Genomic DNA, 288,358 nt, shown 5'->3' on the forward strand with positions numbered 1-288,358 from the left:
CTTTGAGAAACTCTATGTGTGACAGGGTGCATTTCACCACAGACACTTGGACGAGTAGGCATGGACAGGGGCGTTACATGTCGCTGACTGGGCACTGGGTAACTATGGTGACAGCAGGACAAGGGGCTGCTGTCCAAGTCTTGCCGTCCCCACGAGTTGTGCGTCAATCCTCTTTATGTCAAAGTTCCTCCACTGCTTCTGCCTCCTCAACCTCCTCTCGGTCTTCCACCTGCACCCAAAGCCTGTCTGGTCATGCCACAAGCTTTCTAACTGCGCAGAAGGGATCCTGCACACCTCCTTACTATGCTGGCAGTAGGGCTCAACGTCATCAGGCGGTTTTTACATTGAAATGTCTGGGAAATGTGAGTCACACAGCTGAGGAGTTGTGGTCAGCTCTGGAGAACCAATTTCATGAATGGTTGTCTCCACTGGACCTGAAACCAGGGAAGGCCATGTGCGACAATGCTGCAAACCTGGGTGCGGCCCTTCGCCGGGGCAATGTCACACACGTGCCTTGTATGGCTCACGTGTTGAACCTGGTTGTCCAGCAATTTTTAGCCCACTATCCCAGACTAGATGGCCTTCTGCAGAGGGCACAGTCGCTGTGTGCTCACTTCCGCCGTTCGCATCCCGCAGCTCAGCGACTTACATCTCTACAGAAGTCGTTGGGCCTGCCACTTCACCGGCTAAAATGCGATGTGCCTACCCGGTGGAATTCAACTCTGCACATGTTGCAGCGACTGTGGCAGCACCGACAAGCCCTGGTGCAATACGTTCTGACGTATAGCCTGGGCCAACGAGATTCAGAGGTGGGGCAAATCACGCTGGAGGAGTGGTCTCAGATCAGGGACCTATGCACCCTTCTGCACAGTTTTGAAATGGCGACGAAGATGTTTAGTGCTGACGATGCCATTATCAGCATGACTATTCCGGTGATTTACATGCTGGAGCACATGTTAAACAGAATTCGGAGTCAGGTGGTGGCACAAGAGGAGGTGGAGGAAGTAGAGGAGGAGGAGTTGTATGCGGAAGGGCTAACATCTGCAAGGTCCAGACGGTCGGCAGCACCAGGGCGGCAGGCATGTGAGGGTGGGGGAGATGATTTTACCAGGGCGCATGGTAGCAGCCAAACTAGTGAGGAAGGTGCAGGAGCCCAGGAAGAAGTGGAGGACGAACTGATGGAAGACTCATCAGATGAGGGAGACCTTGATCACATTTCTGTTGTGCGAGGTTGGGGGGAGAGGACAGAGGAAGGAAGCATGATTGTTACCTCGCCACCAACACAACAGGGACTTGGTGCTCCTGGATGCGCAACACACATGAGTGCCTTCTTGCTGCACTACCTGCAACATGACCCTCGAATTGTGAGAATTAGAAATAATCCTGACTACTGGGTTGCCACACTGTTAGATCCCCGGTACAAAAGTAAATTTGCAGAAATTATTCCTGCCATAGAAAGGGATGCACGCATGCAGGAGTATCAGCAGAGACTGTTGCAGAATCTTACATGTGCTTTTCCACAAAATACCAGTGGTGCACGTAGTGAATCTCACAGTTCCAACTTGCCAACCGTGGTCTGTATGGAATTGTTCAATAAAGGGCCCAAAATTAAGATAACATAGATGGGAGAGGTCTCTATGAATAGGAATTCCTAAGTATTTGATACCCTGTGAGGGCCAGGCAAAGGGAAAGTTGGACTGGATGGAATCCTATATGGATTTAGGGAGGGAGACATCGAGGGCCTCAGACTTCGCTGCATTGATTTTAAAATTTTACCATGTAACAAAGTGATCTATTTCAGACATAACAGCAGGGATGGATATATGTGATTGAGTGATATATACTAGGACATCATCAGCAAATAGAGAGCACTTGTACTCGGTGCCTCCCACCTCAATCCACCTAATATTGGGGTTATGGCGAATTGATGAGAGCAGGTGCTCCGTCACTAGGATGTATAAGAGAGGGGACAGAGGACATCCCTGCCTTGTCCCATTGGTGATTGTGAAAGGTGATGAAAATGTTCTGACGCACCCCCTGGGCCTTGGGACACCCAGAGCCGGACCCTTTTTGGTGGATGCTGGTGGTTGTAGTCTTCGTGGCGGCGATCCGGTTCCGTGGCTCAGGGCGGTCAAACCAGTGGCGGAACTATTTATGTGGTTTTGATGTTTAAATGTCCGACTACGCCACCCGTGGATTGCGGTCAGAGTGAACCGCCGCTACAGGGCAGACCGCTAAGGCTGGTGTTGTGGGTGCAGCAGAGCGTAGCATAACTCCCCACGGGAGGAGTATAGCCTCAGGGCAGTGTATGCGGAGGATGGGGGTGATGGTGCAGGGCAGCAGCAGTAACGACACGGAGTCAGTGATGCAGTTCAGGGCCTTTACTCACAGTTCTTATTATCCAGACCACGTCTGCAGGTAACGGCTGCCCACGTCGTACTGTGCTCACCAGGTGAGGGGCTCAGACAACTCCCAGATAACTTTGGAGCGCTTCACAGGACCCCCTTTGTGTGTCCTTTGTCTGGCCTTTCTTACCAACACTTCTGTCCGGCTGCCTCGGGCCTCCTCTTGGTAAACTAAACTTGGCGCCAGTTTCCCTGACCCTATGTGGTGCCTTCCTAGCGGGTGGAGCAAGGGGCTGCGCCACATAAAATGTCAGAGCCTCCGGTTTCTAGCTGAGGGTCGTTTCCTGCCTCCACTAGTTCGGGGACCGGTCTCCCCCTTTGGCCTGACCCCTCCACGCAGGTGGATTCGGGCGTGCGGTGGCGACTCGCCCGTCCGCACCCCTGGGATCCCTTCATTCCTCGTTCCTGGAGCCTTCTCCGCTCCTCTTCCTTCCTTCTCCCTCTTGCAGGCCTGGGCCTCTGTTACTAGGCCCGCCTCCGGAGCAGAGCTCATGCAGAGCCCCTGCTCCCTGCCACTTCTGCTCAGACTTCTCTGCACTGAACTAAGATGGTGCCCACCTTTTATACTCCCTTCTCAATGCACCCAGGAACTGCTTCCTCCCTGCTCCTGCACTGCAGGGTTCCCCTTCCTCAGTGTTCCCTCCCCCCACTCCAGCCAGGGACAGGGACTGTCGTGCCCATCTCAGGGTCATATTGGTCGCCCTGCCCCACGGCAATGTGGTGTAATGCATGCAGGTGTCGGGTCCTGATCCACACTCCATCCTTATCTGAGAGTGAGATATCACACCTCTGGGTGAGGTGCAATACGTCTGTAGCAACCGAGCCCTCGGTGCTACAGTTCCATTTATCTTCAGCCTAGGTGACGTATTGTGATACAGGGCCGTGATTTTGGCTATAAAAGGGTCCCCTAGACCCCTACCCCAAGCTTTTTAAGAGAATCATATATGGCGTGCCAGGAGACTCTATGGAATGCTTTCTCAGCATCCAACGAGAGTATCTACTTACAAATTTTTAACTGCATCTAGCCCAGGAAATACTTTGTGCCTAGTAGCAGTGTCTGCTAGTCAGCGGATTATCCCGGCTGTTAAGCAAGCTACACCACCTGTAGTTTGGACACTTAATTTTTTCAAAGGAAATGCTTCGGGACCACGGGATACTTAGTGAAGAGCATCAGGAGGCACCCCAAGGCATAGGGGCTGGGACTGGCACTAGGATGCCTTGCGGTGGACAGCCGAGCTCGATCCTTATAAAAGCTTTTTAACTGCAGCAGCTTTAGTGGACGCTACTGGAGCTGGAATTACGCGCCTGCTGGCATGAGACTTGCCCTCCAATAGATCCTTGTAAATGGATTTAAAGTGTATTCATTCAAATTAGAGGGACAATTTAAATTAAAAAGCTTAGAGCTGCCTCCACCACAGGGGGGCTCTCTCGACCCACCAGCGGACAGGCACCAGTATTGGGAGAGGGGGGCTGGCCGTCAGGCTTCACCGCGGCTCTGGCACAAACCCGGCGACACGGAGGTGGCACGGGCAGGAGCGGACTGGCCGTCTCGGCTTCTCACTTTTTGGATTTTAGAAGGGCATGACATGCCTATATCTGTGTCTCCCCCTCCTTTTACTCCTCCACCTCTTTTCTTTTCGCATGACTATATGTACTTGTCACTTTTCCATGTGTTAGTTGTGTCTTCTGAGCAGTTTGTCAGCTTTTGGACACCTTTGAAGGTGTTTTCTATGTGTTTCTATGTGTTTTTGTTTGCCTGCCATTGGTTTTAACGGTGTTCGAAGGTGTTCGACGAACAGTTCGACGAACAGTTCGGCGAACACACGGGTGTTCGACGAACCGAACCGAACTCGAACACTACGGGGGTGGCTCAACACTAATAAGAATTAAAAGTTTGAAAATTGCAAAATCTTCCAAATTTTTGCCAAATTTCCGATACATGTTCACAAATAAACGCAAGTCATATCGAACAAATTTTGCCATTATCATGAAGTAAAATATGTCAGGAAAAAACATTCTCAGAATCAGTGGGATCCGTTGAAGCTTTCCAGATTAATACCCCATAAAATGACACTGGTCAGAATTGTAAAATTTGGCCTGGTCATGAAGGTGAAAACAGGCTTGTGGGGTGAAGGGGTTACTATCCATACTCCCCTCTGGCATAATGCAAAACTATGAGAAATTAGGAAATTGAGGAATGGTCCCATGTGAAACAGAATGGGCCTGGTGTACTTGGAACAGGGATGCATGACACAGGATATGAAATCATTCCAAATCCTGAAAGAAGAACTGGGTTCCTAATAAACTGCTCTTCTGTTTTCTGCAACTGAAAAACCCCCTGCAGGCCAAGTTTCACAATTCCACTCTTACAACTCTGCACATTTCCATTCTATATGAGGTTTTGCTAAATAAGAAAACAGAATTAAATCACAGAATCATAAAGGCTAGAACAGAGTGGGAGACAGAGGTAGGATTTATGTCTGACGAGTCATGGGATTTGGCTCTTCCTCCAAGCAGCATGTATCCTCTAGTTACTTTGAAAGGGTTACACAGTTTTACATTGAGAAATTTAGAAATTGAAGGAACTGTCAAGTTCGGTGGAGGAAGCCTAATGATATGGGGTTTTTTTACAGCCAAAGGCGTGGGATACTTGGATACTTGACCAGGATCAATGGTGGTCTCAATGCTGAGCTTTATGTGAGTATCCTACAAGACGAGTTACTTCGTACTCTCGAGTTCTATGGGTATGAAAAGGACAACATAGTGTTCCAGTTGGACAACGACCGGAAGCGGTCGTCAAGATTGACAAAGAAATGGTTCAATGATAATGAAGCAGAGGTACTGGAATGGCCCCCACAGTCCCAAGACCTCAACCCAATCGAACACTTGTGGGTAGAATTGAAGAAAAAGTTGTAGTATACCCAAGTGAGTCGACCAGTATGCGCCAACTTTGGGAAGAGACCTGGCATAAGATTTCGGTTGAGACATGCTTGAATCTGATCAAGAGCATGTCCAGAAGGATTAAGCCAGTGTTGAAAACCAAAGGTGGATTTACAAATACTAACAAAATAATAAAAATTAAAATTTTGATTTTTAGGAGCAAAACAATAACAATGAGGTGATATGAGAGGAATCTGTAGAACTAATCATATGCTAAATAGTTGCAAGTCAAATTTATGTATGAGATAGACAAGATTGCCTATAAAATGATGGTAACATTCGAAGCAGCAGTGGATGGTGAGTTATGGAGCCTGAAAGTCCAAAGTTCAAAACATTGTTACCCTTTCGCTCGTCACTGTATATACATATGTATATACATATATATATATATATATATATATATATATATATATATATATACACTGCTCAAAAAAATAAAGGGAACACTTAAACAACAGAATATAACACCAAGTAAATCAAACTTCTGTGAAATCAAACTATCCAATTAGGAAGCAACACTGATTGACAATCAATTTCACATGCTGTTGTGCAAATGGAATAGACAATAGATGGAAATTATTGGCAATTATCAAGACACCCTCAATAAAGGAGTGGTTCTGCAGGTGGGGACCACAGACCACATCTCAGTACCAATGCTTTCTGGCTGATGTTTTGGTCACTTTTGAATGTTGGTTGTGCTTTCACACTCGTGGTAGCATGAGACGGACTCTATAACCCACAGAAGTTGCTCAGGTAGTGCAGCTCATCCAGGATGGCACATCAATGCGAACTGTGGCAAGAAGGTTTGCTGTGTCTGTCAGCGTAGTGTCCAGAGGCTGGAGGCGCTACTAGGAGACAGGCTAGTACACCAGGAGATGTGGAGGGGGCCGTAGGAGGGCAACAACCCAGCAGCAGGACCGCTACCTTCGCCTTTGTGCAAGGAGGAACAGGAGGAGCACTGCCAGAGTCCAGCAAAATGACCTCCAGCAGGCCACAAATGTGCATGTGTCTGCACAAATGGTTAGAAACCAACTCCATGAGGGTGGTATGAGGGCCCGACGTCCACAGATGGGGGTTGTGCTCACAGCCCAACACCGTGCAGAACGCTTGGCATTTGCCACAGAACACCAGGATTGGCAAAGTTGCCACTGGTGCCCTGTGCTCTTCACAGGTGAAAGCAGGTTCACACTGAGCACATGTGACAGACGTGACAGAGTCTGGAGATGCCGTGGAGAGCGATCTGCTGCCTGCAACATCCTTTAGTATGACCGGTTTGGCAGTGGGTCAGTAATAATGTGGGGTGGCATTTCTTTGGAGGGCCGCACAGTCCTCCATGTGCTCGCCAGAGGTAGCCTGACTGCCATTAGGTACCGAGATGAGATCCTCAGACCTCTTGTGAGACCATATGCTTGTGCGGTTGGCCCTGGGTTCTTCCTAATGCAGGACAATGCCAGACCTCATGTAGCTGGAGTGTGTCAGCAGTTACTGCAAGATGAAGGCACTGAAGCTATGGACTGGCCCGCCCGTTCTTCAGATCTTAATCCGATTGAGAACATCTGGGACATCATGTCTCGCTCCATCCACCAACGTAACGTTGCACCACAGACTGTCCAGTTGTTGGCGGATGCTTTAGTCCAGGTCTGGGAGGAGATCCCAGAGGAGACCATCCGCAACCTCATCAGTAGCATGTCCATGCATTGTAGGGAGGTCATACAGGCACTTGGAGGCCACACACAATACTGAGCCTCATTTTGACTTGTTTTAAGGCCATTACATCAAAGTTGGATCAGCCTGTAGTGTGTTTTTCCACTTTAATTTTGGGGGTGACTCCAAATCCAGGCCTCCATTGGTTAATAAATTTGATCTCCATTGCTGATTTTTGTGTGATTTTGTTGTCAGGACATTCAACTTTGTACAGAACAAAGTATTCAATGAGAATATTTCATTCATTCAGATCTAGGATGTGTTATTTGAGTGTTCCCTTTATTTTTTTGAGCAGTGTATATATATATATATATATATATAATGTGTATATAATGCCCACCCTGGCACTTTGATTGAGGTTCACTTTCTCCCGGTAGCCACACTTTCCCTAAGAAAGTCAGGCAGCATTGTAACACAATTTATCTACAGATTAACCCTATATCTGCAGATAAATAGCACTTTCTTAGGTGACAGGTTCCTTTTAAACTAGCGTTCACACAGATATCTGAGTGAGGTTCACCATGTATGTGGGCCTGAGGCATCACCCCTTTCTACCTCCTCCCAAGCTTTTATACTATCCATGTTACCTTGTCAATAGACATTATTTTATCAATAAATGAGCTATATCTGCTAAAAAATATCTATTCTGTGAGCACTTTAACCCCTTCACCCCCAAGCCAGTTTTCACCTTCATGACCAGGTCAAATTTTACAGTTCTGACCAGTGTCACTTTGTGGTAATAACTCTGGAACCGTTCAATGGATCCCATTGATTCTGAGATTGTTTTTTCGTGACATATTTTACTTCATGATAGTGGTCCAATTTGTTAGTTATGACTTGCGTTTATTTGTGAAATAAAATAAACAGACAGAAAATACACATAAGTGACACCATTCTAAAAACTGCACCTCTCAAAGTACTCAAAACCACCTTCAAGAAGTTTATTAACCCTTCAGATGCTTCACAGGACTTAAAGCAATAGGGAAGGAAAAAATTAACATTTTACTTTTTTCACAAAAATTTTACTTCAGCCACAAATTTTTTATTTTCACAATAGTAACATGAGAAAATGGACTTCAAAATTTATTCTGCAATTTCTCCTGAGTATGCAGAGAAAACTACTGTTTGGGCGCACGGCAGTACTCTGAAGGGAAGGAACACCGTTTAACTTTTTGAACTCAAAATTTGCTGGAATTGAGAGCTGATGCCATGTTGCGTTTGAAGAGCCCCTGATATGCCTAAATAGTGGAACCCTCCACAAGTGACCCCATTTTGGAAACTAGACCCCTCAAGGAATTTATCTGGATGTGTGGTGAGCATCTTGAACCCCCAAGTGTTTCACAGAAGTTTACAACGTAGAGCCGTGAAAATAAAAATGCACATTTTTCCCACAAAAATGTTGTTTTAGCCCTAAATTGTTGTTTTTTTTAAAAAATGGACCACAAAATGTGTTGTGCAATTTCTCCTGAGTACAGCGATACCCCATATGTTGTGGGAAATTATTGTTCGGGCACACAGCAGGGCTTGGAAAGGAAGGAGTGATGTTTTGGAATGCAGACTTTGATGGAATGGTCTGTGGGCATCATGTCATGTTTGGAGAGCCCCTGATGTGGCTAAACAGTGAAAAAACCCACAAGTTACCCCATTTTGGAAACTAGACCCCTTAAGGAATATATCTAGATGTGCGGTGAGCACATTAAATCTACAAGTGCTTCACAGAAGTTTACAACTTTGAACTGTGAAAATTAAAAAAATTTATTTTTCCTACAAAAAAGTTGTTTTAGCCCCAATTTTTTCATTTTCACAAGGATAGCAGGAGAAAATGGACACTACAATTTGTTGTGCAATTTCTCCTGAGCACACCAATACCCCATATGTGGTCAAATACTACTTTTGAAGCACAGTGCAAAGCTCAGAAGGGAAGAAACGCCATATTGGAGTTCAATTTTTGCTGGAATGGTTTGAGGGTGCCATGCCACATTGGCAGAACCCCTGAGGTGCCAGAACAGCTGAAACTCCCCAGAAGTGACCTCATTTTACAAACTACACCTCCCAGTGAATTCATCTAGGGGTGCAGTGAGCATGTTGACACAATTGTGCTTCACAGAATTTTATACCATTGGCCAGTGAAGGAAAAATAATTTAATTTTTACCACTAAAATGTTGTTTTAGCCCCAAATTTTAAATTTTTATAAGGGCGAATAAGAAAAAATTGACCTCAGTTTGTTGTGCAATTTCTCCTGAGTGCGCTAATATCCTACATGTAATTAAGAACTACTTTTCAGGCACAGTGGAGAGCTCAGAAGGGAAGGACTCAGAACTCCCCAATAAGTGCCAAACATGTGGACTCTAAATGTGGTTTCGGCACACTGGAACTTAGAAGGGAGGGGGCATTTTGATTTGGGAGTGCAGAATTTTCTGAATTTCTTTTGGGGATGCGAGGAGTCATTTCGCTTTCCCACAGCCTTTATAGTACCAGTAATGTGGAAGCCCCCTATATTTCTGTTAACAGATGATGGAGATGAGTGGGGACTTTTGTGGATTGATTTGAAGCTTTTGTTGGTAACATTTTCAGAACATTTTGGATCACATTTATCCTGTGCTCTACACTGAGCACTTACATCGGAGTTTCCATCTAAATCTCCGAGTGACCTGATTCAGATGAAACCCCCAAGGGATTCATTCACTATAATGAGGCAGCAGAGTTACTCTGGACTCTGTCTGGCCGTTGTCCGCTTTTTCCTTCTTTTCAGAAGTGCACAAAACTGTGGTCGACCGCAGTTTTATGCTAGATTCAAAAGACGGACAGCGCCAGATGATAGGGCAGACAGTGTCCTCAGTGTCTCCATTTGCCTTATTTAAGGGAATCTTCTGCCATGGGTTCCGTCTGAATCATGTATTTCATAGATTTACATGGAAAACCCGGTGTAAGCACTCGGAGCAGAGTGCAGGATAAATGTGAGCCAAGCCTTACTGCGATCTTTGGGAAGCAGAATGAACAAATCAACAGCAGGTGAAGAATTGGTTTTACTTATTTTTTACGCCATTCCTTATGCCGTATAAGTGATTAGGAGTCTTTATTCTTCGGGTGCGATTATAGCGATACTTGATTTATATTGTGTTGTTTATGTTTGGCTGTTGTCACACACTAAAAGACGCTTTTTTTTTTGCATTGCCATATTTGAAAGCTATAATTTTTCCATATTTCTGCCGACAGAGTCGTGTGAGGGCTTGTTTTTTGTGGGATGAGTTGACATTTTTATTGGTACTATTTTATTTTTTGATCACTTTCTATTCCGATTTTTGGAAGGCACAATGATCAAAAACCAGCAATTCAGGACTTGTCTTTTTTTAGTTTTTTTTTATGCCGTTCTGCGTGTGGTAAAATTGATGAGGCAGCTTTATTCTTCAGGTCAGTACAATTACAGCGATACCACATTTCTATAATTTTTTTGTTTTGGCTTCAACAGAATAAAAACTATTTTATAGAAAAAATAATTATTTTTGCATTTCTTTATTCTGAGAGCTATAACTTTTTTATTTTTCGGATGATGGAGCTGTATGGCATCTTGTTTTATGCAGGACAGATGATGTTTTCAGCAATACCATTTTTATTTACATTCCTCTTTCTGATTGCATTCTATTCCACTTTTTGTTCAGCTGTATGATGAAAAAACATATATATATTTTTTTTTTTTACAGTGTTCACTGAAGGGGTTAACTAGTGTGACAGTTTTATAGGCCGGGTCGTTACGGATGCAGCAATACCAAACGTGTACTTTTTTTGTTTTAATTTTTTTACATAAAAATATGTATTTATGGGTATAATGTTTTTTATTTTTTTATCTTTTTTTGTGATTTTTTAAAAAATATTTTATTTTTTTAACTTACTTTTAACTTTTTTAATTAGCTCATCTGTGGGACTTTGATTTTCATAGTTCTGATCGCTCGTATAAAGCATTGCAATGCACAAGCATTGCAATGCTTTATAACAGTCAGTGCTGCACTGACACAAGCCTCTTAGACCATGCTTTGAGCATGGTATAACCGGCTTTCCATAGCCTGGTGACCCGGATGTTGCCATGACGACCTTGGGTCACCATGGCTACAATCGGGCCCTGGCAATGAAGTCGCAAGGGCGCCGATCGGAGGGGAGCCCCCTCCCTCTCCTTGCCTTCTAAATGCTGCGATCTATATCAATCTCAGAATTTAGGGGGATAAGTAGCCAGAGGTAGTGGGGGCACTGCTCCTGGCAGTGAGACCCAGGTATCAGCTTTCATGTTAGCTGAACACCGGGCAGCGATTGCACATGCACAGCTCCTATGCGCACGATAGCCAGGATGTATTCATACATCAAAGGTCGGGAACCCCTTCCCAGCCAGGATGTATGGATGCATCTATGGTCATGAAGGGGTTAAAGGAGTGTCTCAATTATAAAGATTTATGACAAATATCAAGGATATGCCACAACGATTAGGCGCAGGTCTTATCTCTATAACCCTTAAGGTACCTTCACACTTAGCGACGCTACAGCGATCCTGACAACTATACGACCTGGCAGGGATAGTTGCTGCGTCGCTATGTGGTCGCTGATGAGATGTCAAACAGTCAGATCTTCCCAACGACACAGCAGCGATGCAGCGACCCGTAACGACCAGTATAACGATGCACGCCTATGTGTCTCAGTTCTGAGTTGCCAACGAGGTCGTTGGTAAGGTGTCAAACACACCGATGCATGCTACCCAGCAGGGCTTCAACGATCAAAAAATGGTCCAGGCCATTTCGACACGACCAGCGATCTCACAGCAGGGGCCTGGTCGCTGCTAAGTATCAAACGTAGCGAGATCGCTGCTGAGGTCGCTGTTGCGTCACAAAACTTGTGACTCAGCAGCGATCTCGCTAGCGATCTCGCTTAGTGTGACGGGGGCTTTATCCATCTGAATAAGGAAGCCTCCATTCACCAATTCAGACCAGCCATTGTCCCACAAAAATAAATGTAAAGGCGATCACTTTTGCATGTAGTCAACTCCATGAATGCCTATCACTACTACATAAAGAGTCTAGCAACCTGTTTGTGGGGTCAGAATGGCAATCCCTCTATAATACATAAAAGAATTAGAAAACATTAATACCATAATCACTATGATGTTCTACTGAAATGTCTAACTAATACTGAATACTTTGATAGGTTTCAATATATTTAATAGATTTTGTGATGTTAACTTTATTTGATGGAATTCAGTTCATTTAAAAACATACCATTTCCATTTCCGTATATCGTGACTTGGAGTAGTCAAAACAGCTTAGAAGTTCGGGTTAGCATTCCTGGTCAATTAGTGTGATCATTCACTTGTTACCACCATAATAAAAGTGGTTCCTCCAGATGAACCTGCTCCTATGCTGGATCCACACAAGCAGACATTCCTAAGTATAGACAGGTATTGTACAGCCACACAGGCGCAGGGTGTGTTTTCACCACCATCAAAAAAAATATTGTCTGACTACAACATTAACTGCACCTACGCCTTTCTTTTTTTTTCTTGTAGTTTCTGCCTCCTTTATGACTATAATCCATTTATATATACGTCAGGAAGCATTAACAATGTTGCAGGGTCATTTTGTCTACATGAGCATTTCAATTAAAGAGAGATAGACAAGAGCTAGTTTATATTGTAATATAACATGCAAACAGATATGTATGGTAAGAAACCACATAAATGGACATATTCCTTCCATTAGTACTTTCCCAGAGACGTACCTTGAAGTTTATGGGCCTCAATATAAAATCTGCAATGGGGACAAAAATCTATCATATGTGATTTATAATACTGGTTATTTCTTAAAGATAATCTGTCAGCAGGATTTCCCTCTGCAAACTATTTATATGTGCATTTAGATCCTTTAAAGACAAGTCCAGCAATACCTTTACATGGCCAGTCCAAACTTTGTTGCGAGAAATCAGTGTTTGAACTGATATACAAATGAGGAAGTACATCTAAATCCTCTGTCACACCAGCTCTATTTCCCACCCAGAGCCATCTCCTTCTGTTTGACTGACTGCTTCTTTGCCTAAAGTCACACAGCATAGAGGCTTTCAGTCAAGCAGGAGGAGGTGGTGCTGGGCAGGAAATAGAGCTGGAGTGACAGAGGCTTCAGACCTACAGCCTCATTTGCATATCAATTCAAATGCCGATTTCTCAGTAATAGAGGAATGGACTGGCCATGTAAAGGTATTGCTGGACTTGTCATTGAAAAAGCTACACACACATATAATTAATTTGGGGCTGAAATCCTGCTTACAGAATCCCTTTAAGTGGTAGAGCAGTTAGATATCAGATCCCAAATGCAACTGTTACCTTTTCACCCTCTATACAGTGAAAAAGCAAATGACCAAAGAGTAGTTTTGTGGTATGTGCCCATTTGTTTGAAGGGTAAGTTTACTTCTTTATTTCTAGGGGCATAGAGGGACACAAAAGGAGTAAAGCAAACTGTTTCAGAATCAGTGGAGCAGCACCAAATGGAGGAAGTTCTCAGTTTAAAATGTAAAAAAATGCAGCGAAAGGTCCTCTTTAATGCCATTTGCCACAAAGATAAAGACAATAGATAAGACATGTTTTTCTTAATAATTATTGGTTCTATCTTTATTTCCCTACAGTGATTTATGAGCTCATAGATGAATATGCAGGGATAACACATTTTTATGGTATGGTTAAAGTGTCTGAAAATCACAAAATGACAATTGAAAAAAGCCTTGGACAGGCTGAAACCTCTTTTGAGTTGTGGAACAAATGAATTACCACCAACACGTGAGTGCCGGGATTTGCTTTTCCTAGAAACATTATTTTCCACATGCACCACCCCAGCTCTACGGAGTGCCGACTATATTCTCTTGATACTGAAAATCACAATAGACTGTCCTTCTCTAAAAATATGTAAACATTCAGTGTAGGTTGCTTGGTGAGCAATTTGTGAAATCCTATATAATGTAACATTATTATCCATAATGCCTCCTTTAGATGTGGGAGTAGTACAATAATAACACACAAAACTGTGGGGAATTCTAATTCCCTGCAGTTTACTTGTGAATCAGGTAATATTTTGTCTGTTTGGTAACAACTGCTATGAAGATTCACTGAGCTCTTATCTTACCTGGAGGTTACAAAAGGCATCTTCCCTGTTAAAAAGGACATATTTGAAGACGATTTCAGGGCTGAAAAGAAAACTCTGTAGTCATTCTATGTAATTGCAGACTGCCAAATCATGACAGTGTGCAATGCACACATTGCCACAATTCCCTTGCATTAGCAGAGTGAGTGTGCAGTCACTGGACTTCAAATAAGCGATAAGCATACTAGTGATCACATGCCTACTAGTGTCTTGGTCACTTTTCTAAATACATCAGTGACTGAAGTGGATGAGAATGTAGTTGACACCAGATCACAGTTACAGTGGGGAAAATAAGTATTTGATACACTGCCGATTTTGCAAGTTTTTCCACCTATAAAGAATGGATAGGTCTGTAATTTTTATCGTAGGTACACTTCAATTGTGAAAGACCGAATCTAAAAATAAAAACCAGAAAATCACATTGTATGATTTTTATATAATTAATTTGCATTTTATTGCATGAAATAAGTATTTGATACCATAGAAAAGCAGAACATAATATTTGGTACAGAAACCTTTGTTTGCAATTACAGACTTTGGCCCACTTCTCCATACAGATTTTCTCCAGATATTTCAGGTTTCGATACTGTCAGTGGGTAACATTGAGTTTCAGCTCCCTCCAAAGATTTTCTATTGGGTTCAGGTCTGTAGACTGGCTAGGCCATTCCAGGACCTTGAAATGCTTCTTACGGAGCCACTCCTTAGTTGCCCTGGCTGTGAGTTACGGGTCATTGTCATGCTGGATGACCCAGCCACGACCCATCTTCAATGTTCTTACTGAGCGAAGGAGGTTGTTGGCCAAAATCTCGCTATACATGACCCTATCCATCCTCCCTTCAATATGGTGCAGTCATCCTGTTCCCGTTGCAGAAAAGCACCCCAAAGTATGATGTTTCCCCTACCATGCTTCACAGTTGGGACGGTGTTCTTGGGGTTGTACTCATCGTTCTTCTTCCTCCAAACACAGCGAGTGCAGTTGATACCAAATTGTTCTATTTTGGTGTCATCTGACCACATGACCTTCTCCCATGCCTCCTCTGGATCTCCAGGATCGTCATTGGCGAACGTCAAAGGGACCTGGACATGTGCTGGCATGAGCAGGGGGACCTTGCGTGCCCTGCAGGATTTTAATCCATGACAGCGTAGTGTGCTACTAATGATAATGTTTGAGACTGCGGTCCTAGCTCTCTTCAGGTAATTGACCAGGTCCTCCCTTGTAGTTCTTGCCCATGGTGGAGAAGTTGGTGTGTGGACATGTGTCTTTTATACGGGTAGTGAGTTCAAACAGGTGCAATTAATACAGATAATTAGTGCAGAGTAGGAGGGCTTCTTAAAGAAAAACTAACAGGTCTGTGAGAGCCAGAATTCCTGCTGATTGGTAGGTGATCAAATACTTATTTCATGCAATAAAATGCAATTTAATTATTTAAAAATCCTACAATGTGATTTTCTGGTTTATATTTTTACATTCTGTCTCTCACAGTTGAAATGTACCTACGATAAATATTACAGACCTCTCCAATCTTTGCAGGTGGGGAAACTTGCAAAATAGGCAGTGTATCAAATACTTATATTCCCCACTGTATGTAAACCGCTTTCTTGTGGTCAAGTGACAGCCCACTCACACTGCAAATACTGGAAAATTGTGACAGTGTGTGCATTTGTAACAATTCTGCAGTCTGAAGATAAATAGAGTGATTACAGACTTTTCTTTCTAGCCACAATAATCCCTTTAAAAGGGGCTTGTCAACTGGTCAAAAGTGGCCAGTGTGTGCCTTAATTTTATTCCTGTTGCTCACATGAGTATTGTTTTTTTTTGCATTATTATTTTTTAATCAGCCATGCAGTTCCAGAGATATGCAAACATGGACAAAATTGTTGGTACCTTCTGTTAAAGTAAGAAAAATCTGCAATAGACACTGAAATAACTTGAAATAAATTTAAATTTAAGTTTACTGAATATCAATGAAAATCATACATTGCTTTGAATTGTGGATCAATAGAAAACGTAAAAAAAAAAAAAAAACAGACTAATGAAAATAGCCTGGACACAAATTATGGTACCCTAGAAAATATTGAAAATAATTTCACCATAGAGACATGTTAACTAAGATGTGTCATGTAATTAGCATAAAAGGTGTCTACAAACTTGTAATCAGTTAGTCTGCCTATTTCAATGGTGAAAAGTAGTCACTGTGCTGTTTGGTATCATGGTGTGTGCCTCACTGAACATGGACCAAACATATTTAAGGAGTTATGTCAGGAGATTAGAAAGAAAATGATATACAAACATGTTAAAGATAAATGCTATAAGACCAAACAACTTGATGCTCCTGTTACTATAGCTGCACATATTATTCAGAAGTTTATGGTCTATGAGACTGTAGCCAACCTCGCTGGACGTAGGAAAATTGATAACAAATTGAGGTAACGGAGAATACGATTGGTAACCAAAGAGCCCAGAAAAACTTTCAAAGACATTAGAAGTGAGTTCCAAGGTCAGCGTACATCAGAGTCGGATCGCACCATCCATTGGTATGTTGGCCAAAGTGGACTTCATGAAAGATGACCAAGGAGGAAACTACTGTTGAAAGAAAATCACAAAAATGTGAGACTGGAATTTGCCAAAATTCATATTGACAAGCCACAAAGCTTCTAGACATATGAGATAAAACTGGAACTATTTGGCAAGTCACATCAGCTCTAAGTTCACAGATGCAAAAATGAAGCATACAAAGAACATTGTACCTAGTGTGAAACATGGAGGAGGCTCAGTTATGTTTTGGGTCTGATTTTATGCATCTGGCACAGAATGTCTCCAATCTGTGCAGGCCACAATGAAATCTCAGGGCTATCAAGGCATTCTGGAGCGAAATGCAGGGGTCATGGGTCATCCAACAGGATAATGACCCAAAACACAGCTAAAAACTCAGCTAAAACATCAAAGCATGACTGAGAGCAATGTATTGGAATATTCGGAAGTGGCCTTCTATGAGCCATGATCTAAATTCTATTGAAAGGCATTGAAACAGGAAGTCTGAAGAAGTCATCTTTCAAATAAGCATGCGCAGTTCCTGTCATCATAAAAAAGAGTTCCCTCACCTCCCCACCCCCAGTGTGCACAACATATGTGAGATGCTCTCTGCGCTCATACAGGTCAGGCAGCGTGTGCAGGATGCAGATTGCTGAGAAGCACGGGAGCGTGTGCAGTCATTTTTCCCCCTGCGCTCACACAGGTCTGACATATGGGTGAGATTTTTCTGCTTCACATGAGTGCGGTCTGAGCTGTGTGAGCGTGGGAAGCGTCTGTCTGCAATCGCGATCACACAGCTCGGACCATTTGTATGTGAAGCAGGCCAATCTCACCCAGATGTCAGACCTGTGTAAGCGCAGGGAGCGTCTCACATACGTTGTGCACACTGGGCGTGGAGAGGTGGGGAACTATTTTTATGATGACAGGATCTGCGCATGCTCGACCAGCTGATTGGCCATTAGGATGGACGAATAAAGCTTGCAGAGGGAATAATGCCAGGGGGCCTATTTCAGAAGATGAAAGGTTATTTTGTTAATGGAGCATCATTTTCAATAACTGTAAATGCCAAAAACATTTATTTCCATATTTTCTGCTTAGTTAAATGTATTCTGTATGGTGGCACAACCGCTTTAAAGTTAACCGTACCATCATTTTTGTCTGGACTTTTTTCATTAGTTTGTTATTTTGAATTTTTCTGTTGAACCAGAACGCAAAAGCAATGTATGATTTTCATTAGTTCATATTCATTACATTTGAATTGAAAATTACTTCTGTCATTATTGTGTTTTTTTTTTTACTTTAAACAGAAGGGTACCAACGTGCCCACGTCCATAGCCTTTTTTTTTGTTTAATACAAATTTTATGGTTTTTACCATTGCTCACAGGATTCTCTGAGGATGTGTCTTTAGGCTGCTCTGCACTATTTCCCTATGAGCCATGCTCCCTTGATAAAGACCATAAAGATTCAAACTACAGTGGGGAAAATAAGTATTTGATACACTGCCAATTTTGCAAGTTTTTCCACCTACAAAGAATGGAGAAGTCTGTAATTTTTATCGTAGGTACACTTCACTGTGAGAGACAGAATCTAAAAATAAAAAACAGAAAATCACATTGTATGATTTTTAAATAATTAAATTGCATTTTATTGCATGAAATAAAAATTTGATCACCTACCAACCAGCAAGAATTCTGGCTCTCACAGACCTGTTTGTTTTTCTTTAAGAAGCCCTCCTACTCTGCACTCGTTACCAGTATTAACTGTACTTGTTTGAACTTATTATCCGTATAAAAGACACCTGTCCACACAATCAATCACACTCCAACCTCTCCACCATGGCCAAGACCAAAGAGCTGTCTAAGGACACCAAGGACAAAATTGTAGACCTGCACAAGGCTGGGATGGGCTACAGGACAATAGGCTAGCAGCTTGGTAAGAAGGCAACAACTATTGGCAAAATTATTAGAAAATGGAAGAAGAACAATATGACTGTCAATCTTCCTCGGTCTGGGGCTCCATGCAAGATCTCGCTTCGTGGGGTAAAGATGATTCTGAGAAAGGTCAGGAATCAGCCCAGAACTACATGGTACGACCTGGTCAATGAACTGAAGAGAGCTGGGACCACAGTCTCAAACATTACCGTTAGTAACACACTACGCCGTCATGGATTAAATTCCAGCAGTGCACACAAGGTTCCCCTACTCACGCCAGCACATGTTCAGGCCCGTTTGAAGTACTCCAATGACCATCTGGATTATCCAGAGGAGGCATGGGATATGGTCATGTGCAAGGTGGGGGAAACATCATACTTTGAGGGTGTTTTTCTGCAAAGGGGACAAGACGACTGCACCTTATTGAAGGGAGGATGGATGGTGTCATGTATCGCGAGATTTTGTCCAACAACCTCCTTCCCTCAGTATGATAATAACCCGAAACACATAGCCAGGGCAACTAAGGGGTAGCTCCGTAAGAGGCATTTCAAGGTCCTGGAGTGGCCTAGCCAGTCTCCAGATCTGAACCCAATAGAAAATCTTTGGCGGGAGCTGAAATTCAATGTTGCCCAGCGACAGTCCCGAAACCTGAAAGATCTGGGGAAGATCTGAATGGAGGAGTGGGCCAAAATTCCTGCTGAAGTGTGTGCAAACTTGGTCAAGAACTACAGGAAAAATCATACAATGTTTTTTTCTGGATTTCTTTTTAAGATTCTGTCTCTTACAGTTGTACCTGTGATAAAAATTACAGACCTCTCCATTCTTTGTAGGAGGGAAAACGTGCAAAATCGGCAGTGTATCAAATACTTATTTTCCCCACTTTTAGCAAAGATGACCAAACATGGAACCGTATAGTGGATTTACAAAAACATGGAATTCCCAGGGAGGCACTGGGAATAAAATAAGGGCAAAAAACTGAACACTTTTGATCTGGTGACATGCCCACTTTAAGCAACCTTTAGTTTAGCACTACCAGATGGGCTTTTGTACAATATGTATTAATATTGAATAGATTAACAGGTCTGAAAAAGCTGAGTATGGAAAAAGTTAAAGTGGCCATAAGTGGTTGTTACAAATATAAGTAAAAATTTCCAGCTTGGCAGAAGAGAATAACTCTGCCAAGTTTTACACACACATGAACTTATGGCATGGCAATTGATTGTGTGTTTTTAAAGGAGAGAATGAAATAAGAATTGATCAGCCAGTCAAGCAGTTTGGCAGATTGTTCTCTAATGTGCATTGGGGTCTTTAGTTACTAAAAAGTGGTCAACAAGCATGAACACAATTACCACAATACTCCTTACACTAGCACTTTTACACTAATTACTTATGTTCAACTACCTATCAATCCCTTTATCTGTTATTTTTACTTTTTGTTAGCAAGAGCGAAGAAAGACACTTTTCTATTGAACCAGATAAATTAGAAAGGATTATGAAAACTAAATGGAGGTAATGCAGAGGCGACTCTAGGTTTTCCTACACCCAGGGCAAAAATTCAGTTTGGCATCCCCTCCAATACGTAGCTCAAATGGTTTTAGTAGTCATCATATGGCCGCTCATATGCAATCTTCATTCCAATAGCCATGTGCTGACTAGCTGCTCAAGATTTTTGTCCTTTAATATATTGCAATCATTATATTATATAGCACTGTACTTATAATTGCTCATTTTGCCCTTCTACCCAGTTAATTATTCTGTTTTACATTAGGTGTATAACATCACATGATTTAAAAACTGACTAACTGAATCCTTGTAAGCTATATGTAGAAACAGGAGGTCATTTTTTTCTGCACAAGTCATGAGTCTCTGCAAAAGTCTATGGCAGGTGGGGAGGAGTAGAGCAGCTGAGTCAGAGTTTGAAGACGGGAATGAATCATCCAGGGACAAGATACTTCTTCCTTCTACATAGGGCAGAGAAAAATAATAATTAATTTGGTAGAAAAGCAGAATGAGCAATTGAGAGTACACAGTGCTATATAATATGACAAGTGCAATATATTAAGAGGATAAAAACTTTGATGTGAATGCTTCTTTAACATTGCCATGTATCACATGATCTGACAAGTTATGAATTGCTACATGTGTACTGGATCAAAACCAAAAACAGTACAGAAAAGCATCACTAGAATCAACAACAGTACAGAAATACATCACCAGAATCACCATCAGTACATGTATACATCAGCAGAGTCACTATCAGTACATGAATACATCAGTAGAACCACCAAAATACAGAAATACATCACCAGAACCACCAACAGTACAGAAATACATCACCAGAACAACTAACAGTACCAAACTACATTACCAGAACCACAATCAGTATATGAATACAGCACCAAGCTTAGTTCAGTGATCAATTGTATTGTCAGGTCAGCCATATATACAATTGTATCACATGAACCTATAGCTCCCAGTATCTCCCTAACAATGGTAAGGAGATACTGGGGGTTGTTGTTACCAGTCTTATTATCAGAGTGTGAATCATACAGAACTGATGAGACGTAGTCAGTATCACAAATATACATTTACACCCAAGTACCTTATAGGTGGCATCTACTCTGATTGGCGTTATTATCTTTCTTTTCTTCTCAATCTTGTCCAGACCTCATGATGACTATGAACATCCACCACTCGTCTCTTCAGACTCTGATCTATTCCAGCCTTCTGTTACATATCCAGACAAGGTGTCCTTAAAAATAACAGTGTCATTATAATGTTCTCACTAAAAATATTTACCCTACACCGAGCCCTTGAATAATTGCGCTTCACTGTGCTTTGACACTGTCGGGTCACACTGTGTTCCACCTATACTGCCCACTTTCTCTACTGTGCCCCCTCCTCACTCTCCTCTCTTCTACATACTGTCCCCTCAATACTGTGTCCTCACACTGTATCACCACGTTTTCCCCTCTCTATACTGCTCCCACACTCTCCAGTTTCTATTCTGTGCCCCCTCATACTTTTATCCCCCATACTCTATCCTCACATTATTGTCCACAATACTGTCCCCCACGCTACCCAGTCTCTATACTGTGGTCCCTCACACTTTTCTCCCCCCATACTGTCCCCTTACACTCACCCCTCCTACCGACCTCTCAGAAATTTCTCCCCTCTACCTTACCATACTGTCTCCTGACACATTTCATCCCTCCCCCTACTGTCTCCTCACTCATTACCCCCTCCTCATATTGTCTCCTCACATGTTTTTCCCCTCCCCATATTGTCTCCTCACACGTCCCCACCCTCCCCATACTGTTTCCTCACAAGATTGCACCTCTCCCCATACTTTCTCCTTGCATATTTTTACCCCTTCCCCATATTGTCTCCTCACATATTCTTTATTTAAGCTTTTTTAAGTCCTAGATATCCCCTTTAATAAACCCTTGGTTTTATATACTATCAACTTGCATCTTCTATCCACAGAATTTGCTAGGGATGGCTTCTATCCAATCAAGATTTAAAATATATTTGTGTAAGTGGGATACAGGGAGAAATTATGATTTCTGGAAGGTCATGCAAAATTGTCACTAATATTTGAAACCAGCTGATCACCAATCCTTTTTTTTCATTGATAAATGGCGCATGTTGTTAATTGATGACTACTGTGGTAGATCAGCTCACTCGGCTCCACATAGAGGTAGACACAGGAACACTGTCTCTTTTAATCTTCTGCTGGCTTTACTAAAAGTACTGCATAAAACCAGGGCAACGTTAGCAAAAACGAACATGGCTTTCCGGCCTAACAGGAAAGCAAAACATAGCATATGGCACAGTCCTTGTTGCTACAGGTAACCACCCGCTTCAGGAACAAAACACAGCCCAAGGTTTAGCTTTCCTTAACTTGAACACCACAGCTCCAGAGCTTGTGCCTCCAGGCCCGCCCCACACCAAATGCTCTAAAAGGTTGGGAATTTATCCTCTGAGTTCCTCCCTTTCTAAAGGTGTTTAATCACCCTTGCACTAAAGATGGCTGATTAACCCCTTTCTATACTGTGTGTGCTGGAACACTTTTTTCTATATTTATATTACTGGAGCTAACAATCGAAGTGCTACACATCTTCCCTCCAGTACTTTGCTAGTGACTTTGTCACACTACATACTCATTTGGCAAAGAATACTAACGACACTGTGTATTTTTTTAAAACATAGGTAATCTTTAAAATAAAATCTTTGTACAATGTATATATATACAGTGGGTACGGAAAGTATTCAGACCCCTTTAAATTTTTCACCCTTTACTTCATTGCAGCCATTTGGTAAATTCTAAAAAGTTCATTTTTTTCTCATTAAAGTACACTCTGCACCCCATCTTGACTGAAAAAACAGATTTATTAAAAAAGAACAACTAAAATATCATATGGTCATAAGTATTCAGATCCTTTGCTCAGTATTCAGTAGAAGCACCCTTTTGAGCTAGTACAGCCATGAGTCTTCTTGGGAATGATGCAACAAGTTTTTCACACCTGGATTTGGGGATCCTCTGCCATTCTTCCTCGCAGATCCTCTCCAGTTCCATCAGGTTGGATGGTGAACATTGGTGGACAGCCATTTTCAGGTCTCTCCAGAGATGCTCAATTTGGTTTAGGTCAGGGCTCTGGATGGGCCAGTCAAGAATGGTCACAGAGTTGTTCTGAAGCCACTCCTTTGTTATTTTAGCTGTGTGCTTAGGGTCATTGTCTTGTTGGAAGGTGAACCTTCGGACAAGTCTGAAGTCCAGAGCACTCTGGAAGAGGTTTTCATCTAGAATATCTCTGTACTTGGCCGCATTCATGTTTCCTTCAATTGCAACCAGTCGTCCTGTCCCTGCAGCTGAAAAACACCCCCATAGCATGATGCTGCCACCACCATGTTGGGATTTTATTGGGCAGGTGATGAGCAGTGCTTGGTTTTCTCCTCACATACCGCTTAGAATTATCACCAAAAAGTTCTATCTTCGTCTCATCAGACCAGAGAATCTTATTTCTCATAGTCTGGGAGTCCTTTATGTGTTTTTGAGCAAACTCTATGCAAACTTTCATATGTCTTGCACTGAGGAGAGGCTCCCGTCGGGCCACGCTGCCATAACGGCCCGACTGGTGGAGGGCTGCAGTGATAGTTGACTTTGTGGAACTTTCTCCCATCTCCCTACTGCATCTCTGGAGCTCAGCTACAGTGATCTTGGGGTTCTTCTTTACCTCTCTCACCAAGGCTCTTCTCCCACGATTGCTCACTTTGGCTGGACGGCCAGGTCTAGGAAGAATTCTGGTGGTCCCAAACTTCTTCCATTTAAGGATTACGGAGGCCACTGTGCTCTTAGGAACCTTGAGTAATGCAGAAATTATTTTGTAACCTTGGCCAGATTTGTGCCTTGCCACAATTCTGTCTCTGAGCTCCTTGGGCAGTTCCTTTGAGCTCATGATTCACATTTGGTCTGACATGTACTGTGAGCTGTGAGGTCTTATATAACGAGATGTGTGTGCCTTACCAAATCAAGTCCTATCAGTTTAATTAAACACAGCTGGACTCCAATGAAGGAGTAGAACCATCTCAAGGAGGATCACAAGGAAATGAACAGCATGTGACTTAAATATGAGAGTCTGAGCAAAGGGTCTGAATACTTATGACGATGTGATATTTCAGCTTTTCTTTTTTAATAAATTTGCAAAAATTTCTACATTTCTGTTTTTTTCAGTCAAGATGGGGTGCAGAGTGTACTTTAATGAGAAAAAAAATGTACTTATTAGAATTTACCAAATGGCTGCAATGAAACAAAGAGTGAAAATTTTAAAGGGGTCTGAATACTTTCCGTACCCACTGTATATATATATATATATATATATATATATATATATATATATAGTTGTGCTCAAAAGTTTACATACCCCAGCAGAATTTTTGCTTTCTTGGCCTTGTTTCAGAGAATATGAATGATAATTGTTCTCCACTCATGGTTATTGTCAAACTACTGTGTTTTCTCTTTTTAAATCTTAATGACAACCAAAAACATCCAAATGACCCTGATCAAAAGTTCACATACCCTGGTGATTTTGGCCTGATGACATGCTCAGAATTTGACACAAATGGGTTTGAATGGCTACTAAAGGTAACATCCTAACCTGTGACCTGTTTGCTTGTAATCAGTGTGTGTGCATAAAAGCTGAGTGAGTTTCTGGGATCCAGACAGACTCTTGCATCTTTCATCCAGCCACTGACATTTCTGGATTGTGAGTCATGCGGAAAGCAAAAGAATTGTCAACGGATCTACGGGAAAAGGTAGCTAAATTGTATAATACAGGAAAGGGATACAAAAAGATATCCAAGGAATTGATAATGCCAGTCAGCAGAGTTCAAACTGTGATTAACAAATGGAAAATCAGGGGCTCTGTAAAAACCAAACCACGGTCAGGTAGACCAACAAGAATTTCGACCACAACTGCCAGGAAAATTGTTCGGGATGCAAAGCAAAACCCACAAATAACATCAGCTGAAATTCAGGACTCTCTGAAAACTAGTGGTGTGGCTGTTTCAAGATGCACAATAAGAAGGCACTTGAAGAAAAATGGGCTGCATGGTCGAGTCGCCAGAAGAAAGCCATTACTGCACAAATGCCACAAAGTATTTCGCCAACAATACACCAAACAGCACAGAGACAAGCCTCAAAACTTCTGGAGCAAGGTAATTTGGAGTGATGAGACCAAAATTGAACTTTTTGGCCTATGATGAAAGGAACACCATTCCTACTGCAAAGCACGGAGGTGGATCGCTGATGTTTTGGGGATGTGTGAGCTACAAAGGCACAGGAAACTTGTTAAAAGTTGAAGGAAAGATGAATGCAGCACGTTATCAGCAAATACTGGAGGCAAATTTGCACTCATCAGCCCGGAAGTTGCACATGGGACGTACTTGGACGTTCCAACATGACAATGATCCAAAACACAAGGCCAAGTCGACCTGTCATTGGCTACAGCAGAACAAAGTGAAGGTTCTGGAGTGGCCATCTCAGTCTCCTGCCCTCAAGATCATTGAGCCACTCTGGGGAGATCTCAAGCACGCAATTCATGCTAGACAGCCCAGGAATTTACAGGTACTGGAGGCTTTTTGCCAAGAAGAATGGGCAGCTTTACCATCTGAGAAAATAAAGAACCTCATCCACAACTACCACAAAAGACTTCAAGCTGTCATTGGTATTAAGAACTGGGGTATGTGAACTTTTTATCAGGGCCATTTGGATGTTTTTGGTTGTCTTTAAGATTTAAAAAGAGAAAACACAGTAGTTTGACAATAAATGGCTTCACCCAACCAATAACCATGAGTGGAGAAAAAGGTTTTTTGTTATCATTCATATTCTCTGAAACAAGGCCAATGAAGCAAAAATTCTGCCGGGGTATGTAAACTTTTGAGCACAACTGTATATATATATACAGTACAGACCAAAAGTTTGGACACACCTTCACATTTAAAGATTTTTCTGTATTTTCATGACTATGAAAATTGTACATTCACGCTGAAGGCATCAAAACTATGAATTAACACATGTGGAATTATATGCTTAACAAAAAAGTGTGAAACAACTGGAAATATGTCTTATATTCTAGGTTCTTCAAAGTAGCCACCTTTTGCTTTGATGACTGCTTTGCACACTCTTGGCATTCTCTTGATGAGCTTCAAGCGGTAGTCACCGGAAATGGTCTTCCAACAATCTTGAAGGAGTTCCCAGAGATGCTTAGCACTTGTTGGCCCTTTTGCCTTCACTCTGCGGTCCAGCTCACCCCAAACCATCTGGATTGGGTTCAGGTCTGGTGACTGTGGAGGCCAGGTCATCTGGCGTAGCACCCCATTACTCTCCTTCTTGGTCAAATAGCCCTTACACAGCCTGGAGGTGTATTTGGGGTCATTGTCCTGTTGAAAAATAAATGATGGTCCAACTAAACGCAAACCGGATGGAATAGCATGCCGCTGCAAGATGCTGTGGTAGCCATGCTGGTTCAGTATGCCTTCAACTTTGAATAAATCACCAACAGTGTCACCAGCAAAGGATACCCACACCATCACACCTACTCCTCCATGCTTCACGGTGGGAGCCAGGCATGTAGTGTCCATCCGTTCACCTTCGCACAAAGACACGGTGGTTGGAACCAAAGATCTCAAATTTGGACTCATCAGACCAAAGCACAGATTTCCACTGGTCTAATGTCCATTCCTTGTGTTCTTTAGCTCAAACAAGTCTCTTCTGCTTGTTGCCTGTCCTTAGCAGTGGTTTCCTAGCAGCTATTTTACCATGAAGGCCTGCTGCACAAAGTCTCCTCTTAACAGTTGTTGTAGAGATGTGTCTGCTGCTAGAACTCTGTGTGGCATTGACCTGGTCTCTAATCTGAGCTGCTGTTAATCTGCGATTTCTGAGGCTGGTGACTCGGATAAACTTATCCTCAGAAGCAGAGGTGCATCTTGGTCTTCCTTTCCTGGGGCGTTCCTCTTGTGAGCCAGTTTCTTTGTAGTGCTGGATGGTTTTTACAACTGCACTTGGAGACACTTTCAAAGTTTGCCCAATTTTTCAGACTGACTGACCTTCATTTCTTAAAGTAATGATGGCCACTCGTTTTTCTTCACTTAGCTGCTTTTTTTTTGCGATAATACAAATTCTAATAGTCTATTCAGTAGGACTATCAGCTGTGCATCCACCTGACTTCTGCACAACACAACTGATGGTCCCAACCCCATTTATAAGGCAAGAAATCCCACTTATTAAACCTGACAGGGCACACCTGTGAAGTGAAAACCATTTCCGGTGACTACCTCTAGAAGCTCATCAAGAGAATGCCAAGAGTGTGCAAAGCAGTCATCAAAGCAAAAGGTGGCTACTTTGAAGAACCTAGAATATCAGACATATTTTCAGTAGTTTCACACTTTTTGTTAAGTATATAATTCCACATGTGTTAATTCATAGTTTTGATGCCTTCAGTGTGAATGTACAATTTTCAAAGTCATGAAAATACAGAAAAATCTTTAAATGAGAAGGTGTTTCAGTTCAATACAAAAAGTGAAACTCAAATATTATATGGAGTCATTACAAACAGAGTGATCTATTTCAAGTGTTTATTTCTGTTATTGTTGATGATTATGGCTTACAGCCAATGAAAACACAAAAGTCATTATCTCAGTAAATTAGAATACTTTATAACAACAGCTTGAAAAATGTTTTTAAAATCCGAAATGTTAGCCTACTGAAATGTATGTTCAGTAAATGCACTCAATACTTGGTCGGGGCTCCTTTTGCATCAAATACTGCATCAATGCGGCGTGGCATGTAGGCGATCAACCTGTGGCACTGCTGAGGTGTTATGGAGGCCCAGATTGCTTTGATAGCAGCCTTCAGCTCGTCTGCATTGTTGGGTCTGGTGTCTCTCATCTTCAACTTGACAATACCCCATAGATTCTCTATGGGGTTAAGGTCAGGCGAGTTTGCTGGCCAATCAAGCACAGTGATGCTGTTGTTTTTAAACTAGGTATTGGTACTTTTGGCAGTGTGGACAGGTGCCAAGTCCTGCTGGAGAATGAAATTTCCATCTATAAAAAGCTTGTCGGCAGAGGAAGGAATGATGTGCTCTAAAATTTCATGGTAGACGGCTGCGCTGACTTTGGTCTTGATAAAACACAGTGGACCTACACCAGCAAATGACATGGCTCCCTAAACCACCATCACTGATTGTGGAAACTTCACACTAGACCTCAAGCAGCTTGGATTGTGTGCCTCTCCACTCTTGGAGACTCTGGGACCTTGATTTCCAAATTAAATGCAAAATTTACTTTCATCTGAAAACAACACCTTGGACCACTGAGCATCAGTCCAGGTCTTTTTCTCCTTGGCCCAGGTAAGACGCTTCTGGCGTTGTCTATTGGTCATGAGTGGCTTGACACAAGGAATGTGACACTTGTAGCTCATGTCCTGGATACGTCTGTGTGTGGTGGCTCTTGAAACAATGACTCCAGCAGCAGTCCACTCCTTGTGAATCTCCCCCAAATGTTTGAATGGCCTTTTCTTAACAATCCAGTCAAGGCTGCGGTTATCCCGGTTGCTTGTGCACCTTTCTCTACCACACTTTTTCCTTCCACTAAACTTTCCATTAGTATGCTTGGATTCAGCACTCTGTGAACAGCCAGCTTCTTTAGCAATGACCTTTTGTGGCTTACCCTCCTTGTTGAGTGTGTCAATGACTGCTTTCTGGACATCTGTCAAGTTAGCAGTCTTCCCCATGATTGTGGAACCTACTGAAACTGGCTAAGGGACCTTTCTAAATGTGTAGGAAGCCTTTGCATGTGTTTTTTGTTAATTATTCTAATTTACTGAGATAATGACTTTTGTGTTTTCATTGGCTGTAAGCCATTATCATCAACATTAACAGAAATAAACACTTGAAATAGATCAGTCTGTAATGACTCTATATAATATATGAGTTTCACTTTTTGTATTGAAGAACTGAAATAAATTAATTTTTTGATGATATTCTGTGAGAAGCACCTGTATATATATATATATATATATACCGGTATATATATATATATATATATATATATATATACACAGTATATATATATATATATATATATATATATATATATATATATACAAACATAATTAAATATCCATACCTTTCTATACCTGGCCTGCAGATTTGTGGAAATCTCAAGACTCGGAGCTCATAAGAAAAATGCTCTGAAGAATTTAGCTACTGTAAGAACGATTGCAAAGAGTGATGTATGGGCTCAATAGAAAATATATGAACATGTACACCACATGTACAAGAGCTCAGTGCTTCTGATTGCCTCCACTGATCTGCGGGACATGTAAAGAAGGGTAAAGAAAGATGCTAAAAAAGTAAAAATTTATTTGGGATAATTGATATATCTCTGTAGACACATGCCTTTTTTACAGTGTATCACAATCTTCATAAAATGTATCATGTAAATTACAAGGATTATATTATATATTATATTACCGCACCTCCTAGTGCTCCATGGTAACCTGTTTTGGTCTTGAAAAAACAGGGGTGTTGGAAATGTTTCTCCTATAAATGAGTGTTGGGTTTAGACAAAGGATGGATTAAGGAGTGCAGCTAAATGCATTCTTACTTTCTGTATGTTTTTAGCTACCTTCAATCAATTCTTGCATGACCATCTGAAAGGGAAATGTCACCTGATGTCATATTAACTCCTCCTGAGTCATTCCCAGTTGAGTTTTTGCTCATGTTATTGACGTGACAAGATATATGTCTATTATGTAATAAAACATATGAAACACTTCAGTAAAATACTCTCATCTTGAAATCACCAGTAGCACATAACTAAAGTAGGTGGACTAGTTTCAATCTGCTACCGGTTTTATTCTAATGTGATCCCCTTTATAGTAAACATCTTTACAATACATAAAACAGTAGTACAAAATCTTTACATAAACATGTTCATTAGGTATAATAGTTGAAAATAAAATGTGTCATTGAATTTGTCATGAAGCATGAATGGTGTGACTTAATGACTATATTTGAACACTATATTGCTCTTTTATTCTAATGGGGTGTAACGATCCTGTACTTGTTAATTTCTTAATAAATGTTGTTAGCAGTCAAAGTTCTCTTTATGTGCAAATCTACTGAAAGGGTAAAATGATAAAATTCTTGCTGCTTGCAATCATGCAGTACTTGTACTTACTGCATAATGTTTATATTAGTTATTATGTTATAGCTTTATGTCTAACCAGGGTATCTGAAGCTTAATATTAGAAAAATGGAGTTCTGACAACTTTAAAGAGTAATTCATACATAGAAATCAAATAATAGCTCAAGTGGGACAAAAAGTGTGCTTACTTAAACCCCTTAAAATTAATATATTTTATTAGCAAAGTTAAAATGACACCAAGACCCTAAGACCCTAAAGCACAAAAAGCACTGACGTATACAATTGGTCTGATCAAGACCAAACTGATAGAAAAATAAATATACAGAATCCACACATGTAGCTAATCTTGTCTCCCTTGCTTCTAGACCCGATCAGCCATGTCATGCAAAGAGATCAGTGCCACAGATAGTTATAAACATCAAATATAGACAATAGATTTGCCAAAACAAAATGCAGAATATTAAATCTATCCCAGGTGAAAACACATGGGACCTACATAACCCTGGAGCCAATATCTATCTGCCCTGTCTGGCAGCGGGGGTTGGCAACCTAGATAATGAGATTTTGGCGCCCCCGCTCAACGGCGGCTGACCCTCACTTTCCCTATGTATCCCTAGTATAGACTACGGGAACCTGGATTAGACATGAATCAACTATCTAAGAAGGGGAGAGAGGTGGATCTGATAATAGGGCTTGTTACTTATCATTTGGATGTCCATAGATGGAGATGATTTTCATGCCTCTGCCTTGACGTGTTTCCCCTCACTGGTTCATCAGGAGGCCAGTATGCATGTATTTCCTAGATACGAAAACTATGACAAACGGATGCCCATGCTGATATACCTGGGCTATGTATCTAGTGCTGTTTAAATATGGCCCCAGTATGAGAGACTACCCCCCCCCCCCCCCCCCCGGGAGATGCGCATAGCGGTATCTGGCACCTTTTTACTGAAGACATATTTGCAGTGTGTCTTTAGCAAAATGGCGCCGGACAGCTCGGTATAGGCACGCGCGTACTCCGGCACCACATTCCTCCCCCGGCCTCCGGCAGAATGCAACACAGCACTGGAGCTCAGAGAAGAAAGGTGAGTATAAGTGTTTATTTTTTTTGTATGTGCAGCGTGATAGGTATGAGGGATGGTGTACCATGCATACCAGGATAGGGATGAGGGGGTGCCATGCATACCAGGATGAGGGATGGGGTACCATGCATACCAGGTTAGGGATGAGGAGCCACCATGCATACCAGGATACGGATGAGGGGGTACCATGCATACCAGGATGAGGGATGGGGTACCATGCATACCAGGATAGGGATGAGGGGTACCATACATATCAGGATAGGGATGAGGGGGTACCATGCATACCAGGATGAGGGATGGGGTACCATGCATACCAGGATAGGGATGAGGGGTGCCATGCATACCAGGATGAGTAATGGGGTACCATGCATACCAGGATAGTGATGGGGGTGTACCCTGCATACCAGAACACGGATTAGGGGCCATGCATACCAGGTTATGGATGAGGGGGTACCATGCATACCAGAATACGGATGAGGGGTGACATGCATACCAGGATTGGGAAGAGGGGGTACCATGCATACCAGGATAAGGGATGGGGTACCATGCATACCAGGATTGGGTATGAGGGTGTACCATGCATACCAGGATAGGGATGAGGGGGTGCCATGCATACCAGGATAAGGATGAGGGGTGCCATGTATACCAGGATTGGCATGAGGGGTGCCGTGCATACCAGGATACAGATGAAGGGGTACCATGCATACCAGGATACGGATGAGGGGGCTACCATGCATACCAGGATTGGGATGAGGAGTGCCATGCATACCAGGATTAGGATGAGGGGTGCCATGCATACCAGGATAGGGATGAGGGGTGCCATGCATACCAAGATAGGGATGAGACATACCATACATACCAGGATTGGGGATGAGGGGTACCATGCATACCAGGATAGCGATGAGGGGTGCCATGCATACCAGGATAGGGATGAGGGGTGCCATGCATACCAGGATAGGGATGATGGGTACCATACATAACCGGATTGGGGATGAGGAGTCCCATGCATACCAGGATTGGGGATTAGGGGTGCCATGCATACCAGGATAGGGATGAGGGATACCATACATACCAGGATAGAGATGAGGGGTACCATACATACCAGAATTGGGGATGAGGGGTGCCATACATACCAGGATGATGGATGTAGTGCCATGCATACCAGGATTGGGGGATGAGGGGTGCCATGCATACCAGGATAGGGAGATGAGGGGTGCCATGCATACCAGGATTGGGATGAGGGGTGCCATGCATACCAGGATAGGGATGATGGGTACCATACATACCAGAATGAAGGATGGGGTACCATACATACCAGGATAGGTATGAGGGGTACCATACATACCAGGATTTTGGATGACGGGTGCCATGCATACCAGGATAGGGATGAGGGGTGTCATGCATACCAGTATAGGGATGAGGGGTGCCATGCACACCAGGATAGGGGATGAGGGGTACCATGCATACCAGGATAGGAATGAGGGGTGCCATGCATACCAGGATAGGGGATGAGGGGTGCCATGCATACCACGATAAGGATGAGGGGTACCATACATACCAGTATAGGGATGAGGGGTACCATACATACCAGGATTGGGGATGATGGGTGCCAAACATGCCAGGATGAGGGATGGGGTGCCATGCATACCAGGATTGGGGGATGAGGGGTGCCATGCATACCAGGATTGGGATGAGGGGTGCCATGCATACCAGGATAGGGATGAAGGGTACCATACATACCAGGATGAGGGATGGGGTACCATACATACCAGGATAGGGATGAGGAGTACCATACATACCAGGATTGGGGATGACGGGTGCCATGCATACCAGGATAGGGATGAGGTGTGCCATGAATACCAGGATAGGGATGAGGGGTACCATACATACCAGGATGAGGGATGGGGTACCATACATACCAGGATAGGGATGAGGAGTACCATATATACCAGGATTGGGGATGACGGGTGCCATGCATAGCAGGATTGGGGTTGACTGGTGCCATGCATACCAGGATTGGAGATGAGGGGTACCATACATACCAGCATTGGGGATGAGGGGTACCATACATACCAGGATTGGGGATGACGGGTGCCATGCATAGCAGGATTGGGGATGACTGGTGCCATGCATACCAGGATTGGGGATGAGGAGTACCATACATACCAGGATTGGGGATGAGGGGTACCATGCATACCAGGATTGGGGATGAGGGGTACCATACATACCAGGATGAGGGATAGGGTACCATGCATGCCAGGATTGGGGGATGAGGGGTGCCATGCATACCAAGATGGGGTTGAGGGGTACCATGCATACCAGGATTGATATGAGGGATGTCATAAATACCAGGATTGGGGATGAGGGGTGCCATGCATGCCAGGATTGGGGGATGATGGGTGCCATGCATACCAAGATGGCGTTGAGGGGTACCATGCATACCAGGATTGATATGAGGGGTGCCATGCATACCAGGATTGGGGATGAGGGGTGCCATACATAGCAGGATTGGGGATGAGGGGGTACCATGCATACCAGGAAAGGGATGAGGGGATATCATGCATACCAGGATAGGGATGAGGGGGTACTATGCATACCAGGATAGGGATGAGGGGTACCATACATACCAGGATTGGGGATGATGGGTGCCATCCATACCAGGATAGGGATGAGGGGTGCCATGCATACCAGGATAGGGATGAGGGGGTACCATGCATACCAGGACAGGGATGAGGGGGTATCATGCATACCAAGATAGGGATGAGGGGGTACCATGCATATCAGGATATGAATGAAGGGGTACCATCCATATGATGATAGGGATGAAGGGCCATGCATACCAGGATAGGGATGAGGGGTGCCATGCATACCAGGATAGGGATGAGGGTTACCATACATACCAGGATGAGGGATGGGGTACCATACATACCAGGATAGGGATGAGGAGTACCATACATACCAGGATTGGGGATGACGGGTGCCATGCATAGCAGGATTGGGGATGACTGGTGCCATGCATACCAGAATTGGAGATGAGGGGTACCATACATACCAGAATTGGGGATGAGGGGTACCATACATATCAGGATTGGGGATGACGGGTGCCATGCATAGCAGGATTGGGGATGACTGGTGCCATGCACACCAGGATTGGGGATGAGGAGTACCATACATATCAGGATTGGGGATGAGGGGTACCATACATACCATGATTGGGGATGAGGGGTACTATGCATACCAGAATTGGAGATGAAGGGTACCATACATACCAGGATGAGGGATGGGGTGCCATGCATGCCAGGATTGGGGGATGAGGGTTGCCATGCATACGAAGATGGGGTTGAGGGGTACCATGCATACCAGGATTGATATGAGGGATGTCATAAATACCAGGATTGGGGATGAGGGGTGCCATGCATGCCAGGATTGGGGGATGAGGGGTGCCATGCATACCAAGATGGGGTTGAGGGGTACCATGCATACCAGGATTGATATGAGGGGTGCCATGCATACCAGGATTGGGGATGAGGAGTGCCATACATAGCAGGATTGAGGATGAGGGGGTACCATGCATACCAGGAAAGGGATGAGGGGATATCATGCATACCAGGATAGGGATGAAGGGGTACTATGCATACCAGGATAGGGATGAGGGGTACCATACATACCAGGATTGGGGATGATGGGTGTCATCCATACCAGGATAGGGATGAGGGGTGCCATGCATACCAGGATAGGGATGAGGGAGTACCATGCATACCAGGATAGGGATGAGGGGGTATAATTCATACCAAGATAAGGATGAGGGGGTACCATGCATACCAGGATATGAATAAAGGGGTACCATCCATACGATGATACGGATGAGGGGCCATGCATACCAGGATAGGGATGAGGGGTGCCATGAATACCAGGATAGGGATGAGAGGGTACCATACATACCAAGATAGGGATGAGGGTACCATGCATACCAGGATGAGGGGTACCATACATACCAAGATAGGGATGAGGGATGGGGTACCATGCATACCAGGATGAGGGAGCCATTCTTACCAGAATGAGAGATGGGGTGCCATGCATACCAGGATTGGGGGATGAGGAGTGCCATGCATACCAGGATTGGGGATGAGGGGTGCTATGCATACCAGGATTGGGGATGAGGGGTGCCATGCATACCAGGATTTGGGATGAGGGTTGCCATGCATACCAAGATAAAGATGAGGGGGTACCATGCATACCAGGATTGGGGATGAGGGGTACCATTCATACCAGGATACCGATGAGGGGTGCTATGCATGCCAGGATAGGGATGAGGGGTGCCATGCATACCAGGATAGGAATGAGGGTGCCATACATACCAGGATTGGGGATGAGGGGTGCCATGCATACCAGGATTGGGGATAAGGGGTGCCACGCATACCAGGATAGGGATGAGGGGTGCCATACATACCAGGATTGGGGATGAGGGGTGCCATGCATACCAGGATTGGGGATAAGGGGTGCCATGCATACCAGGATAGGGATGAGGGGTGCCATGCATACCAGGATAGGGATAAGGGGTGCCATGCATACCAGGATAGGGATGAGGGGTACTATACATACCAGGATTGGGGATGAGGGGTGCTATGCATACCAGGATTGGGGATGAGGGGTGCCATGCATACCAGGATTTGGGATGAGGGTTGCCATGCATACCAAGATAAGGATGAGGGGGTACCATGCATACCAGGATTGGGGATGAGGGGTACCATTCATACCAGGATACCGATGAGGGGTGCCATGCATGCCAGGATAGGGATGAGGGGTGCCATGCATACCAGGATAGGAATGAGGGTGCCATACATACCAGGATTGGGGATGAGGGGTGCCATGCATACCAGGATTGGGGATAAGGGGTGCCACGCATACCAGGATAGGGATGAGGGGTGCCATACATACCAGGATTGGGGATGAGGGGTACCATGCATACCAGGATTGGGGATAAAGGGTGCCATGCATACCAGGATAGGGATGAGGGGTATCATGCATACCAAGGTAGGGATGAGGGGGTACCATGCATACCAGGAGATGAATAAAGGGGTACCATCCATACGATGATAGGGATGAGGAGCCATGCATACCAGGATAGGGATGAGGGGTGCCATGCATACCAGGATAGGGATGAGAGGGTACCATACATACCAAGATAGGGACGAGGGTACCATGCATACCAGGATGAGGGGTACCATACATACCAAGATAGGGATGAGGGATGGGGTACCATGCATACCAGGATGAGGGATGAGGGAGCCATTCTTACAAGAATGAGAGATGGGGTGCCATGCATACCAGGATTGGGGGATGAGGAGTGCCATGCATACCAGGATGAGGGATGACGGGTGCCATGCATACCAGGATAGGGATGAGGGGTGCCATGCATGCCAGGATAGGGATGAGGGGTGCCATGCATGCCAGGATAGGGATGAGGGGTGCCATGCATACCAGGATAGGGATGAGGGGTACTATACATACCAGGATTGGGGATGAGGGGTACTATACATACCAGGATTGGGGATGAGGGGTGCTATGTATACCAGGATTGGGGATGAGGGGTGCCATGCATACCAGGATTTGGGATGAGGTAGTACCATGCATACCAGGATTGGGGATGAGGGGTACCATACATACCAGGATACCGATGAGGGGTGCCATGCATGCCAGGATAGAGATGAGGGGTGCCATGCATACCAGGATTGGGGGATGAGGAGTGCCATGCATACCAGGATGAGGGATGACGGGTGCCATGCATACCAGGATAGGGATGAGGGGTGCCATGCATACCAGGATTGGGGATAAGGGGTGCCACGCATACCAGGATAGGGATGAGGGGTGCCATACATACCAGGATTGGGGATGAGGGGTACCATGCATACCAGGATTGGGGATAAAGGGTGCCATGCATACCAGGATAGGGATGAGGGGTATCATGCATACCAAGATAGGGATGAGGGGGTACCATGCATACCAGGAGATGAATAAAGGGGTACCATCCATACGATGATAGTGATGAGGAGCCATGCATACCAGGATAGGGATGAGGGGTGCCATGCATACCAGGATAGGGATGAGAGGGTACCATACATACCAAGATAGGGATGAAGGTACCATGCATACCAGGATGAGGGGTACCATACATACCAAGATAGGGATGAGGGATGGGGTACCATGCATACCAGGATGAGGGATGAGGGAGCCATTCTTACAAGAATGAGAGATGGGGTGCCATGCATACCAGGATTGGGGGATGAGGAGTGCCATGCATACCAGGATGAGGGATGACGGGTGCCATGCATACCAGGATAGGGATGAGGGGTGCAATGCATGCCAGGATAGGGATGAGGGGTGCCATGCATGCCAGGATAGGGATGAGGGGTGCCATGCATACCAGGATAGGGATGAGGGGTACTATACATACCAGGATTGGGGATGAGGGGTGCTATGTATACCAGGATTGGGGATGAGGGGTGCCATGCATACCAGGATTTGGGATGAGGGTTGCCATGCATACCAAGATAGGGATGAGGGGGTACCATGCATACCAGGATTGGGGATGAGGGGTACCATACATACCAGGATACCGATGAGGGGTGCCATGCATGCCAGGATAGGGATGAGGGGTGCCATGCATACCAGGATTGGGGGATGAGGAGTGCCATGCATACCAGGATGAGGGATGACGGGTGCCATGCATACCAGGATAGGGATGAGGGGTGCCATGCATACCAGGATAGGGATGAGGGGTGCCATGCATGCCAGGATAGGGATGAGGGGTGCCATGCATACCAGGATAGGGATGAGGGGTACTATACATACCAGGATTGGGGATGAGGGGTGCTATGCATACCAGGATTGGGGATGAGGGGTGCCATGCATACCAGGAGTTGGGATGAGGGTTGCCATGCATACCAAGATAGGGATGAGGGGGTACCATGCATACCAGGATTGGGGATGAGGGGTACCATACATACCAGGATACCGATGAGGGGTATCATGCATGCCAGGATAGGGATGAGCGGTGCCATGCATACCAGGATAGGAATGAGGGTGCCATACATAGCAGGATTGGGGATGAGGGATGCCATGCATGCCAGGATTGGGGATAAGGGTTGCCATGCATATCAGGATAGGGGTGCCATACATACCAGGATTGGGGATGAGGGGTGCCATGCATACCAGGATTGGGGATAAGGGGTGCCATGCATATCAGGATAGGGATGAGGGGTGCCATGCATGCCAGGATAGGGATGAGGGGTGCCATGCATACCAGGATAGGGATGAGGGGTACTATACATACCAGGATTGGGGATGAGGGGTGCTATGCATACCAGGATTGGGGATGAGGGGTGCCATGCATACCAGGATTTGGGATGAGGGTTGCCATGCATACCAAGATAGGGATGAGGGGGTACCATGCATACCAGGATTGGGGATGAGGGGTACCATACATACCAGGATACCGATCAGGGGTGCCATGCATGCCAGGATAGGGATGAGAGGTGCCATGCATACCAGGATAGGAATGAGGGTGCCATACATACCAGGATTGGGGATGAGGGATGCCATGCATACCAGGATTGGGGATAAGGGGTGCCATGCATACCAGGATAGGGATGAGGGGTGCCATACATACCAGGATTGGGGATGAGGGGTGCCATGCATACCAGGATTGGGGATAAGGGGTGCCATGCATACCAGGATAGGGATGAGGGGTACCATACATACCAGGAAAACTGTAACTGTGGATCAGGAGAGCTTGAAGCAGAAAGTCTGTGTCTACCTCTAGGTATTCCCTCCTCCATAGAATTTTAAAATAAACTGCTATCTCCTATCTCAATAATGGGAAAATCTGTCTGCACCGAATACAGATTTTATAGGTTTTACCCATGAATTGAGAGTGAAAGAGCAGTCCAGAAAGGGAAAGAAGCTAATTTCTCAGGTGACATTTATGTTGTAAAGTTTCTTATTCTCACATGTACTATTGATCTATGAAATAAAAATTAAAATGGCTGTTATTTTTTAACTGTTTATGGACCGCCCATATACTTTAAATGTGTAGGCAGTCCGTGTTCTACTCTGCAGTGATGTTATAAAACATCATCATGCAGCTGCAGGAGTAAGGTGTCGGCTTTTAAACACAGCCAAACTCACCATAGAGAACGCAGGGATGGTTTGTTACTATCTCTGTTTTTCTGGCAGCTCTATACACTTTGTTAAACAAGCGCTGTATACCCAGCATATAGGGAGTGCTAACGGCGCTTCCTTCTCCTGACCCAGTGGTAATGTTATAGGGAGGATATCTTTAGGGGGGGAGCAGAAGTTGCTGGGTCCTTGGAGACCCAGGAAGCTTTGCTATGCAGCCAGGACATTGCATTTCCACTGTAACTGGAGCTATTAGACCAGCTCAAGTTGCAGGGGAAATCAGGCTAATATAAAAGTATTTTAATATTGAAATGTCATCCAAAGATCTTTTATGTGTGTGTAAAACAAATAAAAAAATGAATAAAAAGTAGGGTGAGACAAAGAAATAAAAAAATTGTTGTTACTAGCCCTGCACCAGTCGCAAAAAAGTGTCCAATATATAACTAATAGTGTCCAATATATAACTAAGGGAAACAAATTTTAAAATATATTTTAGTGGTTCCTTGTGGCTATTAAAAAGCAGTAAAGAAAAATGTGAAAAACATATTTCCATTATTTTCCCACTGGTGCCTGCAAACTATAAAAATAAGCCCCAAGTATCACTCGAAAAAAGGCAAAATTTATTTGAATATCGAAAAAAAATATTGCAAAGGTGATGGATTTCTTGCCTGTGCAGGGGATGGAATTATCACCTGTGCAATACTAAGGAAATCCTGAAAACATGGCCTGTTGGTGGGCCTTGAGGACTGGAGTTGGGAAGCCAGGTCTAAGAACAATATTTCAGTAACGCTGGGCAGTTTGTCTCCAGCAAATAGTCTTTTGTAAATTACTTTGGCCTTAAGTCAAGGCAGAATTACCACTATTCTGTAGGTAAAGAAAGGCAAATTGTCTTGCCATGATTTACACTACATTTAGTATAGCCATTGCTTTGGATATAAATCTCATGTATATGGCTGGCCTCTTCTAAACACTCAATTACTAATAGACAAAAAGGGAAAATGGTCCTGGTGTTACATTGAATCCCCCCTAGTGGTTCATATCCACAATGCTGATATAAGTGATCATATGCTAGTTGCGATGTAATCTTAATATTCTACTATTCAAATAAATGGTTTTGTCTATTAGCTATGAAAATCGTGTACATCTGTAAGTGTATGAAACAAAGACTTGTTCTAGATCTCAGAACTGCTGTCGCTGAATCAGTTTGACTCAGAAGAACATATTTATTTACAGGCTTTAAAAGGAGTACAAACTGTGACAGCAATGCAAGCAATATATCATTTTTCAGTTTTTTTGAAATGACAAGATAATAATTTTTCAATTTAGAAAATATAGGCCACAAACCATTATGAATAATATGAGGTGATAGAAGTGACCAGCGGAGAACATTACTCCTCCACAAGTACACATTTGAGGCGTATGTGGTGTTTAACCTACAATTTAAGAAAACACAATAATAACATGGCTATGCATTTAACTTTCCAACAAATTATACAGCAGGAAACCATTGCATTTAGAAAAACATGCATTAACAGCATTCATAATCTAGCAATGTTGGCACAGGCTTATCAGGCCTTCTTGCAAAATGGATACATTGCTTAATGCCTAGTGGAGGTCCTGAAGGTATGTTTGCATTGCAAAGATTTAAAGGGGCTGTAGCATCTTCTTCAGGAGCGCATTGAGAAATAAACAATAAAATAAAAAATCCCTCTATTCCTGAGAACGGAGAGAATTTTTAATAAGCGGTAAATTACAAAGTTGATTGTTTTTTTTTTTTACAAGCACTTTGAAATTTTACTCAATTACAACAAAGAATTTTTTTATTGTTTTTCTTTTATTGTTCCTGAGCAACAGTATTTTTTTTTTTGTCAACATAGCTGTATGACGGCTTGTTTTTTTCTTTTTTTCAAAATGAGTTGGTTGTCAGTGGCAGGATTTGGGAGTACATATAACTTAAACTTTTATTAACTTTTTATAATAAGGAATATAAAAAAACAGCAGTTCTGTTGTTGATTTTTGCCAGTTTACATTTTCCACTATTCATGTGCTGCATGATTATGGCGACACAAAGTTATGTAGTTTTATTTTTGTTTTATTACTTTTGTGCAATAAATAGACTGAGTTACAAGAATGTTTTTTGTGTCATCATATTCTGAGAGATATTCGTTTTACAATTTTCTGGCAAAAGAGCTGTATAAGGATTTATTTTTTGCATGATGTAGTTTTCAGTTGTACCATTTTCTGATACATACAACAATTTGATCATTTTTTGTATTACACTTTTTTTGGAGGTAGAATGTACAAAAGAGACAACAATTCATAGACAGACCTGGCCGGTCTTCTGCTCACCGGGCCCCAGCGACAGGATTCTGCCGGTTCAGTGACTGAACGTGCATCCTCGGACACACGTTCAGTTAAAAATCTATTGCCGGGAATTGACGTCACACGCACTTCGCCAGCGTATGACGTCACCGTCATGCGCCAACGTATCCGCACCTCAAATGGATGAGTGAGAGCCGGGCGTCGCTGGAGCGCAGCCAGGTAACGAGAAAGCTCAATATGGTAACAGATGAGGCAGGATCATGGGGCAGGATGGAGACAGATGGGGCAGGATCATGGAGCAGGTTTGAGACAGATGGGCAGGATCATAGGTTAGGATGGAGACAGATGGGGTAGGATGGAGACAGATGGGGCAGGATGGAGACAGTTGGGGCTGGACTGGAGACAGATGAGGCAGGATCATGGGACAGGATGGAGACAGATGGGGCAGGATTATGGGACAGGATGGAGACAGATGGGGCAAGATCATGGGGCAGGATGGAGACAGATGGGGCAGGATGGAGACAAATGGGGCAAGGTCATGGGAAAGGATGGAGACAGATGGTGCAGGACCATGGGACAGGATGGAGAAAGATGGGGCAAGATGGAGACAGATGGGTCAGGATGGGAGACAGATGAAGCAGGATCATGGGGCAGGATGGAGACAGATGGGGCAGGATGGAGACAGGTGGGTCAGGATGGGAGACATATGGGACAGGATCATGGGGCAGGATGGAGAGACATGTGGAAGGATGGAGACAGATGGGGCAGGATCATGGGGCAGGATGGAGATCAGATGGGGCAGGATGGAGATCATATGGGGCAGGATGGAGATCATATAGGGCAGGATGAAAGTCATATGGGGCTGGATGGGAGATCATATGGGCAGGATAGGAGATCATATGGGGCAGGATGGAGGCACATGGGGGCAGGATGGGAGAACATATGAATGGGGCCAGGAATGAGACACAAGGGGCTAGTAGTGAGACACAAGGGGCCAGGATGGGGGATATTATTACTGTAGGGGCTAACTATGGATATTATTACTGCTGTGATATATTTTATTTTTGAGGATACTGTTTTCAGTGAGAGGGGTCATGTTACTGTGCAGGGCGACACTATGTTGCTTTTTTTTTTTCTTCATCTGGCGCAGTGTAGAAGTTGGGGATAAATTGAGGAATGAGCTCTGGAATCGGTGCTCTAGATAACTGTGTTATTTTCTGCAGAGATGAGTCCTAGCTGGAAGAAGTGATGGTGGTCTGCGCTGGATGAAGAGGAAAAGCGAAGATGAAGGACCTCAACTGGTGTGTTACCTATACACTATACACTATATACAAAGCTCTTGTGTATAACGTCACTGGTGACCACTGTATTACCTGTACACTTGCACTATACACTGTATACTATGTACAGAGCTCCTGTGTATAATGTCACTTATGGTAATATTAGTATTGTGGGTTTTTTTATTAATGATCAGTATGGTAGTATTCAGTCACTATGTGGTGGTAATATGTGGTCTGGTCATGGTGCGGCGGTATCTATCCCCTGTATGTGGTATAATTCGGTCACTATGTGGTGGCAATATGTGGTCTGGTCAAAGTGTGGCGGTATATGTTCCTTGTATGTGGTATTATTCAGTCACTATGTGGTGGTAATATGTGATCCATTCATGATTTAACCATATTTGTCCCTTGTATGTGGTATTATTCGGTCATTATGTGGTTTGGACATGATGTGAAGGTATTTGTCCCTTGTATTTCGTATTATTCGGTCACTATGTGGTGGTAATATGTGGTCTGGTCATGGTGTGGTGGTATTTGTCTCTTGTATGTGATATTATTCTGTCACTATGTGGTTCTAATATGTGGTCTGGTCATGGTGTGACAGTATTTTACCCTGGTATGAGGTATTATTCGGTTACTATGTGGTGGTAATAAGTGGTCTGGTCATGGTGTGACGGTATTTGTCCCTTGTATGTGATACTTTTGGTCATTTTCAAAAATGTATGTGACACATTCCCTTAAAGAAAATAAATAAAAATATACCTAAAAAGAGTACTGGATATTTTAAGAAATGTTTAATAGGTTAAAGTATCGTAAGGCCCAGCCAAAAGAATCTACCTTGTCATGGTGACGGCTTAAAAAATCTTTTAGCGAAAACAAAAGGTAATGGCTGTGTGTGTGATATGGTGTTCGATGGGAACTGTTAATGTGTGATTGGTGAGGACGTGGTCCAGAAGTGGAGTTTTTCCAAGAGTGGGCGGTGGGACTGTGTAAGGTTCGAGGGGTGGAGGCATAACTGGGTTGGAGGCGGAGCTGGGGTGGAGCCTGGGCGGAGTCTCAAGGGGGCCCAAAAATTTTGCCAGTATGGGGCCCTGAAATTCCTGGTGGCAGCCATGCACCTGGGACATCATGTCTCATACCATCCACCAACGCCATGATGCTGTACAGACTGTCCAGGAGTTTACTGATACTTTAATCAGGAGAACATCCACCGCCTTATCAGGAGCATGCCCAGGCGTTGTAGGCAGGTCATACTGGCACCTGGAGGTCACACACACTACTGAGCATAATTTCTTTGTCTTGAGGCATTTCCACTGAAGTTGGATCAGCCTGTAATTTGATTTTTCACTTTGATTTTGGGTATCATTCCAAATCCAGACCACCATGATATATTAATTTTCATTTACATTGTTCATTTTTATGTTTCATTGTTCTCAGCGCATTCCACTATGTAATGAATAAAGATTTGCAACTGAAATATTTCATTCAGTGACATCTAGGATGTGATATTTTAGTGTTCCTTTTATTTTTTGAGCAGTGTATATACAGTACAAATTATCTATTTATTGTTTCATATATATATTTATATATATAAATAAATATATATAGTTAAACTTTTCACAAGAAAATCACTTTTTATCAAATACATTTTTCTTTTTTTTTTCATGAAGTATGAAGGCTTGACAAGCAATAATATTTATTTGTACTATTTTGGTATATCTGCATCTTTTTTATTTCTTTTTATTTTGTTATTTTGTGAAGACATATAACTAAAAACAACAATTCTGGCGTTGTTTTTTCTATTTTTTGTTCACCATAAATAATGACATGGTGTTATAGTACATGCTGTTACGGACAGGGTGATACCAAATATGTTAGTTTTTAATCTATGTTTATTTTTTCCAGATTTAAGCTTTTTTTATTGGGAAAATGTTTTTCGGGGAGGGTGTTTTTATTTATTTTTTATAGACACTTAAAAGCATTTTTTACAGTAGTTATTAGTCCCTTACGGGAACATGCCATTTTATGATCACATTAGTAATTCACAGCACTGATTTAGCAGTGCCTTATATACCATGGAAACTAAGGATTGGGCATGTCTATAACCAACATCATTAATCCTTCTTTCCCCTTCCAAATACCAATGGAAGAGTCTGAGGGCACATTATTGCACATGCTATAATGTAATCATCCGGTTCCACGGACGTTCATCTGAATTATCAGAGAACACGTGAGAAGGGAGCAAGGTTGACTTGACGCAATTTTATGAATCTACATTATGAACATTACTTCTTTAATGAATGGGCATAGGAGGTTGTGAAATAATAAAACAGTGCCTACTAGACAGTCTTTGTCCACGAGTTTGTATTTTCTATTGGTTGATGTAGCCTTAAAGTGGTCTTTTACTTTTAAGAGCTTTTAAGGTCCAGGAAGTACATGTTTTCCTTCTGAGAATATCTGTGCAAAATGCTTTAATTGGATACTAGATTAGTTATATAATCTGCATATTGATGTCGATTGAGACAACTGCAGACACTGTACTGTTCTACAGAGGAATGTTCAATATATGGACAAAGTCCTGGGATACCTACACGTCAGACATACATAAGCTTTTATGGCACCCCATTTTAAATCCATTGTCATTAACATGGAGTCCCCCCCCCCTTTACAGTTATAACAGCTTCCACTCTTCTAGGAAGTCTTTTTACAAGATTTTGGAGTGTGTCTTTGGCACATTTTTGCCCATTCATCCAGCATAACATTTATGAGGTCAGACACTGATGTTGGAAGAGAGAGCCTGGCTCATAATCTTTGTTCTAGACCATCTTACATATGTTTAATGGGGTTTAGGTGAGGACAGTGCAGCGAGTCAAGTTCTTCTACACCAAACTCACCCAACCATGTCTTTATGGACCTTGCTTTATGCACTGGAACCTCTCTCAAACTTTTCCCACAAAATTGGAACCATACAATTGTACACAATGCCTTGATATGCCCAAACATCAATATTTAATCTTCTCTGAAATTAAGGGGCCTAGGCCAAACTATAAAAAAAAAACATATCATTACACTTCCTCCACCAAACTGTACAGATGCCAAAATGCTGTCAGGTAACGTTCTACTGAAATTCACCAACCCCAGATTCTCAGACTGCCAAAGATGGGAGCGTGATTTGTCACTCCACAGATCACATTTCCACTGCCCCCTAGTCCAGTGTTGGTGATTTAACACTCAGCATTATGCTTGGCAATGTAAACGTTGCATGAAGCTGCTTGGCATGTAAATCCATCCATGGAGCTCACAGCTCAGTTTTTCTGCTGATGTTAATGCCAGGGGAGGCATAAAACTCTGCAGGTATTGAGTCAGCAGAACATTGGCGACTTTTACAGAACTATTCACCTCAGCACTCTACACCTCGTTTGGTAACTTTATGTGGTCTGCCACTTTGTGGATGAGTTGCTACCGTTCCTAAATGCTTCCAATATTCAATAATGGCATTCACAGTTAATAATAGAATATTTAGGAAGGAAGAAATTTCAAAAACTGACTTGGAACAATGGTGACTTCCTATTACAGGACCACTTCAAATTAGTGAGCTCTTTAGGATGGACCATTCTTTTCCAAATGTTAGTAAAGGCAGAGTGTATGGCTCGGGACTGGATTTAAAGAAAATCTGTGACAATGGGACTGAATGAAAAACCTGAATTCAAAGTTTTAGAGATGTGTCCTAATACCTGTTTCTATATAGTGTATATCGGACTTTGGATAATCTCTACAAATAAACTACTTACGGTATGTCTTTCAAGTATGAGCCACTAGAAATGAACAAAAACATTTTCAAAACATTTTGGATTTTTTTTTGTTATTGAAACATCTTAATTCCTGGCATAACACCTACACTACCCCCACGTCTATGTGACTTCCGCTGTTGTTTCTTAGTACCCCAAACAGCATTACTTGCATAATGATTGCAAAGAATCCAAAACAGGCAATGAACTGTGATGAAATATTGATATCACATTGGTGGTAAATCATTTGTCATATACTTTTTATGACTTGTGTAAAAATATAGGCTGTCAGCTTATTATGTAAGCCCCCTTTGTATAATTCCATACTTGTTTAATATTCTGGAAATATTTGAAAACAGCTTTTGATAAAACAATAATTGCAGCTTTCTAATTTCTGGAAACATGATTAAATCAGTGGAACAAATGAGCAACTATGAAACAGTCAACTTGTAATCACAGTCCAATTATTTTATTATAGCTTTTAATTAATGACAATAATTGGATTCTAATAGTAGTACTGCTTGATGCATGTTTAAAACAACCCCTTTCCATGATTGCTTATTAGGCACGTGGAAATAATAGACTAGAGCAGGCCTGCAAAACATACAGCCTGGGGGCCGCATGGGGCCCACCAAAAGGATGTTTGTGGCCCATGGAGAACTGGAAGACTCTAGTTCTCATCTTCCTATATTCAAATGTATTTGCGTCTTTCAGACAAGAATACATTTTAATACTTTGGCACCAGGACAGGGGCAGAGCAGCTTTTGCCAGCCGCCGCCCCGACATGCAGCATCGTGATGAGGTCATCACGCTGCTGAACTCATCACAATGCTGCTGTTTCCAGTGCCGCAGAGGTGATGAGGACGCGTTGGGAACATTAAGTCCTCCATGGAGGAGCTGAAGATTAAATATCCTATTATAGGAGGGGTGGGGAAGATGGTGTTACTGTGAGGACACCTTATGGGAACAATGGGCGGAAAATTGTAAAGGGGGCACAGTGTGCAGAGGGACAATGAAGGGGATATTTTGGAGAGGGGCAGTGTGGGGGGAATATTATCGAGAGGGTCAGTGTGGGGGGACAATATGGAGAGGGGCAGTGTAAAAGGGACATTATGGAGAGGGGCAGTGTGGGGGGACATTATTGATAGGAGCAGTGTGGGGGACATTATGGAGAAGGGGAGTGTAAAGGAGGGACATTATGGAGAGGGGCAGTATGTGGGGGATAATATGGAGAGAGATAGTGTGTCTGGGATGTTATGAAGAGGGGCAGTGTGAGGGGGCATTATGGAGAGGGGCAGAGTTTGGAGGGACATTATGGAGAGAGGCCATGTATCTGGGACATTATGGAGAATGGCAGTGTGGGGAGAGATATTTTGGAGAGGGGCAGTGTGGGGAGATATTCTGGAGAGGGGCAGTATGTGGAGGACATTATGGAATGGGGCAGTGTGGGGGCATTAAGGAGAGAGGCAGCCCAGGGAACATAATGGAGAGGGGCAGTGTTTGGAGACACTATAGAGAGAGGCAGTGTGGGGGCACATTATAGAGAGGAGCATTGTGAGGTGAATATTATGGAGAAGGGCAGTGTGGGGGGAATATTTTGTGCAGGAAGCACAGTGAGAGGCAACTATTTATTCAGGGGCACAGCATAGGAGATATTTTTATTCATACGGCATTATAATAATACTTTTACTTTTACAGGCTCCAAGTCAGGAAGTGCTGCAGAAGGCCAGAAAAGAGGGAAGCCTGGACAGATGAGCTGTGGGCGTGAAATCTCATCATGGCATCTGTACTATGACAAAAGGGTTGGAGACAAAAAAGATGGGAATGACTTCAATCAGAGAAGATGTCACCTATAAAGTACCTGGATGTAAGTGTTTATTTGTGACACTATGTCTCATCAGTACTGTGGTTTCTGTATGGCCTGCAGTCTGAGAATGGCTGTTCTTCTTATCTCCTTATTGTTAAGGACATACTGAGAGTTGCAGGTTCATGTGATACAAGGATATATGGGGCTGACTTGAAACGGCAATTGATCACTGTACCAAGCTTGGTGATGTATTCCTGTACTGACAGTGATTTTGGTGATGTATTCATGTACTGACAGTGGTTCTGGGGATTTCTTGATGTACTGACGGTGGTCCTAGTGATGTATCCATGTACTGATGGTGGTTCTGGCACTGCATTCATGTACTGACAGTGGTTCTGGTGCTGTATTCATGTGCTGACGGTGGTTCTGGCGCTGTATTCATTTACTGATGGTGGTTCTGGCACTTCTTTCATGTACTGATGGTCATTCTGATCATGTAGCAATCCATAACGTGTTTCATGTTATAACTGAAAAATCCTCAAAACCTAGTTTTGAAATTATGAGGAATATTTGGTTGAGTTTCTGCTTAGTTTTTGCTCCAAATGCTCAGTGTAAGTTTGAGTGTGTACATACTATTTTTTTTTGCGCAGAACCTGAGCAGAAACTCTCCAAATCCTTCTCAACTACTCAAAAACTTGGTTCTGATTATGTTTCATGTAAGTACCACCTTAAATTTTTTTGAGGCCCTTTGGAATGGTTTAGTATGACAATGTGGCCCTTGGACCAAAAAATGTTATACACACCTGGTCTACCGTGTTTCATTCATTTTTCCCCTTCTATTAGCCAGAACTTCTCACAAAAGAGTGTCCTGCTCTAGCGCCCCCAGTTCCTCAATGTATTACATTACTCTACTGAATGTAATAGTATTTACTCTGCAAATAGTGGTTGCATTGGTAGAGCTGACATGTGTGCTGTGAGTTGGGGATGTCATTCCTGCAGCAAGTAGAAGAGACCACCGGGGCACCGGGAGCAGTGATATATCAGAAGCAGAAGGAAATTTGTAATGTAAATATTGCTTCTTTTATTAGTTTACCCCCCAAAAATTGTAAGATTTGTAAACGACTTGGCCATGACACTTATCACTACTACATTGCAGTGCTATACAAATACCCCCAAGGGTACTGCGACCACGACAAACAAGTAACAAAAAATCCAACAGGGTCGGACTGGTAAAAAATGGTAAGAGTTGACAACTTCATGTGAAATTTAAGGTGAGGCCTTTTAGCATAAATGTCTAGTTAAAGTGGTTGTCTCAAGTTTGAAAGTTTTCCCCTAACCATGGAACAAGAGATAACTTTCCGATCGTTGAAGGGTCTGCCGCTGAGAGCCCCACCAATCCCAAGAACTGGGCCTGTGAGAATGGAGCAGTGGATTAATCAAGAGCACAGAACATCAATATTAGGGTGATTTTACACTCTGCTTATTTTATTACGAAAAATTCTGCAGTTGTTTCTTCTGAAACAACCCCACACAGATGACTGGAACATTGCAGTACAGTGAAAGGGCTGCTGTGATAGCGTCAAATATGGAGGTACCAAGGGTGATACATCCACTGATGGCTTCTTCTAATGATAAGTAATTGACGTTATATCCTGGAGAACCCATTCAATGTTAAAAATCTACAGCGATGAGAACTGCACTAATCATCAATATGGGGAATTTTTATCCACAACAGGGCACTTTTATACCAGTTAGAATGGAACAGTGGGGCACATGCCCAATTGACACTCAATTCACTATTTATAGGGCTGCCAGAAAAAGTCGAGAGTAGCACTCAACAACTCCATAGTGAGTGAATGTAGCGGGGGTCGAAAATGAGCACTGCCGCTCCATCATGACAGACAGTGGCATACCAGTAACGGTGGAAAACCATGCAGCCACCTTGGGGCCTGTGAGCCAGAGAACTCAGTCTGTGGTCTGAATTTCAGTGTAGCAGGCAAGATGACATCACTGCATCATGTTGACTGTGCAGAGCCTCAGTCCACATATTGCACACACAACAGTTCATCCGGAGAATGAGGGTTGTAGTAGTTTTTTTCATCATTCAGTTATTTTAGTGGGCTGTGGGGGCTATTATACTCTGAGAAGTGGATATAGGGACCATCAAATTGTGTGTGTGTGGCGGGGGCTATAGGGACCATTAACCTATATGGGGATGGGCAGTGGGGCCATAACACTGTGTGGGATGTTTGTGGGGGCCATACTACTCTGTGGGGGAATCATAATATGTGGTGGTGACTTTGGGAGTCATCATTCTGTGTGGCGGAACTGTGGGGCCATTATACTGTATCGGGTGTGGGCTGTGGGAGCTATTATACTGTAATGGAGACAATGGAGGCCATCATACTGTTTGAAGGTCTGTTTGGGCTACCATACCGTGTGGGGGGATTTAAGGGCTATCATAATGTTTTGGATGGCGGTGGAGGTCATCAAACTGTAATGGGGACCTGTGGTGGTATCATAGTATATGGCGGGGCCTGTTAGGGGATCAACATACTGTGTTGGAGGCATTATACTGTATGATGGGGACATCATGCTGTGTGTGTGTGTAGGGGGGGTGTAGGGTTGTGGGGGCCATTATGCTGTCTGTGTATAGGGTGGATTTGGGGTCATCATACTGTGTATGGGGTTATGTTGGCCACTGTAAAATGGCATAATGTATTGTGGGCACTGTGCCAACATCATATTTTGCTGGGGGGCACTATTGGGTCATCATCTTGTGCATGTGAGGGGTACAGAGAAGGAAATTCACTATGGGAGTATCAATGTGTGTTAGGGGCACTTTTCAGGGTAACATACTCTATGGGTGCCATGAAAGGGGTATCTGTCACGGGTGTGTCAGATGTAGCAGACAGTCATTCTGTAGCTGGTTGCAGAAGGTCACTTTGTTTGACATTACAGACGCCTTCTTAAATCTGTCTTACTTTAGGACCCAGCGGCAACCTCCCTCCTGCTCTGATTGACACCCTGACCTGGGTGTTTAAATACTTTCAGTTTGCTGCAGGGGGGAACCGGTGATATTCACATGTTCCCTTGTGAAGGCTTGGAGCTATTGCAATTGGTTTACTACCTCTTTGGTGCTCTGGAGGACGTTTGGTGTAATCTCTCTGAACTCTGCACAAGCTATTTTTCTCTCCCGTGTTTGTCTCCCTTGTTGTCTTTAGTTTATAGTGGGGACTGACCAGTGCTCACTCCCCGATTCCCTATCCAGGGCCTAGCTCTAGGGTTATACAGGGCTTAGGTTTCCTGTTCAGCGATTGGTGAGGAACCAAAATAGGGACGGTAGGGGAGACAGGGTGATATTAGATCAGCCTAGGGGTCTCCACTTCCCCTTTCCCTAGTGTCTGGGCTCCCTTCCCCTCATCCCTTCATGTTGCACTTTGTCTTTCCTACACTGTGCGTGACATAATCACCGACCGTGCATATTTAGAAAAAAAAACAAAACCTGACATGTGGTTTTATTTGTGGGGGGTTTTTTCGGGCGTGGTTTTTTTTTCTTTCTCCTTTGGTTATGGATTCGGTTGCAGAGCTGGCAGAGCAGCTGCGCTGTCTGTCTCTGGAGGTGACTGACCTCCGCTGAGAGGTTCAGCAGCAGCATCAGTGGCTGCAGGTCGCTAATGTTGGGGTCTCTGCAGGTAGGCAGGTCCAGCTTGAACCCTCCCAGACAGATTTTCAGGAGGTAGGTACAAGTTTTTTGTGTTCAAGTAGGCCTACAAACTGTACTTTAAACTTCGTCCTTACTCCTCCAGAAGTAAGGAGCAACGAGTGGGAATTGTGATCTTACTGCTGCAGGGAGATCCTCAATCCTGGGCTTTTTTGTTGCTGCAGGATTCGGTTTGTCTCCAGTCTGTGGAGGTTTTTTTTGGAGCCCTGGCCCTCATCTATGATGACCCTGACCGAGTCGCCTTGGCTGAGTCTAGGCTATGTCGCAAACTAGATGGTCCCTGTTTTTTATTAGGTTCAATTTTGTTGTCACTTTTCATCCAGGGGTCAAAAATGTCAAGGTTGATGCTTTGTTCCGGAGCTTCCCTGGTGGTAGTGACTATGAGAACCCTGCCCCGATATTACAGAAGGGGGTAGTCATTTTGGCATTGTACCCTGAACTGGAGGGTGAGTTGTTGGAGGCCCAGGGGGACTCCCCTGCCTCCTGCCCTTCGGAAGGTTATTTGTACCATCTAATCTGCTCTGCAAAGTAATTAAGGAACATCACAACTCTGTGCTTGCTGGTCATCCAGGTGGTAAGGCAACCGAGGACCTCCTCTCTCGTCGTTTTTGGTGGCCAGGGTTGCATCAGGATGTGGTTGAACACGTATCTGCTTGTAGTATTTGCCCACGTTCTAAAGTATCGCATATCCGTCCGTCTGGTACTCTTCTTCCGCTACCTATCCCTAGTAGGCCATGGACACACTTGTCCATGGATTTTATTACTGACCTACTGGTTTCTGCAGGAAAAAAGGTGGTTTTGGTGGTTGTAGATAGGTTCAGTAAAATTGTTCACTTCAACGCATTACCAGCACTTCCAAATGACAAGACTCTTGCTTAGGTGTTTATAAATGAGATCATGAAGCTTCACGGGGTTCCCGCTGATACGGTGTCAGATTGGGGGACCCAGTTTGCTTCCAAGTTCTGGAAAGAATTCTTTTCTTGACTGGGGGTGCAGCTGTCCTTTTCCTCTGCCTTCCATCCTTAGTCGAATGGACAAGCGCGTCAATCAGAATTTGGAGACCTACCTCAGGTGTTTTGTCTCCGAAAATCAGGAGGATTGGGCATCCTACTTACCGCTGGCAGAATTTTCCATTAATAATCATCGTCAAGAATCTACAGGCTGGTCACCATTCTTTGGTGCATTCGGTTACCATCCACAGTTTTGTTCTTTTAATGGTGAGAGCTTCAGGAGTTCCTGAGGGGAAAGTTTTGCTTTGTTGCTCTCCTCAGTGTGGCAGGGGGTCCTCAGTAGCAATGTGCAAGCGTGTTCTGTTAACACTTTCGGCGAGCATGCTCGGGTGCTCACAGAGTATCTTCAGCGTGATTGGGTGTTGGTGTAATGCTTGAGTCACTCTGTGCTTATGATTTACAACTGTTTGACAGCTTTTTAATACATGTGAGGAATGCCTAAGAAACAGGCATTTCTCACATGTATTAAAGCTGTCAAACAGTTGCACATCATGGACACACAGTGACTCAAACATAACACCCGAGCACAACGAAGAAAACACCTGATGCTCGTAAATCTTGAGTAACAAGCATGCTCGCTCATCACTAGTTCTGAGTAATTTGAAGATCATGGGAGACAGGTACAAACGTATGGCTGACAGAAAATGCTTGCCAGGTCCGGACCTGAATGTGAATGACTTTGTGTGGTTGTCTACCAGGAATATCAAGTTGAAAGTTCCTACTTGGAAGCTGGGACCTAGGTTTATTGGTCCCTATAAAATAACTGCTGTCATTAACCCAGCAGTGTTTCGTCTTGAGCTACCTCAGTCCCTTAAGGTCCACAATGTGTTTCACAGGTCTCTACTCAAGAAATATGTGGAACCTCTTGAGTCCTCAACTCTACTGCCGCCCCCAATAATGGTTGACGGTAATCTGGAGTTTCAGATTTCGAGGATTGTTTATTCTTGTCTCCAACGTCGTTCCCTAAAATACTTGGTGCACTGGAAGGGTTATGGTCCTCAGGAGAGGATGTGGGTTTTAGCATCAGAGGTGAATGCTCCCAGGCTGGTTCATTCATTCCACACCTCTTATCCTGAGAAACCTGGTCCTGAGTGTCCAGAAGCCACTCGTTGAAGGGGGGATACTGTCATGGGTGTGTTAGATGTAGCAGACAGTCGTTCTACAGCTGGTTGCAGAAGGTCACTTCCTTTGACATTACAGACACCTTCTTAAATCTATCTTACTTTAGGACCCAGCAGCTACCTCCCTCCTGCTCTGATTGACACCCTGGCCTGGGTGTTTAAATACTTTCAGTTTGCTGCAGGGAGGGGCCGGTGATATTTACACGTTCCCTTGTGAAGGCTTGGAGCTATTGCAGTCGGTTTACTACCTCTTTGGTGCTCTGAAGGACATTTGGTGTAATCTCTCTGAAGTCTGCTCAAGCTAAGTTTCTCCTCCCCGTGTTTGTCTCCCTTGTTGTCTTTAGTTTATAGTGGGGACTGACCAGTGCTCACCCCCCTACCCTATACAGGGCCTAGCTCTAGGGTAATACAAGGCTTAGGTTTTCTGGATTGGTGAGGAACCAATATAGGGACGGTAGGGGAGACAGGGTCACTTCCACTATCCCTAGTATTTGTGCTCCCTTCCCCTCATCCCTTCATATTGCACTTTGTCTTTCCTACACTGTGCGTGACAGTATCATAGTGGGTGAGAACACTAAGGGGTTTCAATATGGGCAAAATTACTATGTAATTACGGCAATACATGTCCCTTTTCCCTGTATTTAAAGTTTGGAGGTATGCTCTTCTGTGACTTCACCTAGGTGCCTTGACTCTGCTTGCCATGCCAAATATATATTTTTAGGGGGCAGAGGGGCCAAATTAGAAGTTTTGGTATGGGGCCCCATGATTTCTAATTACAACCCTGCTTAAAGGGATACAATTTCCTGATTGTGCAAATCGGTGCAGGTCCTAGTGGTTGGACCCCAACCGAACAATAAGTTATCACCTAAGGATAGGTGAAAACTTGCTTGCCCCAAAGAACCCCATTAAATAGTGAGCCACATAAAATAGAATTGCATGTTTACATCTTGTTTCCTGCTGGAAGGAATTTAAATTTTGCTCATCTCGTCTAATGTTCCCAGTCACGCAAGCAACTTTTAAGGATTCTTTGAAATTGATTTAACTCAAATGACATGCACTGTTTGCAGAACATCCCTCATTAATGCACTGTGTGGCTATGTATCCTTTTATTCTATTACATCCGCTGACAATATAGGGCAATGTATAAGATATTGCCCCTTATGTGGTTAAACACTAAAGCACAGACTTTTGAACAGTTTTTTTGTTTCTTTTTTTATGTTCAGAGTGATGTCAAAGCGATCCTAAAGCAGATGCTGAGCTTTCACTAACACATTTGTCCCAGGCGTGGGAAGCTACATGTCAAAGTTTCCTTTTAATTAGTAATTATTTTCAGATGCTTTGGCAGTACATTAAATAAACGTTTCTAAAGATTTGAGACTTTTTTTTTTCTTTTCAAGCAACACATTGACAGCAATGTGGGAATTTCCTTCGCTGTGGGAGATCACCACTATGTAGAGTGTATAAGATATTGATTTTAATTAGAAATATTATATTTTCAGATACAAGTTATGTACCTGAAATATGTTTGGCCCAGCGGGACCTTTAAACAGCATTTCTATTTTTATTTTTGCCAAAGAAGCCATCTTGAGACCAGATCAGAGACCTCTATTATTTAGATATGTAGCCCATAGATTTGGTTGTTCTAGTTAATGAAATGTGTACAGGTTAGGTAGACCTCCACCTGATGACTTATGCAATCATTTCAGTTGTTTGCATTGCATACTAATTTAATTGAATACGGGAATTATTGTCCAACAAATTGTACCATGGCTTCTAGGAAGTATATGGTGCCCCAGGAATGTGTCACACAGAAAACATATGTAACCCAAGGTACAGCATAAAGTGGGTTCAGTGCTATTGTTCTAGAAGACAATGACTTTATGCCTGTGCATCCTTATAGTGAAAGTAAGATATGTACATCATATGGTTAGCTTTAGTAGTGGGTTTAATGAGAAATATAAAAAAAATAGCAGCATAGATGTTCCAGAATTCTTAGTCAGCAAAAGTTCAAAGCATTTCTGGCTATGTATTCACCAGAGGGATGCAAAAAATGTGTATAGTATGAGCATAATTGGTGTAATTAAAGTAGCCAGAACATTATCGTACAGTAATAAGTCTATAAAAGCTGTTTCCAGCTTTCCAGAATAAATGTAATCAAAAGGTGCTTGCTTTATGGTAAACACTTTTCATTAACTAAACATCAGGTCACTTAAATGGTCACTGCCATTTTAACAAAAAATGCATAAATTAACCCCTTTACCCCGAAGGTTGTTTGCAAAATTTTCGTCAAATTTCCAATTTGCAATTTTCAAACTTTGAATTTTCATGACCTTAAATTAGAGAGATATGTCACACAAAATAGTTATTAAATTACTTTTCCCATATGTTTACTTTACATTTTTTGTTAGGAAGTTATAAGGGTTAAAAGTTGATCAGCGATTTCTAATTTTTCCAACAAAATTTACAAAACCATTTTTTTAGGGACCACATCACATTTGAAGTCACCTTGAGGGGCCTTTATGACAGAAAATACCCAAAAGTGACACCATTCTAAAAACTACACCCCTCAAGGTGCTCAAAACCACATTCAAGAAGTTTATTAACCCTTCGGGTGCTTTAGAGGAATTTTTGGAATGTGGAAGAAAATAAACATTTAATTTTTTTTTCACAGAAATGTTACTTTAGACCCATTTTTTTTATTTTTTGCAAGGGTAACAGGAAAAAATGGACCCCAAAATTTGTTGAGCAATTTCTCCTGAGCACGCCGATACCCCATATGTGGGGGAAAACCACTCTTTGGGCGCACGGCAGGGTTTGGAAGGGAAGGAGAGCTATTTGACTTTTTGAATGTAAAATTTGCTTGAATAATTAGCGGAAGCCATGTTGCGTTTGGAGGGCCCCTGATGTGCCTAAACAGTGGAAACCCCGCACAAGTGACACCATTTTGGAAACTAAACTGCCTAAGAGACGTATCTATATGTGTGGTGAGCATTTTGAATCCCCAAGTGTTTCACAAAAGTTTATAACGTAAAGCCGTGAAAATGAAAAAAAAAAAAAATTTTCCCACAAAAGTGATCTTTTAGCCCAATTTTTTTATTTTCACAAGGGTAAGAGGAAAAATTGGACTCGAAAAGTTGTTGTGCAATTTCTCCTGGGCACGCAGATGCCCCATATGTAGTCAAAAACTACTTTTGAGGCATAGTGCAAAGCTCAGAAGGGAAGAAGTGCCATATTGGAGTTCAAATTTTGCTGGGCTGGTTTGACGGTGCCATGTCACATTGGCAGAGCCCCTAAGGTGCCAGAACAGCAGAACCCCCCCATAAGGGACCCCATTTTACAAACTACACTGCTCAATGAATTCATCTAGGGGTGCAGTGAGCATGTTGACACCATATGTGCCTCACAGAATTGTACACCATTGGGCAGTGAACAAAGAATAATTAAATTTTTGAAAGCCCATTTGAGAGCAGCATAATGTAGAGGCAGAGACCCTGATTTTAGCAATATATAACTTACTGGGCTGCTTGTTGGTGTTTTAATTAAAAACGTATTTGCTGCAAATCTACCAGTTCTCTGAATGCTGAGCTCTGTATAATTCCGACAATACCACGGATTTTCAGCTTTCTGTGTACACTGTGCATGAGCAGAAAGCTGCCAATCAATGGTGGGGGCATAGTTGGACTATCCGGCAGCAAGCCAAGTAATCCTTTAGTGATAATCTTCTGCTGATGAAACAGTGATTTAAAATAACAAACAAACTAAAAACTAGAAGTTTATCATGGATTGCACTTATTCCTAGTCTATGGTGTAGTTCACATGTCCAATTTTTTCCTCAGAGTGGTCCACATGAAAGACTTGTCCGATATTGTTCAGACTGTCGAATCAAACCCCCAATACAAGTTTATGGATCCATGAAAAAAAAAAATTAATTGGACAGCTCGTGGATGCAATCTATGTGCAGCTTGTTTTTCAGACTATTTGATAGAAGCTTGAGAAACCGTTACCATTTTTTTTCATCCGAGAAAAACTGATAAACTCTGATCAAAATCTCTGATGAAACTCGGACTGTTCTTTTGAGTACGATAAAAATCACTGATGTGACGGAGCCCCTGACTGATACCAAATGAACCACCAGTTCCCAGAGGGATCAAATTACATCTGTCTATTGAAGGCTATGTAGAAATTAGTTTTTTCTTCATTTATACACACAGGACACCTTATTCTAAAAAGTCGCTTGAATGGTTTGTTAAAAAAATCTTCATACAGTGGGTCCGGAAAGTATTCAGACCCCTTTACATTTTTCACTCTTTGTTTCATTGCAGCCATTTGGTAAATTCTAAAAAGTTCATTTTTTTCTCATTAAAGTAGAAAAAAAACAGAAATGTAGAAATTTTTGCAAATTTATTAAAAAATAAAAACTGAAATATCCCATGGTCATAAGTATTCAGACCCTTTGCACAGTATTGAGAAGAAGCACCCTTTTGAGCTAGTACAACCATAAGTCTTCTTGGGAATGATGCAACAAGTTTTTCACACCTGGATTTGGAGATCCTCTGCCATTCTTCCTTGCAGATCCTCTCCAGTTCCGTCAGGTTGGATGGTGAGTGTTGGTGGACAGCCATTTCTGGTCTCTCCAGAGATGCTGAATTGGGTTTAGGTCAGGGCTCTGGTTGTGCCTGTCAAGAATGGTCACAGAGTTGTTCTGAAGCCACTCCTTTGTTATTTTAGCTGTGTACGATATTTTTGTTTTTTTTCAGTCAAGATGGGGTGTAGAGTGTACTTTAATGAGAAAAAAAATGAACTTTTTAGAACTTACCAAATGGCTGCAATGAAACAAAGAGTGAAAAATTTAAAGGGGTCTGAATACTTTCCGTACCCACTGTACATATGGAAAGCACAAGTGTTGTAAATGGTAGGTGCAGAGTCAGAAGCATCAAGATACTCCTTTATTTATTAATTTATCCACTGAAAAAGTCATATGTTCATCCGTCTGACAACTATCTGGATGACTTCTCCATAAATATGGAAGGCTGACAAACCATGCAGGTTTATGTAAATTGTAAGAATGAATAAAACAATTGCCAAACATATCTGGTTGCAAGTTATAAACATAATAAACAGTTTTGCTTTTTTTTTATTACAGTCACATAATTAATACAGTTACAAAGAGACAAATCCATCAAGTTCAATCGAGAGAAGGAAAAGGACGAAAGGGACAGGGCACATGCACAACCAGAGTCCATGATCCAGTCCACTCCAAAAGAGCTAATCTTTCCCTCAATTGTTGATCCTCTGGACCAAACATTCAGAAAAGAACTTTACACATTAACAGAAGCATTTATCTTATTTTCTTCTAAAAAAGAATCCAAGCTTTTTTTCTTTTTTTTTTAAAACCATTGACAGGCGTGAAAAGCTTTTGAGGTAGGCTATTCCACAGATTAAAGCGGCACTCCTAACCAACAAAAATGTTATGTTCTAAAACTGTGTGTGTGACCTGGAATTCGCTTTTACAATGTAAGGCTATTGAGCCTCATTCAGACGCTGCATGGGCTTACATTGTAAAAGAGACTTCTGGTTCACACAATCCCCTATGTGATCTGGCAAGTTGGAATGTCAAGTTACTCCTAAAAGGACCGGAGTGGCGCTGAAAACTAACGATTGGTAAGTTTTTTTTATGCATCTACACAACACACATTCAAACATGTTTAAAGCATAACTTTTTTGGCGTAATACTTTAATAGTTCTTTTGACAAAGAATGCCTGTATCCTCTGTAGATTGACCTTTTATTTCTCCAGGTGTAAGGCGTGCCCCCTTGTCTTTTGAGAGGACTTTACTTGCAACAGCTTTTGACAATACTTAATTATTTTTTTGTGACTCTTCTTTGTACTTTTTCTTATTCCAAGACATGAATTTGTTCCCAAAACTGAAATGCATATTCCATACAATGTCATACTAATGCTTTGTAAAGTGATATTACCTCCTTGTCACACGAGTTTATAGCTCTTTTAACACGACAATATTCTGCTGGCCTTAGAAACTTATAATTGATAATGCTCTTAGTCTGTGATCTACATGTACACCCGGATCCTTTCCTACAAGTGGTTCTCCTAGTTTTACTCCCGTAGAACATATGATGCTAGCATATAATTAGTGCCAAGGCGCATAACTTTAAAATGAACCTCATCTGCAGTGTGGATACCCTCATAAAAACTAATAAGGTTGGATTGGCAACTTGTTTTTTTGAAAATAACATAAGTGATAGCATGAATGTACGATCACATAATCCTGTATATAGTCCCTTAAACATTTTTTTCCCACAATGGTTGTTAAGCATACTGGTCTATTACCAGGAAAGACCTAGAGCCTTTTCTGAAAATCAGCACAACATTACAGTACAAGCGCCAAGGCTAGGAGAACTGTACTGTGATGTCATTACATACAAGGCTCTGGATCTATCCCAGGTATTGGGAAATAACACCCCGATACCTGGGATTAATCCAAAGAATTGTGGTAAATTCTGCTCATATGATCATATTCATTACGGATCACTGCTGCAGCTCTGATCTATTGGCATTGTAATGTTATTACAATGCAGCTCTCCTCTCTCGATGCTGTCATGTCATAACAGAGCCAGGAGAGGAAAGGAAGTAAGGGAGATGATCGTGTGAGCAGTTTGTCACATACAATGTCTTGGATCTCTCCCCGGTATTATTCCCCGATACTGGAGATATATCCAGAGCCATATACAGTGCGCACCATAAAATAGTACAACCCCTTTGAAAAGTAAGATTTAATCAATAGCTCATTAAAAACAGGAACAATTTAAAAAATGTTGACAGGACAGTTTCATAGAACATTTTTTTAACCCATAACATGAAAGTAAGTTTAATAATATAACTATAATAATTTTCATAACAAAATCTTCAGTTTTACTCAAATTATTTGATGCAGAAATGAAAAAATCTCACATCAAAAACAAGTAAATCTAGTATTTTGTATGACCTTCATGAATTTAAAAGACAGCACCAAGTCTTCTAGGTATGGAATGAACAAGTTGGCGACATATTGCAACACCCTTTTCCATTCCTCAAGAATGACCTCTTTTAGAGCCTGGATGTTGGAGAGAGATGCTCAACTTGCCTCTTCAGAATTCCCCATAGGTGTTTCGGTTGGGTTCCGATCAGGAGACATACTTGGCCACTGAATCACTTTCACCCCGTTCTCCTTCAGATTTGCAACAGTGGCCAAAGATGTGTGTTTTAGATCATTGTAAAATTACTTTTTCATATGTGCAAAATAACAAATATGGTTTGCAATCAATGGCCCATATTTGTGGGAGGATTTTGTAGTATGGTAGCCCATATAAAACGTCGATTCTTAAAGGAAACTAAAGGTTTTCTGACAAATCAGTTTGGGTGTACTCTAGCATTTCTATGGTCAGTAAGCATTAGGAGAGGGGAGATCTCAGTGTGATAAGACAAGAAGTCTCACCAAATCAGAGTGAAAAACAAGACTGTTCTGAGCGTCTGTGGGGTCATTTGCTTTTTTGTTCAATGTATGATGCTGCCTTCTTATGATTGGGCAGTGTTCTGCAAAGAAAAAAGTAAATGTGCTCCATAGAAGAATCTCGGTTAACATCCCCTCAGTTAAAAGGGGAATGAGCATATTAGGTGCCATAAACTTTAGAAGCCAATATCTTTGCAACAGAGATATTCAGCTCTTCAGCCACTTTATTATGAGATAGCTAGATTAACAAGCAAAAAGAGGTGAAAGGTCCACTATATGCAACAGAAGATTTTCTTTTGTCATTCTGCACAACTGCACGGGAAACAAGTAGGTGGGAAGGTGCACTGATATGTTTGGCAACACCAAAGGTGCGCGGAACGCCAGTATTTCGATTGAACAGTCATTCTGTGCTGACGAACTCCCTTACATAACGAAAAGCAAGAAGTTAGACAAAGAGTAGAACTGGACTCCAGACAGTAGGAACAATTTTATAAGGCACAAAAACGTAGTCAAAGTAAATACAGAGTGGTCCAAAAGTAGGTGGACAGAAAGTGTAATAAGGTTGTGAAGGGGGAGATTTATCAAACATGGTGTAAAGTGAAACTGGCTCAGTTGCCCTTAGCAACCAATCAGATTCCACTTTTCATTCCTCACAGACTCTTTGGAAAATGAAAGGTGGAATCTGATTGGTTGCTAAGGGCAACTGAGCCAGTTTCACAGATAGATCTCCCCCAAATCTGTTTTCTTTTTAGATAATTCAGATAATACATAAAGGCAAATAATTTAAATACAGATTAAAGAAAATGGATTTTAACAGAGTATTGGAAATCTCAAAATGCTGAAACTGTTAGAGAAAATTGGGTTGAAACATTTGGTACTCAAGCCCAAAAGAGACAAACCATTTACCAAGCCCTAAAAGAGACAAACCATTTACCGCATTCATGACAAATTCAATGCCACTGGCTCAATCCTTAATGCTCCAAAAAATGGTCGACCCAAAACAGTCTGTACAGAAGATAATAAACAACTTGTTGCTGAAACATTTGTTCAGAGTCCAAAAAAGTCCACCAGAAGAGCCTCTTTGGAATTGGGAATTTCACGAGCTTCTATCATGCGAATCCTGAAATCTATTGGGTAGAAAGCTTATCGTCCACGTCTAATTCATGGTTTATTGGAGGATGATCCAGACAGGCGGCTGCAATTTAGTGAGATTATGCTTAACGAAATTGAAGAAAATCCAGTAAGTTTAGATAACATTATGTGGAGTGATGAAGCTTCTTTCAAATTATCCGGCCATATTAACAGACATAATTGTATTTACTGGTATAATGAGAACATGCATTTAATATTAGAGCAACAACTAAATGAGCCTGGTGTCAATGTTTGGGGTGGTATTTCAAGTTTTGGTGTTTTAGGACCAATATTTTTTGATGGAACAGTCACAGGAGATAAGTATCTCGAAATTCTAATGAATCAAGTTGTTCCCCAGTTACAACAGCCTAATTCAAATGACCTTTATTTCCAACAAGATGGGTCCCCTCCACATTATTCAATAGTAGTCCGCGAGTATCGTGATGAAATATTTCCTAATAAATGGATTGGCCGAAGAGGCCCACTTGATTTGCCGGCATGTTCACCAGACTTGACCCCAATGGATTTTTTCTTTTGGGAAGTACTCAAGGACAAAGTTTATAATCGAAAACCAAAAAGTGTCAGTGATTTGAAAAATTACATAAGAGATGCATTTCAAGAAATGAATACCCAAAGAGACTTGTGCAAAAAAGTTTGTCGAAGCGTAAGAGGCAGACTTCAAAGCCGTGCAAATTGTAATGGAAAACAGTTTGAGCACCTGCGTTGATATAATTTAAGGGCTTTTGTATTATTATTCAGAATAAAATTTAATTGTCAATGTTATGCTTGTGTTAGTAAATATAATTTTATATATAAATCAAAATAAATGTTATTTTCTGACCACCTACTTTTGGACCACTCTGTATATCTAATAAAAATTGGTATAAAAGTGATTAAAACTATGTCTGATTTTTTTCCCCAGCTGGTTCAAATAGTTATAGTAAATGCATTGAGATTATTCTTATTTTGGCCTGATTAGAGTTTGCAATTTTGCATGCAATAGTCTACAAGTGCTTCTCCCTAAGTTAGAATATCAAAAAGTTAATTTATTTCAGTTCTTCAATACTAAAAGTGAAATTCATATATTATATAGAGTCATTACAAACAGTGATCTATTACAAGTGTTTATTTCTGTTAATGTTGATGATTATGGCTTACAGCCAATAAAAACACAAAAGTCATTATCTCAGTAAATTAGAATACTTTATAACAACAGCTTGAAAAATGTTTTTAAAATCTGAAATGTTGGCCTACTGAAATGTATGTTCAGTAAATGCACTCAATACTTGGTCGGGGCGCCTTTTGCATCAATTACTGCATCAATGCGGCGTGGCATGGAGGAGATCAGCCTGTGGCACTGCTGAGGTGTTATGGAAGCCCAGGTTATTTTGATAGCTCGTCTGCATTGTTGGGTCTGGTGTCTCTCATCTTCCTCTTGACAATACCTCATAGATTATCTATGGGGTTAAGGTCAGGCGAGTTTGCTGGCCAATCAAGCACAGTGATACTATTGTTTTTAAACCAGGTATTGGTACTTTTGGCAGTGTGGACAGGTGCTAAGTCCTGCTGGAGAATGAAATTTCCATCTCCAAAAAGCTTGTCGGCAGGAGGAAGCATGAAGTGCTCTAAAATTTCCTTGTAGACGGCTGAGCTGACTTTGGTCTTGATAAAAAACAGTGGACCTACACCAGCAGATGACATGGCTCTACAAACCATCACTGATTGTAGAAACTTCACACTAGACCTCCAGCAGCTTGGATTGTGTGCCTCTCCACTCTTCCTCCAGACACTGGGACCTTGATTTCCAAATGAAAATTGGAACTCTGGGACCTTGTGGAGTGTGTCAATGACTGCCTTCTGGACATCTGTCAAGTCAGCAGTCTTCCCCATGATTGTGGAGCCTACTGAAACAGACTAAGGGACCTTTTTTAAATGCTTAGAAAGCCTTTGCAGGTGTTTTTTAATTACTTTAATTTACTGAGATAATGACTTTTGTGTTTTCATTGGCTGTAAGCCTTAATCATCAACATTAACAGAAATAAACACTTGAAATATATCACTCTGTTTGTAATGACTCTATAGGAGTTTCACTTTTTGTATTGAAGAACTGAAATAAATTAACTTTTTGATGATATTCTAATTTAGTGAGAAGCACTTGTATGTCTTACATTACATGAATTGCAGTTTACAGCTCGTGATTTTTTTTAGTTTCAAGAACTGAACTTAAAAAGAATTGTCAGATAATGAAATATACTTTATATATTTCTTATGAAACAGATTCTTCAAATGGAATCATTTATAAATTCTACAGCGTCTGAATATTACGGTTGAACAGCAGTCATTGGGCTGATGCTATGGCGCTTGCTTGGCTGAGCTTCATAAATATGGCTCAGATTACTGATAATGCTTGACAATTGACAGTGCAGAACATATGCTTTCCTTTTTCAATTTGTTACTAATGTGGCTAAATCCGCTAGAATCCTATATTATATAACCAAAAGTAAGAGTACACCTGAATGTTTTAATTTGATATACATTCTATAAATTCATAGACCCCGACTTTGGCTGTTTGAGGACATTCAATAGAAACAATGATAAAAAGAAGAAGCTGTTAATAAAATTATTGAAACATAAAATGAAGAAGCTGAGCATTGTACTCCAATCGGTGGAGTCTACGCTGTAGATTCCTCTGTAATCCAAGACTTTGCCTTTTTTGACCAACTAGTCTGAATGGATTGAACTTATTTTTCCCATGATTTTTCAGATGCTTCAGACTGAGAATATGTAAAGCTAACTGAACAGCCTGATCTCTTTGGGAATGGCTTAAAAAAAAACAGACTAACATTTCGCAGCATGGAAACCTCATTCTACTGAAAGAGGCAGTGATGCTGTGCATGTTGAGCAAGTGCATTACATTGTTTTAGGTAAAGTGATAAAGTATCATACCATTCACGTCTAGTTTCAGTCAATAGCAGCTGGAATTTCAACACAACATATCACTGCTAGGCTGCGTGCCCACTATGCGCTTTGTAATACGTGCCCCATGGTCCCCAATGATAATCCGCATGTGCTGTGGTGTCCATTATTTTTGCGGAAACGCGGCGTAATTGCTGCCATTGACTTGCATTGAATCGCTTAATATCCGCATGACTACATGCGGATATTAAGCGGTTCAATGTGCGGATGGTACCCGGGTCTGGAGAAGAGGAAACTCTCCTCCAGACCCGGGTACCATAGTACCTGTTAAAAAAGAATTTAAAATAAAGAATATACTCACCTTCTGATGGCCCCCGGGCTCCTGAAAGGTGCGTCCTGGCTCCCCTGCGGCTCGCGATGGTGTAACAGGACCTTCCATGACGTCATTTAGTCATGTGACAGGTCACACGACCGCTGACGTTGGTAGTCGCGTGACCTGTCACATGACTAAATGAAGTCATGGAAGGTCCTTTTACACCACCACGAGCCACCCAAGATACCAGACGCACCGGAGAGAAGACTGGGGGCCATCAGAAGATTAGTATAATGTTTTTGTTTTTTTTTATCATTTTTATTCTTTAACTATTAACTTGGTCACACTATATAAATCCATGCCGGCTGCATGGACTTATATAGTGTGACCAAGTTGTCAAGCACTTTCCATGTGATGCTAAAATCGCTTGGAAAAGCGCTTGATAACCTGCATGCAGAAATGCATGCAAAAACGCTTGAAAAACGCTTCTACCTGGAAGGAAAAACTCATGTAAAATCTGCATGCGTTTTTCCTGCCAGGTAGATGCAGAAAAAATCTGGAGCATTTCTGCTTCGTGGGCACTAGGCCTTATGCCAGAAGCATATATTATTAAAACAATGGTCAAACTGGTAACTTATCGTATGTGCTTTACATGCCCTGCACCTCAGGAACAGAGTAGATAAACACATCTAAATTAATGGCAAAACTACACCAACATGGTACAAGAGCTTCTGCCTTTTTATAGAACAAGACATTTGCAAAATTTGCTTGAGGATATAGAAGAAAAAATAGGGGAGATTTGTCAAGTTAAATGTGAGAAAATGGTGCAATTTGCACCCAAAACATGTTTCATAAATTGCACCATATTTATGTGTTTTAGACCGTTTCTAGGCCATATCTGACAAGATGGCATGACTTTACTGAAAAAGGGCTTGGTCGGACATGCAATACCATGAGCCAAAATTGTGACACTGTGATAAATTGGTGCATTTTAAAACTATTTTCTCTTTACATTGGCATTTTAATACAGTCTAGTATAAGGCTAAGTGCCCACGATGCAGAAATGCTGCATATTTTTTCCGCTTCTCCCTGGTGGGAAAAACGCATGCGGTTTTTACATGCGTTTTTCCCGCCAGGTAGAAGCGTTTGTCAAGCGTTTTTGTATGCATTTCTGCATGCGGGTTATCAAGCGCTTTTCCAAGCAATTTTAGCATCACTTGGAAAGTGCTTGAAAACTTGTTCACACTATATAAATCCATGCAACCGGCATGGATTTATATAGTGTGCCCAAGTAATAGTTAAAAAAAAAAAAAAAAAAAAGAAGATTATACTCACCTTCCGGTGTCTTCCCGGTGTCATCTCTGCTACGTCCGGTCTCTTGCAATGCTCGCGGTGGTGTGAATGACCTGCGGTGACGTCATTGAGTCATGTGATGGGTCACATGACTCAGTGACGTCATGGCAGGTCCTTCACAACAGCGTGAGCATTGCAAGAGACCGGACGGCGTGGACAAAACACCGGGAGGACATTGGAAGGGGAGTATAAACTTTATTTTTTATTTTAAATTCTTTTTTTTTTTTTTTACAGATTCTATGGTACCCAGGTCTGGATGATAGTCTCCTCTCCTCCAGACTTGGGTACCATCCGCACATTAGAACACGCCAATTCCGCAAGTACAGTGCAGTCTTGCGGAATTGGCGCGTTCTAATGCAAGTCAATGGCGGCGAAAACGCAGCGCTTCCGCAAAATTAATGGACATGCTGCGGATTTTTTGAGCACAGCATAAACGCTGCGGAAAAATCCACAGCATGGGCATTGAAAGTGCGGAAAAACGCATCGTGGGCACACAGTCTAAGTTTGGACTGTAAGAATTAACATAAATCTGCGATGTATTATAACCTTACAAAATTGTTTTAAAGACATCCCCCACCTCCAACAAATGAAGAAACCCATTCAATTTCTGGGCAGGAACCATACATCGAGGGACTACCAGTTGACCATTTCTAAATTTGTAACGCTGTTTTCTTCTTTATATGTTGTTTACTTTAATTAAATCAAATGAAGTTGACAAAAAGAAAAAAGTTTGAGTCTTGAAGTAACTCCTACAATGTCAAACCTGAGCATTAAGGAACATGGGCTTCACTTTATTTTTAGAAAAATCAATATTTGTGTTGAAAAATGCTTTTTTTTTTTTTTTTTTTTTTTAAGATGAATTCATTGTCATACAATACAACAAATGAAACAACTAAAACAGGAGTACTGTGATAACAATTGGAACAATCTGCCATATTGATTTTGTCACATACAATACTAAAGTATACTGAAGGACCCTAAAAGCCACTATGTTTACCTTGGATTGTGTAGCACTAGTGCCACTGTCAAGTTTGATGTTACACATCTATCACACCTTCACAAGTAGCAATGCTTTAGAATTTGTTTTATATAACTTTGCTTAAAAAGGTGAATAAATTGTTTAACGTTGATCAATAAATTTGCTTCATCACTTTAGTTTGCAGTTGAGTTACCTATAACTGAAGTTTATACCGAAGCCTTCACATTATATACTTCATAGTTAAGTTAAATATTAATGAATTTATTTCATTTCAAGGTATGTGCAGCTGTGAATAAAGGTGTATATATATATATTGGCTCCTGAGGCTTATAATTGACCCATGCTAAGCTAAATATACTCTTCAATCCATATATTCATAGCGAACCTGGGTATAGATTGTTGGGTCTACATTAAAGTTTCTGTTGTCATTTTGGAAAATACACTTGTTAAGTTCTTTTCCTAGTTCTGATGTACAATGGCAGACCCCGGTTGTAAACGGCATTTCATGCTGTGAAGAGTCTATATACCAAAAAGTAGTTAGGTTCTCTCTATTTAAGTTCTTAAGAATGTTGGCAAGCATGCCTACTGGTATGTAGCGCATTATGTAGCTAGTAATGCCTATACATCAGGGGTGGCAAATTCATTTTCCCAAAACGAGAGAAACAATGACTGTTCTGGAGATCTGAACCAAAAGGCCAAAATAAATTCTGCTTAATATTATTTAATATTAACTTTTAAATCTGACAGCTAATCCATGCTGCCCAATCCATGGGCAGCATGTATCAGCTGTCAGGTTCATTTTAATATTGAGCAGAATTAAAGAAGTTGTCCGGTACTTTTTTTAAATTGCCCAATGTATTCAGCATGTGGGCATAAGTATCTCTGTAAATACCTTGTGTTGCTGATAATGCCTGTGAGCGGCGCTATCGGTGTGCATCAAGTGACCCCGCACTGACGTCACGACAAGTGAGGCGTGACTCAGCGCTGGGGTCCCCGCGGTGGCTGCTGGGTTGTGGGTGGGGTTATTCCCCACGTCACACCCAGCATCCACTGCGCGCTTTCCCAATGAATTGGGAGAGAGAGACCACACACAACCCAGCAGCTACCAGTGGAACGTGGAAGAGGGACCTTCGGCTGCAGCCTGGACTTGTCGTGACGTTAGCGGATGTCAGCGCCGGCTGCAGCCAGGGGTCACGTGAGGCCTGTGAGCGGCCACCGATAGCGCCGCTCACAGGCATTATCAGCAACACAAGGTATTTACAGAGATACTTATGTCCACATGCTGAATACATTGGACAACTTAAAAAAAAAAAAAGTGCCAGACAACCCCTTTAAGTATATTGACTAGTTGCTGTTGCTAATACATGTTACCATAGTGTTTGTATAATTTACTGCTTTTTATAAAGTTAATAAAAGCATTAAAACATACTACTCCTGTTATTGAGCCCTTGTACGTAGATCATACATGCCAAACTCTGGCACGTGGGCCAAACCTGATGAGCAGGGTGATTATATTTGGCCTCCGACACCAGAACCACCACCCCTATGTGGGGCCATTATTCGGTATTGAGGACTGTGTGGGCCCCATTATACTGTATGGAAAGCTTTGTGGGGCCATTATACTATTTGGAGGAATACGTGGGGCCCATTATTCAGTATTGAGGACTGTGTGGGGCCCATTATACTGTATATTGGTTGGCCCGCGACTTTGGCCACGTTTTTAATTTTGGCCTTCTATGTGTTTAACATTCCTGACCTAGATAAACAGCTCACCCACCACAAAATATTATGCCTCCAGTCACCTTCTAAGCCCACAGAATAATGACTCCTACTGTACCCTCCTCCCCACACAGTACAAGGTCCCAAAAGACTGTAACCCCCCACAGAATAATGGAATCCATAGTCTCCTGCCACAAAGTATGATGTACCCACCACACAGTATGATGCCCTACAGCCCCACACCACACAGTATAATAGTCTCTACAGTAGCCCATGGAGTATGATGCCCCCCTCCAGTTTACCCTTTGCTACTGACAAACATAAAAAGTAATAGAACTACTCACCTAGCCGCATTCCCCTAATCCACTATTCTGGTCTGTGCACTGTGTGGACAAAGACTCCGCACGGCAGGCGCAATCTAGTGACGTCATCTCACCAGCTACGCTGAGTCTCAGATGCACAAGCTGAATGGTAAAATAGGGAGCCAATGTCTCCCTGTGCCACCATTGTATTATCCAGTATCTACATCCTGAGGAGCAGCCCGCAGACCACTCTTTCCAGCTCTATGCCAAGGTCAGTTAAATAGATTATTTAATAAATCCTTTTGATGGTCACAATCATTATTTAGGTGTTTTGCACATGTTTAGCTGATAATGGGTTGACTTTACACATTTGTGTATGTTGTCTGGCTCAGATGGCTATCCAGCTATTTTGGCTAGGCAGACCATAGGCATTCCATATGAAAGACTTACACAACGGATTAAAACTGCAGATGTCAATGTATAACAGCATATTCACTGACCCAAGGAAAATGGTGAAACATGAAAGACATAAGCTATGTGATTAGCAGACTATATTGGCCCAGTAGATGTGATAATGGTAATAGGTAGTAAATACTAGTACTGCGATAAATATTCATTAGTCAGGTTGACCTTCTGGTTTGAAGATATGTAATAAAAAAATAAGAAAAAAGCACTTCTCCCTGGGGCGTCCGAGCATGCCAGTCTCGCATGTCAGTCTCATTCAGCGCTTGGATCTATACTCTCATTTACTACATGGCAATTCATCTGATGAAGGTCGAAATTAAACATTATTTTTCTGGATTGCACCATTAAAGATGGTTTTCCTCAACACCACAAGGAGTGCTGAATCTTTTTCTCTTGTTTAATACGGATTGGTTCACCTTCTGTGCACCCACAGATACGGAGTGATGTGCATCCCTTACAGCATAATAAATAAGCAACAGAAAGTAAAAAAAAAGCTAGAAATTGTAACCTTGATGCAAGTCTTTAACCAATATTTTAATCTAGTTTGCACCATTTCATACCCTAGATTTGTTCACAGATGCCTATAAGTATATTATGGACGATGGAGAAAAAGCAAACAATATAATACTAGACAATGGTTTCATTACAGACAATTGGAAATTTTTCTTTCTAATGAATGTAAACCATTATAGTAACAGTGGTATGTGATTTAAAGAGACTTTTACAATAAACTTACAGCAGTGAGAAGGTTGGTTATTTACCTTATGTCAAAATAAAGAGAAGCTACTAAAGCATTTGTAGATTGAGATATACAGAAAATATCATGGAGAGACATGTAAATGTGCAAACAAAACAATGCGGATACACAAAAAGTAGCCATTATCACAGTCACTCTTTTTATAAAACAATGCAAATTCATTGTTCCCATGAGCAACTACATCACAGTTTACAGGTTTAAATTGTTTTGTTTTTTTATGATAAAACGATAGTACAGAAATGGAGCTCATGCTAACCTTTTAAAGGGAATCTGTCAGCAGGTTTTTGCTATTGAATGTGAAGATAGCAGGAGATAGAGGCTGAAAGACAGATTTCAGCTGTGTGTCATTTATAAAGTTGTGTGCTGTTTACTTATAATGGAGGTTTTATCACTAGGACATTATCACTGCCAGGTCTAATGCAACTGCTAGTCCAACCACGCCCCCTCCTGTGATAAGCAGCTCACAGTCAATAGACTATGTATATATAGAGCCTGGTGTGGGCGGCCTTTGTTTTCTCAGCTCTGCATCATGTTACATCTAAGAACTCTGATTGTGTCACAACTGCTGCACCCATTGAACTGAGTGATACATTGTTGGATTCAGGGTCTCTTTCCCTACATTAGCTGCTCCCAGATGAGGTAGCAAAAACCTGGTGACACATTCCCTTTAAGGGTTTGTCCGAGATAAAAAAAAAAAAGACCTTTTTTCTAAACTCTGGAAAAAGCTCCATTCTGATCCATGGACATTGTTTGGTATTGCAGCTCATCCACATTACAATGAAATGGACGGATCTACAATACCAGACAAAGCCAAAACAGTAAGAGCCACACTGTTCCTGGAAAAAAAAAGGTATATTCTTATTTCTAATCCTGGACAACTCTCTTAATGTTTATATGTTTTATAGAATTTAATTTGGCAATAATGAAAAATGTAGAGCAAATGTAGCAGTGAATTATTATGGATATCTAGAAATGCATATCCCACAAGGTTGACTAATTCTGATGTCAGTAACTGCAGGGCAATCAATTATCATTGCGAGACTCTATATAATCTATGAAGGTCCTAAGTGTGCATTAGGTGCCAGTCTGAGGCATTAGGGAATCAGGCACTTGGGATGATTAGATGTGCCAGACGTCTGTCCTCCATAGGGGTCTATGATCTCCTAGAGGAGAACGACTTTTATTGGCCATTTGGTCTCTAACAACTAATACACACCAGTACATAAACTTAATCTGATCTAGATGGTTTGGAGCAAAACAATGATCAATATTGCCATTATACTTGAAAAAATAATTATAACTTCTATGGCAGCATAACAAATATACAGATTTGCAAAGAAAAACTATATCATTTAAAAAATGATAATTGCAAATATCATCGAAATAGTAGGTCATTGACATGTTTCACATAACTGATTAGATTCTTACCATAAACATCATATAAAAGTAGTCCATTAAGCTTTCACTGCGTTAAAGCATGTTACTGCTGGCGTCCAGTATTATTCTAGGTTATCATTCACAAATGAGGACATTTGCTCATGCGCTATTAAACCTAGAAGAATTGTAAACTAGTACTCCGCCAGCACCGCACTGCTGGAAGGTAACTGAACCTCTCATAAAGCTTTAACACGACAAGTGCACTTTCCAGTACTGACTTCTGTATTACAAAATCAAGTCAATGATTTGTTTTCCCTCTTTCAATATAATGCTAAACACTGGCCACACCAGGAAACCATTGGGGATATCATTTGAGAATATTTGTTACCACAAACTAGAAATTGGAGGCACATACTGTCCCTGGCTTTCTGAATGTGTTTGTTTTTGGCTACAGGAAGCCTCCAGCATATTCTCCTTTTTTACACAAAGCTCAAGTGGTGGCAGAGCAAAAGACTGAAAGACAAACTTCAATCTCTCAGAAGCTATAGGACAATCTGACTTCACGTTTCCTGGAAATCGGCCCTGCCAACCAAAAGCCAGTACAGTGATCTTGGAAGATCCTGCCCAAGTTTAATAGTCCTTATTTTTGCTGATCCATATCATGTTCTTCAGTCAGTGGGCTGAGGGACGATGGTTATGTGGAGGAAGTTGTCTGGATAGCTGAAATGTTCACTTAGCCATTGCAATGGGGTTTCCAACAACGGTTCTATGCCGTGGATCATCACTTGATATTTCTTTTCTCCATCTAGAAACAAAAACATTAAAACAATATGACAAACCAAAAAAAATCTAAAATTAGCTTGATATTTCATGAAAAGTAAGATGGTAGAATAGAATTAGATCACATCTCATAACATAGAAATATCATCATTTATTATGGGCAAGGAATCTACATTTTGTCTACTTTCCTTAAAGCGGTTGTCCACTACTTGTGTCAACCCCTTCTCAATTGCTATATTCCTCCATATAATATAAAAACAACCTATACTCTCCTCCAGTACTAGAGCAGTTCCTACAACGTCATCCCCTGGTCTCCCAAGGCTCATGTGACGTTTGGATGCCGGGCTCCCATGGCATAACATCAGTGGCCACTTCACTCATTTCCATCAGACGAAATGGACACCCGGAAGAATTGAGAGTGGTCACTGCTCTCGGACACCATCCGGATGTCAGTTACGTCTAAAGGAAATGAGAGTGAAGTGGCTGCTGATTGGCTACAGGACTCGCGTGGCATAATGTCACATGAGCCCTGAGAAACCAGGCGCTGATGTCGCAAAAACAGTCCCAACACTGGAGAGGAATATAGGCTGTTATTTTACATGGGGGAATATAGAAGTTGAGAAGGGGGTCGTCCGATTAGTTGACATCCCCTTTAAATGAGACCCATTATGTTTTGATGTAAAATAACTATAATTAGTGGGATCCAGCTTCAAATATAGCATCATGAACTTTTTCTTTTTATTGCCTGTCTTTAGTAACAAATAAGGTACTCAGGCATAATTCTTTCCACAAATCATGAAAAATAAAACAAAAAGATCATCTGCTAACCTTGCAAAAATTGGATAGTTACATACTAAGCGCTAGCCACAACTAATTTTAACACTAGACTGTTTGATCCTGTAATGTAAAACACAAAAAGCCAAATTTACAGTGGAGCTGAAATGCAAATTCAATACAAGTTCCGAAACTGCAGGCAGAATGGACAATACAACGAAGTCTACATAATTTTATTAAAATTTGGCTAATTTTAGGAACAATCAATTATAAAAAGTGTTTGGGAGTCACTGATGACAATGGTCTCATACATTAGATATCAGTTTTTAATTATTCATCTGACAGTCTCCACAAGTCCAACTCCAGGGGAGAAGATACATCATAAGCGCTTTGGTTAAAAGGGCTGAAAACTGAAGCTGAGTCACTCTGTCTGCCCAGACTGCATGGAATGCTTCTTCGTAGGAGACATCTCAAACACAGTATACACCAACTTCATAAATCACATTCATTATTGGGAAAAGTTACTTTTCCTGTAGCTCTGGTGCAATTAAACATTCATACTAAAAACCTTAATGGACAGATACTAACATTCAGCTCCCCAAAAATGTATAATGCACATTCCGCAGAGCAGACAGATTGGGAACAAGTTAGGAATCTGTCTCAGTGACTTAAAAGGCATTATCTTTATAAATCTGTTGTGGTTTTTAACCAGCATCGCTGCAGAAGAGCCATTTTATTTTTACCTCTCTGCTGGGACAAAAGAAAATTACTCAGAGGAAACTGTTTTACAATAACGAAACTTAGTCCTACTCCAAAGGAAAAAAATATCAGCAGTGAAAAGAATTCGCACTATAATGCATATATACTTGTTACAGTGAAATTGCCAATAGTAGCTTCAACTTTACAATTATTACTTTTTTTTGTCAAAAATGGAATTGAATTAAATGTATTTTTATTATATCATTTTAAAATAAATCGAAAACAAAATATCCCTTTAAGTCTTTAAATGTGTGAGTATAAGGCTACGTTCACATCAAATTTGTGATGTAGATTTGGTATGTAATCCACACACATTATCTGTGTCTACAAAGTTATATCCGTGCAGCAGAGGTCAAAAGACTTATAGTTTAAAAAGAAAAAGAGGCATGGCATAAAGTAACGAACGTACAATAAAAAACAAGCATAGGTTCTGACACTTCTGACATTTAACAAGCTTGATCATTCTGCTCTCGACATTTGTCGCAGAGAAAGAGTTGAAACCCCCCCTCAATATGTATAATGTATGTGGGTTCTGTTGATGGGGAGAGGGGGAGATGGGGAGAGGGAGAGCAAGCGCAAGAGATTTCCATGATTTTCAATGGGGTTCAGGTTCTGGCGGAATTTCGGGAACTGATCTGGTACCCGTTACGAACTTTCTCAAAAGTTCAGGTCAGGTACCAGAATCCGAACTTTCACCATTCCACCCATCCCTACACCTAACCAACTCAAACTAATTAAAAAGGATTATGGTAGGTGATTAGCTTACAATGGCTATTTAGCACACAAAGCATTGTTGACATTGGATAGAGTTGTCTCCACTATGTATGGATTGGTTTCCTCTGACTGTAAAGGTGTTCTCTTTTTCCCACCAAATAAAATGGCAGATGACCCACATTACATTCATGTCAGCTTAGACAAATGTAATTATTTGGAGGTGCAAAGCCAATTGGCTGCTGTATTCCTTCTGGAACTCTTATTGCATAGGTAACAAATAAAAACTTTCCAAAAGAAAAACTGCATGTCAGATTAATTTCTTCACTAGACCAAAGCTGTCTATAGGCAGCGTAAGGCTGTGTGCCCACGTAGCATTTTTCAAGCGTATATGCTGCGGAATTTCCGCAGCGTAAACGCTTGAAAAACGCATGTATATCCGCACCCCATGGTCCCCAATGGCATTCCGCAATGTCAATGCCCATGCTGCGGATTTTTCCACAGCGTTTATGCCGCGTTCAAAAATCCGCAGCATGTCATTTAATTTTGCGTTTCCGCAAGCAGAATTGCCTTTGTCCAATGCATAAAAAACGCAAGGCAATTCCGCATGTGGAAAACGCGTGATAAACGCGCGAAAAATGCGCGATAAACGTGTGCGGAATTCCGCATGCGTTTTTCCCGGAGAGGACTTGCAGAAATGAAGCAGAAATTTTCTGCTTCATAAATGCAACGTGGGCACATAGCCTAAAAGTGTGTTTTAGCCCATAAGGCTAAGTGCCCACGATGCAGAAATGCTGCATATTTTTTACGCTTCTCCCTGGCAGGAAAAACGTATGCGGATTTTACATGCGTTTTTCCCGCCAGGTAGAAGCGTTTGTCAAGCGTTTTTGCATGTATTTCTGCCTGCGGGTTATCAAGCGGTTTTCCAAGCGATTTTAGCATCACTAAAAGTATGTGACAACTTGGTCACACTATATAAATCTATGCAACCGGCATGGATTTATATAGTGTGACCAAGTAATAGTTAAAAAAAAAAAAAAAAAAAAGAATAAGAATGGTAAAAAATAAAAAATAAAGATTATACTTACATTCCGATGGCCCTCGGTCTCCTTCTCCGCTCCGTTCGGCCTCCCCGGTGTCGTGAAGGACCTGACATGACGTCATTGGGTCATGTGACAGGTCACGCGACCGCCGACGTCAGCGGTCGCGTGACAAGTCACATGACTCAATGACGTCATGTCAGGTCCTTCACACCACCGTGAGCCGCCCAACACATCGCACGCATCGCTGAGGTGGTCGGGGGCCATCGGAAGGCAAGTATAATCTTTATTTTTTATTTTAAATTCTTTTTTTTTTAACAGGTACTATGGTACCTGGGCCTGGAGGAGAGTCTCCTCTTCTCTAAACCCGGGTACTATCCGCACATAGAAACGCATATTATCCGTGTGTGCAAATGTGCTGACACGGATATTGAGCGTTTCAATGCAAGTCAATGGCAGCAATTACGCTGCGTGTCCGCAAAATTAATGGACATGCTGCGTATTTTTCCGCAATGATAATCCGCAGCGGAAATTTCCGCAGCATGTGCACAGCACATGCGGATTATCATTGGGGACCGTGGGGCACGTATTACCAAGCGTTTTTTTAAGAGTTTTCGCTGCGGAAATTCCACGGTAAAAACACTTGAAAAACGCATAGTGGGCACACAGCCTAAGAGAAAGTTCCTGCGGGTCACTGTCATCTTTCCCAGCATCTTGTTATAGATTTCCGATTGTCCTGCACCATATTGCTTGGGTCATAGTGACATGTGGTCAATATTAATACTGAAGACACGGTAATTACCAAAAAACGGCAAAGACCCCAGTGATTTAAAATGTTTAAAAAGGTGGAAAACCCCTTTAATGGGTTAAACTAATAGAGTGTTTTTATATTCACATAACCAACAACCAAGCAAATATTAAACCAAATACACTATTGTTTTGAGTCATTATTATCATAAGGCATAACATTCAGTTTGCTGCATGGGAGGTGTGGAAATTAAATTTCAGAATTGGTTCTGGTAATTAAATAGAATTGATGAAGCCGTATTGAGGGGGTGTATGGAAAGAAAAAAGTAAAGAAACAAAATAGCCAAGTTAAATTCGGAATGAAAGTTAGTACCGTAATTACTTGGCTCAGAGTTATGAACATATGCAGTCTGAACGCAAGGAGTTGTAGTATCCTTAATATAACTTCTGAAAAGATTTGACACTACTGGTTACTAATAAACTTATATAAAACTAGTTCTGAAAGATTAATGTGGCCGCTTGCCAAGAGAAAGTAGGAAAAGTATAATCTCACCATATCATTACACTTGACCAAAAAAACCGAATCTGCTCTGTGCGCTGATAGTAATTGTCAGAGGGTTAAACTTGGTCAGTAGGTATACATCAAACTGTGGTTTTAACAGAGTAATTAGTCAGAAAAGCAAATAACTTGTGCAAATGAGAGGACAACAGGTCACAACTGTCCTATTGCATTAATCAAAATGACAAAAGTCTGACTCCCACAAATATAAAGGACTATATTTTGGGAAGTAAATACCCTTAAAGTGAGTCTGTCACCCCTAAACTCAGTTTAAAGGGAATCTGTCATCAGGTTTTGACCCAAATGGGACTAGTCTGGTGAAACACATGCCCCATCAACTAGTTAAAAGGTTAATTTGCATGTTAAAAGCAAACTGTAAAAATACTTTTTTTTAAACATCTGTTTATGTGTCATCCAGGATAAAGGGCTTGTTAGGCAAGGTACTTAGAAAGGAATATGGAATTATGGTGGGATGGAGGGCATCAGAGACCAGTCAGTTTCACTTTAATGTAGAGACAGAGACCATGATTCCAGCGTTGTCTCACTTCCTGGGCTGCTTAGTGTAGTTCTTGATAAAATCACTGTTTTATCAGCAGGAGATTATCACTAGAGGACTAGAAAACCTGCTGCCATGTAGTCTTCCATGTTCATGAGCTCTGTATAACCCCACCTCCACCACGGATTGGCAGCTTTCTGCCTATGCACAGAAAGCTGCCAATCAGTGGTGTGGGTGGGTTATACAGTGCTCATATTTAGCAGTCAGTGAACTGGTAGATCTGAAGCAGATAAAAACGATTAAAAAAAAAAATACAACAAACAACCCAATAAGTGATATATCGCTGCAATCAGGGACTCTGATCCTACATCATGCAGCTCTCAGATGGGGTAGCAAAGACCTGGTGATAGATTCCTTTTAAGCTGCTCAGATAGTCCTATAGAAGATTTAGCCCAATAAATATCATTGCTTGTGGTTTTATTTTCTCAGCTATGATAATCCATAAAAAGATCTTTGTTATGCAAATGAAGGTACTCTGTGCATCCTTGGCATTTTAGTTGCATTTTATTGCATGAAATAAGTATTTGATACAATAGAAAAACAGAAGTAAATATTTGGTACAGAAACCTTTGTTTGCAATTACAGATGTCAGACATTTCTTGAAGTTCTTGCACACACTGCAGCAGGGATTTTGGCCCACTCCTCCACACAGATCTTCTCCAGATCTTTCAGGTTTCGGGGGTGTCGCTGGGCAACATTCAGTTTCAGCTCCCTCCAAAGATTTTCTATTGGGTTCAGGTCTGGAGACTGGCTAGGCTTCTCCAGGACTTTGAAATACTCCTTACAAAGCTATCCTTTAGTTTCCGTGGCTGTGTGTTTTGGGTCATTGTCATGCTGGAAGACCCAGCCACGAATCATCTTCAATGCTCTTACTCAGGGAAGGATGTTGTTTGACAAAATACATGACTCCATCCATCTTCTCTTCAATAAGGTGCATTCATCCTGTCCCCTTTGCAGAAAAGCACCCCCAAAGTATGATGTTTTCCCCACCATGCTTCACGGTTGGGACTGTGTTCTTGGGGTTGTACTCGTCCTACCTCCAAACACGGCAAGTGGAGATGATACAGAAAAATTATATTTTGATCTCATCTAACCACATGACCTTCTTCCATGCCTCCTCTGGATCATTCAGATGGTCATTGGCAAACTTCAAAAGGGCCTGGACATGTGTTGGCGTGAGCAGGGGGACCTTGCGTGCTCTGCAGGATTTTAATATACGACGGCTTAGTGTGTTACTAACGGTAAGGTTTCAGACTGTGGTCCTAGCTCTCCTCAGGTCATTGACCCGGTTCTTCTGTGTAGTTCTGGGCTGATTCCTGATCTTTCTCTGAATCATCCTTACCCCACGAGGCGAGATCCTGCATGGAGCCTTTGACCAAGGAAGATTGACAGTCATCTTGTGTTTCTTCCGTTTTCTAATATTTGTGCCAACAGTTGTTGCCTTCTCACCAACATGCTTGCCTATTGTCCTGTAGCCCATCCCAGCCTTGTGCAGGTCTACAATTTTGTCCCTGGTGTCCTTAGACAGCTCTTTGGTCTTGGCCATGGTGGAGAGTTTGGAGTGTGATTGATTGTGTGGACAGGTGTCTTTTATACAGGTAACGAGTTCAAACAGGTCCAATTAATACAGGTAATGAGTGCAGAGTAGGAGGGCTTCTTAAAGAAAAACTAACAGGTGTGTGAGAGCCAGAATTATTGCTGGTTTGCAGGTGATCAAATACTTATTTCATACAATATGCAGCGCTAACGTCATGTTGACAGTGCTGCAGTAAATCAGTGAGCTCAATGGCGCTGAGCAGTTTGTGCAGTCAACTAGCAAAAAGTCGCTGAGCTCAGTTATTGACTGGAGTGCTGTTGATGTGACACCAGACCTGTTGACAATGACAAACCCCAGGGAGCAGTGGTGAAGAATCAGCGCTGGAACTTGGGAGGGTGAGTAAAGCACATTTTTTTTAAAATAAATAAACAGCAGCCAGGGAATAGGGGTTTTCTGAAACTGTAAAACCATTTTAGGTCATGCGGCCATGATCAGGAGCCGCTGTGTTTTTATGCAGCATAAAACCCGCAGTGTCCAGATGTTACAGTATAGTGGATGGGATTTCTAGAAATCCCAAGTCCACTATGCGTTTCTGTGCACCTGCGGATCACCCGCGAAAACTGACATGCGGCTCATTTTTCACACCCGCACCATGTCAATTTCTCTTGTGGGTCCGCATGTGGACTTTTCCAATAGACTAATCATTAATGAGGAAAGTCTGCATGTGAAAAAAAAATCGTGGCCACTCAATTGCATAATGAGGGCGGAAGCCGTGTGGCTGTTCTGCAGCGTTGGGGTCTCAGCGGCTCCAGATCGTGGGCACATACCCTTAAGAATATGGTGACAAAATGGAAAGCTGCAAGCAGCCACCACAGAAATAGTGTTAAGTGCAGAATAGTTTTATTCTATGATTTTTTGGAATGCTATGCCAAGAAGCCATAGATAAGAGTGCAATGAAATGATTTGCATGGTTACATATTTTAATAAAGAAAGGGAATTATTATTTTTTTTTTAATTTGTAATTGAAGCGACTTAAAGCGTATTACAGCATATTCTGTTTTAAACAACTGGCTTAAGGCTAAGTGCCCACGATGCAGAAATGCATTTCTGCATCTCCCTGGCAGAAAAAACGCATGCGGATTGTACATGCGGATTGTACATGCATTTTTCCTGCCAGGGACAAGTGTAAGTGAAGCGTTTTGATCATGCAATTTCGCATGCGGGTTGTCAAGCGCTTTCCAAACGATTTTAGCATCACTTGGAAAGTGGTTGACAACTTGGTCACACTATATAAATCCATGCAACCGGCATGGATTTTATATAGTGTGACCAAGTTAGTTAAAAAAAAAAAAAAAAAAATGTTCTAAAAAAAAAAACAAAAAACAAAAAAACAACAACATGCTCACCTTCCGGTGGCCCCTGGTCTCCTTATCCGATGCGTCCGGTCTTCCCGGTGTCTCGCGGTTGTGTAAAAGGACCTTCCATGACATCATTTACTCATGTGACAGGTCACGCGATCGGCGATGTCAGCGGGCTCGTGACCCGTCACATGACTAAATGACATCATGGCAGGTCCTTTTAGACCATCGCGAGCTGCCGGGGAGCCAGTACGCATCGCTATGGAGACCGGGGGCCATCGGAATGTAAGTATAATATATAATTTTTATTTTAATTCTTTTTTTTTTTTTTTTTCCTATGGTACCGGGGTCTGGAGGAGAGTCTCCTCTTCTCCAGACCCGGGTACCATCCGCACATTGAATCGCTTAATATCCGCATGTGCACATGTAGTCATGCAGATATTATGTGATTCAATGCAAGTCAATGGCAACGAAAACGTCGCGATTATGCAAAATAATTGGCAATGCTGTGTTTTTTTCCGCAATGATAATCCGCAGCGGAAATTTCCGCAGCATGTGCACAGCACATGCGGATTATCATTGGGGTACAAAGCAGACCTTCTACCAAGCGTTTTTTAAGCGTTTCTGCAGAGGAATTGCCGCTGCGGAACCGCTTAAAAAACGCATAGTGGGCACACAGTCTAATAGTGCAAACATTTATTGTACATAATTTAGAGCTGGTATAATGTCCAGAAATATGGCTAACTCAATGACTGTTACATAGTCGAGAACTCCCATAAAGAATATTATACGTATATGGAAATCTGTAACCTATAAGGTAATGTTTAAGTTTAGAGACGGCCTTGGTGCATATGTCAAGTATGAATGTGCACAAATAAAGTTCAGATTTCAGCTTTCAGGTGGAAAAATTGTGTACAAATATAACATATAAGAAAGATAAATGATCCTTTTCTACCAGGTCACACAAATTAGATTTCCCAGAGTTTATATAAATAAAAGAAACTCTGCAGAGAGAAGACGAAAGTATATTCAATTACTTCTTTTACAATAGGTCACAAAAGACAATACCAGTTCCTGAGGTCAAAAGGAAGACACGGGGTCCATCCTTAAGGTTTCACTAATGTAATTTACTGTGGCGGATCATTTAATCACTGCCTTGTTTGTGCACACACTGTATAAAAGACAAATGTCCGGATTACATAATGTCAGGACTTGTGCATTAACCAGACGTTCCCACTGTTTGGGATTGGAGGTTGATGACACTCTTAGAGCAAAACAGTTTTACAGGAGGCTGAAGGCTACCTTTTAAGCACATTAAGGTATAAAAACTACACACAACCCAAGCAAAATGATTGGTATGTCAGCGTTTTATGTGAATAATGCTCCAAACATCCTAGAAGGTATTGTAATAATACAAAAAAAAGTATATTTTCTCATCTATAGGAAACATGTTTTACAATGGAACATAAAAAGATCTGTACGCTTACTTAATCTACAAAGATATTATACATTGGCTTGGACAAGATCAACACCCTTAAGATGATGTGAGGTGCATATCCAGCAAATTATTGTCTCTTTTTTAGTATCACTGGTGCCTAAACTTGTAATATAGTTACGTTCACACGTGTCTCCAGGGATTCAGTTTGTTAAAAAAACTAATTTCATGTATAAAAAGGATCCATTGCGTATATGATGCAAACAGAAGCAGAGACCCCATTAATAATTATGAGGTCCGTATTAGTTTGTGCCAGCTTTTAGAACGAAAAAAAGAGAAGTTCTGCATGATGTGCTTTTTTCCCTAATCCGAAAAACATAGATGCATAGGTCTTCAGCAAAAGGGTATATTAGGAATGTAGAGCGGAGAGGCTAAACACTCACCAGAGAAAATTATGGCCCAGATTCATCAAACCACTTACACAAGAATTCTGGCATAATAAATCGCTTTGAAAAAGTTGAAAAATTATTTGACTTGGAGTTTTCAAGCCACTAGCACCCAGTTCTTACAAAATGGGCAAAACTGGGGAAGGACGGGAGTGCAGCTGGGGTTGCGACACCACAGATAGTCTAATTTATAACAATCTGTGCAGTTCCTTACCCCAGAAATCCTACTAAGATCCTTGACTAGTGATGAGCAAACATGCTCGGATAACGGGTTAACCGAGCATGCTCGGGTGGTATCCGAGTATCTTCAGGGTGCTCGTATATTATGTTCGAGTCTCTGCGTCTGCATGATTTGCGGCTGTTAGACACAATTACAGCTTTTTGATTTAAATGAGTAGCGCTCTGTTTTGAGAAACGAACACACTGCATTACAGCATAAAAACCTCATACCATCTGTGAAACACAGTGGTGGTATCATCATGTTTTGTGCCTATTCACTCCCATGGGTTGTAGTGAATATTCATGGTCTTTAATAGCAGGCACACTGACTGCAGAGCGGGAGCAGGAGCCGCGCTGCGGTACAGTGAGCCGGCTATTAAAGAGACTGAATGGTCACTGCTCCCTATGCAAACAGTCTCGGCGCGGGGAGCAGTGACTATTCCAGCACAGCATCTCACAGTGTGTGAGGGCGCATGGCAGGGACGCCATGCGCGCACCTGCCATGCGCTGCTCACACAGTGAGAGTCTCGGCAGCAGAGTGGGACAGCGCTGGAGGAGAGAGGAGGCGAGTATGAGTGTTTATTTTTTTTGTGGGCAGCGTGATGGGGGCTCAAGGGGTGCCATGCACACCAGGAAGGGGGATCAAGGGGTGCCATGCACACCAGGAAGGGGGATCAAGGGGTGCCATGCACACCAGGAAGGGGGACCAAGGGGTGCCATGCACACCAGGAAGGGGGACCAAGGGGTGCCATGCACACCAGGAAGGGGGACCAAGGGGTGCCATGCACACCAGGAAGGGGGACCAAGGGGTGCCATGCACACCAGGAAGGGGGACCAAGGGGTGCCATGCACACCAGGAAGGGGGACCAAGGGGTGCCATGCACACCAGGAAGGGGGATCAAGGGGTGCCATGCACACCAGGAAGGGGGATCAAGGGGTGCCATGCACACCAGGAAGGGGGATCAAGGGATGCCATGCACACCAGGAAGGGGGATCAAGGGATGCCATGCACACCAGGAAGGGGGATCAAGGGATGCCATGCACATCAGGAAGGGGGATCAAGGGATGCCATGCACACCAGGAAGGGGGATCAAGGGGTGCCATGCATACCAGGAAGGGGGATCAAGGGGTGTCATGTATACCAGGAAGGGGGATCAAAGGGGTGCCATGCATACCAGAATGGGGGTTCAATGGGTGCCATGCATACCAGGATGGGGGATCAAGGGATGCCATGCATACCAGGATGGGGTATCAAGGGATGCCATGCTTTCCAGGATGGGGATGAGGGCCACGTATTCCAGGATGGAGGGGCCATACATACCAGGATGGAGGATATTAACAGAATTGGGGGACATTACCCCAATACCAGTGTCAGCAGCAGACCCCCTCCCCCATAACAGGGCATCATGACTACATTTTTTGCTTAAATTTTTTTTCCTATTTTCCTCCCCTAAAACCTAGGTGCGTCTTATGGTCCGGTGCATCTTATTGTCCGAAAAATATGGTATACCAGCAAATATTTAACGAAAATGGCAGGACACCTGTACATGAGCTGAATCTCAAGAGAAAGTGGGTCAGGCAAGAAGACAACTCAAAGCACAGAAGTCCTTCTACCAAAGAATGGTTAAAGAATAAAGTTAAAGTTTTGAAATGGTCAACTCAAAGTCCTGACCTTAAACTCTTAAAAATGTTGTGGAAAGACCCAAAGCAATTAGTTCATGGGAGACAACCCACCAGCATAACAGAATGTAAGCTGCTTTGTAGGAAAGAATGGGCTAAAACGCCTCCAAGCTGATGTGCAGGAGTAATCATCTATTACAGGAAACGTTTAGATGCAGTTAGTCCTGCACATGAGGGTCACATCAGCTACTGAAAGCAAAGGTTCACATACTTTTTCCACTCATGGACATGTGATAGTAAATCATTTTCCACCATAAAAAAAATGAGTCAGTCATTTTTTAATCTTTTGTTTGATTTGCATCTCTAACTACTTTTAGGACTTGAGTGAACATCCGATGTAGTTTTAGGTCGAACTTATGCAAAAATATGAAAAATCCTGAAGGATGCACATACTTTCAAGCACCACTGTATGTGTGTTTGAAAAACTTGTTTTTTTGGCTCATACAGACTTTTCTATAGAAGAAAGGATTTTGTTTTATACAGTGCTCTGGACAAAATTCATTCTTGTACAGTTTTTTTTTTAAAAAAAAAACATGAAAGCCTTATATCTTCATCTTTTATATATTAACAAGCATGTTTAAGTGCGTAAAGATCTGACGATAGCTGTAGACTCCTAATAGTATAATCCCATGACCAGGGAAATGGTCAAAAAAGGCAGCTTTTCCCAGGCTTAACCACCAGGAAATTCCAAGCTATGGGATAACTAGCTTTTCTTTTCAATGTCACAAACATCTCAAATACAATTACCAGAATGAGATGAATATTCCTGCCTATGAATTTCTAGAAAAAGGTATTCACTCTGTTAATAATAATTATAATAATATTTTTTATTTCAATAGGGCCAACATATTCCGCAGCCCTTTATATTTTAGAGGGGACACGTACAGACAATAAAGACATTACAGAATAATACATAACTGAACAAATACCAAAAGGAGTGAGGGCCCTGCTCGCAATCTTACAATGTATGAGAAAACAGGGAAGACATGAGAGGCAAAAAGCGCTTGTATTGTATGGTCCAGACATCGATATAATAAATAGAGTATTCACAAAATGCTGCATGATCCAGTCACCAGCCAGAATGTGTACATTACAGACACAGAGGGCTATTAAGTGCATGGAGGATGTGTGAATAGATGCTATGGGAATCCGGATTTTGAATAAAATTTTGTATGGCAAAACGGGGATAGTTAGAAAAGTTGAGGTGAGGTGATGAGCCAGTGTAAAGAAATGCATTTTTATGCCACGCTTAAAACTGGGTATAGGGAATGAATCGAATTGTCCTGGGTAGTGCATTTCAAAGAATTAGCGCAGCACGTGAGAAGTTTTGGAGATGGGAGAGGGAGCTCCATATTATTGAGGATGTTAATCTTAGGTCATTAGCAGAACACAGAGTACAGGTAGGGTGGTAGACAGATGAGGGAGTTGATTTAGGGGTGGTGCATTACTGTGGAGAGCTTTATGGGTAAGAGTGATAAGTTTATATTGAACTCTGTAGCGGATGGGTAACCAGTGCAATGACTGGCCCAGGGTGGAGGTATCAGTGTAGCGGTTGGAAAGGAATATGATCCTGGCTGCTGCATTCAGGACAGATTGGAGAGGAGAGAGTTTAGTAAGAGGGAGACCGACTAGTAGAGTGTCACAATATTTCAGATGAAAATAAATAAGAGCAATAGTAACAGTTTCAGTAGAATAAAAGGTAAGAAAAGGTTGAATGTTTTTGAGGTGTAAGTGACATGAGTGAGCACGTGATTGGATGTAGGGGGTGAATGAAAAATCTAAATCAAGTAATGACCCCAAGACATGTTGCTGGGGAGTAATGGCAGAACTACACATGGAAATGGCAATATAGGGCATATGTAGGTTAGTGGAGGGAGGAAACACAAGAAGTTCAGTTTTTGACAGATTCAGTTTTAGACAGAGGGAGGACATAATATTAAGAAACAGCAGAAAGACAATCACTGTTATTTTGTAGTAATGCAGGGGTGATGTCAGGAGATTATGTATATAATTGGGTGTCATCAGCATAGAGATGGCACTGAAAACCGAATCTACTGCCCAATATAGGCAGTATATAAGCAGAAGAGGAGGGGGCCTAGGACTGATCCTTATGTAATTCCAACAGTAAAGGGAAGAGGAGAGGAAGGGGAGCCAACAAAAGCTATAGTAAAGGAGCGGGCAGAGGTAGGAGTCAAACCAGGAGAGAACAGTATCTTTGAGGCCAATAGAGTGGAGCATAGTAAGGAGGAGCAGGTGATCCACAGTGTTGAATGCTGCAGAGAGATCCAGGAGAATCAGCAGGGAGTAGTGGTCATTAGATTTAACTGTTAGTAGATCATTAGAGACTTTAGTAAGGGCAGTTGTAGTAGAGTGTAAGGAGCGAGAAAAAAAAAAGATTGTAAAGGATCAAGAAGAGAACGATCTGAGAGATTGCGGAATAGACTGGAGTGGACCAAGCGGTCCAGGAGTTTACAGATGAAGGGCAGATTAGAGACAGGTCTGTAGTTAGCAGCACAGATCTGGGCGAGGGATGGTTTTTTAAGTAATGGATGCATGCTGGTATGTTTAAATGAGGAGGGAAAGATGCTAGATGTAGATGAGAGAGGTTAAATATTTTAGTTAGGCAAGTAGTGACAGCCAGGGAAAGGGACTGGAGGAGATGTGAGGGAATAGGGTCACTGGTGCAGGTAGTAGGGTGAGAAGATGCAAGAAAGCTGGTCACATCTTCCATGACCAGTTCAAAGACCAAAAATGAGCTAGATGCAGTGCGGGAGAGAGGACAATGCATGATATTAGGAGATTGGGAGAAAATTTCCTGTCTGTTATGGTCAATTTTTTCTTTGAAATTATTGGCCAGATTGTCAGCGCTGAGGTCGGTGGTGGAGGCATGAACTCTTGGACTGAGGAGAGAATGAAAAGTGTCTAAGAGTAGTTTAGGATTGTTGCACTGTGCGATGATAAGGGTGTTGAAGTAAGTTTGTCTGGAGAAGTGAAGGGCAGAGTTGTAGGTTTTAAGCATAAATTTATTATGGATAAAATCTTCAGCTAGACTGGATTTTCTCCACAGACATTGGGCGCACCTGGAGCACCGCTGAAGAAGACATGTTTGCAGAGTATGCCAGGGTTGTCGCTGTCTGTGCAGCTTCATCAAGGGCACTTTGCAATGTTTCATTATAATGTTTCAATGCAGAGTCAGGACATGTGAGGGAGGAGATTGGGGCCAATGAGGACTTGAAATTCTTCGTAACATTAATAGCACGTATATTTCTATAAGTGTGGTAAGTGGAGATGTCCTGAGTGGCATGACAGTTCTTGACATAGGATGAAAGAAGGTTGTGGTCAGAGAGCAAGAGAGGGGAGTTAGTAAAATCATACACTTGGCAGAGCCGGGAGAAGACTAAGGTCCAGCGTATTCCCATCTTCAGGAGTAGGAAAATTAGTCAGCTGTGAAAAGCTGATAGGAAGTTAGAGATAAAATGTGAGTGGCAGATTTGGAGAGGGGATCACAAATGTATCTATTAAAGTCCCCCATGATGAGAGTGGGGATGTCACAGGATAGAAAATGTGGAAGCCAGGTGGCTAAGTGACCGAGGAACTGATGGGAAGGGCCCCGGAAGGTGATAGACAACCGCCACTCGCAAGGAGAAGGGCCGGTAGAGTCTGTCAGTGTGAACCTTAAAAGAAGGGAAGATAAGTGAGGGTACTGGGGGGATAACCTGGAAAGTATATTTTCTTGAAAGGAGCAGACCAACAACTTCACCTGATCTGTTTTCAGGTCTGGAAGTATGTGAAAAACGTAGGCCACCAGACGAGAGAGCAGAAGCGGCAGTGGTGTCTGATTGCTGGATCCAGGTTTCAGTAAGATAAGCCAGAAGGTTAAGGGAATTTAAAAGTAAAAAGTCATGAATGTAGGAGAGTTTGTTACACGCTGACAGGGAGTTCCAGAGGGCACAGTTAAAAGAGACAGAAGGCATGTAAGGAACATTAAGAAGGGCCGGAGTTCAAATAAAGTCAGGCCAGAATATTGTAATGTTGGCTTAAAGGGGTTGCCCAGTCACAGCATATCACACCCCCACAGATCAGATGCTATTTGCACTGGCAGAGGTCAGATGTAAACACTTTTAACAGAGCTGCAAAGTGAACTGCAGAACATCTATCAAAAGAATAGGAGCTGAGCTGCAGTACCCAGCAGCAGCCACTAAACATTGAATGAAGCTGTCCTTCGCAGCTCCATTCAGTAGTAAGATCATCAATATGCTGTGAGCAGACAATCCATGTTAACACTATAAATGTTTTTAAAACTATGGCTTACCCTTTCAATAACACTGATAAGTAAAACTAATGTCAATAGGGTATGTGCACACTTATGAATGCCAGTGTACCCTTAAAAAGATGCTTCATAAAAAAATGCTGCACGTGTTTTTCCTAAAACATCTTTTCTTAGGTCTTATCTGACGTGTTTTATAGCTGTGTTTTGTTTTTTCATGTATAATAGTGAGCGATACTGAAGCAAAAACTGCCAGAAGAGTGGACTAGTCACTTCTAGCGGGCTCATGACTTTTGAAGCATGAAACAGTTGAAAGAAGTTGAAAAAGACTAAATATATGCACAGCGAGTCGTTTTTACATTGCAGTGCATATGTTAATTTTTTTCTTGCGCTTTTGCAGACAGGTTCCAGGCAGAATCTGCCTGAAAAAAGATGTGTGCCCTCACCCTAATGTTTGGTCCACACTGCAACTATGCCCGTTTTTGGGCACATACCTTCTGAGGTATGCACCTGACATCTGCATCTTCGGGATGCAGATACCAGTAAAAACAATGATGGATAGGGAGCAGATAGTTCTATCCTCCATGATTGAGCCTGTGCGTCAGAGAGCGCAGCAGACGACATCACGCCATCTGTGCCTCAGTACACAGCGTAGACAGTTGCAGTGGGGAAACGGGGTTAGGCAAGTAGCTTTTTTTAAATTTACAGTACATTGTGGGAAACTGTGGAGACATAATACTGTGCTACGGGGCAGTCTGGGGATACAATACTGTGCAAAGGGCCCGTGTGGGAACATCATTCTATGCGAGGGGGCTGTGTAGGATATGATATTGTGTAGTGAGGCTTTGTGGGGACATCATACTGTTTAGGGGGACTTTGTGGGGATATCATATAGTGTAGGGGGCTTTGTGTGGACATTATAATGTGTAGGGGGATTGTATAAGGACAACATACTTCGTAGGGGGCTGTGTGGTCATATCACTGCATGGGAGGGCTCTGTGGTGACATACTGTTTGAGGGTACAATATACTGTGTGAGGGGCTTTGTTGTTGACATACTGTGTATGGGTGTTGGGTGGGGACATCTTACTGTTTCGGGAGTAGTGAGGGGAAGTCATACTATGTAAGGGGGCTGTGTGAGGACATTGTACTAAGTAAGTGGGTTGTGTGGGAACATCATACTGCATGGGGGCTCTTTTATGACATACTTTGTCATGGGACATCATACTATTTGAGGGGCTGTGCACGGACATCATATTGTGTTGGGAGCTGGTAATCAAGGTACAAAGGCTAAATAAAAGGAACAGTATGATTTAGTTTTTTTTTTTTTTTTATAAAAAGCAGTAAACTATATGGTTTTGAATTGCTGTTACAAGTAAGAATACGTGTTACAATAACCTAAGATCCAGCAGTTAAAATGTATACATTCTTAACTTTTTAAAGGAGATAAGTGACAGTCAGAGATGTCTGTCAGCAGCTTTCTCCCTTCAGCCCATTATAAAAACATGAGATCTTGGCTGAGCTAAATGTTCACGAACATGGGTTAGTTGGGAGATATAGATTCAGTCGAAATAGTGATTGGTTATAACTATCTTATGTGCATGGTCAGCTTAAAGGGAATCTGTCAGCAAGTTTTTGCTATGTACCGTATTTTTCGGACTATAAGACGCACCTAGGTTTTAGAGGAGGAAAATAAAAAAATAAAAATTTAAGCAAAAAATGTGGTCATGATGCACTTTTAAAGGGGAGGGGGTCTTCTGCTGACACTGGTATAGGGGTAATGTCCCGTGGGCATGGGCCATGGGCGTGGGGAGCAGTGAATATTCATTTTCTTTAGCAGCGGGGACAGTGTAGGCTGCAGAGGGCGGCTGCTGCCTCCTGTGCCCCGCTCCTCCACCGATACAGCTCCCCCCACACCACACAAATATACACCCCCCCCCAACATTCGGACTATAAGATGCACCCCCCATTTTCCTCCAAAATTTGAGGAAAAAAGTGCGTCTTATGGTCCAAAAAATACGGTAATCTGAAAGCAGCATGATGTAGGATCACAGACTCTGATTACAGTGATGTGTCATAGAATCATAGAATGGTAGAGTTGGAAGGGACCTCCTGGGTCATCTGGTCCAACCCCCTGCTCAAAGCAGGATTCACTAGATCATCTCAGACAGATGTCTGTCCAGCCTCTGTTTGAAGACGTCCATTGAAGGGGAACTCACCACCTCTCGTGGCAGCCTGTTCCACTCATTAATCACCCTAACTGTCAAAAAGTTTTTTCTAATATCTAATCTGTGTCTCCTCCCATTTAGTTTCATCCCATTGCTTCTAGTCTTTCCTTGTGCAAATGAGAATAAAGATGATCCTTCTACAATGTGACAGCCCTTGACATATTTGTAGACAGCTATTAAGTCTCCTCTCAGTCTTCTTTTTTGCAAGCTAAACATTCCCAAATCCTGCAACCGTTCCTCATAGGACATGGTTTGCAGACCAGTCACCATTCTGGTCGCTCTTCTCTGAACTTGCTCCAGTTTGTCTATGTCTTTTTTAAAATGTGGTGCCCAAAACTGTACACCGTATTCCAGATGAGGTCTGACCAAAGAGGAGTAAAGACCGATAATGACTTCACGTGATCTAGACTGTATGCTTCTGTTAATACATCCCAGAATTGTATTTGCCTTTTTTGCTGCTGCATCACACTGTTGACTCATGTTCAGTCTATGATCTATTAGTATACCTAAGTCTTTTTCACATGTACTGTTGCTTAGCTCTATTCCTCCCATTCTGTATATGCTTTTTTCATTTTTATTGCCCAGATGTAGTACTTTGCATTTTTCCCTGTTAAAAACCATTCTGTTGGTTGCTGCCCACTGCTCCAGTTTATTTAGGTCTTTTTGAATCCTCTCTCTCTCTTCTCTAGTATTAGCCATCCCTCCTAACTTTGTGTCATCAGCAAATTTAATCAGTTTACCCTCAATTCCTTCATCTAAATCATTGATAAAGATGTTGAACAATACAGGTCCCAGGACGGGGCCCTGTGGTACCCCACTTGAGACATTCATCCAGCTGGATGTGAAGCCATTTACAACCACCCTTTGAGTCCGATCACTAAGCCAGTTATGAATCCACCTAACAGTTGCCTGGTCCATTGCATACTTGGTCATTTTTTCAATAAGGATGGTGTGAGATACTTTGTCAAATGCTTTGCTGAAGTCAAGATATACTATATCTACAGCATTTCCCTGATCCACCCAGTCAGTGATTCTGTCATAGAAGGAAATTAAGTTAGTCTGACATGACTTGTTAGTTACAAACCCATGCTGACTCTGGTTAATCACTTCATTCTTATCCATGTACTTACATACATGTTGTTTAATAATTTGTTCAAAGATCTTTCCTGGTATAGAAGTCAGACTCACCGGCCTATAGTTCCCTGGGTCCACCTTCTTCCCCTTTTTGAAGATAGGAACAACATTTGCTCTTCTCCAGTCTTCTGGGACTTCTCCTGTTCTCCAAGAATTTTCAAAGATTATGGAGAGTGGTTCTAAAATTTCTTCTACGATCTCCTTCAGTACTCTGGGGTGTAATTCATCTGGACCTGGAGACTTGAACTCATTTATGTTAGCTAAATATTCCCTCATAATCTTTCTGTTTACAGATAACTTGGATTCCTCTATTCCTTTAAAAGGACAGTGAAGATCAGTTGATGTTACATTTTCTTTCTGAGAGAAAAGAGATGCAAAATAGGAATTAAAAAGTTCGGCCTTCTCAACATCCTCTTTTACCATTTCTCCATTTTCATCCTGTAAAAATCCTATAGCATCTTTGACTTTTCTTTTACTTTTGACATACCCCCAAAATCCTTTTTTATTGCTTTTGACATCTCTTGCAAGCCTTAATTCATTGTCAGCTTTAGCTAACCTGATACGTGCACTGCAGGATCTGCAGACTGCATTATAATCTTCTTTAGATATGCCTCCCTCTTTCCATTTAATAAACATTTCTTTCTTTCTTTTTAGCATGTGTTTAAGTTCTGTGTTCATCCATCCTGATTTCCTTAAATGCTTCCCATTCTTCCTACTTTTCGGGATTGTTAACGATTGTGCTTTGAGAATCTCATTTTTAAAAATTTCCCATCCTTCCTGGACATTTTTGTCCTTAAGGACATCCAGCCATTGGATCCCTCCTATTCTCTTTCGGAGTCTCTTAAAATCTGCCTTTCTAAAATCTAACCTTGAAGTTTGAGTCTTCACATGTCTTCCTCCTCTAGTTATCCAAAATTCTATAATAGCATGATCGCTGCCTCCTAGGGTCCCAGCCACCTTTACCTCCTCAACCATTTCCTCCCTGTTTATAAGGATTAGATCCAAAGTAGCAGATCCCCTTGTTTTCTCCCCTACCTTTTGGAAGATAAAGTTGTCAGCAAGAGAGGATAAGAATTTGCTTGACCTGTTAGTTTTACTTGAGAGAGATTCCCAACAAATGTCTGGATAGTTGAAATCTCCCATGACCACTACGTCATATTTTTTGGAGAACTTGGTCATTTGATACATAAAGAGTTCATCCATATCTTCAGCTTGCCCAGGTGGCCTGTAGTAAATGCCTACAATGGTGTCCTTTCCGTTGTTCTCTCCTTGTATTCTTACCCAAACAGTTTCCACAGAACTCCCAGTCTCTGAAGCTTCAATCTCTGTGCAGATATACGCTTTTCTAACATACAATGCAACACCTCCTCCTCGTTTATCAAGTCTGTTTCTTGCAAATAAGTTGTATCCTTTTAGCCTTTTATTCCAATCATGTGTATCGTCCCACCAAGTTTCAGTGATTCCAATGACATCATATTTCTTTTCCTGCATTAGTAGTTCCAATTCTCCTTGTTTGTTGCCCATGCTTTGTGCATTTGTATAAAAACATTTTAGTTTGTGATTGGTTTCTCTTCCTCCCATATTTTTATTATTTAAATTGTTTTGTCTTTGTTCTTCCTTTCCACTTCCAGTAGCAGAGATCTCAATAGTATTTGTCAGCTGTATGGCTTTTTCTGGCCTTTTGCTTCCCTTCCCAGATTGTTCTAGTTTAAAGCTCTTCTGATGAGTGTAGCAAGGCGACTTCCAAATACATGTTTTCCAGTCTTCGTAAGGTGCACCCCATCTCTAGCAAGTAGTCCATCGTATAGGTAATTCATTCCGTGATCCAGAAATCCAAATCCTTGTTGACGGCACCATCGACGTAGCCAGTTGTTCACCTGTAGAATCTTATTCCACCTCATTGTTCCATGGCCATCCACTGGGAGGATGGATGAGAAGACCACCTGCGCTCCCAATTCTTTCACTTTCTTGCCTAAGTCTTCAAAGTCACTGCAGATGGTTTCCAGGTCCTTTCTTGCGGTGTCATTTGTCCCCACATGTATTAGCAGGAATGGGTAGTGATCTGTAGGTCTGAAGAGTCTTGATATCCTGTCAGACACATCTTTAATTTTTGCTCCTGGAAGACAGCACATTTCTCTTGAGGTTATGTCTGGTCTGCAGATAGCGGCCTCTGTTCCTCTTAACAGGGAATCCCCCATGACCACCACTCTCCGTTTTTTCTTCACAACATTCTTCTTTCTCCATCCAGGAGGATTCTGAGGGCTTACAAGGTTATTCATTGCTGGCAAAGTCTTATTTTGCTGTATTTCTTCATGGTTCTCCTGCGTGAGAGCCTGGTACTGGTTCCTGAGCAGTATGGGTGCTGACTGCCTCTCGATCCTCCTGCTTCTGTGGGTCACATGCTTCCATTCCTCTGTTTCGTCAGGTGCAGTTCGAATTTCTTCTCTTTCTGAATCATGAAGAGATAATTCTGCTCTGTCTAAGAACTCTTCACCTTCCTTAATGATTTTCAAGGTAGTTAACCTCTCTTTACTAGGCTATGTTTTGCTGTTTCAATACAATCTGTGTTTTAATCAGCAGGAGATTATCACTACAGTACAAGCTGCCTTGTAGTCCAATCACATCCCCAGCACTAATTAGCAGCTGTCAATACATAGTGTACACAGAAAACTGCTCATCAGTGATGTGGGCGGGATTACATGGACCCCATATTCTAAGCTTTGCTAGATCTGCAACAGACAAAATTGTGATTCTATAACAGCTGTTGCACTCAGTAAACAAAGTGATACATCACTGGAATCAGAGTCAGTGTCCCTACAGTTAGATATATAGAAGAAACTTGCTGACAGATTCCCTTTAACCACTTTGCTGCGAAGCCTGTTTTCACCTTCCTGACTAGGCCAAATTTTACAATTCTGACCAGTGTCACTTTATCTGGTAATAATTCTGAGGAATGCTTCAATAAATCACAGTGATTCGGAGATTGTTTTTTACGTGACACATTGCACTTTATGTTAGTGGTAAATTTAGGTAAAATTTTTTTTGTTTATTTGTGAAAATATCAGAATTTTGGTGAAAATGTTACTATTTTCAAATCCTTAAATTGGTCCGTCATGCTGTAAAAATTAATTTATAAATAACATAATAACATTTCCCATATGTCTACTTTACAACAGCATAATTTTTAAAACTTTGGTTAGGAAATTAGAAGGGTTAAAAGTTTATCATCAGTTTCTCATTTTTCCAACAAAATTTAGAAAAAGGCTTTTTTTTAGGGACCGCATCACATTTGAAGTGACTTTAAAGTGCCTTTATGACAGAAAATACCCAAAAGTGACATTTTAAAAACTGCACCCCTCAAAACCCTTTACAGTTGAAACCAGAAGTTTACATACACTATATAAAAAGACATTTTTATTACTTACTGCAAAGTCAAAATGTTACATACATTTCATTAGTATTTGGTACCATTGCCCTTAAACTGATTGACTTGGGTCAGACGTTTGGGATATCCTTCCACAAGCTTCTCACAATAGTTGGTCGGAATTTGGGCCCATTCCTCCTGACAAAACTGGTGTAACTGATCCAGGTTTGTAGGTTGCCTTGCTCGCACCTGCCTTTTCAGCTTTGCCCATAATTTTCAATAGGATTGAGATCAGGGCTTTGTGATGGCCACTCCAAAACATTGACTTTGTTATCCTTAAGCCACTTTGTTACCATTTTGGCAGTATGCTTCGGGTCATTGTCCATTTGGAAGACCCATTTCCGCCCAACTTCCTGGCTGATGTCTTGAGATGTTGCTTCAGTATTGCTAAAATCTTCTTTTCTCATGATGCCATCTATTTTGTGAAGTGCACCAGTCCCCACAACATGATGCTACCACCCCCGTGTTTCACAGTTGGGAAGGTGTTCTTAGGCTTCCAAGCTTCTCCCTTTTTCCTCCAAATGTAACGATGGTCATTATGCCCAAAAAGTTCAATCAGACCACAGGACAGGTCTCCAAACATTAAGGTCTTTGTTCCTGTGTGCATTTGCAAATATTAATCTGGTTTTTATATGTTTCTTTTGGAGTAATAGCTTCTTCCTGGCAGAGTGGCCTTTCAGCCCATGATGATACAGTACTCACTTCACTGTGGTTATTGACACAATCTTACCAGCTTGTACCATCATCTTCACAAGGTCTTTTGCCTTTGTCCTTGGGTTGATATGCACATGTTGGACCAAAGCACATTCATCTCTGGGACACAAAACCCGTCTCCTTCCTGAGCAGTAGGATGGCTGGACATTCCCATCTGGTTTGTACAGATGAACGAGGCACCTTCAGATATCTTGAAATTGTACCCAAGGATGAGCCAGACTTGTGCAAGTCCACAATTCTCTTCCTGATATGTTGGCTGATTTCTTTACACTTTCCCATGATGCTACAGAAATAAGCAGTGTGTTTCAGGTGTGTATTAAAATACATCCACAGGTGTGTCTCTAACTCAGATGTTGCCAAAAAACCTTCCAAACACATGACATCATCATATGTGCAGTCCAGAATTGTTTAAAGGCATAGTAATCTTAGTGTATGTAAACTTTAGACTTTGCAGTAAGTAATAAAAATGTCTTAAGGCTATGTGCCCACGATGTAGAAATGCTCAGGATTTTTTCCTGAGCGTTTCTGCATCTCCCTGGAAGAAAAAAACGCATGCGGATTGTACATGCGTTTTCCTGCCAGGGACATGCGGAAGTGAAGCGTTCTTCACATGCATTTCCGCATGCGGGTTGACAAGCGCTTTTCAAGCGATTTTAGCATCACTTGGAAAGTGCTTGTCAACTTGGTCACACTATATAAATCCACGCAAAACAGCATGGATTTATATACTGTGACCGAAAGAATGGTAAAAAATAAAAAAATATATACTTACCTTCTGATGGCCCCCGCAGTCTTAATTCCCTCCGCCCTGGCTGCCGGCAGCGGTACACTGAAGGACCTGCCGACGTCAGCGTCGCGTGACCCGTCACATGACTATGACGTCAGCGCAGGTCCTTCATTCCATCGCCAGCTGCCGGCATAAAAGGACGAGTGCAGCGGGGGCCGTCAGAAGGTAAATATAATCTTTATTTTTTATTTTATTCTTTTTTTCACAGTTTCTATGGTACCCGGGTCCGGAGGAGAGTCTCCTCTCCTCTAGACCTGGGCACCATCCGCACATTGGAACGCATGCATTCCGCATGTTCTTATCTAGTGAAGCGGAATGCATGCGTTCTAATGCAAGTCAATTGCGGCGAAAACGCAGCACTTCCGCAAAATAATTGGTAGTGCTGCGTTTTTTTCCGCAATGATAATCCGCAGCGGAAATTTCCGCAGCATGTGCACAGCACATGCGGATTATCATTGGGGAACATGTCAGGCCTTCTACCAAGCGTTTTGTAAGCGTTTCTGCAGCGTTTTGCCGCTGCGGAAACGCTTAAAAAACGCATCATGGGCACACAGCCTAAAACATTTGCCTGCTCTCATTATTATGGCATTTGGCAAATATTAAAATTACCTAAGACGGGAAAAGATCCTAGTTACTTACCGGTAACGGGATTTTACAGAGCCCATGACAGCACCACCTGAGAGAGGGTATCCGCCCACCAAGGACAGGAACCTACTGATAAAAAGGCGGTACCTCTCCTCCGCATCAGTTTTGTTTCAGAGCATGAGAGGGCCTCCGAAGACAGGTTAATACATAACCACCACCTCAACATATGTACTAAACACCTTAAAAAAGTGCACACCACAGTGATAAAGGGGAGGGAATTAATAGGGTGCTGTCATGGGCTCTGTAAAATCCCGTTACCGGTAAGTAACTAGGATCTTTTCCCCTTCTCCCATGACAGCACCACCTGAGAGATTTATAGAGATCAAATACCAGAGGGAGGGATCACCGCTTGCAACACCCTTCTACCAAAGGACAGATCAGTAGAAGAGGAAAGGTCAAGACGGTAATGTTTGTAAAATGTAGCGGGGGATGACCAAGTTGCCGCCTTACATATAATGTCGATGGGCATATCCGCCTTCTCAGCCCAGGAAGCAGCTACCGCTCTGGTGGAATGGGCCTTCAGGTTCTCAGGAACCGGCAGATTGCTAGAAGAGTAGGCTAAGGTAATAGTATCCCTGACCCATCTAGCTATGGTCCCCCTTGTAACCTTAAGTCCTTTCCTAGCCCCCTGAAAGGATATAAATAAAGCGTCACTCTTTCTCCAGGCTTTTGTCACTTCCAAATACTGGACTAACACCCTCTTAACATCTAAGGTGTGAAGCTTCTGTTCCTCAGAATCCCTAGGATTAGGATAGAAGGAAGGGAGAGTGATTACTTGCGTCCTATGGAACTTGGAGGCTACCTTTGGAAGATAGGCCGGGTCTGGTCTTAAGATTACTCTATCCATACATACTTGAGTGAATGGATGGTTAACGGATAGTGCGTGTAAGTCACTGACTCTACGAGCTGATGTCAGGGCCACCAATAGAGCAGTCTTTAAAGTTAAGATTTTTTCTGAAACCTTCTCTAAGGGCTCGAAGGGAGGTTTGGTTAATGCTTCCAGAACTAAATTAAGGTCCCAAGGAGGCATTCTTGGAACAGGAATACGTCTGGATCTATGACAGGCTTTAATAAATCTAATGATCCATCTATTTGCTGCCAAGTCATAATTATACAGTGCCCCCAGAGCCGATACCTGTACCTTAAGAGTACTGGTGGCTAGTCCCATGTTTAACCCCTTCTGGAGGAATTCTAGTATGGCCTCAATAGGAATCCTCCCTTTGGCAGACTGACCCGAGGTAGACAAGAACTTAGCCCAGGTTCTACCACAGATTCTAGTTGTTATCGGCTTTCTACTTGCTAGAAGGGTAGTAACAAGATCCGGAGAAAACCCCCTTTGCGTCAATAGCGACCTCTCAAAATCTAAGCCGTCAAATGCAGGCCCGCTCTTTGGGGATGACAGACTGGGCCCTGCCTGAGGAGATCCGGGATGTCCGGAAGAACCCATGGATCTGCTTGGGACATTCTCTTCATCCAAGTGAACCATGGTCTCTTGGGCCAGAACAGGGCGATCAATATAACCCTCGCCCGTTCCTCTCGGATCTTCCTCAGGATAGTAGGGATCAGTACTAAAGGGGGAAAGGCATAAGCTAGAGTGAAATCCCACTGAATATGCAGCGCGTCCACCGCAAACGCCCCCTCTTTTGAATTCAGGGAGCAAAAGGTTTCGGTCTTCCGATTGTGTCTGTTTGCAAACAGATCTATCTGGGGCTGTCCCCACCGATCCACAATCTGCTGAAAAACGGATGGATTCAACTCCCACTCTCCTTGCACCTGGTGAGGCTCCCATCAGGGACAGGAACCAAAACTGATGCGGAGGAGAGGTACCGCCTTTTTATTCAGTAGGTTCCTGTCCTTGGTGGGCGGATACCCTCTCTCAGGTGGTGCTGTCATGGGAGAAGGGGAAAATAGGAATTATTCCTACCGTTAATTACGTTTCCAAGAGTACATCATAACGGCACGACAGGAGTTACCTTCTCTGTTCCTCTAGGGACAGGAAACACATGAGAGGTTGAAAGCCCCCCCCCCCTCATCACACCCTCAGTATTTGTACTAATCATCAACCAGGATGGATGCAACTCTATTTTATTATATACATATACCAATGTTACATTCACATTAGTGTCAAGAGCAGGGGAGGGAAATATGGTGCGGTTATGATGGACTCCTGGAAACGTAATTAACGGTAGGAATAATTCCTATTTTACCAGTACGTCCATCATAAAGGCACGACAGGAGACATACCAAATCAAAATTGGAACGTTTAGGGCGGGACTACTGCCTGAAGGACTTTACGGCCATAGGCTAATTGTTGACTGAACAATACATCTAATTTATAATGTTTACTAAATGTAGATATATTAGACCAGGGTACTGCCTGGCAAATTTGGCCTACTGATGCTCCCGCTTTCTCCGCCCAAGAAACGGAGATTGCTCGAGTGGAATGAGCTTTAAGGGAAATTGGTGGATCCTTCCCCTCTGATTCATATGCGAGGGCGATAGTCCTTGTTAACCACCTTGCTAGAATCATAGAATCATAGAATGGTAGAGTTGGAAGGGACCTCCTGGGTCATCTGGTCCAACCCCCTGCTCAAAGCAGGATTCACTAGATCATCTCAGACAGATGTCTGTCCAGCCTCTGTTTGAAGACGTCCATTGAAGGGGAACTCACCACCTCTCGTGGCAGCCTGTTCCACTCATTAATCACCCTAACTGTCAAAAAGTTTTTTCTAATATCTAATCTGTGTCTCCTCCCATTTAGTTTCATCCCATTGCTTCTAGTCTTTCCTTGTGCAAATGAATAAAGATGATCCTTCTACAATGTGACAGCCCTTGACATATTTGTAGACAGCTATTAAGTCTCCTCTCAGTCTTCTTTTTTGCAAGCTAAACATTCCCAAATCCTGCAACCGTTCCTCATAGGACATGGTTTGCAGACCAGTCACCATTCTGGTCGCTCTTCTCTGAACTTGCTCCAGTTTGTCTATGTCTTTTTTAAAATGTGGTGCCCAAAACTGTACACAGTATTCCAGATGAGGTCTGACCAAAGAGGAGTAAAGACCGATAATGACTTCACGTGATCTAGACTGTATGCTTCTGTTAATACATCCCAGAATTGTATTTGCCTTTTTTGCTGCTGCATCACACTGTTGACTCATGTTCAGTCTATGATCTATTAGTATACCTAAGTCTTTTTCACATGTACTGTTGCTTAGCTCTATTCCTCCCATTCTGTATATGCTTTTTTCATTTTTATTGCCCAGATGTAGTACTTTGCATTTTTCCCTGTTAAAAACCATTCTGTTGGTTGCTGCCCCCTGCTCCAGTTTATTTAGGTCTTTTTGAATCCTCTCTCTCTCTTCTCTAGTATTAGCTATCCCTCCTAGCTTTGTGTCATCAGCAAATTTAATCAGTTTACCCTCAATTCCTTCATCTAAATCATTGATAAAGATGTTGAACAATACAGGTCCCAGGACGGAGCCCTGTGGTACCCCACTTGAGACATTCATCCAGCTGGATGTGAAGCCATTTACAACCACCCTTTGAGTCCGATCACTAAGCCAGTTATAAATCCACCTAACAGTTGCCTGGTCCATTGCATACTTGGTCATTTTTTCAATAAGGATGGTGTGAGATACTTTGTCAAATGCTTTGCTGAAGTCAAGATATACTATATCTACAGCATTTCCCTGATCCACCCAGTCAGTGATTCTGTCATAGAAGGAAATTAAGTTAGTCTGACATGACTTGTTAGTTACAAACCCATGCTGACTCTGGTTAATCACTTCATTCTTATCCATGTACTTACATACATGTTGTTTAATAATTTGTTCAAAGATCTTTCCTGGTATAGAAGTCAGACTCACCGGCCTATAGTTCCCTGGGTCCACCTTCTTCCCCTTTTTGAAGATAGGAACAACATTTGCTCTTCTCCAGTCTTCTGGGACTTCTCCTGTTCTCCAAGAATTTTCAAAGATTATGGAGAGTGGTTCTAAAATTTCTTCTACGATCTCCTTCAGTACTCTGGGGTGTAATTCATCTGGACCTGGAGACTTGAACTCATTTATGTTAGCTAAATATTCCCTCACAATCTTTCTGTTTACAGATAACTTGGATTCCTCTATTCCTTTAAAAGGACAGTGAAGATCAGTTGATGTTACATTTTCTTTCTGAGAGAAAACAGATGCAAAATAGGAATTAAAAAGTTCGGCCTTCTCAACATCCTCTCTTACCATTTCTCCATTTTCATCCTGTAAAAATCCTATAGCATCTTTGACTTTTCTTTTACTTTTGACATACCCCCAAAATCCTTTTTTATTGCTTTTGACATCTCTTGCAAGCCTTAATTCATTGTCAGCTTTAGCTAACCTGATACGTGCACTGCAGGATCTGCAGACTGCATTATAATCTTCTTTAGATATGCCTCCCTCTTTCCATTTAATAAACATTTCTTTCTTTCTTTTTAGCATGTGTTTAAGTTCTGTGTTCATCCATCCTGATTTCCTTAAATGCTTCCCATTCTTCCTACTTTTCGGGATTGTTAACGATTGTGCTTTGAGAATCTCATTTTTAAAAATTTCCCATCCTTCCTGGACATTTTTGTCCTTAAGGACATCCAGCCATTGGATCCCTCCTATTCTCTTTCGGAGTCTCTTAAAATCTGCCTTTCTAAAATCTAACCTTGAAGTTTGAGTCTTCACATGTCTTCCTCCTCTAGTTATCCAAAATTCTATAATAGCATGATCGCTGCCTCCTAGGGTCCCAGCCACCTTTACCTCCTCAACCATTTCCTCCCTGTTTATAAGGATTAGATCCAAAGTAGCAGATCCCCTTGTTTTCTCCCCTACCTTTTGGAAGATAAAGTTGTCAGCAAGAGAGGATAAGAATTTGCTTGACCTGTTAGTTTTACTTGAGAGAGATTCCCAACAAATGTCTGGATAGTTGAAATCTCCCATGACCACTACGTCATATTTTTTGGAGAACTTGGTCATTTGATACATAAAGAGTTCATCCATATCTTCAGCTTGCCCAGGTGGCCTGTAGTAAATGCCTACAATGGTGTCCTTTCCGTTGTTCTCTCCTTGTATTCTTACCCAAACAGTTTCCACAGAACTCCCAGTCTCTGAAGCTTCAATCTCTGTGCAGATATACGCTTTTCTAACATACAATGCAACACCTCCTCCTCGTTTATCAAGTCTGTTTCTTGCAAATAAGTTGTATCCTTTTAGCCTTTTATTCCAATCATGTGTATCGTCCCACCAAGTTTCAGTGATTCCAATGACATCATATTTCTTTTCCTGCATTAGTAGTTCCAATTCTCCTTGTTTGTTGCCCATGCTTTGTGCATTTGTATAAAAACATTTTAGTTTGTGATTGGTTTCTCTTCCTCCCATATTTTTATTATTTAAATTGTTTTGTCTTTGTTCTTCCTTTCCACTTCCAGTAGCAGAGATCTCAATAGTATTTGTCAGCTGTATGGCTTTTTCTGGCCTTTTGCTTCCCTTCCCAGATTGTTCTAGTTTAAAGCTCTTCTGATGAGTGTAGCAAGGCGACTTCCAAATACATGTTTTCCAGTCTTCGTAAGGTGCACCCCATCTCTAGCAAGTAGTCCATCGTATAGGTAATTCATTCCGTGATCCAGAAATCCAAATCCTTGTTGACGGCACCATCGACGTAGCCAGTTGTTCACCTGTAGAATCTTATTCCACCTCATTGTTCCATGGCCATCCACTGGGAGGATGGATGAGAAGACCACCTGCGCTCCCAATTCTTTCACTTTCTTGCCTAAGTCTTCAAAGTCACTGCAGATGGTTTCCAGGTCCTTTCTTGCGGTGTCATTTGTCCCCACATGTATTAGCAGGAATGGGTAGTGATCTGTAGGTCTGAAGAGTCTTGATATCCTGTCAGACACATCTTTAATTTTTGCTCCTGGAAGACAGCACATTTCTCTTGAGGTTATGTCTGGTCTGCAGATAGCGGCCTCTGTTCCTCTTAACAGGGAATCCCCCATGACCACCACTCTCCGTTTTTTCTTCACAACATTCTTCTTTCTCCATCCAGGAGGATTCTGAGGGCTTACAAGGTTATTCATTGCTGGCAAAGTCTTATTTTGCTGTATTTCTTCATGGTTCTCCTGCGTGAGAGCCTGGTACTGGTTCCTGAGCAGTATGGGTGCTGACTGCCTCTCGATCCTCCTGCTTCTGTGGGTCACATGCTTCCATTCCTCTGTTTCGTCAGGTGCAGTTCGAATTTCTTCTCTTTCTGAATCATGAAGAGATAATTCTGCTCTGTCTAAGAACTCTTCACCTTCCTTAATGATTTTCAAGGTAGTTAACCTCTCTTCTAGATTTCGCAACTTTTCCTCCAACAGGGACACAAGCTTGCATTTCTGGCATGTGAAGTTTGGCTTTTCCACTGGCAAGTCTGTGAACATGTAGCAGGATATGCAGCTCACCAAATGGCTCCTGGACTCTTCCATGTTCTTATTGTTAATGTTCTGAAAACAGTGAAAAAAGCTTAAAAAAAAAGCTTAAAAATGCACGCGCCGGTAGGCGCGCGGTTTACCGATGTCCTCTTTTCAGCTCCAACAGCCAAAATCCAGTGTTCTTTGAGCTCGCGGAGACTCTTCACTTACCTCAAAATGCAGTGGGAATATGCAAATTATCTCCTCAGGACTCCTCCCCTGGTTTACCGATGTCCTCTTTTCAGCTCCAACAGCCAAAATCCAGTGTTCTTTGAGCTCGCGGAGACTCTTCACTTACCCCAAAATGCAGTGGGAATATGCAAATTATCTCCTCAGGACTCCTCCCCTGGCTAGAGTCGGCTTAGAAGCTTTCTTGCCTTTATTCACACCCGAGAATTGCAGAAACAGGTTTGAGTCTCTCCTCCAGGGGGGCTGTGACTTCTATATACCGAATAACTGCCCTCCTGACATTCAAGGTATGGAAGAATTTTTACTTTTCATTTTTGGGAAACTGGCAGAAAGATGGCAGTATTATTTCTTGATTCAGGTTAGTACTGGACACCACCTTAGGATGAAAGGAGGGATTCAGTTTAAGAACCAATCTGTCCTCCAGGATCTTAAGGTATGGGTCCAGAACAGAGAGCCGGGATCTCACCTACCCGCTTCGCTGTAGTAACTACCACAAGAAAGGCTGATTTCATAGAAAGCAGGTCTACTGATGTTTCTACCAGGGGTTCAAAGGGAGACTTACATAAAGCTCTCAACACAAGGTTCAGATCCCACGGCGGTACAGGACTCCTTAACGTAGGTCTTAAACGAGAAGTTGCTTTTATGAACCTTGATATCCATGTGTCGTCTATCAAGGAGTAGTCCAAGAAAGTACTTAGGGCCGAGATATGAACCTTTAACGTATTTGGTCTCAGACCCTTATCAAACCCCTGTTGGAGGAAATCCAGTATCTTTGGAACATTGAGGCGAGAAGAATTTCCCACAGACTCACATGCAAAGCTACAGAACTGTCTCCAGATTCTAGAATAGATGGCTGACGTTACTGGTTTCCTACAGGCTTGGAGAGTTGTAATCACTCTATGAGAAAGGCCCTTAGAGGCTAGGATCCGCCTCTCAGGTTCCATGCTGTTAGCTGGAGGAATTGGATGTTCGGATGTAATAAAGGACATCCGATAGAAGATCTTTCCTGGCTGGGAGTCTGAATGGGAGATCCACCGACATCCGGTGTAGCAGAGGAAACCAGCTCTTTTTGGGCCAGTAAGGCGCTATCAGGATAAGAGCTCCCCTCTCCTGTTGGATTTTCCTTAGTACTCTTGAGATGAGAGGGACTGGAGGAAAGGCGTACACCAGTTTTGTTCCCCATGATTGAGAAAGGGCATCTATTCCTTCTGGGCTGTCGGCCGGGTCCAAGGAGAAAAAGCGCTGCAGCTTCCTGTTTTTTCTGGTCGCGAACAGGTCAATGGACGGGGTGCCCCATCGTTGAATGATTTGATGAAAAACATCTGGATTTAGTTCCCAATCTGAGGGACCAACTCTTGCTCTGTTGAGAAAATCTGCTACCACGTTTTCGGACCCCCTTAGATGAATAGCCGATATTGAAAGAACATTTCTCTCCACCCAGTGGAAAATTCTTGCCGCCAAGGATTGTAACCATTTTCCTCTTGGACCTCCTTGTCGACAAAGAAAAGAGATGGTGGTGCCGTTGTCTGAGAAAACTTTTACGTGATTTCCTCCGAGCAAATGTTGAAGAGTCTCCCAGACTGCCCTTAGCTCCCTGAAATTTGACAACCTGTGTCGTATCTCTTTGGGCCACATCCCTTGTAGATATATTCCTATGCTTGCTCCCCAGCCCTTTTGGCTGGCATCCGTATGGATTTGGATTTTAGGAAGAAGGAACCAGTCTACTGAATTTTCTAAGTTCGAAGGGTCTGTCCACCAGGAAAGGGAGTTTTTTAGCTCCCTTGAGTGTCTCGTTTTTTTTGTCTAATCCCGACGGTCGTCTGTTCCAAACTGACAGGATCGATTTCTGCAACAGCCTTGAACGGGCCTGTGCCCATTTCACGCTGGGAATGCATGAAGTCATTAATCCTAAGATCCGCATGGCGTATCTGATTGAGGTGGTCTTTCGCTTCTCGAAGTTGTAAATCTCCAGTTTTATTTTTTCCTATTTCTCCTGAGGCAAGGAGGACTTCTGAAGACTGGAATCTAAAAGTACCCCTAAAAATACCTTTGAGGTACTTGGTTGGAGGCTTGACTTTTCCCAATTGATGTTCCACCCCAAATATTCCAGGGTTTTGATCGTGTGATCTTGTTGACTGAGAAGAAGAGACTCTGATTCGGCCACCAACAGTATATCGTCCAGGTAAGGGATGATTACAATCCCCTGTGTTCTTAAGAAGGCCGCTACTTCTGTCATAACCTTTGTAAATATTCGGGGGGCCGAGGACAGACCGAAGGGTAGGCAAGTGAATTGAAAGTGGTGTACTGTGTCCTCTTGCTCTAGAGCGAACCTTAGGTATTGCTGGTGACTTGGGTGAATTGGAACATGGTAATATGCATCCTTGAGGTCTAGGGTGCACATTACCGATCCCTTCTCTATTAATGGAATGCTGGTTTTTATAGTCTCCATTTTGAACCTTTTGTATTCCACCCACTGGTTTAGGGGCTTGAGATTTATAACCGTACGGCGTTTGCCTGAGGGTTTTAACACCGAGAAGAGGGAGGAGTAATGGCCTAAACCCTGCTCTGAAGGGGGAACCTGTTTTACCACATGTAGGGATTTAAGGACTAATATATCCTGCTATATACTTCTGAGATCTACGGGGGAGCAAGGACGAGTGATTTGGAAACGACGAGGGGGAGTATGGGAAAAGTCTATTTTGTAACCTTCCCCCAAGGAACGCAGGATCCATTGATTTTTTGTAATGGACGCCCACTTGTCCCGAAAGAAACGAAGCCTGTCCCCCACTTCAATGGCGTCATGGTCTAGCTGGGTCCTTTCCTCCCTTCCTGTAAGACCATCTCCCTGTCTTACCCTTACCCCTGTAATCACGTTTAGGGGAGCGACGGGTTCCACAAAAGGGCCGGTATCTTTTAACCCTATCCTCGGAAAACCCTTTTTTCTTGTCGGACGCTCTCTCTAGGATCTCGTCCAACACTGGACCAAAGACCCGGGTACCCGAAAAAGGAATTGAGCACAGCTTATTTTTTAAGTGGCTATCACCCGACCATGTTTTTAGCCATATTGCCCATCTAGCGGTATTAGATAGTACACTACATCTAGCTGCGAATCTGACAGATTCGGCCGAGGCATCAGCCATGAACTGCGTCGCCAGCTTTAACATAGGAAGAGAGTCTGATAGCATTTCTACAGGGGAGTCGGACCTAATTTGATCTGACAGCTTCTCCAACCAAAGGCACATGGATCTTGCCACTGAAGTGGCAGCGATATTAGGTTTAATTATGGTTCCTGAGGCTTTCCAACTACTCTTGAGCATGCTCTCCACCTTCCTATCCATTGCATCTTTGAGGCAAGACGAATCTTCAAAGGGGATGGACATTCTCTTAGCCACTTTCGCTATTGGGACATCTACCTTAGGGATTTCCTCCCAAAGTTTGATGTCCTCCGGATTGAAAGGAAGACGGGATTTAAAGTCTCTTGGCACAATGAGTCTTTTCTCCACTTCTTCCCATTCCTCCATAATCATTGCTTTCAAATGCTCATTTACTGGGAACACTCTATTTCTCTGAGTCCTCAGACCTGCGAACATTTCATCTTGTCTGGAGTGGGAGACCTGAGTGTCCTCCAAGTTCATAGTATGCCTAACGGATTTCAATAGCTCATCCGTATGTTCTGCAGAGAAGATATATTTTTTTCTCTCTTGTGAGGGTAACAGAGAAACGATCCTCGTCCTCTTCCAGACTGTGCTCTGATGCAGAGTCTAAATATTCTCCTTCCTCAGACAACTCTTCCATCTCCCACCTGGGTCTTTTCTGGCGAGGAGAGGGTTGAACTATTTGGGGTGACGGCTGTGTATGGGAAGGTATAAGGCTCGAGACTGTGTTCTGGACCTCCTCACGGATCATAGATCTCATGTCCGTCAAAAAGGAAGCTTTTTCTTCCTTTAAAACCTCAGCTATACATTCTTTACACAGCCTCTTTTTATACGAGTCCTGAAGCTTAGAGTTACAGGATAGACATCTTCTTGATTTTTTGGAGGATGATCAGGACCTCTGGGCTCCCCTATCCTAATCCAGAAAAAAGGACACAGGAGATTTGGTAATAAAAGACCTGTCCTGGATTACAGGGTTCAATTATCCAGGCAAGGGCCTAAGACTGTACTCACACTGCCCAGGGACTCTGAAGGGGCTTCTGACCGTATAGGATTGGATTCCATGGTGTCAGAGTGTGTGTGCCTGAGGTGTACCCTTTTATAGGGTCTTGCCTGATCCAGGTGAGTAGGTCACGCCCCCAACGACAACCGCTGCTTCTGCAGGGATGCGTCCTAAATTCTGTCGCCATTCAGAACGTGCCCTGAAGGCTCACCACCGCCTCCGGGCACCTGTGCGGTCTGGCCGCCAGAAGTCCCGCCTCCCAGCGTCATCGCTCCAGAAGAACAGGCCCACGTGGCGTGCGTTCCACCCTGGAACGCACGGCGGCCCAAAGCGGATGTCCGCTTACCTTACTCCGCCCCCGGTGTCTCCCAGTCGGAAGTCTAGGCCCAAGTATACAGCGCTCCTCTGTGGAGCGCACGCAGCCTCCGGCCCTTCAGGACAACGCCGGCGGGCAGCGCAACGCTCAGAGCCCCCTGTCCAGGGGATACAGCGGCATGATGGTGGTTTCTGGCTAAGGGACCCCCGCTCAGTGGGGTATCAGCATGGAGCCTCTGGACCGAAGGAAGGGGAGAGTTCAGACCCCCCCAATCCCCCTGGCTCTCAGGTATCTTTAAGCTTCAGAGAGAACCTCTCCCTAGCGTCCTGTCCTGCTGGGGACAGGAAAAACACTGAGGGTGAGATGAAGGGGGGGGGGGGGGGGCTTTTAACCTCTCATGTGTTTCCTGTCCCTAGAGGAACAGAGGACTTAACTCCTGTCGTGCCGTTATGATGGACGTACTGGTAAAGGTTTATTCTGATTTCATGAGAGATATTGAGAAAAACATACATATGTGTATGTAAACTTCTGGTTTCAATGGTCTTTCTGCATGATGTCCTTAAACAGAGTTTTGAGCACAGGTATGCTTCCATTTACTTTAGTTGAGAGGAACCACACAAGTGGCGACTGCTCCATTTAAAAAACAGCTCTCTAAATAAGTGTTTTGTGGTGAGGGAGAACATACGATTTCCCACCAATTCTGCATAAAATGTTCTGCTGAGAGTGAAAAGAGCACATGGAGGAGAAACAGGAGAACAGAACATTGAGAACAGTAGAAATGAAGATAAAACAGTTTGTATCACTTGTGCAATAAACACACAATCACAATAGCACCACCTGTATCCTTATGACTGTGAGGAAAGAAGAAATGCATCATTTGCTATAGCTCAGATTATAGTAAATACCCTGAAATATTTAGTGTGTCCATTGTCAGATTGGAGCCGGTCACTAAGGATCAAGTCACAGAATTCTACATTCAAATTTGATATCTAAAATGTATTACTAAATCAATGTTCATTACATGCACACTAAATAAGTAATGATATAACCTGGTAACCTATAGCGTGACCCTAATAAGTACAAAAAAAGGACAATTCCTGGGGGCAGGACTAGATTGGGGACTGCAACAAGTACCAATATATGTGCGCATACTATAAAGCTGTGATATCTAAACACCACCAAGGAGCTTGAGCCTGGAGCGCTCTTGGAGTTCCCTTATCTTGAATGCTACATTTGTACTTTTATCCATCAACAAAAAACTCAAGAAAAATGGCAAGTAAAAAAGAAAAAGTTATTCAGAAAATTTCTGGTATTCGGTAAACTTACTGATGTCATCAACAGAAACAATTACCTGGTTCAGGTGAAGCCCGGATTACAGACAATCCCTTTGTGTGAAGTAAACAGTTTCCATCTCAAAAGAAGAGAGTCTCAGACAGAGGCAATTTCCTCCAGAGATTTCCAGTCATCCCCGCTCTCAAATTCCGCCTCCTATCATATTTTACAACAGTGACTACTGTTCACCAGCCCTAAAAATTACCTCATCACAGCAAAAAGTTACTTGTTCTGTTGTTCTTCATGTGGTTGTAAACAGAACAATTATTTAGGCAGTCTATCTTTTAGGAAATATTTCTTCATTGAAAAAGGTTTGTTGTGCCGATTACTATTCCTACCAACTATCACATACACGGACATGCTTGGCCGAGTGTGCATGTATTTTGAATGGTGAAAGGTGATAAGAGGCTGCCAGACTCCTCTGATAGAGCCTAATTTCCTGTGTCAACAAAGGATTGGGCATGTTGAAACCAACATGCGTGATCCTACTTCCTTACCGCATTAATTGAAGTTAAAGGAGAATTGGGACACTCCATACACATTAGAACATTGGTTGGTCTTTTAGAAATCATCATGTTTGGCTGCTTCCCTCTAGCTTAAAGTGCAAACAGACAACATTCAGGAGTAAGTATATATAGTTTGAGTTAAAGTGCTTCACAGACACCCTTGTACAGTTTGTCAGGCTACGGTCACACATTCAGTATTTCACATCAGTACTTGTAAGCCCAAACCAGGAGTAGATGAAAAATACAGAATTGGTGACTCTTCCTCTTCTGGTTTTGACTTACAAATACTGAGGCAAAATACTGACTGTGAGGCAGTGCTACATTCTCAATGTAAGCCTAGGAGGCCTCAGAACAAAGCTCCATAGACTTACATTGTGAGAATGACTTCCGGTTCACATAACCCCGTATGATCCGGTAAGGCGGTAGTTAAGTCACATGACCTAAGAGAGGACCAGAACGGCACTAGAAAGTGGGGAATACTACGGTCAGTAAGTACCGCATATTAAAGCACCTACATTGCATTACATAATTAGACATGATTAAGGGAAAAAAAGGGTTGCGCTGCTTTAATAAATCTATAGAGATTACTTCCACTTCTAAAAAGGAATATTTATATTTTGAGCAAATAAGGAATTGTAATTATTCAATCATTCCAATTTCACTGCTGCCCAAGAACTATATAGGGTGCACAATAGAATTATCAGATAGGTTGGGGATCTACCCTCTGTTATTGCCTGTACTATGAGGTCGCAGGTGTCATCTAAAACAAATAATCAATAAAATCCATTAAAAAACAATAAATGGGACAGGATGCTTTCACAATGTACAACTGTAGAAAAACACTAAAATAACCATTTATATCAAATAGAATTTGATTCTTCCGGGACCTGATTTTGTAGTACATCTATTAACGTCTTTCTAAAAATAAAATAATTATTACATTCAAAAACATTTTTTTTTTCATACAGCTATCAGCATTATTACTATTGCTATATGTGCACAGGGTCTTACAACTGACTGTGTTAAATTGTGTGTGGCACTGCAAATCCCACACTGGCACTAGTAAATGAAAACTGCAGACCTGTCAGCAGGCTAATAAATTCAGAACCCTGCTTATCAATGGACTGTCACTATAGGCTGTAGCCTAAAGCCCCAATTCATCAAATCTTTTATGCCAGAACTCTGGCTTAAAAAGCTTTAACCACTTCGCGCCAGAGCCTGTTTTTGCCTTCATGAACAGGCCAATTTTTTCAATTCTGACCACTGTCACTTTATGAGGTAATTACTCTGGAACGCTTCAATGGATCCCCCTGATTCTGAGATTGTTTTTTCGTGACATATTGTACTTCATGATAGTGCTAAAATTTCTTTGCTATCACTTGCGTTTGTGAAAAAAACAGAAATTTGGTGAAAATTTTGAAAATTTTGCAATTTTCAAACTTTGAATTTTCATGCCCTTAAATCAGAGAGATATGTCACACAAAATAGTTGATAAATAACATTTCCCCCATGTCTACTTTACATCAGCACAATTTTGGAACCCAAATTTTTTTTTTTTTAGGGAGCTATAAGGGTTAAAAGTTGACCAGCAATTTCTCATTTTTCCAACAAAATTTACAAAACCATTTTTTTAGGGACCACATCACATTTGAAGTCACTTTGAGGGGTCTTTATGACAGAAAATACCCAAAAGTGACACCATTCTAAAAACTGCACCCCTCAAGGTGCTCAAAACCACATTCAAGAACTTTATTAACCCTTCAGGTGCTTCACAGGAATTTTTGGAATGTGGAAGAAAAAAATTAACATTTAACTTTTTTCACAAAAATGTTACTTTAGACCCAATTTTTTTTTTATTTTCACAGGGGGTAACAAGAAAAAATGGACCCCAAAAATTTTTGTGCAATTTCTCTTGAGCGCGCTGATACCCCATATGTGAGGGAAAACCACTGTTTGGGTGCACAGCAGGGCTCAAAAGGGAAGGAGCGCCATTAGACTTTTTGAATGTAAAATTTGTCTGAATAATTAGCAGACGCCATGTTGCGTTTGGAGAGCCCCCTGATGTTCCTAAACAGTGGAAACCCCCCACAAGTGACACCATTTTGGAAACTAGACCCCTTAGGGAACTTATCTAGATGTGTGGTGAGCACCTTGAACCCCAAGGTGCTTCACAGAAGTTTATAATAATCAGCTGTAAAAATAAAATTTTCACATTTTTCCCACAAAAACGTTTTTCATCCCTTAATTTTGCATTATCATAAGGGTAATAAGATAAATTGCACCATGAAATTTGTTGTGCAATTTCTCCTGAACACGCCGATACCCCATATGTGGGGGAAAACCACTGTTTGGGCGCACGGCAGGGTTTGAAAGGGAAGGAGCGCCATTTGACTTTTTGAAAGTAAAATTTGTTTGAATAATTAGCGGACGCCATGTTGCATTCGGGGAGCCCCTGATGTGCCTAAACAGTGGAAACGCCCCACAAGTGACACCATTTTGGAAACTAGACTCCTTAGGGAACTTATCTAGATGTGTGGTGAGCACCTTGCACCCCCAGCTGCTTTACAGAAGTTTATAATATTGAGCCATAAAAATAAAATTTTCACAGTTTTCCCACAAAAAATGTTTTTCATTCCCTAATTTTGCATTATCATAAGGTTAATAGGATAAATTGCACCATGAAATTTGTTGTACAATTTCTCCTGAGTACGCCGATACCCCATATGTGGAGGAAAACCACTGCTTTGGTGTATGGCAGGGTTCGGAAGAGAAAGGAGCGCTATGTTGGCTGGGATAGGCAGCAGACACCATGTCACATTTGAAGAGTCGCTGACATGCCGAAACAGCAGAAACCCCCACAAGTGACCCCATTTTGTAAACTACACCTCTAAAGGAATTCATCTAGGGAAGTAGTGAGTATTTTTTAATTTTTAAATTTATACCATTGGGCAGTGAAAAAAGCATAATTATATTTTTACCACAAAAAAATGTTTTACCCTCAGATTTTACATTTTCACACAGAGCAATGGGTAAAAATGGTGCCGAAATGTGTCACACAATTTCTTCTAAAAGTGGCAATACCCCATATGTGACTGTATCGTACCACTCAGCCATACGGCGAGATCTGGGGGGGGACAGGGCGCTATTTGACAATTGGAGAACAAATTATTGTAGAATAGGCATTTGGATTTGGGAGCACAAAATTTTCTGAATTTCTTTTGGGGGGCAAGGGCCATTTTGCTTTTCCAGAGCCTTTCTGCTACCAGTAACTTGGAAGTCCCTTATATTTTTAACAGATGACGGACCTGAGTGGGGACTAGCTTTTTTTGAGGACTGAGTGGAAGCTTTTATTGGGAACATTTTACGTAACATTTATCCGGCGCTCTAGGCTGAGCACTTACATCGGGGTTTCCATCTAAATTTCCAAGTGATGTAATTCAGATGAAACCCCTGCGGGATCCATTCACTGTAATGAGGCAGCAGAGTTACTCTGGACTCCGTCTGGCCTCTGTTTAGCGGTGTCCTTTTTTTCAGAAGTGCACAAAACTGTGGCCAACCGCACTTTTATGCACGCCTAAAACAAATGACACCATGGGATCACAGTCCAGACGGCATCCACAGTGGCCTATATCTGCCTCATTACAGGGAATCTTCCGTCATGGGTTCCGGCTGAATCACATATTTCAGAGATTTACACGGAAACTCTGGCGTAAGTGCTTAGCGCAGAGCGCAGGATAAATGTGTGCCGAGCCATACTGCGATCTTTGGGAGACATAATAAACAAATCAGTAGCAGGTGAAGAATTGGTTTTATTTATTTTTTTACGCCGTTCCTAGTGTGATATAACTGATTAGATTACTTTATTCTTCGGGTCGGTGCGATTACAGAGATACCCGATTTATATCGGGTTTTTATGACTGACAGCTGTCACACACTAAGACGCTTTTTTTTTTGCAAAATCTAGTTTTTGCATCGCCATATTTTGAGAGCTATAATTTTTCCATATTTCGGCCGACAGTCATGTGACGGCTTGTTTTTTGCGGGACGAGTTAACATTTTTATTGGTACCATTTTTGGGTACGGGACATTTTTTGATCGCTTTCTATTCCGTTTTTTGGGAGGTAAAATTAACAAAAACAAACAATTCAGGAATTGTTTTTTGAGTTTTTTTTTATGCCGTTCTGCGTGTGGTAAAAGTGATCAGGCAGCGTTATTCTTCGGGTCAGTACGTTTATAGCGATACTACACTTACTGTATATTTTTTTTATGTTTTGGCGCTTTTACACAATAAAACAATTTTATAGAAAAAATATTTTTTTTGCATTGCTTTATTCTGAGCGCTATAACTTTTTTATTTTTCGCCTGATGGAGCTGTATGGCGGCTTTTTTTTTGCGGAACAAGATGACGTTTTCAGCGGTACCATTTTTATTTCCATTTTGCTTTTTGATCGCATTTTTTTCCACTTTTTGTTTGGCGATATGAGGAAAAAGCATTGGATTTTGCTCCGTTTTTTATTTATTTTTATTACAGTGTGCACAGAAGGAGTTAGTGTGACAGTTTTATAGCTCGGGTTGTTTTGGACGCAGCAATACCAAATATGTGTACTTTTTTTATTTTTGCATAAATATACGGATTTATCGGTTTAATATTTTATTTCTTTATTTTAATTTATTTTGTATTTTTTTTTTAATAGTTTCAAAACATTTTTTTTAACTTTTTTTTACATTTTTACTTAGTCCCTGTATGGGACATTAATTTTTATTTTTCTGATCCCTGATCTCATGTAATGTAATAGACATATATTACATTACATGAGATCTTCACTGACTTTCACAGTCAGAGTCTCCTGCCAGGCTTCAGCTGCAGGCTGAGCCAGGCAGGACACCATATATGGCAGAGCTGGAGGCGGTCATGTGACCTCCAGCTGCCATAGCAACCCAAGGTCCTGGAAGGTATCAGGGGTCGTCGGAGAGGTAAGTGGACGACCCCCTCTCCTCCTGCTGTCTTCTATATGCCGCGATCACTATAGATCGTGGCATATAGAAGACCGCAAAGGGTTTACATCACTGGGACCTGATCCAATCAGGTCCCGATGATGTTCCCTGTCATAGCTATCGCTCTGCAATGCTCCTGCAGCGCTTGCAGGACCCTGGGGGTCCTGAGCGCTGCGGGACCACCCACCGTTTTTAAACGTCCGTGCTGCACAGAGCCCAGGCAGCGCGGACGTTTATCTACAGTGGGCGGTGGGGAAGCGGTTAAAAAGTAGCAAAATATTATGCGCCATGTGAAGTTGCCCAAAAATTTAGCGAATTTTGGTTTTTATACATCAGTTTTCCCAAAATGGGCAGAGCTGGGGTAGTACAGGGGCATAGTGAGGAGTAACGTCCCCCGCTCAAATTCATGACGAGAAGTGGAGTTCGTCACGTCACAAATCTTACTACAGACTGGAGTAAGATTGCGGAGAGATGCATGGCACTTCGCACCTTGCCTAATTTATTAAGAGGTGTCAGGAGCCTCACCATGCCTTTTTATCAAGACCGATAATAAAAATTGGGACCTAGGCCAAAGGGTCTACATTTCAATGACAAGTCTGCAAGGCAATCATGAAATTTGTTGCTGCAAAAGTTCTATCACACAAAAGGAGTGATTCGGACTTTGGAATTCAAGCACTCCCCATTATTTTATATATGGGAGCTAAAAGGGTGAAAGTTTCCTGACAGACTATGTTTAAACCCTTAGTGACCGACCAATTTTTTGAAATTTGCCAGTGTCACTTTATGAAGTAATAACTCTGGAACGCTTCAACATACCCCACTGTTTTTTTGTGACACATGATACTTTATAATAATGGTAAATTTAGGTTGATATGTTTTGCTTTTATTTATAAAAATATCAGAAATTTGACAAAAATGTTTTAAAAATTGCAATTTTCAAACTCTGAATGACTATCCCTTTAATCCCAATAGTCATACCACACAAAAATATTAATAAATCACATTTCCCTCATGTCGGCTTTACATCAGCACCATTTGTAAAGTGTTATTTTATTTTGTTAGCATTTTAGAAGGTTTAAAAATGTAGCAGTAATTTTTCATTTTTTCAAGGAAATTTACAAACCTTATTTTTATAGGGACCTGTTCAGTTTTAGGCTGTGTGCCCACGTACCGTTCTTGTAGCGTTTTTGCGGCTGCGAAAACGCTTGTAACACCGTCTGCCATGCAAAGCAATGTGAATTTGGATGTGCTGTGCACATGATGCGCTAATTTGCGCGCCGAATTCGCATTGCGTTGCAAAATGCAGCATGACCATTTCTACCGCGATTACGCTGCAAATTTGCGGCCATTGAAATGCAGCAAACCCGCAGGTGTATCTGGATTTGCTGCGTTTCAATTAAATTCAATGGCTGCAAATTTGCGGCGTGTGATACCCAGGATGAAGAGGAGACTACAACTCCTCTTCATCCCGTTGTAGTCTCCTCTTCATCCCGTTGTAGTCTCCTCTTCATCCCGGCTACCACGCGGTGAAAAAAAGAAATAAAGTAAAAAAAAAAAAAAAAAAAAAAAAAAAAAAAAAAAAAAACCTGTATACTCACCTCTCCGGTCTTCTCCCGGCCGCATCCTCTCTCCTCGGCGTCCCGCAGTGTACTGTCAGGACCTGCGGTGACGTCATTTAATCAGCTGATGGTCACGCGACCACTGACGTAAGCGGTCAGGTGATGGTCGCGTGACCATCAGCTGACTAAATGACGTCACCGCAGGTACTGCCAGTACACCGCGGGATGCCGAGAGAGGATGCAGCCGGGAGGAGACCGGGGGCCGCCGGAGAGGTGTTTATACAGGTTTTTTTTTTATTTTTAACTTTTTAATTCTTTTTTTTTTTTTTACTATAGATGCAGCATTTAAAGCATCTAAGTTGGTCACACAATATAAATCCATGCCAGTTGCATGGATTTATATTGTGTGACCAACTTGTCAAGCACTTTTCCAAGTGATGCTCCAAATCGCTTGGAAAAGCACTTGAAAAAACACATGCGAAAACACTGAAAAAACGCATGTAAATCTGCATGTGTTTTTTCTGCCAGGGAGAGGCAAAAACGCTGTGCATCAAATCTGCATCATGGGCCCTTACCCTTAAAGTGACTTTGGGCATCTTATGTTGGAAACCAGGACTGTGGCGTTGGAGTCGGCGTCCATTTTGGTGGAGTTGGTATAAAATAAACCGACTCCTACTCCTAAAATATATAATAAATTGGGTACAGTAGTTCAATGCAGTTTGTGGGGAATATTTTTCATAAGAATTTGGGAAAGTTATGAAATGTCCTATAAATGTCTGTCCTATTCCTGATCTAAGAGTCTAGACTTTTAGCTGAGATGAATCTTTGCTACAGTAAATTTATCACTATAACATGAGCCATGTATGAGGGAGTCGGAGTCGTGGAGTCGGTGTCATGGAAACTGAGGAGTCGGAGTTGGAGTCGGAGGTTTGGCTTACCGACTCCACAGCCCTGTTGGTAACCACCCAAAAGTGATACCATTTTAAAAATTGCACCCCTCAACGTATTTAAAATTGCTTTCAGGTAGTTCATTAACCCTTCTGGTTCTTTTCAGGAAGTAATGGAAAGTGGCATGACAAGAAAGAAAAAGTTTATTTTTACCACCTAAATTTTGCTAACTTCTGAACAGGCCACTAGAGCGGGCAGACTCTAAGGCCGTTATTAGGCTGTTACCTGCCATGGCAAACATCTGGACCATACAATCAAGATCTCAGGGTGCCAATGGGGCTAAAGAGGGAGCCCCCATACTCCGTTAACTATTCAGATTCTGTAGTCACTAATGACTGCAGAATCTAAGGGGTTAAACGTCCATGGTCGGTGCTAACACTGATTGTGGCTGATGCAGCAAGTTGTCAGCTATAGTGTACAGGTGACAGTTACATGATTGTAACATGTCGGGGAACGCTAGTTTCTTATATCGCAGGTCAGTAAAAAGAAGTCTATTGGTCACTAATGGGTTAAACCCAAGAAGAAAAAATCAAAAACGCTTTAATGCTTTAGAAGAGGCATTAAGTACATAATCAAGTTGCTTTAAAGGTTTTCCTCTACCATGATATTGAGGATCTGTCCTTAGTATAGGTGATTAATATAAGATCAGGCAAGTGACATCAGGCAGCCACACTAATCAGTGACCTGAGGACAAGTCATCAATATTATATTAGTGGAGCGATTCCAGTGACCTAGGGGATATCATCATAACAATAGTCAACATCCCCGCTACCAAAAAGATGGGAAAATGTTCTTTGAGGTATCAGGCAATACTTCCTGTGCCATCCTACCAATGACTGACTGAAGAAGACAGATCTGCCATTTGGATTCTGAAGAACTGCGTGAGCCTCATACTAGATTCCTGTAGGGAATTCAAAGATTTCTAGTTTTGTCTATGTTTTTAACAACTTTCATAAAAAAGAAACCAAAATATTTTCTAGTTACTGGTCTTTAGCTAGAATATCTAATAAAGCACACAATGGTGAATGACAATCTCTTTACTTTTGTACTAACCCGTTTTGGCCTAAACATTGTAACACATGAGAGATTAAACAAAAACAAAACAAAAGAGGGGGCACAGCGAGCCAAGAAATTAAAGGAGGTGATAATATTCAGATCTTCAAACAGAGTGGATAATAAAAGCCTTCTTTCATCTGCCAGAGAGGAATATCTTACCTGTTCTAAATCTTCAAAGGGACGTCTATAATAGCTGCCTTTTCATACACATGAAGCTGCAGGTACCCTGTCTCTTTTTTACTTCTCCTTTGCTCCACCCCTATAGCCTGTCAATTATTGACAAGAAAAGCCAAGCTTGATCCCTTGCACATTGCTTTCTTCTATAAGGTTTCAATGTTTTGTAAGCTTTAGATGCCTAAGTGTCTGTGGTTTCCCTTATGTCAGACCTCAGACAGGTGTCTTCACAGGTACTCGCTCATTACCCCTCCTCTATGCGTGCAGCCATACAAAGTGATACTTACAGAATGTAAACAAAAGGTCAAAAGATAGTTTGAGACTTTGATTTAACACTGCAATAATCTTGCAGAACATATACTAGGGAAGGTATTCAAAGCTAGTGCAATGGAGGAACCACAACAAATTAACTTAGAGGGGCTGTGCTCACCAAGCAATGAAACTTCTGCATTACAATAATGGACCATGTCACTGCACAGTCTCTTTCTAAACTTCCAGATGGCTACAGGAGACGCTTGGGGGGCAGGCAGTGCTGTGCTTTAGCTGCCTACTTCTTAATGCTCAGCTGAACAATTGCATCTTTTGCTGGCAATGCTGACAATATTAGAGCAGTGTTCCCCCAACTCCAGTCCTCAAGGCCCACCAACAGATCATGTTTGCATGATTTCCTTAGTATCACCCAGGTGATACGGTAATTCCATCACCTGCACAGGCAATAATTCTATCACCTGAGCAATACTAAGGAAATCCTGAAAACATGACCTGTTGGTGGGCCTTGAGGACTGGAGTTGGGGGAACACTGTATTAGAGGACCAAGGAAGCGCAAGTGATGGCATTCTTAAGTGCCTGCCCCACCTTCATCTATGCGCCACTTATAACAAGTTAGGCCTCATTCAGACGTCCTTTTTTTCACGTGTAAGAAAAATTATTTATTTTGATCAGAATTCGGTTTGAGAGTCATCAGCTTTTCTTATATATGTAAAGTTCTCCATCTTCCCCTTTCGGACAGGCCGTGAAAATCAGACCGCACTTGGATGTTATTCGAGTGTAGGTGTGGTCTGATTTTTTTTTTTCACAGACCCATAGACTTACATTACTGACTTTGAATCAACAGTCGGATCAAAATCGGTCATGTCTCCGCGATTTTTCGCAAACCGCTTGGTCCGTGAAAAATTACGAATTACAGATATGTGAATGGCCCCATTGACTATCCCAGGTACGAGTGCTATAAGTGAAAATCATCAATAGCACTCGCAAGAGAACATCGGACATCTGCATGAAGCCTTAGAGCTCATACAGACGTCCGTGCAAATCGGCCCGAGCATGGACCACTAATGTACGTACTGGCCGCGGGTCTCCATATCCAAGCAGAACAGCTTCACAGAAAAATATGAAGTTGTCACGATCAGTTCGGGAGATCTGCAGCCAGTCCGTGTATTGTAGTTCGAAATCAGACCGAGATCACGGACGTCTGCATGAGCCCTAACACTTATAGAGGACGTAGCAAAAGGTGTCCGATAACTTCTTTTCTTTATAGACAATTTGTGAAGGTCAAAAAACTGAAGGATAAGTAATAAAAGCAAGCGAGACAGGGCCTGTACTTATATCAGTGACTATTTTTTTTTTGTTTTACGAAAAAGGGATCCTGCCGGGAACTTAGAAGTATGCTTACATCAGGCACATTTATTTTTTACATCCATACCGGTTCCCTTTAATTCAATGTGTCTCTGATTATGATCTTCTCTCAGGTCCTCAATACTTGCTATGTACAGTCATCTCATTCTTAAAATTGTATTTACCTGTTTTAAAATGCTTTACATGACAAATGTTAATACGGCTGAAACATCTACAGCTAAACTTTAGGCAACAAGAAAGTAATAGATACTGAATGCAAACACCTCTCAATCTGAAATTGTTAAAGGATTGTCTGAGCTTGTACCTTCTGGTGTGATTGCTGCAGGACACACTTCTTTTATTAAATCACCAAGTGTATGAGGTTTCCCGTCACTGGCAATTGGTCGAAACAGCTTTTGCACAAACGGACGGTCACTGGTTGCCTGTAAATATAGTTGGAGAAGAACAAAATTATTCCTCTAAACAAAACGTGCAAAATTTATTACAACTAGCGCTGTGGAGAAGAGGAGAAGCTACACACACTAACCAATTATATTTCTGCTTTATTTTCCCAAAGCCCCTCTGAAAAAGGTTAGATCTAGAATTAAAACACAGAGATGCTATTCTGTATGTTTTCCGGCATTTGCTTCAATAAATTTTCCTGTGTGAGCCATGTGTATAAGAACTAGTGCAGACAAAGTGGAGAAGCTTCCGATAGCAGCCAGATTAAAATTCCAACATTCCCTAGAAAACTGGTTGCATTGAACAACTGCTCTATCTTGTCTGTATACAGTCATGGCCAAAAGTATTGAGAATGAGACAAATAGTAATTTTTCCAAAGTTTACTGCTTCATTTTTTGTAATGGCAATTTGCATATACTCCTGAATGTCAAAGAGTGATCAGCTTAACAGCAAGTACTGTACTTGCAAAGTCAATATTTGCCCAGAAAATGAACTTTAACCCCCAAAACACATTTCAACATTATTGCAGTCCTGCCTTAAAAGGAGCAGCTAACATCGTTTTAGTGATTGATCCATTAACACAGGTGTGGGTGTTGATGAGGACAGGGCTGGCGATCAGTCATGATTAAGAATGACATCACTGGACACTTTAAAAGGAGGCTGGTTCTTGGTATCATTGTTTCTCTTCAGTTAACCATGGTTATCTCTAAAGAAACACGTGCAGCCATCATTGCACTGCAAAAAAATGGCCTAACAGGGAAGAGTATCGCAGCTACAAAGATTGCACCTCAGTCAACAATCTATCGCATCATCAAGAACTTCAAGGAGAGAGCTTCCATTGTTGTCAAAAAGGCTCCAGGGCACCCAAGAAAGACCAGCAAGAGCCAGGACCATATCTTAAAACTGTTTCAGCTGCGGGATCGGACTACCAGCAGTGCCGAGCTTGCTCAGGAATGGCAGCAGGCTGGTGTGAGTGCTTCTGCACGCACGGTGAGGCGGAGACTCTTTGAGCAAGGTCTGGTTTCAAGGAGGGCAGCAAAGAAGCCACTTCTCTCCAGAAAAAACATCAGGGACCGACTGATATTCTGCAAAAGGTACAGGGAGTGGACTGCTGAGGACTGGGGCAAAGTCATTTTCTCTGATGAATCCCCTTTTCGATTGTTTGGGACATCTGGAAAACCGCTTATTCGGAGAAGAAGAGGTGAGCGCTACCACCAGTCTTGTCTCATGCCAACTATAAAGCATCCTGAAACCATTCATGTGTGAGGTTGCTTCTCAGCCAAGGGAATCTGCTCACTCACAGTCTTGCCTAAAAACACAGCCATGAATAAAGAATGGTACCAGAATGTCCTCCAAGAGCAACTTCTCCCAACCGTCCAAGAGCAGTTTGGCGCCCAACAATGCCTTTTCCAGCATGATGGAGCACCTTGCCATAAAGCAAAGGTGATAACTAAATGGCTCATGGAACAAAACATAGAGATTTTGGGTCCATGGCCTGGAAACTCCCCAGATCTTAATCCCATTGAGAACTTGTGGTCAATCATCAAGAGACGGGTGGACAAACAAAACCCAACAAATTCTGGCAAAATGCAAGCATTGATTATGCAAGAATGGACTGCTATCAGTCAGGATTTGGTCCAAATGTTGATTGAGAGCATGCCAGGGAGAATTACAGAGGTCTTGAAGAAGAAGGGGCAACACTGCAAATATTGACTTGCTGCATTAACTCATTATAACTGTCAATATAACCTATTGGTACTCATAATATGATTGCAATTATATTTCTGTATGTGATATAAACATCAGACAAACACTAATAAAAACCACAGGCCAGCAGATCATGTGAAAATATAATTTTGGTGTCATTCTCAAAACGTTTGGCCATGACTGTAGGTCCTTAATTCGGGAGGAGTAAAAGTGATAGCACAACACAGGGAGGAATTCAAAACAATTGTGTTTTACATGCCAGTCTATGGGCCGGACACAGATTTCTTTGAGAATCTGCCTCCAGAGCTTATTTTACCTGAAAGGAGGCGTTAGAAATGTGAGATGTAGATCAAGAGAGCAGACTGTTAGTCATTACATGTCTCACATTGGTACCACAACCTTTCACTTAGTGTAATTTTGATATACCAGTTTCATCTGTTGAAGATGTAGCAGTGGCCATATTACCAAGATATGTATAGCCCTACCCACACCACTGATTGGCAGCTCTAGCTGTACTGACCGATTAGCTGGACTGCAGTGCAGGTGAGACCTAGTCAGGAAGTTTTTATTCTCCTATTGATAAAACACAATTTGCATTGAAACTACAACACACAGGGTAGTAAGAGACACATCATTGGAATCAGGCTCACTTGCCCTATATTATGCTGCTCCCAGATTAAATAGCAAAAACCATCTAACAGATTCCCTTTAAATACATGTCTTTTAGATCTTTTCTAACTATTTCAAGGTTACATGACTCCATTCAAGGATGGTGGGCTCAAAACAACCATTGTTGACCAACTATATACACATACTTGTAACCCTCATTCCGAAGAGTTGTGTAATTTTGTAGAAATCCTAAAAGGGGTTGTGCACTACTAGGACAACACCTTCTTGATCTAAATGTTTGGCCCCAATAAAACACAAAAAGCTTATACTAACCTCCCGTGCCTACGTCGTTCCAGCGGTGTTGGCACTCGTGGTCCTGGGGCTCACGTGCGGTAGTTGTGATACGTGAGCCAGGCGCCAAATCAGCAGTGGAATCACAGTCCCCGCCTTCTGTCGAATTGAACATGAAGAGGAAGTCCGGGCTAAAGATGATCTCTGACGACTTCTTTTTGTTCAATTTGTCCTAAGGTGGAGCCAGTGATGCCAGCAGTGATTGGGCCCCAGGCTCACGTGTAACAACAACTGCATGTGAGCCCCAGGACCACGAGTGCCAACACCGCTGGAACGGCGCCGGCATGGGAGCAGAGTATAGGCTTTACATTTTATCGGGGCCAAGCGTAGGGTATGACAAGGAGTTGTCCAAGTAATAGACAACTTCTTTAAAGTGCACCTGTCAGCAGAATTGTGCTCAGTAAACTACATACACTGTCAGGTGGGCGAAATTACACTGATTAAAATGATACCTTGGTTGATGAAATACGTGCTGTGGTTCTTGTGTAATCTTTACTTTCAGTTTGGAGATAATGATATGCCCGTGCTTCGGGGCGGCCTGTGGGGGGCGCTCGATCTGGTGCTCTACTTACTTATTCATCTGTATGTTCTTATAACAGCTCACTGTGACTTCACTGACCTGCCTCCTATTTTATATAATGCATCTAGTAGTGCGGGGTTAGGTAAAATAGGAGGCAGGTCAGTAAACGATCAGTGAGCTGTCATAAGAGCACACAGATGAATATGTAAGCAGAGCACCGGATAGAACCCCCCCACCCACAATCCTGCTGACGGGTGCTCTTTAAGTTACATTCAACATCGGAAAACACAACCTGAAAACATTTAAGAAGCAGTGGAAAACGGATTTCTAAACCAACCCCCTTGTTCCCAATGGAATCCATATTACCCACCAAATAAACAAATATTTTGGATGATTAAATAGTAATAGAAAAGAATCCAACAGTTACTTTTACACGGGTCAGTAGTTGCCTATACGATCATTTGTAATCATTGCCCTGTGTAAAAGTTGCCCAGTGATCAAATAATCAATAAAACACTATGTGAACATGAAAGTTATTGTTTGTCTGCAGTACAACCCAATGATCATCATGATTGCTACTGTATTAAAAATGTAAATGAGTGTCAGCTTCCTACATCATTACTTGGTGCTCAGTACACATGTAAAAGGACCCTGATAAATTGCCTAAAGTAGAACACATATTATACCACTCTACTCAAAGTCCTCAGATTAAAAACAAAGTAAGGGTGACATATTTGGTTACATTTTTTCACATTTTTGTCAATTTGCTTACTTTAGTTTGTATAAAAAAGAAGCACTTGTCGTCCTTCCACATCCACCTTATGAGGAGACATCCCATTGCATCACTTTGTATGTCATTTTTCTTGTTTACATTCGCACGTTCTTCTCTCATTTCCTCGTAATATTTTAATCAATACAAATGCTATGTAATATAGGCAACTTGGTAAAATGGTATCAGAAATTTTGCAATACAAACAAAAAAATAAATCTGAGGTCTCGAGGTAGTTACTGACATTTGCTTCCTCCACAATGATAATATCATTACTAAATTGCTTCCTTGTACGTCAGATATGGAGACAAAAAATGAAAAAAAAAGTACAATGAAATTCTCAACAGGTTTCATAAAAACTTCAGGCAAATGGAGAACTTGCCCATGATTGCTTTCCCCAGCGTATAAGTCATGTCTAGCCTCTAAAAGGCAATGCAAAAGAGTAATCTAATATGTTGAGAATGGCAGATGTCAATGGTACTAATAAACGGTGAAGCAAAATGGCTGAAGAGGACCTAAACATTACAGCTAGGGCATGGATGCTAGAATACAACACAATGTATGCAGAGGTTATGATCATCTTCTCAATGTCTTATATAAACCACACCCAGAGATTTTACAACTCATGTGTTGACGAATAAATCTATTACACCTAATTATATACTAAATTCATATTTACTGACATGACAAACTGGTATTTCAAGTCAGAAATATTTAAAACATTTTTTCTTCCAATACCTGGTCATTTTGGCATTTGCAACATGCTTTGTAGTCAAAATAAAGGAAAGAAAATACATACAGATCTTAGTGTAATAGTTAACCTCTTTCTTGTTTTAGTACTAGATATTATGCACAGAACATTACATTATGAAGGTATACTAGTATCTGAGGACGGGCTCAAACTGTCGTATAAAAAGTAGTCAGTTCTTCATCTGGGAAAAAAAAAATCCCTCCGAATGCCATTTTTACACAAAGCCAAAGATAGGAAACTATGTTAATCAATCATGGCAATTGATCTGTTAAGAGCGGTCTTCTGTATAGGATGTTTTTTACCCACCCAGTAGTACATGCCGCAATTTTTTTCACATGGACCATCTGTCTATATAATTGCTGGTATGCACAGGTAGACAGGTTACGATTGGGTCAGTTGCTGTCCGTTGAGCACATGGATAGTACACTGACCAAATATACACTCATCTGAGCGATCCCTATATCTGTATACAAGAGCATTCAGAACTTTAAGTATAAAAGAAGTCATCTCCAAAAATGGAACCTAAACCTTTAAGGCATTTATGACATATCGTAGATACATCATATTCTTCTATAATGGGGATACTAATTTAGAGAGTTTTTGTGTGCAGGGATACAAACTACGATCCACTGTCCCCATATCCTCTGCTTTTGTTTTTATTACTACAGTCTTGAGGCCCCTTTACACATTAGCCTAATGCTAGCTGTACCCACTGATATTGACAGGGTCGGTCAATGGCGGGTGAGGTGGAACAAGCCAAACGGGCACCAGCCGCCACCTATCCTGCCTTATGGATCTCTCACCCCGGTCTCTCTCGCTGGTTCCATCAGCGTGTCCGGCCTGCGTCACATCTCTCTCTGTGTCTGACGCCGAAATCACCTCAGGCACTGCGCGCTCGACCGTTAAATTTTGAAATCCTCTGCTGGAGGTCACCTGACCAGGTCCAGCGTGCAAACTTGAAATTGCTCACCAGATGGCGCTCTTTCTCCTTATAACATACATCTCGCATTGATTCTCTGAAAGACTTTTATCCTTCTATTATTACAATACCATAACTGTTTATAGTGGAAACACCTTTCTAAGAAGAACCATTATCAAATCAACCCCAAGAATTCAGTGTTCCAAGTTTCTTATGAATATTAATTTATTCAAAAGAAAGCACTTCATTGCTGTCCTACGTCATCCACACCGTGTCCTCCATCGCGCACCTGAGCAGGCGTACTTCTCTCTACCCTGCTGAGAGCAGAGCAAAGTATTGTAGCGTGCATTGCGCCGGCACGCTTTGGCCTTCCCCCGTGCATGGGCATTACAGTACTTTGCTCTGCCCTCGCGCAGGAGCGCGATGGAGAACACTGTAGATGACGTAGGGCGCATCATCCACATGAAGCAAGGAAGGACGGCAATCGTAAGAACAGAGAAGGCGCTGGATCAAGGCCAGAGATGCTCATCGAACCAGATCGCACCATAGGGGAGTAGAATAAAAGCTATTTCTTTGCCTTGCAGGGCAGATTGGGGACATATACGGCTTTCTTGAACGCTGTATATATGAGAGATGGTACTGGCCCTACTTTATCTGGGGAAAACCTAGTGACAGGTTCCCTTTAAAAAGGATTGTCGGACAGTAAAATAATTTTTATTATTGAGCTTTGTCCCATTGAAGCACTCCTCTCAAATTGCTATCAGCTCTGATCTATTCCCCTCACCCACATTGACTTACAGGAGATGAAAGCTGATAAGTGTTTCAAATCACACTCTGCTCTGCTCTACTCAAGGAACCTTGTACTCGCACACCAAGATCAGTGAGAAGAGACTGTAATTATATGTCTCACACAGGGGAAAGCCTGCTCTAAGCTTTCTTTTGATATGTTATTTTTCCCCCTGTATGTTCCTGCCTGTTTATAATTGTACAATGTCATCATACAGGGGAAGTAGTACACACACTTAGTGAAACATTTCTGGTAACACCCTGTTGGGCTTATAAATGATAACCTAAACTTTACATGCTGATATCTCCACAATGAAGAGAAGAAATTAAAAAATAGTTTAAAAAAAGAAGGTTTTATTCAGCTCTGCAGTCAATATTCCATGATGTGGCCAGTTTAAAATGCTAAACCTGATTAAAGGTATTATGTAAAAACATCTGGATGAGCAATGTTGTGAAGAAAAAAAAAAAAAGACTGATTCATAAAAGGCGACATTTACCAAAATGTCACCATTTTTTTTGGTGCCTCTCACTCCAGCCCCTGCCCGGAGTAATGTTTCTATTTTTTATTTCGTGCATTTTTAGACAAATTTTGTAAATTTTTAAAGGAACGGCAACTTTTGGAGCTAAAAAGTCTAAAAAAAAAAAAAGATTAAAGACAAAAATAGAGCAGTTTTCATTTTGCATTAAATTCATTACTCATTTTGAAAAATTTAGCACAAAAAAAGCATCACCAAATAAACACAAGTCAAAATGAAAAAGAAAGTGACTTTACCAATCGCAACTGATGAATTGGGGGCCGTAGTCCCCTTGCCCGGTTTTTCCCTAGTATGTTTTCTCAATAACAGCATAGCATTTCAGAAAAACTAACACATACCTGTAGGCAACTGTGCAGCCTCTGTCCGAATAATACTGCTCATGGTTTGGGGAGAATAAAGCTAAAGACAGCTTCTTTGTAAAGACACTTTAAAGAAAAAATAACTGTGGGAAAAACTTATATGACCAGTACAAGTAGAGTATACAGAAAACAACTTGGTGTGAAAAAGGTCTTCGTTTTAAGCAAAATTGGCCTGGTACTGCTACATGCTTAGACGAAATGAAACCACATAAAGCCAGGCATATCAGGGAGATTTCCACAAGCTCTACAAAGCACACCATAAACAATAACCACCTGTTAAAAAGGAAAGAACAATTTTGGAGGTGTTTACCATCTCTCTCGCCCTCTAATTACCTTGTTTATCAGGTCATTGAAAAGGAGAGAAGGCTTACATCAGTAATCCTTGAAGAACATGCAATCTACAATATGCAGACATAGTAAAACAAAAACATGTTCTGTTTGAAAGTGGTACCATATTAGATGTGTAAAAAATACCCAACAATAAAATTCTGTTCATGTTTTCAGGTGTTCTACACTGTCTGCTAAAGAAGGGGAGTGAAACAACTGGCAAACTAAAAAAAAAAGCCAAGGAAACATTTGTTTTGTTTTTCTTTTTATATAAAAAAAAAGGAAAGAAATAGATACATTTTTTTATTAATAACTTGCACAAGTTATTATAGCTGCTCTACCAGAGTGCTTATAGTTTGTTCTGTTGGTGCATGACTTTCAGAGCAGCGCACACTAAAGAGACAGACATGGAGTGAGAAGGGAAGGGTCTTTGTATACTATTAGGTGAAGGTAGGCTACGTTTCCACGATCAGTGTTTGTTGAGTTTTAGACGTTGCAGAATTTCTCCATCTTCGTTTTCCATTGTGTTTTTTGTCTCTGGTGTGTCATGCTTTAAATAAAGCCGCTTTGTTTTTGAAACTTCTTGCTGATCTGGTCTAGAGCACCAAGGAAAGACTCTGCCTACAGTCCTGCCCCGGATCACGGGCACATCATTAGCTCAAAACTGCAAACACAAGAACCACGAGACGGATTTCTTCACCTCCGGTATCATATTAATCAGTGCAGCAGCCTCAACATGACATTGCCTGTAGTTTTGTTTGCAGAATCCTGCTGACCGGTTCGTTTTAAGCAAACTGGGGCTCAGAAAAGAGGAGCAGCATTTGGATTCGGGAGCGCAGAATTCACTGGATTTCTTTTGGGGGCGAGGAGCCATTTCACTTTTCCAGAGCCTTTGTACTAACAGTAGCACGGAAGCCCCCTATATTTCCACTGACAGAAGACGGACCTGAGTGAGGGCTTTTTTTGTGGATTGATTTGAAGCTTTTGTTAGGAACATTTTACATCACGTTTGAATAAAAACCAGCAATTCAGGAATTTATTTATTCATTTTTAGGTCATTTCGCATGTGGTAAAATTGATAAGGCAGCTTTATTCTTTGGGCCAGTATGATTACAGCGATACCACATTTATAGTTTTTTATATTTTGGCGCTTTTACACAATAAAAACTATTCTATGGAAAAAATAATTATTTTTGCATCGCTTTATCCTGAGAGCTATAACTTTTTTATTTTTCCACTGACAGCTGTATCGTGGCTTGTTTTTTGCGGGCAAGATGCAGTCTTCAGCGGTGCCATTTTTATTTCCGTTCGTCTTTTTGATTGCATTTTATTCCACTTTCTGTTCGGAGGTATGATGATAAACAATGTTTTATAATTTATTTATTTTTTACGGTGTTCACTAAAGGGGTTAACTAGTGGGACAGTTTTATAGGTCGGGTCGTTCCGGACGCAGCAATACCAAATGTGTACTTTTTTGTTTACTTTTTTTCCTAAAAATATTTTATTTAAAAAGGTACAATCTTATTTTCTTATTACTTATTTATTTATTTTTATCTTTGTTCCACTACGGACTATCACTTTTTGCAGGCTGATCGTTTGTATAGCATAGGGTTGCAGGAGTATTCCTATGCTATACAAACTGTCAGCGTGGCACTGACCGACAAACTTGTTAGATCATGCACAGAGCACGATCTAGCAAGTTTGCTAGCTCTGGTGACCCGGATGTCATCATGACGACATCGGGTCACAATAGCAACAATCAGGCCCATGGGGGTGCAGATCTAAAGGCAGAGGGGGCTTTCTCCCTCTGCCTGCTCTTTAAATGCTGCGGACGATTTTGATTGCAGCATTTAGGGGGTTAAAATTCCGAGAGCAGTGCGGCACCACTCCTGGCAGAATCAGCTGACACCCAGCGGCGATCACACATACACAGCCTTTGTGTGAGCAAAATCACCTGGATGTATCCATACGTACCCATCTACATGGACATATGGTTATGTCCAAGGTCGTGAAGGGGTTAAAGGAGCAGCAGGAATTTCTAGAAAGTTCTGGATGTACTGCATGTGACAATATTGCGGATGTCGGTGACCTGTGGAGTAGGGGTGCAAGACCGCAGCCTTTTCTTACAAAAAGAAACACACCCAAGCACAGCTATGCTTTGCCAAAGTCTACATCAAGTCTGCCAAAAGCATTAGGAAAGATATGTTATGATTTGATGAGACCAAGGTTAAACTCTGTTTGTCACAAAGCTAACACTTTGCATCACAAAAAGAACACCATATACCCAGTGAAGCATGGTGGGGGCAGCATTAATCTTTAGGGCTGTTTTTTGGCAGCTGGAACTTGGGCTTTAGTCAAGGTTGAGGGAATTATTAACAGTTCCAAACATTAGTCAATTATGTAACAAAACCTTAAGTCCTCTACTAAAAAGTTGAAGATAAAATAAACCTTTAAGTATAACAACATAGCAAGAAGATAAAAGTTTGGAATGGGCCAACCAGAGCAAATAACTGAATCCAAATGAAAATCCTGGGTTAATCTGAAGAGGGGTGTCCACAGGAGACGCCCTTGCAATCTGAAAGATTTGAAGCATTACTGCAAGGAAGAGTGGGCAATGATTGCCAATTCTTGATGTGCCATGCTGATTGACTTTGTCCCAAAAAGTCTGAATGCTGTCATAAATTCAAAGGGCACTTCAACAAAGTATTAGCGTAAGGGTGTGTATATTTATGAAACCAAATAATATTTAGGTATTTTTCTTTTTCCACCTGAAAAGATTTACATTTATTTTTCAATTGAATTGTACAGATTAAAGGCAGAAAAAGTTTTGAAATTATTTTCTGGTATGATTTTTTTTTTAAATGACAAAAACATTGTTCATTTCAAGAGGGATGTAGACTTTTTATATCTACTATATAAGGTATAGAATCCACATGGCATTTTTCAGGAACATGTAATAGGGGGTTTGTAAAAAAGAATAAAAATAGTATGATAATACTTTAAAACAACTATCAGATTTCAGAATGGAGTCTATACTTCTTCTGCAAAACGATTGTCAATTTTGCCAGTGCCAAAGTGGTTTAGGTAAGCAAATAAAAGACCATCACAGTCAGTTTAACAGGCCTTAACTTACATTGGTATTTACACATTCCATTGTTCAGTTCATTTTTCACAGAAATGGTTAAGTTCATTAATATAGATAAGTAAGATAACTAGTAAGTTACATTTTGTAATCTTCTTAAATCCACTAAACAAACATACTACTGCAAAAAAAGTAGCAGGGAGTGTCATGGATCTGAACTGACATTGGAGACACAATCCAGATATACCTCTGCCACAACGAAATGTTAAGAGTGTATTTATTAAGAGGATGTCTTATTATGTAGCACTGCGATCAAGAAATCGGTGGAATAGTGTTCTGAAATTAATGCTGCAAAAAGTCTTAAAGTTTTCACTATATAAACCAGAACAGTCTACGATAGTTTCTGCCACCATATGAAAGATATTGTAAAAATGACAAAAGACAATGATCATGACTCATGCTAAAAAGAATATACTGTGCATATGAACAACACGTATGAGCGGATTCAGCATGGTAAGTGAAATGTTCCAAGTGGAAAAAAAAAGCCATAAAAAAAAAAATCAAGTGTCATAAATAAGCTTCAAATCAAGCCATCTAATTATTTTCGAGCTATGAAAAATAATTAAAGATTAGATAGAGACCATCACTTAATCAATTCTTCTGACCAGGCATACATTTTGATTCAGCAAAGATCAGAAACAGGGTGCCCAATGCTATGAGGACAGTAAAAAAAAAAAACTAATGAAAGAAACCTTCACCATGTTCTGCAACTACTATGATTGTGATACAATGCGTCACTTACCATACAGTTCTGTAAGTCAGTATTATGCTAATGAAGACTGAAGGAAGAATATACAGGTGAAAAGAATTAAATCAAGTAAATTGGATAAAAAGATGTATCTACCATCTCAAACAATGGCCTCGATTAATCAAGGTGTTTACACCAAAATTCTGGCATAAAACACCTTCAAATGTTGTAAAAATTTTGCGTCTTAGCATTTTAATGCCAGTTTTGGTATTACTGAGTAAGTGTTTGGGGAGCCGGGGAGGACCTGGGGTGATACAGGGAGTGGCAATGACCCCGTGATAAGATCCATTAAAAGTTGTGGTGTACTTTATGCCAAAAGCTCCCTCCAAAGATATTCTATTGGGTTCAGATCTGGAGACTGGCTAGGCCACTCCAGGACCTTGAAATGTTTCTTACAGAGCCACTCCTCAGTTGCCCTGACTGTGTGTTTCATGTCATTGTCATGCTGGAAGTCCCAGCCATGAGCCATCTTCAATGCCCTTACTAAGGGAAGGAGGTTGCTGGCCAAAATCTCACGATACATGACCACATCCATCCTCCGTTCAATATGGTGCAGTCGTCCTGTCCCCTTTGCAGAAAAGAACCCCCAAAGTATGATGCTTCCCCCACCATGCTTCACGGTTCGGATGGTGTTCTTGGGGTTGTACTTATTCTTCTCTTTTCTCCAAAGACAGCGATTGGAGTGGATACCAAAAAGTTCTATTTTGGTCTCATCTGACCACATGACCTTCTCCCATGCCTCATATCTAGATTATTGAGATGATCACTGGCGAACTTCAAACGGGCCAGGACATGTGCTGGCGTGCGCAGGGAAACCTTGCATGCCCTGCAGGATTTTAATCCATGAAGGCGTAGTGTGTTACTAACGGTAATGTTTGAGACTGTGGTCACAGCTCTCTTGAAGTCATTTACCAGGTCCTCCCGTGTAGTTCTAGGCTGATTCATGACCTTTCTCAGAATCATCCTTACCCCACGAGGTGAGATCTTGCATGGAGCCCCAGACCAAGGAAGATTGACAGTCATCTTGTATTTCTTCATTTTTCTAATAATTGTGCCAACAGTTGCCTTCTCAACAAGCTGCTTGCCTATTGCCCTGTAGCCCATCCCAGTGCGGGCAGGTCTACAATTCTGTCCCTGGAGTCCTTAGACAGCTCTTTGCTCTTTCCCATGGCTGAGAAGTTGGAGTGTGATTGATTGAGTGGACAGGTGACTTTTATACAGGTAACGAGTTCAAACAGGTGCAATTAATACAGGTAATGAGTGCAGAGTAGGATGGCTTCTTAAAGAAAAACTAACAGGTCTGTGAGAGCCAGAATTCTTGCTGGTTGGTAAGTAATCAAATACTTATTTAATGTAATAGAATGCAAGATAATTATGTAAAAATCATAGAATGTGATTTTCTGGATTTTTTTTAGACTCTGTCTCTCACAGTTGAAGTGTACTTATGATAAAAATTACAGACCACTCCACTCTTTGTAGATGAGAAAACTTACAAAAATTGGCAGTGTATTAAATACTTAATTTCCCCACTGTATATTTGGCATCCCAGTGCATAGCAAGGTCAAAGACTCAACTACGAGGTAAGCCGCACAATGTTCCAGTCGGACCATTACAGCACATAGAAGTTTCAGAAATAGCCAAGCTAGCTCACACTGCTCCTTCAGCTCCCTCATTTTCAGTTTGTGGGAGTCTCATCAATTATCTATTTATTTCCACCAAATTATCTACAGTTAACCAATCAGTATACTGTTGAAACTGCAGCCTCTTTATAAGAAAATCCATGTTTCGTACGGTAAACTTTTTTTGGGAGGCTAAGAAAATTAAAAGTTGAAATCCTCTTTCAGCTTTACAATCAGAGAGCCAAAATTGTGACTAAATACAGGAGAAATTGCCAATGGCCCTCAACAGTACTGCACTGCCAGGTATAACAAGAGGTACACAGAATATAAAAAAATTGTCATCAATGGTCTCAACAACCCAAATTTTTAATAGCTTCAAAAACCTCATAATATATTTTTCTCTCTCTCTCTCTGATGATATACATATATAATATTTTTTAGTGGTAAACACAAAATAAGTGAGAAATATAATTACAAACTTCATGAATCAAACATAATTCTTATTTTAGCATGAAAAGCATTTTAAAAGCTACAGACTGATGTTATTGCTCACAACTGTGCACCAGATCAGACCATGTGCTTTCATGCAGGCCATATATCATCTTTTGTCCTTGAGCTAGAAAAATAAAATTAAATTCTAAAAAGAAATGAACTTTTATTAATAAATGAAGAAATTAAGTACACAGCATTACCCTGGTCTCATAAAACCAGAGACATAACAACCTTCAGTATGGACATATGGTTGCTTTTATCATCACCGCTACAGGGCAGTTCTTCACTGATGAATTGAAGATGGGGTGTATTGTTAACCCTTCAGTTGCTTATTTCAAGATTCTTTAAAATAACTTTTTTTTTATTAAGATGTTGAATTTTAGTTGACCATGCCATGGTATGGTAGCCACAATGTCTGTCTATGTAAAAAATGTATTGTGTTGTAAGATATGTGATTACCAGGCAGATGATCTACACAAAGTGATGTAAATTCCCTTTTGCATACATGGAGACAAATTGCAAAATATCGTTTTGTTGAGTAGATCTGTTTAGCTGTGTGTTTCAATGATGGTAGACTCATCTCAGCCTTGTAAAACAATCAGCTACAGGTTACTTTCTCAAGCTCAAAAACCTCCACAATATTACACAAAATCCTCCTAAACTCAACCAAATGTCATAAGATCACTTTGGGAACAGAAATGGGATCATCATTTTCATCTACTAACCCACTCATGCTTTTTGCTCAGCAAATGACCCACAGCTTTCTTCCTCACAGATTACATTGCCTCACTATCATGTCTAGGACTGCTTACAGCGCATCTTGTGGAACTGGTAGTTTAAGACTATTAGGGCTTGCTAACACCAGAGTATACATCAGACGAGTGCTATCTGATTTTTTTGTCGGATGGCACTCGGACCAATGTTATTCATTCAATTGGGCAGTGCTGATGCACAATTATTTTCACTGACAGAATCTGTCAGTGAAAAGAAAATTGCAGCATGCTGCGATTTTGCTTTGAAATCGGATGTCACTCACCCACTCAAGTCTATGGGTGCATGTAAAACATCAGACTGCACTTGGATGACCATCCAAGTGCAGTCTGATTACTGCACACTGACACAATGGATAAGCTGGAGAAAGAATCAGATCACACTATGCTGACACTGATCAAACTCTAATCAGTTTGATCACAGTGTAATTTGCATAATCGGCCCGATTCTCTAGGATGAGAGACTCTAGGGCCATTTAACCGTAGCCTTACATTGCACATACAAGTCACAGTTTGCCTTGAAAACTTCCTTGAGTTCTCAGTTTTAACCGCAGTAAATGCTCCACAAGTACGTGAGATGTTTTTAATAGTATATGTTACCTATTCACCAAACTGTAAAGGAGCTGACTCACAAGCAAGATTCATTTCTTTCCTATCCTAGGCACAAGTAAAATGGTAAAAAGTATAAAATCACTGGGTATCACACGATTAAAGCGTCACTTGCTTAAATGGAGCGGTGGTCATGCATGTGTACTACCACTCCATTCATTTTATGTATGGGACTGATGACGATAGTGGAGTAAAGCGATTGGCTCTCTCAACCAATACCACAAGGTGCCTTCATAGTGTGCGCAGGCACCTGTCCAGTGGACCCGTTGGGGCTTATGTCTGAACCACCCGCAAATGGGATTCGGACGTATGCCCCGACGGGGCCATAGACTATAATGGTTCCTGCAGAGCGAACGTGCGCTCTGCAGAGCATCATTTTCAGGCGTATACACCTACTGGAGTCGGACACCCAGAGGCAGTCTACTACGTCTGGGTGTCCGCCTCCAGTAGGCGTGCACGCCCGAAAATAATGAGCCTCACTTTTGCTTTGCCGGCACTATTATAGTCTATGACCCCGTCGGCGCATACATTCGAATCCTGTTTTGCAGGGGGTTCGAACATAAGCCCCGAAGGGGCCACTGGACAGGTGCCTGAACGCAGTGTGAAAGCACCCAAAGCAGTACTGCTCATAAATGTCCATCGCTCCTATTAAACAGGGTGCACAGGACTGCCATTGTGGTAATCAGTATGTTTCTCAGTAGTGGGAGTTCCCACAATCATATATTTATCTCCTACTCCGTTGTTAAGTACTTAATGTTATCTGCAAAATACTACATTTAATATACAAAACCTAAAGATAAAAACAATGAATAGATACCCTGCAGCAAGTAAATAAGTAAAAAACTGAGTACTTCATTAACACTATTTTGATGAAAATCAAAAGCATGTCATCCCACCACAACAAGGTGTACCCAATCAGGAAGATCCTCAACTCTAGTTAGTCACCTTGCTATGTGCAGAAGGCCTCAAAATACACAGGGGCAGAGCAGGGCCTGGAACTCACAGCATTTTGCCCTTGTCTGTGGAAGGCTAAATAGACAAGAAGATGCACAGTTCAAAGGTGAGCGCCCCCTCCCCCAAATGTACCAAGTACAAGAAACTAAAGCTAAACCAAAACCATGGGACAGCATTCATAATACATTTAACATAGTCGAAAACTAAGAGACCTCTGATATACATTTTCTTTGTCAAACGAACCATACAAAGTGGAGAAAACAAGTGGGGTAGAAAGAATAACAGATATGTCATGTTCTCAGTTACTAAATCCTGGCATTGGGCTAGGCAGCCAGGATCCACTAGAAACAGACTTATGAGACGTGTAGCTTCTGATCTACGGTGAGTCAACACGGACTTTGGGAATTTTTAATTCCCCTGGGCATCCTGTGCTTTTTATGCAATTTTGTATTTATGCAATTTTGTAATACTGTAAATAAATTTCAACAAAGAGAAATCCTTTTCCATTTATCAATAACAATGGGGCATGACAAATGCTTTGAAGCTTAAAGCGGGCTTGTTTCTGTCCCTATTTTATACCCGTTGGTCCCTTGAGCATTTCTCTTTGTTTTTTTTTCAAATCCATCATACAGTCTCGGAGATTATGGGCCTTTTTACTTTGTGCCAATTTTTATGGCCATTACTAAGGGGGCGGTGCTCATAGGATTCTTTGGGGGCATTATGACCCCCATGAACAATGCCCTTTAGTAATACCACTGGCCTCTTTTGAGTTAGTAACAAGTTTTATTCTAATTTCAAAGTAATAAACATGCTGGCGAATTTTCTCAAGTGGATTTTATTCCTTGTTCTCACTACTACTGTATGATGCATTTTTGCCGTTTAAGACTTCAATCATTACGTAATACACTATAGTTGAATGGGGAGGGGGGAGCAGATTCAGCACGGAGACAAGAAGTGAAACTCACAAATAAAAAGTTTAGCATTCCATGCTCTTGTTGAACCACGTCTAAAATTCCCACACAAAAAAAGTAAATATTACAGTAAACACAGGATGATTATCAGTCACAATTCTTAAGGTAAGGAAATGACACAGGATAGTGATTCACGTACTGACCACTTGATGTGACATCAGACAAATTGCAAGTCGCACGTATTACGCTCAACAGCAGTCTAAATACACACTATGATAAGTATATATATATGAATCTTACAAGTTTCTTCTCCAGCATAAATACAGGGCTAGCAAGGGAACTCCAAATTTCAGCCTGTACTGTGCGGATTTGAGAACTCCCAAGATAGCCCTTTAGTAGTTTAACATGGTCTCCGCCGTGAACGCGAGTGCATTGTTACATTATATTACATTCCCATCATGATCGCAAACTTAGCTCCACACTAAGGCTTTCCTTCTTACATCTGTTTTGTGATTTGCATATATTTTGTTCCCTTATTCCCTGTCAATATAAATTGAAAAGAATACTTGGGAAAAATTCACACAGTCTGATAAAGTAATGACTTAGATCAAGGTGTCCGTTGTGCCACAGTGGACAAAAGGCTTAATAAGTGGACCCAGAAAAGACAATGGAGAAGCAGGTTTAAATCTCCAGCTTGTAATCTAAACCATTCAAGAGCGAAAATGAGGATGGCGAAAAGCTGATCATGTAACTATTGAGTTACCAGTAAAGGTGACTCACTGGCAGGATGTGACGGATCTGGGGGATTAAACTACATGCCCTAAAACAGGCAGCATTGTATGGCACGTTTTATAATAAATTTTTAAGAAGCCTAATAAATTATTGACATGAGTGAGAAAAAAAGGCAAAGGAAAAAAAGCAACAGCATAAGCATTACGATAAAGAAGTGATATTTTACACATTTCTCTGTGCGTTGGTTTACAGTTTGGGGAACATTGTTTTAAAGGGGCATTCAAGTAGGTAGTAGTTATTTCTATATTAGTGCAGGTCTGACCGCTAAGCCCCACATTGATTTCCAGCACAGGGGACCTCTGTCTACATGTGAATGATGTGGCAGTGCACAAGCTCAACCACCACTCTTATTCCTGATGAGATGGCTGGAGACAGCCAAACAAACTATCTGCAAGAAATGTTATAACTGGAATACCCCTTTAAAAAAAAAAAAAAATTAAAAACAGCCTTTGGCTCAATCTCGAGCCATGGCGACTTGATGGATGAACACTCTGTAGAAAGATCTCTGCAGTCAGATTGATTGCATTAAGCAGAGTTGCTGGTGTTCCTCTTCGCCTTGTTATATCTATTCTTACGACAATGGTGTCCTTCTCCAGAGATTGCGCTCTTTGTATGAGGTGTCCACAAAGTTGGCAAGTCATAGCTTGGTGATCCTGGCTTCGAGTGACCGGTCTGGCTTGATTTGTTCGTTCTTCTTGCCATTTATGGTATTTATAGCATTATTTGGGAATGTTTAGCTTGCAAAAGAGAAGACTGAGAAGAGACTTAATAGCAGCTGTCGCACTGTAGAGGGATCAGCTTTATTCTCATTTGCACAAAGAAAGGCTAGAAGCAATGGGATGAAACTGAATGGGAGAAGATACAGATTAGATTAGATATTGGAAAAACCTTTTGGACAGAGAGGGTAATTAATCAGTAGAACAGGCTTCCACAAGAGGTGAGGAGTTCTCCTTCAATGGAAGTCTTCAAACAGGGGCTGGACAGACATCTGCTTGAGATGGTTTAGTGACTCTTGCATTGAGCAGGGGGTTGGACACAATGACCCCGAAGGTCCCTTCCAACTCTAACATTCTATGATTCTATGATCCTTCTCCAGAAACACATTTTGAAGGCGTTGGATTCCTCTTCGCATCCGTAGGTCACCACAGAAAAGACCAAACTACGTACGAACGGTGTCATCGCCTGTGAAATGTTTCTTAAATTTAGCTTCCAATAAAACAGGAATTCTAATACTCCAGCACTGAACTGTAAAAAAAATATGTACTGAGTAGAGACTATATCAACATTTGATCTTCTTGATGATACATCCTGCGTGTACAATAACAAAGATCATGATACAATTAATACAAACACTCTGTATAGATGGAGAATCTTTTTCTCTGGTGAGCCAAGGAAACTCTGGAGTCCGAGACTTGGCAAGTGCCAATAATTTATACAGACCAAATCAATTCAGATCATCAATAAATGGCAGATATACCACTGATATTTTACAATGGGCAATTCGTGCTGCAATAGATTTGTTTCGGAACTATAAATGATTATTACTCAGAGAAAGATTGGAGTGCAAAAAATTGCAGCACGCAACGGGCTAAACGGTTGCGAGTTATAAATTTGCATCACGAATGAAGCTCTTTGTAAGAACTGGAAAAATAAAATATTTCTCATCTTCAGTTGAAAAGTTAATCTTGAAGGCCATCATTTTATTGGTGAAAGATGCTTTAGATGAATGTTGGTCAAACATGGCAATTTCATCAGCACCAGATGACCATCTGACGTGTATGGAGGTGCAGAGAATTTGGACACTGAATTTCAATATGCCTGATGCTTTTGTTTTCACAGAAGATAAGATGCTACCAAAGTTGTCGGACAGAGGCTCAAGGCCCCCATACACATTAGAGTAACGGAGGGCTCAGCTCACAGTCTAATGTGTATTGGAGCCTTCCGACTCTCCCGACAAATGATTTTGGGGGAAAGGAGTATCAAATGTCAGAGCGAGTGCTCCTGTGCATGGAGGAGTTGGTAGAGATAGCTGCTGGCCGAACCATTGTTCAGATGACAGGTATCTATTGTGTATGGCATCCCTTAGTCCCCTCCCGTACTAGAATTAATGCACTCTCCATCAAGGCCCATTGGCAACAGAACTGAGAAGTACAATGTTAGTTTAAGCAATTACCTATTTAAGCCTTACTAAAGATTTGTCTTGAATATTGTTATCAATTGTTGGTAAATATAGGGTTTTAGGCCTATAATTGATATGTGTGATAGAGAATGGTCTATTCTTCTCCTGAACACTGTCATTACAATTTGCCTACATGGAATAGCCTTAACAGTTGTAATTGTAGTTTTCTGAAATTGTATACTAAATGTGAATTCTGCACATCTGGTTTTACCCTATTTCTTTCTAGACAACACCGCTGAACAACTCTTCACCTCATAAACTTCTGCAGCAACTTTATTCCTAATTCCTGGGAAACAGCTCATAGTGTTCTCATATCCTTAAGACTGAAGAAGTCGTCATAGAGGGACCTTAATATTGCCTGTTGTGACTCATGCTTCCCAGAATGGACAGGAACAATTTTTAATGACCGTGAACATGAACAATTTAATAAGTGAGATACGCCTATGAGATTAAAGAAAAGGAGAGGGAGCCATACCAGTAGGGGTTATATAACTCCAGCATAGTTTAAAGAGGTTGTCCACTACCCTGACAACCACTTTTCAATTAAGGGGTTCCCCTTGTAAAATAAAAACCTCCCACATTGGCGCTACTCCAGCAGTTGTAGCACCAATTCTACCTTGGTCCACGTGGTATTATGCCACGTGAGCCCTGCAACCAATCAGCGGCAGCTATTGGATTGTAGTGCTCCTACATCCAACCCCTAGACGAATGTTGGACAAACCGAAGAAGTGAGAAAGCAGTAGCCCTAAAGCAGCTGAAGACTGACTGCAGGGATAACGTGGAATAACCTTGGGACACCTGCTGGGACGGTGAGTTTATGTCTTTTTTTTTGCAAGGGGGGAATACTCATCTAATTGTTTTTTCATTATTAAATATATGAAATAAAAGGGTAGGGTTTTTGTGTGTTTAGATGGAATTTCCAGGCTTATAATCAGCAGCTACAGCAGGGTGGCTGTGGGAACTCGGCTGTTAGAAGCCTCTATTGCAGAGTTCTCCATCTCCGGTCCTCAAGAGCCACCGACAGGCCATGTTTTCAGGATTTCCTTAGTATTGCACAAGTGAGAATTGCATCAACTGGACAGGCAAGAATGCAATCACCTGTGCAATACTAAGAAATCCTGTTGGTGGCTCTTGAGGACCAGAGTTGGGGAACCCTGCTCTATTGCAAGGCTCCTAAGGCAGAGAAGCTTCAGAAGATACATCAGCAAATCTGGGACAGTTCAGTCTGACACAACTGTGAAGGTTGCAGCCAATAAGAGGCTGCAGCGCTCATGTGACAAACTAGGTCACAAGATTGCCAGGGGAAACAGCACTCAGAGCGGAGAGTGCTTTTTTTCTGATTTTATTCAGCATACAAAAAAAAGGCATTTAACCGGGGTTGTCCATAAGGGGACAACCCCTTTAAAGTTGACTAGTTAGGTTTTAGGCTCATCCTTAGTGAGCCTGCACACATGCGCTATATGAAAGAGAATCTGTCAGCAGAAATCACAATACAGACTACATACATTAAGTAGATCTGTTAGACCTGATGAGGCTGGCATCCTTTCTTTTTCTTTTCCACAGAGTGGTAGTATAATTCTGATGGTAAAATGAGCATTTCACATGCCAGCCTCATTAGATCTAGCCGTTCTAAGTGATAAATAGTCAAACATTTTTTACAGAAATTTCGGTTAAAGTTCTGATGAAATCCACCCGGCATAAGTGCTTTTCAAGTGTCTGGAACAGAAGACTCATGACCAAAAAGTACAACAGGCAAGTACAATGTGAAGTGAAAGTTTACTGTACAGCCAGCGATGACTAATGCACTGCAGTGTTTCTGGCTCATAACGCTTTTTTTTTAAGCACTCATTGGTTATAAAAATCAGACGATTATTGTGTGTCAGGCAGAAAAAAAAAAATACAGACTGACAAACTGCAATGACCAAGCAAGTTTTCAGAATGTTGAACTGAAAACAAAATTCCCACATTGCTCAAGATACAGTCGCAATGACTGATTCCGCACATTTGCCGTAAGGTAGAGTGGTTTAGCTTTTCATGTCTTGAGGAACCTGGCCTATAACACATATGCAAATACTCTCAGAAGAGAAGACAGGATGAAGACCAAGACACAAGTCAGACTTTTATGGCTCACCTCATACGTGACCTATATTCCTTTATAGTTGTGAGGGGGGGCCCGAACACAAAGAAAATGTAAAACCTCTACTACAGCGCAACCATTTAAAATGAAAGTATATTTATATAGAAGCTATAAACATTTCGAACAGAAAAAAAAAACGGTCTTTGATGTGTTTTGTTCTCACTGGTATTTTCTATCTAGATAAAACTATGTTAACCACTTCAAGAACAGATGTGTGCACTCCTTTCATAGCCAGAACATGATCGCATTTCTGCAGCACAAGATATTGCTCCATTACAGTACTTTCTAAAAAAAGACAGATTTCCACCTGTGAAGAAGATATCCACATAAAATCTAACAATGAGTTACGTTTCTGCAGCTTTTATTACAGTTCTAGTTTTAAAGAGTTCTCCGAAAGCTTGGAGACAACCAATATCGCCTCAGGGGTTCGATGCTTCACGAATGTGAAAATCTACTCCGTAATGTATGAGGTTGTCCCATTAGGAAAACACCAGACCATATGCTCCATTAGGGCATGAGGACATCATGGGTCCAGACTGCACCGCCAATAATAAGCAGCACTTTTTCACGAGAGATCACTATTCTAAAGTCAAAATCAGAAGTTGACGCAAAGAAGTCTAAGGCCAAGTTCACAGGCAGTCAAAACCTGCTCTCTTGGCTGTTTTGCAGCATTTTTGCTGGAGTTTTTTTTGTGTTTTAATGCAGATTACATGTATGATCAGTCTACACTACATGTTTAATAAAGTTTATTCACCAAAAAAACTCAATACATAGCCAAACCTGTTTGATGCATGTTTTGCAGGTTTTTTTTGCACTCTCATTGCTTTCTATGGGTGAAAAACGTTGCAAAAAGCTGAAAGAATAGCATCACTGCACTGTGCACTATACTTATACATTTGAGGTTCCCTGCACGTATTTTTTATCAAATTGTGTAAGCCCACCTGCCATGACAAGACGACCTCACTCAGATGGGTCCTTACACCACACAATGTACCTGTACAATGCAGACTTACCATTCTCTCGAGGCTAGGAAAATAACATGCAATATACAGTTTCTCTGTTATTCCTTGTGGAAACATATTAATAAACATTGTCCTTGTCAGTTTGTAAGAATAGGTGCTGCAGAACTGTTATGAGTAATAAGGGATTTAATAAAACAGACGTCAGGAGGACAGATCATCTTCAACAGTGGTGCTTGATGTGCAAAACTTAGTATCTACCGTTTTGTTGAGAGAAGGTACCATAACACACAAAATACAATAGAAGGGAGTATCATTGGATTTAATGTTACCATTAAAGGGGTTGTTCACTACTTTAGAGTACCCACCCAATGTATCCCCCAGGGCCCCTAAGACTTTTTGTAAATACCTTCCATTGCAGATAATGCCTGTGAGCGGCGCTATCACTGGCCGCTCACAGGCATCATGTGACACCCGGCGGCAGCTCTGGCAGCAGCCGGGGGTCGTTTCCTTCCTGGTTCCATAGTGGATGCCAGGCTGTGGGCGGCGTTAGCTCCCCCCCACGTCACACCCGGCATCCACCGCACGCTCTGCCTCTCCCCATTCATTGGGAAAGCACGCGGTGGATGCCGGGTGTGACGTGGGGGGTAACCCCGCCCACAACCCAGCAGCCACCGCGGGGACCCCAGAGCTGAGTTACGCCTCACTTGTCGTGACGTCAGCGTGAGGTCACGTGATGCCTGTGAGCGGCCAAGGATAGCGCCGTTCAAGGCATTATCAGCAACAGAAGGTATTTACAAAAAGTCTTAGGGGCTCCAGAGGGATACATTGAAGGGGGGGGGGGGGTAATCTAAAGTAATGCACAACTTCTTTAAGAAGTGGGTTTTAATTTTTTCCTTCTCTTTCATTGGATTTAGGGTGATAGCATTTTATTTCCAGCCCGTCCCTAAGAACATTTTATTTTAGCCCAAAAAATAAAAAAAAAAGCTGTAAACATGTGGCAGGCTGTGCGTTGCTAATCAACTCCTGTACTTTGGAATAAGCAGACATTTGCAGACACTTCCTATATGTTTGCAATATTCCTAGACCATGAAGTCATATCCCATTTTCTCATTGTTCTGTTCTTCTACTATCTGTATACAATTTACTTTCAGACGTCTGATTAGATATTAGGTGCTTTCCAATATAACTCACCACTGCTTTACTAACTTCTCAGAATCAAACATTTCAGAATGTTTCATGCCTTTTAAATGAGGTTAATGGAAATCTGACAGCGGGATTTAATACCCCAAACTATTATATGCACATGCAGCTCTTTCAAAGACAAGTCCAGCAATACCTATACGTGAGTTGAAATGAAAATGAGGCTGTAAATGTGAAGCCTCTGTCACTCCAGCTCTATTCCCCATCATGCGCTGCCTCCTCCTGCTTGACTGACTGCTTTTATTTATCTGAAATCACATGGCATAGAACCTGAGTCAAACAGAAGGAGGTGGTGCCGGGTGGGTAATAGAGCTGGAGTGACAAAGGCTTTCAGAGCTACCATAGACTTCAGCCTCATTTGCATATCAATTGAAACAATGATTTCTCAGTTATGGAGGAACAGACTGGCCATGTAAAGGTATTGTTGGACTAGTATTTGTAAGAGCTACATGTACATATAAATAAATCGGGTGTGAAATCCTGCTGACAGATTGCCTATAAGACTTTCAAGTGATAAGTACTTTCACAACCAATTATAATTCCATTAGTCTGGCAACTTAATGATCAATGTGATGAACAACTGATAAACTACTGGGCGCTATCAATGTCCTAAATGAATGGCTTGTAAATCTGACCTTCAGGAGTTGTAAAAATTGTTTCTAGTATTTTCTTTTGCTTTTACTTGGACCATAAAAATTAATGCCATTGTATTGGGAATTTTTAGGGTATTTCAAACAAACAAAAATGTTGAAAAAGGTCATCACATACTGTAATAGTATGTGCTAACAGATTGTACTAACGTTAAGTATTAAAATGGTTGTCTAATTAAAAAAAAACTATTTTAAAGGGGTTGTCCGGTCCAATTCGGTAAGTCTGCAGTCACGCACTGTGAGCTGTGGGGATTCACCAGTTTCTGAGGCGGGACCGGAGGGAATGTATGAGCTATACATACTCCCGGCCAGAGCCCATCCAGTGGGCGTGGCCTCACTAAATAGACTTGTATTGAACGAGGCCGCGCCCTGACTACTGATGCGGCCATCCAGTGGGCACAGCCTCGCTCAATATAAGTGTATGCGGCGAGGCCACACCCACTAGTCGGGCTATGGCCCAGGAGTATGTATAACGCATACATATCTTCCGGTCCCGGCTTAGAAACCGGTGAATCCCCGCAACGCACGGTGCTTGTTCTGGGGGGATTCTGCACATGGGAGGGCATTCAAAAGGGCATACATAACTCCTTTAACCCCTTCACCTCCCAGACTGTTTTCAAATCCTGACCAGGCCAAATTTTACAATTCTGACCAGTGTCACTATGTGGTAATAACTCTGGAACGCTTCAACATATCACAGTGATTCTGAAACTATTTTTTCGCGACACATTGTACTTTATATTAGTGGTAAATTTAGGCTGATATTTTTTACGTTTATTTGTGAAAATATAGGAATTTTGGCAAAAATGTTGAACATTTAGCAATTTTCAAACTTCACATTTGTTATGCCCTTAAAATAGAGAGTTATGTCACACAAAATAGTTAATAAATAACATTTACCAAAGGTCTACTTCACAATCATTTTTTTTTTTGTAAGGAAGTTAGAAGGGCTCCAACAAAATTTACAAAACCAAATTTTTTTTGTTTTAGGGACCACATCACATTTGAAGCGACTTTGAGGGGTCTATATAACAGAAAAAAAAACAAAAGTGGCACCATTATAAAAACTGCACCCCTCAAACTGCTCAAAACCACATCCAAGAAGTTTATTAACCCTTCAGGTGCTTTACAGGAATTAAAGCAATATGGAAGGAAAAAATTAACATTTTACTTTTTCCATCATAATTGATCATTTAGCCCCAAGTACGCTGATACCCATACGTGGTGGAAAACTACTGTTTTGGCACACGGCAGGGCTCGGAAGGGAAGGAGCACCATTTGACTTTTGGAGTGCAAGATTGTCTGGAATCGATAGATGCCATGTCGCGTTTGGAGAGCCTCTGATGTGCCTAAATAGTGGAAAAAACCCACAAGTGACCCCATATTGGAAACTACACCCTTCAAGGAACTTATCTAGAGGTGTGGTGAGCACCTTTAACCCACAGGTGTCCACAGAATTTTAGAACGTTGAGCCATGAAAATGATAAAATACATTTTTTCCCACAAAAATGTTGATTTTGCCCCAAATTTTTAGTTTTCACAAGGGTAACAGATGAAAATGGATTGCACAATTTGTTCTACAATTTCTCTTGAGTACGTCGATACCCCATATGTGGTGGAAAACTACTGCTTGAACGCACGACTAGACTCAGAAGGGAAGGAGCGCCATTTGACTTTTGGAGTAAAAAATTGGCTGGAATACATAGTGGACACCATGTCACGTTTCCAGAGCCCGATGTGCCTAAACAGCACAAAGCTCCACAACTGACCCCATTTTAGAAACTACACCTTTTGAGGAATTCATCTAGGGGTGTAGTGAGCATTTTTAACCCTCACGCGATTCACAGAATTGTATAACATTGGGCTGAGTCAATGGAACATCACCATTTTTTCCACCAAAATGTTGCTTTAGCCCCAAGTTTTTAATTTTCAAAAGGGGTAATAGGAGAAAATGTACCGTACAACTTGTTGCGCAATTTTTCCTGAGTACGCCAATACCCCATGTGTGGTCAAAAACTACTTTTGAGACATAGAAGGAAAGGAGCACCAAATTGTAGTGCAGATTTGGCTGTTATGGATTGCGGGTGCCATGACCCACTGGAAAAGCCCTTAACGTGCCAGAACAGCAGAACCCCCCGTAAGTGACCTTTATTTTACAAATTACACCTCTCAATGAATTCATCTAAGGGTGCAGTGATCATATTGACACCATGGGTGTGTCACAGAATTTTATACCATTGGGCAGTGGCGAAAAAAATACATTTTTACCACAAAAAAATTGTTTTAACCCCAGATTTTACATTTTCATATGGGAAAGGAGTAAAACTAACAAAATTTCCACAATTTGTGCTGAACGTAGCAATACCACATATGTGGCTGTACAGTATTGTTTAGCCACACGGCGAGACTCGGGAGGGAAGGAGAGCTATTTGACTCTTTGAGAACAAATTATTTTAGAACAGTTTGCAGAATCCATATACAGCGCCCCTAAGTGCCAGAAGAGCAGAATACTTCCTCAAGTGACCCCACGTTGGAAATTACACCCCTCTGGAAATTTATCTACAGGTGTAGTGACTATTTTTACTCCGTGGGTCTTTTCCAGAAACAAGCAGCAGTGGATATTGCGGAGTGAAAATTTCAATTCTGCCATTGTAGTGCCCAGTAAATTGTGCCCAGCTCGTGCTTCTGGAGACAACGACCCTGTAAATTAGGCGGGCTCTCATCGCTACAGAAATGTCAAACATGTGGACCCTAAAGGGAGCGCAGTTGGATTTGGGAGCGCAGAATGTGCTAAGTGGGGATTTGTTTTTTATTTGTAAATCGAGTTGAAGCCTTTATTGGGAACATTTTACATAACATTTTGGATCACGTATATCCTGCACTCTACGCTGAGCGCTTATATTGGGGTTTCCATCTAAATCTCTGAGTGACTGGATCCCTCGGAGGTTTCATCTGAATCACATCACTATAATGAGTCAGCAGAGTTACTCTGGACTCTGTCTAGCCTCTGTTCAGCAGTGTCCTTTTCAGAGGTGTACAAAACGGTGGAGCACCCTCCCCGCCTTCGAAATGCTGCGATTGATATGGATTATGGCATTTAGGGGGTTAAAATGCCAGGGACAGTGCGGGCACTTTTCCTAGCAGTGGCAGCAAGGTCTGAGCTTTAACTTGCTGAGCACCAGGTGGTGACTGCACAGGCACAGCTCCTGCACTTCGCATGATCGACATGATGTACCCATACATCAAAGGTCGGGAACTCCTTCCCATCTATGATGTATGGGTACGTCAAAAGTTGTGAAGGGGTTAAAGACCTTTAAAATAAAGATGTACTGGAGGACAAAAAAAGTAAATATTGGCCTTCAATATGCGATTGGTAGGACATCTCACAAATCATCAAAAGAAAAGGGCCACGTGGCTTGGAGCTGTACTGTAGATCTTTTTCTACAATGGCCATTAACAGTGTTATTTGCATACAACCATGTCGGAGTCTAATTCTTATAGAACTTGTGGTTGATAGGTGCAGTGTTTCCTATGAAGATTGCCAAGTGGATCACAACAGCATTGTTCTATTGCCGAGTTGAAGGTTAGTTGTGGCCTAGTAGGGAACAACTCAGCTTTTGGTTTTAAAGAGGACCTGTCACCAGTTCAAAAGTGAACAGTTTTTGCTCTTTATTGATTTGTGCTGCTCCGTTTTGTTTTTTTTTCAAATCTGCCATATGGTGCCAGAGACATGGGCCTTTTTATTTTGCGCTAATTTTTATGGATGGTGTTTACCAAGGGGGCAGTGCTCATAGTATTCTCTGAGGACATGTCTTTATTCTGCTCTACATTACTATCTTGTGAGCTATGCCCCTTTGGCAAAGACCATTAAAAGAAGCTCTGAAGAAAAAAGGCCCATATCCCGAACAGTATGGTGGATTTACAAAAAAAAACAAAACTGAGTACTCAGAGGCTCAGTGGGAATAAAAGAAGAGCAAAAACTGGCCACTTGTGAAGTAGTGACAGGTCTCTTATGTGGGAGTTCCATGCATGGTGATGGACAGAGGTCAGGACGGAAAACAGGACTGCGGCATAACAGGACTGGAGAGCCAAGTAGTGCATGGAGATTTTGGCTGTAGTAATTCTTAATTGACCTTTTAAATTATCTGTTCATCTGATAGTTACAACTGTAATATCACAGGCAAGTAAGTAGTAGTAGTGACAGTAGCAAACTTATACCAGACAGAATATGCATACATCTAGAACAATATTGGGAGGGGAAAAGAAAGAAGTGAGGCGGCAGAGAAACAGATGCGTGAATGTTCTATATTCAAACAAATTGTCTGAAAGGGAAAAGGAACTAAAAAGATCAAAACTGAGAAAAGACACAACAATGACACCTGGCTGTGCGCACACCATAAAGTGGTAGCAGAATGAAAAAGGCCAGCTACATAAGCAGTTCAATATTACCAAAAGAAATGGTGCTATAGTCATATCAGTCTGGTCTGGAAAGTGATCGGTGTCTGAAAGGTTTGATCACCAACCCTTTTCTCTTCCAAGTGTGCTGTTTCTGCAGCAGTAAAGACACAAGCTAATACATGTGGTACAGATCTGCCCTCTAGAGGTAAAAAGGCATCCTGCTAACTTCATTCTGAATGAGATTACATTTGTTATGGTATGTGGCAGTTAAAACACCGGGAACTGTTTGAACGTCCAATAAAAACACATTTTTATGAGCAATTTTTGAATCGTTTTTTTTTTTGCACGTGTCGTCTTTTTCAGGTGGAAAAAGTACCACAAAAAATGAACACAGAGCACAGCAATGCAAGACAACATTGCTGTACACACGTTCAGTCTTATGTCACTTCTTTTAACCACTTCAGCGTTTGGAAACCTTGAAGTGGTTAAAAGAAGTAACATGTTCATTCTTCGGGCGGCTCAGTTTAGAAACAGCCTGACTTATATACTTGAAAGTACAAAGCAAAGATGCCGATGGCAGAGCTGCCACAAAAACAACGGCAAGACCAGCAGCGAAGCCACTTCAAGAAAAAGACTGCTGGCATTTTGCTAAAGCGGTTTCACCTTGGAAAACTTGGTGGTTGTGCACATACCCTAGTAGAGAGGAGCAAAGACTTGCACTACCGTGGTCCAGCACTCTATTGCAGCCAGACTATGGCAGTGTGACCTTCCTCAGGTGGCATTAACATACCACCATGCTGACCGGGAACCTCTTGTGATTACTAGGCTCCTGCGATGCCGTGGCACAGAAAACCTTACGACATCACATGAGGCCAAGTCACTATGCCTCACACGACGTCATGAAGTCGCAGGGGCATTATAATTGCAAAGCGTGCCAGCATTCGAGAGCAAGCCAAAACATTCACATTGCGTTGGATGACGGCTTTTGAGCTTCAGGCCACGTTAAAAATGGAAAGTACATAAAGCTTCAAATGGCAGCCAAAACGGCACCCCAGAATTTGCAAATAGCAGCAAAAACTTACACAGTCTTGTCACCAATTGCACAGAGTCTAGCTTTCATTTTCTACGGATGTAACTTTTTCACATGAATCTGCTGGTAGGTTTAGTTCTATTGCTTTTTCTTCATCTTTGACCTCTGGATGCAAATCTGAAAACCAAAACGCTCAAGGTTCGGGCTTGATTTTATTCTGCATAGTGATATCAGTTCTCTAGTCAAAGCCAAGGCGAAACGAGCGTTGGGCACAACATCTCTGCAAGGGGTCTGTACCTACTTCATAAATAGGTAGTGTTATTTCCAAAATATTGATTATGTATTTACTGATAGAATTCTTGATATCATCGATATATCTACTATATAATTGTCTGTCTGTCTGTCCAGGAAATCCCGCGTCGCTCATTGGTCCTGCAGCGGCCAATAAGCGCCGCGGGATTTCAGAAAAAAGATGGCAGCCATTAGCGGCTCATCTGCGGGGCGGAGCTCAGCGGCGTTGCAGCCGGGAGATGAGCGCCGCGAGGAGCTCATCTCCCGGCCGGTACCAGCAGAAGGACCCCGACCGCCGGACCCATCTGCGGGACGGAGATGCAGCCGGGAGATGAGCGGCGCGAGGCGCTCATGTCCCGGCCGGTACCAGCAGAAGGACCCCGACCGCCGGACCCATCTGCGGGACGGAGATGCAGCCGGGAGATGAGCGGCGCGAGGCGCTCATGTCCCGGCCGGTACCAGCAGAAGGACCTCGACCGCCGGACCCATCTGCGGGACGGAGATGCAGCCGGGAGACTAGCGGCGCTCATGTCCCGACCGGTAGCAGCGGAAGGACCGCCGGCGTCGCTGACCTCCATGCGGAAGGGAGGACTGGGGAGCGGCGCTGCGGGTCGGGATACTTCTGCTGCGAGCGCCCGCTTATGTCCCGGGTTCTCGCAGCGGAAGTAGCCGCACAGGCAGTGCCGCTCCCCGGTCCTCACCAAGACGATTCGATGATTGGTCGCGGTCTTCGGACCCGACCAATCACTGATCTTAGCGCAAAAGTTAAATACCGCTGTGCTGATTGGTCGCGGACGCTGCCCGCGACCAATCACCGATTTGGGCGCCAAATTTAAATATCGGCCGCGACCAATCAGCACAGTAGTGGTTAACTTTAGCCGCAAGATCAATGATTGGTCGCGGGCCAAGACCGCGACCAATCACCGATTTGTGCGGCACATTTAAATAGCGTCCGCGACCAATTGGATGTCAGCGCCGCTCCCCGGTCCTCCTTTCACACCCTTGCCGCATGGATGTCAGCGGCGCTGCCTGTGCGGATACTTCCACTGCGAGAACCCGGGACATGAGCGGGCGCTCGCAGCAGAAGTATCCCGACCCGCAGCGCCGCTCCCCGGTCCTCCCTTCACACCCTAGCCGCTGATGTCCCCACAGTATCAGCATGGTGTTACAAAGGTCCGGACATGTGTGTTAAAAATCGCTGATTGGTCGCGGGCAGCGCCCGCGACCAATCACCGATTTGGGCGCCAATTTTAAATATCGGCCGCGACCAATCACCGATCTTGGCTCCACATTTAAACACCGCTGTGCTGATTGGTCACCGACGCTGGGCGCGACAAATCACCGATTTTGGTGCCACATATAAATAGCGTCCGCGACCAATCAGTACAGCGGTGTTTAAATGTGGAGCCAAGATCGGTGATTGGTCGCGGCCGATATTTAAAATTGGCGCCCAAATCGGTGATTGGTCGCGGGCGCTGCCCGCGACCAATCAGCGATTTTTAAACACAAATGTCCGGACCTTTGTAACACCATGCGGATACTGTGGGGAGATCAGCGGCTAGGGTGTGAAGGGAAGACCGGGGAGCGGCGCTGCGGGTCGGGATACTTCTGCTGCGAGCAGTCGCTCATATCCCGAGTTCTCGCAGCGGAAGTAGCCGCACAGGCAGCGGTGCTCCCCGGTTCTCACTAATACGATTCCACTCCCCACTCCTCACCAATACGATTCGCTGATTGGTCGCGTGAGGAGAGCGCGACCAATCAGTGATCTTGGCGCTAAAGTTAAACACCGCTCTGCTGATTGGACGCTTCTGGCGTCCGCGACCAATCAGCGATTTTGGTGCCAAATTTAAACCCCGCTCTGTATCGCTCTGCTGATTAGTCGCGGTCGGCGGCCGCGACCAATCAGCAGTATTGGCGCCAAATTTAAACACCGCTCTGCTGATTGGTCGCGGCTAATCAGCGATTTTGGTGCCAAATTTAAACACGCTCTCCAGTCCTCACTAACACGGTTCGCAGATTGGTCGCGGCTGCCGCCCGCGACCAATCACCGATATTGCCGCCAAATTTAAACACCGCTTTGCTGATTGGTCGCGTTAGGCAACCGCGACCAATCAGCGATTTGGGCGCCAAATTTAAACGCCGCTCTGCTAATTGCGCCCCGTCGGCCGCATACCTATTCTAGAATACCCGATGCGTTCGAATCGGGCCACCATCTAGTTCATAATAATGGTATACCCCTATATCGTGCCTTTTTAATTTTATCTGTGTAATATTTTCCCTTAACTATTTTATTCGTATGTCATTTACAGTGGTGGCCAAAAGTATTGGCACCCCTGCAATTCTGTCAGATAATACTCCGTTTCTTCCTGAAAATGATCGCAATCACAAATTCTTTGGTATTATTATCTTCATTTAATTTGCTTGCAAGGAAAAAACACAAAAGAGAATGAAGCAAAAATCAAATCATGGATCATTTCACACAAAACTCCAAAAATGGGCCAGACAAAAGTATTGGCACCCTCAGCCTAATACTTGGTTGCACAACCTTTAGCCAAAATAACTGCGAACAATCGCTTCCGGTAACCATCAATGAGTTTCTTACAATGCTCTGCTGGAATTGTAGACCATTCTTCTTTGGCAAACTGCTCCAGGTCCCTGATATTTGAAGGGTGCCTTCTCCAAACTGCCATTTTGAGATCTCTCCACAGGTGTTCTATGGGATTCAGGTCTGGACTCATTGCTGGCCACCTTAGAAGTCTCCAGTGCTTTCTCTCAAACCATTTTATAGTGCTTTTGGAAGTGTGTTTTGGGTCATTGTCCTGCTGGAAGACCCATGACCTCTGAGGGAGACCCAGCTTTCTTACACTGGGCCCTACATTATGCTGCAAAATTTGTTGGTAGTCTTCAGACTTCATAATGCCATGCACATGGTCAAGCAGTCCAGTGCCAGAGGCAGCAAAGCAACCCCAAAACATCAGGGAACCTCCGCCATGTTTGACTGTAGGGACCGTGTTCTTTTCTTTGAATGCCTCTTTTTTTTTTTCCTGTACACTCTATGGTGATGCTTTTTCCCAAAAAGCTCTACTTTTGTCTCATCTGACCAGAGAACATTCTTCCAAAATGTTTTAGGCTTTCTCAGGTAAGTTTTGGCAAACTCCAGCCTGGCTTTTTTATGTCTCAGGGTAAGAAGTGGGGTCTTCCTGGGTATCCTACCATACAGTCCCTTTTCATTCAGACGCTGACATATAGTACGGGTTGACACTGTTGTACCCTCAGACTGCAGGGCAGCTTGAACTTGTTTGGATGTTAATCGAGGTTCTTTATCCACCATCCGCACTATCTTGCGTTGAAATCTCTTGTCAATTTTTCTTTTCCGTGTCCACATCTAGGGAGGTTAGCCACAGTGCCATGGGCTTTAAACTTCTTGATGACACTGCGCACGGAAGACACAGGAACATTCAGGTCTTTGGAGATGGACTTGTAGCCTTGAGATTGCTCATGCTTCCTCACAATTTGGTTTCTCAAGTCCTCAGACAGTTCTTTGGTCTTCTTTCTTTTCTCCATGCTCAATGTGGTACACACAAGGACACAGGACAGAGGTTGAGTCAACTTTAATCCATGTTAACTGGCTGCAAGTGTGATTTAGTTATTGCCAACACCTGTTAGGTGCCACAGGTAAGTTACAGGTGCTGTTAATTACACAAATTAGAGAAGCATCACATGATTTTTCAAACAGTGCCAATACTTTTGTCCACCCCCTTTTTTAGATTTGGTGTGGAATTATATCCAATTTGGCTTTAGGACAATTCTTTTTGTGTTTTTTCATTGAAGACAAATTAAATGAAGATAATACCAAAGAATTTGTGATTGCAATCATTTTCAGGAAGAAACTGAGTATTATCTGACAGAATTGCAGGGGTGCCAATACTTTTGGCCACCACTGTATGAATTAATATTATGTTAAATATCTGCTGCTGTATGTCACATTTATAGGTTACATATACCATTAGAGAATAAGTTCACCTTTTCCTATAACATGAAAATAATATTTAAGAATATATGTGCTCAGTCCTCAATAAATAATCCTTAGAATGTAAAAAGCAAAAATAAATGTCCTAGTGATAGTACAGTGTAGTCTCTTTTCAAGCAGTAAGTGGTTAACACCTATTTAAAACATGCTGATCTTTGTTCATAAAGAGAAAAGGAGGCTGAACAACTCAGAAAATTACTGTATGTTAAGCAGTGAAGTACAAGTGGGCCATTGCTTAAACATCGGGTAGCTTTCATGATAGTAGCTGCAATTTCCGTTCCCAATTAATCATTAGTTTCGGTTTGAGTAGATATTTTTGCCATTAAGCAAACTTGTCAGCTCCACTTAAATTCTTGGTACCTTGTACCAAAGTATTAAGTTGTCCAATGGTAAACTGCACTTTCTTCATGGGCAGAAAATCAATCCTTTTATGCCAGGAATAGAGGTTACTAAGGAGCCTTATTTCCAAGTACCAAGGTTTATTTCCAAGACAAAAAAAGTGATGAAGTATCAATAAGTAACTCAATTCACAGTATATTATGTGTATAGTTTAGCTTGGTGCATGAAAAGTGGAGGATCTTATTTGGTCCAAAAATTAAATAATCAACTAGCCCTTGAATAAAGAAATACATGACATACAACAACTTTCAGATACAAATAGTTGAATTGGTCGGGGGAAGCCATAGCTGGGCAGATATGGATAAAAGGCCAGACATGTAAGAGGTGGACTGTTGAATGCTGATATAATATGGCATATACAGGTGCTTCTCACTAAATTAGAATATCATCAAAAAGTTAATTTATTTCAGTTCGTCAATACAAAAAGTGAAACTCGTATATTATATAAGTCATTACAAACAGAGTGATCTATTTCAAGTGTTTATTTCTGTTAATGTTGATGATTACGGCTTACAGCCAATGGAAACACAAAAGTCATTATCTCAGTAAATTACAATAATTAACAAAAAAACACCTGCAAAGGCTTCCGATGCACTTAAAAAGGTCCCTTAGACTGTTTCAGTAGGCTCCACAATCATGGGAAAGACTGCTGACTTGACCGATGTCCAGAAGGCAGTCATTGACACACTCCACAAGGTACCAGAGTTCCAATTTTCATTGGGAAATCAAGGTCCCAGAGTCTGGAGGAAGAGTGGAGAGGCCACAATCCAAGCTGCTTTAGGTCTCGTGTGAAGTTTCCACAATCAGTGATGGTTTGGGGACCATGTCATCTGCTGGTGTAGGTCCACTGTGTTTTATCAAGACCAAAGTCAGCGCAGCCATCTACCAGAAAATTTTAGAGCACTTCATGCTTCCCTCTGCCGACAAGCTTTTTGGAGATGGAAATTTCATTCTCCAGCAGCACTTGGCACCTGTCCACACTGCCAAAAGTACCAATATCTGGTTTAAAAACAACAGTATCACTGTGCTTGATTGGCCAGCAAACTCGCCTGACCTCAACCCCATAGAGAATCTATGGGGTATTGTCAAGAGGAAGATGAGAGACACCAGACCCAACAATGCAGACGAGCTGAAGGCGGCTATCAAAGCAACCTGGGCTTCCATAACACCTCAGCAGTGCCACAGGCTGATTGCCTCCATGCCACGCCACATTGATGCAGTAATTGATGCAAAAGGAGCCCCGACCAAGTATTGAGTGCATTTACTGAACATACATTTCAGTAGGCCAACATTTCTGATTTTAAAAAATTTTTCAAACTGTTATAAAGTATTCTAATTTACTGAGATAATGACTTTTCTCCTTTCATTGGCTTTAAGCCATAATCATCAACATTAACAGAAATAAACACTTGAAATAGATCTCTCTGTTTGTAATGACTCTATATAATATAGGAGTTTCACTTTTTGTATTGACGAACTGAAATAAATTAACTTTTTGATGATATTTTAATCTAGTGAGATGCAAATGTATATACAGCATTATAAATCTCTCTGAAGCCTCAAAGGTGAAGTCCAGAGTGGGGCATCAGCCTCTGTAAAGTACATATTAATATGTCTCTGGCTGATCACCTATCCTACCCCGTAGCACTTTTGCCTAGGTAGTAACCATTGCAAACTGAAAACAAGCCACAAGACCTGCCGTTTTGGAGATGCTTTGATCCCAACCCTTGTAATCATACAATGTTATTTAGGATACCTGTGAAAAGCTACAGCTGATGAGCGTAAATGCAAGAAATAAATGGGTATTGTACATCATAACTTCACTCTACAGACGGAGATTATGACCTCCAAGTTTTCTGCTAGCACTCACTCAGTCGTTCAAGGCATTATGCAAAACATCTTGTAAATTAAAACACTTGCCTGATATATTCGAAAGGGTATATAACGAAAGCCTCCTTCTTCTGGCAAATATTCCATAAGTTTCCGATTTATCGCCCAAAACTGTTCAAATTTATCTAGGATAAGCAAGAAAAAACAAATGCTTAGCTTAACTAAAAGTTCACTCCATGTTACACTAGCCAATTATTGTGAATGACCGTTCTTAAGCATGATTATTTCCCAATAATTGCCCAAGATCACCCGATAAGAAGCAAAACGTTCATCTATCGGGAGAGAGATTAAGCAGTTGAGAACAATGACCGTATATAAGATATGCATAGAATTATTATTACAGATTGATCTGTGCACATCAGAAGCATGGTGGTCGGTCTAAACAGGCTGCTAAATGTCCACCAATCAGCATACACATATAGCCTATCAGCGTTCATTTAACACCGCAAGTAGCCGGTGTAAACCAGACTTACAGGTCCCTTGCGTCTCTCCCTCTCCTCCTGTCGCTGGCCTCTGTCAGTGACTGACAGGTCACTTTTCTCTGTGACCTCTTCCCCCCCGCCCAAGATCTCATGCGAGTGTCGTAGAAGACGCACATGTGGAAAGATGGATAGTCCGGCTCTTGCAAAGTCATCAGGACCTTACTGTGCAGATATCATCATGACAGGAAGCAAGCAGCTACAGGGAGAATATTACTTCATATTCTCCCTATAGCCAAATTTCCAATAAGACAGCCACATACACAGTCATGGCCGAACAAGTTGACACCCTTGAAATTGTTCCAGAAAATGAAGTATTTCGCCCAGAAAATTATTGCAATTACACATGGTTTTGCTATACACATTTATTTCCTCTGTATGTACTGAAACAAAAAAAAAAACGAGAAAAGAAGGCAATTTGGACACAATTTCACACAAAACCCCAAAAATGGACCAGACAAAATTGTTGGCACACTCAAATTTTCACACAGTTTCGAATAAATAACTGCAATCAATCACTTTTTAGAACCCTCAACAAACTTCTTATACCTCTAAACTGGAATTTTGGACCACTCTTCTTAGGCAAATTGCTCCAGGTCGCTCATATTTGAAGGGTGTCTTCTCCCAACAGCAATTTTAAGATCTCTCCACAGGTGTTCAATGGGATTTAGATCTGGACTCATTGCTGCCACTTCAGAACTCTCCAGCGCTTTGTTTCCATCCATTTCCAGGTGCTTCTTGAAGTATGTTTGGGATCATTGTCCTGCTGGAAGATCCATAACCAAGGATGCAAATTGAGCTTTCTGACACTGTGCACTACATTGGAGCCCAAAGTCTTTTGGCAATCTTCAGATTTCATGATGCCTTGCACACAGTCAAGGCACCCAGTGCCAGAGGCAGCAAAACAACCCCAATACATCTTTGAACCCCCACCATATTTGACTGTAGGTACTTTGTTTTTTTCTTTCTAGGCTTCATTCCGTTTTCGGTAAACAGAAGCATGATGTGCTTTACCAAAAAGCTCTATCTTGATCTCATCTGTCCACAAGACGCTTTCCCAGAATGATTTTGACTTACTCATGTACATTTTGGCAAACTGCAGTCTAGATTTTTTATGTTTCTGTGTCAGCAGTGGGATCCCCCTGGGTCTCCTGCCATAGCGTTTTACTTCAGTTACATGTCGACAGATAGTTTGCGCTGACACTGATGCACCTTGAGCCTGTAGGACAGCTTGAATTTCTTTGGAACTTGATTGGGATTGCTTATTCACCATCCGGACTATCCTGCATTGCAACCTTCCATCAATTTTTCTCTGCCGTCCACGTCCAGAGAGATTAGCTACAGTGCCATGGATTGTAAACTTCTTGATTATGTTGCGCACCGTGGACAAAGGAACATCAAGATCTCTAGAGATGGACTTGTAACCTTGATATTTTTCAACAATTTTGGTTCTCAAGTGTTCAGACAGTTGTCTTTCTGTTCTTCATGCTAAGTGTTGCACATACAGACACACATTGCAAAGACTAAGGGCCCCGTCACACTAAGCGATGCAGCAGCGATCCCGACAACGATACGACCTGTCAGGGATCGTTGCTGCATCGCTAATACATCGCTGGTGAGCTGTCAAACAGGCAGGCTCACCAGCGATCAGGGGAGCAGCGATATCGTGGAAAGAATCGTTCCACGATGTCCTGCTCCCGTTACCAGCCTGCTGCAAGCAGGAGCAGGCTGGTAACTATGGTAAACATCGGGTTACTAAGTGCGCGTGTGCCCCTAGTAACCCGCTGTTTACCATGGATACCACTCTGCTACGGTGCGCGGGAGCCTCCGTGCACCGTAGCAGAGTGGTATCCATGGTAAACAGCGGGTTACTAAGTGCGCGCGTGCCCCTAGTAACCCGATGTTTACCATAGTTACCAGCCAGATCGTTGGTCCCGCTGGTCACACACAGCGATGTGTGCTGGCCAGCGGGAGGCCAACGACCAAAAAATGGTCCAGGACACTTTGCAACGATCAGCGACCTCACAGCAGGGGCCTGATCGTTGCAAAGTGTCACACACAGCGACATCGCTGGTGAGGTCGCTGGTGAGTCACCAAAACCGTGACTCAGCAGGGGGCTTAAGTCAACTTCTCTCCTTTTTATCTTGTTTCAGGTGTGATTTTCATTTTGCCCACATATTACTTGCCACAAGAGTTTAAACTAGCATCACATACTTGAAAAAAAAGTTGTTTACCCATATTTTTGGAAAGGTGCCAATAATTTTGTCTGGCCCATTTTTGGGGGTTGTGTGAAATTATGTCCAATTTGCCTTTTCTTTGTTTTTTGTGTTGCTCCAATACACAAAGGAAATAAACATATATGTAACAAAATAAGTGTAATTGCAATAATTTTCTGGGAGAAATACTTCATTTTATGGAACAATTTCAAGGGTGCCAACACTTTTGGCCATGACTGTATGTAAAACAGTTTATGTGCAGACTAGCAGTATGGCTCCACCTAAATACAGTTTTTTCATGGCAAGCTGCACTTAGGATATTTATTAGTGTTCTGTGATCTTAACAAAACTAATATTTGGTTATAAAAGCTACAATCAATCAAAATAAAAAAATAACTTGCACTTCACTAGTAAAAATGTGAAGAAAAAAAAATAGGGCAAAAAAAACAGAAGTCTCTAAGTGGAATATGCTTTGTCATAAAGTGCAATGTTTGTCAGATAAATTACAAATGATCTACAGTAATGATGAATCAGATTTACACAATGTGAGTCCATACTGCTAAAAAAAAAAACTATGTGGAGGTGTTTGAAATGTCACATTTAGCTAAGTTCATTGAAAACACACTCAGGCTTTTTATGAACTCGAAAGATTCCAATTGCAACATTACTCCCTGGTGAAAACACAGTTACATAATGTAATGCCACCAACAGCCTGGATTAAAGGTGCTCAGTATAGAGGCTTTATGGCCAAACTGGCTACATTAAGGTCAAAGAGAAAAAAAATCTAATACTTTGCAATCAATGTCCAGTGTTGAAGATCAAAGCATGATATAAAAAAGATATTGTTTGCGTGCTTAACCCCTTAATCACCAATACTCCTCTTTATTGTGGTCACTAATAGGCTTTATTCTACACCACCTTTTTACAGTGGCATTGTAAAATCAGATTGCGCTGTAAGCAGCACTAAAATCTCCAAACCCCATCTGTTTAGTTACAGCCGGGATACGGGAGAAGTTGTGAAAGGCTTATCACAGTTGTGATCATTACGATAATCTGATAACCAAAAAAGCTCACACTCAACTTCCTGTCATTATTCTCACCATTGATATTGTGAAAAGAGACAGACATATGAACAGAACTGTTGAAAATGTATAATAAAAACAAAACACACATTTAATGTTTTTTTCAGTCTTTTTCTAACCCCAACTATGATCCAGTTTATATTTTTCGGTGTAATAGCCATTAGCCCTGACATGCATAACAGTTGAGTCCTACTTTTAAATTAAAAAAGGTTATATATTCTCGACCCTAACTATGTTGATACATATGATCTATGGTACTATCTTCCTAGATAGTTAACGAAGGTTCCCATGGAAAACTCATGGTCAAAAGTAGCCAAGAAACACACTAATTTCTTACAACAAATACATGTTAAACACAGTTTTGATCAATTTAAACTACAATTCCTGACTACGAAATTTGTCTTGGATAGACTTATTTTCCAGGTTTCCCTTCCCTTTTCCAACGATGATCTCTAAAATATATACTCATCTAACCTCCCCAACGATAAAGGAACTAAATATAAAACTGACCGAAGCTGAAATGAAGAGCATTTTGTCCAACTCGCATGGATTCTCCAGATGCGCACTACTACAAGAGAAATCTTATACAATTCTCTCTCGCTGGTACAGGACCCCCGAATTTTTACATTACCTAGGTCTATTTGATTCAAATCTGTGCTAGAGATATGGTACTCCTATAGGGAGTTTATCGCATATTTTTTGGTATTGTCCTAAACTACAATACTGGGCGGATATTAAAGCAAACTGGTTATCAGGTTTGTCCCATATGAGATAAGACCACCACCTTTCAGCCCTGATATACAGTATTCTAATATGCAGTATAAGACCCAAACCAGCCTGCAACAAAAGAAAAACATTTTTATTATGCTCACCTGAGGGGCGGTCGGGTCCGATGGGTGTCGTTGTCTTGGCCCGGCGCCTCCCTTCTTTTGATGCCGTCCTCCTTCTGCGCTTCGTGTGGATGACGCGTCCTATGTCAACCTGCGCAGGCGTACTTCTCTGCCCTGACCTTGGCAGAGCAAAGTACTGCTGTGCGCATGCGCTGGGAAAGGTGAAAGTGGCTCGGCAAATGCGCACGGCAGTACTTTACTCTGCCATATTAGAATGCTGTATATGAGGGCTGAAATATGGTAGTCTTCTCTCATATGGCACAAACTGGGAATATTCTGGATTTCAGCCTTTACGTGAACAGTATTTGATGGACTCTTCCATTCTACCCAGTTTTGTAATCATATTGTAGTGTTTACTTCTAGGTTGTATACTATACTCAGTTTGATTGCTTTTTGTACCTGTACTTATTTACTATTTTTCTTCTGTTTACACGATTATCTGTTAATTTTTGTTTACTTATACCAATGTCTTTGATTCGCTACGGTCCCTAAAGTTCCTTAAAGAATTATTAAAAAAGGGTCATATATAGTTATCATTTTTACATTATAGGTGTTCAATTATGGTTATATATATTTCATTAGAATGCAACGTACAATTTTAGCGCAGAGCAAGCTTACACTATTTTGTGCTCTGAATCAGGCAGAAACAAAAAGGTAGAAATTGAAAGGCGAGACGCTGCAAGTTCTACTTCTGATACCAAGGAGAAATTCGCAGTTGCGGAAGTTGCAGAAGCAAAGATGGATAGTAGCTGTCATGTAACGTTGCCAAATATATTTGGGGATCTAGTAACACTTTCCCTTTAGGTTCCCTAATTTACAACAACTCCAGACATACAGTGATTTGGCCCCAGATAGTTTTTTTTCCCCTTTTTTGTTATGGATAAAGATGTTACATTAAATTGTGGACCAGACATAGAAGTCACACATCTTCGTATGCAAAGTTCTGGATTGCCACAAAAGTCTGTTTAAGTCTATGTTTACAGGGCCATATTTTCGGCCCGAGTGCTATCCATGCAATAAAACTGACAGCACTCAGACCAATGTTATTCAATGTGGCTGTTCAGATGACTGATTTTTTTATTTTTAATTTCTACAAAGTATCCAAGAAAAAAAAAAAATGCAGCATGCACTATTTTTATATTTCAAATGAGATTCGCCTATTCAAGTCTATAAAAGCACAAAAAAAAAAAAACTATCATCTGATTTTTATGGATACTTTACAATTCTTTAAAAAGGAAACTCTTGTAAATTTTAGTAACTGCTGATGTATAAAAACAGATGTTATACGGATGACAAAAGAAGAAAAATTGTCTTTTCTGGATGAACATTAGACAATATTTTATATTCTCGTGTGATCTTAGCCTAATGAACATTATAGGGAGTGTATTGAATATGGCATTGTAAAAAAATTCATGCACCCACAAAGTAAAGTCCTACTACCTTACAGCTCTGAGCAAATAGAAGGCAAAAAACTGTGTTTAAGGGTAGTTTGCTACAGCTGGTTTGACATTTGCAGCATTGTAAATCTTGTGGATACTTTTTTTTTTTTAAGACATTAACACTAGGAGTATTTTTCCTGATCCTACATCAAAGGGCCTCAGTTAGGACAATATGGTGCTTGAAAAATCAGCTTTTTAAACAGACTCACTTTAGGCCAAAATGGGCACTTTTTGTTCAAGGCCATGCTAAGTGCTCACTCTGAAAATAATGTCATGCGAGCACTAGGGAGACACGGCGTCTACATCCTTGGTAGGGTATCGGTGAGGGAGGCGAGTATGTGTTATTTTTAATTTAGCTCACTAGGCAATACAGTATGTAAGATGGGGAAGTCTGAGTAATGGGTAACCCCTTTAAATACAGTTGCCCACTGAAAGACTTTTAAAAAGTTGTCATCAGTGTGAACACTGGGCAGTACAAGATTCTCCATCATTGAAGCTGAGAGTGTATCCAGCCACATATCTTCTATAAAATATAGTTGAAGGTGTACTTCAATGAAGTTTTTCAGGCTCAACAAAAATTTTCTACAGAATCCTCATAGTGTGCAATATGCTTTCAACTGCTATTCAGTGACGATCCGCACAGCAATCAGTTCACCATCTGTGTATGGGTCTTTTCCTGTCTGAGCTTCTCTGTTGCTCTCCCCAACCTCATATGTATACGGATCTTTTCGGAGCAGCAGCTGAAAAAAGCTGCTAAAAGGAGCATAAACTTGTTAGTGAAACAGCAGTGGAACAATGATGGACAGAGATGGGAACGTCGAGGATATACAGTACAGACCAAAAGTTTGGACACCTTCTCATTTAAACATTTTTCTGTATTTTCATGACTATGAAAATTGTACATTCACACTAAAGGCATAAAAACTATGAATTAACATATGTGGAATTATATACTTAAAAAAGTGTGAAACAACTGAAAATAGGTCTTATATTCTAGGTTCTTCAAAGTAGCCACCTTTTGCTTTGATGACTGCTTTGCACACTCTTGGCATTCTCTTGATGAGCTTCAAGAGGTAGTCACCGGAAATGGTTTTCACTTCACAGGTGTGCCCTGTCAGGTTTAACAAGTGGGATTTCTTGCCTTATAAATGGGGTTGGGACCATCAGTTGCGTTGTGCAGAAGTCTAGTGGATACACAGCTGATAGTCCTACTGAATAGACTGTTAGAATTTGTATTATGGCAAGAAAAAAGCAGCTAAGTAAAGAAAAACGAGTGGCCATCATTACTTTAAGAAATGAAGGTCAGTCAGTGCGAAAAATTGGGAAAACTTTGAAAGTGTCCCCAAGTGCAGTTGCAAAAACCATCAAGCGCTACAAAGAAACTGACTCACATGAGGACCGCCCCAGGAAAGGAAGACCAAGAGTCACCTCTGCTTCTGAGGATAAGTTTATCCGAGTCACCAGCCTCAGAAATCGCAGGTTAACAGCAGCTCAGATTAGAGACCAGGTCAATGCCACACAGAGTTCTAGCAGCAGACACATCTCTACAACAACTATTAAGAGGAGACTTTGTGCAGCAGGCCTTCATGGTAAAATAGCTGCTAGGAAACCACTACTAAAGGACAGGCAACAAGCAGAAGAGACTTGTTTGGGCTAAAGAACACAAGGAATGGACATTAGACCAGTGGAAATCTGTGCTTTGGTCTGATGAGTCCAAATTTGAGATCTTTGGTTCCAACCACCGTGTCTTTGTGCGACGCAGAAAAGGTGAACGGATGGACTCTACATGCCTGGTTCCCACCGTGAAGCATGGAGGAGGAGGTGTGATGGTGTGGGGGTGCATTGCTGGTGACACTGTTGGGGATTTATTCAAAATTGAAGGCATACTGAACCAGCATGGCTTCCACAGCATCTTGCAGCGGCATGCTATTCCATCCGGTTTGCGTCTAGTTGGACCATCATTTATTTTTCAACAGGACAATGACCCCAAACACACCTCCAGGCTGTGTAAGGGCTATTTAACCAAGAAGGAGAGTGATGGGGTGCTACGCCAGATGACCTGGCCTCCACAGTCACCAGACCTGAACCCAATCGAGATGGTTTGGGGTGAGCTGGACCGCAGAATGAAGGCAAAAGGGCCAACAAGTGCTAAGCATCTCTGGGAACTCCTTCAAGATTGTTGGAAGACCATTTCCGGTGACTACCTCTTGAAGCTCATCAAGAGAATTCCAAGAGTGTGCAAAGCAGTCATCAAAGCAAAAGGTGGCTACTTTGAAGAACCTAGAATATAAGACATATTTTCAGTTGTTTCACACTTTTTTGTTAAGTATATAATTCCACATGTGTTAATTCATAGTTTTGATGCCTTCAGTGTGAATGTACAATTTCCATAGTTATGAAAATACAGAAAAATCTATAAATGAGAAGGTGTGTCCAAACTTTTGGTCTGTACTGTATATTAAAAAAAAATCATAATTTTGCAATGCCTAGACAATAATAAAAATAAAAAAGTTACTCTTTAAATTGTAAGATCTTATAATAAGAAATGTGAACATTTCATGAAAAATTTTTATAAAACCATACATATTTCATTAATAAAATCTAAGCAATAAAATTATTGGACATTATAGAAGTAAATACAGACTTGGCTGATATTTCCATAGACTGCAGCTAAGGGGTACGACGAAATGCAACCACATCCTGTAGGTAACCAGTTTGACTTAACCATAAGAAACCATGCTATGTTGTTATGGCGTGCTGTAAACAATCACCTTTCTTACATATATACATGAACAGTTAGTAAACCAAAGATTTGAACAGAAGAAAGTACGCTTTGGTTTGTGGACAGAAAGTGTTTTGTTAGCATTAACCGTTTTTGTGCAGCATTCAGCAAAAGGATTTTACTGCAGATAGTTTTTTTTAATATACCTCTAAACCTCTAAAGTTTTTCTTAAATTGTTAGTTACTATAAAATTTAACACTATTTTTAAAGCAAGAAATTGTACGAATGTTTTTTCCAACCTTTTATCCCGATTGTTAGGTAAAAAATGTCTCAATTAAGCAATCAAGTAACTGCTACCTTTCATGGGTAGTTGAAAGTTAAAGGGAATAGGTCTGCACAAAATGATGTTCAAATCTATCAGCAGGTTTTTGGTACCTCATCTGAGTGCAGTATGATGTAGGCAAAGAGACCCTGAACCCAACAATGTATCACTTAGTTTACTGGATGCAGCAGTTCTGACACAGTTTTTAGATTTAGCAATGCAGCAGAGCTGAGAAAGCTAACCCCGTCCACATCAGGCTCTTTATGTACATAGTCCATAGACAGTGAGGTGCTTATCACAGGAGGGGGCGGAGTTGGAGCAGCATGCACGCGCTGCTGTAGCTGCTATAGTATGGACAATGATAATCACCAGGTGATAAAACCTTTAGTGTAAGTAAATAACAGCACACAGCCTGACATGTGAGACCTCCTTGAATTCAGTATTTTAACCCGTACCTCCATCTGTCCTCAAATAACATAGTAAAAGACGCTTGTGCACCCTTGGCATGGCTGAGTAGTTAAGTGCACCTTCCCACCTATTTGTTTTCCATCCATCTCCACCCTTCTCCGGCTCTATAAAGTCAGAGCTGTCAATCAAAGAGGGAAGGTGGAGATTGATGTAAAACAAGTAGGTGGGAAGGTGCACTGAACTTTTTGACCACGATAACTGTGCCTAAGCACCTGTGCTTGGTTTGAACAGTCACTCTGTGCCAACAGACTTCTTTTAACCCCTTCGTGCACATAGGCGTAATGTACTTCCTGCACTGGGGTATCCGTGTGGTATGGAAGTGGCTCAGCAGTGGAGGTCCCTCCATAAGTCGTAGATGCCAGCTTTGTTACATGAATGTCATCTGTTACTAACAGCAATTTCAAGATCCAAGCTCCTTTCTCAGCTGTTAACCATTTAAATGAGACTGCCAATCATTGGCAGAGAATGAGCACTAGCTCCCATCGCTACCCCGTAACTCGATTACTTTGCACCGATAGGTTACCACGCCAGCCGGAGGCCTGCTGCAGGCCCCCGTTGCTGTCATCTTGGTACGCCTGTAAAGTTGAGCTTCATTAGGAGACAGCAATTTACACTATATACTGAAAAATTGTGGTATAGCGATATATACTAAGAGAGATCGGACGACCAATGGTTCAAGGCCACTGAGGGGACTAAAAAAAAATGATCTATAGAATTTAGAAAAAAAAAGAAGAAGTTTTTAAAAACAAATCTATGCAAAAAAAATAAATCAGCTCTTACACAAAACATCAGAGTGTCATCCAATTTTTATTGATACATTTCTATTATAAACCTAGGAAATATCTGATTATGTCAATTTTTTAGAGTAGAGGTGAAAACGGATAGCATACAGACGTAAAAAAAAAAGTTGTCCAAGTTTTCTGGATGAAAATCGGATGATTTCTCATACGCTTGTCTGCAGGGTACGGAACTCTGATCAAAATCACTGAAGAAACGAATACAGATCATTTATGGTTGTCCTGAGGGGTGGTCCTGAGGAAGGAGTCAGATGGACTCTGAAACGCATTGACAATAAACCACTATTTCATGACTTGGATTGTGTATAAATCAGCAGTGCATATCATAAATCCACTCTACTCTAGTAACCTTCTGAATACGCTTGCGGGTATTACAGCAACTAACACTTTTTGCCTTAACCTTATCAGGTGAGTTTATACTAGTTTTATCCTTACCAATTTGGATAAGACCCTATTGCGCTTTGCATTTTTTATTTGACAGATTATGTCAATGCAGAGAAGAATCCAGTTATTGCAATTTCAATAGCCAATCCTTTTGCTCAATAGGAACAAAATCTGCAGCTAACGTAGTCAGAGGCTCACTCAGAGAACATGCTCTGCTATGGTTTCGTGTGTATGAGGGAGTCAGGACAATCAGCTGTCGGATGAGCGACTGTTAGGCTGAAAGGTATCTACTGTGTATAGGGGCCTTTAGCCATGGACAATGGCTTGAAACAGTAGTGTGAGGAATATGAGGAATGCCTGTTTCTTAGCATTCCTCACATGTATTAAAGCTGTCAAACAGTCACAAATCATGCACACGGAGTGACTCAAACATAACACCCGAGCACGCTGAAGATACTCGGCGGGCACCCGAGCTTGCTCGTCGAAAGGGTTAACAGAACATACTCGCTCATCACTAATAGGAAGAAATACAAGATGATCACAAAGGGTTGTTTGCATGCGGTCATTCTAGGTGTGTTTTGCTATTGGTGCCAATTACAAAAGTTCCTTGTAAAAAGGACACTGAAATTGTTGTAGAAAGTGAAGAAAAAAAAAAAAATAAGCAGTTGACTAAAAAAAAAATATTTTGAAAAAAAGTCATAAAAGTTACCGTATTTCAGATTATAAGACGCACTTTTCCCCCCTAAATTTGGGAGAAAAAAGGGGGTGCATCTTATAATGTGAAGGTACAGTATTTTACCTGGAGGCCGGCGACGGTGGAAAGGGGTTACAGTACAGGAAGTTGGGGTAGGAGTGGGGAGATGTTGCGGGCCCGGTCCTCTTAAAAGAATTCGGCAGTGAGCAGAGGTTCCTCTCTCGAGATCTTGATCTCTGCATGCTCTAGCAGCCATTTTCACTAAGCCCACCGCAGTGCTATGTATGGGAGAGGGAACCTACACTCGCCGCCGTCTTCTTGTGAGGACGAGGCCCACAGCATCGCCCCACTCCCGCCGCCACCACCGCCCAAGTCATCCTGAATCAGCGACCCTTCTGAGAGGACAGGGCCCGCAGCATTCCCCGACTCCTGCCATAGTCGCCGCTAACCTCCTGTATCTGTCACCCTAGCTCCTGAGACCCCTGCTCCACCACCACCACCCCCCTCAGGTAAAAAGGATTATAAGGCGCATCATAGTATTTAAAAAAAAAAAAAAATTCCCTATTTTGCACCCCAAAATTTGTACCCGGTGCGTTTTATAATCCGCAAAATAAGGTATCTGTACTAAACAAACAGAATATTTCCTACAAATAACTTGTTAAGAGGGAATCTGTCAGCTGGTTCATGCTGCTGTGCTATTACTATAGTCCAGTGCTGGTGAACCTATGGCACGCGCGCCATAGCCGCAGCACTAGCGCTACTGGATCGGGCCCAGCGGGTGAGAACTCTGAGCCCGCCGAGTGCCGACACCAGTACCGCTACTTCAGCTAGATGTGCGTTCGTACGCACATCTAGCTGAAGTGTATTGCAGCGCACGAACTTGCCAGGCCCGTGCGCTGCAATACACGCTGCCAATCTGAGGCCAGCAGCTAGCAGCTGACGTCACCGTACACGCAACTGGGCACATGGCAGTGACGTCATGCGCCCTGTCGTTAGGACGCTGAAGTCAGTTGCCGGCTTAAGGAGAGGACGCAACGCGGGAGAAGAAGGAAGGCGAGTAGGAGTGTTTATTATGTTTTGTTTTTTTAATATGCGATGCACAGTGATGCCAGCAGGCTGAGGGGGGTGGATATGTACATGGACAGGGGGAGAGGGAGCATACATACATGGACAGGGGGAGAGGGAGCATACATACATGGACAGGGGGAGAGGGAGCATACATACATGGACAGGGGGAGGGGGAGCATACATACATGGACAGGGGGAGGGGGAGCATACATACATGGACAGGGGGAGGGGGAGCATACATACATGGACAGGGGGAGGGGGAGCATACATACATGGACAGGGGGAGGGGGAGCATACATACATGGACAGGGGGAGGGGGAGCATACATACATGGACAGGGGGAGGGGGAGCATACATACATGGACAGGGGGAGGGGGAGCATACATACATGGACAGGGGGAGGGGGAGCATACATACATGGACAGGGGGAGGGGGAGCATACATACATGGACAGGGGGAGGGGGAGCATACATACATGGACAGGGGGAGGGGGAGCATACATACATGGACAGGGGGAGGGGGAGCATACATACATGGACAGGGGGAGGGGGAGCATACATACATGGACAGGGGGAGGGGGAGCATACATACATGGACAGGGGGAGGGGGAGCATACATACATGGACAGGGGGAGGGGGAGCATACATACATGGACAGGGGGAGGGGGAGCATACATACATGGACAGGGGGAGGGGGAGCATACATACATGGACAGGGGGAGGGGGAGCATACATACATGGACAGGGGGAGGGGGAGCATACATACATGGACAGGGGGAGGGGGAGCATACATACATGGACAGGGGGAGGGGGAGCATACATACATGGACAGGGGGAGGGGGAGCATACATACATGGACAGGGGGAGGGGGAGCATACATACATGGACAGGGGGAGGGGGAGCATACATACATGGACAGGGGGAGGGGGCGCATACATACATGGACAGGGGGAGGGGGCGCATACATACATGGACAGGGGGAGGGGGCGCATACATACATGGACAGGGGGAGGGGGCGCATACATACATGGACAGGGGGAGGGGGCGCATACATACATGGACAGGGGGAGGGGGCGCATACATACATGGACAGGGGGAGGGGGCGCATACATACATGGACAGGGGGAGGGGGCGCATACATACATGGACAGGGGGAGGGGCGCATACATACATGGACAGGGGGAGGGGGCGCATACATACATGGACAGGGGGAGGGGGCGCATACATACATGGACAGGGGAGGGGCGCATACATACATGGACTGGGGAGGGGGCGCATACATACATGGACTGGGGGAGGGGCGCATACATACATGGACTGGGGGAGGGAGCATACATACATGGACTGGGGGAGGGAGCATACATACATGGACTGGGGGAGGGAGCATACATACATGGACTGGGGGAGGGAGCATACATTCATGGACTGGGGGAGGGAGCATACATTCATGGACTGGGGAGGGGAGCATACATTCATGGACTGGGGGAGGGAGCATACATTCATGGACTGGGGGAGGGAGCATACATTCATGGACTGGGGAGGGAGCATACATTCATGGACTGGGGGAGGGAGCATACATTCATGGACTGGGGGAGGGAGCATACATTCATGGACTGGGGGAGGGAGCATACATTCATGGACTGGGGGAGGGAGCATACATTCATGGACTGGGGGAGGGAGCATACATTCATGGACTGGGGGAGGGAGCATACATTCATGGACTGGGGGAGGGAGCATACATTCATGGACTGGGGGAGGGAGCATACATTCATGGACTGGGGAGGAGCATACATTCATGGGACTGGGGGAGGGAGCATACATTCATGGACTGGGGGAGGGAGCATACATTCATGGACTGGGGGAGGGAGCATACATTCATGGACTGGGGGAGGGAGCATACATTCATGGACTGGGGGAGGGAGCATACATTCATGGACTGGGGGAGGGAGCATACATTCATGGACTGGGGGAGGGAGCATACATTCATGGACTGGGGGAGGGAGCATACATTCATGGACTGGGGGAGGGAGCATACATTCATGGACTGGGGGAGGGAGCATACATTCATGGACTGGGGGAGGGAGCATACATTCATGGACTGGGGGAGGGAGCATACATTCATGGACTGGGGGAGGGAGCATACATTCATGGACTGGGGGAGGGAGCATACATTCATGGACTGGGGAGGGAGCATACATTCATGGACTGGGGGAGGGAGCATACATTCATGGACTGGGGGAGGGAGCATACATTCATGGACTGGGGGAGGGAGCATACATTCATGGACTGGGGGAGGGAGCATACATTCATGGACTGGGGGAGGGAGCATACATTCATGGACTGGGGGAGGGAGCATACATTCATGGACTGGGGGAGGGAGCATACATTCATGGACTGGGGGAGGGAGCATACATTCATGGACTGGGGGAGGGAGCATACATTCATGGACTGGGGGAGGGAGCATACATTCATGGACTGGGGGAGGGAGCATACATTCATGGACTGGGGGAGGGAGCATACATTCATGGACTGGGGGAGGGAGCATACATTCATGGACTGGGGGAGGGAGCATACATTCATGGACTGGGGGAGGGAGCATACATTCATGGACTGGGGGAGGGAGCATACATTCATGGACTGGGGGAGGGAGCATACATTCATGGACTGGGGGAGGGGAGCATACATTCATGGACTGGGGGAGGGGGAGCATACATTCATGGACTGGGGAGGGGGAGCATACATTCATGGACTGGGGGAGGGGGAGCATACATTCATGGACTGGGGAGGGGGAGCATACATTCATGGACTGGGGAGGGGGGAGCATACATTCATGGACTGGGGAGGGGGAGCATACATTCATGGACTGGGGGAGGGGGAGCATACATTCATGGACTGGGGAGGGGAGCATACATTCATGGACTGGGGGAGGGGGAGCATACATTCATGGACTGGGGGAGGGGGAGCATACATTCATGGACTGGGGAGGGGGAGCATACATTCATGGACTGGGGGAGGGGGAGCATACATTCATGGACTGGGGGAGGGGGAGCATACATTCATGGACTGGGGGAGGGGGAGCATACATTCATGGACTGGGGGAGGGGGAGCATACATTCATGGACTGGGGGAGGGGGAGCATACATTCATGGACTGGGGGAGGGGAGCATACATTCATGGACTGGGGGAGGGGGAGCATACATTCATGGGACTGGGGGAGGGGGAGCATACATTCATGGACTGGGGGAGGGGGAGCATACATTCATGGACTGGGGGAGGGGGAGCATACATTCATGGACTGGGGGAGGGGGAGCATACATTCATGGACTGGGGGAGGGGGAGCATACATTCATGGACTGGGGGAGAGGGAGCATACATTCATGGACTGGGGGAGGAGGGAGCATACATTCATGGACTGGGGGAGAGGGAGCATACATTCATGGACTGGGGGAGAGGGAGCATACATTCATGGACTGGGGGAGAGGGAGCATACATTCATGGACTGGGGGAGAGGGAGCATACATTCATGGGACTGGGGAGAGGGAGCATACATTCATGGACTGGGGGAGAGGGAGCATACATTCATGGACTGGGGGAGAGGGAGCATACATTCATGGACTGGGGGAGAGGGAGCATACATTCATGGACTGGGGGAGAGGGAGCATACATTCATGGACTGGGGGAGAGGGGAGCATACATTCATGGACTGGGGGAGAGGGAGCATACATTCATGGACTGGGGAGAGGGAGCATACATTCATGGACTGGGGGAGAGGGAGCATACATTCATGGACTGGGGGAGAGGGAGCATACATTCATGGACTGGGGGAGAGGGAGCATACATTCATGGACTGGGGGGAGAGGGAGCATACATTCATGGACTGGGGGAGAGGGAGCATACATTCATGGACTGGGGGAGAGGGAGCATACATTCATGGACTGGGGGAGAGGGAGCATACATTCATGGACTGGGGGAGAGGGAGCATACATTCATGGACTGGGGGAGAGGGAGCATACATTCATGGACTGGGGGAGAGGGAGCATACATTCATGGACTGGGGGAGAGGGAGCATACATTCATGGACTGGGGGAGAGGGAGCATACATTCATGGACTGGGGGAGAGGGAGCATACATTCATGGACTGGGGGAGAGGGAGCATACATTCATGGACTGGGGGAGAGGGAGCATACATTCATGGACTGGGGGAGAGGGAGCATACATTCATGGACTGGGGGAGAGGGAGCATACATTCATGGACTGGGGGAGAGGGAGCATACATTCATGGACTGGGGGAGAGGGAGCATACATTCATGGACTGGGGGAGAGGGAGCATACATTCATGGACTGGGGAGAGGGAGCATACATTCATGGACTGGGGGAGAGGGAGCATACATTCATGGACTGGGGGAGAGGGAGCATACATTCATGGACTGGGGGAGAGGGAGCATACATTCATGGACTGGGGAGAGGGAGCATACATTCATGGACTGGGGGAGAGGGAGCATACATTCATGGACTGGGGGAGAGGGAGCATACATTCATGGACTGGGGGAGAGGGAGCATACATTCATGGACTGGGGGAGAGGGAGCATACATTCATGGACTGGGGGAGAGGGAGCATACATTCATGGACTGGGGGAGAGGGAGCATACATTCATGGACTGGGGGAGAGGGAGCATACATTCATGGACTGGGGAGAGGGAGCATACATTCATGGACTGGGGAGAGGGAGCATACATTCATGGACTGGGGGAGAGGGAGCATACATTCATGGACTGGGGGAGAGGGAGCATACATTCATGGACTGGGGGAGAGGGAGCATACATTCATGGACTGGGGAGAGGGAGCATACATTCATGGACTGGGGGAGAGGGAGCATACATTCATGGACTGGGGGAGAGGGAGCATACATTCATGGACTGGGGGAGAGGGAGCATACATTCATGGACTGGGGGAGAGGGAGCATACATTCATGGACTGGGGGAGAGGGAGCATACATTCACGGACTGGGGGAGAGGGAGCATACATTCACGGACTGGGGGAGAGGGAGCATACATTCACGGACTGGGGAGAGGGAGCATACATTCACGGACTGGGGGAGAGGGAGCATACATTCACGGACTGGGGGAGAGGGAGCATACATTCACGGACTGGGGGAGAGGGAGCATACATTCACGGACTTACGGGAGAGGGAGCATACATTCACGGACTTACGGGAGAGGGAGCATACATTCACGGACTTACGGGAGAGGGAGCATACATTCACGGACTTACGGGAGAGGGAGCATATATATATGGACTGGGGGAGAGGGAGCATATATATATGGACTGGGGGAGAGGGAGCATATATATATGGACTGGGGGAGAGGGAGCATATATATATGGACTGGGGGAGAGGGAGCATATATATATGGACTGGGGGAGAGGGAGCATATATATATGGACTGGGGGAGAGGGAGCATATATATATGGACTGGGGGAGAGGGAGCATATATATATGGACTGGGGGAGAGGGAGCATATATATATGGACTGGGGGAGAGGGAGCATATATATATGGACTGGGGGAGAGGGAGCATATATATATGGACTGGGGGAGAGGGAGCATATATATATGGACTGGGGGAGAGGGAGCATATATATATGGACTGGGGGAGAGGGAGCATATATACATGGACTGGGGGAGAGGGAGCATATATACATGGACTGGGGGAGAGGGAGCATATATACATGGACTGGGGGAGGGAGCATATATACATGGACTGGGGGAGGGAGCATACATTCATGGACTGGGGGAGGGAGCATACATTCATGGACTGGGGGAGGGAGCATAAATTCATGGACTGGGGGAGGGAGCATACATTCATGGACTGGGAGAGGGAGCATACATTCATGGACTGGGGGAGGGAGCATACATTCATGGACTGGGGGAGAGGGAGCATATATATATGGACTGGGGGAGAGGGAGCATATATATATGGACTGGGGGAGAGGGAGCATATATACATGGACTGGGGGAGAGGGAGCATATATACATGGACTGGGGGAGAGGGAGCATATATACATGGACTGGGGGAGAGGGAGCATATATACATGGACTGGGGGAGAGGGAGCATATATACATGGACTGGGGGAGAGGGAGCATATATACATGGACTGGGGGAGGGAGCATATATACATGGACTGGGGGAGGGAGCATATATACATGGACTGGGGGAGGGAGCATATATACATGGACTGGGGGAGGGAGCATATATACATGGACTGGGGGAGGGAGCATATATACATGGACTGGGGGAGAGGGAGCATATATACATGGATTGGGGGGGGAGGCAGCATATATACATGGATAGGGGGAGGGAGAATATATACATGGACTGGGGGAGGAAGCATATATACATGGACTGAGGGGGAGCATATATACATGGACTGAGGGGGAAGCATATATACATGGACTGTCGGGGGAGCATATACCGTAGTTCCCAGAGATGCTTAGCACTTGTTGGCCCTTTTGCCTTTACTCTGCAGTCCAGCTCACCCCAAACCATCTCGATTGGGTTCAGGTCTGGTGACTGTGGAGGCCAGGTCATCTGGCGTAGCACCCCATCACTCTCCTTCTTGGTCAAATAGCCCTTACACAGCCTGGAGGTGTGTTTGGGGTCATTGTCCTGTTGAAAAATAAATGATGGTCCAACTAAAAGCAAACCGGATGGAATAGCATGCCGCTGCAAGATGCTGTGGTAGCCATGCTGGTTCAGTATGCCTTCAATTTTGAATAAATCCCCAACAGTCTCACGAGCAAAGCACCCCCACACCATCACACCTCCTCCTCCATGCTTCACAGTGGGAACCAGCCATGTAGAGTCCATCCGTTCACCTTTTCTGCGTCGCACAAAGACACGGTGGTTGGAACCAAAGATCTCAAATTTGGACTCATCAGACCAAAGCACAGATTTCCACTGGTCTAATGTCCATTCCTTGTGTTCTTTAGCCCAAACAAGTCTCTTCTGCTTGCTGCCTGTCCTTAGCAGTGGTTTCCTACCAGCTATTTTACCATGAAGGCCTGCGGCACAAAGTCTCCTCTTAACAGTTGTTGTAGAGATGTGTCTGCTGCTAGAACTCTGTGTGGCATTGACCTGGTCTCTAATCTGAGCTGCTGTTAACCTGCAATTTCTGAGGCTGGTGACTCGGATAAACTTATCCTCAGAAGCAGAGGTGACTCTTGGTCTTCCTTTCCTGGGGCGGTCCTCATGTGAGCCAGTTTCTTTGTAGATCTTGATGGTTTTTGCAACTGCACTTGGGGACACTTTCAAAGTTTGCCCAATTTTTCGCACTGACTGACCTTCATTTCTTAATGATGGCCACTCGTTTTCCTTTACTTAGAATTTGTATTATGGCAAGAAAAAAGCAGCTAACAGTCTATTCAGTAGGACTATCAGCTGTGTATCCACCAGACTTCTGCACAACACAACTGATGGTCCCAACCCCATTTATAAGGCAAGAAATCCCACTTATTAAACCTGACAGGGCACACCTGTGAAGTGAAAACCATTTCCAGTGACTACCTCTTGAAGCTCATCAAGAGAATGCCAAGAGTGTGCAAAGCAGTCATCAAAGCAAAAGGTGGCTACTTTATAAGAACCTAGAATATAAGACATATTTTCAGTTGTTTCTAACTTTTTTGTTAAGTATATAATTCCACATGTGTTAATTCATAGTTTTGATGCCTTCAGTGTGAATGTACAATTTTCATAGTCATGAAAATACAGAAAACTCTTTAAATGAGGTGTGTCCAAACTTTTGGTCTGTACTGTATACATGGACTGGGGGGAGGGGGGAGCATATATACATGGACTGGGGGAGAGGGAGCATATATACATGGACTGGGGGAGAGGGAGCATATATACATGGACTGGGGGAGAGGGAGCATATATACATGGACTGGGGGAGAGGGAGCATATATACATGGACTGGGGGAGAGGGAGCATATATACATGGACTGGGGGAGAGGGAGCATATATACATGGACTGGGGGAGAGGGAGCATATATACATGGACTGGGGGAGAGGGAGCATATATACATGGACTGGGGGAGAGGGAGCATATATACATGGACTGGGGGAGAGGGAGCATATATACATGGACTGGGGGAGAGGGAGCATATATACATGGACTGGGGGAGAGGGAGCATATATACATGGACTGGGGGAGAGGGAGCATATATACATGGACTGGGGGAGAGGGAGCATATATACAGTGCCTACAAGTAGTATTCAACCCCTGCAGATTTAGCTGGTTTGATAAGATGCAAATAAGTTAGAGCCTTCAAACTGCAAACGAGAGTAGGTTTTATGAACAGAAGCATAAATCTTACAAACCAAAAAGTTATGTTGCTCAGTTGAATTTTATTAAATTTTAAACATAAAAGTGTGGGTCAATTATTATTCAACCCCTAGGTTTAATATTTTGTGGAATAACCCTTGTTTGCAATTACAGCTAATAATCGTCTTTTATAAGACCTGATCAGGCCGGCACAGGTCTGTGGAGTTATCTTGGCCCACTCCTCCATGCAGATCTTCTCCAAGTTATCTAGGTTCTTTGGGTGTCTCATGTGGACTTTATTCTTGAGCTCCTTCCACAAGTTTTCAATTGGGTTAAGGTCAGGAGACTGACTAGGCCACTCCAACACCTTGACTTTTTCCCTCTTGAACCAGGCCTTGGTTTTCTTGGCTGTGTGCTTTGGGTCGTTGTCTTGTTGGAAGATGAAATTACGACCCATCTTAAGATCCTTGATGGAGGAGCGGAGGTTCTTGGCCAAAATCTCCAGGCAGGCCGTGCTATCCATCTTCCCATGGATGCGGACCAGATGGCCAGGCCCCTTGGCTGAGAAACAGCCCCACAGCATGATGCTGCCACCACCATGCTTGACTGTAGGGATGGTATTCTTGGGGCCGTATGCAGTGCCATCCAGTCTCCAAACGTCACGTGTGTGGTTGGCACCAAAGATCTCGATCTTGGTCTCATCAGACCATAGAACCTTGAACCAGTCTGTCTCAGAGTCCTCCAAGTGATCATGAGCAAACTGTAGACGAGCCTGGACATGACGCTTTGAAAGTAAAGGTACCTTACGGGCTTGTCTGGAACGGAGACCATTGCGGTGGAGTACGTTACTTATGGTATTGATTGAAACCAATGTCCCCACTGCCATGAGATCTTCCCGGAGCTCCTTCCTTGTTGTCCTTGGGTTAGCCTTGACTCTTCGGACAAGCCTGGCCTCGGCACGGGAGGACACTTTCAAAGGCTGTCCAGGCCGTGGAAGGCTAACAGTAGTTCCATAAGCCTTCCACTTATGGATGATGCTCCCAACAGTGGTGACAGGTAGGCCCAACTCCTTGGAAAGGGTTTTGTACCCCTTGCCAGCCTTGTGACCCTCCACGATCTGGTCTCTGATGGCCTTAGAATGCTCCTTTGTCTTTCCCATGTTGACCATGTCTGAGTGCTGTTCACAAGTTTGGGGAGGGTCTTAAATAGTCAGAAAAGGCTGGCAAAAGAGATCTTTAATCCACACATGTGAAGCTCATTATTCTTGGTGCCTGAACTGCTTCTTAATACTTTAGGGGGACCAAACAGAATTCTTGTGGTTTGAGGGGTCGAATAATAAATGACACTCTGAATTAACTTTTAACGTTTTAAAAAAATATATATATATTTGCTGCAGTGCATTTCCCACTTCCAGGCTGATCTACAGTACAAATGTCACAATGCCAAGTTAATTCCGCATGTGTCAACCAGCTAAATCTGCAGGGGGTTGAATACTACTTGTAGGCACTGTACATGGACAGGGGGAGAGGGAGCATATATACATGGACAGCGGGAAAGAGAGCATATATACATGGACAGGGGGAAAGAGAGCATATATATGGACTGGGGGAAAGAGAGCATATATATGGACTGGGGGGAAGCATATATGCATGGACTGGGGGGGAGCATATATACATGGACTGGGGGGGAGCATATATACATGGACTGGGGGGGAGCATATATACATGGACTGGGGGGGGGGGGGGGGGGGGGGGAGTATATATACATGGACTGGGGGGGGAGTATATATACATGGACTGGGGGGGGAGTATATATACATGGACTGGGGGGAGCATATATACATGGACTGGGGGGAGCATATATACATGGACTGGGGGGAGCATATATACATGGACTGGGGGGGGAGCATATATACATGGACTGGGGGGGGAGCATATATACATGGACTGGGGGGGAGCATATATACATGGACTGGGGGGGAGCATATATACATGGACTGGGGGGGAGCATATATACATGGACTGGGGGGGAGCATATACACATGGACTGGGGGGGAGCATATACACATGGACTGGGAGAGGGAGCTGCATATATACATGGATTGAGGGAAGGCAGCATATATACAAGGATGGGGGGAGGGCAGCATATATACAAGGATGGGGGGAGGGCAGCATATATACAAGGATGGGGGGAGGGCAGCATATATACAAGGATGGGGGGAGGGCAGCATATATACAAGGATGGGGGGAGGGCAGCATATATACAAGGATGGGGGAGGGCAGCATATATACAAGGATGGGGGAGGGCAGCATATATACAAGGATGGGGGGAGGGCAGCATATATACAAGGATGGGGGGAGGGCAGCATATATACAAGGATAGGGGGAGGGCAGCATATATACAAGGATAGGGGGAGGGCAGCATATATACAAGGATAGGGGGAGGGCAGCATATATACAAGGATGGGGGGAGGGCAGCATATATACAAGGATGGGGGGAGGGCAGCATATATACAAGGATGGGGGGAGGGCAGCATATATACAAGGATAGGGGGAGGGCAGCATATATACAAGGATGGGGCATATACCAAGATGGGGGTGAGCACATTCTTTATTTCTGCAGTCTCATACCCCTGCTCCTTTCTGTGGCTGCTCTATGCTGCCCTTGCCTGCTCTTTGTATCAGTTGTTTGTATCAGTAAAACCTCATTATTCAGGTTAAATTGCCGTGTTGGCACTTGGCGATAAATAAGTGGGTTTTGGATTGCAGTTTGGGCACTCTGTCTCTAAAAGGTTCGCCATCACTGCTATAGTCCGTCTGCACTATTGCAGCAGCGTGTTTTACTCTTTAACGCTGCAGCATTTCAGAGAAAACATTTTGATAGTTGGGGGACAATGGCTTTTGGAAGACTAGTCCCAGTCAAATTCTCCCAGCCCGCATCCCTTTACTGACAGTTTTCTCGCTATACATGATCAGAGTTTCATAGTAAAATGCCCGCGACTGCAATGGTGCAGCTGCTCTTTGATTCCTGCTGTCCAAACTAATAGATTGGTTCCCTTTAAAGGTGTTGATGTAAATTACAATACATTTTCTACAGAAATCAAACAGGACCATTTTAAAACAATTACAGGCGAGAATGGGTGTTTCACCACTTAAAGTCATTAGAAAAGTGAGAGTGATTTTCAGAACGCCCATAGACCCCCACCCTCAAAACTGTTAGACTCAGAAAGAATCAGTGCACAAGCGGGAAAGTGAAATATCCCCAGACTGAAGTGAATGAGATATGACTAGGAGACTTCAAATCAACATAAGAACAAGATGTCTCTCCAGTCACCAGAATGCTAGCACACTTTACAATGAAAATAAACCTTTGGTTACATCACATCATTATACACACTAACATTAACGTGAATTAAAGCAAATGTCACATTTGGCCTCCGCCTTCAAAACAAAACCTGTAAATGCTCTCCCCCTACACACACAACTGAACCGCATCAAAAGCACACTATGTAAATATCAGAGGAGAGATTTTCCATCCAGCAGCACGGCAATTCCTGGAAGTAACGATCAAGCAGGCAAGATCTTTTACACAGCTCCTACCTTATTGCAATCTTTACACATGTAGGAAAACCATAGCAGATATTTATTCAGAGCAGACTGGGATCTTCTGAAGGGAATCTGTCAGTAGGATCAGCCCTCCCAAGCCGTTTATATAGGTATGTAGGTCATAGCAAGTTGAATAAAATGATCATTTGATATCGGTGATCTGATGCATTATTCCAGAGAAAGCTACGTTCTTCTTATTATTATTCTTATTATTATTATTAATTTATATAGCGCCATTGATTCCATGGTGCTGTACATAAGAAGGGGTTACATACCAAGTAAAAATATCACTTAGGCTGAGTTCACACGATGCGTTTTTAATGCGTTTCCGTGGCGTTTTTGCAGTTGCGTAAACGCCGCGGAAATGCATGAAAAACGCATGGTAGAAGGGCAGCAATGTTCCCCAATTGAAATCCGCATGTGCTGTGCCCATGATCCGGATTTTTCCGCAGCGTAAACGCTGCGCTCAAAAATCCGCAGCATGTCAATTAATTTTGCGGAAACGCTGCTTTTTTGGCGCCATTGACTTGCATTAGACAGCATGGAATCCGCATCACTGTATAGGTTGATGCGCATTCCATGCGGTCTAATGTGCGGATGGTACCCGGGTGTGGATGAGAGAGAGAGATAGATATATATATATATATATATATATATATATATATATATATATATATATATATATATATATATATATATATATATATATATATATATATATATATATATATATATATATATATATATATATATTCACCTTCTGACGGCCCGCTCAGCGCTCCTGCTTGGTTCCCGGCACTTCGCGGTTGAATGAAGAAGGACCTTTGCTGACGTCAGAGTCATGTGACGGGTCACGTGACGCTGACGTCGGCAGGTCCTTCAGTCTTCACTGCCGGTAGCCGGGACCGAGCGAAGCAGGACACCGGGGGCCATCAGAGGGTAAAGTATATCTTTATTTTTTGACATTCACACACTATATAAATCCATGCCGTTTGCATGGATTTATATAGTGTGAAGTTGACAAGCACTTTCCAAGTGATGCTAAAATCGCTTAGAAAGCGCTTGTCAACCCGCATGCGGAAATGAAAGTGAAGACCGCTTCACATCCGCATGTCCCTGGCAGGAAACCGCATGTACAATCCGCATGCGTTTTTTCCTGCCAGGGAGATGCAGAAATGCTCAGGAAAAAATCCTGAGCATTTCTGCATCGTGTGCACATACCCTTACAGTAACAAACTAACAATGATAGACTGGTAAAGTGAGAAGAGGACCCTGCGCTTGCAGACTTACATTCTACAGTAATGGGGAAGGAGACAGCAGGTGGGGGGTGCAGAGCTCTGGTGGTGGGGAGGCACAGGACTGGTGCTGGTAAGGCAGCAGTTCCAGTGGTGTTGAGGAGGCAGCGTGGTCTTTGCAGGTTGTAAGCTTCCTTTAAGAGATGGGTTTTCAGGTTCCGTCTGAAGGCTCCGAATGTGGAGGCTAATCGGACGTGTTGAGGCACAGAATTCCATAGGATGGGGGATATTCAGGAGAAGTCTTGGAGGCAGTTGGGTGAGGAACGAATAAGTGTGGAGGAGAGGAGGTGGTCTTGGGAGGACCAGAGAGTACGTGAGGGAATATATCGGGAGATTAGTTCAGAGATGTACGGAGGAGAAAGGTTATGGATGGCTTTGTAGGTCAGTGTTAGTAGTTTGAACTGGATACTCCTGGCAAGTGAAGAGATTTGCAGAGGGGGGAAGCAGAGGAGAGAGATGGACCAGTCGTGCAGCAGAGTTAAGGACAGACTGGAGAGGTGCGAGCGTGTTAGCAGGTAGGACACAGAGTAGGATGTTGCAATAGTCGAGGCGGGAGATGATGAGGGCATGCACAAGCAGTTTAGTAGATTGAGGGTTGAGGAAAGGACGGATTCTGGAAATATTTTTGAGCTGGAGGCGACAGGAGGTGGTGAGGGCTTGGATGTGTGGTTTGTAGGACAGAGCAGAGTCTAGATTTAATATGTAAATGAGCTGTTAAGATCTATGAGCCGGACACAGATCTGCATGAGAATCTGCTTCCAGAGCTCCTTTTAAATGAAAGAGGGTATTAACAGTGTGAGACATGCAGATCAGAGAGCAGACTGTCAGTCATTACACGTCTCACACTGGTAACCTGTGACTGGCCCACAGATCTTCACAACTCATTCACATATAAAAAAAAAAAAAAAAATATGTGGATTTCTCTGGAATAAGACATTGGATTGCAGATATCAAGGTATTCAGCTTGCTATGTCCTACATGTTCATATAGACGGCTTAGGAGGACTGATCCTACTGACAGATTCCTTTTAAGAAGCAGCACTTATTTATCTATGCAATGTCCCACAGGTACGGTAATAAGCCACAAATATGATAAATATTTAATTGTACGAATACCATCAGCGACCAAGAAAGAATGGAGGGTAAAGGCTCCAACCAATGAGACATATTCCCACAGGTTTACCCGATCATTTTCAGCACAACAGACAAAACTAAAAGTACAGGTAGACAGATAATACCACCCTCCCATCATTAAAGGGGTTGTCCAGCCAAGTGCAATTTTGCAGCAAGTACTGCAGTTTGCCGAATCTTAACAGTGTGTAACATACACACTGTTAGGGCACAGTCAGACTGCAGTCACTACTCGCGCGAGGATCGCATTGCAAACCTTATACTGGCCAGCGGCTCTTCTGACCTGAGTGTGACAGCATGAATTTATATGCAGATGTCACACTCAGGTCAAGAAGAGAGGCAAAGGCCAGTCCAAGGAATGTGATCCGCGAGTAATACGGCAGTCTGTCTGCACCCTTAGGATTCGGTTTGGCTTGCCCATTTAAGAAGTCGAAGTGACCACTAAAATGAATTTTGCATGCTCGTAGTTATGTGCCAACTAACTTTTCATCCGATTCTCTCAATAAAAAATTAACAAAAGAAGATGAGAATCTAGTCACCACGTGAAGACTGCTTAAAGGGGCTAGCCGAGCTGAATTATAATAGTGTGTACTTTGGGATTTGCCAAGCTGCCTTGCTTGTCGAAAAATTGCACTGGGCTGGACAACTTTAAAATAAAACAGTTCACAATGTACACGTTGAGGATAGTGTCAGAATCAATTGTATTTAAAATGAAAGACTTGAAAATGTTTAGTAAAAGCTAATTAACCTATGCTTAGACTTATTGATGCGGCGATATTTTGTTTTTTTCCTTCCCTTTTGCAAAGAGGCAAATTTATTACTTTTTCCGTTTACAGAGCCGCATGAGGGCTTGCTTCTTGCAGAACGAGTTGTAGCTTTAAATGACACCATTCACTTAACCATAAAATGCAATGAAAAACAGAAAAATTCCAAGTGGGATGAAATTGTGGGGAAAAAATGCATCGTGGAAAGGGCGTTACCAGTATGCGACTTGTATGTAGTGAGATCAGAACCAACAGCACAACACAGTTGAACTTTCTCATATTAGTAACACATTTGCAACAGCAGCTTTCAGCTCAAAGAGGGAAGGGCAGCACAGCTGAGAGCACTGTGAGAGGACAACCAACTACAAATGTCTTTGTAATGAGTCAATGTTCAACTCTGCTGTACTAGGTCAGTTCCCATCTTACTACAGAGCTGTGTTTAATTATGAGCACAAAGTGTCAGCCATTACTGGTAATTCCCCTTTTTATAATAAGCTTTGTAGGCAGATTCTCATGTAGATTTGTGCCCGGCCCATGTCTTAAAGGGGTTGTCCGGTCCAAATAGATAAGTCTGCAGTCACTCTGTGTGACTGCAGACCTATGAATCCCCCCAGCGCAGGCTGTGAGCTGCGGGGATTCGCCGGTATGAGACCTGGTAATGACGGCCATGTATGTGTTATACATACCCCTGGCCATTCAGCGCCGCCTCGCTCCATTCACTTGTATAGAGCAAGGCCACGCCCTGTCTAGTGACGTGGACAGCCACTAGGCGCGTCCGACTAGGAGGCGCGGCCTCGCTCAATACAAGTGTATGTAGAGCGAGGCCACGCCCACTGCCCGGGGGTACGTATAACACATACATACCCTCCGTTACTGGGTCTCATACCGGCGAATACCCGCAGCGCACAATGCCTGCGCTGGGGGATTCATAATAACAATCACACAGAGTGACTGACCGGGCAACTCCAAAAAATGTGGATTTCTCTGGAATAAGATATTAGACAGCAGATATAAAGATATGATTTTATTCAACTCTCTATGACCTACATGCCCATATAAATAGCTTAAGAGGGTTGATCCTACTGACAGATGACCTTTAAGTGCACCTCTCCATCTACTTGATTTCCATCTATCGCCACCCTTCTCTGGCATGATAAGACCAAAGCAGTCAAAGAAGATGGGGGTGGAAATAGAGAGAAAACAAGTAGGCAAGAAGGTGTACTTAAATGTTTGGCCATGCCAAGGTTGAGCCGGGAGCCTGTACTTGGTTTGAACAGTCATACTGTGCTGACATGAGTTGTGTAAGACCTTTAAAACTGAGGCCTATCCTTGGGCTTGACAATCAATATTAGATCGGTGCCGTCTGACTAAGCAGACGCATTGATTGAAAGTGGCGGTGGCTTTGTCTGGTGCTTGGAATAAGGCCACTTTCACTTCAATCAGCTGATCAGTGGTAGTGGCGAGTCAGCCTCCCACCAATCTAATATTGATTGATTCGAAGTAAAGCCTTTATTTTAAACAACTGGGAAACCTATTTAATATACAACGATCACCCAATTTAATTCCCCTATGAGCAGAAAATAACCTAATAGAAAAATAAAGAACGGAAGCAAGATTACAGACAGTGTTGTTGGGACAACTGAAGACTAAATCTACTGTAAGTCACGACAACCCCCTCTTGTTGTATCTATTGTACTGACGGTGACAGAGACCAGAATGCTTTCTGATATTACTCAAACCATTTTCCACAAAATTTGCTTTTTTGGACACCACATATTAGAACAAATCCTCTCCATAAGCTCCAGTAAAAATATTTTTATAATAGAACTGGTCCCTCAGAAAACCCTGTAATAGCCACATTAGAGCGCTGTTGCAAAGTGTGGCTTACTGGCGAACTTACCGTAACCACGCATTACAGATTCATTAGAATGGGTGCCATGTAAACCACATTCCCCAGTCACTGCAGGGGACATATGCCGCTCTCCGCAGCCTCCCCTATAGATAATAGCTGATGTCTAGAGGTTTAAGCTGCTTATTTTAGAGCAAGCATTTTCCAGACTGAACTTCTCAAAAGCTATATATATTACAGAATTACAAATGTAATTTGTTTGAAAAAAAAAGTGTTAATAAATACGTTATCATACTGACTGTTTAATCCAATGAATCCAGCCATTTAGGCAAGAAGGGGACAAAGAAAAAGACCAAATCAGTCCAGATGTACTGGTAGGTTATTTTAGGGGAAAATCTATGAATGTGTAGATGCGCGTGGAGTGACACACACAACCCAACAATTTTCTTTTGGTGAAGAAAGCAATTACAACACAGAACACACAGACTAGTCCTCTCACAAAAGTGAAACTTGAGGAAATCTTTACGTGAAAGCACAGCATTGTTTGTGGATTGTGGAAGAAGGGCATACAGTGACCTAGATGGCAAGAAACACCTTAGACTGCCTAACCCTGTAAAATACACCCGTGACATAAAAATACAGCATTGCCAACAACCACAAACACCCATCAGGTAGGTTTGAAAAACAAAAACCCAATTGAAGTTCTATTTTCCCACACATGGCAAACCACATGAAGCATCTCGTTGTGCTTGTGTTTTCGCTGGATCTCTTCCAGTGGTGGCCATAATTGAGCAGTCGTACTAGTAAGTGAAGTGTTGTCTCACTTACGAAATACCTGAACTGCCTCCGCTGTGCACCATCACAAACAAGAAAATCAACAGAAATGTGTCCCTACAAGAGTCAACTGCTAAAATGTTATCTCCTAATTTCACACAAAGATAGAGCGGTTCCCTCTCAATACCTCATTCCGACATCCGGGATTTTACACAAGCGCACAAAGCAGTCCGAGTGTCCGTGATTTTGATCAGTGTATCAGTCTTTGACATCAGTTTCAGTGATTTTCACATATACATACATACATATACATATATATATATATATATATATATATATATATATAAAAAATCACGGACAGCACACTGATGACATTGTGGGCTGTCAGTGATTTTCACAGGCTTTGTATCAGTAAGTTTTAATCTGTACCTTCAATTAAAAAAAAAAAAAAGATATGTCTTTGGCGGATACGCAGTCTGCAAACAGCCCCATACACTATAATGGGTGCGTATTTTATCCGTGAAAACCACGGATAAAACACCTATGTGACTCTCAGACATCTGAATGAGGTCTAACGCCGTTAATAGTCATGTAATTTATTTCTCTCTGAGTACATTTTTCATGATATCTATATAGGACATCTATATCCACCTATATTCAAATAATGTGTGAAGAGAAAATCTGTAGTTATACCATACAGATAATGTATGAGCACCTGCACATTACACCAGTAGCAGAGGTTGTGGCCCTCAGTCTTTGGGCTGTGTCTGTCTACAGTCAGGCACAGGTCCTTCTCTGCCCCCTTCTATTTGGAGGCATGCTGGCACATAGTGATGACTTTTACTTTTTTGATCAAAAAAAGTGTCAACCAAGTACCCCATGTTTTACTGCACATGCATTACTACTATTTATTTACTGCAGAGCATCTAGGTTATATTTGTCAGACAATGTGTCCCAGTATTAAACCAGGCCTTTCATAAACAAAATAGCCCCTCTCCTCCCTCACCTTGTAAAGTTATGATCGGTTTGCATGTGCATTAAATCCAAGAAAAGAGGGGGAAGAATTCCAGCTTCATAAATGTTTCAAAGAATGTATTCTTTAAAAACAGATTTCATAATTAGAATAAAAAGCAACAAGTTTCGAATGGAACAGACCTGAGTTCTTTATCAGGTCTGTTGCGTTCGAAACACGTTGCTCCTGGTTCGGATTTTGGAACTGTTTTTAAAGAATACATTCTTTGAAACATTTATGAAGCTGGAATTCTTCCCCCTTTTTTCTTGGATACAAGTGGTCCCTTGTTTTCCGCGCTTCAGGACGCCTGAGTCTAGGTGAGCTGGTGTTTTTCTATTTTGCATTAAATCTACCATGGTGACAGCGTAATATTTTTTTATTTTATGTTGACAACTACTCTCGGTTTCGTGACATCGACTGGAAGGTAACCACAGCTTCACATATCACTACCATGAACAGCAATACAAATTTTTTTTTACTTCTAAATTAACTTTAAAGTGTTACTAAAACAGTCATTTATGATTTCAGGAGGACATATAAAAAAGCCAACTTGTGCTGTGTGCCAACAGGCGCAGACTTCTTATTAGTCGCTCTAATCCACAGGGTGGTAAAGTATCGGTACATTTTACCACGTCATGCAAGCTGAAGAACATATCACAATAGGTAGCTATTATTTTATAATACCAGACAGGTTTTGCCCATTTTTTATTTCACTCTTTCATTTATTCAACCTCTGCTTCCAAGAGGTAGAGGCTTTTTTTACATTGTTCCATTGACATAGCTGTATGAGGGTTTGTTTTTCCCAAAATGAGTTGTAGTTTTGAATAACAGCATTAATTTTATCATGTAATGTACTGGAAAACAGGAAAAAAACATTTAACTGAGGCTAAATGGTGAAAATAAATGCAGTTCTGCCAATATCAGTCACTCATTCTGAAGTAAAAAATGGCCAGGCACTCACAGATTTTATGCTAAATGGTGGAGAAAAAAATAAATAAATCGTATGGTTTGCGAGAATAAGAACTTAGATCTGTGTGAGAACGAGCTGCATCTTAAGGCAACGTTCACACGTTCAGTATTTGGTCAGTATTTTGCCTCAGTATTTGTAAGCCAAAACCAGGAATAGGTGATAAATACAGAAGTGGTGACGTGTTTCTATTATATTTTTCCTCTGATTGTTCCACTCCTGGTTTTGGCTTAGAAATACTGATGTAAAATACTGACCAAATACTGAGCGTGTGAATGTGGCCTTATTTGTACCATTTTGATTTTGATACAATGTTTTGATTGCTTTTTATTGCATTTTTCAGAGGAGGCGTGGTGACCAAAAAACAAATTATGGTATTTTGACTTTTTTTTGCTTCAGGCCTTTAAAGAATATTTTGATTGATATGTTTTGATACCAACATATGTTTATTCTTTTGTGGCGTTTTTTTTTCAATTTCAATATTTCTAACATGGGAAGAGGGAGTGATTCCAAAGTGTTTTTTTCATTTATTTCTATTTAAAACTTTTTTTTTTAACTTTACATTATATTTTTTAGTCTACATAAGGGACTTGAACATGCAATTATTTGATAGCTTGCTCTATATATAGCATTAATATAGTACTAATCACGGTTTTGTATGAAGTTCAGACATTAGAAGTAGTAAAAGCAGACAAGGGGGTACCCTGTAGGGTAGCAACCGCTGTGATCAAGTAGCAGGGGGGAGGGCGGGGTAGGCGGAGCAGTATGGGATACTGTGCATGCACACATCGGTAACCAAATCATTTAAAGGGGATATCCGGGACTTTGGAAAAAAAAAGGCAGGTAGTTGCTAACAGAGGCAACTACCTGTCTGTTGCATCCGGCTTCCCTCAATTAGGCAGCATGGAGGCAGCTGTCAATCAGCATGACACTAGTAGTCCCGCCCTATCAGCAGGATGACAAACTGCCACTCTGTTGACATGATGTCAGCAGATGTCTGTGACCACTCTGTGCCAGCGGAGAATGGCGTCAGGTACAACAGGCAGGTAGCTAGCAACTACCTGCCTGTCCGAGCTTAGGCACTGTTGTCAGTAACTGACAGTGGCATCTAAATGGTTAAGCAGCTTTGATCCCAGCTTGCTCCAGATGCTGCAGCAGGTAGATTCCAGCAATATAATATGTCAAGAAGGGGCTAAATAACTTGAATTAATTTGAAAGTGCCAGTTGAACTTCCCCACCCCTTCCTAATTTCCCCATTGGTTTAAGTGTTCCTGTGGGTGTTCCCTATGTAATTGGCCGGTACGGTGTTGAAAAGTGTTGTGAATAAAAAGCCTTTTCATCATCATCTCTGAAGAATTGATTTACTCCAGCAGAGCAGCGCACTTACGTGTTCATCCAACTGGATCCATTACTAAATAGCTGAAATAGGACTATGTGCTCTATCAATAGCATACATGGTATATGTCCATAGACGGCAGTAAATGCATTTCACCAATACAAAGCAGAAAGGTGAGCGATTATGCAAGTACAGTAAAAGCTAAACAATGCCTCTTATCCCTTTCAGGACGCCACTTTGGGAATCGAGAACATGGTCTCAATTCACCAAGACCAGCAATCTTCACACCGGTAGAATGCAAGGCTCCTGATTCATAAGCAAAATTATAATCACAGCTTTGATGTGTGCCTCAATTTTGCGACTTTTCAAAGCTTTTTGCGCAAGAATTTTTGGTGAAAAAGCTTTGATGAATCAGGCCCATAATGAATGGGGTTTTTTGCTTCATACCTGTTTGACTTTGCGGTAATATAGCCATGTAAACGCTTGTTTTATAACAGGCCAAGGTTTTTTTATTTTTTATTTATTTAAATAAAACGTCAATGGTAATATTTTCAGTTCATTTTTTCAACTTTAAAGTGTTCACAAAGTGGGTTAAGTGACGTTAACTTTACTCTACAGGTCAGTTCAATTATAGCGATACCAAATTTGTATTAGTTTTTATGTTTTGATAATGTTGCTCAATAAAAACACTTTCCTAGAAAAAATAAATTTTTATCGCCATGGTATGAAAGCCATAACTTCTTATTTTTCCATCCATAAAGTTGTATAAGGGGTTGTTGTTTTTTTTTCCTAGGACAAATTTTTCATTGGCACCATTTTGTACTACAAATGACTTTTTTTATTCCACTTCTTCAAGGTGATGATTGGAAAACAGCAATTCTTGCAGTGGTTTTATTTAAAAAAAAAAAAAAAAAAAAACACAAAAAAACAAATGTTTAGTGTATTGGTTAACGCCTTCATGCGCCACACATGGCAGGAGCTGTGTCACGTATCCTGCATCTGCCCACAGCAGCAGCATACAAGCTGCTATTATCCTTGTGGATTTGAAGCAGTTTCCTATCTGCAACTTGACAACTCTTTCAGAATTACACAACGTTTTTCATCCATTTAAATAAATGGGGGGAAAAAAACATATAAAAAATGTGCATATTCCGCACAGAGTTTTTTCTGCCAACACTACAGTATTTGCAGGAGATTTTTCTGCTGCAAATACTGAACGTGTGCACATACCCAAACACTGTCTGATAAGTGATAACTGTGGAGGGTCACATCACTTTGATAATGGGAATGGGAGAGATGTTAAATTATTTATATATTTCCGGAAAATAAAAGAGAAATGGCACAACATAGTTTAAGAAAAGTGATCCAAAATAGTTTTTTTTTTTTTTTTTTTTTTCATAGTGGATAAAAATATTTAGTAAAACAGATATAAGGAAAGCAGAGTTCTTTTAAATGGCCCTTAAGTCATTCCATGAACTTTTTTTCCCCCTGAAGAACCTGAACAAGTGTATTTGTGTATATGTAGTGTAGTGTGAGTATTAATATACTCACCTAATGCAGTCTTCTAAAAAATACGGCACCTTTCCAGTCCTCTTCGGAATGACATCACCCATCTGCAGTCTCTTTCAGTCTCGGAAGTGACTTTTACAGTGTAAGTCTATGGTGTGTCAGAACGAGACTCTATAGACTTACATTGTAAAAGAGACTTCTGGTTCAAGCATAGAGCATAAAGTGATCTGGAGAGTCTGAAGAGCTGTGACTTCACTCAAATGATGACCGGATCGGCACGGGATCCCGCAAAAGATGGCTATATGTTAACACACTGACACTACACACATATAAACATTTTTTCCCCCTAAAAATGTGTATGGGTGGGATTGTTTAAAGTTGTAGCTCCATAAGTACCTAACACTTATCCATTGGATATCAACCCAACTGCTGGTCCCCACCCAGCAAACAAAGGTCCCAAAGTCTTGTGTGTATGAAGTGGCAGTGTGAAAGAGTGGCACTGTGAAGGGGTGACCATTGCTCAACTCACTTCTATGAAATTATAGGAACAAAAAAATAAAAAAAAAATTCTTATAAATATATATATAAAAAAAATTAAGTATCATCATTGCATGCATTAGTAGATAGTCCAGCTCTCGAGCGCCATCAGGCCCTTTCTGCGCATGCACCACAGCCAGGAGTGACAGCGAGATCTCGGGTGGGGGAGCAGGTCACAGAGAAGAGGGACCTGTCAGACACTGAAAGGAGGCAGTCAGAGGGCAGTGAAGGAGGGAGAGGAGCTGGAGACCTATAAGCACTTGCTGCTCATTTGCATGAGAATTTGCCAATAGATCTCTATAAAACAGAGGCATGGACTTATAAAAAGTTAGGTATTGATATCATCAACATGAGATGGACTTTACATAGATGACGTTTGTTTAGGGTCTAAAACCCGCTGACAGGTTCCCTTTATTGGATGTCATGTTACATGGCTTATACACCGTTTATGTAGGTGTACTCTTAGTAAGTGCACAAGGCCATAGTTAATTGTAAAACAAAACCGAAGTAAAAAGGGGAAAACACACATTTTTTTGACCTTGAAAAAAATTTGCTTATGGATATCAGGAATGGAACAGACACTGCAGAAATGTAAATGTTTTCTCTCTGTTTCAGCCCAAATTTAAACTGTCCAACAGTTTCTAAATAACCATCAGCAGATGTAGCCATGTACCGCGAGTCAGTTATCACATATGCTACTTTCTTTTCTTTTTTTTGTGGTCATTGACAGTGTTTCACTGGGACATTAGAAATGATCACATCTGAAGTAAAATGTTCTTTGTGAGCTTTATAAGAAAATAAACTGAAAAGAACATTGTATCTTGGTTTCACTAACTTTTCTTATTTCTCTTTTGCAAACAGCCGAGTGATCTAAATTAGCTTTTGAAAGTTTTCGAAAGAGGTTTCATAAGCTGTTCTGTATGTTTCAGGAACATTTCATGTGCTGTGTTAGAAAGTCGGTCAACAGTTTCTAAGATGTGACAAAAAAAAAAAAATCCCATGCTAGCAGACCAGTTTAATCTAGAGACAGAAGCACTATAATCTACTGTAGATATCTTAAAGAAGTTGTCCACTACTTAGACAACTCCTTCTCATACCCCACGCTTTGCCCCGATAAAATAAAGGCTTATACTCGCCTCCCGTGCTGGCGCCGTTTCAGCGGTGTCGGCACTCGTGGTCCCCGGCTCTCATTCTGTTGTGACACGTGAGCCCGGCGCCCAATCAGCGCTGGCGTCCCTGTCTTCGCCTTCGGGCAAATTGAATATGAAGAAGTCAGATCAGCTGCTGCCGGGACTTCTTCTCCATGTTCAATTCAACAGAAGGCGGGGACAGTGACGTCAGCACTGATTGGGTGCCGGGGTCACAAAACCGCACGGGAGTACCGACACCACTAGAACGGCGCAAGCACGGGGAGGGGAGTATAAGCTTTTTTTTATTTTAATCGGGGCCAAACATTTAGATAAAGAAGGGGTTGTCCTAGTAATGGACAACCCCTTTAAGTTAAATTCACATTGGTCTAATCTGCTGAAGTTTCCCTGCAGTGGAAAATCTGCAACATTTCCCGCAAACTTGACCCCAGATTTTAAACCTGCCATACAAGATAATTCACACTGGGTATGTCTAGTGCACCATGTGCATGAGATTTCCTAAATACACAGCAGATTTTTTTTAGCGGTAAATCCATATAAAAATTCAGCTGGGTACACATCCCATGTGTGAATAACATTAACAGCACTAAATCAGCCTTAAAAGAGCACCCTGGACAATAGCTTGACCTATTCAGACGGCATACACAATGCGGTGGAACATAAGCTGGGATTTGGTCTACTGTGTTCTGGTGGCTAATACGGTCATCTGGGCTGCAGGTGACTGGATGTCGCCTAGTCAAGAACTAAAACATATGTATATTCCCTTTTCAAATAACATACCAGAGGGGGTCGGGAAAAAGCTTAATGACAGCAATTACATTTCTTCTTTAGTGAATTCTGGAAACCGTCCACAAGCAGAATGGAAATAATCACTATGAGGCTATGTGACCACGATGCGGAAATGCTCCCGATTTTTCCTGAACGTTTCTGCATCTCCCTGGCAGAAAAAACGCATGCGGATTGTACATGCGGATTGTACATGAGTTTTCCTGCCAGGGACAAGCGTAATTGAAGCGTTTTGATCATGCGATTTCGCATGCGGGTTGTCAAGCGCTTTCTAAGCAATTTTAGCATCACTTGGAAAGTGCTTGACAACTTGGTCACACTATATAAATCCATGCAACCGGCATGGATTTATATACACGGTGTTCCAAATTATTATGCAAATAATATTTTCTCAGATTTTCCCAAATTACCTATATGAATTGCAGTCATTGTAATTTTCCACTCAAATAACTATTAGAGTACAACTGAAAGGTTTTTGTACAAACTGCCTATGATAACAGTATATTTTGAAAAAAATAAACTCAAACTGCACTCAAAATGCATGTTCCAAATTATTATGCACAGGAGAGTTTTCAACCTTTTCATTTTAATAAAGACCAAAAAAATGGTCATTTTTGAAATTATAAGCATTAGCAGGTTATTACAAACTGAAATCAAACAGTTTTCAACTCAAAACTTTATTCTAGGTGATGTTACATTTGCACATAGGACCGCTTGTTCGAAAGGAGCTTCTGAACTCTCTCGTCCATTGAATTTGTCAGGTTTTGGATGGTTTCTGCTTTAATTGTTTTGCATGAGGACAGAATACCCTCCCAGAGCTGTTGCTTAGATGTGAACTGCCTCCCGCCATCATAGACGCTCCTTTTGATGATGCACCAGAGGTTCTCAATGGGGTTGAGGTCAGGGGAGCATGGGTGCCACACCATAAAAGTTTGTCCCCTTTTATGCCCATAGCAGCCAGAGATGCAGATGTGTTATGTGCAGCTCTACATGCAGTGACAACACCACTTTTTTGAGCCCCGAGCCTCAACCCAGAATAACCTTGATAAAGGCAAATAGCCGAAATGTTGGATGGATTGCACTGTTTTCCATTTTTTGGGTCGCTCTGAATAAAATTTTCTTTTTTGACATTATACTAGTAATCTCTTTTTGTGCCGAGGGTATCTAATATATACATATATTTAGTCATGTGACCCATCACATGACTAAATGATGTCATGGCAGGTCCTTTTAGACCATCACGAGCTGCCGGGAAGCCAGGATGGATCGCTGAGGAGACCGGGGGCCATCAGAAGGTAAATATAATGTATATTTTTTATTTTAATTTTTTTTTTTTTTTTTTTTTTTTTTACAGGTACTATGGTCTCCTTTTCTCCAAACCTGGGTACCATCCGCACATTGAATCGCTTAATATCCGCATGTGCACATGTAGTGATGCGGATATTATGCGATTCAATGCGAAATCGCCGCGATTACGCAAGATAATTGGTAGTGCTGCGTTTTTTTCCGCAATGGTAATCCGCAGCGAAAATTTCCGCAGCATGTGCACAGCACATGCGGATTACCATTGGGGAACATGGCAGACCTTCTACCATGCGTTTAAGCGGAATTGCCGCTGCGGAAACGCTTAAAAAAATGCATAGTGGGCACACAGCCTGACAAGCAACTGAAGAAGTTGCTTCACTCAGTTAACAAATTAAAAGAAAGTGGTAAAGAAAATGTTGGTATCTATATTACATTTTTATGAAATCAATAATCCAGACACAAGGTACCGAACACAATATAAGCACCTACAGTACAAAGCCAAACAATTGCATACAAAGTGACATACGGACGCAAACGAACACAAAAACCAAAAGAAAAATAACCGCCCTCCTTAACTCCCAAAAAGAATGCAAACACTCTAAAGGGGTGCACAGATAGGTGGGTTGAATGGAGGGATGCATCCTCCAATTACTCCACCCCACCACAGAAACAGAAGCACCAGTTTCAATGCCAATTCACCAAAATAGATTTATATTTAGCCGATTTTTGGAACTGAATCCAATAGAATCGTGTGTGAAAAAGTGTCAAAAGGGTTGTACGTTTGGCAAGATATTTCTTCCATGCATCTCAAAGCTTAGACCCTCTGAACCCATAGTTTCAGAAAAGGATGTTCAGTTCACTTTCACAATGCTGGTATGCATACTCCTGCTGCATTAACAAGACGGCACAGGTTTGACTTTTGGTATAACTAAGAAAATTTTGCAGCGTAGGAGCAGAAATAATGTCAGAGAAACCTAATTCCAAAAGAAAGAGTACCGAAAAGTCCCAAAATGTATGTTACATAGTTTTCTCAGCGTTCCAACTGAACCAGCGCAGCAATCAGAGAATTTAGATGGTGCAGAGTTCCGCCTAGATAACTTCTAGCTTTCCTCCAGAACATAACAGGAAATGGAGGAGCCATGGGCTAAGCAATAAAGTCTTTAAAGATCATTGGCTGAAAAGTAACTCCCAGATCCCTTTCCCAGTTAATGATGAAAGGGTGGAGGGACTTTACTGGGGGAGACAATAACATGGCATAGATTAAGGAGAGATGGTGTCTGACAGGCTTGAGGAAGAGCACAGCGATTCAAAATGGGACTTGGGATGGGCATAGGAGGATGCCGGAAAGTTTGCTCTCCAGAAGCCCAAACAGCAAGGGTTTGAAACACCAAGAAGGAAAAGTCATGGAATTATTGAAATTGCAGGATTGACAGACATGTTACTGATATGCAAATGATGAAAAACGGGCTAATATTTTTTCAAAACACATCTCAATTTATTCAGTGTTGAGTATGAGCACCACATTCAAAAATACACATCTTGGCAGTGAGGTAAGCACTTGGGCATGCAAATCATCAAGATCCGCTGCTGGCAGTTTCCTTTGCAATTGTTCCAGATGTGCTCATTGGGAGACAAGTCTGGAGATGCTGCAAGCCATATGCAGTCTAGCACTGCTTTGTTGAAAATTGCTATTGGGACACCATGGTGAAATGGCAGCCCCAAATGATTAATTCTGTACTGCAAGTTAAATTTGACGTCACATACAAAGCTTACATTTCTCCAAAGAGTCCTAAAAGCAATATTTCAACGGTTAATGCCAACGTATGTTGCTCTTGCTACTGTGACCAGACTGCGTGGCCTAAACGTGTTACCATGGCCTCAGCATGTCTAGACTACTTATCTCCCACTGAGCACATCTGGAACGTCATTGGTTAGCACTTGCAAAGGGAGCTGCTAGCAGTAGATTTTAGCAGTTCGTGTGAATGAGTGCATTTGGCATGGCAGGACATTAATAACCTCATTGATAGCAAGCCAAGTGCAGGTATTTCTGTACATATTCGATACTGAATAAATTTGTAATTTCAATGATCAGTGTAACTTAACCACTTCCTGACATATGACACACTGGTACGTCACGTTGGGTGTCTCTGTCTTTAAAGCAGGTTAAAAAGTGGAGCCTGCATTAATGCCAACAGATGAGGTCTGTGTTATTCAACCATCATCTGCCTCCAATAGCAGTAGGTGAAGCCTATCTCTGCTCACTGCTGTTAACTTTTTAAATGTCGCTATCAATCTGTAACAGCAGCATTTTGAGAATGTCCGGGGGCATGCGTAACAAACACCCTTCAACCACCGTGCAAAGTGATCAAAAGATGCTGATGGGTTACCATGATAGAAGTGGGTCTGTTGAAGACACCCCAAGCCTGTCATAACAGTGCTTCCATGAAAACCAGCATGTAGCTAGCGTTCATAGGAGATTGTGATTTTTAGTATACACTGTACTATATTCTGTAACTCCACGGCAGTGCAATCGATTAGCCTGACAGAGTACAAAAAAAATAATTTTAAATCTTATAAAAATATTAAAAATGTCAAAATTATCCTGCCGCTTCTTCTATTAAAAATATAGAAATAAGAAAAAAAAAGGAAAACATATTTGGAATCTCCATGTCTGTAAAAGTCCGATCAAAATAAAAAATTAATTCAGTAAAAGGTGTAAGAAGAGAAAAGAGGATAAAAGCGCCAGAATGAGTTTATTTCAGTTGCCACAAAACCTTAAAAAAATAAATAAATAAGAAGTGATCAAAACAACCAGTCATTAAAACATTACAGGTCTCGGAGGCACCTCTTATGGCTATGTGGAAGAATCATAAAGTTATGGCTCCTGGAAGAAAAAAAACCAAAATGCAAAATCACCATGTAGGGCAGGGGTTAACGGTACTACTACAAAAACAAAGTATAAAGTTATAAATTATAGAAACTATAGTATCATTTTTGATACTATCAAGGGGTTAAACCACCATTAAAATGACTAAGTTTTCAGTATGTTTCTTTGCCGCACCTGGAAACATGTAATCTGTCATACTGCAACAGAAAGATGGAGGTCACTACTTATCTGAGTCATTGTTTGTTAGCAGATGGGAGACACCAAATGCCATCCAAAGCCCACATGCTTTCACCAGCCGTTCAAAGCTTCTCGGAACCTAGCAGCCGGCCCATTTTGTTAACATTTTCTTTATTACATCCTTAAAAGGTGTGAAAAAGGTCAAGAGGTGATCCATGTGAAAGTGTCACCAAGCTTTAGATTCTCAATGAAAAAAAATATCCTTTCATCACTCAAAAAACCTAATATCTGAACACTGTCCATTATAAGAACACTGTAAACAGTGACGATCACTTGGTAAAAACATACCAACCTCTTCAAAGGGAAAGCAATCAATACACAGAAAGTTTATGTGAAGTAGCGCTATTAAATATTCCTACAAAAGCACTGCAGCCACCAAGACAAATTCTCAAGAATACACCACTGGGCAACCCTCTCTTCACTGCCAAAAAGTGCCCATGAGATATATTTCCATATACACTGCTCAAAAAAATAAAGGGAACACTCAAATAACACATCCTAGATCTGAATGAATGAAATATTCTCATTGAATATCTGTACGAAGAGAGAAAGTCCGCACCTGTGCAACTGGTGAACAAATACCCAGGACCGCAATCCAAATGAGAGACAAAGAGTCCACAACTTCCAACAAGACCAGGTGCTTACCAATAGTAAAGTAAATGTCCAAAGCAATGAAAAAAGAAAAAAAGTACAGGGGGAGAATGGAAGGAAACATCCGGAGGTTTCCTTCCATTCTCCCCCTGTACCATTTTTAATGGAATAATAAATTTATGGCTTTTTAACAAGACGACCGGTGAGTGCTACCTTTTTTTCTTTTTTCATTGCTTTGGACATTCTCATTGAATACTTTGTTCTGTACAAAGTTGAATGTGCTGACAACAAAATCACACAAAAATCATCAATGGAAATCAAATTTATTAACCATTGGAGGCCTGGATTTGGAGTCACCCCAAAAAATTAAAGTGGAAAAACACACTACAGGCTGATCCAACTTTGATGTAATGTCCTTTAAACAAGTCAAAATGAGGCTCAGTATTGTGTGTGGCCTCCACGTGCCTGTATGACCTCCCTACAATGCCTGGGCATGCTCCTGATGAGGTTGCGGATGGTTTCCTGTGGGATCTCCTCTCAGACATAGACTAAAACATCCGCCAACTCCTGGACAGTTTGTAGATTGAGCGTAACATGATGTTCCAGATGTGCTCAAACGGATTCAGGTCTGGGGAACGGGCGGGCCAGTCCATAGCTTCAATGCCTTCATCTTGCAGGAACTGGTGACACACTCCAGCCACATGAGGTCTGGCATTGTCCTGCATTAGGAGGAACCCAGGGCCAACCGAACCAGCATATGGTCTCACAAGGGGTCTGAGGATCTCATCTCGGTACCTAATGGCAGTCAGGCTTCTTCAGGAGAGCACATGGAGGGCTGTGCAGGCATCCAAAAAAATGCCACCCTACACCATTACTGGCCCACTGCCAAACCGATCATGCTGAAGGATGTTGCAGGCAGCAGATCGCTCTCCACAGCGTCTCCAGACTCTGTCACGTCTGTCACATGTGCTCAGTGTGAACCTGCTTTCATCTGTGAAGAGCACAGGGCGCCAGTGGCGACTTTGCCAATCCTGGTGTTCTGTGGCAAATGCCAAGCGTCCTGCATGGTGTTGGGCTGTGAGCACAACCCCCATCTGTGGACGCCGGGCCCTCATACCACCCTCATGGAGTCTGTTTCTAACAGTTTGTGCAGACACATGCACATTTGTGGCCTGCTGGGGAGTCATTTTGCAGGGCTCTGGCAGCGCTCCTCCTGTTCCTCCTTGCACAAAGGCGGAGGTAGCTGTCCTGCTGCTGGGTTGTTGCCCTCCTATGGCCCCCTCCACGTCTCCTGGTGTACTAGCCTGTCTCCTGGTAGCGCCTCCAGCCTCTGGACACTATGCTGACAGACACAGCAAACCTTCTTGCCACAGCTCGCATTCATGTGCCATCCTGGATGAGCTGCACTACCTGAGCAACTTCTGTGGGTTGTAGAGTCCGTCTCATGCTACCACGAGTGTGAAAGCACAACCACCATTCAAAAGTGACCAAAACATCAGCCAGAAAGCATTGGTACTGAGATGTGGTCTTTGGTCCCCACCTGCAGAACCACTCCTTTATTGAGAGTGTCTTGATAATTGCCAATAATTTCCATATATTGTCTATTCCATTTGCACAGCAGCATGTGAAATTGATTGTCAATCAGTGTTGCTTCCTAAGTGGACAGTTTGATTTCACAGAAGTTTGATTTACTTGGAGTTATATTCTGTTGTTTAAGTGGTCCCTTTATTTTTTTGAGTAGTGTATATGTGTGTATAAATATGTACACACATAGATGTGTGTAATATTAAAAATAAAAAATATATACATACATACATATACTGGAAATGATAAAAAAAAAAAAAAAAAAAAAACATGTAATATTTTAAAAATATAAATCTGAAAATTCTGAAATGCATTTGTATTCAGCCCCCCCGAGTCAATACTTTGTAGGACCATCTTTCGCTGCAATTACTGCTGCAAGTCTTTTGAGGTCTGTGTCTATCGGCTTTGCACATCTGGAGGTTAAAATTTTTGCCCATTTTTCTTTGCAAACTAGCTCTAACTCAGTGAGATTGGATGGAGAGAGTCTGAACAGCAAATTTCAAGTCTTGCCACAGATTCTCTATGGAATTTAAGTCTGGACTATGACTGAGTCATTCACAGACATGAATATGCTTTGATCTAAATCATTCCATTGTAGCTCTGGCAGTATACCGTATTTTTCGGACTGTAAGACGCACTGGACCATAAGACACACCCCAAATTTTGGGGTGTAAAATAGGAAAAAAATTAATTTTTATAAGATGGAGTCCGTCTTATAGTCCGATTAGGTATCGTACCTGGGAGGTGGTGGAGCAGGATCGCAGGTCCCTCCGTTCCCTGCCTCAGGAACCCGGCGGCAGCAGAAGAGGTGAGATGCCGGTGTCTGGTTGGGGCCCGGCCTGGCCTGTCGACTGGGGCCCGGCCTGGCCTGTCGACTGGGGCCCGGCCTGGCCCGGCCCGGCCTGGCCCTCTGCTGGTGTCCGCGGTGAGGCAGAGGAGGCGGGGCCTCTGCCGGGCTGTGAGTGGCGTCCGGTGGTGAGGCAGAGGAGCCAGGGCCTCTGCCGGGCTGTGAATGGTTTCTGGCGATGTGGCAGAGCAGCGTGTGCGGTTTCCGGCATCCTGAGGCTGTGATCTGCATGCGCCGACCCGGAGCTCGGGCTGCTATTTTCCCGTGGATTACGGCCTCGGGAAGAGGGCCGCGGCCACCGGAAGCCGCACACGCTGCTCTGCCGCACACCGCTCACTACCCGGCAGAGGCCCCGGCTCCTCTGCCTCACCGCCGGATGCCACTCACAGCCCGGCAGAGGCCCCGGCTCCTCTGCCTCACCGCCGGACACCAGCAGAGGTACAGGCCCTGGCTCCAGCCACATCTCACCTCTGCCGCCACCGGAGGACCCTGCGATCCCCGCTTCACCAGAACCGGTAAAGTACCGTTCGGACCATAAGACGCACCCCCACTTTCCTTTCAAATTTTGGGGGAAAAGAGTGCGTCTTAGGGTCCGAAAAATACGGTATTTAGGGTTGTTGTTTTGCAGTCTCTAACAGGTTTTCCTCCAGGATTGCCCTGCATTTAGCTCCATCCTTCTTCCCATCAACTCTGACAAGCTTTCCTGCCCCTGCTGAAGAAAAGCATCACCATAGTATGATGCTGCTGCCACCACGTTTGACGGTTGGGATGGTGTTTTCAGGGTGATGTGCAGTGTTAGTGCTTTGCATTCAGCCCAAAAAGTTCTACTTTCGTCACATCTCACTAGAGCACTTTCTTCCATATACTAGTTGTGTCCCCTACATGGCTTGTGGGTGTCTGCCTCTACGTCACGTTGCTCTACGATCAAATAGCAAAAACTAATGCACTACTGAGCCGGCTGTCAGTCAGTGCTGGGGCGTGGTTACAGCCGCTGCTCTCTATGTACTGAGTGGTGACTGAAGTCCTGCAGGCCGTGCCTCTATGACTGAAAGTCAAAAACTGCCGGGAGGAATAAAGTTAATTCCCTCCCGGTAGCCAGGCTTTTTAGAGTGGAAGCCATACAGCTTTAAAGCGCATTTAACCTGTAGATTAACACATTCTGACCAGGTTAATAGCGTTTTTCGACATGACAGATTCCCTTTAAGTTAAATTTATATGTAGATTGGAAGAGGTACAATGTCTGTATCAAAAGAAATAATAATAAATACCTTACCGCTAATGTCTCCGGACGCCCGGCTGCTCGCCGTCCGGTCCTCTTCTTTCATCTGTCGCGCGCTGAATCTTCACTATAGGCAAGGACTTTCGCCAGGATCAGGTCTCGGAGGTCACTACGCATCACAAGGTTGCGGCGCACTTCATGACATCACAACCTTACAACAACCAGTGACTTTTCAGGCCTGGACGTGGCTTAAAGTCCTAGAAAATCGTAAAGAGGCCAAGGATTCAGCACGCAATAGCAGAAAGAAGATGACCGGATGGGCGGCCGGAGAGGTGAGAACCAGGGTGAGTGTTTTTTTCTATTATTTTACGTTCCTAAATACAAGTCGCATGCAAGTTTGATGTTCATAACTTGGGAACGGTCTGATTTCCGAATTTTAGACTTAAACAGCATTCTTCCCATACGAATGAATGGAACAGCAGTGTACATGATTCACCACCGCTCCATTCACAAGGGGCTCTTCAGAGCCCGGTTCTCAGGAATGGTCGGGGTCCCAACAGTTGGACACCATCCCCTCACACTCCCGCCCCAAGAATGACACACTGTAAGGAGAATACATACCATTCTGTAAACCCATCCATAGTTGTTTGTGATCCTTCTTCTGCATTTCATTTATGACTTGACTTTTGTGCTTTAAAGCATCAGCCTCCTTCACAGATGACATAAAGTGTGCTTCAATCACCTCTTTGGACTGGCAATGCAAAAGATCTTTTGATGGAAAATTCTGTCAAGAAAATAAAGGATATGTGAATTGTAACCTACAAACAAAGCTTTTATTTCTTCAAAATTACAGAGCATATCATTAATGAATCAAGGGTGAGTTACATCACAGAGCTAACTGCGTGAAACCACAAATGGGCCAGACCAGTTTTGGCTTGAAAGCCTAAATATTTCCTCTTTGTATTTTGGTGGTCATACTCTACTTTTTATTTGTCACAGCGGTGGGAAGACTTACTTCTTACTTAGCAAATTGTAAACATATATTTCAGTTTAACTTATTCATTTTAATTTTAATAAAAAGCAATTCCTCAGAAGTTTTTACTTTTATGGCATACATTGATAATCATAAATGATGCTACAAATTTATTGCAAAGGTTGTTATGGTCGTGACAATACTAGATACCGGTATGTGATAATAATTTAATGTTTTGGGACAGTCCTTAAAAGGGTTTTCTCAAGAACAAAGTTAATAAGTTCCACAATTGGATGTGTTTAATTTTTTTTGAATGTTCTGAGATAATCTTATAAATGTGCCCCAGCTGTGTACTGTGTAATGGCCGTATCTGACATGGTCTGATCATACTACAGTATAAATGTTATGGCTGACTTTTTGTAATTTTAGCTTGAGAAAGGCCTATCATGCCTTGATTCATCTAACTCATTTGTAACTACTGCCATATGCTTTTAACCCCTTTACCCCCGAGGGTGGTTTGCACGTTAATGACCAGGCCAATTTTTACAATTCTGACCACTGTCACTTTATGAGGTAATTACTCTGGAACGCGTCAACGGATCCCCCTGATTCTGAGAATGTTTTTTTCGTGACATATTGTACTTCATGATAGTGGTAAAATTTCTTCGATATCACCTGCGTTTATTTGTGGAAAAAAATCGGAAATTTGGCAAAAATTTTGAAAATTTTGCAATTTTCAAATTTTAAATTTTCATGCCCTTAAATCAGAGAGATATGTCACACAAAATAGTTAATAAATAACATTTCCCACATGTCTACTTTACAATTTTGGAACCAAAATTTTTTTTTTAGTAGGGGGCTATAAGGGTTAAAAGTTGACCAGCGATTTCTCATTTTTACAACAAAATTTACAAAACCATTTTTTTTTAGAGACCGCATCACATTTGAAGCGACTTTGAGGGGCCTATATGACAGAAAATACCGAAAAGTGACACCATTCTAAAAACTGCTCAAAACCACATTCAAGAAGTTTATTAACCCTTCAGGTGCTTCACAGGAATTTTTGGAATGTGGAAGAAAAAAATTAACATTTAACTTTTTTCACAAAAATGTTACTTTAGACCAAATTTTTTTTATTTTCACACGGGTAACAGCAAAAAATGGACCCCAAAATTTGTTGTGCAATTTTCACTGAGCATGCGGATACCCCATATGTGAGGAAAAACCACTGTTTGGGCGCACGGCAGGGTTCGGAAGGGAAGGAGTGGCATTTGACTTTTTGAATGTAAAATTTGCTTGAATAATTAGAGAACACCATGTTGTGTTTGGGGAGCCCCTGATGTGCCTAAACAGTGGAAACTCCCCACAAGTGACACCATTTTGGAAACTAGACCACTTAGGGAACTTATCTAGATGTGTGGTGGCAGGCAATCCCCGCAAGGTTTTTTTGGCAGTATAACAGCTCCAAAACATTTGGGGCGGAGACTCTAGCATGTCACTCAAGCACCCGATGCAAACTCAAGTAGCGAACACTTGTGCTCAACATTAGTCGCCATATCGTCATTTTTTTTTTTCTTTACTTTTGAAAAAATCCCAACCCCAACCCTAGCCCGACCCTAACCCTAGCCCGACCCTAACCCTAGCACGACCCTAACCCTAGCACGACCCTAACCCTAAAGTTTATTTTTTACGCCGTTCCTCGTGCGGTATAAGTGATTAGACGTCTTTATTCTTCGGGTCGGTGCAATTACAGCGATGCCAGATTCATAACGGGTTTTTATGATTGACAGCTGCCACACACTAAAAGACGCATTTTTTTGCAAAGACTAGTTTTTACATCGCCATATTTTGAGAGCTGTAATTTTTCCACATTTCAGCCGACAGTCATGTGACAGCTTGTTTTTTATGGGGCAAGTTGACGTTTTTATTGGTACCATTTTCGGGCACATGACATTTTTTGATCGCTTTCTATTCTGATTTTTAGAAGCCAGAATAAACAAAAACCAACCAATTACTCTCTTAGTATTCGGCATTCTCTTGAATTCAGGAAATGTTTTTTTTTTGTTTTTTTTTATGCCGTTCTGCGTGTGGTAAAATCGATATGGTAGCGTTATTCTTCGGGTCAGTACGTTTACAGCGGTACTACATTTATATTTTTTTTTATATATATTGGCGCTTTTACACAATAAAAACTATTTTATAGAGAAAAATTGTTTTTGCATCGCTTTATTCTGAGAACTATAACTTTTATTTTTCGGCCGTTGGAGCTGTACGGCGGCTTGTTTATTGCGGGACACGATGACGTTTTCAGCGGCACCATTTTTATTTACATTTGTCTTTTTGATCGAGTTTTATTCCATCTTTTGTTTGGCGGTATGATGATAACAAAACATAAAACGATTTTTTTTTTTTTTTTTTTTTTTTTTCACTTTCTGACATTTTTATTACTTTTTCACATTGTCCCACTATGGGACTTTCACTTTTTGCAGCCTGATCCGATGCATGGCATAGTGAGCAGCAGCTCCCTATTCCATGCAGCCTGTCAGCGCTGCACAGGGAAAAGTTACTTTGGTCGCGCACTAAGCATGACCAAAGCAACTTCCTGCCTCCTGGTGTCCTGGATCTTGTCATGATGACGTCGGGTCACCATGGCAACATCCGGGACCGGACTCAGACGCCGCGAGACGCCGGCAGAGAAGGTAAGTATAGCGCTTACCTCCTCTTGCCACCGGAATGATGCAATCGATTTCAATCGCAGCATTTCGGGGGTTAATGTGCCGGGAGCGGTGCGGCACCGCTCCCTGCACATAGCTGACAACCGGCGGCGATCGCGCCCGCACAACCTGTGTGCGGGCGCAATCGCCAGGGCGTATTAATACGTATCAGGCCCAGGGCACAAATACGTATTAATACGCCCTGGGCCAGAAAGGGGTTAAAGACAGAATAAAAGTTATATTTTATCCCTATGAGAAATTTTCTGGTGCCTCGGATTTCCTTGGATTTTTGAACAAATGAGTATACAGACAGGACAGCATGAGATCGCAGATGATTCTTTTTGTGAGGCAAAAATTTCACTGCCTGTTTTTAAGCAATGTTTTACCGCAAAGAAAGAATCAGATGTGATCCCCTGCTGTAATGTCTGTATACTCGTGTCCTCCCCTGCCCAGGAGATGTGATATGATCAGACCATGTTCCGTACATGGTCAGAGACAGCCATTGCACAGTACACAGCAGTAGGGCATTTATTATTCCAAGATCTATTAGTTAAAATGAACTTTGTGTGACAACTCCTTTAATAAGGATCTCCGGGCTTATAATTCCAATAATCTTTCCTTAGGATAGGTCATCAGTATCAGATCAGTGGGGGTCCAACAGCCATCACTCTCACCAAACAACTGATACTAGCTCTGGGTACTGCAGAACACTCCTACTCTCTTAGTATTCGGCATTCTCTTGAATTGGAGTTATTCTGCTGTTCCCTGCAGCGGCCACGACACACTGAACAGAGTAGTGCAGTTCACCTTCATTCAATGTTTACATTCAGCTGCTAGTGCTAAAAATAGCAGATTTGTGGGGGTGCCAGATGTCAGACCCCCACCGTTCTTAGATCATCAATATCAAATGACTGAACAAGACCTTTAAATGGACTCGGGTCCATCTGTTCATATAAGTTATCAACTTTGATCATTACGTGTGACCCAATCAAATGTATGTGCTCAGTCTCTCAATTGTCATACTGCATTCCAGTGATCTTTACAATTATAGTGGGTGTGATGATACAGCCTATAATCTTAATCAGCCAGACAATTAGATTTGTTAAGCCAAGAGAAATATACTGTCTTCATGTTGACTTGTAAATGTATGTGTATTTCTGTGGCTGATCAAGATGGACACACTATTATGTGCATAAAACTGAATGTTGGCTTCTCTTCTCTTGGAAACAATGTTGTTAATATGCTAATGACATATTATACTAAGCTAGCTAGATATTTATTTACAAGAGCCCCCTACTATACCAACTATGTAAATAGATTAGCTCAAACAATGAGACCTGAGCCCTGTGAGTAAAGCCCTCCCTAACCCCGACCTGTGACTGATGACCTTTATATGTAAATATAAAAATGATTTTTCTATCCTGCTGAAAAGAGACTTGAAACAGAAATTGGAAAGAGACTTTACAGGGAGAGTCAAGGTTCAGGATCTCTTAGACCATCAGCTTGGAAGCATGGCTTTACCCAAAGAGTCACAGATTTGGATTCTAAATGATCCAGCCTAAGGATGTATGGCTCTGACTGGAAAGATACGGATCTGCTCCATTGATCATCAGAGAGCCCATGGATACATTTGGGGAGATGTTGTTTGGGGTTGCCAGGTGAGAACCTCCGGTCGCCTGGAACCCATGGAGACATTCGGAGAAGCCAGATCGGGACCAGCAGGTTATCTGGCCCCGTGGAAACTCTCGGAGAGGTCAGGGTGGGACCCTCGGGTCTCCAGGCCTTGTACCTCGATGGACGGCTAGCTTCCCAAACTTGCCGCTACCTCCTCTCTGTGGGGGACCGCCTGAAGCAGGGGGGCCACTGGTTGAGGTAGTTGGCCCTGGAAGTCCCAAAGTCGCAGCTGTTCTATCCCAGGCGGGCCAACGGAAGGGTGAGGATTGTGTAATGTTGTACCATCTTGGGTATTTGCTGGGACTGTTCTATGTGTTTATTGTCCATTTGGTGGTTCAATAAAGTATTGCCACTCTGTTTTACCCTCACCCTGTGTTGTCTGAGTATTGTTACGCCCACAGAAGACCCCCAGGTCTTCACAGTGGAGCTTCGGCTACGTATTGAAAGCAGTTAGCTCGATCTTGTAGGTGTCGCAAGCTCAGCACGACGTGTTTGCTCATTCTGATGCATTAACTGCCCGCCACTCAAGATGCACACCCTTACCATGTTAATTGGCAGCAAACATTGCTGTCAGTGTAGCTTGGCTGTTAGGGAGAAGCTGGTTGAAATCTCCCCCTTGACTAGTCACATTGTCCCCGGTAGCGCATCCAACTAGGTTTTTCTCTGAAACGCCATAGCCTTTCAGAGCAAAACAAAGATGCTTGTAACACAGGAGCCAACTCATGTTGCCCTGGTTCAGGCAGCATGAATCAGCAGCTTCCTTTAATGAGAGCAATGTTAACAGGACGCACTCCAAGCCAAAAGTAAATATATGAGGTTAGGGGTGCACCATGCGCCAAACGTAAAATGTAATTATAGTATAACGGGTGCTAAATCCTACATTGACATAATAATCTATAGCAAAAAAAGAGGAGGAAAGAGACAATGCAAAAATGGATATGCACACCGAGGGTCAAATCAATAGTATCAAAATTACAAAGTTTATTAATGAACACTGACAAACTAAAAACAGTTAAAAACAAAGACCATAAGAAAAGGCCATGTCCAAAAATCACAAAATAGTCAACCTGAGAATTAAGATAATGCTGATAATGACATAGATCAAAAATAGCCACCATACCCCATGGAGATCAATTATGTCAAATATAAGCACAACAGGTTTTAATGGATCATATAGAAAAAGCAATAATCTATATGAATATATGGTGTGTCAATAATATGAAGCCCAAAGCCAGACGTCCCTGGAAAGGGTGTTTGGCACCAATCTGATGTCTGTGCACAGCCAAATATCTTAAATATAAAAGGCCATATGAGCCTAGAGTAGAGAGTGTCTAGTTCAAGACTGAGATGCCTACTCAAACCTGTCGAAGCAATGTGTTTCAAAATAAGTCTCCGTGTGATAATATTAGAGAGAGAGCAAGATCAAGTGAGTATGGAGGGAAGAATGGGAGAGGAACCATGGTTGTGAGCAGAGCCCAAGCGTTTGGCCGTTGAGGCGGCTTCGTCAGGGCAGGTGCTAATACTATAGGGTCAGTGCACATATATATATGTGCAACATGATTACCTGACCCCACGATCCAGCGTACGGAGCACGCCGTCTCCGGTGGAAGGAGGAAGTGGCGTGTGCAAAGGTGGATCACGTGGGCGGTGTCACGTGATATTTACTCACAGAATAGAGCGCTACCCGGCACATGCGTAGGCCGACAAGGATACATGAGTGGGCATAGATGCCCACAAACAGCACAGCAGCGACATCGGGAAAGATGGCAAGCACATACATCAATGCAGACATCTGCATCCTCCAGGGCAAGAAAGCCTGTGGGGCAGAGACCAAACACAAAGAGTGGCAAGAACACACGCCATGAGTGAGGAAAAAGGGAGGGTGAACACCTGGAGGGAGCCATAGCCACCCAGCACAGCCCTGTAGGATGTAAGGCATGCACCTGAACATGCAGCCAAAGAGGCAGGGGGGCATATATGAAAGATGGAAAACCAAAAAGTATATGCAAAGCCTAAGGCGCTTTCCTATCCCTTTTACTTCCTTTTTGTATTATTGTTCTAATTAATTTCTTATACATTTCATTAATTTATCTCAAGACGACCTGCACCAACGCCATATATATGATACAAACCGAAGAGCTGCTGTGTCTGGTCACACAGAGCATCCATATATTGAATGAATGGCCACCACATTTCCACTACATGGACAAATGTGCATCTGCCAGCAACTTTCCCCTGGCAATTTGCTTGAGGTTTTAGAGGCCAAACCGCAAAGATCAGACAAAGCCCTTAAACTAGTTCACAGGAAAATACATAACAGAGAACTTACAGCAGACATCATAGACTGCATTTTTAGATGAAGAATTGCTTACTGTTAATTCTGTTTTAACTGAAAATGGTGCATTCATCTCACAATTCATATATATGGATATTTATTTACACACACAGTTGTGCTCAAAAGTTTACATACCCCGGCAGAATTTTCCCTTTCTTGGCCGTGTTTCAGAGAATATGAATGATAACAAAAAAAAAAAAAAAAAAAACTTTCTCTGCTCATGGTTACAGGCTGGGTGAAGCCATTTATTGTCAAACTACAGTGTTTTCTCTTTGTAAATGTTAATGACAACCAAAAACATCCAAATGACCGTGATCAAAAAGTTCACATACCCCAATTCTTAATAACGTGTATTGCCCCCTCTAACACCAATGACAGCTTGAAGCCTTTTGTGGTAGTTGTGGATGAGGTTCTTTAATTTCTCAGATGGTAAAGATGCCCATTCTTCTTGGCAAAAAGCCTCCAGTTCCTGTAAATTCCTGGGCTGTCTAGCATGAACTGCGCGCTTGAGATCTCCCCAGAGTGGCTCAATGATATGGAGATCAGGAGACTGAGAAGGCCACCCCAGAACCTTCACTTTGTTCTGCTGTAGCCAATGACAGGTCGACATGGCCTTGTGTTTTGGATCATTGTCATGTTGGAAAGTCCACGTACGTCCCATGCGCAGCTTCCGGGCTGATGAGTGTAAATTCGCCTCCAGTATTTGCTGATAACATGCTGCATTCATCTTTCCTTCAACTTTTACCAAGTTTCTTGTGCCTTTGTAGCTCACACATCCACAAAACATCAGTGATCCACCTCCGTGCTTTACTGTTGGAATGGTGTTCCTTTCATCATAGGCCTTGTTGGCCTCTCTCCAAATGTAACATTTATGGTTGTGGCCAAAAAGTTAAATTTTGGTCTCATCACTCCAAATTACCTTGTTCCAGACGTTTTGAGGCTTGTCACTGTGCTGTTTGGCGTATTTTAGGCGAGATACTTTGTGGCATTTGCGCAGCAATGGCTTTCTTCTGGTGACTCGACCATGCAGCCCATTTTTATTCAAGTGCCTCCTTATTGTGCATCTTGAAAAAGCAACATCGCTAGTTTTCAGAGAGTCCTGAATTTCAGCTGATGTTATTTGTGGGTTTTTCTTTGCAATCCAAACAATTTTCCTGGCAGTTGTGGCCGAAATTTGTTGGTCTACCTGACCGTGGCTTGGTTTTTACAGAGCCCCTGATTTTCAATTGGTTAATCACAATTTGAACGCTCCAGACTGGCATGATCAATTCCATGGATATTTTTTGCATCCCTTTCCTCTGTTATACAGTTCAACTACCTTTTCCCGTACATCCGTTGACAATTCTTTTGCTTTCCCCATGACTCACAATCCAGAAATGTCAGTGGCTGGATGAAAGATGCAAGCATCCAGTGTTCCTCCTCCTCCCTCTGTGCACACCACACTGTCTTCCGGCGACACGCCAAGTGTGCACATGCTCTCCTGCTCTTGAAGGGGCACCTAGCGCACCTGCAAAGATGCACCCAGCCAATGGCTGGGAGGCATTTGGTATACAAGGCACCCTCCCCAATAGGGAGGAACCTGAGCAACCTCTATAGTTAAGATTGTAGTGGTAGTGTGTTCAGCTGTATGTTGCCAGGTCTCCCATACTTAGTCTGTTAATAGTATTCCCTTATTCAGTATATTCCCTACAGCCCTGTGTAGTTTGTACGTGATCCTGTGGCCACCCCTGCAGTATCCGAACCCCGAAACCCATGTCAGCAGTACCTTAACCATTTCACGATAGGTTCTCGTTCAGACACAGTTTATCTCCAAGATCCACGTTATCCGGACTGTCTGTCAGTCTCCAAATCCACGAACCAAATGCGTCACCTGGGAGCGTGACAGCAAGTTTAACCATTTATCATGTGGAGATGTAGGTCATGTGGCGATTTCCTATATACATTTGGCATATATGAATAGACAAAAGGTAATTCAGTGCCATAGCCTGTGTTTTTAAGTTTTTGCCAGTATTCTGGTGTAAAATGCTTTGAAAAGTTAAAATTTTGGCACAAGTGTACTAAAATTTTGCAACTTTTCATATTTTCAAACCATTTTTGCCAGCTCTGGCAAAACGGGCAGAGCTGGGTCAGGAGGGGGGCATGACAAGCAGCGTCGTTCAGGCCACAAATCTTACTACAGCAGAGACTGGAGTAGGATCTGTGGAGAGGTGCATGTCACTCTTCCAACGCTCCTGATTCATGAAGAGGTTGCGCCTCTTAATGAATCAGGGATGTCGGAACCTAGCACATCACCTAATCTAGACCGGTGTGTGAACAATGAAATAGGCCCATAGTGTTTTCATACACAGCGAAATAGATTTACAAAATATTATTGGAGTGCAAAAAAAGAATGATAGCACCTATAAAACATCTATGCGTGCAGCATAGTGGAACTAGTGACTCAGAACTAGAGCCACAGCTTCACATACTGAAAGGGAGGCTACATTTCTGCCTGCATCTAAGAGTACAGTGGTTTTCATAAACCGTTTGGATGTTATCAAAGTCAGTTCAGTTTATTCAAAAAACATGTTAAGTCATGCCCTGGAAGACGGATTCAAAGATGACGCTGAATAAAGTATCATGGGTCTGTTTTTAGCTGAAAGCTTTCATGGTTTAGAAATCACCTACTCAAAAATGGTTCTTAGTCAGCATTTTAGCTTCTTTGTCTAAAGGGACTTTTCAATGTAAATCAACATATGCACAGTACAAAAATCAGCAAAATATTGGGAGAGATTTTTCTTATAGACCACCATTATCACTACGAAGCATTTAAAAGCATCATTGGGGCTCACACATCTGTGTAAATACAAACATTCCGACGAGGTTTCTGAAAAGTCGGATGAGTGTCATGTGAGTGGAAAGTGATTTTTATTAAAAAGCATCAGCATGACATCCATATAACAGGTGTATGCAATGTGATTTTAACATCAGCTTTTACATAGAGTAATTCTGTCATTTAATGATAGTTTTCTAAGTAAATATTCTTCAATACATAGACAGAAAGATAGAAATATGTAAGTGAGATACATAATCAGTGTTTTGCATGTGTAGCTTACTGTACATGTATTTAAGTAATAAATGAAAAAAAATGCGTGGTGTCCCCAAAATTTTTATTAACCAGCTGAGGGACAGCCAACAGCTGATGGGGCTGATGATTATAGTGTGGGAATGGGGTAATAAACATGAATCTTCCCAGGCTATTATTATCAGCTCACAGCTTTGTACTTGGCCTTTACTGGTTATTAATAAAAACAAAATTACTTGGGTCCCCTCCAGTTTCAATAACCAGCAAACGCTAGGCAGACAGCGGCGGCCTGATATTAATAGGCTAGGAAGGGGCCATGGATATTGTCCCTTATCCAGACTAAGAACATCAGTCCTCAACCACCCCAGAAATGGCACATCCATCAGAAAGACAGCGCAAGTGACAGCGCGGCAAACACCCGAACCGGAACCTGTACAGTAACACGGACTTCCAGAGGAAGTCTGTGTTCGGGGTCCGTAACCGAACAGTAATTGTTCAGTATGGACCCCGAACTTTACTGTTCGAGTTCGCCCATCACTAGTCCTGTCACTAAGGGACTTAAAAGACTTTAAACCTTTATCATCATAAAATAGATATAAAAACTATTGTGCCTTGGGAGGATAAATTTCCTTACAATGTATATCGGGCCAAGGTTTCATTAGTTATTATAAGGGCAGGTGCAGACGGCCATAGAGTCTTTCATCCGAGAAAGAATTGTCATCTGAGTGCAGTCCAATGATTTCCATGCACTCATTGACTTCCATGACCAAGTCCAATACAAATGCCAGATCAAACTCGGACATGCTGCAATTTTTTCCTTGGAGAGCTTTGGTCCGAGGAAAAAATTGGATATGTCTGTGGCCCTATATAATAACATTTGTCCAAGTGTGATCTGATGTTTGATTGGATCGCACTTGGACAGAAAATACAGTGGTCTAAGCGGGCCCTAGGAAGCTCCAATTATTCTCCTGTCTTGCTCTGATATGCACTATTCAGGTTTAGGTTTTAAAGGTCTCGACAGAAAATAAGCCTACAAATTAAGATGCGGCATAAAACTTCTGGGTTTTTCATAATATAATATTTTACGCCACCTTTAATGCTAAAACAATGAATTGCACTGGATAAGGTATACTTTCCAGAACCTCTCAAATACATTTCTAAGATTCAACCCTTGGACAGGTGTAGCTGTTAAATGCAGCTTAAAATTTTGGGATAAACTAGTGCATAAAAATTTCTTGTCAAGGACACAGTCATATTTTATTCAAATTTTTCTTAAAACACCAAAAAACCCTTCAACTGATACTGCCTGTCATGGAGGTTGGCACCCTAATATACGAGTTTGGCGCCCCCATTCAACGGTGGCTGTTCTGGAGTCCTGTACATTTGGCCTCCTGATGAACCCACAGGAAGGGGAAACGCGTTGGGGTGAATTCCAGAATGTGAGAAAAGTCTGCCATCATGTTGCATTCTCTTTATTTATCGATTAGTATAGTATGAAAAGTGTATTAGAGCAGGCAGTCACTCATTACCTGTTTATAGCTCACATTATCAGGGCCTAGCAGGGAAAGTGAGGGACATCCACCGTTGAATGGGGGTGCCAAACTCGTATATTAGGGTGCCAACCTCCATGACAGGCAGTATCAGTTGAAGCTTTTTGAGATAGGGCAGTTTTAAGTCTATATTGTATATGAATATTTATCATGTCTAAGACTTTACTGGCCCATTTGTGGTCATCTACTTCCATTTTTTTGATTCAATGCTAAATAGTGCTGAAAGATATTGGGTGGTTCTTGATATAACCATGGAGCTTCTTACTCATGTATCACAAGGGTTTTTTGGTGTTTAAGAAAAATTTGAATAAAATATTTTTTTAGAGGTTTTTTTTTGTTTACACACAACACAATATACAACATTATTATGATGATTATTAGGAACACCATGTGACTACATATAAACTATAAAAGTGTGCACACCAAAGCATGAAGGTAGGAAATGTACGGGTGCCGTCATGGGCTCTGAGAAATCTGGTTACCGGTAAGTAACTACGTCTTTCTCCTTCCCACATGATGGTACCACGGAGAGAATTACAGAGAAATGCAACGTTAGGGAGGGACCACTTCTACCAGAACACTTCTACCAAAAGTAAGATCTGAAGAAGAGGCTAGGTCCAGCTGATAATGATTAAAGAATACAGAGGGAGATGACCACCTAGCGGCTCTACATATCTGTTCTATCGAAGCCCCAGCTCTTTCCGCCCAGGAGGCTGCCACTGCTCTTGTCGAATGAGTCTTTAGATTCTCTGGGGTGGCTTCCCCACGTGAGGAGTATGACAGGGTGACGGTGTCTCTTATTCATCGCGCCAATGCGCCCCTTTCGAGGTCACAAAGCACACAAAGAGAGCCCTGTACTTCCTACAATCTTGGGTTGCCGTTAAGTACTGGATTAGGCACCTTCTGACGTCTAGTGTATGTAAGTCTCTTTGTCACTTGTTTTTGGGATTGGGACAAAAGGAAGGGAAGGTGATCGCCTGAGACCTATGAAAACGTGACGCCACTTTTGGTAGGTAGGCTGGATCTGTTTTAAGGACAACTCTATCCTCGATTTGTTTGAATGGAGGGCCTGCAGATAGTGCCTGGATATCGCTGACTCTACGTGCTGACGTGAGTGCTACTAGCAGTGATGTTTTTAGGGACAGGGTTCTTAGAGATGTGTGTGCCAAGGGCTCGAAGGGAGGTTTGGTTAGAGCTGTGAGGACTAAGTTTAGATCCCAAAGAGGCGTGTTCCGAGGGGGGATAGGTCTAGATCTGGAGGATGCCTTGATGAACCTAGATATCCATCTATTTCTAGCCAGGTCGCAGTTGTATAGGGCCCCTAATGCTGGGAACTGAACTTTCAAAGTACTTGTAGCTAGACCCTTTTCCAATTCCTTCTCTGACAACAGAACCCCTCCATTCAACCCGGAACCTGACGACGAAAGGAACTGCCTCCAAGTTTTCCCATAAAGTCCGGTGGTTACTGGCTTCCTACATTGTAGTAGCGTGGAGATTAAATTTTGTGATAACCCCTTATTCCTCAGGAGAGCCCTTTCAAATTCTAGGCTGTCATGTGCAATTTTTTTACCGGAGAATGACAAACCGGCCCCTGAGAAAGAAGGTCCGGAAGTTCTGGAAGAACCCAGGGGTCGGAAATGGATATCATCTGTCCTCCCTGATCCTTTTCAGAATTGCCGGAATCAGGGCAATTGGAGGAAAAGCATAGCCTAGAGGGGAATTCCATGGAATCGTGAAGGTGTCTAACAATAGGGATTCCCTTTGTGGTCTATTGAGCAGAACGCCTCCACTTTCCTGTTCTGACTGTTGGCGAATAGGTCTATGGTAGGACGCCCCCACAACTGTGTTCTGATTGGACATGGATTCTTTCAGTTCCCACTCGCCCTGTCCCAACTGGGTTCTGCTCTGGTCGTCTGCCCTGCGATTTTCTATCCCCCTTATGTGGAGGGCCAATTCAGATTGCTTTCGGCTAACTGAAAGATATAGACTCTGTCACTAGCATCAGAGGAAGGGACCAGGTACCCTCCCCCCTCCCGGTTGTCTGAGAACACTCTTACATGGTGCCCCCGCAAAGTGTCCAGGAATTCCAAAAGGGCGAATTCCACTGCTAGCAGCTCCTTCATGTTTGAGGATGCTGAACTCAGGTCCTCTGTCCAAACCCCCAGAGCTACCTGGTCGTTCAAGTGAGCCCCCCAGCCTCTGGGGCTTGCATCTGTGGTCAGGATCTGTTGGACTGAAATCACCCACGGAATACCCCGGGTCAAAATGTCCATCCTCATACACCATCCCAGAGAAAACTTAGTTTTTGACGACAAGATTAGCTAACCTTCTAAATGCCCGTTCTCTCCCACTGCAACTGTCTGGTATGTATCTGAGCCCATTGAACGGCCGGAAAACAGGCCATCATAGAACCTAGGAGAGACATAGCTTTTCGTAGAGACATCAATGGGTGATCCTTTATTTGAGAAATTTGAGCTATGATCTTTTGAATCTTTCCTGCAGGGAGGCGACATTCTTAATTTTTTGAGTCTAATATGATGCCTAGATACTCCTGTACTTGATTCGGCTCGGTTCTGGATTTTTTTAGATTTAAAAGCCAGCCTGAGCTGCTCAAGGAATCCATGACCTTTCTTAGATGGTCTTTGGCATGCTGGAAAGAACTGACTGTTTTCAGAAAATCGTCCAGGTATAGGACAATCAGCACGTCTTCTTCTCTCAGGTGTGCAGTTACATCCAAAATTATTTTGGTAAATACCATTGGGGCTATGGCTAGACCGAATGGGAGAGCCGTATACTGGTAGTGCTTGACCAACTACCCCCATAGATATTGCTACCCTGAGGAATATCTGATAATCCTTGTGGATAGGGATGTGATAGTAAGCGTCATTTAAGTCCAGAACAGTCATAAAACAGTCCTGAAACACTATTTTTACTGACGTCTTTATTGACTCCATTATGAAGGTTTGAACTTTCAACAGCTTGTTCAATTTTTTTGAGATTTACAATTGTCTTGTAAGTCCCGTCCGTTTTTTTCCTCAGGAACCGAGGGAAGTAGAAACCTTCCTTCTTCCTGGGCAGGGACTTCTTGAAGGACGGCTTTCTCTATCAGGCCTAAGGCTAGCTGCTCTTAGTTTGAGGATCTTTTGGGAGTCACTATGAAATTTGGATGGAGAATGGAGTGGAATAGGAATTTCAGCCCTGATTTTATTAAGTTTAGGATACAGGAGCTGTTGGATATTTCTTCCCAGGTCGGGAGAAACAAGGATAGCCTTCCCCCCCCACCAGGGGAAAACCTTCATTGTGAGGGCTTTCTATTATCATTGGAGGGTCTGCTGAACAGGAATCCTTTGGCCTTTCCCTTCTATCCTCCCACTTATTCTGGTCCCTGGGGGGTTTCCTACGTATATATTTCTTACTCCAAAAAGATTTCTTATAGGAATTGTTGGCCGGGACAGGGAAACTTTTTTTTTTTTTTTTTTATAATTATTATCCCCGGCTTTGTCCAGGATATCGTCCAGAGTAGGACCGAGCAAAAATTCGCTCTCACAGGGAATGGAGCATAATCTTGACTTTGTCTGGAGATCTCCCGGCCAACATTTAAGCCAGATGGCCCAACGGGCTGCATTGGAAAAACTTGCTGCACTGGCCGCTAACCTGACCGAGTCAGCCAAGGCATCCACCAAACAAGCAGCAGCGCCTTTCATTACAGGGATAGATTCTAATATAGTATCCCTAGAAGTTTTTTCCCTCAGTTGTGTTTCTAACTGATCCAACCAGACCATCAAAGATCTAGCTGTACAAGTGGCTGCTACTGTGGGACTCAACCCTCCCCCAGCGGGCTTCCCATGAACCTTTTAAGAAGGCATCTGCTTTTTTGTCCATAGGATCTTTTAATACCAGCATATCCTCAAATGAAAGAGAAAACTTTTTGGAGGCCTTAGCCTCTCTCTTTGGTCTTTTCCACTCTTTTTTAATGAAAGAGTGGACTTTTTCATTAAGGGGAAAAGATTTTATTTTTTTTTTCTTCTAGACCCCCAAACATCATATCTTGGAGAGATCTTTTGGGACGGGGGTCAGTCAGCCCCATAATTGCCCCGACAGCCTTGATGGGACCATCTGTTTCTTCTATGGGAGAGCAGCTACGCCCGCTTCTATCCCTAGATGAGGATGACGATTAACTGGACAGATCTGAATCTTCGTCATCACCCTCAGGGCTTCTGGATACGGATTCAGGGGACACATTTGTGTTTTTTTCTGTTTTTCCCCCTTCCCCTGGAGGGACCAAACAGTGTTGTCTACCTGTGACTTGACTTTATAATTGACCTAATTTCTGCAAACTTTGGGGTCTCTTCACAAATAGTTGACTCTATACAGAGTCTCTTTTCCCATGTAGTGGGTAATTCTTCTGCGCAAAGTGCACAGGTCCTATGTTTTGTCTTGCACACACTTTTTCTTCTCTAACGAGAGAAGAGAAAATGGGGGGACCCAATTATAAGGTAAACTTTCACGAAGATCATTTACCATTCAGATGGAAAAAGAGGTACCGGGTTAGGAAGAGGAACCGTTTTTGTAGACTGGTTCTCTCTTGGCTTTGGCGCCGCGCTGACGTCCTTGCTGTGCTGGGACGTCTCCTGAGGTCCCGTTTCCTTATCCCGCTTCTTCCTCTGCTGCGACTGAGGCTGGCGTGGTGAAGGGGGTGGTGGAGTTGATTGGGGATGCAGGGTCCGCACCTCCTAGTGCTACTGTTCACTCATGGCCAAAAGGAGACTGCCAGAGCTCTATCAGAAGCACTCTGCAGTGCTCTCTGCCAATATATATATATCTATATATATATCTATATATATATATCTATATATCTATCTCTGGTCTCCTCCCCGTCTGCCACCTTTTTTTTTCATTTTTTTTTCAGTGAGCGAAAATAGCACCCTCACATCCCTTTCCTGAATCTGCGCCCGACTGTACTCCCAGTCAGGCTTTGTGGCGCTGAGTCAGCAGGGGGCGCGCCCACCAAAGGAGAGCACCGCATGATGGGAGCGGCGCATCACATCCGCGCATTCGCCCACCATAGGATAACGCCCAGCATCCGAGCGCGCAGCATCATGGGCGTGACGTGTCATGGGGGCGTTGACCTCGGCTCACCGTCGTCACCATGAAGAGGTAGCATGTGCATCGCTCCATCTTCCGCTACCTCTCCCCCTGCACACCCTAGAAGTCCACTGACCCCAGCATTGGCACCTCGGGTCACCGCACCAGCTGAGGCAGGGAACCCCCCGCTGCCTAAGTCAGACTGGTCGGGCCCGGCTCCAACGAGGATTCATCTTCTTGTTACATAGGTATGCCTTTCTTCTTACACAGGTACGCCGTACTGCAGGTTCCCCGTCAAGGACAGAAAACCAACTGATAAGGAAGAGAGATACCGCCATTTTTATCTGTAGGTTTCCTGTCCTTGAAGGGCGGATCCCCTCTCTCCGTGGTGAAGTCCTGGGGGAAGGAGAGAAAAAAAATATATTGTATCACACCCATTATTAAAAATGTATATATGAAAAAAAAAAAACACACATTTGGTATCACCAATCCCATAAAAGTCTAACCTATTAAACTATAAAATTAATTAACCTGATAGGCAAACATCGTAAACAGAAAAAAAAATTCAAAGAGACAAAATTGCCTTTTGTTGGTTGCTGCAACACTGTAAAAAAGTGCTGTAAGACACAATCAAAATAGGTCTCAAAAACATTGTCTCATCCCGCAAAAAATAAACCCTCACACAGTTCCCATTGACTGAAAATGTTATGCATCTCAGAAAATTATGACACATTCAACATTTTTTTAAAAACAAATTTTAAGATTTTTTTTCACCACTAAAACAAATAAAATTGGACAAGGACAAATTTGGTATCGCCATAATTATACGGATGAGGATAATCATGATGCAAAGTCATTTTTACCACTCAATGTGTGCTGTAAAAAGAATACCCAAAAAGCCATGTCAGAATTGCAGGGATTTTTTTTGCAATTTCATCGCACTTGTTTTGTTTTTCCCATTTTCCAGTACAGTATAAAGAAAAATAAAAAAAAGTTATGGCTCTTGGAAAAAATAAAACACGAAAACAGAAACTGGCTACGTCAGGAAAGGGTTAAGTAATAAAAGTCTCCATTAGATGAGGAAAACATAAGTGTTTCAGTTGAAATCAGTTTTAAGAAAATGCTTCATTGACAAGATATTGCTTGTTATGGCGCCCAAGTAGTTCTTATGACCTTCACCTAAAGTGCACAGAGCTACAGAGAAAAAGGCTCTTTCGGGTGCAGCGTACCCTTGGTTGGCATGCACAATAGCTTAAATTACACGACTACCCTATACAGTATATTTTTACTATGTAATAATATATGTAGATGGTTAGACTAAGGCCATATTCATACATCAGGGTGCCACGGTCTGAGGATGGACTGGCTGCGGATCTCCTGACCCAAACTTGACCGCCTCATAGGCAAATAAGAAGCTGTCAAGTTCAAATCAGGAGACCATGACCAGTCCGTGAATTACTGTCCGTACAGGGACCATGACCCACAAGTGTGTGAATGTGGTCTAAGCACAAGGTTCCACCATCACTACACACATTAAGTGGCGAGGACTTAAAAAGAACAGTAGGGAAAACAAAAAAAAATATTTTTCACAGAAATATCTAAATAAAGGAGTTTTTAATATTTTTTATGACAACTCTTTTAGGTTTGAGTTAAGGACAGTGGAGGGGGACGAAATCATGTATCAAGCAAATGATTCTACGGATAAGTGCCACATCTAGGGAGTCATCTCAACAATTCTGTTAATGACCTGCTCTCATTCCGAGGTTTCAGTAGCTCCTATTTACTTTGTCGGCATGCACATGACCATATATACATAAAGCAAGAGGGTAGATGTTTAGCAAATGCTTAAAGGGGTATTCCCATCTCCAAGATCCTATCCCAATATGTAGTAGGTGTAATAATAATAATAACAAATACCTCCAATTAGAAATGTAGTATAGTATTTTTGATTCGCTATGCCACTTTCCTCATGTGCAGGCATTGCAGGACCTTAGGTATCCACGGTCACGACCACTAGCAGCTAGCTAACTGTCACTATATCAGTGGACGTAACCATAGATAGCTAAGGTCCTGCAATGCCTGCACATGAGGAAAGAGACACAGCGAATCAAAAATACTAAACTACATTTCTAATTGGAGGTATTTGCTAATATTATTATTACACCTACTACATATTGGGATAGGATCTTGGAGATGGGAATACCCCTTTAAGGCAAGTAAAAATCAATTTCCATTTCAAGTCTGGTTCATACGGGTATGTAATACAGTATATAATTCTATTTTACAAATGCAAGAGTGATACAACTATGGAATTTAAGTACCTGACTGCTGTAGCTAATCTCTGGCCTCAGCATTATGCCAGTGAACTAAATATTGGTTATTTATTGTTTAATTTTATTACCTGCCTATTGAGAAAAAAAACATAATAGACAATTCCTTAACCACTTCCCGACTGCCCACTGTATATAAACGTCGGCGCTGCCTGGGCTCTGTGCAGCGCCGACGTTTATAAACGGTCGGTGGTCCCGCAGCGCTCAGTATCCCCAGGGTCCTGCAAGTGCTGCAGGTGCGGTGCAGAGCAACAGCTCTGACAGGGGATATCATCGGGACCTGATTGGATCAGGTCCCAATGATGTTAACCCTTTGCTATCATGTAGATGCCACGATCTATAGCGATCACGGCATTTAGAAGATAGTGAGAGGAGAGGGGGTCGTCCACTTACCTCTCCGACAGCCCCTCTGATGTCTGAGAGGACCTGGCGTTGTCATGGCAGCCGGAGGTCACATGACCGCCTCCAGGTCAGCCATGTGCGGTGTCCTGCCAGGCTCAGCCTGCAGCTGAGTCTAGCAGCAGATAATGACAGTTTTACACTGTCAGCAGAGCTCTACTGCAATGCAATACATGTCTATTGCATTGCATGAGAACAGTGATTAGAAAAATAAAAATTGATGTCCCATACAGGGACTAAGTAAAAATGTAAAAAAAAAAAAAAAAAGTCTAAAAATGTTTTCAAACTGTTAAAAATATATATCACAAAATAAACAAATAAAATATTAAACCAATAAATCAGTATATTTATGCAAAAGCAAAAAAAGTACACATTTGGTATCGCCGCGTCCGAAACAACCCGATCTATAAAACTGTCACACTAATTAACTCCTTCTGTGCACACCGTAAAAAAAAAAAAAAAAAAAAAACAGAGCAAAAAAATCTATGCTTTTTCATCATATCGCCAAAGTGGAATAAAATGCGATCAAAAAGCCAAATGGAAATAAAAATGGTACCACTGAAAACGACATCTTGTTCCGCAAAAAAAAAGCCACCATACAGCTCCATCAGCCGAAAAATAAAAAAAGTTATAGCTCTCAGAATAAAGCGATGCAAAAAAATATTTTTTCTATAAAACAGTTTTATTGTGTAAAAGTGCCAAAACATAAAAAAAGATATAAGTGTAGTATCGCTGTAAACATACTGACCCGAAGAATAACGCTGCTGTAATCTAATCACTTATACCACACGAGGAACAGCGTAAAAAATAAATAAAACCAATTCCTTACCTGCTGCTGATTTGTTTATTATGTCTCCCAAAGATAGCAGTAAAGCTCTGCTCACATTTATCCTGCGCTCTGCGCTAAGCACTTACACCAGGGTTTCTGTGTAAATCTCTGAAATACGTGATTCAGACGGAACCCATGACGGAAGATTCCCTGTAATAAGGCAGATATAGGCACTGTGGATGCCGTCTGGCCTGTGATCCCACGCTGTCAGTTTTTTTAGGAGTGCATAAAAGTAAGGTTGGCCACAATTTTGTGCACTTCTGAAGCAAAGGACACCGCTAAACAGAGGCCAGACGGAGTCCAGAGTAACTCTGCTGCCTCATTACAGTGAATGGATCCCGCAGGGGTTTCATCTGAATTACATCACTTGGAAATTTAGATGGAAACCCCGATGTAAGTGCTCAGCCTAGAGCAGGGTTCCCCAACTCCAGTCCTCAAGGCCCACCAACATGTCATGTTTTCAGGATTTCCTTAGTATTGCACAGGTGATAATTACATCACCTGCACAGGCAATAATTCCATCACCTGTGTAATACTAAGGAAATCCTGAAAACATGACCTGTTGGTGGGCCTTGAGGACTGGAGTTGGGGAACCCTGGCCTAGAGCACCGGATAAATGTTACATAAAATGTTCCCAATAAAAGCTTCAACTCAGTCCTCAAAAAAGCTAGTCCCCACTCAGGTCCGTTATCTGTTACAAATATTCCAAGTTACTGGTAGCAGAAAGGCTCTGGAAAAGCGAAATGGCCCTTGCCCCCCAAAAGAAATTCAGAAGATTTTGTGCTTCCAAATCCAAATGCCTCCCTCCCTTCTGAGCCCCACAATGTGCCTAAACTACATTTAGGGTTCACATGTTTAGCATTCCTGTAGCGATGAGAGCTTGCCTAATTTACAGGTGCATGTCTCAAGAAACACGATCTGGGCACAATGTACTGGTCACTACAGCGTACTGGTCATTTCAACAGCAGTTTGAAATTTTCACTCAGCAACATCCACTGCTGCTTGTTTCTGGAAAAGACCCATGGAGTCAAAATCGTCACTACACCTGTAGGTAAATTCCCAAGGGGGTATAATTTCCAAAATGGGGTCACTTGAGGGGGGATGATGCTCTTCTAGCACTTAGGGGCTGTGTATATGGAGTCCGCAAACTATTCTACAATAATTTGTTCTCCAAGAGTCAAATAGCGCTCGGTCCCTCCCGGATCTCGCCATATGGCTAAGCGGTACAACCACATATCAGGTATTGCCACGTTTAGAAGAAATTGTGGACACATTTCAGCACCATTTTTACCCATTGCCTTGCGTGAAAATGTAAAATCTGAGGGTAAAACATTTTTTTGTGGTAAAAATATAATTATGCTTTCTTCACTGCCCAATGGTATAAATTTAAAAATGAAAAAATACTCACTACTTCCCTAGATGAATTCCTTGAGAGGTGTAGTTTACAAAATGGGGTCACTTGTGGGGGTTTCTGCTGTTTCAGCATGTCACCGACTTTTCAAATGTGACATGGTGTCAGCCACCTATCCCAGCCAACATAGCGCTCCTTTCTCTTCCGAACCCTGCCGTACACCAAAGCAGTGGTTTTCCCCCACCTATGGGGTATCGGAGTACTCAGGAGAAATTGTACAACAAATTTCATGGTGCAATTTCTCCTGTTACCATTATGATAATGCAAAATTAGGGAATGAAAAACATTTTTGTGGGAAAAATGTGAAAAATTTTATTTTTACGGCTCAATATTAAAAACTTCTGTGAAGCACATGGGGGTTCAAGGTGCTCACCACACATCTAGATAAGTTCCCTAAGGGGTCTAGTTTCCAAAATTGTGTCACTTGTGGTTGGTTTCCACTGTTTAGGCACATCAAGAGCTCCCCAAAGGCGACATGGCGTCCGCTAATTATTCAAACAAATTTTACACTCAAAAAGTCTAATGGCGCTCCTTCCCTTCCGAACCCTGCAGTGTACCCAAATAGTGGTTTTCCCTCACATATGGGGTATCAGTGTGTTCAGGAGAAATTGCACTACAAATTGTGGTTTTGAGCACCTTGAGGGGTGCAGCTTTTAGAATGGTGTCACTTTTGGGTATTTTCTGTCATAAAAGCCCCTCAAAGTCACTTCAAATAAGATGTGGTCCCTAAAAAAATGGTTTTGTAAATTTTGCTGGAAAAATGAGAAATCGCTGGCCAACTTTTAACGCTTCTTAACAAAAAAAAATGTTGGTTCCAAAATTGTGCTGATGTAAAGAAGACATGTGGGAAATGTTATTTATTAACTCTTTTGTGTGACATATCTCTCTGATTTAAGGGCATGAAAATTCAGTTTGAAAATTGCTAAATTTTCCAAATTTTCGCCAAATTTCCGATTTTTTTTACAAATAAACGCAAGTGATATCGAAGAAATTTTACCACTATCATGAAGTACAATATGTCAATCTCAGAATCAGGGGGATCCGTTGAAGCGTTCCAGAGTAATTACCTCAAAGTGACAGTGGTCCGAATTGTAAAAATTGGCCTGTTCATGAAGGCAAAAACAGGCTCTGGCGCGAAGTGGTTAAAGTGGTTGTCTGGAACATTAACATTGATGGCCTATCCTTAGCACAGATTATCAATGTCTGATTGGCATGGGTGCCAGGTGTCGCACCCCAACCAATCAGCTGTTCCTGGTGTTGGCCGGAACTGTAAAGTTGCGGAGATGCACAGTACAGCTTTGTCAACTGTATAATGGCCGCTGCTGGGTACAGCACATCCACCCCCTATTAGAATCAATAAGGTGCAAAAATGCAGTACCCAGTCATGGGCACAATTCCACGGATGGAGCTGTGCCACTCCGCACCTGAGCAGTTCTGGATATCTGACATAATGACATATAAAGGGTGGTGAAGCTTTTTATTAATCCCTTATTGACCGGACCAATTTTTTTTTTTTTTTAAATCTGATCAGTGTCACTTTATGTAGTAATAACTCTGGAATGCTTCAACATTTCCAATGATTTTCAGACAGTTTTTTCATGACACATTTTACTTTATAATAATGGTAAATTTAGGTTGATATGTTTTGTGTTTGATTATAAAAATATCAGAAATTTGCCAAATTTAAAAAAATCAACAATTTTCAAACTTTGAATGACTATCCCTTAAATCTCAAGTCATACCACACAAAAACATTAATAAATAACACGTCCCTCATGTCTGCTGTTCATCGACACCATCTGTAAAGTGTTGCTTTATTTTGTTTGCATTTTAGAAGGTTTAAAAATGTAGAAGTATGTTTTAATTTTTTTCAAGGAAATGTACAAAACTTATTTTTATAGGGACCTGTTCAGTTTTGAAGTGACTTTGGGGATCCTATATATTGCAAACCACCCAAAAGTGATAGCATTTTAAAAACCGCACCCCTCAACGTATTTAAAATTGCTTTCAGGTAGTTCATTAACCCTTCAGGTGCATTTCAGGAATTAATTCAAAGTGGCATGACAGGAATGAAAAAGTTTATTTTTCCAACCTACATTTTGATAACTTCTGATCAGGCCGCTATAACCAACAGACTAAGGACGTTATTTGGCGATGAACTGCCAAGGCAAACATCAGGACCACACAATCAAGATCTCATGGGACGTGGTTAAAGAGGAAGCCTCCACAGTTAACTATTTAGATTCTGTAGTTACTATTGTCAGCAACATCTAAGGAGTTAAACGGCAATGTTCGATGCCAACCCTGTTCGTGGCTGATGCAGCAAGTTGTCATCTATAACGTACAGCTGACAGCTCCTGGATTGTCACCCGTCGGAGGATGCTAGTCTCTTATATCGCAGGTCAGTAAAAAGACATCGGGGTTAAAACATTCCTTAAAACAAGAGCATTATCAAAATACCTTAAAGTGGACAGTGATGCTCCAAGGAAGAGATGTGTTTGATGCATGCTGATCAAAAAGTAAGCCAATTGGGTAATGCCTTTAAAAAAAAAAAAAAAATACATAATTAGACCGAAAAATGCAAACAAAATCTATTTCAAAAAAGGATCAAATAGTTTATTAAAATATTTTTTAAACATATGAGGGACTCTATTCTATAGATACTTACATGAAACCTCTTCTTAGTAGTAGTAAACAATTCCAGTAAATTTGCACATACGGTAAATTTGAAACTGCATCTCTGAATATAAAATCGAGGGTGACCGCATAGAAGGAAAAAGTCCACATAATAGATTAAACTGGGCTAGAAGTTCTGCTTCCCCCTCCCAAAGTCTATTGTTATCGGATATCTACATTTTGCATTGCTGAAGATCAGTCTGGAGGCTGAGATTACACATGCAGGCCCCAATATATGACAATGTCCAGATTGACCAGTTAATCTACAGTTATAGGAAGAGCTCCAGACTAAATGCATTGTAGCTTTGGAAGTAATATTTTATCATGATGTGGTTGGGAAGTGCCTGAAGCATTATATATTTTATGCCCAATGTATGCCAAAAGGTCACACTTTTGGCATCTGTCGGATCTTTTGGGGTGTGTATACCAGTTTAACATATGGTCAGGTGCATTTGCAGAACGCGCACCCAAAACATTGTATGAATAGATTCTAATGATAAAATGTCAAAATCTTTTTTTGTAACTGGTAAACAGCATCATCTCGATAAGCCAATATTTATACAAGCAGATTAAGAACACTAATGTAAAAGATGCCATTTATTTTGTGTGGGTCACATTATTGGAAAACACAATGTATCACAGACATATAAAAATACAGCGCACAGTGCTGCAGATGAGATCAGCCTATCATGCGAGGCTCACCAAGAGGAAAGAGCAAATGCGCCATCTTGTGGAGATTAGAAGCAGTACTGCAAATGGACTGCTTATTGGTTAAGAATTCTATACTTAAAAGGGATTATCCGGTGAAAATAAGTCATCACCCCTCTGCAGTGTCCCTATGGGGCAGTTAGGCACTGCACTTGGCATTTTCTACCGATCTACCAATTGGTGTGGGTCCTAGCAGTGAGAACACCAACTGATCAGCAAATTATGACCTAACCCTCAGGATAACCTCAGTCATTGTACATGAGCCAATAATTGAGCAAATTGGTGTTTATAAAAAATATCCATTCCTGATGATTGGTGGCATTTTTTCCCAGACCAATCAGCCAATAAACAAGCCAAACGCTCATTTGTAGGCTCACAATTATTATGCAGGCCATTAAATAATAATAATCTTTATTTTTTATATAGCGCTAACATATTCCGCAGCACTTTACAGACATTATCATCACTGTGCCCATCGGGGCTCACAATCTAGATTCCCTATCAGTATGTCTTTGGAGTGTGGAAGGAAATCGGAGAACCAAGAAGAAACCCACGCAAACACGGGGAGAACATAAACTCCTTGCAGATGTTGTCCTTGGTGGGATTTGAATCCAGGACCCCAGCGCCACAATGCTGCAGTGCCAACCACTGAGCCACCGTGCTGCCCTGTATTAAATCATTGCTGTTAGAGAAACATCTACCTGTGTAAAGAGATATGCTTCTGACAATATGCATATGTTACAAAGACTGACCTATATTATCAAAGATGCACTCCCATCAAAATTTTTATCCTGTGAATATATTGCAATCATATTATATAGCACTGTGTACTTACAATTGCTTATTCTGCCCTTCTACTCAGCTAATTCTTCTATTTTCCATTAGGTCTATGACATCACATGATTAAAAACTGACTAGCTGACTCCTTCTAAGCTCTATGTAGAAACAGGAGGTTAATTTCCCCTGTAGGAGTCATAAGTCACTGCAAAAGTCAATGACAGGGAAATGGGGAGAAGCAGCTGGGTCAGGAGTTGAAGAGGGGAATAATAAATGCAGGGACAATAAACTTCCTGTTTCTAACATGCTAGTTAAGGTTCCCACCACTTTTATGCCATACAATTGAGGGACCCTTAATACGTAAAAAAAAAAAAATGAAAAAAAAAAAACTAAAATGGTTTAATTTGTTTTACCACCTATATATTTCTTATAGCTAGTAATTTGACTGGACAGTTTGGTTCAGGTATCTAAGCACAATCTAAAGCTTTGAGATTGGAATTGTATATAGTACCAGAATGTGCCAACTGATTAGGACATGGCTGTCATAGACGAGTGGGTGCCCTGCGCAGAAATCCCCAATACAAGTCAGGCAATAAATTGCTTCGCTCACTCAGACCATTCACTTGAATGGGCACCAACATTACATCTCTGCTGCAGAGAAAAGAGACAGGCAGATCGGCTGGAACCCTTTAATATATGCTGTTAATAGCCTCATAATATTGATTTGACTTCCAGTCTCCAATCACTTCAATTGAAGACATTTTCCCAATGAATATGTTCATCACCTATCCCCTTCCCTTTCCTGGAGAGGAAATAATACATCTATTACCTACCATGTGTATTTAGAGGCAAAACCCCTTTAACAATGACATCACTGTCCACAATGGCCAACATGTCTGCATCATATATTTCCAACCTAACTTCCCGATCCCTGGTTCTCAAGAACTCCTACTCTGCTTTCCTCTTCTCACCGCCCCACCACCTCCAAGATTTCTCCCATACATCTCTATAGTCTAGAAACATGATATCCCAAAATATTCTCCAACCCTCAAACCTTACCTTTTTAAAAAAGCCCACAACTATAATACCTGCAATGACCTATGAGCAGCTTCTACCCTCAGTGGTCTCATTCCCCCTTCTTTTGTAGCTTGCAAGACCTCGCCTTCTGTCTTTTACATGGAATGCAGACAGACAAATATAGTCTACGGCTCTTTTCACATGTTATTTTGCATTAGTGTGGCATCTGTGTGTTGTATGCTTCAAAGACGAACTTGTGAATAATACTCTAACATGGAAAAGTTCACAAAGCTATACCGAGAGATAGAACCGTGACAGATGGCTGCTGTTCTTGGTCCCTGACTCATGTGGCTTCAGTTGGTATTACAGTGACCCTTCACCCTGGCACTGAAAAGGGACTATACATTTGTTGTGAGTAGACAGCCTACCTAGTGCTATCCATTTGTCTTCTGCAGCGTCTAGATCGGTATTCTGGTCCTCCATCACAGATGGCCACCACAGTTGAATAGGGAGCAGCGGTAAGTCTGAACCCCACCTCCAAAGCATAGGATAGGCAGTGCCAGTGTGGTTGACTTTCCACTGTACTCCCTACGATACTGCTGATGCAGGTAGACCAGAACACCAGTCTCATCGGAGGAAACTGTGGGAAGAAAATGGGCACCAAGTAGGAGGACTATACATGACAAATGAATCCTCACTGTTCAGTGCCAGGGTGAAGGCTTGCTGCTGTAAAAAGTTCTTGCTGTGGAAAACACCAGGATATGCCTGATGTAATAGTAGCATACTAGAGAAAATTAAGACAAAAAAAAAATGTAAAGCTTGAACTAAGAAATTCCTATTTTATCTCTACAGACAATATATTTTGAGATCAAATCAGATCTTAATAGAATGAAAGAGTCAACAATTATTCAGATATTTTCCAAACTGTTCTACCTGTGAAAAACAGTAAGTGACTATACAGCTGAGGGTCCGACTTCTGAAGGATCACAGACTGTCTTCATTGTGTGTCTTTATACAGCAAAGTTCTTGACAACTTGATGTACTGTACGTAGGAAGATGAGGTTCTTGACTATGGGGGAAGGTTACAGGGGATGACCCCACTCTGGTCAAAAAATATATGTAACCCAGAAGGTATAAAAAGCCAAAACCAAAAAAATGCTGAGCCATAAAAATAAAACTCTGGTTATTGTTAGCCTAGCTAACATGGGTTTACCTTGGCTGTTTTTAACAAAGGTGGGAGATTTTGTGTGGGATAGAGGGTAGAGGATAGAGGGTAGAGATCTATATCTATCTATCCATCTATCTATACATGCAATCATGTTGCGTCCCCTCCCTTTTTAAAAAGCACCCAAGAGAAGAGTGCTGACATTAACATGAGGGGAGAGTCTATGGAGATTCCTGACATGCACCTTACATGTACGGCAGTTGTCTATGACGAGGGCTCAGGCGTTCTACAGCCAGCACCCCCCTCTAACGACAGAGACTGGAGCTTGAGAGCTTGTCCAATCGCTGCTGTTTAACTACTTAAATGCCACTGTTAATTTCTAATGGTGGCAAGTAAGTCTGTTATGACACCCTACACCCCCCCTGCATAATGATTGGATTTCTTTATCAGAATCACTAATAAGGCATGAGCACAGAGTGCTTAGGGCAGAAAAATCTGAATATATACCTGGCTATACATTGTCTAATCCTCAGCCCCATTCACTTGGGAAGAACTGTAGTGAAGTTTCTAGAACAACACGTGGTCAATGGGCCAGCAGAAACGGTGAAAGTACCTTACTACCTTTGTTCTCCTGATCGGTAGGGCTCTTACAAACCAGACCACTGCCAATCATAAACATATGGGGGATATGCTATAAAGTTACAAGATGGGCATATATCTTAATATTCGTACATCTGCCTTTACTAGTTATGATAAGTGTTAAATACAAAAATGTATTTAAAATGATTAAAGTGTAACTAAGCACTGAGCTCTTGTCTTACAAAAATTAAATCAGGGTGTACAAACGACTGAACACGGGATAGTGAAAGCAGTAAAAATAATTTCTGAAACTCCTGGTCTGTCTTTCTGACTAAGAACGGCTCTTAACACTGTGACAGTTAGACAATGTTCTAAAGTAAATGAACTTTCACAGCTTAATGCAAAAATGAAAGTCATATCTAGACTGAAAACACAGAATAACAGCAAGCTATCAATCAGAAGATATAAATAAAGACAATACTAGGCAGACATTTGGACAAGGTTTTGAACAATGTCCTTTTATGGCAGGCTCAATGATTGGGGTGGTAGATTAATAAGCTTAGTCACAGCCACACTGTTACAAGGGTTACTTCTATCTGCACGTAGTGCCGCCACTTGGTGAGCTCACCAGATCTCTCTTTATTAAAATATTGGAGTGAATAACCATTATTTTAATTTTGGCATATTGGACTCAAATATGCCTGATCCCCGTTTCCTGCCATCGTCCACAAAAAGGTATTGAGACCCTGATTCCACCAATGTGTCACTAATTGGACTGTTGTTATTTCAAGAAAATCAGTGTTTTATCAGCAGGAGATCAACATTACAGGATAGTTGGCCTTGCGCCTTCTGGTCATCCCGCCCACATCACTAATTGGCAGCTTTCTGTGTACACTGTGCATAGGCAGAAAGCTGCTAATCAGTGGTGTGGACGAGTTATATAGAGCTCAGCATCCAGAGAACTGCTAGATGTGCAGCAGATCAAACTGTGATTGCATCAAAATGACAGTATTCAGACAATCAAGTGTCACATTGCTGGTATCAGGGTCTCAGCCCCTACATCATGCTGCTATCATATTAAAGAGCAAAAACCTGCTGGCAGATTCTTTTTAAGAGATTTCTAAACACCCAAATGGAAAAAAATAGATTAAACACTAAGACAACAATCACCACCATCCCCATCTGGAGAAAGAGGAACTCACAACAAATTTACTTCTTTCGTTATCTCTGGTGTGCCCTACATTAAGTATGCCCATACACTAAGATAAAAGTCAGCCAAAATGGCCAATTTTGACCATAATGAATGACAGGCATTTCCTTGAGACGAGAAGACCGACTCGTGATGTATTTATCATCATTCATAACACCAGTCAGGCATGAAGATTGTTTCAGCTGATAAGCACTGGCTGCATTATCAGCTGAAAATATACAAAATTGGCCAATACACTCTGAGATGTACTTTGAGAGTCAAAGATAAACTGTTCATCCAATCAACGAACAATGAGTATGAGGGCCTTAAATCTGATCACACAGATGAGAGAAGTGTTGACCAAACATTTATTAAGCAGGTAGCACTCGCCACCAACCCATACAAAGGAACATTCGGCTGAGCATACATGTGTTTTCAATAGGCATAGAAAGCCACTGCCAGACTCCAGTGGCAACGACTTACTGTATGTACCATGAAAAAGTTTTCCACAGGCTGATCCTTCTCTCCCCCAACAGATGAGAGTTGTGAAGCAAGCACTGACCTGCCCTTATTATATTACATGGGTCAGGAAATTGTGATTCCTCTTTTTCAATTTAGAACAACATTTTCTAATAGATTTTAAGGAACATTTTGAGCAAGCAAAGTAAAAGATCTCCTATTCAATCTTATAAAATGAACTATGCCATCATGCAACTCACCATTTTAAAGGAATGCCTTCAAATTCAAACCAAATCTCGCCTATGTCTTCTGTCCTCAGAACTTTCTGAAAATGTTTCTTCACTTTATCAGTTACCAGGGTCATGTAGCTCACACGAGGTAGAAGCAGCTGGAAAGAAAATATGTTTACCCGAATTGTATGAAATTTACTAAACTTTTATATACCCTTTTTAAAAAAATTAAATACGGCACATCTTGTAAACGTAAGGCTCTGTTCACATAAAGGCCCGAAGCGTCATTAGGAGTCACAATGCAGATGTGAACACAGCCTAATTAAAAGATATATACAATTTAAACATTAAAAAACTATTTACGCTATTGAGTAGTGAGGCAGTGAAGTCCCCAAACACTTTAGATAGCTGTTGGCCGAACGATAGTTCGGTAGGTAGCTATTTCGCCTGACTCTACCGCACACGAGCCAACCAAACGCTCCTGTGTTCTCTATGAGAGACCTGCTAGCAGACCCCTCTTTTATGCTTTCATAAAGACCTTAAAAATTAGCACTAAATAAAAGCCCATATCTCTGGAGCAATAATCCAAATTAAAAAATAAATGGCATTATAAATAAAGCAGTGGGAATAAAAAAAAAAAACAAAGATACCCACTTTTGACCTGGTGACAGAGATAGTAATGTGTGGTGTACTGCAAAGTATAGATTATTCCTAGAGCTAAGCGAACCTAAAAGTATGGGGTTCTTACCGGACACTTATTATCCGGTGCTAAACTCTGAACACAGAATTCCAGGGGAAGTCCAAGATTTTAGTCCGGGTGCCATAACCCGAACTTCCATGGGCTCATCCCTAATTATTGCCTTTGCAGTAAGCAGTGCAGTTTAAAAAAAAATCCCCATTAAACTCTATAGACAAGCCTTTACTACACAAAATGTTCCCACTGAAATATTTCTATTTGATTCATGCCAATGCAAGTGAGCGAACAGCAATCAGCTTTCTGGACATAAGCAGATGGAATGTATTGTGCCACTAGAAAATTACAAGCACGGTTCCAGCCATTGTTCTCACAGCGGGATTGTTTTCTGGTAAATACAGATTAAATAGCCAGATGTACTGTATAAATGCACTGTGTCCAAAGGCATAAAAAGAGTGACCTTGTTTTTACAGCTTGATATGCTGGGAAAAGGCGGCTTTTATAAAGCACGGCCATTGTAAATGCCATCCAGTTATGTCCACTCTGTTCCACTGTTACAGGAGGAAAAGGGCTAAAACTACAATAATGCTAAATCTTTCCCGTATACCGCAATCATTTTAGTCTGTGTTCCCTTCTGTGTCATGGTTTCCATCATACAAGAAAGCACCGCTGGGCCTGTCTCACGGAGACTAGTAGCAACCAGCAGACCCCACTAACTTATAATAGGGTTGCCCTGTAACATGAAAGTATTGCAGCTTCAATTTACAGATAGATTTTTCAGGTTTAGTTTGGAAGGGCTGCAAAATGCACAATATCCCCATTGGATCAGATCAACAAAGACACTTAAAGTCCTGACATAGAGGTAAACATGTGCTATGCGTGCGAGGAGGGTATCAACCATTTCATATATTGTATTTGAGAGCATGTCCCACCTACCCTGAAAGGACTTACATAGTAAGGTTCAGCTTCCCTCTCAGTGAGTTCATCCTGATATAATGTGAAGCATGTCGGTATTCGCCCTGACCAGACATCTCGGAGTACGTCCTTGTCATCTGTCATTCTTCCAGCAGTGTGGGCTGCACATAAAGACGATCTTGGTTCATTCACCGGTTATGTGTTGAAAATGGGATCTGAAAGACCAGCAATTCATTGTTAAAAAAAAAAAGGATGCGATGCAGACACATCCATATTGCATTCATTTCTACTAGATCCATTGCAAATGTCTCATAGTAAAATAAATCCTTTTTATTTTTAATTTTAATGTAAAAAAAATTAATATCATCCAGATGTGAAAATCAGACTCACAGAACACCACTTGGATAAAAAAAGGCTATTTTTTTCAAACAAAAATAATAAAAAAAGTAAGATTTTTCATATGCTTGTCTACACTAAAGGCCAGGTTCATTCTGTGGGGCAGATATACTAAAACTAATTTTTATACAGTGTAAACTAAAGGCCCTTATACACACTCGACTAATGTTGGCCTAACCTGCTGATAACAATGGGTTCGACTGACAGTCCAACATTTAAGACCATTGCAAGTCACATGCTAGTTTGGCGACCCATATAAAAGCATGAGTCCAAAAGAATTAAACAGCTTTAGATTGCCTGGTTGCTTCTATCCATAGGTGGTACATCGCCTCTTATATAAACATTGTATTATGAGAAAAAAAATATCAAAAATATAATAAATCTAAATTGCAGTTTGACAGACAGTCACCATACACTAGATATTTTTTGCTGCCAATCGTGTTTGCTCTATGGCACCCGTGCCACTGCTACCTTGTTATCAGAAGGTAACAGAACAATCAGCCAGGTCTTCCTGCCAGTGACATTGTAATTAGGTTATAGTAACTACTTACTATAAACTGTAGATCTTCGGGGTTATTCACACATCAGTGTTCGGTCAGCATTTTGTGTCAGTGTTTCTATGCCAAAACCAGTAGTGGAACTTACAAAAAAATAATAATTGAAAGATTGACACCAGTTCTGTGTTTTGGAGATACTCCTGGTTTTGGTACAGACATACTGATCAAATCCCTTACAGATTTAAACTTTACTACAATTGTTTCTTTCAGTTTTGGGAGTCATGTACGAACACAATGCTAGCTGCCCGGGAACTTCACTTTCCCCATAGTCTCTACAGAATCAATACACACTCATAGGGCGGATATTGTCCTAAGGGTGCATTTACACTGGCCGATTATCGGGATCAGGCTGTCAATCACCTAATTAGCGAGTGAATTAATTTTTACACTAAAAATCATTGTTCTTGGCAGCACATCACCTTGTGTAAACAGGACAGGTGCCACCGAGAACAATGGCAGTCTGTGTACACAGAATGATCCATTACAGATTGTTTCTGTGCACACTGGAAATGCAGTCAGCCTGTCTACACAGGCTATTCAACACCCGGCATCGGCCAGTGTAACCGAGTCCTTACTAACGTGACACGCCATAACCTCTCATCTCAAGCCAGGGAGGTTCAGAGTTTGTTGCTACCAGCAAGTGACATCACATCACAATGTATGACATAACACTTGTCAACTAAATAATGGGATGAAAAAAACATCTGGAAGGTAGCAGTGGCATAACATCAAGCTTGTGGCCCCCAACTATCAAGGATCTTTAATAATATTGGTCTTCCTATATGGGTCAAAGGTTCCAGGGTCCATCAGAGTCCCTGTACAACTGCAACCCCTGCACCCACTATAGGGCAGGTATAATGGGATATTTTTTTCTTTTTACAGTTTCCTGAGTGTTCTTTTAGGACACCATGACATTTTGTAACACCCCAAAAGGGAACATGGTATGAATTTCTGTATTTATTTCAATAGTGCCATGTCAGAAAAAAGAGGGAGTTAATGTCCATTATCTGGACACCTCCCCTCTCAGGCTTCTCACACAACTTCATGCCCATTAGAACTTCTAGGGCCCCCAAACCTCCTGGTAAGACCCCTCCATCCAATTTTCTAAACAGAGGACTCTAGACTGGCTGACCCCTGTGAGCTTCAGAGCAGATGCCGCCCTCAGTTTCACACCAGGTAGGACTTCTATCACTCGTGAGCCAGGATTATTTATACCAGACTCTCTGGCAGGATACTGGTTCCATGGGGGAAGGCTTTTGGCCAGCACAGGGTCCGACCTTCTGGTTACACTTCTCCATCTGGCTGACAGAGCAGGGAACTGGGACTCAAGTCCATGATAACTAGCATCAGATCTGGATCTCCGGTGGAGTCAGATGAGGACATGCTCATGGATAGATAGCCTGGGTATGGAAAGTCCTCCGCCCACCACTACCCCCTCCAATCTCCCTCTTCTCTGCAGAAGACTTTGCCACACATTGCAAAAATAAATTTGACCAAACAAGACAAGTCTTTACTGCTCATAAACCACAACACCTATGTATAACAGACCACTGACCTGCCCCCATAACCTCCCTCTTTACCATCACTGAAGGAGAGCTTACTCATCTTCTCTCCAAATCGCACCTCACCACCTGTGCACTGGACCCCACCCCATCTCCTCCCTAATCTCTCTTCCACCTATCGTTAACTTCTGGTACCTTCCTTTCTGCTTTCAAACCTGCCACAATCACTTATATTCTGAAGAAACCATCACTCGACCCAACCTATACCTCACCTCCAAACTCCTCAAAGAGCATGTCCATGCTGAACTTTCCTCCCACCTCATTTAACTCACTCTTTGACAACCAACAATCCAACCTCTGTCCCCACCACTCCACCAAAACTCCCCTAACCAAAAATTACTAACTACTTACTGCCAATTCTCTATATTCCTCCTTCTAGACCTGTCCTCTGCCTTCGCCACAGTTGACCAGTCCCTCCTACTACAGATTCTTTCTTGCCTTGGCATCAAAGACCTTGCCCTCCCCTGGATCTCCTCATATTTTTCTTCCTGCATGTTAAGAGTCTCCCATTCCCACACTACCTCCTCATCCCACCCTCTTTCTGTTGGTGTTCTTTAAGGATCAGTCTTGAGATCCCTTCTCCATCTACACCTTTGGCCTCAAACAACTCAAAGTCCCACCTATATGCTGAGGATACTCAGATCTACCTGTCTGGCCCAGATATCACCTCTCCACCTCAACATGGAAAAACAGAACTCACCTTTTCTCCATCTCACCTAACTCCCCTACCTGATCCATCCATCACAATAAACGACATCACGTTTTCCCCTGTACTGAAAGTCCGCTCCTCGGAGTAACCCTCGACTGTACCCTGTCCTTCAAACACATCCAAGCCCTCGCCACCTCCTTCCGCTTCCAACTAAATATTATCTCCAGAATCCGTCCTTTCCTCATCCCAGAATCTACTAAAATGTTTGTGCATTACCCCGTCATCTGATACCAGGTAAGAGCCCCTCTGCTCTCTAGGTGGGATCCTGTCTTCAGTGAGGTTCAGCCCCATGCGGGATCCTGATACCCCAGAGTGGTGTCACCCTGGAGAACGAACGGTAACGCGGGGTCAGATCATTAAGGGGTCCGTGTTATGGTGGGAGCCAGTTCCTGCAGGCAGCAGCGCTCACAGACATGTCCGCTCTGCCCAGTGCATCTGACTGGGGCTGTAGAAGTCCATGTGCTTCCTGCAGACCCTGCCCCGCTCACATGTATGGGAATGACAGCAGCCTCTGCCCTGTGGGAAGATGGAGGTTTGCACTGATGCCTCCTGTGCATGCAGCCGACACCAGGCCAGCTGCGGACTGGGGACGACCCTCCGTACTACAGCAGGTGTGGGGTGGTGACTGACAGGACACACTCTCTATAGCACCAAACATGTTCCCAGACACGACACTCCACGAGTGAGCGCAGCACCTGTGACAGGACACACGTGTCCACAGTGACAGGAGACCGTGGGCGTACACCGGAGCGAGCGGCTCTGTTACCCGAATCTCTGGCACTTCTCTCCCTCGGCACGCTCAGCAGCTTCCGGGTGCTATCCTTCACCCCGCCCACCTCCGTCACGTCATGGTACGGATAGCGCGGAGGTACATTTGTGTTGTGAGCGCGCAGCTGTGATTACACATAGAGAATAAACTCCTGTGGCTGCTACACTCGTCTAACCGGCAGGCGGGAGGGCAGGCTCTGCTTTCCGCTGGTCTCTTCCTCACCGCTCTTCTTCAGGCATTGGAGTGGAAGAGCAGTCACTTCTGTGACGTTTGCCCTCACTTGAGAGGGCGAACCCCCTTCCCTCACATCCCAGGATGCCCTGCGCAGAATTCTGCCCAATCACAGTTCTCCATCTTTTCCCCTTTACATTCTCTGCTCTTTGCAGCCACATTTCGAATTGTCCTTGCGGGTGTGAGCACTTTGGAAGGATTTTCTCACAGCTGGATCCTCTGCCGCCATAGACTCTAATGTAGAATGAGAAGTTAATTCGCTGTATCTGCTTTTCTCATGCAGAAGCTTCCATGCAGGGGTGCACAACATTTTTTCGGTCCAAGGGCCAAGTTGTCCCAATAAACCTATCCGAAGAGCAGCAAACAAATGTAATGGGGTACTTACATAAATACATCACAATAACCACTGTCAGTACAGCTCCAAGTTTTGATTATTTGAAAAGAATTTGAAGAGTTTTTGCTCAGTTTCTTCTTCAAAAGCTCAGTGTAAACACTCACAAACTAATGCTATGTTCACACATGTTGGGTTTTGCAGCGTATTTTGCTACAGATTTTTATGCAAATTTTCAGCTGCGGTTTGCAGTACCAGCAAAGTCTATGAGAAACCAAAATTCTATGTTCACACGTTTTTTATTTTGCAGCGTATTTTGTGACTTGGTTGTGTTTTTGGAAAATAGAGCATGTCACTTCTTTCAGCATTTTACAGCAGAAAACGCACCTGCGTTTTTGCTGCGTACTTACAGCGTTTTTTCACCCATAGGAAGTAAAGGGTGGTCAAAAAAACGCACTAAAACCTGCGTTTTGAACCCAGCTGTTTTCCTGCCAGAGAAAAGTTAGCAGAGGAAAAAAACACAATGGGTGTGAACATAGCCTTACACAGAGTGTTTGATGCAGAAATTGAGCAGAAACTCGCCAAATCCAACTCATAATCTCAAAACTCTTAAGTTTTGAGGATTTTTAACATAGCCATAAAGCACGTTATGGATTGCTACATGTGTGTAAGATCAGAACCACTTTTGATAAATGAATGCAAAGCCAGAACCACCATCTTTACATGAATGCAGTGCCAGAACCACCATTGGTACATGAATGCAGCGCCAAATCCACCGTCAGTACATGAATGCAGCGCCATAACCACCGTCAGTACATCAATGCAGAGCAAAAACCAACGTCAGTACGTCAATGCAGCGCCATAATCACAATCAGTACATGAATGCAGCGCCATAACCACCGTCAGTACATCAATGCAGTGCCAAAAGTACCGTCAGTACATGAATGCAATGCCATAATCACCGTTGGTTCATGAATGCAGCGCCAAAACCACCGTCAGTACATGAATGCAGCATCAAAACCACCTTTGGTACATGAGTGCAGTGCCAGAACCTCTGTCAGTACATCAATCCAGCACCAAAACCACCGTCAGTACATCAATGCAGCGCCATAACCACTGTCGGTTCATGAATGCAGCACCAAAACCACTGTAGGTACAATAATGCAACGCCAAAACCACCAGCGGTGCATGAATGCACCACCAGAACCACTGGCGGTACATGAATGCAATAATCTCAAAACTCTAAGCTTTGAGGATTCTTCATTCTTAACATAGCCATAAAGCACGTTATGGATTGCTACATGTGTGCAAGACCAGAACCCCTTTCGGTACCTGAATGCAACGCTGGAACCACCATCGTTACATGAATGCAGTGCCAGAACCAACATTGGTTCATTGATGCAATACTATTAACACCGTCAGCTCATGAATGCAGTGCAATAACCACCATCACTACATGAATGCAGCAGCAAAACCACTATCAGTGCATTAATGGAGTGCCAGAACCACCGTCGGTACATGAATGCAGCACCAAAACCACCATCGGTACATTAATGCAGCACCAGAACCACTGGTAGTACATGAATGCAGTGCCAGAATCACCAGTGGTACAGGAATCCAGCCTCAGAACCACTGGTGGTACATGAATGCAGCATCAGAGTCACCATCAGTACATGAATACAGCACCAAGCTTAGTACAGCGATCAATTGTTGTGCCAGGTCAGCCCCATATACACTTGTATCACATGAACCTACAACTTTTTGAAAAGTGAGCAGCACTCCACTTTAGGAGCATGTCTGGGCGTATCTGACAAATTAATTTCAGAAAAGTGGCATAAATTACTTCAGAAATGTACGTCAGTCTCTGACTCGCATACATTTCTTGTTGTGGCGCACAACAGGTAAATGCACCAAATTCATTAAGAGTCATACGCCTCTTACTCCAGCACACACATCATCAAGACTAGCGTACAAAACACCATGAATTGGGGCCATAATCTGTGAGCATTTCAAGACCTATTTTATGACAAAATGCCATTATACCAGTGACATCTGTGAGTCATAGGCTATAATAATATCTGTGCAACGGATACGTCATGAAAATCTATTAAAATGCTCATGATGCATTGTACATGTTAAGTGGATGTCATTATAGCCTGTGGGTGACTGATCCCATTGTGAGGCATTTGTCACTGCCTCTGTTTAATGTATACATTGTGAGGTTATCTCAGTATACATAATAAAAAAAAAAGACAAAAACATAATTAGAACAATGTCTTAAAGGTACCTGCCAAAGTTGTTGTATTTGGAAGAAAACTAAATGGCTAAAGTGATATGCAAAACATATTTTTCAACGAATCAGCCATGTACTAGGTTACATACTGTACTAGGTAGAAGGTAGCACCTCCATCATCTTAAAGGAAATCTCTCTGTAGGATTTCACCCCCTAAACTATGTTTATGTGCATTTAGCCCTTTTAAAGACAAGTCCTTCAATGCCTTTATATGGCCAGTTCATTCCTCCATTACTAAGAATTCAGCATTTAATTGATATACAAATGAGACTGTAAATTTGAAGCCTCTGTCACTCCAGCTCTATTCCCTGCTCTCCCTGCTATTCCTTGCTCTTCCTGCTTGACTGACAGATTCCATTTAAACGTGTCTATAGGGCTCCTTTACTAAGCCAAGATAGTGTCTTTTTGATCTCTGATGAGCTAGGATATATTGTTATATCTTTTCAAGAGGATAGGAAAGTGCAGCAGAGTACATATTTCAATACATAGGACCACCACAAGACAACTAACATGAAGTGCATTTATTATAATGGGACTACAGATCTATCAGTCAATCCAAATGGTTAATAAACCTGAACCCTGTATATTTAAGAAAGTAAAAGTGAGGTTTTGTTTTTCGTAGAATATAGGTCACGCGATCCCTGCGGCCAATAAGCACTCCCCTCCTTCGGACAAACCGAACATCTAGAAGTAGTGAGGGAGCAGCCACAGGTCTCACTTCATCCGCATGTCAGTTACATGGAGTGAAGCTAGCGCTTATTGGCCGCAGAGATTGCGTGACGTTATTCCGGTATCGGCCCCGGGAGGGCTAGTGCCAAAACAGAACGGCGCCTACACTGGAGGGGAGTATAGGTATTATTATTTTACTAGGGGGGGAACAGGGATTGAGAAGGAGTTGTCTAAGTTCGTGGACAACTCCTTCAATAATGACAATGTATCCATATAAATCGGATGCTGCACAGATTATCAGTTTTCATCTATTAATTGGAAGAGAATAGTGCATGCTGCATTTTTTTTTTTCACGTGGACTATCGGTTCATGTGAAAAAAGTATCATCTGAACAGCCCTATGCAATTACATTGGTCAGTATGCCATCTAATTTTTACTTGGACAGCACACATCCGTATTATACGTTTGCATGAATGAGCCCCAAAGTTAATACTTTATTTGTGCAGCACAGTGAATAGCATAAAGTTTAAACTCAAGTCCTTATACGATGACTTAAACAAAAATATAAAGTTAAGGCTCTCAGAATGAAACAATAAAAAAGTGAGAAAATGGTCCGGTGTAATGTCTAAGGTATTCTTCTGTGGGAAAGGATTAACAGTAGAATATCTCATATTTTTGTTTTATCAAAATTTTTAACAATCTAGGAAAACCGACTTATGTTTAAAAATAAAAATAAGTCTAAGAGAAGGAACAAATAAGTTTAACAGCAGAAAGAACGGAAAAAATAGTAGGGCAAGGTGGACAAGGTCCTAGCACTACCAGACGGACAGTCCATTATCCCCGGCAGTCACAGCATTGTTTGTAGTGAAGGCTAGTTGCCATCATCACAGAAATCTCCTCTTCTAAATTGAGAGCAGCACAACTCACACTAGCACCCTGCTTGATCCCAGCTACAACCGGTGGACAAGAAGAAGAATAGATGACCATTAAGAGTGACGGTCTTCCAGCAGCAATACATAGTTCTGGGGTACATTATTTGCCTAGACGAGTTGGAGCTGTATGAGGAGATGGTGTTAAAGGGCAGAATAACCCTGTCATTGAGAGAAGCCATGATTGCAATCTTGTATTAATGAAAATGGGAAAAAAAATGGGACTTGAAAAATTGCATCCCATCTCTCTACTGTAGACATACTACAAAATCCTTGTCCAGAGTACTCGCCTGACAGCTAAAGGTTGTCATCAGACATCATCCACTCAAACTAGACCTACAGCATTTCTGGTCTTGGTCTTCTGAGACATATGGTACAATACATTATAGTCAGTCTTGATCAGAAAAAGGCATTTGTCTGAGTTTCTCTCGACTTCAGAGACCAGGCTTGAGTTACCCAAAATCTCCTGTTTGTATGTAAAAGGGTACCTCTCATTATGTTTTACAGCCCTAACTAATGATATCTATGTAATGCTGAGTACACCCATATCTTTACTTTAGAAATCAGGATTCATGTTATAAAGAAATGTATTGTTGAATTGTTATTTTAATTAACCACGAGTGCAGTGGGCGGACACTGCACTTACTCCTCTGCTGCCTCCCTTCTTTTTCCTTGCCCTGGGTAATGATGGCACTAGATCTCAGATGGGAGAGGCAGGTCACTGAAAGAAAAATGACCAGTCAATGACTGATAGGACCCAGGCGGCAGGTGTGAGAATGGGGGAGAGAGGCAGCAGAGCTGTAGGTGCAGTTTAGAAAGGTGGGAAGGGTCCAGCATCTGGAGGTAGAATACAATTAAAACTCCCATTTCATTTGGAATTAATTTAAACAGAAAATAAATAAAATACCAATAGTAGCATAGCGAACCGGGTCTACGCATTTTGAGTCCAGCAGGAACTCTTAATCATGAGTCCCACTGCACTTGCAGCTAATTTCATAATAATTCACAATACATTGTAAACCAGATTTCTAAAATAAACATATGAATGTAATCAGCATTACAGTGCTTTTACATAGATGGCATTAGTTTGGAGTATAAAAACCTGATGTACCTTGATACTTACAAAGCAGTGCTGAGTTGGGTGACTGACCCTCTTTCACCTCTTCTTTCATTTGTTTTAAAGCAAACTTTGCTGATTCTGTGGAGATTGAAGACATTAGAGTAATTGGTGCACCAGGACCACCATAAGGTCAAGTGCTCATTGTACATGGTGTGGTAGGTCAACTCGCTCGGCTGCTTCCGGAAGTAGACTCAGAAACCGGATGTGCGATTTGCTCACACAGGTTATGTCCAGCCTTCAGCTCCTCTCTGAGCTATGGCTGTCCAGTCTGGAGACCTTGCCTCTCCAAACACAACACAGAGAAAAAAAAAACAGGACTGAACATTTAAACCTTGCTCAGCCACACCGAGGTGTAGGTATGGGGAATGACTTCCCTCCCATCTCTATGTCATTCCCATAAAACCTCACCCTTTAAAAGAGGTAACTCCCAGCATATAACATGCTGGCAGAAATTCAGTAGGTCTCAGTTCACACAGGAAAGCATCCTGAGTGACACATACCTGTCCTCGGATATAACACCAGTGACTCTGTCACAATGGACAACGTGACCATCTGTTGCACTGACCATTGTTCAGGCCTGCAAGAAGTTCAACCAGGCTTCAAGGGCAAAGCTCAACTGCAGTAAGTTAAGGTGCATTTGCACTAAAAGATTATCGTGAATGAGCGTTCCTAGTATCGCTTTACGATAAACTTATATTGTAAACTGGCTGCTGATCACCCAATGAATGAGCAAAATGCTAGTTCATTGGGTAAAATAATTTTTAAACAGGTTAAAAAAAAAACATTATTTTCAGCGGCGCATCGTCCTATATAGACAGGACCTGTGCTGCCAAGAACAATGGCAGCCTATATACACTAAATGACCTATTACAGATAGTTCACTGAGCATCTTTTACAACAGTCTGCCTGTGTAAACAGACTTTTCAACATTTACCGATCGGAGGTCGTTTAGTGCCATCGGATAAAATTAAAACTCCCATTTCATTTGGAATTAATTTAAACAGAAAATAAATAAAATACCAATAGTAGCATAGGGAACCGGGTCTACGCATTTTGAGTCCAGCAGGAACTCTTAATCATGAGTCCCACTGCACTTGCAGCTAATTTCACAATAATACACAATACATTGTAAACCAGATTTCTAAAATAAACATATGAATGTAATCAGCATTACAGTGCTTTTACATAGATGGCATTAGTTTGGAGTATAAAAACCTGATGTACCTTGATACTTACAAAGCAGTGCTGAGTTGGGTGACTGACCCTCTTTCACCTCTTCTTTCATTTGTTTTAAAGCAAACTTTGCTGATTCTGTGGAGATTGGAGACATCAGAGTAATCGGTGCACCAGGACCACCATAAGGTCAAGTGCTCATTGTACATGGAGTGGTAGGTCAACTCGCTCGGCTGCTTCCGGAAGTAGACTCAGAAACCGGATGTGCGATTTGCTCACACAGGTTATGTCCAGCCTTCAGCTCCTCTTTGAGCTATGGCTGTCCAGTCTGGAGACCTTGCCTCTCCAAACACAACATAGAGAAAAAAAAACAGGACTGAACATTTAAACCTTGCTCAGCCACACCGAGGTGGAGGTATGGGGAATGACTTCCCTCCCATCTTTATGTCATTCCCATAAAACCTCACCCTTTAAAAGAGGTAACTCCCAGCATATAACATGCTGGCAGAAATTCAGTAGGTCTCAGTTCACACAGGAAAGCATCCTGAGTGACACATACCTGTCCTCGGATATAACACCAGTGACTCTGTCACAATGGACAACATGACCATCTGTTGCACTGACCATTGTTCAGGCCTGCAAGAAGTTCAACCAGGCTTCAAGGGCAAAGCTCAACTGCAGTAAGTTAAGGTGCATTTGCACTAAAAGATTATCGTGAATGAGCGTTCCTAGTATCGCTTTACGATAAACTTATATTGTAAACTGGCTGCTGATCACCCAATGAATGAGCAAAATGCTAGTTCATTGGGTAAAATAATTTTTAAACAGGTTAAAAAAAAAACATTATTTTCAGCGGCGCATCATCCTATATAGACAGGACCTGTGCTGCCAAGAACAATGGCAGCCTATATACACTAAATGACCTATTACAGATAGTTCACTGAGCATCTTTTACAACAGTCTGCCTGTGTAAACAGACTTTTCAACATTTACCGATCGGAGGTCGTTTAGTGCCATCGGTCGGTCCGTGTAAATGAAACCTTAGAAGATATGAGAAAGCCTACATACCAATACCTGTACACAATACCAAGGCGCTGTAGAATGGAGACTGGTCCCCATGGTAAAAGATTGGTGCGAAATAAAATACTGATGAACATCCACTTCCACACCTGCCAAACATGAGGGGATGGCTGCTTAGTATTATAAATGCACGCAGACAAGGCTTGTTTAAAGCGCCAATCACAGAGATGCATGTAGTGTACCATGTCATTTTATATCCTGTAGGTCACACTCATACTATTAAATCAGGCAGGCTTCCCAGAGCCCCACATGGAAGTTCACCACACATAGACAAACACCATATTTACTCCCACCAACCTTGCAGGGACTGACTGCATCCTGCAATGATGAAAAGAAACATAAGGTATTTGTTAACATTTTGGCCAAAATACACAAGAACGCAACCTGCTCCAAGCGTCCTCATTGTTATGCAGTTCCCTACTCAAAAATGAAAAGCAATTTGCTGAAAAGGACATCAAATCCAAAAATCATTACAGAAAAAAGGCCATACTTACCACTACCTAATCACAAGAAAGGTGGGGCTCTAAGGTGTGAGACGGACACATGGCCAAAGTCAATAAAAAATCATACTTTGGAGAATCATAAAACTTGTCATTTACAGCAAAGCACTAACTGTGTAACAAAGCTCTGCCTGAGCTCCAGCACACTGTACAGTCATGGCCATCACTGTGTTTTTGCTAATTTTGAGGCTCAGAAATTCTTTGGTATATAAAAGGAACCCTGCAACAGTGGTAAAGGAGTTTACACATATATCCCCACCCTACTGCAGATCTTTCTGTATAACTGTATTTGTAGAGTTCTAGGCTCTGTAGGCTGGTCTATAACCAGTTTCTGTCTCCAACCACTAAGGGGTGGGCTTGGCTGGGACAAATTAGACACAGTAGCGTAGCTACCGGGGAGACAGTGGGTGCGACCGCCCGGGACCCCATGCTCTGAGGGGCCCACCCGGAGCTACGCTACTTTTAACAGTATAGGCGTCCACAGTGCGCTGTTACAGTTAAGCTCTCCAGCAGAGCCGGGAGACACGATCTCCCTGAACTGCCGCTATGCGGCCTGTGAGCTGGGGGGTCCGGCGGTGCCAGTGCCAGCCCCGGATCCCCCACTAGTTATCGCAACTTCAACTGTGTCGGCATCCTAGATGCTGCTACAGATGAAAGCAATGATGAAGATGATGAAGGAGGGAGTGTCAGCTGATGCTTCCCCATCATTCTTCCTTGGCGCCTGATGTCTCAGCGAAGCAGGTGCGATGAAGTCACTACATGGCGCCCACTACACTGAGATTCAGAGCACTCGATGCAGAGACCAGAGCAGTGGGATAATAAGGAGAAGAGGTGAGTATTGTATTTTTTTTCTTAGAACATTGTAGTACCTAGAATACCGTATGGAGGACTATGGGGTGCATTATGCTATACAGAGGATTATGGGGTGCATTATACTATACAGAGGACTATGGGGTGCATTATACTGTAAGGACTATGAGGTGTATTATACTATACAGAGGACTATGGGATGCATTATACTGTATGGACTATGGTGAGTGCATTATACTATACAGAGGACTATGGGAAGCATTATACAATACAGAGGACTATGGGGTGCATTATACTGTATAGACTATGAGGTGCATTATGCTGTATGGACTATGGGGTGCATTATACTGTAAGGACTATGGGGTGTATTATTCTATACAGAGGACTATGGGGTGCATTATACTATACAGCGGACTATGGGGTGTATTATACTATACAGAGGACTATGGGGTGCATTATACTGTAAGGACTATGCGGTGTATTATACTGTACAGAGGACTATGGGATGCATTATACTGTATGGACTATGGTGAGTGCATTATACTATACAGAGGACTATGGGAAGCATTATACTATACAGAGGACTATGGGGTGCATTATACTGTATAGACTATGAGGTGCATTATGCTGTATGGACTATGGGGTGCATTATACTGTAAGGACTATGGGGTGTATTATTCTATACAGAGGACTATGGGGTGCATTATACTGTATGGACTATGGGGTGCATTATGCTGTATGGACTATGGGGTGCATTATACTGTAAGGACTATGGGGTGTATTCTATACAGAGGACTATGGGGTGCATTATACTATACAGAGGACTATGGGGTGTATTATACTATACAGAGGACTATGGGGTGCATTATACTATACAGAGGACTATGCGCTGTGCATTATACTGTATGGATGACTATGGGAAGTGCATTATTCTGTATGGACTATGGGGTGTATTATACTGTATGCAAGCAATTATACAGTGTGAATATTTGTGTGGGGTCCATCATACTGTGTGGAGGGCTGTGTGGGGGCTATTATACAGTGTTGAGAGGTGTGGGGCCAATATACTGTATGTAGGCCCATTATACTGCATGGAGGGCTGTGTGGCGGTTACAGTTGGGGGATCATACTGTGTTGGGGGTCACCATACTTTTCCAGGGCAGTTGAGGGGTGGGGTACAGTAGGCTCATCATACTGTGCATATGGAGGGTACTGTGAAGGAATTCATTGTAGGGGTATCTTCGTGTTTGTGGGGCACTTTTGTTGACATCATACTTTATGAGTGCAATGCAAGAGGGATCTGGGGCTCCAGTAGGAGGAAAATTAAAGGGCACACAGTACCACATAGTAGGTGCAGTAGTAGGGACACATATGGCTGCAGGATTCAGCATTGGGATATCAGCAGGATAAGGAGATTGGGCAAGTTGCGGATAGGTGGGGATGGTGCCTGAAATGTGAGAAGTCATATGTGTCTTTGTTGTAATCTCTGCTGTCGAGTCCTGGCTGGAGAAATTGTCATGTCGGTCTGGGCCAGATGGAAAAGACGGGAAAAGTGAATGACCTCACCAGAATGAATGTCAGCTGTAAGTCACCACTGTACTGTAATCTCTTACATGTTCTGCAGGACTGGTATCTACCACTATATGGTCCCCATATGGCAGTATTGTCAGTGTTGGTCTTTGTATAGAGATTTTTTTTAGTAACAGTGCGGTCATCTGCTGAGGTTCTCCTACATGCACTAGTAGGGTATGCCACCATATTTGTAATCAGGGTTACCTGGTTAGGGGCCCATTCAGAAGTTTTGTCCCCCCCCACTCCATCCCTTCCCCCCGTGAACCAAACCACTAGCTACGCCTCTGAAGGGACAGCTCCTTCCCTTGCAACTGCCACACTCCCTGATTCTATGGGGATATTACCCGCTTTGTGAAAGAATACCAACTGGAAGATCTTAAGCCAAGAATGGAAACCCAAGACAAAGCAACTCAACGTTATGCAAGTATCCTATTTACTTACTACAGGGTATTTTCTCATTTTGTTTTTATCTTGGGTTCTGCTTGTTGGATGGCCACGGTATGAATGTGCACCTGTGCTTTGCACTTGTACCAGCATATGCCCTGGACAAATTTTAGATTAAGGGACAAACTTATTAGCAAATTGCCATGCATTATCATCGCTACTGCCACACCTAAAAAAGTCATTAAAAGCAAGGTAAGTGTTGCCAGATTTAACAGAACTAGAACAAAGATAACTGGGAGACAACACATTTAAAGAATAAAACAGTCACATTAAATATTAAATTTGGCAAACACTGCAAAAATAAACAAAACTTTAAAATGTAGCTTTTTCATCATACTGACAAGCAAAAAAAGAAATAAAATAACAAATTGTATGTTAGAAAAATGGTATCCCTGCAAACATCATCTCACCAAAAAATGCAGTTCTAAAAAAGTTATGTCTCTCAGAATATGGAAAATATGTTTTCAGTGTTTAACTAAGTGGCAAAACATAACGAAAAATACATAGAATTTAAATTTCTTATACAAGATTGAACTGCTTAAAAAAGGTAAAAGTAAATAGTCTTTTTTCTATTTTTTTGTCCATTCTGTCTCCCAAAAATGATTATAAGATTCAGATCACATTTTATCATGTGCTTTACACTTAGCATTTACCTCAGTTTTCCAGCTAAATCTAAACAAAAACGTGATTCCGACAAACCTCCTGATTGAACCATTCTCCAAAGTGACTCCATCTGCCTCATTATAGTGAGTGGTACCGCTGAAAATTCATCGAAATCGCATTTTTTTGGAAATTTAGATGGAAATTCTAACGTTAATGTTCAGCGTAGATGGAGTAGCAAAAACCTGGTGATAGAGTCCCTTAGTAACGAGCCACTTTTGGCCTTAATGACCAAACCAAATCTTTAATTTCTGACATGTATCACTTTTTGTGGTAATAACTGTAGAATGCTTCTATGTATCCCATGTACTAAATGTTAGTAGTAAATTATTGGAAAACTTTGTGACATTCCTTTTATGACGACTGACTGCTAAAAAAATATTTTCAGAGAAAGAAATAAAAAAAATATGAATAAGCTTCACATCTCAGCTCACCAGCATCCTGAACTGTTATAGCTTGTAGAAAAGCACCAAGCACAGTGCACTTTGTGAACGTAAGCATCCATTACTACATACAGTGGGGAAAATAAGTATTTGATACACTACTGAGTTTGCTAGTTTTCCCAACTACAAAGAATGGAGAGGTCTGTAATTTTTATCATAGGTACACTTCAACTGTGAGAGACAGAATCTAAAACTAAAATCCAGAAAATCACATTGTATGATTTTTACATAATTAATTTGCGTTTTATTGCATGAAATAAGTATTTGATCACCTACCAACCAGCAAGAATTCTGACTCACAGACCTGTTCGATTTTCTTTAAGAAGCCCTCCTACTCTGTACTCAGTACCTGAATTAATTGCACCTGTTTGAACTCATTACCTGTATAAAAGACACCAGTCCACACATTCAATCAATCACACTCCAACCTCTCTACCATGGGCAAGACCAAAGAGCTGTCCAAGGACACCAGGAACAAAATTGTAGACCTGCACAAGGCTGGGATGGGCTACAGGACAATAGGTAAGCAGCTTGGTGAGAAGGCAACAACTGTTGGCACAATAATTAAAAAATTGAAGAAACACAATATGACTGTCACTCTTCCTTAGTCTGGGGATCCATGCAAGGTCTCACCTCTTGGAGCAAGGATGTTTCTGAGAAGGGTCAGGAATCAGCCCAGAACTACACAGGAGGACCTGGTCAATGACCTGAAGAGAGCTGGGACCACAGTCTCAAACATTACCGTTAGTAATACACTATGCCGTCACAGATTAAAATCCTGCAGGGCAAGCAAGGTTCCCCTGCTCAAGCCAGCACATGTCCAGGCCTGTTTGAAGTTCGTCAATGACCATCTGGATGATCCAGAGGAGGCATGGAAGAAGGTCATGTGGTCAGCTGAGACCAAAATTTAGTATCAACTCCACTTGTTGTGTTTGGAGGAAGAAGTGCAAGCCCAACAACACCGTCCCAACCGTGAAGCATGGTGGGGGAATTTGGGGGTGATTTTCTGCAAAGGGGACAGAATGACTGCACCGTATTGAAGGGAGGATGGATGGGGGTGATGCATCGCGAGATTTTGGCCAACTACCGCCTTCCCTCAGCAAGAGCATTAAAGATGGTTCATGGCTGGGTCTTCCAGCATGACAATGACCTGAAACACACAGCCAGGGCAACTAAGGAGTGGCTCTGTAAGAAGCATTTCAAGGTCCTGGAGTGGCCTAGCCAGTCTCCAGACCTGAACCCAATAGAAAATCTTTGGAGGGAGCTGAAACTTAATGTTGCCCAGCGACAGTCCTGAAACCTGAAAGATCTGGAGAAAATCTGTATGGAGGAGTGGGCCAAAATCCCTGCTGCAATGTGTGCAAATTTAGTCAAGAACTACAGGAAACATCTGACCTCTGTAAACAAAGGTTTCTGTACCAAATATTAAGTTCTGTTTTTTTTATTGTATCAAATACTTCATGCAATAAAATGTAAATTAATTATTTAAAAAATCATACAATGTGATTTTCTGTATTTTTTTTTGTAGATTCTGTCTCTCACAGTTGAAGTATACCTACAATAAAAATTACAGACCTCTCCATTCTTTGTAGGTGGGAAAGCTTGCAAAATCGGCAGTGTATCAAATACTTATTTTCCCCACTGTATCTTCTCCTCACTGCACATAATCTATAATGTAAATTTATTAAGAGCACAGAATAACTCATCCAGATTTTGGAAGATGTATAAACATTTTTAGAGACTCCATTAATATCCAGTCCCTATACTTCAGTTTTGCTAACACAGTATGTAATAACTGAGGGCAGATTTATGAATTATCATACATTTGGACTTTGGTCACTAGGTGGCGACATCTGACTAATCATCCATACGTTATCTTTTACAGCGGCAATATTCTGTATTTTAAAGGGGTTTAAACTGTGCTTTACTGCAGCCACCCTGAGTTCAGTCCTGAGTCTCCACCGCTCCCGTCTGTTATTGTTTTTGAAGTCATGTTGACAGCGATGCAGCCAATTAATGAACTTGTGCTGCCAACTCGACCACTGTTGAGACATCAGTGCTGCAGACAATAGCCGACACTGGGAGCAGCAGCGCAAAGTCAGCACCGGATCCGGGGAAGGTGAGTAAAGAACAGAAGGTCTTAAAAATAAAAAAAATGCAGACGGCAGACAGGGGTTTTTATCCGAAACTGGAAAACCCCTTTAACTAACAATAACCTCATACTTCGCACTGTATTGTAACTAGAAACTTGTGGTGACACTTTTCATGACATTTGAGACATTCCATTCATGGTGAATCGAGCGGCATAGCAGCAATGGACCACAGTGGTGAATGAAGCCAACTCATCAAAGACCAATAGAGAGGCCATGAGGAGTAATGACTTTATTCCCTGAAAACTCGGCAGATACTCAAGGTGATGACGCCACAGAAGCTAAAGAAAAAGAGATCTTGACATTTTTGCAGCAGCCATTAAAGAGTTGTCCTACAATTACAACCTATACAAAGAATAGGTGATAGTTGTCGGAGTCTCACCACAAGGGACTGCTCTGTTGCACCGTTTACTGTCTATAAGACTGACAAAGTGGAAGCTACTATCAAGGCCTATTGAGGCTTATCAATTATTAAGACAAAATACACATCTTAGAGGCTATCCCATCTCTCTTTCCAACATCTTCTGTATGAAGGACAGCTTCTTCCAGGATTTTTCAGCAGCCATAACATTTATTTTGACGGGAACCTGATAGCCAAGGGCATAACAATATAAGGACAGCTGCTCTTACAGCCTCCCTATACCATCACTGAAAGCAAAAACCCCACCAATGTGAACACTTTGTTTTGGGTTTTTTTTCAATAAAAAAAATGAAATATTCTGCCTTCTTACCCTTCTGTGTATATGTGTGTGTGGGTAATATGTATTTTTGGGGTTTCAGATCTTTGAATACGCACAGGATTTTTATATCAAAACAGAATAAAGTTTATTGTCCTTCATAAACTTTACAGCTCCACAAATGAAAACAGCCTTTCTTCAGCACAAATAAACAACAACACAGTCCTTTCTCTGTGTAAGGCCACGTTCACACGTTCAGTATTTGGTCAGTATTTTACCTCAGTATTTGTAAGCCAAAACCAGGAGAGCCTGAGGCAAAGTAAATCAAACGTTCTCACCAACTTGGTATTACAGGCTCTTCTCAGTGTCTAGCATAGACTATACACCATGACTGGTCTTTCTCCAGCTCCAACACAACATATACTCTGCTGAGCTCTTCCTGGAGTATGGGAGCGACTTTTCCCACCCAGACTCTTTCGGTCGCTTCTAAATCCCAGACGCAAAATCCAGTAAACATCTCAGTGACACATACCTGCTCAAAAACACAAAGGGAACACTCAAATAACACATCCTAGATCTGAATGAATGAAATATTCTCATTGAATACTTTGTTCTGTACAAAGTTGAATGTGCTGACAACAAAATCACACAAAAATCATCAATGGAAATCAAATTTATTAACCAATGGAGGCCTGGATTTGGAGTCACCTCCAAAATTAAAGTGGAAAAACACACTACAGGCTGATCCAACTTTGATGTAATGTCCTTAAAACAAGTCAAAATGAGGCTCAGTATTGTGTGTGGCCTCCACGTGCCTGTATGACCTCCCTACAACGCCTGGGCATGCTCCTGATGAGGTTGATGATCTATTGTCTATTCCATTTGCACAACAGAAGGTGAAATTGATTGTCAATCAGTGTTGCTTCCTCAGTGGACAGTTTGATTTCACAGAAGTTTGATTTACTTGGAGTTATATTCTGTTGTTTAAGTGTTCCCTTTATTTTTTTGAGTACTGTGTGTATATATATATATATATATATATATATATATATATACAGTTAGGTCCATATATATTTGGACAGAGACAACATTTTTCTAATTTTGGTTCTAGACATTACCACAATAAGTTTAAAAAAAACAATTCAGATGCAGTTGAAATTCAGACTTTCAGCTTTCATTTGAGGGTATCCACATTAAAATTGGATGAAGGGTTTAGGAGTTTCAGCTCCTTAACATGTGCCACCCTGTTTTTAAAGGGACCAAAAGTAATTGGACAATTGACTCCAATGCTATTTCATGGACAGGTGTGGGCAATCCCTTCGTTATGTCATTCTCAATTAAGCAGATAAAAGGCCTGGAGTTGATTTGAGGTGTGGTGCTTGCATTTGGAAGGTTTTGCTGTGAACTAAACATGTGGTCAAAGGAGCTCTCCATGCAGGTGAAACAAGCCATCCTTAAGCTGCAAAAACAGAAAAAACCCATCCGAGAAATTGCTACAATATTAATAGTGGCAAAATCTACAGTTTGGTACATTCTGAGAAAGAAAGAAAGCACTGGTGAACTCATCAATGCAAAAAGACCTGGGCGCCCACGGAAGACAACAGTGGTGGATGATCGCAGAATAATCTCCATGGTGAAGAGAAACCCCTTCACAACAGCCAACCAAGTGAACAACACTCTCCAGAAGGTAGGCGTATCAATATCCAAATCTACCATAAAGAGAAGACTGCATGAAAGTAAATACAGAGGGTTCACTGCACGGTGCAAGCCACTCATAAGCATCAAGAATAAAAAGGCTAGACTGGACTTTGCTAAAAAACATCTAAAAAAGCCAGCATAGTTCTGGGAGAACATTCTTTAGACAGATGAAACCAAGATCAACCTCTACCAGAATGATGGAAAGAGAAAAGTATGGCAAAGGCGTGGTACAGCTCATGATCCAAAGCATACCACATCATCTGTAAAACACGGCGGAGGCAGTTTGATGGCTTGGGCATGCATGGCTGCCAGTGGCACTGGGTCTCTAGTGTTTATTGATGATGTGACACAGGACAGAAGCAGCTGAATGAATTCTGATGTATTCAGAGCCATACTGTGTGCTCAGATCCAGCCAAATGCAGCCAGACTGATTGGTCGTCGTTTCATACTACAGATGGACAATGACCCAAAACATAAAGCCAAAGCAACCCAGGAGTTTATTAAAGCAAAGAAGTGAAATATTCTTGAATGGCTAAGTCATTCACCTGATCTCAACCCAATTGAGCATGCATTTCACTTGTTAAAGACTAAACTTCAGACAGAAAGGCCCTCAAACAAACAGCAACTGAAAACCACCGCAGTGAAGGCCTGGCAGAGCATCAAAAAGGAGGAAACACAGGGTCTGGTGATGTCCATGAGTTCAAGACTTCAGGCAGTCATTGCCAACAAAGGGTATTCAACCAAGTACTAGAAATGAACATTTTAGTTACAATTTTTTAATCTGTCTAATTACGTTTGGTCCCTTTAAAAACCCTTCATCCAATTTTAATGTGGATTCCCTCAAATGAAAGCTGAAAGTCTGAACTTCAACTGCATCTGAATTGTTTTGTTTAAAATTCATTGTGGTAATGTCTAGAACCAAAATATATATGGACCTAACTGTGTGTGTGTGTATATATATATATATATATATATATATATATACAGTACAGACCAAAAGTTTGGACACACCGTCTCATTTAAAGATTTTTCTGTATTTTCCTGACTATGAAAATTGTACATTCACACTGAAGGCATCAAAACTATGAATTAACACATGTGGAATTATAAACTTAACAAAAAAGTGTGAAACAACTGAAAATATGTCTTATATTCTAGGTTCTTCAAAGTAGCCACCTTTTGCTTTGATGACTGCTTTGCACTCTCTTGGCATTCTCTTGATGAGCTTCAAGAGGTAGTCACCAGAAATGGTCTTCCAACAATCTTGAAGGAGTTCCCAGAGATGCTTAGCAGTTGTTGGCCCTTTTGCCTTCACTCTGCGGTCCAGCTCACCTCAAACCATCTCGATTGGGTTCAGGTCTGGTGACTGTGGAGGCCAGGTCATCTGGCGTAGCACCCCATCACTCTCCTTCTTGGTCAAATAGCCCTTACACAGCCTGGAGGTGTGTTTGGGGTCATTGTCCTGTTGAAAAATAAATGATGGTCCAACTAAATGCAAACCGGATGGAATAGCATGCCTCTGCAAGATGCTGTGGTAGCCATGCTGGTTCAGTATGCCTTCAATTTTGAATAAATCCCCAACAGTGTCACCAGCAAAGCACCCCCACACCGTCACACCTCCTCCTCCATGCTTCACGGTGGGAACCAGGCATGTAGAGTCCATCCGTTCACCTTTTCTGCGTCTCACAAAGACACGGTGGTTGGAACCAAAGATCTGAAATTTGGACTCATCAGACCAAAGCACAGATTTCCACTGGTCTAATGTCCATTCCTTTTGTTCTTTAGCCCAAACAAGTCTCTTCTGCTTGTTGCCTGTCCTTAGCAGTGGTTTCCTAGCAGCTATTTTACCATGAAGGCCTGCTGCACAAAGTCTCCTCTTAACAGTTGTTGAAGAGATGTGTCTGCTGCTAGAACTCTGTGTGGCATTGACCTGCGATTTCTGAGGCTGGTGACTCGGATAAACTTATCCTCGGAAGCAGAGGTGACTCTTGGTCTTCCTTTCCTGGGGCGGTCCTCATGTGAGCCAGTTTCTTTGTAGTGCTTGATGGTTTTTGCAACTACACTTGGGGACACATTCAAAGTTTGCCCAATTTTTCGGACTGACTGACCTTCATTTCTTAAAGTAATGATGGCTACTCTTTTTTCTTTACTTAGCAGCTTTTTTCTTGCCATAATACAAATTCTGACAGTCTATTCAGTAGGACTATCAGCTGTGTATCCACCAGACTTCTGCACAACACAACAGATGGTCCCAACCCCATTTATAAGGCAAGAAATCCCACTTATTAAACCTGACAGGGCACACCTGTGAAGTGAAAACCATTTCCGGTGACTACCTCTTGAAGCTCATCAAGAGAATGCTAAGAGTGTGCAAAGCAGTCATCAAAGCAAAAGGTGGCTACTTTGAAGAACCTAGAATATAAGACATATTTTCAGTTGTTTCACACTTTTTTGTTAAGTATATAATTCCACATGTGTTAATTCATAGTTTTGATGCCTTCAGTGTGAATGGACAATTTTCATAGTCAAGAAAATGCAGAAAAATCTTTAAATGAGAAGTTGTGTCCAAACTTTTGGTCTGTACTGTATATATATACCTCTACACATATAATAATTTATATATATGCATATAGACAGTTATGTAAACATGTATGCATCTATATAGCTACAAGTATGGATATATGTATATTTTATATATACAGTGAAGGAAATAATTATTTGAGCCCTTGCTGTTTTTGTAAGTTTACCCACTGACAAAGACATGAACAGTCTATAATTTTAGGTTAATTTTAACATTGAGAAATAGAATATCCCCCCAAAAAATCAAGAAAATCACATTGTGTAAATTAGATATATTTATTTGCAGTTTGCAGCGAGAAATAAGAATTTGGTCCCCTACAAACCTTTATGAGTTCTGGCTCCTACAGACCAGTCCTAATCAACTCGTTACCTGCATTAAAGACAGCTGTCTTATATAGTCACCTGTATAAAAGACTCCTGTCCACAGACTCAATTAATCAGTCAGACTCTAACCTCTACAACATGGGCAACACCAAAGAGCTTTCTAAGGATGTCAGGGACAAGATCATAGACCTGCACAAAGCTGGAATGGGCTACAAAACCATAAGTAAGACGCTGGGTGAGAAGGAGACAACTGTTGGTGCAACAGTAAGAAAATGGAAGAAATACAAAATGACTGTCAATCGACATCGATCTGGGGCACCATGTAAAATCTCACCTCGTCGGGTATCCTTGATCATGAGGAAGGTGAGAGATCAGACTAAAACTACATGGGGAAAACTTGTTAATGATCTCAAGGCAGGTGGAACCACAGGTACCAAGAAAACCATTGGTAACACATTACGCCTTAAAGGTTTAAAATCCTGCAGTGTCCACAAGGTCCCCCTGCTCAAGAAGGCACATGTGCAGGCCCCTCCGTTAGTTATTCGGACAAGGTGCTGTGGTCAGATGAGACAAAAATTGAGCTCTTTGGCATTAACTCAACTCGCCGTGTTTGGAGGAAGAGAAATGCTGCCTATGACCCAAAGAACACCGTCCCCACTATCAAGCATGGAGGTGGAAACATGTTTTTTTTGGGGTGTTTCTCTGCTAAGGACACAGGACTACTTCACCGCATCAATAGGAGAATGGATGGAGCCATGTACCGTAAAATCCTGAGTGACAACCTCCTTCCCTCCGCCAGGACATTAAAAATGAGTCATGGCTGGGTTTTCCAGCAAGACAATGACCCAAAACATACAGCCAAGGCAACAAAGGAGTGGCTTAAAAAGAAGCACATTGAGGTCATGGAGAGGCTTAGCCAGTCTCCAAACCTTAATCCCATAGAAAACTTATGGAGGGAGTTGAAGCTCCGAGTTGCCAAGCGACAGCCTCAAAATCTTAATCATTTAGCGATGATCTGCAAAGAGGAGTGGACCAAAATTCCTCCTGACATGTGCGCAACCCTCATCATAAACTACAAAAAACGTCTGCTGTGCTTGCCAACAAAGGTTTTGCCACCAAGTATTAAGTGTTGTTTGCCAGAGGAATCAAATACTTATTTCTCACGGCAAAAAGCAAATAAATGTATCTAATTTATACTGTAAGGCAGCGCTAGTCATCATGCTGGGGGACACTCGCTTCACCGGGTCAATTAAAGCACACCAGCCACGTTTTCCAGTAATATGAAATCCAGCAGTTTATTACACTTCAAAACTGCTTATCACACAGTCCGTCTCAGTGGCTCACTGGCATGTTTACACACATAACATCCAAGAGCCTTTCAAGTGGCAGACAGGCCCACTTGGCTCCAGTTACAGCCTTCAGCAAAGTAACTATATCAATGTCTATATAACACACCACTTTTACCTGTTGCCGGGTCTAGCGGTTTCCATCAGATTTGTTCTGCCACAGCTGTAGCTTTACGGCTTCCCAGATGGGGGTCTCCAGCCCTCGTACCTTCCAAGGCTACTGGCATCTCTTACACACACAGGGATCCAGCCTCTGCCTTTCAGGACTCTTGTCTTCCAAGCGTCTTGCCCTCCAAGGCTACTGGCATCTCTTACACACAAGGATCCAGCCTCTGCCTTTCAGGCTTCACCAGGCCTCTCTAGGCCTCACTAAGCCTCTCCAGGCTAACGGTGTCCCACACACAGGGAACAGACCTCACGTGCTGTTTCAAAAGCACCAGGATTTATATATCCTCCAGCGCATACAGGACCTGTGCTGATGTCACAGTCATGTGATCAGTCCTTCTGTGTGCACAGGACCTGTGCTGATGTCACAGTCATGTGATCAGTCACCTCAGGGAGAGGTACATGGTCAGCCAGAACACACCCTGGACCATTAGAGCAAGGCCGCAAGCCGCTGCATTACAATACAATGTGATTTTCTTGATTTTTTGGGGGGGATATTCTATCATGCAATGTTAAAATTAACCTACCCTTAAAATTTTAGACTGTTCATGTCTTTGTCAGTGGGCAAACTTGCCAAAACAGCAAGGGATCAAATAATTATTTCCTTTACTGTATATATACATATAGATAAGTGTAAGAATGCAAAATAGTATTTCTTTAATTTAAAAACAAAAAATAATAGTGTTCACATTGGTATGGTTTTTGTTTTCAATGGTGGTATAGAGAGGCTTTAAGAGCAGCCATCCTTACATTGTTGACATCCCATATGTGCTCAATGGGATAGAAGTCCGAGGACATTACAGGCCAAGGAAACACATTTAGGCCACACAGGCAGCGCACAGCAGAACGAGCAACATACGACCTGGCGTTGTCATGTTGAAAAACGGCTCTTGGGACACTTTGAAGACATGGCCATACCACTGTTTCCATGACTAAATCTATGCAACGCTCAGATGTTAGTGTACCTGCAATCAGGACTAGCGGGGTCCAGCTACCATACATTATGCCACCCCACACAATAATCCAAGTTACACAAACATATACACATTACACAGGTATAAATAAAATATGCATGTAAACATGCATATATAGATTAGACATGCATGTACACATTTAAAGACACATATAGTCATCATACATGCATGTACACATTGAGCACATATACACTCAATATACACACATTACACATGTAAACATTAAGGTCACATATACAATCTGTCATCAGGTTTTTAGACTAGTAAACCCTCTGCCATTTTTTAGTTTAAAGTGTGATTACTTCTGTCTGGTTGTTGTGATGCCATTTTCCTGGTGATTTTAGTAAACCGGAATCAAATGGTTGTCAGCTATAAGGACGAAAATTGTGTTTGACATTGTTTTATCCTTTTATGTGTTAGTTTTCAACATTTGCTGGACCGAATGTTTTGCATATTTTGTCATGGGTAGTTGAAATTTGCCTAAAATATATATATTTTTTGTTATGTTTGTTTTTAGGTTAAAACATGGCAGCAACAAAGTCAAATTTATCACCAGATGTCAGGAAGCTTATCATTTTGAGAGTGAAGTCAGGCAAAAGTCAAAAAGAGGTAGCTATGGAATTCAACTGTTCTCAGAGTCAAGTGTCACGTATATTAAAGAAAGAAAAAGAAGGTTATGGAACAGCTGAAAAACCTAGAAGTGGACGACCACGGAAAACTTCCTCCAAAGTTGATCACATTATTAAGAAAAAGTCAGTATCTGATGTCCATAAAAGTGCTGTACAGATTGCACATGAAATGAATGAAGAATATGGGGTCAAAGTGAGTCCCAAACTGTGAAGCGACGGCTAAGAGCAGAAGGGTTGAATGCACGAGTTCCAATCAAGAAGCCTTTCATCTCTGCAAAGAACTGGAAGGTCCAACTTGAAAGAACACAGCCAATGGAAAGAGACAGATTGGTGTAAGGTGTTGTGGTCCGATGAATCCAAGTCCCGTGTGGTGCAGTATTTAAAGCAAGAGGTTATGATACAAAATACTAAGTTATGGCATTGTAAACAATGAATTACTCTCTATGTTGTGATCAATAAATAGTATATGCAAAACTTTTGGAAGTCAGTTTTCTTTAATTAAATGATCATACCTATATTCAAAAGTATTTTGGTTAAAATTAAGGTCTTGCATGACGACAACTTCATTCACTTTCAATTCATCACCAGGAAAATGGCATCATAACAACCAGACAGAAGTAATCACACTTTAAAAAAAAAAAAAATACAAAACTTTTGGTCGCTACTGTAGTTAAGCATATTCATCATGAGCTCGGAATAACCTGCCCCCACCACTGATTGCCAGCTTTCTGTGTACACTGTACATCGGCAGAAAGCTGCCAATCAGCTCAGCATTCAGATAAGGCCGCGGCCTCACTATCAGTATTTGGTCAGTATTCAGTCAGTATTTTCTCAGGAGTAGGAGCCAAAACCAGGAGTGGGTGATAAATCCAAATTGGTGACTTGTTTCTATTATACCTTTTCTCTGATTGTTCCTCACCTGGTTTTGGCTCCAACTCCTGAGAAAAAATACTGATTGAATACTGACCAAATACTGATAGTGGGGCTGTGGCCTAACTACAATATCTGCAGTGGATAAGACAGTGATTTTATCAAATTGACAGCAAGCAGAGCAGCAAAGTGACGTTATTGGAATTAGGGTATCTGCCCCTACATTTTGCTGCTCTCAAATGGGGTAGTAAAATCTTGGTGACAGATTACAACACGCACTTCTCAAAAAGATTCAAGAAACACTTAATTCACACATTGCATTTCAGTGAATGAAAGATTCAAGTTGAAATCTTTATGTTATAATTTGTATAATTTGTTGAGCGCAAAATAATGTATCAACAGACAATGGAAACCAAAATAATTAATTAATTGAGGGCTGAATTCCAAATCACTCCGAAAATTAAAGTAAGCAATTTCTAATGTGACTCAGTAGTGTGTATTGCCCCCACGGGCCTGAAGGACTCCTGACAATGTCTAAGCATGTTCCTGAAGAGTCAGCGGCTGGTGCTCGGGGGATCTCCTCCCACCCTTGTCTAGGGCATCAGTGAACTACTTGGGAGCCTGACCCTACTTGGTGGTTTTGAATGTCCCTCTTCTCTGGATGAAAATCAAACTGATTTTTTATACTATCATGTGACCCTAGCCTAAATCTGAGGATTTTATTCCAGGATCTGGAGTTGGAAGGTACCAACTGCTATCATATGAAGGTTTGTGTAACACTATATGGATATGCCTCCCCAGACCATTACTAGTCCCATTGCCAAACTGGTCATGATGGATGATATTGCAGATACCACAACATTCACTATGGTGTTTCCAGACTTCTGCAGTTCTGTTACATGCTTTCAGTGTAATCCTGCTCGCATCGGAACAAGGCAAAAAATGCATAGTCAACTACGCTTTTATGTAGCCAAAAAATGCAAAGTGATGTAAAAAATGTTGTCAGAAGAAGCTCTTTTTAGCCTATAGCAATGCGCCATATACAAGCCAATGACATCTATTGTAAGAAGAAAAAAAAATGATACTTCTGGATACAGTTTTTGACTGGACAGAAAAGAGCAGATCACTATATTTTTCTGTCTGTTGAAAAAATAGTATCCAGTTGTACATTGTTTTTCTTGTACAATGGAAGTCAATGGCTGCAGGATGCAACCTTATAGGATGCACCCAGTCGCACCTTGTTCCATATACGTATGACTCAACATTATGGCAATATTGTGATGTGAACATACTTATCATGGCTAGCAATAACAGCTTTAGCCTCTTCAGCTGGCAGGAAAGTGTGACTGTGGAAAAATGATTTTTTGAAAAAGAAAGAAAAGGAAATCGTTGCAGGTGATTGGGTAAGGAATGGGATGCAAAAGAATGTGAATTGTTTGGAAGAAATACTTTTTGTGCATGTACATTCTTTCAAATGCCATTTGTGAGATAAGTTGTTTGCATAGCTAAGGAATATGCACGTACTTCAGTCAACAATAGCTTGAAGAGGATCAATCACTAGACTGCACAATATAAACTACATATATTATTATATACATCTCTTCGGCTTGATAAGGATGCTGTATTTACTTTTGAAATCCATGTCTGAATGGCTGTTTAATCCTTTAATGACAGTTTAGCTCAATCTCCATTCACCAAGCCTGACTGACAACTTCTCAGTGTACCTACTCCCTCCTGCTGCTGAGATCTCAGGCTGCTCAGTACAGTCTGAAGCTGTCAGTCAGGGTGGGAGGGTAGAGACAGAATACACTTGGGCTCATGAGCTAATTCATTCTAAGCTGCACTCCTAAAATACTGCTCTTAATATCAGGATTATACAGCAATTCTGATATAGATTTTCAAAGTAAATAAACCAGTCTCATCAGGTCTAAGAGATCTCTTTTGTATTTTGTATATACAGTTTTTTGTTGTAAAATTTGGTAACAGATTTACTTTAAAGCATCACTTGATATTTTTTTTCTTTTCAGCGCTGGAGTGCCACTTTAATTGTAAGCCCCTGCCTCTGTTCTTATACTCACCTTCCTGCGGCTTCACCTTTTACCAGCGCCACTCCAGTCCCATGGCACCATCTTATGCCCATAACTTCTGACATCCCGGAAGTCAGAAGTTACGTCAAAGAGCTCAATGCAAGTTTATGAGAGACAAAACGAGACTCTCATAGAGATGAAAGCGGTGCAATAAAAAACACTAGAGTGGTGCTTTAATACAAGTAGTAAAGTAAACATCTCTGACAATGTCTTTAACAAGTTAGGTTAAGCACACAATGCCTCTGTTCACTTAGTCTAAAGTAAACTTTCTATCCTTTTCCCCTTGTATACCTTAATGTTCCTATTGCCCCAGTCCATCAGATGGAGGCCAAAATGTGTTCTTTTGGCCTCTGGCAGGTATGTGCTGTCATAACCTTTGTTTAACTAAACAGTTAAATGACCACTAGGGCTTTTTTTATTGTCCCCTTTGTTAGCAATTTGTAATATGTGTACAATGTGTACATTAAAATACTTACCCATCGCTGTCTTCTGCCATTTTAAGCTCTGACTTTTTGGCTCACGCTATGGACCCTTATTTTCTTTCTTAAAGGGAATCTGTCAGTAGGATCAACCCTCCCAAACCGTCTATATGGGCATGTAGGTCATAGAAAGTTGAATAAAATGATACCTTAAAATCTGTGATCCGATGTCTTATAAGATGAGATAAGATAAGATATACTTTATTTATCCCGGAGGAAATTGCGGTATCACAGCAGCAGAACACAGATCTCGAACATGACACATATGATAACATAACACTTGGAATGCTTTAGACATTGCTTTTCAGACATTTGTTAAACACCCCCATAGCTGTTGGAACAAACGATCTCCTGTATTTTTCCTTTTTACACCTTAGTTGTATTAGGCGATTGCTGAATGTGCTCTTCTGTTTCGCAAACAGTTCATAAAGCGGGTGTGTGTTGTTGCCCATTATAGCTCTGCACTTCTTCTTAATCCTATCCTCTACCACCTCTTCAAAAGTCCCAAGCTGTAGGCCCACCGTCGCGCTAGCCTTCTTTATAAGTTTGTTGAGCTTGTTGGCGGCAGCAACACGCACACTGTTACCCCAGCAAATTATTGCCGCAAAGGTGGCACTAGCCACAATGGATTGGTAGAACACCTCAAGCATTTTGCCACACACATTAAAAGACCTTAACTTCCTTAGGAAGTACAATCTACTCATCCCCTTCTTGTAGACCTTCTCCATGTGGCACTTCCAGTCTAGCTTGCTATCCAGGTAAACCCCCAAATATTTGAAACTGTCCACCATCTCCACATCCTGACCGTCAATGGTAACAGGTAGGCATACCTTCTTGCACCTTCCATAGCTCATCACCAACTCCCTGGTTTTCTTAACATTTAGTTCTAGATGGTTAGCCTGGCACCATACTACAAAGTCCGCAACCACCCTTCTATATTCCTCTTCATCCTGGTCCTTCCCAATACCGCCAACTATCACAGAGTCATCCGAGTACTTCTGGAGGTGACAACGGTCTGATTTATGCTGAAAGTCAGCTGTGTACAATGTAAAGAGGAATGGCGACAGCACTGTTCCCTGCGGGGCTCCGACACTGCTCAGTACACTATCTGATGTAGCCGTCCCCCACCTAACAAACTGTGGCCTATCCGACAGGTAGTCAATTATCCAATTCACAAGTCCCTCATCCACCGCCATTTTAATCAACTTTCCACGCAGTAAGAGTGGCTGTAATGTGTTGAACGCACTAGAGAAATCAAAGAACAAAGCACGCACTGTGGTTCCATCATTGTCCAAAAAGGAATGTACTGTTTGTAGCAGAGACGCTACAGCATCGTCCACCCCCAGTCCCTGCCGGTACGCAAACTGAAGAGCATCAGTATGCGCCATCACCCTCGGACACAAATGAGCAAGTACTATTCTCTCCAAGGACTTCATCGCATGCGATGTTAAGGCCACCGGTCTATAGTCCCCCGGGGAAGCCGGGAAGGTAGTCTTGGGAACCGGCACCAGGCAGGAAGTCTTCCATAGTGTTGAGCCACCCCCGTAGTGTTCGAGTTCGGTTCGGTTCGTCGAACACCCGTGTGTTTGCCGAACTGTTCGTCGAACTGTTCGTCGAACACCTTCGAACACCGTTAAAACCAATGGCAGGCAAACAAAAACACATAGAAACACATAGAAAACACCTTCAAAGGTGTCCAAAAGCTGACAAACTGCTCAGAAGACACAACTAACACATGGAAAAGTGACAAGTACATATAGTCATGCGAAAAGAAAAGAGGTGGAGGAGTAAAAGGAGGGGGAGACACAGATATAGGCATGTCATGCCCTTCTAAAATCCAAAAAGTGAGAAGCCGACACGTTCAGTCCGCTCCTGCCCGTGCCACCTCCGTGTCGCCGGGTTTGTGCCAGAGCCGCGGTGAACCCTGACGGCCAGCCCCCCTCTCCCAATACTGGTGCCTGTCCGCTGGTGGGTTGAGCGAGCCCCCCTGTGGTGGAGGCAGCTCTAAGCTTTTTAATTTAAATTGTCTCTCTAATTTGAATAAATACACTTTAAATCCATTTACAAGGATCTATTGGAGGGCAAGTCTCATGCCAGCAGCCGCGTAATTCCAGCTCCAGTAGCGTCCACTAAAGCTGCTGCAGTTAAAAAGCTTTTATAAGGATCGAGCTCGGCTGTCCACCGCAAGGCATCCTACTGCCAGTCTGAGCCCCTATGCCTTGGGGTGCCTCCTGATGCTCTTCACTGAGTATCCCGTGGTCCCGAAGCATTTCCTTTGAAAAAATGAAGTGTCCAAACTACAGGTGGTGTAGCTTGCTTAACAGCCGGGATAATCCGCTGACTAGCAGACCCTGCTACTAGGCACAAAGTATTTCCTGGGCTACATGCAGTTAAAAATTTGTAATTAGATACTCTCGTTGGATGCTGAGAAAGCATTCCATAGAGTCTCCTGGCACGCCATATATGATTCTCTTAAAAAGCTTGGGGTAGGGGTCTAGGGGACCCTTTTATAGCCAAAATCACGGCCCTGTATCGCAATACGTCACCTAGGCTGAAGATAAATGGAACTGTAGCACCCTGAGGGCTCGGTTGCTACAGAGGTATTGCACCTCACCCAGAGGTGTGATATCTCACTCTCAGGTAAGGATGTAGTGTGAATCAGGACCCGACACCTGCATGCATTACACCACATTGCCGTGGGGCAGGGCGACCAATATGCCCCTGAGATGGGCACGACAGTCCCTGTCCCTGGCTGGAGTGGGGGGAGGGAACACTGAGGAAGGGGAACCCTGTAGTGCAGGAGCAGGGAGGAAGCAGTTCCTGGGTGCATTGAGAAGGGAGTATAAAAGGTGGGCACCATCTTAGTTCAGTGCAGAGAAGTCTGAGCAGAAGTGGCAGGGAGCAGGGGCTCTGCATGAGCTCTGCTCCGGAGGCTGGCCTAGTAACAGAGGCCCAGGCCTGGAAGAGGGAGAAGGAAGGAAGAGGAGCGGAGAAGGCTCCAGGAACGAGGAACGAAGGGATCTCAGGGGTGCGGACGGGCGAGTCGCCACCGCACGCCCGAATCCACCTGCGTGGAGGGGTCAGGCCAAAGGGGGAGACCGGTCCCCGAAACTAGTGGAGGCAGGAAACGACCCTCAGCTAGAAACAGGAGGCTGTGACATTTTATGTGGCGCAGCTCCTCGCTACACCCGCTAGGAAGGCACCACATAGGGTCAGGGAAACTGGCGCCAAGTTTACCAAGAGGAGGCCCGAGGCAGCCGGACAGAAGGGTTGGTAAGAAAGGCCAGACAAAGGACACACAAAGGGGGTCCTGTGAAGCACTCCAAAGTTATCTGGGAGTTGTCTGAGCCCCTCACCTGGTGAGCACAGTACGACGTGGGCAGCCGTTACCTGCAGACGTGGTCTGGATAATAAGAACTGTGAGTAAAGGCCCTGGACTGCATCACTGACTCCGTGTCATTACTGCTGCTGCCCTGCACCATCACCCCCATCCTCCGCATACACTGCCCTGAGGCTATACTCCTCCCGTGGGGAGTTATGCTACGCTCTGCTGCACCCACAACACCAGCCTCAGCGGTCTGCCCTGGAGCGGCGGTTCACTCTGACCGCAATCCACGGGTGGCGTAGTCGGACATTTAAACATCGAAACCACATAAATAGTTCCGCCACTGGTTTGACCGCCCTGAGCCACGGAACCGGGTTGCCGCCACGGAGACTACAACCACCAGCATCCACCAAAAAGGGTCCGGCTCCGGGTGTCCCAAGGCCCAGGGGGCGCGTCAGAACATTTTCATCACCTTTCACAATCACCAATGGGACAAGGCAGGGATGTTCTCTGTCCCCTCTCTTATACATCCTAGTGACGGAGCACCTGCATTCATCAATTCGCCATAACCCCAATATTAGGTGGATTGAGGTGGGAGGCACCGAGTACAAGTGCTCTCTATTTGCTGATGATGTCCTAGTATATATCACTCAATCACATATATCCATCCATGCTGTTATGGCTGAAATAGATCACTTTGTTACATGGTCAAATTTTAAAATCAATGCAGCGAAGTCTGAGGCCCTCGATGTCTCCCTCCCCAAATCCATATAGGATTCCATCCAGTCCAACTTTCCCTTTGCCTGGCCCTCACAGGGTATCAAATACTTAGGAATTCCTATTCATAGAGACCTCTCCCATCTATGTTATCTTAATTTTGGACCCTTTATTGAACAACTCCATACAGACCACGGTTGGCAAGTTAGAACTATAAGATTCACTACGTGAACCACTGGTGTTTTGTGGAAAAGCACATGTACACTGTGTTCCAAATTATTATGCAAAAAGTGTTTAGGAGTGATAAGGGAAGAATTTGTTTGTTTGTCAGTTAAACTCATTGATGGTGATGTGTGTCAGGGCTCTTTATATCACTGTAAGCAATTGCAGACACCTGTGCTAATTAGTTTGGCAGGTGTGTCCAATGAAAGGCAAGACTACTTAAGAAGGTTGTCTCACATTATTAAGCAGCCTACATTTTCTGCCAAAATGGGAAAGAAAAAGGATGTGTCGGCTGCTGAGAAGCAACAAATTATGGAGTGTTTAGGTCAAGGCATGACTACAATCAACATTGTGCGATGATCAGGATGAAGTGTCTTGGCAATCAAGAAGTATGTAGCTGATTCACAGTACACACGTGTGCGTGCTGATAAGGGCAAATTGAGGACTCTTTCCTACAGGCAATTACGTCAGGTTGAAAGAGCAGCGGCAAAAAAGCCTTGTCATAGCAGCAGACAAGTTTTTGAAGCTGCTTGTGCCTCCAACGTCCCCCGAACAACAAGATGCAGGGTCCTTCAGAGGTTTGCAGCTGTGCATATGCCATCCTGTCGACCTCCTCTATCCACTTCACACAAGCAGAAACGGCTCCAGTGGGCCAAACATTACATGAAGACTGATTTCAAAACTGTTTTGTTCACGGATGAGTGCCGTGCAGCGCTCGATGGTCCAGATGGATGGAGTGGAGGATGGCTGGTTGATGGACACCCCACGCAAACACGGCTACAGCGCCAACAAGGAGGAGGTGGAGTAATGTTTTGGGCTGGAATCATGGGGAGAGAGATTGTCGGCCCCTTTAGGATCCCTGAAGGCGCTAAAGATGAACTCCATAATGTATGTGGATTTTCTCAAACAGCACTTCCTGCCATGGTTCAAGAAGAAGAACCGTGTATTTCACAGCAAGATCATTTTTCTGCATGATAATGCACCATCTCATGCTGCACATAAAACATCTGCATCTCTGGCTGATATGGGCATAAAAGGGGACAAACTTATGGTGTGACCCCCATGCTCCCCTGACCTCTACCCCATTCAGAACCTTTGGAGCATCATTAAAAGGAGTGTCTATGATGGCGGGAGGCAGTTCACATCTAAGCAACAGCTCTGGGAGGGTATTCTGTCCTCATGCAAAACAATTGAAGCAGAAACCATCCAAAACCTGACAAATTCAATGGACGAGAGAGTTCAGAAGCTCCTTTCGAACAAGGGGTCCTATGTGAAAATGTAACATCACCTAGAATAAAGTTTTGAGTTGAAAACTGTTTGATTTCAGTTTCTAACAACCTGCTAATGCTTATAATTTCAAAAATGACCATTTTTTTGGTCTTTATTAAAATGAAAAGGTTGATCGAAAAGTTTGGGGGATCTAAGAGTGTGGCAACCCAGTAGTCATGATTACTTCGAATTCTGACAATATGAGGGTCATGCTGCAGGTAGTGCAGCAAGAAGGCACTTATGTGTCTTGCGCATCTCGGAGCCCCAAAATTATTTTCCGGGCTAGATGCAGCTAAAAATTATTATTAATTTTAAATCTGGTGAAGCTTTAGTATAGATGGCCTAATAGGATCAGTGCTGCACACTGCTACAAAGCCCACATTATTTTCCAGTCAAGATACAGATAAACATGATTAGTAATTTTAAATCTGGTGGAGCTTATTATAGATGGCCTAATAGAATCAGTGCTGCACACTGCTACAAAGCCCAAATTATTTTCCAGCCAAGATACAGATAAACATGATTAGTAATTTGAAAGCTTAAAACGGTTGGTAGGGTGATTTTAACCAATCATCAAGCTTTTACTCTCCCCAGGATGACACAGGGGTAGAAAAGTCGTTTCGGATCCATGATTTGTTCATCTTTATGAACGTGAGTCTGTCTACATTATCAGTGGAGAGCCGCGTGCGCTTATCTGTCAGCACACCACCAGCACCGCTGAACACACGTTCAGACAGAACGCTGGCTGCGGGGCATGACAAGATCTCCAAGGCGTAAGTGGCTAGCTCCGGCCATTTATCCAGATTGGAAGCCCAAAAAGAGCAAGGGTCCAGTGACACAGTCGTGGCTTCAATGTTTACTTGGAGATACTCCTGTACCATCGTCTCTAGGCGTTGACTATGTGTCAGACTTCTTGTCTCCTGTGGCCTTGCAAAGGATGGGCTAAAAAAGTGGTGAAATGATTCCGCAAAATTGATGTTACCAGCAGATACTGTGGTTCTGTTACGGTTTGAGTGCTGAACACTTGACGGTCCCACGGTTGGCAAGTTGGAACTGTGAGATTCACTACGTGCACCACTGGTATTTTGTGGAAAAGCACATGTAAGATTCTGCAACAGTCTCTGCTGATACTCCTGCATGCGTGCATCCCTTTCTATGGCAGGAATAATTTCTGCAAATTTACTTTTGTACCGGGGATCTAACAGTGTGGCAACCCAGTAGTCAGGATTATTTCTAATTCTCACAATTCGAGGGTCATGTTGCAGGTAGTGCAGCAAGAAGGCACTCATGTGTGTTGCGCATCCAGGAGCACCAAGTCCCTGTTGTGTTGGTGGCGAGGTAACAATCATGCTTCCTTCCTCTGTCCTCTCCCCCCAACCTCGCACAACAGAAATGTGATCAAGGTCTCCCTCATCTGATGAGTCTTCCATCAGTTCGTCCTCCACTTCTTCCTGGGCTCCTGCACCTTCCTCACTAGTTTGGCTGCTACCATGCGCCCTGGTAAAACCATCTCCCCCACCCTCACATGCCTGCCGCCTTGGTGCTGCCGACCGTCTGGACCTTGCAGATGTTAGCCCTTCCGCATACAACTCCTCCTCCTCTACTTCCTCCACCTCCTCTTGTGCCACCACCTGACTCCGAATTCTGTTTAACATGTGCTCCAGCATGTAAATCACCGGAATAGTCATGCTGATAATGGCATCGTCAGCACTAAACATCTTCGTCGCCATTTCAAAACTGTGCAGAAGGGTGCATAGGTCCCTGATCTGAGACCACTCCTCCAGCGTGATTTGCCCCACCTCTGGATCTCGTTGGCCCAGGCTATACGTCAGAACGTATTGCACCAGGGCTTGTCGGTGCTGCCACAGTCGCTGCAACATGTGCAGAGTTGAATTCCACCGGGTAGGCACATCGCATTTTAGCCGGTGAAGTGGCAGGCCCAACGACTTCTGTAGAGATGTAAGTCGCTGAGCTGCGGGATGCGAACGGCGAAAGTGAGCACACAGCGACCATGCCCTCTGCAGAAGGCCATCTAGTCTGGGATAGTGGGCTAAAAATTGCTGGACAACCAGGTTCAACACGTGAGCCATACAAGGCACGTGTGTGACATTGCCCCGGCGAAGGGCCGCACCCAGGTTTGCAGCATTGTCGCACACGGCCTTCCCTGGTTTCAGGTCCAGTGGAGACAACCATTCATGAAATTGGTTCTCCAGAGCTGACCACAACTCCTCAGCTGTGTGACTCACATTTCCCAGACATTTCAATGTAAAAACCGCCTGATGACGTTGAGCCCTACTGCCAGCATAGTAAGGAGGTGTGCAGGATCCCTTCTGCGCAGTTAGAAAGCTTGTGGCATGACCAGACAGGCTTTGGGTGCAGGTGGAAGACCGAGAGGAGGTTGAGGAGGCAGAAGCAGTGGAGGAACTTTGACATAAAGAGGATTGACGCACAACTCGTGGGGACGGCAAGACTTGGACAGCAGCCCCTTGTCCTGCTGTCACCATAGTTACCCAGTGCCCAGTCAGCGACATGTAACGCCCCTGTCCATGCCTACTCGTCCAAGTGTCTGTGGTGAAATGCACCCTGTCACACACAGAGTTTCTCAAAGAAGCGGTGATGTTGTGTGCGACATGCTGGTGGAGCGCAGGCACACCTTTCTTTGAGAAGTAGTGCCGACTGGGCATCTGGTACTGGGGCACTGCGACGGACATAAGGTCTCGAAAATCCTCTGTGTCCACCAGGCGGAAAGGCAGCATTTCTGTAGCCAAGAACTTGCAGATGGTGAAATTCAACCTCTTAGCTTTCTCATGGCTAGGAGGAAATGGTCTTTTACTTGTCCACATCTGAGGGACCGAGGGCTGGCTATTGTGCTTAGACGGGGTTGATAAGGGTGTCCCCGGCAAACTGCCGGTCTGTGAGGAAGATGCAGGCGGACATGTTAGGTTGCCTTGATCCAAAGGTGGTGCTATCGATGTCGGACAGCGCTCAACACTAGCTGGTGTTACCACCTCCAAAGAAAATGATGACCTGCCAATCACGCTGGCTGTTGCGGGTAAAGAGGTGGCAGGTCTGCGCCCCAAAACAGGTGTGACTGCTGTCCCCCAAGTCACAGAGGATGAAGAGGCCGCGGATGCACAAGATATGGCAGACGGTGGTTGGCCCGGCCGGCTAGGCCGCATTGTAGCACACTGAGCTTCCCACTGCAACTTATGCTTCATGTCCATGTGCCGGTTCATGCATGAAGTACTCAAACTATGTATTTTTTGGCCTCTACTTATCTTTTGCTGACAAATGTTACAGATAACACGAGTTGGGTCATCTTTATCGATCTGAAAAAATGCCCAGGCTATGCAAGGCTTAGCACCCATGCGACCTGAAGAGCCACCACGACTTGTGGTGAGAGGCAGAGTTGTGTTTGAGGATGCAGTTGTTGACGTGCTTCCAGTACTACGTCTCTGTCCAGGAAGGCGCAACCTGACCTCGTCGTCACTAGCATCTTCCTCCACCTCCTCTGCTGACCTCATCTCTTGGCTGACTGTGGGTTGACAGTAAGTGGGATCTCCAACCTCATCATCATCACCCTGTGCGTTATCACACCCGTCGTCCTCAGAGCCAACCTGTTCCTGCCCTGACAAAAAACTAAAGTTGTCGCTCCAATCAGGTATTTGAGTCTTATCATCGTCTTCCTCATTGTCTCCACCAACAGGAGTTACAGTTTGGGAATGAGGGTCTACATTATGGTCAGAACCTTCTGCGTCTGGTCCTGGATCCGACTCATAAAGATTCTGGGCATCAGTGCAGATCATTTCCTCGTCTGGATTCACAGAAGCGCTGGAGTCGACCTCTGATTCCCAGGCTATAGTATGAGTAAACAGCTCTGCAGACTCAACCATCTGTTCTACCTCATACTCAGACGGGCAGCTGGAGATTTGGGAGCTGTGAGGAAGCAAGTGCGATTGGGGTGACACCTTTGAGGACTGGAGTATTTGTGATGTTGAAGTTGATGTGGAGGAGAGCCCACTTAAAGGAGCACTTGATATCCGTTGAAGCACCTGCTGTTTTTGTGCCTCATCTGGAATTTGTAGCGATTGGCGTGGCCGTAAGAAAGGGATCTTATCACATTGTCCGCTAAAAGAAGTAGACATTTTAGTTTGGCTGGAAGATGGTCTTTCTTCTGCAGATGTTACTGTTGCTTTAACACCTACCCCACGGACACAACCTTTTTTCCCCTTCCCAACTCGCCTATTCCCCTTTCCACCAGCAGCAGGCCTTTTTCCACTCATTTTGGTGGTTAACTAATTAACAACTCTGGAGTTGTTTGCACAAAAAAACAATGGATGGGAACCGAGCAGAGCTGAGTGGCCAAACTGTGGTATTAGGCCAAAACTATTGGCTGGGTTAGATGCAGAAAAAAATTATATTCAATTTGCAACCTGATGGAGGTCAGTATAGATGGACTAATAGAGAAAGTCCCACACACTGCTAGAAGGCCAAATATTTTTTCAGAGCTAGATGCAGATAAAAATTATTTTTAATTTGCAACCTGATGGAGGTCAGTATAGATGGATTAATAGAGAAAGTCCCACACACTGCTAGAAGGCCAAATATTTTTTCAGAGCTAGATGCAGATAAAAATTATTTTTAATTTGCAACCTGATGGAGGTCAGTATAGATGGACTAATAGAGAAAGTCCCACACACTGCTAGAAGGCCAAATATTTTTTCAGAGGTAGATGCAGAAAAAAATATATTCAGTTTGCAACCTGATGGAGGTCTGTATAGATGGATTAATAGAACAAGTCCCACACACAGCTAGAAGCCCAATATTTTTTCAGAGGTAGATGCAGAAAAAAATATATTCAGTTTGCAACCTGATGGAGGTCAGTATAGATGGACTAATACAACAAGTCCCACACACAGCTAGAAGCCCAATATTTTTTCAGAGGTAAATGCAGAAAAAAATATATTCAGTTTGCAACCTGATGGAGGTCTGTATAGATGGACTAATACAACAAGTCCCACACACAGCTAGAAGCCCAATATTTTTTCAGAGGTAGATGCAGAAAAAAATATATTCAGTTTTCAACCTGATGGAGGTCAGTATAGATGGACTAATACAACAAGTCCCACACACAGCTAGAAGCCCAATATTTTTTCAGAGGTAGATGCAGAAAAAAATATATTCAGTTTGCAACCTGATGGAGGTCAGTATAGATGAACTAATACAACAAGTCCCACACACAGCTAGAAGCCCAATATTTTTTCAGAGCTAGATGCAGAAAAAAATTATATTCAATTTGCAACCTGATGGAGGTCAGTATAGATGGACTAATAGAATGATGCTATGCCCAAAAGATTTTACTTCACTAGGTGCAGTAAAAAAATTGGTATTCTATACACAGGTGGTATATCTTGCAACACAGATAGGCTACTCCACTGACTAACACACTCTGCAATAGGCCAAAAAGGATTAGCTTTGCTAGATTCAGCCAAATGCTGTGAAAAAAACTGGCACAGACCTGCCTGGCAAAAACTGATAGGAACTGATGTAACCTAGTCCTGAAAAGGACTCCAATTACAATTAGTCTTTACTCCCACAATCTATCTATTTAAGAGCACAGACCTGCCTGATAAAAGTCGTAGGAAATGCTGTAACCTAGTCCTTAAAAGGACTGCAATCACAACTATTCCCTACTCCCAAGCTATCTGTAGATTTGTGCGAAAATTGGCTTGAAATTAACAAGGTATAGCGCACACAGCAACAGCGGTGCCGTCTAACACGCAGCTGCAGCAGTGAGAAAATGGTGGCGACGGGGAAAATGGCTTGGTCTTATAGGGCAAGGACATGTGACATACACTGCCAATGACACATGCCCTTGCTTGTGTGAAAAAAAGCACTTCGCTCCGTGTGTGCGCTGCTGATAGGCTGACCGATTGCACCTCCCCACTGTAAATGCGGGAAAGAGAAAAAAAAATGGAGATCTTCATTGTTCCTGCAGAGATCCATCCCCTGCCCCTCCCCCCACCCCGCTGTACACTCAAACTGCGTATTAACATTAATTTTCATCATTACTGAGAAAAAATCCAGTTATGATTTTGGTGCGCGAACAGTTATCGAACATAACCTCGAACAGCCGAATTTTTCTCAAATTGTTCGTGTTCGCCGAACGGCTCGAACACCGCCCAAAACAGCTCGAATTTGAGATTGGCGAACAGTTCGAGTAGAACAACGCTCATCTCTAGTCTTCCATAGCACTGGTACTCTCTTTGATTGTAAGCTCTGGTTATTCCAGGGAAATTCATGTTTTCTTATATATAAATGAACTGTTAAGATTTATGGGCCGGACATAGATCTCCATGAGAATCTGACTTCAGAAGTTATTGTAAAATTTGCAATGTAAATGAAAGCAGATATTACCAGTATTACCAGAGGTATATGTAGGTTTTCTGGCACACGGGGCAAGAATTCAATTTGGCGCCCACCCCCTTCCTCCCCCAACCATCCCAAGCACATATGCGATTTGTACACTTAGGCCGGGGTCCCACTAGCGTATGGCATCTGATGAGAGAGCATCAGATGTGATATGCTAATGACATTCGGCTCCTGCTCTGCTGCGAGCGTGAGCCGAATGTCAGTGCTCTGTCCTCTGATCCTCTCGCACTGAGAGGAACACAGCACAGTTGTGGAGGGGACAGAGAAATCAATTTCTCCATCTTCTCTGTTCCTGGCATTGACGGGAATCGCACTGCACTCGGGTGATAGCCGAGTGCAGTGCGATGTCTCACACTCACCCATAGACTTATATGGGTGCGTGCAATCTGAATCCAGCATGTGTGGCACCCCAGGGGTCCTGTTGCCACAGTGGCATTGCCTCCCTCACAAGAGGTGATGCCATGCCTGGAAGCAAACAGGGGTCCCCTAATTAGGTTTTGCAAAGCATGCAACACTGTCCTGGCTCCAGACCAGCAAGGGGAGCCCCTCCACTTGGCAACTGGGATCTGGGGGCGGGGTTAGTTAGACTTAGTGTGAGGAGTTGAAGTGAGGACGTCGACGAGAGAGGAGCTGGGGAGTGGAGCTGCACGGCAGTTCACCCCAGAAGGAACCAACACAGAGGAACCAGACACGGGAGTCCGAGGCTGTGGGGCACTGAAGGCCCAGCAGCAGAAACCGGAGGGCAGGAGACTGCAGGTCTCCTGGCCCCACCAGACGCCCGGAGGCTCAGCAGCACCACAGGGCCCAGCACCGCCACGTGGCAGCGACGCATCAGCAAAGCCCGAGCTGCCTGCCATACGGGTGAGCACAAAGACGTTGCACTCAGGGACGAGGGCCACCGCACAGCTACAAGCAGCAGGGCCAAAGAGATTAGTGGAAAGGGAAGGCCTCCAACTTCACCTGGTGAGGTGGATTCCTTACTTGCTTCCAGGCTGCCCGGACTTTCACCTCTAGCCAGTACCCTAGTCCTGGTTTGCCTAATCACCGCCAGTAAAGATAAGAGGAAACCGCCATTAAGTTGTGGACTGATTATTGCTGCGCCATCAAACCCTGCACTACAACGCCCAGCATCACCTATAACATCTACACTGCCCTGGAGCTAAGCTCTACCTGTGGAGAGCCACACCAGCTTTGCTGCACTAACATCAGCTCCAGAGGACCTGCTCCGCAGCAGTGGCTCCCTTTAGCCGCATACCACAGGTGGCGTCACGACCTTTGTACATAAAAACTATAAAATCCCCTTTTTACTGACCGCCCTGGGTCACGGATCGGGTCACCGCCACTGTGACATCTCCCCAAGCAACGACCGGCCCGGCACCGAGTACCCCACGGCCCAGGGGGCGCATCAACTTGGCGTCACGAACAGGATCACCGCCACTGTGACATCTCCCCTAGCAACGACCGGCCCGGCACCGAGCACCCCACGGCCCAGGGGGCGCGTCAACTTGGCATCACGAACAACATTCACGAAGCCCGGTATAACCGGGTCCTGTGTGCCATAGACTTTACTAAACGGTGTTATCACGTGGTTTGCCGCCCGCCGAGGAAAAGCAAGAGGACCGCCGGGTAAGAGATCCCTCCGCCTGCAGAGCAGCATACTGGTATGTCAGCAGACTCCCAGGACCTGGCTGAGGTTCACTAGGGGGGAGGAAGATGCCCAACCGGGGGGAGGATTCAGCCGCAGGCGCCGCTGCCGCCACTGTAATGCCGTTATCAATGCCGTACATACCAGGGGCGGCGTGGTTGCCCCAGTACTCAGGGGAGTCGCACACCCTGAACGACTTTGAGGAGAGACTGCGCAGTTTGTTTAACGTGTACCCCCTGTCTGAGGAGCAGAAAGTCAGCATCCTCATAGGCCAGCTAATCGGTGCAGCCCAGAGAGAGGTGAAGTCCTGGCCGGGCAGAGACAAAGGCACGGTCAAGGAAATCCTGGCCCGGTTGAAGGATACCTTTGACATCCGCACCGCAGCAGAAATAAAGATAAAGTTCTACGGGTGCAAACAGAGGATGCAGGACAGTGTACGGCACTATGCTCTAAACCTGCAGGAGGCGCTGCGGGCCATCAAGCAGGTAGACCCCGCCAGTGTGCATGATGAGGACAGATTGCTAACTGAGCAGTTTATTGAGGGACTCCTGTCCAGCGCTCACAGGACACAGCTGCGCATTATGGCTCTGCAAAACCCTGATCTGGACTTTGCGCAATTTAAAGACAGAGCCATCCGGGTGCTGCGAGAATCAACCCCAGGCGGCACTGCATCCCTCCGGTGCCCCGCTATCACATACCACCAGAAGGTGGCGTCCTTTTCCCCAGCACCTGTGGAGGCTGACGCGCAGACCCTAGATAATGATCCATCTGCAGACCTGCGCCTTCAGGTCCAGGAGCTGACCAAAAGTGTGACTACACTAACCAAAACCGTGCAGGCCATGCAAGTGTCTCCAAAGGAAAAGATCCAGCTGGCTACCAGTCCAGATGACATCCCGTGGCGATGACAGAGAAGAATTCCACCGACCAGAGGGAGGAACAGCGATCGCTACGACCAGGACGGACAACCCATCTGCCGCCGCTGTCAAAAGGTGGGGCACTACGCAAGGTTCTATAATTTAAACGAGCAACCTCTGGGGCAGAGGGCCAACCCCCAGGAGTAAGACGACCGGGCCCACAAAGCTGTCGAGACAAGTACGTGGGAGGACGACCGGTCCTACCTGTCGTGCTTGATGGCATCCCAATGAACGCGTTGCTGGACATTGGGTCCCTGGTGACCACGATGCCATATATCCTTTATAAACAATACTGGACTGATTCAGACATTACCTGCCGTCCAGATGAACATCTTAGTATCTATGCCAGCAATGGTCAGCCCTTGCCTCAGGTGGGGTATAAAGAGGTGACCATAAAAGTTGGCAAAGTAGAATTGGCATCACAAGGAATGATTATTGCTGATATTGATCGCCGAGAAAGTCATCCCATGATAACCTTAGGCACGAATGTGATAGAAAATTGTCTTGGAGAAATTATTGTTTTGTTGCAACAGGTCGCAGAGACTGCCAGTTCCAGTCAACAGCGAGTTCTGCAGAGGGAAATCAGAGCCCTGATGAAAAGACAACAGGTAGAGCTGTCTGGTGGAGAAGTCGGCAGTGTCAGGATGAGTGATCCGTTCCCCATTGCACTGCCCCCTAGGAGTGAAATGATAATATGGTGTCGGGCAGCAATAGGTCTCAGGGGTCAAGATTATCATGCCCTGGTGGAACCCATGTACTCTGACAGTAGGCCCACCATCTTGACAGCCAGGGGGGTAGTCGATGTCAGCAAGGGGAGAGTACCGATACGCATCCTGAATTGTGGGGAGAAAGAGGTCCATTTACCACGGTATGCTACCCTTGCTAAGCTGTTCACTGTCAGTAACAATGCAATAAAGGCAGTGGAACCCTTGCCTCCATCCAAACCGGCGGAGGATAACGGCTCCAAGGGGCAGATGGAGGATTGGTGTCAGAAGCTACAAGTAGGCACTGACTCCACCCCTTTGCACCAAAAGCATGGAGTATACCGGGTGGTCCAAGAATATGAGCGAGTCTTCAGCAAACACCCACTAGACTTTGGGCAGGTAAAAGGGGTCCAACATCATATCGTCACAGGAGATCATACGCCCATTAAAGAGAGGTACCGGCCTGTACCCCCAGCTCACTATCAATGTGCCAAAGGAATGTTATGGGAGATGAAGGAGGCTGCGGTGATCAGAAATAGTTGTAGCCCCTGGGCAGCTCCATTAGTTCTCGTAAGAAAGAAAGATGGTACAATGAGGATGTGTGTTGATTACAGGCAGATTAACCGCATTACACATAAGGACGCCTACCCATTACCCAGAATTGAGAAATCATTGGCTGCACTAAGACCTGCTAATTATTTCTCCACTTTGGATCTCACCAGTGGGTATTGGCAGGTTCCTGTGGCGTTTACAACACCAATGGGCCTCAGTGAGTTCAACTGCATGCCATTCGGGCTCTGCAACGCACCGGGAACCTTCCAGCGGTTAATGGAGTGCTGCCTAGGACACAAAAACTTTGAAACCGTCCTGCTGTACCTAGATGATGTAATTGTCTACTCAAAGACATATGAAGACCACCTGGAGCACCTGGCCGAGGTGTTCGAAGCCCTTTCTGATTTTGGCCTGAAGGTAAAGCCGTCCAAGTGCCACCTGTTGAAGTCCAAGGTGCAGTACCTAGGTCATGTGGTAAGCGCCGAAGGTGTAGCACCAGACCTCGAAAAAGTCACCGTGATCAAGGACTGGCCAAGACCCTCCACTATCAAGGAAGTGTGGCAGTTCCTCGGGCTGGTGGGCTACTACAGGAGATTCATCAAGGGTTTCACCAAGATAGCGGCACCAATGCAGGACCTCCTAGTGGGCCAGTCCAAGAAGGCCAAGAACCAGAAACCTCCATTCAAATGGGGTAAACCAGAAGATGAAGTCCTGGCCTACCCCGACTATGGCCAACCCTTTATACTTCATACAGATGCCAGCAACGTGGGATTGGGAGCGGTGCTGTCCCAGGTACATCAAGGCAGAGAGAGAGTGATTGCCTACGCCAGCAGGAAGCTCCGTCCTACGGAAAGGAACCCCAACAACTACAGTTCCTTCAAGTTGGAGTTTCTCGCCATAGTCTGGGCTGTAAAAGAGCGCTTCAAACACTACCTCGCCTCCTCCAGATTTACAGTCTTCACAGACAACAACCCGCTGACGCACCTGGAGACTGCGAAGCTTGGTGCCCTAGAGCAACGATGGATGGCCCGACTGTCTAACTATGAGTTTACTATCAAGTATCAGGCGGGGCATAAAAACACTAATTCTGATGCGCTGTCCAGGATGCCCAACTTGCCAGATGGGGGAGAAGACCCAGAAGAGCTGGAGGAGATAGAGCTACCCGCTTTCCATCGTCATGGGGTGACCCAGTGCTCCCACTGTGTGAGGGACAAGCGCTCCGCCAACAGAGAGGCCACGTTCAACCCATTGCCCTACCATGGATGGGCAGAGACGCAGGATAGCGACCCGGCTGTCCGCCTGGTAAAGGAGTTACTGACACAGGCGGACTCGCATCCTGATCCAGATGCTCCACAGGAGACCCAACAGTTGTGGAAGGAGAAGGGCAAGCTGTTGATCTATGAGGGAAACCTGTGTCGAAGAAGTATCAACCCCCGGACACACAAACTGGTCTAGCAGGTGGTAGTCCGGAGGCGGGATGCGCCAATGGTCTTAGAAGCGTACGACGATGGAGCAGGACACTTCGGGTGGAAGAAGTTAGAAGTCCTGCTACGTGAGCGATTCTACTGGGTTGGCATGAGGAAAGCAATCAAGAGATGGTGTCGAGAATGTGGTCCATGCAACCTGAGACGGAAAGACCGTGACAGCCAAAGGGTTCCCCTGCAGCCCATAATCACCAAACAACCACTTGAACTGGTAGCCTTGGACAACGTGAAGCTAGCTCCAAGCCGGTCAGGCTATGTCTACGCTCTCACCATAGTGGACCACTACTTCCGGTTTTTGGTAGTAGTGCCAGTGAAAGACCAGACGGCAGCCAAAGCGTTCCAACAGCACTTTTGTCGCCCGCACGGTTACCCTGAACGGGTACTTACCGACCAAGGTCCAGCCTTTGAAGCAGAGGTGTTCCAGGAATTCTGTAACTTGTACGGCTGCAAGAAAATAAGGACGATGCCGTATCATCCCCAGACCAACGGGTTGTGTGAGAAGATGAACCAGGTGGTAATAGACCTGTTGAAAGTGTTGCCCCTTGAAGAACGTAGCCTGTGGCCAGAGGAGTTACCAGATTTTGTCGACCTATATAACCACATCCCGGTGAACTCCACCAACTGTACACCCGCTTACCTGATGAGAGCAAGACCTGGTAAGCTACCCATCGACTTAAACATGGGAGTCTTAACACCAGAGACGACATCACCAGATGCAGATTGGGATAAAAAGCGGCAGCAACAATACCGCAAGGTGCAAGAGTGTGTTGAGAAAAGTTTGTCCCAGGCGAGACAGAAGCAAGAGAAAACTTACAATCAGCATGCACCTGCCGTTCCCTTATCACCTGGAGAACAGGTACTTAAGAGGAAAAGACGAGTCCACAAGTTAGATGACCAGTGGGAGGTTGAGCCATGCACAGTCCTACCCTCGAATTACGACAACACCAAAGTGAGCCTCATCAGCAAAGATGGAGGGGAAACTTCAGCGGCAGTCTCAAGGGACCACTTGAAGATATGTCCTGAACAGTTGAAACACACAGAAGAAGATCAAGACAGCCCTCGGCCCACAGAAAAAGTGGAGGAAACGGTTCAGACAGTCCTCGGAGAATTTCCCCGGTCTTGGACGCAGGTGAACAAATCGATTGTGGTACCGGTCCTGACCTTTCTCCAAGCGGCCTCACCGGAAACTGCAGAGGCTTCAGAACATCTGGAAGACCAGCGGACCCCAGAGACAGATGTTTCATCAGCAGCAGATCAGGAGAATCTACACTCTGCTAGCAGTGAACCTGTCAGTCCCATGGTGGGTTTAGGAGTCCGGAGAAGGCAGTCCGGTATACCAGTACGGAGTAGGTCCAAGAGAAATGTAGAGGATAGTGAACCCACCACACCAGGGGTAGACAATAGGGACCAGGGTAGGACAGTGACAACAAATGTACTACGTATGTCGACCCGGAGTACAAAAGGTCAGCGTCCTGCCCGCTGAAGGAACTAAAGTATAAGAGAATTAAAGCTTATGTTGTATATAGTTGTACCCGTTAAATAATCTTGGATATGTATATTTGTTGAATTTATGGACAATTGGGCCACAGGACTAGGTGTGGTCAGGACAATATTGAAAATAGTTACTAATTGGAATAGAAAATAAACCGCAGGCGTGGCTGAAGACCAGGCCCAATGAAAGAGTGCCCTGAAGCCACGCCCAGGAACGATTCACAAAGTGGGTTGATGCGGTTCCCACCAGCCAAATTTCAGTTATCCGGAAAAAGACAATCCCCGGATTGTGGCGTAAAGACTAAGCGCCGCAGTGACTGCTGTACGTTTTTGTTGGGTTTTTGTAATTTTTGACTTTGTAACCTGTTTGTAATGTGAATTGTTATTTGTTAATTTTAAAAGGTATCCTCAGTC

The 288,358-nt window shown here is 42.7% G+C and overlaps 1 protein-coding gene across 4 annotated transcripts; it reads right to left on the reverse strand.

Annotated features, from left to right (window-relative positions):
* Positions 1-72,733: 72,733 nt before the first annotated feature.
* ATG5 (autophagy related 5) lies at positions 72,734-243,260 on the reverse strand. 4 transcript variants are annotated; one of them, XM_073675782.1, is made up of 8 exons: positions 243,131-243,260; positions 238,984-239,177; positions 237,384-237,511; positions 231,014-231,092; positions 206,811-206,973; positions 159,960-160,054; positions 122,956-123,073; positions 72,734-74,329 (listed from the first exon to the last, which is right to left on the reverse strand). In XM_073675782.1, the coding sequence occupies exons 2-8, from the start codon at positions 239,104-239,106 to the stop codon at positions 74,193-74,195; spliced, it is 843 nt and encodes a 280-aa protein (XP_073531883.1). In that variant the 5' UTR covers positions 239,107-239,177; positions 243,131-243,260; the 3' UTR covers positions 72,734-74,192. The 4 variants fall into 4 exon arrangements, with proteins under 4 accessions (XP_073531883.1, XP_073531882.1, XP_073531886.1 ...); XM_073675781.1 differs by lacking the exon at positions 243,131-243,260 and adding an exon at positions 242,953-243,124; XM_073675785.1 differs by lacking the exon at positions 243,131-243,260 and adding an exon at positions 242,882-243,124 and having other exon boundaries at positions 238,999-239,177.
* Between the last annotated feature and the right edge of the window lie 45,098 nt (positions 243,261-288,358).

This window comes from Phyllobates terribilis, unplaced genomic scaffold (genome assembly GCF_046119375.1).
Source record: "Phyllobates terribilis strain yellow unplaced genomic scaffold, ASM4611937v1 Scaffold_3__8_contigs__length_932513732, whole genome shotgun sequence".
NCBI classification, from domain to species: domain Eukaryota; kingdom Metazoa; phylum Chordata; class Amphibia; order Anura; family Dendrobatidae; genus Phyllobates; species Phyllobates terribilis.

Bases quoted from the DNA above. Each gene is read 5' to 3' on its own strand.
- ATG5 (XM_073675782.1), bottom strand. From the start codon at position 239,106: ATGACAGATGACAAGGACGTACTCCGAGATGTCTGGTCAGGGCGAATA. The intron at 231,093-237,383 runs GTGAGTTGCATG...TTTTTTTTAAAG, and splicing joins GAAGGCATTCCTTTAAAATG to GCATTACCCAATTGGCTTAC. The intron at 74,330-122,955 runs GTACAAGCTCAG...TTTTGTTTCTAG, and splicing joins TGCAGCAATCACACCAGAAG to ATGGAGAAAAGAAATATCAA.